The 287,681-nt window shown below is 41.2% G+C and overlaps 3 protein-coding genes across 3 annotated transcripts; 1 reads left to right on the forward strand and 2 right to left on the reverse strand.

Moving 5' to 3' along the window:
- Positions 1-2,645: 2,645 nt before the first annotated feature.
- LOC133386058 (uncharacterized) lies at positions 2,646-31,534 on the reverse strand. Its single transcript, XM_061629682.1, has 8 exons — positions 31,330-31,534; positions 24,435-24,486; positions 23,102-23,234; positions 20,529-20,576; positions 15,888-15,938; positions 6,923-6,987; positions 4,337-4,419; positions 2,646-2,725 (listed from the first exon to the last, which is right to left on the reverse strand). Exons 1-7 carry the CDS (start codon positions 31,532-31,534, stop codon positions 4,347-4,349), a joined length of 627 nt encoding a protein of 208 aa, XP_061485666.1. The 3' UTR covers positions 2,646-2,725; positions 4,337-4,346.
- A 1,792-nt stretch (positions 31,535-33,326) lies between these two features.
- Positions 33,327-230,265, reverse strand: RASA3 (RAS p21 protein activator 3). The gene is made up of 24 exons (XM_061626726.1): positions 229,988-230,265; positions 155,301-155,418; positions 133,115-133,218; positions 128,682-128,776; positions 110,614-110,690; positions 87,622-87,702; positions 85,583-85,655; positions 77,382-77,461; positions 64,165-64,269; positions 63,702-63,858; positions 62,033-62,181; positions 59,868-59,982; positions 58,511-58,585; positions 54,059-54,182; positions 52,214-52,320; positions 51,024-51,101; positions 49,822-49,899; positions 48,407-48,480; positions 43,144-43,250; positions 42,674-42,756; positions 41,572-41,780; positions 40,468-40,571; positions 37,520-37,703; positions 33,327-35,702 (listed from the first exon to the last, which is right to left on the reverse strand). Exons 1-24 carry the CDS (start codon positions 230,040-230,042, stop codon positions 35,627-35,629), a joined length of 2,508 nt encoding a protein of 835 aa, XP_061482710.1. The 5' UTR covers positions 230,043-230,265; the 3' UTR covers positions 33,327-35,626.
- Positions 230,266-250,638: 20,373 nt separating this feature from the next.
- CFAP97D2 (CFAP97 domain containing 2) lies at positions 250,639-264,183 on the forward strand. The gene is made up of 5 exons (XM_061629387.1): positions 250,639-250,731; positions 254,080-254,160; positions 256,269-256,387; positions 262,013-262,205; positions 264,004-264,183. Exons 1-5 carry the CDS (start codon positions 250,639-250,641, stop codon positions 264,106-264,108), a joined length of 591 nt encoding a protein of 196 aa, XP_061485371.1. The 3' UTR covers positions 264,109-264,183.
- Positions 264,184-287,681: the final 23,498 nt, after the last annotated feature.

The following is a 287,681-nucleotide window of genomic DNA, read 5'->3' on the forward strand; positions in this document are numbered from 1 at the left end:
ATAATACTGATTTAACTTTAAAGGGAGGGGGGCCGGCCAATGGAGATCTAAGTCTGCAGGCCTGGTCAAATTCACTCTTTATAGTTCTCTTTCTTACTGCTGTTTGAAAGTGAAGTGTTTTGAACAGAAGAGAGGGGGGAGTAGTAAGGAGCACATTTGGAATCCAGCTGTGAACTCTGTTAATTCCCATGGTTACTGATTCACTAAAGGCTATTTATAAGTTTGGATCTAGAATAAATAAGCAGCGTATAGAAAGGGTCTGAAAATGAGATTTTGAAAGGGGAAGAAAAGCAATACCTTTGTTTTCAGTCAGGACTTATACAAGTGTTGCATTTCACACTTTTGGAATAAGCATCTTCAATCCACTCTTGACATCTATGCTCAAAGATTTGATGTTTAAAACTAGTGTGGTGACAAATTTTTGTTAGGATTGGTTTTAGATACAAAAGTTGGTGTTTCAGGAATTGGGGAAGTGAGGGTCGGCAAAAATATAAAAAATGAACCAACAATGCTGCTGCTTCCATTCTCTCATGCCTTTTCATAGCCATTTCCCCTTAATCTGATGTTTTAACAGAAGTGCTTCTTCACTACTTCATCCTAGTCAATCAAGGAACACGTAATTGATGCAGGACAATATTACTGAGATTTTTTTAAAAAATATTCCTATTGGTCTCACTCTGACAGCAGAGATGCAGGAGAAGGAATGTTTCTTTATTTCCTAGGCAGTGTTGTTCTGGACATTTCATTGCCTGTAGTGCCACAAGACTTTTGTCAGGATCCGGCTCTAATCATGACAAGTTATTAATGATTAGTGCAGGCACAATGTGAATACAGGGATGCATTTTTGGATGTAATGCAGTGTGGATTAACAACATCCTCATTCTGATGGGCATCCAGATGTGGATACCAACCATCTGCACAGCATTATTTTCTATGGGATGGACATGTAGGCTCCCATCCACATTTCTTTCTTTCTTTATTTATATAATATTTATACCCCGCCCTACTTCCGGAGAACTCAGGGCGGCTTACAATTAAACCATAAACAATTAAAACAGTAATCATACAGATTAAGACATTTAAAATGATTAAAAATCAAGAGAAAATAAACATATTTGTCAATTTCAGTTAAAAGCTCATCTAAATAAAACAGTCTTCACCTGGGCACGAAAAGACAAAAGCGAAGGGGCCAATCAAACCTCACTGGGGAGAGAGTTCCACAATCTGGGGGCAGCCAGTGAAAAGGCCCTATTCTGTGTTTTCGCAAGAAGAACTTGCGGAAAAGATGGAATAGTGAGTAAGGTCTCACCAGATGATCTTAAAGTCCGGATAGGTTCATAGAGGGAGACACATTGTACTCGAACTAGTAATAGTATGCCACAGGGGCAAAAATGTGCCAGCCAATTTGCCTCAGCATTCCTTTTCCTTCTTGACATGTTTCATACCCTTTCACAAAAGTGAAAAGTGTGCAAACATTTCCAAAAATGGGAGATGGGGGGGTGTCTGCATTTTGCAGGGGCAAAAGTATTAATGGAACGCTCAACCAAATTCAGCTCTGCATTATCTAACTAAAATTACAATTAACTAATTTGAAAATTCTGTATTCACCAGCATTACAAACAGAATTACAAACAGAATGGAATTACTTCAAGGCTGAATAAGCTTTTCATAGGGTTTGGAAATGAGGCTAATATGACAGCAATGAGGGCATGTGAAACTTTTTGATAATGAAGTCCTTTTTCAGCTTGATCCAAAAACTAGACAAACTGAAGCTCTTGATTTGTCCTGGTACTTGGAAATGTAAAAGAACTTGAACTGCAAGTGTGCTTGAATTGCACATAAGAATAAAATTTTGAAGAGACAAATACTACACATAAATCAAGCACCATTGAAACGTTCATGGAATTTAGTTACCTAAACCCAGTCTGAGCAAGGTTTCTTTGTAATGGATGATCTCCTATATCTTTGTACTTAATATAGCTCTGTAAAAAGCCCTTTCCTTAAGTTTTACACCCCCGATTAAATCAATTTCCCGATCAATTCTTGTACAATTTAAATGTTAAGGTTTTACACTTGTTTGAAAAGCAATCTGGAGTTACGATAGATAATCAGAGTAGATAGCAGTGGGCTACATGGACTAGTGGTCATTCACAGTTTCATATACTCACATATATACATACTGGGCGTGTCTACATGACCAAGGACAATGGCAATTTAATTACTTTGGTGATGCTGACTGTTTTTATATTTTCATACCATGCTTCATCTTTTGGATCCACTGTCTCTATCATAACACAAAGACTGGCAGCCTGTTTTGGTACCTCAAATAAAGTGAACAACTTGGAGCTTTTCATTTTAGGCCTCTTTTTCCTTTTCTTCCCTGACAAATGCCAAAAATGTCTCTCTTACCAGAAACTGGCTAATGTCTATGTCGTACTGTGCTTCTGACTGTGAATTGTTGTGGGTTTTTTTTTAAGTGTTTTTAAATTTGTATATTTGTTTTTAATGTTTTTAATTGTTGTAAACCACCCAGAGAGCTTCGGCTATGGGGCGGTATACAAATGTAATAAATAATAATAATAATAATAATAATAATAATAACAACAACAATAACAATAATAACAATAACAATAACTAGTCTAGTTCTGAATTTGAGTTTATTCAATGCTTATTCTTCAGTTGACCATTCCATGCTGGGCTTCATATTCTAAAGATCTGGAGAGTCCTATATGTATAGGGATATGTAGAATAATCAGCACTGTACAACAGATTTAGCTCAACTTTCAAGCAGATATAAATTACCTGACCAACATGCATTATCCCTGCCCTGCCATCTACCACTGACTCTTCTTTGGTGATGCTGATCCTGAGATGAACAGTATCATTTTGTATCTATGGACTGACCTCTGAAACAATCCCAATGATGCACATAGGCAAATATATTTTGTGGAATGGATAGGGTTGCCAACTGGCCAGCATTTTGCTGGTCTGATTACTATAACCAGTCTGGTCTGGCAGTTAAAAACTCGTAAGCCAGTGAACTTGGGAGCTAATTTGATGAAGGTTTGTTTTCTAAAGAGGTAGCCATGCTAGTCTGTTGCAACCAAAATAATAAAGGGGCATGTGGCACCGTAAAGACTAGCAATTGTATCCTACTAAGTTCTATTTAAGTAAAAAAAGGTAAAGGTGTTCCTGCACTTGTAGTGCGAGTCGTTTCCGACTCTTAGGGTGATGTCTTGCGTCGTTTACTAGGCAGACCGTATATATGGGGTGGGATTGCCAGTTCCTTCCCCGGCCTTTCTTTACCCCCCAGCATATGCCAGGGGGTATCTATTTAAGTAGACCCATTGAAATTAATGGACCTAAGTTAGTCATGCCCACTAATTTCAGTGGGTCTACTCTAAGTATGACTAATGTTAAATACAACCCTAATACATTTATTGAGCCTATATCCAACACCGGACAGAATCTACCATCATAATACGTCAGATTTTTGAATGCTCCACCCCTGGCCTCACCTGGAATTCCAGCTGAAATCAGAAGTTGGCAACTATAGGAATAAATGATCCATGCAACTCATGCAAAGATTGTGCGCACCAGTCTTCTGTTCAGGGGAAGAATGAGCATTCTGATTTAATGTTTCCACCCATTTTGCACCAAAAAGTGCTTACAGGTACAAAAAAAATTAGACTGGAACTGGCTTCCATTTTTGTGTTCTTAAATGTATTTAACTTGTTTGGACAACATTAAACCATAGTTTAGCATTACGTGCATGAGTGGGCTCCCTCCTCTCCTCTTCCAGAATAGCCATGTGGAAGAGGTTGGAAGCATTCATTTCTATTTTCAAGTAACCACAATTTATTTTTTCATCCAAACTGAGAACTGTGGTTAGCTTTAACTATAGTTTATCCAAACAAGCCAGGATCAGAAACAATGGTTTGCTCTTGGTTTGTTAGGCCAAACAATAGTTTCTCCCGATTAAGATAAGATGACAAACTGAGGTTAGCAGAAGACAGAAGAAAATGCTTGTGATCTCCTCATTAATATGCTAGAGGAGGGTAGGGGGTAGTTCACAAACCTGCCTCCTCCATCTCTTGCTGATGCCCACCCCCCAAATCTTACCAGGGGGTAGAATGGGATGGGTGGCAGCAGCAAATGACAAAGGGCACTGGTGCAGTCACTGAAAGCAGCACAGCTCCAGCTGCCTAATATTCCCTCAGCACAGCTAACAGCCGCCCCAATCATGTTCCTTATCTCCAATGCCTCTGGGTCCCACAACCTCCATAAGTATCTCATGTATTCTCACCCCCAGTGCTACCTGAAAAAGAATATTAACCATTTTGTGGCTACTCCTGTTTTTCCTTTCGCTTCTTCTGCTTCATCCAGATGGGAAAACAGCACAGCCAGCTGCTTTGGGGCCTGTGAATGTTAAATATCACCAAGTCATATATTGTGCACATTCTGAGGCAAGCATAAATAAGGAGATCCTCTTAGGTTATGTTCCCACAGTACATTTTTGTACATGTCTGGACACAGCTGGAACAGAGTCTTCTTAGAGTTAAGGATATAGCCCAAAAGGAAAGCAACTAAATTAGAGCTAAATACTGGTAAGTGATCAACAGCCAATAAGTACAGTAAGGAAAGATGAAAAGAACTCAGTCCTGAATCCAGAATATTTCTCCGTGACCTCTCTCTACCCCTGTACAATGTTGCCCCCATCACATTCTTCCTCCTTTACATACTGAGCTTGGTGACAGAACAGCAGCAATGGTCGAGAAGAAGATATGGTGGCCTGAGATGAATTATTTATTTATTACATCTGTATTCCACCCTTCATCTGAGTCTCAGGGTGATGTGTGGTTCTTTCTCCATTTTATCTCCACAACAAACCTGTGAAGTAGGTTAGGTTAGGTTGACAGATAGTGACTGGCCCAAGCTCACCCAGTGAGCATCATGGCCGAATGGAGGGTTGAACATGGGCCTCTCCACTCCTAGTCTGACACTCTAACCATTACACCACACCAACTCTCCCTGTATAATGGGATTCAATAAGAACATAAATACTAGGGAAATACCTAGTTTCCATTTAAGTGGATCCACACACTATTTTATGGAGGCATGCAAACCAGCATGGTGTGGTGGATAGTGTTTGGACTTGGACCAAGTAGATCTGGGTTCAAATCTTATTCAGTCATCGAGCCTAACCTACCTTGTGGGGTTGTTGTATAGAGACAATGAGGAAAAACCCAAGTATGCTGCCCTGAGCTCCTTGAAGAAAGGGAGGGATACAAATGTTGTAACAAATAGTAATATATGTGCTAAAAGAGTATTTAAAGAACTAGCAGCCTTGATCTACAAGTGCACAAGGCCATTCCTCTCATCAGCTATGGCTACAGAGTGATGGCAACAATCCAGCATCTACTGAAATAAATTTTAAAAATCCCATTGATGTGAATGGAGCTGAGTTGCATCACTGTTCAGGGAATCTTTCCATTTACATGGAATCATATCACAGAACCAGCTTTTAAAAAATGACTCATTCAACAAGCAAACAAATTACATATTTTTCTCACATTATTCAACAGTTGGCTCCACTGGCTCAGTGTGTTGTCTTAATAAACTGAAGCAAAAAAACAAGAAACACTGCAATTCTAGGCACACTTACTTGGGAGTAAATCCCATGGAAATTATTAGGTCTTACTTCTGAGTAAATAATAGGATCTGGAAGCAAGATAATCCAGGAGACACCATAACTTCTTTTGGTTTTAAACAAAACCAAGTACCATTAAGCGGAGCCAGCCTTAGACATTTTACTATCTGAAGCAAGGCAGCCAAATTATACTGGCCACCTTCACCCCCATCAAGTCAAGGTGTGTAGTTGTACCCAAGTTATTTGGCACTTAAGGCAGAAAATCCCATTAGAACAAAGGAAACTTCATAACAAGTCAGACCATTGGTCAGCATTGACCACTCTGACTGGCAGCAGCTTTCCACGGTTTTCAGATAAAGGACATTCCCAGACCTACCTGGAGATGCTGGAGATTGAATCCGCACCTTTCGCATGCAAAGCAGATGCTTTTCCATTGAGCCAAAACCCTCCCCCTAAGTGTCTCTTCTCCTCCCTGGCAGTAAAATCAGGCAATCACCTCACTTGATCTAATGCTAGGGTCAGCCTACAGGCCTTAAAGACAGTGCAGTACACAGGTAGCAGCAGTTAACACATACGAAAAGCTCCTCCTAGTGGTTAAAGTATATAGCAAACAACCAGTGTGCAATATATTATCTAGAATGGATATCAAGAAAGAAGATATATTGGATAGGGCTCTTATGTTCCAGCATTTTGTTTTCACAGTGGCTAACCAGATGCCTTTGCAAAGCCCACATGCAGGTAAGGAGTGCCATAGCACTCTCCCTTTCATAATCCCAGCAGGTTGTGCACACTACAGTCTGAATAGTATCACTGTGTAGTAACATCTGGAGTCACTGTTGTTTGGAAACAACTAGTAGAATGGAACATTTTTCTGCAGATTAACAAATGTAAACACCTTTCTTTGCATTGCCAACTGGGAAAAAAATAACATGCAAAAAGTGAGTTAGAGAACAAAACCTACAACTGTACGTTAGAACAGAGGAACATAAGAACATGTTGGATCAGGCCAATAGCCTGTCTAGTCTGGCATCCTGTTCTCACAGTGGCCAACCAGATGCCCATGGGAAGCCTACTTATTATTGCTTGTTTACTAAGATGTAAGCACCAATGAAATAACTGGGACAGAACTTCCCAACAAACTTGTTTAGGATCTGGGAGTAAAGCCCATTTCGCTATACTGCACCACAGCCACATTCATGCAAACATAAGTTTAACTTTTAAGCTGGCCTTTCCCTCCAATGTTTGGTATAACAAATAAAAATATTGCCATACAGAGTTTCAGGAGATTCCTCTTCCTTTTCATGCTGCTTGTCCTCTGTCAAGATGTCTTCAGTTTTCTGAGTTGGAGAAATGTGACAAATAGTGATTTATTTGTTAAATATTGCAAGCTAATAATCTATGACAATTAAACCGAGTAGTTCTTTTCTGGGAATCCTTTTGCTCAAAATATTTGCTCCACGGTCATACACAGTTCAAAACATGTGACTAGTAAAACTATTCTTATTTTTTTGAAAGCTTCACTGCATTGCTAGTTTTGGACAAATGGTCTATTTAATTCAGTCCTCTTTGTATGTCATGGAAACGTGATTTTGGTTCTGTCTTGACACTGTTGAAACAATTTCTGTCTACATGCAAAGCTTGATGATACGTATGAACCAGAGGAAATTCAGCTTGACTTTTAGTTGTAAGGCTCACTTTGCCAAAAATGCTATTATAATACTGAGCAATTTAATTCCTGTCCCCTCTCCTGTTTTGTTAACATTTTTAAGTTGCTGATTTTCAAATTTGGTATTATAAGCTGCCTTAAGGTTTTGACAGAAAGGCGGAATATAAATGTTTAATAAATGAATGAACAAATTTAATTAGAAATAAAGGGAAACTACAACACTTTATTTTAAAACAATGTTTTCTTGAGCCATGCTTTCCACATCCAGAAAAAAAATTCAGAAGAGAAGCAGTGTATATGGTGCCCCAAGACCCTTTGATTTTTGCTGCAAATGACTAACAGAAGTATTATGGCATAAGCTTATGTGGACACAAGCCCACTTTGTCAGATGTATAAAACCACAACTTAGTTGGCAGGTATATAAAGGAGAAAACTGATTGTAATAAAGGATGCTGGTATTAACATCCATAGAGGGGCAGAGAATTATACAGGTGTTAATAAAACCATCTCAGCAATTATCACCATTCTGCCACCATAAAATGTTAAAGTAACAAGGTCTAATGATCAATGACTATAATTTTTTGCATTTCATCGCCATTCAGTTCCCTCCTTCCAATTTTCTCTTTTATATACCTGCCACTAATATTTCAGTTCATGCATCTGATGAAGCGAGCTTGAATCCCTGAAAGCTTGTGTGACAATAATATTGTTAGTCTTTAAGGTCCCACAAGACATTCATCCCAATCCAGCAAGAAAGTTCAGTATGTGCCGCTGATGCACCTAAATCAAGATGGATGCATCTGTTGATACAGACAAATGTGTGCATCACAATCCTGGACTACTGTAAATTAATCCTGGATTGAAGTTGGGTATATGTTACATATATTTGAATGTAAAATGTGATGTTGTCATATTTTGGAGAACTATAAAGAGTGGTGCCATGTTTTGGGGAACAGTTTTATATCTCCTCCCATAAACAACACATGCAATTTCACAATAACCACAGTGACCTGAATTTTGTAAGTTGTACATACTTAAGGCCCCCTCTAGGACGCACACCTTAATTTGGTGAGGGGGTTTGAGAGTGTTGAAGAAGCTGAGAGCAATGCCATCAGGAGTCTAGACCAAGAGGTTAGACTCCTAGCAGGGGCACCCAAGGTGGAATGGTCAAAGCTGAGACACCAGATTAAGATGCATCCAAACTCAGAGGAAGGCAATGGTAAACCACCTCTGAATACCTCTTACCACAAAAACCTATGAACAGAGTATCCAAAATGCAACACGAGATAGTGCTGGAAGATGAGACCCCAGGTCAGAAGGCACTCACCGAGCTACTGGGGAAGAACAAAGGACAAGTACGAGTAGCGCTGTGACTAATGATGCAGCTGGATCAAAGCCGAAAGCAAGCCCAGAGGCTGATGCGCACAGATGCGAAAGGAGAGTCCAGAGTTGTATGACACACACACAATAGGAACATGGAATGTGAGAAGCATGAACCAGGGAAAGTTAGAAATTGTCAAGCAAGAAATGGAACGTATCAGCATTACAATACTTGGCGTGAGTGAATTAAGATGAATGGGAATGGGACATTTTCAATCAGGCAACTACAAAATATTTTATGCAGGAAATGAGAAATTCAGAAGAAACAGAACTGCTTTCATAGTGAGAAGTGATGTAGCAAAAGCAATTAGGAGCTACAACGCAAGGCCTGAGCGAGTGATATCAATGAGATTAAATGGGAAACCTATTAACATAACCATCATCCAAGTCTACACTCCAACAGCAAAAGCAGAAGAAGAGGAATTGGAGAGATTTTACGCAGAAGTACAGGAAGAAATTGATCACACAGCAAAACAAGATGTGCTGATAATCATGCAAAGGTAGGGAACAGAGAAGAACTAGGAATTGTGAGGAAATGGGGCTTAGGAGATAGAAATGAAGCAGGAGAGAGACTTATTGTATTCTGTAAAGCCAATAATTTGTTTCTTGTGAACACATTTTTGAGTAACTGAAAAGATGACCGTACATGTGGACATCATCAAATGGTCAATATAGGAATCAAATTGATTATATAATTGGTAGCAGAAGGTGGAGAAGTTCCATACTTTCTGCAAAAACAAGACCAGGAGCAGACTGTGCTACAGATCATGAACTGGTAATAACGAAAATCAGAGTAAAGCTAAAGAAGAAGAACAAAGCAATCATAATGCCAAAATACAATTTAAAGAACATCCCAGAAGAATATAAAGATCAGATAAGGAACAGATTTGAGGCTTTAAACTTAGCTGACAGAGAACCAGAAGAACTATGGAGTGGAGTCAGAGACATGATCAGGGAAGAATGCAAAAAAAAATACCTGTAGTTAAAAAGAGAGAAAGACCTCAATGGATAACTGAAGAAACTCTTAAAATGGTTAAAGAGAGAAGGAAAGCAAAAGCAAAAGGAGATAGAAACACGATCAGAACCCTAAACGCAACAATACAGCGACTAGTACGTAAAGACAAAGAGAACTATTACAATAGTTATTGTATAGAAATAGAACAAGACAACAAAAAGGGAAGAACAAGAGCCCTATTCCAGAAGATTAGAGAAGTTAAAGGGAAATTTAAACCATGAGTAGGGATGTTGAATAATCAACAGGGGAACACACTGACTGACCGAGATGAAATAAAAGGAAGATGGAAGCAATACACTTAAGAACTCTATAAAAGAGATGCAAGGATGACAGATTCAATCATGGAGGAACCGTATGATGAAGAACCAGAAATTTTAGAATGTGAGGTGACAGCTGCTCTTAAAATACTTGGAAGAAACAAATCACCAGGAACAGATGGCATACCAATAGCTACAAGCTACTGAGACTGAATCTGTCCAAAGTCTGACAAAAAGTTGTCAAGAAATATGGAAAACGAAACAAGGGCCCACAGACTGGAAGCGTTCAATATATATCCCAATTCCAAAGAAAGGGGATCCCAGGGAATGCAGTAATTATCAAACTATTGCCTTAATATCCCATGCAAGTAAAGTAATGCTCAAGATTCTACAACAAAGGCTCTTACCATATATAGAACGAGAAATGCCAGACGTCCAGGCTGGATTTAGAAAGGGAAGAGGCACCAGAGATCATATCACAAACATACGCTGGATAATGGAACGGAGCAAGGAATTTCAGAAGAAAATCACCCTGTGCTTTATAGATTACAGCAAAGCCTTTGACTTTGTAGATCATGAAAACCTATGGAATGCTTTCAAAGAAGTGCCGGTGCCACAGCATCTGATTGTCCTGATGCGCACTCTATACTCTGGACCAGAGGCTACTGTAAGGACAAAATATGGAGAAACAGAGTGGTTCATGACAGATGCTCTCGGAGGTCCCTGATTCATAGGGTCGCCGTAAGTTGTAATCGACTTGAAGGCACATAACAACAACAGCAACAAACATACTTAAGGTATGTGTGAACACACAAACCTGACTTGAAAGATGACTGAAGGCCCCTCCAAGAAATTTCTGACTTGTGTTGGAGATAACTTTCTCCTTCGGAAAGTGAAGGAAGCAACCAGAGGATCAGCTATCCTGGACTTGATTCTAACCAATAGAGATGATTTGGTGGATGAAGTGGCAGTTACGGGAACTCTTCGGGAAAGTGACCACACCATACTTGAATTCTTGATTTTAATAGAAGCAAAAGCTGATAGCCATATGCACACCCTGGACTTCGGAAAGCTGATTTTAATAAACTCAGAACAACTGTAAGTACCATTCCATGGCAAGCAGCCCTAATGAGAAAAGGAGTCCAAGATGGGTGGGAGTTTCTAAAAAAGGAAATTCTAAAAGTGCAATGGCAAGCAATTCCAACAAGGAAAAAAGGGGAAAAACATCAGAAGAAGCCAATGTGGCTTCACAAAAAGCTTAGAGATGATCTGAAAACAAAAAAGGATACATACGGGAAGTGGAAAGAAGGCCAGGCCACAAAGGAAGAGTACAGGCAGGTGTCATGGAATTGCCGGGATGGTGTCAGGAAGGCTAAAGCTGAGAATGAGCTGAGGTTAGCGAGAGCTGCTAAAAGCAACAAAAAAGCTTTCTGCAGGTACGTCCATAGTAAAAGACAGAGAAAAGAAATGGTGGCACAGCTACTCAATGGGGATGGCAAAATGGTGACAGATGACAAAGAAAAGGCAGAAGTGCTCAATTCCTACTTTGGCTCAGTCTTCTCCCAAAAAAGGGTCTATGACCCTCCCGGGAAACATGAAGTAGAAGGGCAGGATTGGAGCTTGAGAGTGATAGACAAACGGTCAAGGAATACCTAATAACTCTGAACGAGTTCAAATCTCCAGGGCCCGATGAACTTCATCCTAGAGTATTGAAGGAACTGGCTGAAGAACTCTCAGAACCGCTGTCTATTATCTTTGTGAAATCGTGGAGGACTGGTAAAGTGCTGGATGACTGGAGGAGAGCTAATGTTGTCCCTATCTTCAAAAAGGAGGAACCGGGGAACTGCAGACCAGTCAGTCAGCCTAACATCAATCCCTGGAAAAACTCTGGAGCAGATTATAAAGCAGTCAATCCGTAAGCATCTTGAAAACAATGCAGTGATTACTAAGAGCCAACATGGATTTATGAAGAACAAATTCTGCCAAACTAATCTTATCTCATTTTTTTTATTTGGTAACCTCCCTTGTAGACTGTGGGAATGCTGTGGACATAATATATCTTGACTTCAGAAAAGCTTTTGACAAAGTGCCCCATGATATTCTGATTAGCAAGCTAGCTAAATGTGGGCTGGATGGAACAACTATCAGATGGATCCACAGTTGGCTCCAGAATTGTACTGAAAGAGTGCTTATTAATGGTTCCTTCTCAAACTGGGTGGAAGTAACGAGTGGGGTACCACAGGGCTCAGTCCAGGGCCCAGTGCTCTTCAACATTTTTATTAATGACTTGGATGAGGAGGTACAGAGCATGCTTGCAGATGATACAAATTTGAGGGGCACAACTAATACCATGGAAGACAGAAACAAAATTCAAAGGGACCTTGATGGGCTGGAGCATTGGGCTGAAAACAACAGAATGAAATTCAACAGGGATAAATGCAAAGTTTTACACCTAAGAAAAAGAAACCAAATGCAGAGCTATAAGATGGGGGATACTTGGCTCAGCAATACGACTTGTGAGAAGGATCTTGGAATTGTCGTTGATCACAAGCTGAATATGAGCCAACAGTGTGATGTGGCTGCAAAAAAGGCAAAGCCTATATTAGGCTGCATTAACAGAAGTATAGTTTCCAAATCACGTGAAGTATTAGTTCGCCTCTATTCAGCACTGGTTAGGCCTCATCTTGAGTACTGTGTCCAGTTCTGGTCTCTGCACTTCAAGAAAGATGCAGACAAACTGGAACAGGTTCAGAGGAGGGCAACAAAGATGATCAGGGGACTGGAAACAATGTCCTATGAGGAGAGACTGAAAGAACTGGGCATGTTTAGCCTGGAGAAGAGAAGACTGAGGGGAGATATGATAGCACTCTTCAAGTACATGAAAGGCTGTCACACAGAGGAGGGCCGGGATCTCTTCTCAATCATCCTAGAGTGCAGGACACGGAATAATGGGCTCAAGTTGCAGGAAGTTAGATTTCGACTGGACATCAGGAAAAAACTTCCTAACTGTTAGACCCATACGACAATGGAACCAATTACCTAGAGAGGTAGTGGGCTCTCCAACACTGAAGGCATTCAAGAGGCAGCTGGGCAGCCATCGGTTGGGAATGCTTTGATTTGGATTCCTGCATTGAGCAGGGGCCTGGACTTCATGGCCTTATAGACCCCTTCCAACTCTACTATTCTATGATTAATAATAATAATAATAATAATAAATTTAATTTTTGTGTCGCCTATCTGGCCGAAACCACTCTAGGCGACGTACAACATTAAATTCAACAATACATAATAATACAATACATAATAAAATACAATGCAGTCAACAATAACCATTTTAAAAAGCGGCAGTACAGGGCCATCAATATACAATTTTAAAACAATATAAAGAAATTAGCCCACCCCGGGGACCCCAAAGGCCTGTCCAAAGAGCCATGTTTTTAAGGCTCGGCGAAATGTATCTAGGGAAGGGGCATGGCGAAGATCGAACGGGAGGGAGTTCCACAGAGTGGGGGCCGCCACTGAGAATGCCCTCTCTCTAGTCCCCACCAACCTAGCTGTTTTTGTTGGTGGGACGGAGAGAAGGCCCTGTGTGGCTGATCTGGTCGGGCGGCTTAGTTGGTGGTACTGGAGGTGCTCCTTCAGGTAAACTGGGCCGAGACCATATAGGGATTTAAAGGTTAAGACCAACACCTTGAATTGGGCCCGGAAAACAACTGGAAGCCAATGTAGATGAAATAACACCGGCGTGATGTGATCACAGCGGCGGCTGTTTGTAAGCAGGCGTGCCGCCGCATTCTGCACCAGTTGTAGTTTCCGGACCGTTTTCAAGGGTAACCCCACGTAGAGCGCATTGCAGTAGTCTAATCGAGAGGTGACCAGGGCATGTACCACCAGTGGGAGCTGATGAATAGGAAGGTAGGGTTGCAACCTTCGTATGAGGTGTAGTTGATACCAAGCTGCCCGGCTCACTGCCGAAATCTGAGCCTCCATGGACAGCTTGGAATCAAGAACAACCCCGAGGCTGCGGACCTGATCCTTCAGGGGCAATTTTACCCCATTAAGATTCAGGTCAGCAACACCCAACCTTCCCCTGTCACCCACAAGTAGCACCTCGGTCTTATCAGGATTGAGCTTCAGCCTGTTTCTTCCCATCCACCCACTCACGGATTCCAGGCACTTGGACAAGGTCTCTACAGCCAACTCCGGTGAAGATTTAAAGGAGAGATAGAGCTGCGTGTCATCAGCATATTGGTGACACCGCAGCCCAAAACCCCTGATGATAGCTCCCAGCGGTTTTACATAGATGTTAAATAGCATGGGAGAGAGGATAGAACCCTGTGGTACTCCACAAGTGAGGGGCCAAGGGTCTGAAACCTCATCTCCCAATGCTACCTGTTGATGCCTGTCAGAGAGAAAGGAACGGAACCACTGTAAAACAGTGCCTCCTATTCCTAATCCCCCCAGGCGATCTAACAGGATACCGTGGTCGATGGTATCAAAAGCCGCTGAGAGATCCAGGAGGACAAGAAAGGTGAATTCTCCCCTGTCTAATGCCCTCCTCATATCATCTACCAGAGCGACCAAGGCTGTTTCAGTACCATGTCCAGTCCTGAAACCCGATTGGTATGGATCTAAATAATCCATTTCATCCAAGTGTGCTGACAACTGGTTAGCCACCACTCGCTCAATGATCTTGCCCAAAAGTGGCAAATTCGAAATGGGGCGAAAGTTGTTCAAAACTTGGGGATCCAAGGAGGACTTTTTTAGAATGGGTTTTATAATTGCCTCCTTGAGGGCCGGTGGCATTACACCCTCCTTCAAGGATGCATTTACCACCGCCCTGATCCCTTCGCCCAATTTCTCCTTGCAGTTCATAAGGAACCATGATGGGCAAGGATCAGTCAGACAGGTGGTAGGCTTCACCGTTGAAAGTACCTTGTCCACATCGTCAGAAGGAAGAGGCCGGAACCGATCCCACTGAACCGGATTGCAACTGGTTAACTCTGGATCCTCTACTGCATCCACAGCGTACGGAATCGAGTTCTTCAGGTGTTCGACTTTATCGGCAAAGTGCCTCGCCAATTTGTCACAGGAAGCCTTTGAATGCTCCAAGGGTTCCTGAGCGACTGGACCGACCAGGCTTCGGACCACTTGGAACAGCTTCCTGGGACAGCACTCTGCGGATGCAATAGAGGCAGCAAAGAAATCTTTCTTTGTTGCCTTTATTGCCACCTGGTAGGCAGCTATTGCTGCTCTAACCTGTGTTCGAGCATCTTCAGAGCGGGATTTCCACCACCGGCGTTCTAGTCGTCTCACCTCCTGTCTCAGACTTCGCAACCGAGGTGTATACCACGGTGCTGTCTGAGTTCTGTTCAGGGGGAGAGGACGTTTTGGAGCCACCCGGTCTAATGCCCTGGTGATTCCCTCGTTCCACTCCGTCACCAGGGTTTCGACCGGACGACCTTCAGCAGGTTCCAAATCCCCCAGCGCAGTCAGGAATCCATCCGGATCCATCAGGCGCCTGGGGCGGACCATTCTAATAGGTTCTTTACCCCTGCGGAGGGTGTGTGGCATCGAGAAGTCAACTGGTTAACTCTGGATCCTCTACTGCATTCACAGCGTACGGAATCGAGTTCTTCAGGTGTTCGACTTCTATGATCATCCCCCAGAAACCTTAACCAGTTACCACAGCCTTTAAGAAAAACAACATATGTTTATTTTGTGTTTTTTCCTCTTACTGACACCTCCTTTTGACATCTGTTGTTGGGCAGAAAGGCAGGATATAAATATTTTAAATAAATGAAATTAAACAGAACAGGAAGACAAATCAGGCATTGCCTCCATTTGTTCTTTGCCCCCACATCTTCCCTTCCTGGAATGATAGCAAGTCAAAGGTATGTGTGCTAAGCTTATGCCTACCTCTTCAACTTTATCTCTTAGATCAATCTCCACAAATGACGACAAGTCTTTCTATGAGAGGAACATAAAATAAGGAACAACAAAGGTGTAAGATACCTTTAGGGTGAAGCTACACATTACACACACATGGGTGACATGAAAACCTGATAGCTGCTCTACTCTAGGGAAAAGCAGCTTTTGGGCTTAAGTTACATGGCTTGCATGTAACGTGAGGTTAGACCGTTAGAGGAGGGGAAACTAGAGTCATCCAGAAGGCTTTTATTACATGTGTTTGCATGTAAGGCATGTTTAGGTCCAAGGAATGAAGAGGTTAGAGAAAGTATACACCTGCTGGACTTTTATTACATTCATTTGCATATAGCATATAACCAAGTTCTTAGAAACTGGAGGAAGCTAGAAAAATGTATGAACAATACTATACAGGAAAGGCTATATTATTATTATTACAATTTCTTGTGATGATTTTAGACTATCATGTCAGATCAATGTCACTGCTAGTGTTGACAGCGCATCTAGAACATGGTGGTGGTGTAGCAGGGTATGTCAACTCTGCAAAGTCACCTTTGTAATTAATATCATTGCATCTTGCAAAGCTGTTGTAAAACGGATGGCATCAGGACAACGGTGGGTGTGGAAGGGCAGGAGTGGCTGTGAGTCAGCTTATGCACCATGGTGAAGATATTTCAGCCATCATGAAGTCATCTTCATGTTCTTGATTTAACTTGTTTCATTGCAATTTTAATGCCCTGAGAACTTCTTGAAGGACAAGGGGGTATTAATCCTTTAAATTAGGGATGGGGAACCTTTGGCCTTTCAGATGATGCTGGACTTAACCTTCCATCAGCCTCAGCCAGCATGGACAGTGGTGATGAATTATGGGAGCTACTGTAGTCCAGCAACATCTGGTGAGCCACAGGATCTCCACCTATGCCTTATATACATACATAAAATCAGCGTAGGTGCAAACCTGCACGTTTGATATATTGGTGTAAGATGTTTTTATGGGATTGGAACTGAAATACCAAAGTAGAATGTACTTATGGTGACAACATTCTGGGCAGAATGGCTATTACTACACTGGCTCTCTATGCCTGGAGGTGCATGTATTATACAGCCACGAGAGTGGCTGTATACTATAGCCAGCATGGATTTTTCACATTCCGCAATGTTAAAATGAAAATACCCCCCATGCCATTCTGATGCTTCCCGTAAGCTCATTTCAAAACAAAACCTTACAAAACGTATAGTACTGAACTCAGAAACGCTTGCTTAACAACCCTGTCGGTTTTCATGGCGATACACAAAACAGTCAGAGAGAATCGAGAGTTCAAAGTCTAAAAAGAGAGAAAAAAACCTCAGAGCCCTTTTGGACTTTTTTCTTTGAGAGTTCTCATAATCTGTTGAAATGCATTAAAAATCAGTCATGTTCACAGAGTACCTGTAATCCTAATACTGACCTTGCCCCATACCCTGACCTTCATCTTCTGTTTAAAAGTTTATTTATTTATTTATATTCCGCCCCATAGCCGAAGCTCTCTGGGCGGTTTACAGTACCTAAAGTTAAGAAAATGCCTGGCTGATTTTTAATTAATTTAAGAAGTTTTGGCTGGAAGCCTATGATAATACGGGGCATGCTCAGTAAGAACCAACTGTCAGAGTTCTAAAAGCCTCACAGCTGCTGGGCTTGGCTAATCAGGGGCCCCCACCCACACCAGACTTTGATTTCACTTGAGACAGTCATGGCTTCCCTCAGAGAATCCTGGGAAGTGTAGTTTGTGAAGGGTGCTGAGAGGAGACTGCTAGTCCCCTGACAGAGCTCCAGTGGCCAGAGTGGTTCAACAGTCAGTCACTCTGATTGAAGGTCTGTGAGGGGAACAAGGCGTCTCCTAGCAACTCTCAGCACCCTTCACTAACTACACTTCCCAGGATTCTTTGAGAAAAGCCATGACAGTCCAAAGTGAAATAAAGGCCTGGTGTGGATGTGGCCAGGGACAGTTTTGGTTTAAATTTGGGTGGGAGGCTATATGTGCCTGCTGTAGAATAAAAAGGTGGGGGAAAGCCTGAAAAGCAATGATACTGTTCACAATTTTTTCCTTTTGCTCTCTGCTATCTTTTTGGTGCCTTTTGAAGACTTTTCCTCTTTTAACAAGCGTTTTAAGTTGAGACCTATCCCAGTCTGCGTCTGTGTTAGGATTGCTTTTAATATGTTTTCTTTAATAATGTTTTAACCCTTTTTTAAAAAAAAAGATGTTTTTAAAGCTTTTAAAAAAATGTTAACGTTGTTTTGTTTTAATGTATTTTAAGGTCTTTTTATGATGTTTTAAAGTGTTTTTATCGTTTCTCTTTGCTGCCCTGGGCTACTGCTGGGAGGAAGGGCAGGATATAATTCAAATAATAAATAAATAAATAAATAAACGACTTCCCTTCTGCCCAGTACCCACCCACCCAATCTCCTCCCCCTCCCCTCCCTGCCCCTCCCCCAGGTCAGTGTTGGACTATGACCTGGGAAACCAGGGTTCAAATCTCCACACAGCCATGAAGCTCACTGGGTGACCTTGGCCAGTCATTGACTCTCAGCCTCAGAGGAAGGCAATGGTAAAACCACCTCTGAATACCATTTACCATGAAAACCCTATTCATAGCATTTCCATTTTCAAACATGATTGCACAGAAATAAATCCATTGAACTCAAAAAGTATGCAAACAATCAAACCCACCCTCCCTTCTCCTCCCCCCTATTCCCTCCCTCTTCCCTCTTCCCTCCCCCTTCCTTTGTCCCTCCCTTCCCATCCCCAACCCCTTCCAATCCCCTCCTTCTCCTTCCCCCTCCTCCTCCCCTTCCTCCTCCCCGTTGTCAGTTTTACCTATCTTAAGCATGATTGCACGGAAGTAAATACCATTGAACTCTATAAGCCTGAAATGATCAAACCTGCCCTCCCCTCTCCCTTCCTTTGCCCCCTCCAATATGGTCCTTCCCTCTCCCACTCCCACTCCTCCTCCCCCATGGTCAGTTTTTCCTTTCCTAACCATGATTGCATAGGAGTAAATCCCATTGAACTTAATAAGCATGCAAATGATCAGACCTGCTTTTTTCCCTCCTTCCCCTCTCCTCTACCTTCCTCCTCCCCTCCCCTCTTCCTTCTTCCTGCCCCCCCCTGTCAGTTTTACCTATCCTAAGCATGATTGCATGGGAGTAAATCGCACTGAATTCAACAAACAAGCAAATGATCAAACCTGTCCTTCTCCCCTCCCCATTCTGCCTGCTCCCATCCCAGTCCTCTCCTCTGTGTTTCCTTCCCTCATCCCCTGTGGTCAGTTTCACCTATCCTAAGCATGATTGCAGGGGAGTAAATCCCACTGAACTCAATAAGCATGCAAATGATCAATCCCTTGTCAGCAAACTTGGACAGGATCCCATTTCTTACCTCCCGGATTTTAAAAGCAGGGAAATTCACTAATAGGCAATAAACCTTGCAGTTTAAGAATGTACCTATAGCCCACAGATATTTCTATCAAACTTTAAAAAGCAGGGAAATTGGGCAGCTATAGTGAATGCACCAGGGGAGCAGGAGACCTGACCTCCTCTCTGAGATAATGGACTGCCCTACAAATTTGTCAGAATGCAAACGCAATTTGGGTTGGTCTTTCACAGTCCAATCCACTTGCTGTGTAGCTTGCAAGAATTTGGTAACATGTGCCCCTGAGCATATGGTGAGTTTGGCTCTCTTTTTTTTAGCAAAATACATAGATTAATAACCTAACATAATTTCTATTGCCTACAGTGATGATCTTCAGTAAATTATTCTGCAGCAAATATATTGCTCGTAAGGTGAGAGCTCATTTCTGCTCTGTATAACCAAGTTAGACCAGTTGTATTTTTTCCTTTATGCTATTAAAAATCTATCATCAATAAAACCAAAGCAGAAATGGACACAATCTGTATCGAGCAGAACAGATGACTGACTAGTATCTATTGAAGAGATAGAACAATCTATAAACATACATGCACGCACACACCCTAATCCAGTGATTCTCAAACTTTTTTGGTTCATGGCGCACTGTAAAACATATACAAAATTTCTGGCGCACTTCATGTACAAAATTAAAAAAATTATATCTTTTAAACTATGAATAAAAATAACAAATTATAGAAAACTATTACTTACCCTATACAAATGGGTTTTTTTCTCATTTTTAAAATATACTTTCATAATATTTGAGGCACACCTAGCCACCTCTTAGGGCACACCAGTGTGCCTGGGCGCACTGTTTGAGAATCACTGCCCTAATCTAATAACCATCAGAAAGAAACTCCGTGGACTGTAACAAATTTGAGAAATCTTCTTTTAGATTCCATCCATGCTGTTGGTATCTCTCAAACAACAATGGGAAGTGGCGTTTATACTGTTGTAAGTGGTCTGCTCATTTGAACTTCTTGTTAGCCTGCATTCCCCTTATGAAGGCCTGAAAATCAACAGGCTGAAACGCCTTGGGTTTAAACATACAATAAATTCCTACTTTTCTAGCATCTTGGTTCCCCCCTCCTTTTTTTTTCTCTTGGTATCTCTCAAACAGCTAGTTTGCTTCGTTCATGAAAGTAAAACTGAATGTTGAGCCATCCTTTCTGGGAGAATTACTTGCCTTTATTTCTAGGAGAACTTCTTCCATTTCAGTTTCTGTCTTTGCTTTCTACAGATTTAAAAAGCAGATGGTTTAGCATGGTAGTTGCTCAGCAATTCATTTTTTAAGACGCAGTGCCAAGCAAGCATTATTTCAGTAGGCTCACTATAAACTTGCAGCACAGGCTCTCTTTTCGCCCACTCCACAATCTCTTGTGTGTTTTGGAAAAACTGACATATAAAGCCTTGTCATAATGTTTATGGTGGCCTGTTTTTTATTTATAGCCAGACATAGCAACATACAGAATTTTGTGTGTGTGTGTGACTGGTACAGAGTACTGACACCTCTTTTTTTTGCTGCCCATGCCAGCCATTTTGTGCTGGCACTCATGGTACTTTTATCAAGGCACCTCTTTTTAACCAAAAAGCACTGGTAACATATAATTAATTACCCATGAGTGACAAATACCCAAATTGTTCTGGAATCAAGGCCCAATTCTTTGATGCACTCTGGAGACCAGAGGCTGAACTCGTTTACCCACGTATGTTCTGAGGCCTGTCGGTTCTAGCCGCCACACTGGCTCCCACTGTTCCTGAGATCTCAGTGTCCCTGATTATTAGGATGTTTGTTCCACTCTCCTGCTGCTACACCCTATTGGCTCCCACTGTCTGTGCATAGGAACTACCATCTGGACCTAAAGAACTCTGGGATTTGTAGTTCTTGAGAGCACACATTATGTCGGAAGAAAAAGTACATTTATCTCAAGAGTCCTAGAATTTCACGTACAATTTCTCTTCCCTCTTGCTCCTCCCCCCACAGGAGTGCATTTATTGCTACATTCATTATTGTAGGCCTGATTCTGTGGAAGTCCCTCCCAGCTGAGATTCAACAGGCCCCCTCCCTGTAGCAATTCAGACACTTGACAAAGACTTTCTATTTTAACAGATGCTTAAAGGAAGTCCTCTTTTTATTATGCATTTTCATTGATTTTAGCCATTCTGCGTTTTTGACATTTTTATGTACACTGCTGAAAAATTCTGGTGATTAAGCGGTATATAAATATTACAAATAAATAAATAACCCAAGGATAGGCCTTGATCAGCAAGTCTCTGTTCTGAAAGTTGCTTCTGCTGTTCTAATGCTATTTCTCCTTGGCTTCAATAAAACATTTAATATGTGAACACCTGATGTAATTAGAAAACTAATTTTGCATGAGTATCCTATAGCATGATCTACAATCTAGCTATTCTCCCTTACATGGGAATTGGCTTAGAGTCTAGACTGGGGCTCCATGGACCCCAGTAATGTGTATCTGTCCCTCCACTCTGCTTGGGCTTTAAACATATGCTATATTATATATTTAGCAACCTTATGATAACACAACTTGACTTTCTAGAACAACATCCAACAGTTTTTTCACTTGCCAAAATTGTGGCAATGTATTAATATTTTCACCACATGACCAAAAACACACACCAAAAACCTATGATTTTGAGGGTAGAAAAATGCACAGTAATGTTTTGAATTATTTATTGATAGAATTAATGAGAAATCTAACATATCTTTTCATTAAGTAGTGCAGGGAAATCAGGCATAAAACCAGACTATATCTTCACTCCACCTGCAAATTTTCATTCAGTATCTGTGACCTATATATGTGATGTTTGAAAATAATGGCCTTGTGTGGACTCTGCCCGCAGCACAAGTGCATTTTGCAGCATATAGGACCAAGGGTGAATCTGTGATTGTTGAGGGAGGAGGGGGGACACTTTTTTGAACTGGTATAAAATAATTTTATTAAACATTTTATATAAAACAGGTGGTAGAAGTAAAGCACCAATTTGCCACAGGTAGCTGTTTTGCCACATGTGGTGAGTGGCAACTGTGTTGGACACCAGGGGTTTGGAACTAAGTGAAAGGCTGCCTTGGCCACACCTTTTTCTCTATGGGCATGTATAGAGGTGTTGCCAGCCCTACCTCCTCTTCTGTGGTGCAGCCCCTGTTTGATTGGCACTTGTAACTAGTGTGGTGATGGTATTCAATTATTAACTCAAATCTTAATCAGTACTCTATTTGGGACTGAGATACATTACCTGTAACTTTGCTTCACAATGTATTCACAGGTATTTTAGTGTGACCCTTAATAAGTGTTTCAATCTAGCCCTATTTGGGCACCCTGAAACAGCTAAAATACTTAAGTGAGGCAGGTGAGCAGGGCTGTGCACATTCACCATGCAGCCCATACCAGACCTTCCCCAATGTTGCAAAATGCGTATAAACTCCTGTGAGTGGGAACCTTAGGGTAGGATGCTGGGGGAGGCTAGAGTGCATGGCCCCACTCTCCTCCATCACACCAGTATTCTGATGTATTTTAGAACATTCCAATAGGGCTTCTGAGATACAGGCAAGAGGCCCTTTCATCCCATTTGCATCTATCACAGTTATTTTACACACATTTGATTGCTTGTGTGAGCTCACACATGGGGGTCACCTGCTAAAATGAGGATCTAGTGACTGGAGGGCTAGAAAGGAAGCCTCAAAAGACTAGACTAAGGTGCCAATTGTCTGTTGCCTAGTTTCACATGTAGACAAACACAGGAATACTGGTTCTTAGGTTTGTGTTTCCTGACCGGTTTTTCACTGATGTCCACTTTAATCGATTCATCTTGCTCATGACCACCATCCTTATCCTTTTTGTCACACACTTTCTTCTTGACCTCTTTAAGACTGCACAGGAAGAAATATTAACACATCAATAGATTTGTTATGGGGATCCAGCTGAACAGATGCATTTAATTCATAGCAAAAGTTTGTACTGGCATTTCTCACCTTATTTAAACAGTCATTTAGTCTGTACTGGAACAAAAAGAGCATCTGCTTTTAAATTGGGACCCTGCTTCATACTAACATACACATGTGCATGTACAATATAGGCAATACTATCTTGTTGTAATTACAATTATAGAATAAGATGTATTTTCTACTTGTTTCTGTGGGGAACTTGAAAGGCACTTTGAACCTCGTTACCAGAAGCCCTGATGGTAAATTATAATGACTAAGCACTTTACAAGCATTATCATCTTTGCAACAACCCTGTAAGTTTGCCAATATCGTCAGCCCCCATATTGCAGATGGGAGAACTGAAGCTAAAGGTGAGTAGCTTGCCTAAGGCTACTTAGTGAGTTCATAAGCAGACTAGATTCAAAAGTGAAGACAGGGACTTCGTGATTCGTAGTGCAATTTCTTAGCAGCTATGTTACAGAAAATCTGAGGCATCTAGGTGGTCTCTTCTTCTGCCCACTGTGGCAGTAGGGCCCTGCTTTATGGCGCTTCGCTTTATGGCGCTTCGCTAATGTGGCAGTCTCAATTAGATGCAATTAGACTAAAGCCCCACTCATAAGGCGCTTGTTCCGCTTTTACGGCAGTTTTCGGGCGTCTCACGGCATTCTATTCAATGAGTTCCGCTTTTCAGCGGTTTTCACTTTTCAGCGGGGGTCCAGAACGTAACCCGCTGTATGAGTGGGGCCCTACTGTATAATGAAGTGAGGCAGAGACTAGACATTTATGAACATAGGAACACAGGAAGCTGCCTTATACCAAATCAGGCCAATAGTTCATCTAGTTCAGTGACTGCACTGACTGGCAGTGACTGCACTGACTGGCAGCGGCTCTCTGGGGTTTCAAATAGGGAGAATGTTCCAGTCCTACCTGGAGATGCTGAGGATTGAACCTGGGCTCTCCTGCATGCCTAGCAGGTGCTTTGCTACTGAGCGATGGCCCTTCCCCATTTAGGGCCATATTACACATAGCATGTCAACAAAGCTGGGTTGGACACCAGGTGTACATTCAACAGGAATCCACAGCCAAAAAGCAGGCCATCTGGATGTTACACTTGCATCTGATTTTGATACTGCAGTGCTTAATTACCAGCTAAAGTCTTCTTCTGTCCTCTGTGCTCCTTCTTCTGTACCAGAAACATCTACGAAAGGGGAAATAAAGATCCCATAAACAGTGTCCTATATATGCAGAAATCTAGCTTCTCCTTTGAGGGCTACTTTCCCCCATCATAAAATCCCTAGTAGGGCCAATGTTGCATAATGAGTAACTGTGGGAGATTATAGTGACTGGGTAGTGGGTGGGAAGCTAAACTTATTCCAGTGAAACCCAAGAGAAATGCAGCCTTCTGCACCTGCTTATTTGGTTGATATGAACTAATTAACAGAATTTGTAGCTGTGGGTCATTGGTAGGTAAATACGGTGAATGAGACTGAAAGCAGGACATCACTGTCTTTGTTGCCTAGCCTTTGTATAGTCCTGTGCAAAGGGTTTTGTTGTTGTTTTGTTAGGCAGAGGTGGTTGCAGCAGGATAGCAACCTCGGGAAGACATTGGATCAGCTCACATGAAGATTCCAAGTGCCGGATAATGAATAACAATAGGCTACATGGAATGTTGAGAGGCAACAAGGAGCCTCATCAGGAGGCAAAGGGACAGAGCCCTTGGGCTGGAACGAAAACCTCACACTGGCTCTACAGCAGGAAAAGCTGTGCTGGCCAGATAGGCAGGCTGAGTGAGAAGAGGTCCTGAGAGGAAGAGAAGCAAAGTGGCAAGGAGCCTAGGAAACATATGTCAAAGTCAGCAATGGACTGAGATACAGAAAACTAAGGGAGGGAGTAAATAGAGGCAATATAGGGCCTGAGGATGCCAGGCAGAGAATTGATGAAAAGTGGTCAGTTGCAGAATAGAAAAGGGCTCATGGGGGCCTAATAAGGAGCTCTATATATTGTTGACAGAAAGGAGGGGGAAAAGAAAAAAATAATACTGGGTAGTAGCAAAGGATGATGGTTGGGAACCAGGGCGGCTGAATGAAACAGGGCTGACTAGAATGCTGGAGGAAAATCAGGGACTTGAGAGAACAGTTGATGGAGGAGAGATGAAGAAATGAGGGGGCAAGGGAAAGGTGAGGCAAGGGACACACATACTGTAGCTGCCACGTTTTTTCTGCCACGGGCTCCAGTGCCTTTAAAAGCGTCACAATTGGTAGAAATTTAACAGATGCAGGGGTTTCCATCACTGCATTTTTTTATGCTAAGAAAATGTGCACACATTCATTCTTGCTAGCCATGCAGTTTTTCAAGGCATGGGAGACTGTGAACTGTGGACGGAGCAGTTCCTGGCCTGAGCCTTTAACAGCATCCTCACCTATTAAGGGGTGGTTTGACAAAGTATAATTTCTCATATTGGGGAAAACTATGCAAATTAGGGCTGCTCTGCCCCCTAATTAGAGTGCTGCTTTGCCCCCTAATTTCAATAATGATTTATTGGGGAAATTGTTCCCATTTCTGGCATGTTTTGATTCTGAAAAGGGGATCTGTAAAAAAACTGTTAAGCTCAATTGAAAATGGAAATAGACTGCCTTCAAGTCGATCCTGACTTATGGTGACCCTATGAATAGGGTTGTCATGGTAAGCGGTATTCAGAGGGGGTTTACCATTGCCTTCCTCTGAGGCTGAGAGGCAGTACCGGCCCAAGGTCACCCAGTGAGCTTCATGGCTGTGTGGGGATTCGAACCCTGGTCTCCCAGGTCGTAGTCCAGCACCTTAACCACTACACCATACTGGCTCTTAGATAGGTGTATTTATTTATTTATTTTTAGGGCAGAATCCAACATGGCACAAGCAAACTTGCACTCATGCAACAGGATTCTACCTTCCTCTCCTCTCTCATAGCCCCTCTGCTTACACCCCCCCCAAATCTACTTCAATGGTTCCCCCAACCCTCTGGAGCAGATTTTTATTGGGGGGCGCTGCATGGGGGAGCAAAAGAAGCTGAAGTTCCATTGTGCAAGTGAAAACCTGTTCTGCTCATGCATAGACAGCTGTGGATACAACTCTAAATATATGGACTGTGTTCACATAAACTATTAGGAATCAAGGTTTGTTTCACTCCAAACAAACCTTGGTATGAAGCCAAGGTTTGCTCTTGGCCTACCAACTATGGCTTGGCTTGCTTACATGAAACAAGCCACAAGCCTTGCTTCAGGTATAACACTAAGCCAAGAATCATGGTTTGTAATCAGGAGCCATCTCTGCATAAACCATTAACCGTTGCGGACTGGACCATTGTGTGTCATACTTTCTGTGAATTTAATCTCAGGTGACTGAAAGAAGATTATGTTGGTGAAAATTGGTAGCTATATTTGAAATGACTGCTTAATATAATGCTGGTTAATGTATCAATCGGTTGCAATTGAGAAAACTTCAAATAAACAATATCTAAAAATCCAGCCTCACATGAACTAACAAAGCAGATACATGTTTATGATAATGTAGGAAGTGGAACAATATTGGTGAAGGGGCTGGGGTGAGGGAGAAAGAAACTTAAAACTTCGTAATGAGAACTTCTATTAAAAGACCAGAGAACCAAGAGGGCAAAGGGTCCAAGGGAAGCTATTCTACTTTTAAGAGGTACATAGAAGGGGAAATCTCAGCAAATGCAGCTTTCATAAGCATTGTAAGACTATTATGAGAAGAGCCAATGTGGTTATATTCCCATTTTTCAACAACTCTTCCAAATACAGCCATCCTCTCAGGGCCTGGACTTGGAAACCCTAAGGAAGGCCCCGCAGGCAGAGAATGGGGGGTGACTTCTACACACTGATAGGAACTAAACAAAAAAACCAATCTGCTACAAAGTGGTGAAGAGGGCATGACAAACCCTGGGTTAAACCACACACTACGTAGCTTCAGTCAGGTCTCCCCCTTCATAGCATGTGAGACTTATGATGGGCAGTGCCTTTCTCTTCCTCTGTGGCACAACACATGTTCTCTGAGAGGAACAAATATCAAGACAATCAATGCAGACTGGCAAAGTGGGATGAACTCTGGCCTAGCCCAGGCCCCACCTCTCTTCCTCTTTCTAGGCCACAGTCCATAACAATAGCCTTAAGGCAAAATGTAGCCAAAAGGAAGAGTTGAGGGGTGCTTTGTAGGGAGAGTTATTGCCTAGCTAGTGCAATTTTAAAATTGTGTGGGGAGCAGGAAGGCTCAAGCATCGAAGAAGTTGTTCATGTCACTTTCATTAAAGTTCAGCTACTCTTAACTCACTCGCTAATATTGCCTCTGCAAAACATGGCAACTTATCTATTTGATATGCTTTTGGGAAGGTAGCAGTTTTCAGTATCGTATATTGTTGTGTAAATTTATATAAATGTTAGCAGAGATTGTCAACGGTCTGAGATGCGTGTGTGCATTTACCTAAGAAAGCAGGCTTTTACCCTGCATTGAGATCACTGAGACTTAAGACTTAGTAAAATAATAAAAACTATTTTATTTATGGAAATACACAGTAGATAGGAAGACATACCTAGTTCTAACTAACTAAGCTGGAGGTGCAACACCCAGGCTTGGGAGTTGCCCTCATGGCTCAGGAGAGAGAGAGCAGAGACAAAGGTGTCTCCTCTCTCTCGGACAGTCGAAGAAGAGAGGAGAGGAAAGGGCGGAAGGAGGAGGGGCAAATAAGCTTCCCTAAGTATATCAGTCTAAACGGAAGTCAGTCAGAGCATCACAGGCAAAGGTAGTCAAGCCTATCCATCTGGAGGACCCTAACTCTATTTCCTTTCTGAAACATAAACAAAAGAACAAAACAGAAGTTGCTCTTGCCCCACTTCCAACATATATAAGGCTTAATGAGCTCAAAGTCTGAGGCAGAAGACACAACTTTACCTGCTTCACCATTTTCAATTATTCTTATAATGAAAAGCAAGTTTTTCATAGTCTGTTCTCCATCTCTATCTGCCCCCTATTCTGGCTGATAAAAGTAATGGTTCCATTTTATTACATATATGTAAAATTATATTAAAAATTGCATTTAATTATACCAGTTGTGCAGGAAACAATATCAAATACTTCCTCTGAGCAGCATGTGAGGCAGACAGAACAACTATGGAGCAAGTAAGCTGTCTGTTTGCCACCTGTCCCCTTCTCCACCTCAGTGCAGCACAGCCTTTTGTGCACCGAGAGCAGATCATCCCTGGCAGAAGAGCCCGTCCCCACCCTGATTGACAACTGATTAAGGAAGGCCTTTCGTTCTAGTGGATGGAGGTTTATCTGCTAAGCTACAGAGGGTGGGGATGTCTATGGTGGCACTCCAAGGGGAGGTCACCTTTGGTCAGAGCCTGTTTGGGGAGGTGGCACAAGGGCAAGGACCACTCCAGTAACATTTTACAGTTGGATGGTGGGAGTTTCTTGATGGACCTATTAGGTGAGTTGGGAGTAAGGTCTTAATTGCTGGGGTGGGCTGAGTGGTTGGCCTCGGTTCAATTTATCTATTTATCACAGGGAGACTGGAATGTCTGTCTGGGAAAGGTATTATGGGACTAGGTGGAGAGAGCAAGGAGGAGGAATTATGGTGGTCACATGTAGGGAGAAGTATGGCATTGTGTGTGTGTGTGAGGGATGGGGGGAACAAGCCAGGTAAGGGTAACTTGGTCCAGACAATTAAGTGTCGAAGCATGTTCCAATCCCTCCTCCAACCAGAGATATGGTGCTTGCAGTGCTGGGATTTAGGAACAAGCCAAGTAAGGCATGGCTTTAGGCATCACATTATGAGGTGCCTATGTGGTGCCTCTAAATTTGTTGGAGATAACTAATGTTTTATTATAATTGAAATTGCTTTGGCTTAAATAACCTTTCATATAAAATGTACCACCAAAATTTGGAACCCATTCCAGTCCACACCCAGTTCCATCAGCTTCCCTTTCCAGGGCTGTTAGATTACTTGCATCATTCACAGATTGCCCAACCTCGCTTCAGACCTCAAGAGGAGACAATGGGAGCTGATCTACCAACACATTCTAAAGTTCCATTCCACACCAGGCATCATCTCCATTAATCTCTTCCTTGTCACTTTCCCACCTTTTTCTCTCTTTATTTTTAATGGTATGGGGCCTCTGAATATTGACATGGTTTAGGGCCTCAACATGTCTTAATCTGACCCTGGGTGCTTGTCTTTTATCAGCCAGTACTTAGACCTGTGAATGCTGCTTTTAAATACCAGTTTTATTTCTAATCACATGTCTGTCATGCACAATCTAACTAGGCAGGGGTGGAGAACCTTTGGCCCTCCAAATGTTGAACCACAATTCCTGTCAGTCCCAAGCAAGCATGGCTAATGGCCAGGGATGATGGGAATTATTGTTCAGCAACATCTGGAGGGCCAAATGTTTCCCAAACCTATAATAGTGGAGAAGAATTAATTCTTTCCAGGATTCTTGTCCAGTTTAAGTACAAACCTAAAATGTTTGCACCTTCTGTCGAGTGAGCAGGGCAGATCAGAGATTCTGCCGGTGTATTGCTAAACCTAGTCCATGGGCCAGAAAAAAAATCGGTATCATGGAAGGTAGCAAGACTTCATTATGATTTTTGAAAAGTATATGTCTCTGGATTGTATTTTCATGTGATAGCCCATTCTGACTGGTTGCTTAAGATTTTATAATGTCATCAAGATGGCCGAAGCCATCTTTTTCTAACTTTTCTAATTTAAGCTATGAGAGAATGAGGTGTCCAATTTAAAATTGTTCAACTATGCAGCCTTCAACATGGGTTCCTGCAGGATTCAATCAACATAAAACTACTGAATGGGATCATCTGGAGGATATTATCAATATGCCTATGACATCAGCTCTGTTTTTCCTTTTCATCTCAAAATGGAAATGGACTGCCTTCAAGTCGATCCCGACTTATGGCTACTCTATGAATAGGGATTTCATGGTAAGCGGTATTCAGAGGGGGTTTACCATTGCGTCCCTCTGAGGCTAGTCCTCCCCTGCTGGCTAGGCCTGCTCAACTTGCCACAGCTGCACAAGCCAGCCCCTTCCTTGTCTGCAACTGCCAGCTGGGGGGCAACTGGGCTCCTTGGGCCTATACAGCTTACCCATGGTTGCACAGGTAGCAGGGCATGTAACCCCTGAGCCACTCACTGTGGGGGTGATCTTTAGCTGGCCCTTGACACCCAGGAGACACGAGCGGGGATTTGAACTCACAGACTCTGGACTCCCAGCCAGGCTCTCCTCCCCACTGTGCTATACCAGCTGTTTTTTCATCTCAAGTGATGGTGAATATCCTGAACCAGTGCCTGACTGTGGTATTGGACTGGATGAGGGCCAACAAACTGAAGCTCAATCCAGATGCGACAAGACACTGTTAATAGATGGTTTCATTGTTTGGACAGGTGGCACCAGTTCTAGCTGGGTTTGCATTCTCCCTGAAAGAGCAGGTTCTTTGCTTGGGGTACTTTTCTCCCAGGCATTTCCTGCTTTTCTGGAAGTGATTTTTAGCAGGTTAATTGTAATTGTGATTATGCCAATATTGTTGAAGATGCTGCTGGGGTTTGGATTATTGTTTGGAGAAGTAGTGTACGATCACTTTTACTAATTTGCTGTTTATTGTGTTTTAATCTCCTATGCAATTTTGATATTTTGTATTATATTTGCGAGTTACAATGCCTTGAGACTTTTTATAAGATGATGAACAAATGAAACATATTGAGACTCGGGCAGGTTGATTGACTGTGGGCCACATCTCATCCTCTAAAAGATACCTGACCTCCTAGTTGCCCACACAAGAATGAGAACAATGTACTAACAGTCCTCTTGGAGGGTGGAAGGTATAGCCCTGGCCAATCCCTTCTCAAATTTGCTCTCTGGCAACACTAATTGCTGACCAGGACTGGAAGGCCGTAAGGAAATATGCAAATGAATGTAACAAATGCTCTTCCTTTCTCAGATTTTGTACATAAGCAGATTTGCTTGCTAGGTTTACTTACCAGCTTCTTGCAGTGTCTTCTCAATTAAGCCAGCTAGCTCAGGCTTAAGTGGGTGACCAATGAGCCTGACACTCTTGCATTTGTGCAAATCAGATATTTCTGCAATTCGGTGGGTTCCTGGTGATAGTTTTGTTGCAAAACTCACACCTTGTAAACGCCTCCTTTGTGCTATGCTTGCAGCCTTTGACATTTTTTGGTTCTTCATGTTAACTGAACATGGAGAATGATGTAGGGCTCTCTCAGTTGTTATATTTTTTCCATGTGTTGCCTTGAAACTCGTGGCTTTTCTTCACACTGGGTTGTTGTGAAACTTCTATGACATCACAAATGGTAGACTGAAACCATGGCAGACTTTCCTCATCCATCAAGGCTGCCCCTAAGTTTGAAAGGCCAGCTTACACGTTCATCTATACTTGTTTGGTAAGTATCCATACTAGGACCTTACTTTCGACACCAAGTTCTGAGAAAGTTTCTTTAATTATAGGTGCTAGGGAATGCATCTCATTCATATCTGATAGCAAAGAACATCCCAATTGGAGTAAACTATATGCCATAGTGCTAGGGTGAGGAACATGTGGCCCTCCAGATGTTTTTGACCTCCAGTTCCCATTGGCCCCAGCAACGATGGTCAGTGATTAGGAATAATTAGAGTTGTAGTCTAGCAACTTCTGGAGGGCCACACATTTCCTACCCGTACTACAGGGCTGTGGCATGTAGCTGATTGTGTTGGTGTAATTTTTGACTATTCCAACTATCATTTCTTGAGATTTTTCTTCTTTTTTTAAGTAGTCACCTGTATGGCCTTCCTTCTACACCTTTTTTCATCATTGTATGATGTGCTATCTTTCAGGGCACAAAAGCTGATGTGGAAAGGGGATATTCCTGAAAATTAGGAAAAAGAGCTTTTGAATCGAAAGAGGGGGAGGTTGGAAACAGAAAAAGATACATGCATAGTTTTTCCACGAGAGTCAGGCAGATAGGAAGGATGCAAGAGGATGCATCTGACTCCAATTCCCATTTAAACCATCAAACCTATGTATGTTGTTTTCATTTGCTAAATTTCCCAAAGCAACAGCTACAAACTTAGACCAGTTGCTGAAGAACAGCAATGGCTGAAGAACTGCACAGGTATATGAAAATCAACCTTAGTCCTTATCTAAAGTGGAAACTGAAACATAACCTTGCACATTCAAGAAACATCTTCATGGCTAAGTCACTGCGGTTTCTAAGCGTTCAGTATCTGTATAACAAATGGAGCTTTATGTTAGTCAGTCACTTCTTGTTCTTCAGACACTTTGGTCACAATCCAACACAGAGGCATGCTTAAGCCCACTAATTAAGCATACTTCAACCTGTGTTTGACGATGTCCTTAATTACTAGGGCATTAACCAAGTTCTACATGGGTTGACAAATGATTAAAAGTTTTTTAAATCATTATCTGCCTTTTAAAAGGATTTTTATATTACCAAAACTCAATATAGGTGATTTTTTTACATACTGAAGTGTGACAGTTTACTAAATAAAAAACAAAAGATACCATTCATTGTTAGAAAAAACCCACCATCTTTAATATTTTCTTTTTTCACACTATATCACAGAAAGTAGTCCCCAAATAAAAAGAAAATTAAGTAAAATGTGCCTTCTAATCTCAGTACATCAATTCAAACTGGCTGTCACTTAAACCCAAAACAGTGCAGGTTGAACCCTATGTGTAACTACGTGCAAGCAAGTCCCATGGAGTTCAGTGGTGCTTAGTCCTACGTAGGAGAGAATCAGAATACAGCCTTAACTGATTAATCTATTGATTAAATTGATTAAAGCCTACAGGCCTTCATACTACAGATAACCTTTTATAAATTTATTAGCAAGGTTAATTATGCTGCTGTCTCTACCTTAGAAAAATGCAATAACCTTCAGCCTTTCCTTTTGAAAAAAGCCTGCCACTATTTAGCTTGTAACATATGCAAACACACACTTTTCAGAAATAAACACTTCTTTTAATTGGCAAATAGAACACACATTGCAGGTCATTAGTATTTAATTAAAAGACTATTAAGTTACAAATACATTTTTTTTTAAAAAAAACCTGGCATTCAAATGCAGTTCACGGCACAGAGGATATTTCTTTTCCAACCTTCCTATTGGCAACTGATAGGATATCAATTCTTGTAAACTTCTAATATACCCAAATGCTAAGAAAAATCTGTAACCACTAAGAAACAGGCTGCATAAAAGTCCTCATTGTTTTCTTTTTTTTTTAATTGGATTTGAGCACTGTGGGGCTGGATTGCAGATACTTTTAATATTTCTTTTATGCTCCAAATGCCTGGAGGACATTAAAGACTTACTATTATGCAGACGTATGGCATCTTCACATCAAGCTGAAAGTTCATTAATTATGGTCCAAAACACCCCCACATCTATTAACTTCTATTACATTATGTAGGCTTTCATCAAAGCCCAACATGCACTGACTTTCAGGGAGGCTATAACATGACTAAACAGCAATATACTGTTTGTGTGTGTGTGTATATATGTATACACACACACACTCACAAAGAGGGTTGGAGCCAGACTGGTCATTATACTTAGGCCCATTGAAATTCAGGGACAAGATAGTCAAGACTAATTTTTCACATTGATTTCAATGGCACCCAAGTGTGCCTAACTTAAGCCTGGATCTAAGTGACTGCATACATACATATATCACATACATAAACACACATCACCTTCATTCCTGCTCCTGAACAACATTTATTTCTATTTATGAGGTTCATAGCTGATTCCACTTCATCTACACTCATAACATATTACAAAGTACAGTTGTGTATCAATGCAAAATGTAAAAAACAAAAACAAAACATTCTCTATTCTTAAAACACTTTTGTAAAAACTACAACTCTCATCCCAAACAATCCAGTAGTGCTAGGAGAACATGAACTTCAGTTTTAAACATCATTCAGTACAAAAAGTCTTCACAACTTTTTGTCAGGGACTTTGTATGCCCTTCCTCACAACACTCTTCTCCTGGCAAAATTAAGGCAGCACTATTTCCTAATTATAACAAGCTACTCTTAAGTTACAGTTCTGTCCCTCTTCAGCCTGCTTCATACGGAATGTTTTCCTACATGGATAATACATCTGTGTAGGGTGTGCAAACCATGTGTAGAGAATCAGCATGCAGCATACTTCACTTGCATCCTTTTCTCTGTCTGAAATGCATTGGTATTTAGTTTGCAGCAATCAATCTCTCTAGTAAAGTTATTATGAGGGAATACAGCAGTTTCTAGATTTTTTCACATTTCCCTGAGGAAGAACCTGGTGAGGTTCAGTACTATTTAGGACTATAGTGCTACACAGCAAAGTCCACTTTCACCTACTGATTTTAACTCTGCTTTCTGTCTGTGCACACAGTCAAATAGGAACATGTGCTCTCATCACACATGGCAAACTGCTTGTGGCACAAACACTTTTTTCCTACATGGAAATATTACTGATGTAGAAAAGTGTTGCATTTGAAGTGGCCCTTGAGAACAGGAGGAAACCAGGAATTCAGAAATGCAAGCCAACCTTTCTGGGACCAGTCTCCATGCATTCTTGTACTATTTACACTTTGATTTAATTTGCATTATTCTGATTTCTGGCACCACTTTATAGCAAAAATAGAAATTGACTGAATGCCTTGGTGGAAACGACTTTGTATCTCAAAAATATCAAACAGTACCATTTAAATATTAGAATTTCCCTTAAAAAGCTAGCTGTTAACCAAATGTTACACTGCTGATGCAAACGCCAAAATACCCTGCTCTTCAACCTGCTTGTAGGGAGACTACATCAAAAAGGAAAATCTCCACTTACATTTTAAACTTAGCCATAAAAAAGCAAGTGCTGCAAAGCATTCCCTAATTGCTGTGTGCCACAGCACAAAAGTAGTCAGCAACCAAAAGTAAGAAATCTAAAAAACAGCCATGTAAAGGATTGTGGAAGCTGTCAATACGAAGTCCACACACCTTGATCATTGAACTGATCACTAGATTCCAAGAAACCAGAGTAATACTTAAAAAAAAAATTAAACACAACAGAGTTCCTTCATCTGTTAATATCAGATGAATAAAGTGCATAGTAACTATTGTAACAGTTCTTGGAGAGAGAGAGAGAGAACCACTTAGCGAGCCTCTGCAAGCTTGATGTTTAGTAGGTACATCTTGCTACTGGTAGTTTCCCTGGTTCGTTCATTCTTTGTCTTTCTCTCATTTTGACCCTTTAATAGCATCACCTTGCAACTTCCTTCAAACATCAAATGGAATGTGAGGAGATTTCTGATTGCTGTCTGATGTAACTCTGGAAGCTCTTGTCACCAATGGGATGTTCCCTAGAGAATAAGGCGAAAGTGAGAAAGGAGAAATCTGGCATGTTTATTCTAAAGCTGCAGATCTAAGGCAGATGGACTTAAGTGATGGTGGGATGGTGGGAGACCATCCAAAAAACAAGGAAAGGTGTTTCCACCATTTTCCTCTAGGAGGAAGATGTAGCCTGAGTAACAGTGTAATGAGAACCACATGATGCACTGAGTCTGTCAGATACTTATACTGGGGAATGCTCTATTGCATAGACAATGTCTCCTGGCAGGGAAAGAAAATTTATCTTTGAGTAGGAAAGGGCAGTAACCGATTGTGTAGTGAAGTGGTAGAGCTAGTATTGGTGCAGAATTACCTAGCTTGGCACAGGAACATAGAAACCTATCTCACACAAAGTAAAATCACAGGTCCATCTAGTTCAGTACTGTCTCTAAACTGAATGGCAGTGACTCTCCAGGACTTCAAACTTGAGTGTTTTCCAGCCTTACTTAAAGATGGAACCTGAGACCTTTTGTAGGCAAATCCCATGCTCTGCCACCGAACTACAGCTCTTCTCAAAGGGTATATCACTAGCCAGTTCTGGATGTAGAACAAACCAAACTCATTTCCCCTAGAAAAGCTTTCTATACATTAAAGTGACATCCACATCGTGAGTGGTATTCAATGCTAGTCCTATTCTGAGTATAGGCATTGAAATTAATAGGCATGATTAACTTAGGTTCATTAATTCCAATGGGTCTACTCTGAGCAGAACTTAGTTGACTACAACCCCATATATTTAAAGCATTCTTATACCAGTCTACAGTCATAGTTTCTCCCAAAGAATCCTGAAAACTAGTTTGTAACGGTGCTGACCTCACAAACCTACAATTTCCAGCACCCTTAACAAACTACAGTTCCCAGAATTCTCCATGACTGTTAAAGTGGTATAAGAGCACTTTAAATGCATAGTGCAGATGTGACCTCAGCCAGTATTCAGTAGGGTTGGTGCCTAAGGGCAGCTATTCTGTAGGTGCATATGCAGAACTTGCTTAATGTTAATCTTTGGTTCTTAATAAAATTGTGCTTGATTGCTGTGAAAATTTCTAAATGTGTCAGCCATTTAAAAAAACAAAATGAATCACTGGGCAGCCACTCCAAGTTCAAAAATCACATGTACACAGTAGTACAATGTAATCCCCTGCTCAAGAACGGAACCATAAAGTAGCCTCCATATGTAATGATAAGCCAAAGAATAGCGTACTGTGAACAAGCAAGTGTGCTGGTGCTGGGAGAGAAAACCAGGGCCGCTTCGCTCCTGCTGCTGCTGCACTACCTGGAGTTAAGCCTTGGTTTGGATTAGCATTACATGTAAAACAGGGCTCATGGTTATCTTCCCCAAACATACCACAAACAGTAAACCAAGAACAAACGTTGGTTACAAGCTTGTGGTTTAGAGCAAGACAAATCATAAGTCTGGGTTTGCACATAATGCTAACCCAAACCATGGCTTAGCTGCGAGTAGTGTGGCAGCAGCAACAGCATGGGAGGAGTGAAGTAACTACAATTTTCGATCCAGGCATTAGTACACTTGCTTGTCCATGGTAAGCCATAGTGCGCCTTACTGTTATGTATGAACCAGGCCAGTTGCGGCTGAACCCCATGCAGCCCTAAGCGTGGCACAAGCAGAGAAAGCCACTGCAGGCGAGTTTTTTCTGTGTAATATTTCCAGGTAACTCAAGCAAGGCAATATAGCCAGAGGTTGCAGAAAAAACAAACACTAGACCAAACTAAACCATCACTTATTGCGTTGGAAAAAAATTGTAGGGAATTAAAGAGCTCAAGAGCTTACTGGCTTCCATATTTTGTCTTCTTGAATTTATCCCTCTTGTATTGGGCATGTTCCTGCTCTAAGGTTTTAACATTTGCTGCAATCTGTTTTAGTGTCTTGTAGGTCTCCTGAGGGTCATCAATGACAAAGGTAGAATACTCTTCTTGCTCTGGTCCATCATACACTGATTTGCTGCCACAAGCCTCTGTCAATAAATAAATAAAAATAAAAATAAAGCCAGTTTTCAGGAAGCTCATATAAGTGAAAAAAATCACTGTTGTATTCACACCAAGGTAAAGTAACGAAGAACAAGATGCAATACACCAAAGAAAAATTAACTTTTAAGAAGAGCACTGCTAGATCAGGCCAAGGGCCCATCAAGTCCATGGTGGGCAATCAGATGTCTCTGGAAGCTCACAGATGGGGCAGAGAGATTACTGTCTTCCCCTATGTATCTACAGCACTTGGTATTCGCAGATCTACCACCCAAAGACGACCTATTTTCCATGAATTTGTCTAATCCCTTTCAAAGTCATGTAAGGTAGTGGCCACCACCACAAAATGTAAAAGGTAAAGGTGTCCCTGCACTTATAGTGCGAGTCATTTCCGACTCTTAGGGTGACGTCTTGCGACGTTTACTAGGCAGACCGTATATATGAGGTGGGATTGCCAGTTCCGTCCCCGGCCTTTCTTTACCCCCCAGCATATGCCGGGTACTCATTTTACCAACCACGGATGGATGGAAGGCTGAGTGGACCTCGACCCCTTTTACCGGAGATTCGACTTCCTCCTTCCGTTGGAATTGAATTCCGGCTGAGAGCAGAGCTTCGGCTGCGTTACCGCCGCTTTACCACTCTGCGCCACACAAAATGTAGCATGTGCATAAAGCAAAATTATTCTCAAAACCATCTAAGATACTCCTTCTGGGAGAAAGGGTGGGATAGAAATTTAATAAATAAATAAATAGATAAACAGTGGGTTTTTGCATGCATGGGCTATAGATTAGAAAGAGAAATTTTATCCCACTAAATATTGCACTGGAATTACTTTGTTCTTTATCTTGCAGAGCTCTCTTCTGCTCCTGCCATAGGTTTGATTTGAACACTCCCCTCCCATGGCTTCTGTATACATCAAAAAGGAAGCTCCTATTGGTGCCATTGGGAGCTTTGCTCCCAGGGTAAGTAGCAGCCACAATGGGGAGGGGGGGATAATCTGGATTGGGACTATGGTTGGAGCAAATTGTTATTCATGCCCCCCATATGATAGTCCCAGTCCTGATCCAGGCTCCACTGTGGATGCTATTTAGTAAAGAGAAAACAATCATGCAAGGGCCAGTCACATATTTAACTTCACGTTTAGTTTGGACCTAACAGTACCTAAGTGCCTGAAGCAAAAGTGTATCTCTATTTGGCAAAGGGCTTTGGTTATTTAAAACAGGGAGATAAGGGCAAAGGGATGAGCAGCTCAGAGACAGAAAGAGCAGTCGTAGGTTTGCAATTACATGTAAGTTTAAATATATCTGACACTATTGGCTTACATCCTACAAGGTTATATTTATATTTTAGCTTAAGATATCCTGACTCTTCCCTGTGCTGAAGCGCAATCTAAAGTTTGGCAAACTGCAGTTCAAAATAGCTTTCTAGTGTGCCGAAAAATGCAGTGGTCATATGATTCTTCCATTCTCCTTTTACATTCATTGAATATTCCATCAGTTCATCACTAAGATTTCATTGAGTAATCTGGAAAAAAAACTCTGTTGGGATTTCAAAGAATTAATTAATGAGAAATACAGGCATGCTAGCAGATAAGAGAAGTGAGTACCACAAAAATCTATAAGTCATTTCTTAAAGTATCGGTTACTTTGATTTAGCACCCATGTCCACCTAAGTACATACAAAGAGCCTGCTACATCAGGCCACATGCCCATCTAGTCCAGCATCCTGTTCTTACTTGCTGATTCTGAACAAATTACCTGCAATGTATTGCTCAACTGTTTGTAGGATTTTGTATTTAAATTCATACTTCAAACAATATCATAGAAAAGAAATTAGGAATTGCAATTTTGCATGAAAGGGAAGATATATAACTGGTTCTTAACAATAGGAAGAGATAACAGTCATTTATGCATATACATTTACATATAAGAGTCACTGAAGATTTTCTGAAACAAAATATTCTTTAAAATAGGATTTACTTTTTAAATGAGCCTTATGCCTTTGGTTTAGGGTGTCTTTTTGGGGTGGATCACAGCCCCAGACATCCTCCTGTCTCCTGCCTGTAATCCTGGGCAATCCTGCGAGAGCTGCAGAGGGTCAGGGTCAGGTCCAGGCATATAAGAGGTCTTGGCCTGCCTGACGCCAGCCTCTTTCTTTACATGCTGGCTTTCCTACCACCCTCCCTCAGTTTTAGTGCGTCACTGAGCTGTTTCCAACAGGATCGCTGGTTGATGGGGCCAGATAGGATTTTTTCCCCTCTCAATCAAACTGGCTCTTGGTTGATCAGGGTTTTTTTTGCCTTTCCCTCAGTGATTGCTATGCAATATTAGGTGTATCTATGCTTCTGTCACAACCTAGGTGGAAATGGCATTGGGCAGGATCAAATATAAGAGGGAATCATATAAAGGGTCTAGTGGAGTACTTGCTGGTCAGGCCCCTTGCTCAGGAGGGGCGTTGCATCATCTAGGTCACAATCCCCCCCCCACTGGTTGGTCAGAGGGGCCACCGGCACCTTGGGCTTGCACCTCACCTACGTCTAACGCTGGCCAACTCCCAAGGGTGACTCCCAACTGCTCGCCAGAATGGAAGTGGATCCTTGCCCTACTGTCATTCCAACCCCACTTACTTGCTCTTATCAATAAAACTGTGGCCTGTTTTCCCATATAGACCATTGTTGGCTGTCTTACTCCTCTTGCTAAAAGGGGATGCATCATGCTCTTGCCTCACAAAGGAGTAATTCATTTGTATACCCACCTTGCATTTTCTCCAGTTTTACCATATACAAATTGAAAAGGGAATAGATGCGTTCAGTTTCTCTGTCTCCATCTATGTCTAATTGTATATTTGCTGGGAGGCCCCTGCAGAATAATTCAGAAAATGTTAAAAAATTGAGGATTTCTATTTTTTCATCATGGTTTAAAAGGGTTTCTGATTAACAGAAGAGCAAGATTCCAAACTAGAACAATCTGAATTACAGAAGTATAATCAATTTGAAACATGTAAGGTGATATCTAATCCTAATCACACACAGAGCAGACACACTGAAATCAATGGACTATTTCAATAGGTCTATTCTGAGTATGACTGATATTTGATATTGCCCATATATTTGTTAAAGGTGATAAACTAGTTACAATTCAAAGGAAGAGGCATTTAAAAAATAAACCATACATGTTACAAGTGTATGGGTCTGGGGTTCTGTTGTCAATATAATATTAATGATATTAAAGTAATTATCATTTGCAATGTCAGAAATGGGTTAATTCGTTTGGGTATTTTTATTTCTTTTTAGCTCAGCTTATGAATCATTAAAAATGGGGCTTTAAACAGATGAATTTATTAGTTAAATCTGCACAAATGAGCAAATGAATAATTTAGCTTTGCAAAACTTGATTATAAGCTACTTGTTGGTGCCTTGCAGGCTGTGCCTTTGCCTGCACAACTTGATTTGCCCACATGGTTTGATGTTAGGTGATTGATAGGTGGGTGGCCCCACCCACCTTTCAAAATTGGCCCATGGGGTGGATGAGAGAGATAATAATCTAGTCCACCAGATCCAGTTCACCACCCCTGCACTAAACCATGGTTTAGTATTAAGTCTGAATGTGTCCACTTGCACTACAAATCCAGCAGCAATTATTATTTATATACTGCTTAATTATGGAGGTTTCTAACTGGTGTAACCAGGTATACAGACGATGCAAGAAAAACTAGATTGAAAAATATAATTTTATTATACTGAGCTTCTAAATTGCTTAGCATCAGTTTTCATTCTTTAATAATCTGCTGGCTACCTATTTCATCATCAACATGCTTAGAGCAAAATTTAGAACAGGAAATATCCTAGAAAGTCCTTACCCAGTGCAGGGAGTACAGCCAGGAGTATTATCTGCTGTAGCTTTACAGCACAGCCAGTGCCCATTAAGGTATGCAGAAGGATGGTAGACAGTGAGACGCTTCTTGTTACATTGGCTAACTTTGGTGAGGATATCAATCCAGTCCTTGGCCTCAACACAATTATTTGCCTGGATGTACAAAACTCTTTCAGGCTGAATCACTTGGAACATCTGAAAGGCAGTGAGAGGAACAAGTCCACTTAAAATCTAATGTTTATAGAAAGAAACCTGAGAGGGACACATATTTTAGTCGGTATGGTAGCAAGAGTTCTGAACTTAAGCCATGGAAATCCCTGCTCAGAGATGAAGCTTAGTGGGTGACTTTCAGGGCCATCAGTTTAGCTTACTGTACAGGGTTGTTGTAAGGATAAAAATACAATTATCTCAACCTGTGCTTCTTAAAGGAAGGGTGGAAATACAAAGATGATAGGCAAAATGAGCGAGTTTCCTGTCTTGTCTATTTTGCATAATTTTGTATAATTAAAGCATAAAAGACCTTATTTCATCTGTGAAAGGAAACACATGATATTTTATCGTGCTGATGAGAACAAGCAGATATGACCTTTAAAAATTCATTTTTAAACTCATAACATATGCTTGTGAATTAAAAAGGCACTCTTATATTGGCTGTGAATACACAAAAACCTTCAGTCATGCACTCTCATGAAATAACCACAGAAGGATTTATTTTATTTATACTCTGCACCTTATCTGACTTGTCTTATGGAATGTTTTCTCTCCAAGGCTAAATAATGGAATTTTATCCCTGGAACACAGACACTGTGTAAGATAGGGCAATTTAAAAAACAACAATTATGTGAAGACATCATAAACACAATTTTTAGTGGAGACTACTATAAGTATATTTCAGTTTGTTGAATTCTTTTATGATTTCATCAAAAAAGGGTGTATTTTGGGATATTGTTGCTTGTTTGGCAGCAGAGCAGTTATAGCTGCATTCTTGTGAGAACTGACATGGTTGTTTGAAGTAGAAGAACTGACCATAAGTCAACATCAATAAAGATATTGTTCTTAAAAATAAAGGGGGGGGGAGAGTGGCTTACATTTTTCATTTTGAAGGACTCCTCTTCCAATTTTTCTACTGCCAGAATGTTTTCAATTGGAATGCTGCACAGTGGATGGTCACCTGGGTAGGCAATTGCAGAAAAACAGAATATTGTTTGAAAGCTGCTTATGACTTTGTGCTCATTCTTAAAGACTGATTCCATGACTGTCAGAAAACTAGATAGAACTGCAGTAAGTAAATAAAAGCTCAGCTTGCAGGTTTTAAAGTTGTACATTTACAAAAACCTGAAATAATTGAAAATACACTGAGTGTTCATTTCTTTATACTATATAGAAAAAGAGAGTATGACATCACCATTTTGCATCAACACTGCATTTTGTACCATTATAAAATTTAAAATTAGCTGAGCAGTGTTTGGGAACTTCACTGCTGCTTTGGTTTTATAATGCACTTTAATGTTTTGAAAGTTTCCCATGTTAATAAGAAGGGTGGCAACAACTTTAGTACCTTTGCTTTTCTGATAGGTAAATTCATGGTTGGTGAGTCGAAACCATCTCTTCTTAAAGTTCTTCATACCAAATCGTTTCCTACCTTGTGCCCTTTTGATCATGAACCTATTGCAAATGAGATCATGACAGTATTAGATATAACCCCTTGCATTAAGCAAGATACTATGTCCTCAGAGACAAGTGAACACTGAGAAATATGCAACAATGAGGATGCCCTGAGTAGAATATGTGCTGGCTCAGTCCAATGTTAAGAAGATTCAAGGTAACACTTTGCAGCTCACTTTAGCTATACCACATCAGATCACTTGCAGGGAATTGCACGTTTGAAAGCACTCTCGTTTCAAACCTGTACTTTACACAGAAGGCTAACCAGAAGCCTTTGCACATGGGGAAAACTTTCAAAGAAGTGACAGCCCACATACAATCTGCAGTGATACCACTGCATGTAATGTATTCTCATCTGGACTTCTGAACAGTTTCTACTCAGCATTTCTCAAATGGGATGAGTATATCAAGTACTACCTCTACTGATTTGTTCTTTGAAAGGCATGTCCAGGCATTCCATGTTCAGTTGTAAAGTGTACTATATTTATTTATTAATTTATTACATTTATATCCCACCCTTCCTCCCAAAAGGAGCTCAAGGCAGCAAACAAGCAATAGAACACTAAAAACATCTATAAAACATCATAAAGATGGAATATATTTTTAAAAAAACTTTTAAAATATCTTTAAAAACATATTAAAAAGCAATTCCAACACAGATACAGACTGGGATAAGGTCTCTACTTAAAAGACTTGTTGAAAGAGGAAGGTCTTCAATATGCAGCAAAAAGACAACAGAGGTGTCACCTGTCTAATATTTAAGGGGAGTGAATTCCAAAGGGTAGGTGCCACAACCCTAAAGGTCCACTTCTTATGTTGTGCAGAACAGACCTCCTGATGAAACAGCATCTGCAAGAGGCCCTCACCTGCAAAGTCAGTGATTGACTGGGTATATAAGGGGTAAGATGATCTTTCAAGTATTCTGGTCTAGCATGGAGTATGTAGAATTTTATTATCAGCTACACTGGATGGAAGGACACTGCTTGTTAAATTAAAAAAACACCAAATCACTTGTTGCACAGATAATCTTTATTTGGTAAGACAGACACAGTTGTCAAGTGAAGCACAGCTGAGGTAGAAAGCAAGAGAGGATATTGAAAGAAAAAAGGAATTAACCCAACCATTCAATATTGCAAAAATGTTGAGCAAAGAGCTTATTCTGATTATATTCTAACTTCTGAATTAGAGGAGCCACTCAAAATATGCTGCTCTAGCTATGATAATCAGCTTCTGGTTGAAAAAAATAATACAAATATGAATCTTGGACCATGGTAGCTACTGATTCACTGTGATCTCCAATCATTTTGCAGGTAATTTAATTTTCTACATTTTTAAGTTGGGCATACAGAGGTTCACATTTTTAAAAAATATGTAAGCCACTTTGATTGTGGTAAAAATAATAAACTAATTATAGTAAGAAACTAAAAAACAAAACAAAACGCTTCCAATAAATTCTATGTAGCTAACCAGCAAGTTAAAATTCTTATCAAAGCTCCCAGCTCAAGATGAGCTAAACCTTGGCTAGCAAAACCCACACAAAACCTGCAAGTTTAAAAGCATCTCCAGACAATCCTAAGGGGCAGATTTTGGTAAGTCTCTAGGAGAGGGAATTTGCTAACTAGATGAAATATTGAGAAGTTCTGTCTTTGTTCTTATGGCAAAAGGATTTGGTGCCCAAATACAATTGTACTGAAGACAATAGCAGCATATTCTGGTGGAACATAAGAAGCTTCCTTATACTGAGTCAGACCATTTGTCCATCTAGTTCAGTACTGCCCACACTGAGTGGCAGTCGCTCTCCAAAGATTCACAGATAAGTAGACACCACTTATAGATTTACAAATAATAAAAAAGCACTCTGAATTGTGCTCTGAACACTAAAGAAAACCAGCAATACTCGGCTGCATTTGGATCCCAGAAAGCATGTGGAGGGTCCCAGGGAGACGGTGACATAAACTGGGAGGCCATGGAACTTGTGCAAAGACTTCAGGGTTTAAAATCAGTAGACATGACACTGTAGAAAAGCGAAATCCACAGTTCTAAGGACAGCTATAGATCTCTGGGACAAAGGAAGATTCAACAACCTGGAACTGAAAACTGGCCTGTTGCTGAGGAAATAGGGCCTTGTAAGAAATTGCATTTTAACATGTTAAGAGCTCAACTGCTGGAAAAAGCTAAAAGGCATCAGTTCTCATAAAGCCTCTGTGCTTTAGGACAGTTGAGCGTCTATCCCCAACTTTTTGCTTACTTTCTAACATTTTGCATTTTTTTTTTGCATGCACTTCCAGAGTCAAATATTTTCCAGCCATTTTATTTATGTTGGTGGCTTTTTTTAGTAACAGCTAAAAATATTTATAACTTTTGCTGAAGATACTAAATTGTTCACGGTCGTTACAACAAAAAGAGACTGTGAAGGGCTCCAAAAGGATCTCTCCAAACTGAGTGAATGGGTGGTAAAATGGCAAATGCAATTTAATGTGAACAAGTGTAAAGTGATGCATGTTGGGGGGGAAATCTTAATTTCACATATGCACTCATGGAGTCTGAACTAGTAGTGACTGATCAGGAATGAGACCTTGGGGTTGTAGCGGATAGCTCAATGAAGATGTTGACCCAGTGTGCAGCAGCAGTGAAAAAGGCAAATTCCATGGTAGGGATCATTAGGAAAGGCATTAAAAATAAAACTGCTGATATGTCATTATACAAATCTGTGATACAACTGCATTTGGAATACTGCGTATAGTTCTGGTCACCTCATCTCAGAAAGGATATTGCAGAGTTGAAAAAGGTTCAAAAAAGGGCAACCAAGTTGATCAAGGGGATGGAGCGTCTCTCCTATGACTTGAAGGCACACAACAACAACAACAAAGTTTGGAGAAAAGGCAAGTAAGAGGTGATATGACAGAAGTTTAAAAATTATGCATGGCATGGACAGAGTGGAAAGAGAGAAGTTTTTCTCCCTCTCTCATACCACTAGAACTTGTGGACATCCACTGAAGCTGAATGCTGGAAGATTCAGGACAGACAAAAGAAAGTGCTTCTTTATACAGGGCATAGTTAAGCTATTGAACTCACTCCCAAAGGAGGCAGTGATGGCTACCAACTTTACAAGAGGGTTAGACAAATTAATGGAGAGTAACGGTATCAAAGGATATTAGCCACAATGGTTATGCTTTGCCTCCAGTCGGAGGCAGTATAATTCTAAATATCAGTTGCTGGAAACCGCAGTGTGTGTGTGTGGGGGGGGAGAGAGTGCTGTTGCACTCGGGTCCTACTTGTGGGCTCCCCATGGGCATCTGGTTGGCCACTGTGAGAACAGGATGCTGGTCTAGATGGGCCACTGGCCTGATCATGCAGGCTCTTCTTATGTTCTTAACTGAATTTGGGATAAGGGGATAACTAGATTGTCCACTGACCTATTTTAGACGAAGACTTGAATTAAGGATACTGTTCGATTTTCTGAAAGGTAGTATCTGAATGTCCTTACAAAATGACAGGATGGGACAACTGCTTTTTACTCTTTCTGGAAATAATCAGATAGGAAATAAGCCATTTGCTAAGCAGCCAAAGCCTACTCAGCGCCAGCACAGAAAAAAAAAGAAAAGAAAAGAAAAGAAAAAAGAAAAGAGAGGCCACAGATATTTCAGGCATCATATATCAATTTACTGGTTTGATTGTCTAAGTGAATTATGGAGACAAACTGAGCCACTGGGGAAGAAAGGAACACATATAGAAACCATATTAACAATTCAAGCAATTACTGTAGAAGGAACAAAAATCATAGTTTTTATTTTTAAAAAGTCTCTAATGAGCACCATCTCTTAATCTTTAGAACTATTTATACTGAAGTGGTTACTACTAATATCAAACTTAAAATGCTCTATGGATTTCTAACCATTCTAGTGGAGTTTTAAGAACTAGTGCTAAATGCCCTCAGATAAGGCACCTACTGATGTAGCACAGTGCAAAACACCCCCATCTGCTTTTTCAGTCACCCTGCATGGATATTAACCACAACTAACATCTTTTCCACAAAGTCAAGTCAAACACACTCTCTTGATACCAAGTGAGAGTACGCCATTGGCAGGTAGCTTTGGCTAAGTGCCAACTGCCTTTACCATCTTCCCTGTATGAACTATTATCATCAGCTTTCTTTACTGTTAGTTTAAGAGTCCTTAACACAGCAAGAAGAGACAGAAACAAATCAGACAGGAGCAGAAGAAAGAGATGCAGAAATGTCACATTTAAGAGAGAAAGATTATATATTATAGAAATGTATTTTAAAAAGCAAAATAAAGTCAGCACAATTAATAAAAACAGAAGCATAAACTTTTAGGGCAATCAAAATAGAGATATTATTCAAATTAATTACTTTTATTTATTTATTTATTTATTTTATTTATTTAATTAAGCTTATATACCGCCCGACTAGCAACAGCTCTCTGGGCGGTGAACATTAAAAATACAATAAAAATAACACAAAACTGTACACAAAACTGTACAGTCTAAAATCAAAATATAATAATTTACAATTAACAGGAATTAAAATGCCTCAGAGAAGAGAAAGGTTTTACCTGGCGCCGAAAAGATGATAGTGTCGGCGCCAGGCGCACCTCCTCGGGGAGACCATTCCATAGTTCGGGGGCCACCACTGAGAAGGCCCTAGATCTTGTCACCACTCTCCGGGCTTCCCTATGAGTCGGAACCCGGAGGAGGGCCTTCGTAGTAGACCGTAGTGTACGGGCCGGTTCATATCGGGAGAGGCGTTCCGACAGATATCGTGGTCCCGCGCCGTATAAGGCTTTATAGGTAAGTACCAACACTTTGAATCTGGCCCTTTGAATCTTTTAGAAGCATGCAGCCTTCTGCCTTGAACTTAATTTTATTGTTACATATAACTCAAAAAATTCTGAAAAACAATTTGCTTGTACTTTCAGTTATAACCATATTATCTAATGTACTTCCAAGTTCCTACCAATTTGGTAGCATCACCAATTTTGAGAAATGTATTTTCCTTTTTCTCTTCCAAGTCATTAATGAATATATATTAGATAGTACTACACCCCAAATGGAACTTTGTGGCACTCCAAGCAGATGGTGAACCATTTACTCTTTGGTTGCTTTTTTTTTTTTTGGAAAGCCTGATACATACTCACCCTTCTTTAAGTAGTATTGCCTGCTCTATACTCTTGTGATCTCTTCTTCCAGAGGATGAAATCAAATCTAAGAACTTTGAACAGAAAACATATACAAAATAAGGATTTAGTACTGATCTCATATAATTGTTACCTGTTGGCAGAACTGATAAAAGCACAAATGGAAATAAATGAATTTTAAAAGGTTAATTATTTGACATTTAATGGAAAGAAAAATATTACAATTTATATGCAAGTAAATAAAATATAAAATTCCATGTCCAAATTAAATGAGATTGGAGCCTTATGCTGAATCATATTGTAGGCCTCCACATCTCATTGACTCCTAACTCATCCCTTCAGCTCTGCCAGTATTCGCAGAAACAGATATATTCATGTGTACAACTCTCCCCCTGATCTCACATTGACACCTCCTTCAGATGTTCTCACAAGTCATGGGAACAATTCCTCCATCTAGCTTAGTATTCTCTGCACTGTAATCACACACCCCACAACTGTTTGGCAGACTGAGGAGAATGCAACTGCCAGCAGGGGATGAAGGGAGTGGCTGGGCAACTTAGGGCAGACCTAGGGAAGGCCTGCAAGGGCCCAGGTTATCTACATGTGATCTAAAGGCTTGCCTCCTCCTGAATGAGTTGCTGATTAATCATGCAGGGGTGATGCAGAATCTCAGGTAGTGCATCATTTCCATAACAGTATGTTTGTAAATTGCCTTGAGACACATATAAAAGGCAAGATAAAATAGGTAAGATAGATAATAGCCACCCACAATGTCACACTAATCCAACACAAGCAGATGCCTTTTCCTGTTCAAAGGGTGTCTGTGAGAGTCTTTGCTTTCTTTCTACAAATCATCTCTCTGGTATTCTGCACTCTGCAACCTTTCCAGGTGCCCTCACACACTTCAGTGAATTGCTGGGGGAAATCATCACGACGTATCTCCTTCCATGCGGCTTTTTTGAGTCAGGAAGAATGGGCAGGCAACCAGGGAGGCTGCAGAGTGCAGAAGTGCTGGCCAGAAACACAAACACACAAATACTCATGGTGAAACTGAAAACCCCACACCCAGCAACATTCTAAAGAAATTCTAGAGTGTCCTGAGAAGCCTTTTTTACAGGGGAAGAAAACGTTTGAGAAACTGGACACACTTCAGTGCAGCACTAATAATTACACCACCCGATCTGTTTGCTTAAGAGGCCTACTGATGGAAGGAAAAGCTCATATGTGTCCCAAAGCATATTAATAGATTTCTCAAGCTTTTCCACCTTCTCCATCGTTATCTGTTCTGCACCACTTCAGCATGCTCAATTTCCATTTTTAGCTGATTATTTAGAATATATTCACCCGTAATTATTTCTTTAAATTGGCTGACATTAAGCTTACAAAGTATGCAAGACACTGTTGATAACACTTACATTTTTGACTGCATCTGCGTATTTCTGCTCATTAAAATAGTCATAAAATGTAGCCATATAAGATTCCTTGAAACTGGCCTGAAATACAACCACCATCAGGTATTTATCTTGAAATACAACAACTTACACGTAAGTTCAAAATTCAGCTAAGTCAGCAGAAAATTAAGACTCATTCAGATGGACATATATTTTCCACTGTTGAAAACAGTTCAGCTTTCGTGGTCTAGATTGTTAAGTGCTGGCTAAAAACATTGCAGCAATATTGGTGCACTTGCCAAGCTCACAAATCAAGACATTTCCTTTTAAATTCTGGATACAATTCAAATTCTATTTACTCAAATTACCCATTCATTCTAAACTGATAATCAGGGCTTGGTAGGGAAGATGGAGGATGCAATCTACAGGCAATTTATGACCAAACTCAAGACCAAATCACATGAATAATGTAGCTGCATACACAACAACAAAAAACTGTGAAGTTAAAATCTACCTTAACGTAAATACAGTGCTTCAAAAAAAGTTTAAGGTACAAGCATAAACTGCAAGGTTATAAAATAATATCAAACATTTAATATATGTATAAACAAACAATATAAAATCCTTATAGGTGTTCTCGTACAATAGTACAGAAATGGCCAAAAAAATATTTATAAACAACTCAATGCCCATACATAATGAAGAATGAAATATATAATATGGTCAAAACAGTGTCAATATGAACATAAAGGGCAACTTTTAACAATGGCCTATATACATGACTCAATGCCCATGAAATGCAAAATGTGTAGCAAAGCCAAACGCGTTTCGACACAAAGTCTTCTTCAGTGGCCTTGGAGATGGATGTACATTTTGTATTTTATGTTCTGAGATATGGGCTCATATATGGGCTGTATGTTAATTCAATGACCATGTTGGTAAAATTTTCAATATGTTTTAGAATTGAGTGACAGAAGGAAATGAACCACTGAATTAACATAGGCATTCCCTATAAAGCCTGGTGCATCTCCTGTACCTGTTCTGATGGGAGAGAACACAGAGCTCTATTATTTGATATGAGGTTCGTCTTGCACATGGGGTGCTGTGCCCACATAGGGAAGGACTGTACTCCCAAGTGTTTAATCATCATAATCAAGTGAACATACATTGGGGGAGGGGTGCCAAAGAACCCAGAAAAGGGAGAGAAAAGAATGTGAAATTCTTACAGACTTAGATTTTGATAAGCTGCCTAATGTTTGTATAGTCTTGGAAATGAGCGTCAAAGTTCTTGAGGTTTGTGGATCCTAAAAAAAAAAAAGGGGGGGGGAGAAAACCATTGTGTTATGGTTAGTATGCAGGAAGCCACAAATGCTGCATCCCACTGCCATGCTTGTTTCTATTTTACGCATAGAATAATGCCCTCCCCTGCTCTAGATCACAAGAGAAATAAAGGTGGCAGAGATAGGAAGGGCTGTCAACCTCTTGCGGTGGTAGGTTTCCCCAGCCTCCTCACTTAATTTGCAAATGCATGCTAATACTTTGGATAACTCTACTCTCTGTATGGAAATTCTAGCGGTTCCTTCACTCTTTCCAAACCTCTTATTTATTAGTTTCTGAAGGAACAAACATGGAAATGAAATTCTTAGGCTCTCAACAGTAGCCTTAAGGTACTTTAAATGTATCAAGTGTTCTACATTTTTAGTTAATATAAGTAGAAACCCTATAGTAACACACAATTGGTTTTAGAAGCTGTTGGGGAACACAGAACCATGCACTTGGGATTCACCTATGACCAGCATAAAGCAGTTTTCAATGCCTATTATCTGAAATGTGTACTCACAACTGGAAATTCTAATCCAGTAAGATTTCTTCGATGTGACACAAGAGAAAGTATGTTATAGCACCATGTCACAAATATGTTTGCAAATACATTATTTGAGGAAAGGCATCACTGGAAATAAACCAGATCTTATAACCCTTTATACCATCCACTAACTTGATATGTTACAGTTCACAGCAATGGCTAAGGAAACAAATTACATACGTTTGTCAGATTGACCAATAATGCTCTTGATTTCTTGGGGTGGGATGGGGGAGAGGGAGATTCAAAGAGACCATTTTTTTCTTGCTGCTAGTCTAGGACTGCTCCAAAGGTCTCAGCCCTCTAATGCCCTACATTCAAATTTTGTTGCCGCTGTGAGTCGACATGTCCAGAGTGAAAAATATTTATCCATGCACGTACATAATCAAACACAACCTTTGTTATAATTTACTCAGAGGTAGACTGAAAATATTCTTCAGCCTGGAGAAAATTGGCAACAGAAGCACATTAGGGCACAGGGCTTCAAGCAGAAGACACTGTGGGCCACATGTGGTCCTCCTGAATACCTTTGCTTTAGGAAGACGCAACACTTACTGGGTGATGTGGTGTAAGATGGAAGAGATTTGGAGAAAGAATTGCAGGTGCAAAGAATCTGAGAAAAATAAAGCTGCTTACTGCTGTATACCTAACGTCTGGATCATCTGTAATTTAAAAACAAAACACAACCACCAATTATAATTCTACTCTTAAAAAGTTAAGATAAACCACAAAACAGAGTGGGGAAATCATGAAGGCTTCCTAGTGAGCTTTTGGCAAAAGTGAGATGTGGTTGTAGTTTTAGCTCCTATCATAGAACAGCATCAGTTACCTACTCCTTCTTTAGAAGTTTGATTGCCAAACAGGACTGCAGTTATTCAGGGGCACTTTACAAATTGTTAGAGACTTTTTGTTGAAAGATCAAAATAAAATGATGATATTAGGATTTGACGATTAACTAAGATAACCTATGGAGAAAAGTGATCCTGTATGTATATATTAAGGGACAGGTTTGATATATATTATATACTTATAGCTAATCTGCGACAAATCGGAAGTCAACTATTTTTTTTCTTTTGTTGTATTGTTATGTTTTTGTTGTTTGACTTTGTTTTGTTTGTCTTTTGAAAAATTTGAATAAAAAAAATTATATATATATATAAAAAATTGTTAGAGATATGCTTTTCCCCTCACTGACTCATCTGTTCTAGATCCCATTGTGGGACTGAGTTCTGATATGCCCTGGCTCAAATTTAGCCTGATTTTAACATTTCTTTTTACCATTTCCCACCTCTCTGCCTTCCTCATCTTCCTGCCTCTCTCATCTTCCTGCCTCCTTTACTTCTCCTCTGAACTTCTACAGGATCCCAGAAGCTTAGGGTCAAAGTACATGTTACATTTAATGTGCAACATTAGCTCTTGTTTTGTTTAATCAGTTTACAGGCATGGGGCTTTGATTGTTCCTGGGACAGCAGCACATGGAAAGACTTAAACCTTCCCTCTCCAGCTCTTCCCCTCCATCCCCCAGCACGGCTATGATGCTTAGTAAAGAAGCCCCAGTGCAACCAATGGGAACTCTTGTACTTAGCTTCATAGCTGTTCAGGAGGGGTGATGTGTGGGAGGGGTCGTGACTGGGAAAGGAAGAGATAAACCTCCTCAACCCATTTCTCTGTGGTCTCAAGAAGACATAACCAAATATAATTAAGAAAAACAAGCAATTAGCTGCACGCTACACAGTAAGGGTAATGTCTAATTTGACCCTCAGTCAATGGTTAGAGTGGAACATAAAGAGACTTGAGCAACTGTTGCTCAGCAACCTTTCCTGCTCTTAAAGTGAAAGTTGAAAAATAGAGCAAGCCACCAGGATGATCAAGAATTCTTCAAGCATGAAGATGAAGAGGATGAGAAACTGGAGGCTGGGAATTTCAATTTGAAAATGCAGCCTAACTTCTTCACAGTGGAGTACCTCAAATTAACCTCCTCCACTCTGTACTATAGGAGGGTATTTTTTCCCCTTCCCCTCCTCCAGCCCCCTACCAAATCCCCTTGAAATTATCCCCAATTATTTCCAGATTCCAAATTCTGGGGTCAGATTTAGTGGCTGGAAGGGGGAATGTTGTGGGCTTACTGATTGGATATGGGTTTCAGTTTTGGGCCTGATGTCACTGGTTAGCTAATTTTTGAATCCAAACAAAACAGGAACCAAGGCTGTCAGAGCTTGGCAAGTGTCTCAAAATGGGACTCACATAGTATAGGGCAGATCATGTGTAGGATACAGACACTGCACATAAGCATACCTATATCAGGAACACATAGTAAAACATTCTGACAACCACATCTGTAATAATCACCTTAATATTTTTGGGGAGATTTTGAAATTTTAACTTTACATGAGAACATACCTTGGAAACGTATGGCAGCTGATTCCCTCAGTGAAAAAAAGATATCACACATCACTGTAGGACAACTGACCCCAGATTTTGTAATGACTGTGAAAATCCGATCTACATACTGTCTAAGATTTTCCTAGAAGGAAAAATATTCACAGATAAAACAATTATGCCAAAGGAATTACAGGCTTTTAAAGCACTGAAGAAAGACTTATATTTTAATGACTATATAAGTCTAAGGCTGCAATCCTATGTGCAATTACTTGGGAGTAAGTCCCAATGAAGTCAGTGGGGCTTACGTCTGAGTAGACATGCATAGGTTGTACTATATGTCAACTTTTTTGTTAAATAATCTTTATTAAAGAAAAAACAGAAATATTAAAAAAAGAAAAAGTTTTACAAAGATACTTCTCTTACAGCTTATATATAAGCTGTAAGAGAAGTATCTTTGTAAAACTTTTTTCTTTTTTTAATATTTCTGTTTTTTCTTTAATACATATATATATATATAACAAAAAAGCATTACTAATAATATATTTATATGTAGCATATTATCAGAAATATAGTTACATATATTAGATAAATCAAAGCCAAGAAAATAATTGGTATGGATACTTATTCTCCTGATACATTTAACTCCAGAAAATAATAAAAATTGCCCAGTTTTCTATAAATTTATTTATTTGCCAATTTTTTCTCTTAAATAATATGTTACTTTTATCAAATTGATGGTATCCCAGATTCTGTTAAACTAGTCAAGAATTGATGGTACTTTAGATTGCTTTCAATGTTTTGCAATTTCAATTTTTGCTAGGGTTAATAGTGTTACGATCATTTCTAAATCTGTTTCCACAACCATGTCTTTCAAATAATTTAATAAAATTATATATGGTTCAAAGGGTAATCTCTATATCCAGTTATTTCATATATGTGTCTTAGTATATTTTCCAAATATATTTGTATTTTTAAACATTGCCAAAAATACTTTATGTAAACAATCAGCTTTATTATAGTTGCATCTTCAGCATTTATCAGTGTTTGTTTGATATATTTTAATGCCATTTTACTTAATTCTGTTGGGACATTTCAAGGTAAGTATCCAAAGAACTATGTATCTAGTCCCAGACATCCAAGAAGGCTTCAGAATAAAAAAAATTTTTTTGAACAGCACTCAACCCTCATTTCCCTATTTAGAAGAAAAGAATTCAAGGAAGTTTTTAAGGTAAATTGGGGAGGGGGAAAATCTGTTGTTCAAATAAACAAAAGTTTAATACCCCCCTCCCCCCAAAAAACCCTAGTGGGTGTCCATATGCTTTTGGGTGTACCTAAAGTAGTTATTTGGATCTTGGCAACAGTGTAATAGTAAATATGGATTTTTTAAATCTGCATTATTGACTTCAAAGTAATTTCCTATATTTGCTTTGGAAAAATATGTCCACAGAGTCTCTGAAAGTATTTTGAATACCTCACTCCAGAGTTACTGTATATTAATGACAGCATTTGTCAGGAAGTGTTGCCTTCCTTGCTTGATTTATATTATGTTTCTGCAGTGCTGCCATATTTAACAATGAAACAAAATTAATGAGATTTTGCTGCTTAAATTCTTGATTTGGAGCTCCAGTTGTATTCAGAAAGTGAACTGCATCTTTAAGATAAGAGCACGATAAATCTTTTTTCTTATAAAGGTATTCTTGAGCCATACTGCCTCATCTTTTCTGCACTACCAGTTATTCCTTATTTTTCCCTGTTACTTCTTTGTTCCTAATCTTATTTATTTACATATTTATAATCTGTACTTTCATAAGAATGTATCAAGGTGGAGTACAACATATAAAATCAGTAAAAATAGCCAGAAAATCATCATTATAACATCAAACATCAATAAATACAGATTGTTTGAAAAGAAAAAAATCAAATTACACAGGCCTGTTTAAACAATATAGTTTTCACAAGAAGGGAGAGATGGTTCCTGCTGAACCTTTAGTGGTAGGGAGTTCTAGCCTGCCACGGTAAAGGCTCAGTCCCTGGTGAAGGCAAACTGAACCTCAGGGGTGTGAGAAACCACCAAAAGTGCCCTATCAAAAGAACTCAGTGATCGAGGGTGCAGCATAAGGAATCAGGCAGTCCTTACGGTACTTTGGGGTGAAGTTGTTTAGTGCTTTGTGAATGAAAACAAGTACCTTGAACCTGGCTCAGTAGTGAGTCAGTGCAGCTATCTCAACAGCAGAGTGACATGTTTGCCAGTAATCTGCTCCTGTGAGCAGTCTGGCTGCTGCGTTCTGCACTAGTTGAAGCCTCTGGAACAGATACAAGGGCAGTCCCATATAAAGTGCATTATGGCAATCCAGCCTTGAGGTTACTAACACATGGACTACAGAGGTCAGGCTATCCCTGTCCAGGAACAGCTGTAGCTGACGAACCAGACGAAGCTGGAAAAAGGCACTCCTAGCCACAGAGGATACTTGGGCTTCTAGTGACAGAGATGGATCAAAGAATAGCGCTAGACTGCATACTTGCTGCTTCAGAGGGAGTGCAGCCCTGTCCAGAACAGGTAACTGCAGGGCTGTGGAGTCGGAGTCTTGGAGTCGGAAGCAATTCTGCATGGAGTCGGTAGAAATGTACCGACTCCGACTCTGGCTTCAAAATAAAAACTTTCATAGGAATTTAGGAAAGTTTTCTTGTTCAGAAATTTTAATCAAATAAATATATTTTACGTTCTTCAATCTAACCTGATGATTCACATGGTGGTGATGAAATGCCTTGTGCTACCATTTTACTACAGTAAATTTGTTATTACTATTTAATATATATTTGCCATTTATGAAGGAGTCGGTGTCAGACAGTAGAAAAATAGAGGAGTTGGAGTTGAAGGTTTGGCGTACCGACTCCACAGCCCTGGGTAACTGACCTATCTCCCAGACATGGGAACCACCCACCCACAAGGCCTCCACGTTCCAGGATTCAAGCTCAGTTTATCGATCCTTATCCAGTCCACCACAGCACCCAGGCACTGGTCGAGGGCTTCCACAGCCTCTCCTGACTCAGATGTAACAGAGAAATAGAGTTGAGTATCATCAGTGTACTGATGACATCTTGCTCCGAAACTCCTATTGACCGCTTCCAATGGCTTCATATAGACATTAAATAGCACTGGGGTCGGAATAGTGCCATGAGGCACCCCATACTATAAACTCCAAGGGGCCAAACAGCACTCTGGACACAACCCTGTAAGTAGGAGCAGAGCCACCACAACACAGTGCTATCAATACCCATCCCACAGAGTTGGTCCAGAAAGATACCATGGTCAAAGGTATCAAAAGCTGCTGAGAGATTGAGCAGAAGGAGAAGGGTTGCATTTCCCCTGTCTTTCTCTCTGTAAAGGTCCTCCATTAGGGTGACAAAGGCTGCTGATTTGATGCTGAACCCAGGCCTGATCCCAGACTGGCATGGATCCAGATAATCAGTTTCATCTAGGAATGTCTGCAGTTGTTCCACCACAACCCTCTCAATCACCTTCTCCAGAAAGAAAATATTTGCAACTGGGGAATAGTTACAATCCACTGGGTTTAGGGCAGGCTTTTTCAATAATGGCTTCACCATAGCCTCCTTTAAGGTGGCAGGTACCACCCCCTCACGCAAGAAGGCACTTACCACTCCCTGGACACAACCCCCTTGGCTTGATTTCACTAGCCAGGATGGGCAGGGTTTGAGAGGGCACATATTTGGACGCATGCTGTCAAATATGAAACTGATCTCACAAAGCAGGAGAAGACGTAGCATTGGACACTCAGCTGGAACTGTAATCATAACCTTAATTCTCCCATGTCTAGCCTGCTTATGGCTCATGTGGTACACAGATTTACAGCAAGACACAGCTGAAGTGAGGCATCTGCAAACACATCTAACTTCAGATTGCTTCACATATTATGGAATTCCCACAAATATGGTGCTTCCATGAAGGAACTGATGTGAAACCCAAATATAATTGTTCATGTGAAACATTCCTGTATGTGTGAACTTTGTTTGCGGTGTACATACCCACTTTTCGTATTCAAGTCTACAGCTTTCCAGTATGACTCTGTGCACCAAAAGCCCCACATAGAGATTATCTGGCATCATCACCTACATGTTATTTCCTTTGATATAGGGATATGGTAACATATGAAACAGTCTTAATATAGCAACCTGCATCAAGAGATGCTGCCCTGGTTTCCTTCTGGGAAAAATTAATTGCTATAACTACTACTACTACTATCATCTACCAGAAAACATCTGGAAACTGGGATAGATATCATACAGCCCAGTATTGTAGAGAAGAGTAGCAAATTACTCACTGCCACTTGACCCAGCTGCAAAAGATGGCCCGTTCAGCACCTAGCAAACAACTGATGTTAAATAAATGTCAAACAGTAGTGACTGAAGTAGCTGGAAACCTGGATTTTCATCTACAAAATGAATGCATACCCGGTTATTTTCCAAATTTTCAGCATCTTTCAATTTCACAGGATCAATTTCACAAGGTTTATGAAGTTGGCAGATCTAGAAAAAATTGTAACAATTCCAATTAGTATACTGAATTATCTTCAGGTGGGATTTGTCCCCTTAGAATCAGTTATTTGTAGAAGAAATTGCAATTTAATAGCCTTGGGTTAGTTGTTTCTGCAACATAAGATTAATTTCTGTTACCTCCCCTGAAGATTAACTGGATATTAATTTCTCTATTTAAAAAATCATAACTTTCATATCAGGAATGAGCCCCAGTAAAGTGAGTTTCTACCTTGCTCTTAAACCTTTAGCTGTGGCTTAGAAACACAACAGCCTGACACTAACTACGGTTGCCTCTTAAATGAGGGTTTAGAAATCCACTTGAAACCCTGGTTTAAAATACTGGTTAAGATGGGAACTCTACCACTGACCATGGTTAGCAAAATTGCAGCCACACTGTTATCTAGCATGGACATTGTGACACAAAAAGCGTAATCCTATGCATGTCTACACAGAAACCCCACTGAGTGTAATGGGCTTACTCCCAGATAAATAAGTACAAAAGTGCAGCCTAAATTAGACCAGATGACGGAAGATAGGAAATTTGGGGGGGGGGGGGCTGTTCTCCCAATGTGTGTATCACAGTTTGTAGGGAGCCTCCATTACATCTGCACTAGATCTTAGTGAAAAATTAATATATTTCTGACAAGATCAGGCATGTTCAGGGTGGTATAGCTGTAGGCAAATTAATATATATTTCTGGATGAAAAAGAGGTAACATTAAATGAGCATTTAATGAAACATTATTTTGTGATCTCCCCTTTTGTTTAAGAAGAACAAAAGAACAGTGTTGCAAAACTATTTTAAGAAGAAGCATAGATTCTTGGTGAGCTGTGACATTAACAGATCAGTTAGGAAAGTGCTGAATCAATTAAAGGAAATTTGTGGTCTACTTATTTGTATGCTAGAAGGATGGCAGGCTAACTGCACTGCAAAGATAATGAAACACTGCAACACTGTCAAGTACGTATGTACCATCTAAAAATAATCACAAATTCTAAAGAGTTGTTTCTTTTTATGTACATTGTATACTTTCCAAAATCAAAATGTTTGCTTTTTAAACATGACTTATGTCTGAGGGTATTCCAGAACACATAGTTTCATATACACGCATGGCATTCAAGTGTTATGGTTGACTCACTGGATAAGCAACTATCACATGAGTTTCTCATAACCTCCCAACCCTTGTGCATTAGTCCTGTGAAACAACAACAAGAAAGACCGTGCACACTCTTACAAGATTGCAGGCATATAAATGTTTTGAAGGTGGTCTTACCTCATCAATAATTGGCTTTAGAGTAACTTGAAGATAATGCATTCCTGCCAGTTTCATGGTTTCATCAATGCACTTGGAAGTTAATGAGTTTCCTCTGAAAATGGTGTTTGGATCTCTGAAAGCAACCAATTTTCTAACATTTAGCCTTCTTTTGATAAACCACCAACATAATGAAATAAAAGAAGCAACTGGAACAGATGAATGCACATATACAACCTTCCTTGAACAAGACCCAAGATGAGGAAATGTGTTGCCCTCCAGATGTGGTTGGACTCCCTGCCCAACTGTCAGGGATGATGGGATTTGTAGTTCAGTAATATCTAGATAGCCACACGTTTCCCACCCTTGACCTGAGAAGTGCCTGTTAAAATGTGCCATCATAGTGCCTTTATGAGTCTTTAAAGAAAAATATCAGAGGAACTCCAGAATGCACATCTACTAGCTTTCAGTAAGTATGCACAAGTGTTTGGAACATAGGGAACTGCCTTATACTGAGTCAGGCTATAGGTCAATCTTGCTCAGTATTGTCTATGCTGATTGACAGTGGCTTTGCAGGATCTCAGACAGGGAGTGTCTTCCAGCCCTACCTGGAGATGCCAGGAATTGAACCTGGGACTTTCTGCATGCAAGGCAGATGCTCCACCACTGAGCTACAGCCCTTCTTTTATCCCCGTGTGATTGGGCAGCAGGGGACGAGAGGGAAGGTGGAAAGAAAGTAAAGAGTAGAAGGATGGCTGTTCAGCCTACACAACAAGGCAGAGCATTGTCTTTCTTTAAATGTAGATGGGGCAAGAAGCTCCTCTCGGAGAAGGAGGTGGCTAGCCTATGCAAGGTTACAGAATTAAAGTTAATGGTGTCAGGAACAAATGTAACAGTTGAAGCGGCAGCAGAAGACAAATGGGTTGCCCAGACCCAGTATCTGGCTACAGAACAAAGAAATGCACAGCTGTGTGGCAACACTGATAAACATAGTAATCAGCAATGCTTTCTTGTGGTTGTCTGATCTGTCACATTTGTATTCTACTCTTTCTCCAAGATTATCTCATTTTATCCTAAGGCAGTTTTTTACCAAGGCTACACAGCAGGTTTCGTAGAAGAGCAGGGATGTGAATCCAGATATACCCAGTCCAAATGCAAGGCCAGCCATTCTACTAGATCGCACCAGGTCTCCACCACATGAGGATTTATGTATGCAACTCATTCAGAGGAAGAGGAATGTCAGAAACCCATTGAAAGGGTGAAAAATGCTGCCATGCTTCCTCTCCTTTTGCCTTGTGTTACATCTCACTGTTTTTATTTAGAAGAAGTCAACATATAAGATTGTGAGATGGGCAGTTCAGTTCATAAACTAGGAAAACTCAGGAAAGGGTATCTTAAAATTTCTGCACTTAAGAGCTCCATGTTCTTCAACACAACTCAAATTCTTCAAAATGTATAGAGCAGAGAAACAAAAACACCTTGGACTCTCCAGGATATTCCAGTTGGGAGGGAGATTTATAATAGGCACCAGCATGACAGAGGGGAAAAGAAGGACTGCTGCACTGGCAAACAGAGGACAGACTGCATAATACCTGATGATTAGTGTAAACATAATGTAGAAAAGGCACACATAGGGTTGCCAAATAAATGCCCCCCCACCTCCAATCAAGTCACTCTGGAAATCCTGCATCTGAATTCAAATATATTGTTAAAGCTGTGAAATAACAGCAGCAACAAAAATAAAAACACATCCTGACACTAACTGGAAGCGAGTTCTATTCATTCTACAGGAACTTGATTCAAATAAACATATCTTCAGGATAGGATTGTGTCACAAAGTAAAAACTTCCCCTTCACAGATTCCTGGTCCCTTTATCATCAAATTGGTATTTTCTTCAAACTGTTCAGTTGTTACCGGAAATGTTCACGATTCTGCTATCCTGGCCCTGCCTGCATGTTGCAATGACACTCGTACATTTCTGCATACACACACACAGGCTTTAGGCTGCTGAATCCCTATCAGCCACTGCCTCCTTTCATACTGCAAATAGTTGCTATGGAACCCTTATAAAGAAGTGATACAGGGAAATAAAAGCCCTTCCCCTACCCTCTTAAGTGGAACTCCCAAAGTCATTACTTGTCATTCAGTCTAACATCCTTCAAAATAAACACACCGCTATACTTACTGGGTTCTTTTTACTTCAGCATTGGCAATTGCACTAATGAAAGGCACAATTTTGCCATAGTGTAAGAAGAGTCGAACAAGAGGGATGGCTGCCTCCTGCTTTTCCCTGCAGACTTCACCCAGGATATGGGCAGTAGATGCTGAAACAGGCTAAAAATGGAGAGAAAGAAAAGCTTCTGAAGATGTGTATTGAAAGAGTTAATCCACCTTTTATTAATTCATGCCAGACTCATAATATTTGTTGCAGTGTCCACATACATAGAAGACTATGAGGCATTTACTGAGGATTGGCTGAGTGGTTTAATCACTATAGGGCAGTAATATGAAAACTATTACAAACACAGGTGGTTAAATTACCCTTATTGGAGTTCACGAAATATCCCAGTTACTTTTTGTGTTAAATGAAATTTTTAGGTGGGAAACAGCATTCTAAAGTACATATATTTCAACAAATGTTCTTAACCATCAATTAAGTCATTCTGCTTTAGGACTTTAAGGGGAAAATCCTAAATTTACCCTTGGATTGTGCTTGTGGTGGTGCAGACTCCTCTAAATGAGAATAAGAAACCTGTAGGAATGGTAGCAGCTTGATGTAAAGAGAAGAGGTGGAAAACTGAGGCAAATAAACTGCAAAGCACGAGCATGGTATGCTATGAAGAGTAAAGAAGGGTGACCAAAGTGCTAAGGGAGCTGATCAAGAGACAGGGTCACTAAGGGAAGTGGCTTGGTTATCTAGACCATGACAGGGCAATTCTGCCAGCTGTAGCTTCTACTGTTACCTGCTTAGGATTGCCATGTCACAATGAGGGCCCAAAAGCACAAACTGATTGGAACTAAACCCTCATTCTTTAGCTGCAGGCTTCTTGTCCAAGTAATTATCCATAAAATAAAATAAACCAAGTTTTTTTCAATAAAACAAAAACTAATGCACGAGGCACAAACCTCAATATACAGTTTTCATTGTATCTATGTATTAATTTATGTGGCATTTCTGTAACACACTTTAGGTCTGCTAGAAGCAGGAAAAGCGAGGGTGTGGAATGATTGCCCCAATGAGATCAGGTGGGCTCCAACTATGGTTGTGAACCCCCTTGGTATTTCTTCTAATGGACAACTTGAAAATTGCTGAGAGTCTTGGTGGACTTGATTTTTCTGCCTGTTGTAGCAATTGCGATGTGCTGTGTTAGATGCTGCATGATTTTTCATTGTATTTTTATTGCTGCTTTTATTTCTGCAGAATTCAAACTGTAATGAAATAAAATACACCACCAGAAATAAAAGAAGCAAATAAAATACAATAAAAGAACCAACATGAATATTTAATGTGATGGATGTGCTATCTTTTGTCTTTAACCACAAATCCACAGGCATGCCACAGACCACTGGTGAGCCATATGACTACCGTTTGGGAACCCTTGCTTTAAGGAAAACCCTAGTTAGCCTTAAATATTGGTAACGATAGTGCCAAATATCTTTACTATGGTGAAATTTGCTCCAATGAGAGAAGGCTCCACAGGGGCAAATGCATATTCCAGCACCTGACATCTGTTTATGGTTAACAGGGAGCTAGTGTTTTCAGGGAGGTAGGGGGGCACTGTCCCACTTGGTTATAAAATGTCAAACATTTGCGAAGGATAAGGAAGAACAGGGGTAAACAGCAAGCAAATTACCTCAACATCTGCAGATTTTAATAAGAGGTCTCTAAGAGGACTGTAATAGTCTGAAGGAAAAACGTGGTCTTCTGTGTAAACTACATTTAACCTCAAGGAACCCAGGTCATCAGGTTTCAGTGACTTGTTGCCATTATCTCTGGGCTGCAGAAAATACCTAACAGAAGGAGAACAACACACAAAGTTATCTCAAAGCTGCATGTAGATTTTGTAGGAGGGTACAAGCTGTAGGCACTTCTTCCCCACACCTAAGGTGTCAGATATTTAGAGAGGAATAAAAATGTTTCATCATGCAGTAAATGGGCATCTGCTTCTATACTGAAATTGGGTAGCTGTGATGGTGGCAATGGTGAGAAATTTGTAAAAATAAGTAGATAAAATCAGAACAACATAATTTTGGACAGAAGCTATAATAATGATAAAAAGTACTGAAAAGGAAGCCAAGAGTAAGGCCTTTAAGTACCATGCTTCATAGGAACTGGACTGCCGGAGAAATTGTAGAGGTAGCCTTAGTTCCCCGAGAAACTCATCTCCAAACTTCAAGTTGCTTGCATTCCAAAGGTCAACTCTGTAACACAACCAGAGTGTGAGAGTGAAATAGGAACCATTTCTCTGCATCTTTACTACTGTCATCTCCTTCCCTGCCAACCCCCCACCACCACCGGGACAGAAAATGACATATTTTAAAGTTCAAAATAGTCTATCTTGCTGTAGGATTATTGGGTGAAGCACAGAATTCTGGAATATTCTGTCTTCAGATATTTGTGTTCACAAATGCAGATGCTGAAATGGATCAGATATTGTCGGAAGGCAGAGCTGGGGTCCCAATCCCGGGGAGCTGGATCCTGGAGAGTTGGGAGAAGAGTATTCGGATGGATGGCAGAGGGAAGGGGGAGGAACTTCCCCCCTTTGGAGCGAAGACGAAACAGAGGAACTGCCAGTGATAAGGTCGCTTAGCGACGGGGAGCCTGAGCCCTCCCTGGACATTCTCACGCCTCCCCCTCTTTCAGGCTCAGAGCAAGAGGGGAAAGAGGGAGGGCTGCTCACAGCCAAAAAGCGGGGAGGCAGTTTACCATCAGCCCCTCCCCTATCCCCCATCCTGGAATCGGAAACTTCAGAAGAGGAGGGGGTGATGCTTCCCCCCTCACCGCGCACACGCAGACAGCTGAAAAGACAGGAGAGAAGGGGGGGAAGGCGGGCAGTACCTGAGGGGCAGTTAAGGAGGAGCGAAAGATTGCGCGCCCGTTGGCCCCTTCTTAAAGAACAGGCGGGAAGAAGTCCCTTGCTCTGTCAACTTTCTCCCAATGCCGCAGGACCTGTATCCCTGTATTGCTTCATGAGAAAACGCAGTCTTTGTTTGGACATTACCCTAATAAAACACGAATTAACTACAGCCGTTGGTCTGGTTCCTGAGTCACATCCTGGGCCTGACAGCTTGACAGAGCCACCTAAATCACCCTCAACGCTCTCTTCACTTGACTGGGACAAGATGTCAAAGGGAGCAGCGGGGGGGACGAACCCCACTTCTGAGACGGAAGAAGTGGAACTCTTGAGGACTAAGGTAGCTGATTTGCAGACAGATGTTCAAGCCCTGCTAGCAGCAGTCAAGGCGCTGAAGACGGATAATCAAACCTTGAAGGCCACGATAGACCAGATGCGAACAGCCCCTCCAGCTGCCGTAGTAAAGGTTCCCATTGGATTGCCCCCAAAATACGCGGGACAAAGTGATCAGTTGGCAACCTTCGTGGCTCAATGTGAGTTATATCTGGATGTCAGGCACACGGAATTTCCAGACGATGGGGCTAAAGTAGCTTTCGTGATTAGCCTCCTGGAGGGAGAAGCTGCAAAATGGGTGACTCCGTATCTCGTGAGAAAGGATACTGTCTTAGGAAGGTACAGAGGATTTATACAGGAGATGACCGAGATGTTTCAAGACCCGCAAAGGGCTGAAACAGTAGCGCGGCAACTAGGCGCTCTGAAGCAAGCTAAAGGGACTGTTTCCGAGTACACTAACACTTTTAAAATTCTGTCCCAGGAAACTGGTTACAATGACGCCGCCCTGATGTTTATGTACCGGAGTGGATTAAATGCTGAAATCCTGGATGAGTTGGCCAGGACCTCCCCCCCCCGCTGACCTACCAGGGCTCATCCGGCTATGCCTACAGATAGATCACCGGATGGAAGGAAGGCGCCTGGAAAGGAAGCAGGAGGTCCCGAGATACTCAGCCTCGGCATCCCGCAACAAGACCCTTCCCACTGCAGGGATGGCAGGTAATGCAACTGAGGGACAGGGAGGGGCTAGGCCAAGACTGTCGGAAGAAGAAAAGGAAAGACGACGCTGGGAACGTTTATGCTTTTATTGTTCAAAGCCGGGCCATGTGGCCAGAGACTGTGGACTGAAAGGGGGGAAAGCCGAGCCGTCGGGAAACTAGAACACCCAGTCCACGTGCAGGCCGGTGGACTGGGGGCAGCGTTGTATAAAGGCCCCCCAATGATCCAACCTCCCTCAAAGGGGGTGTTGGTCTTGCCTATTCGGATTACAACTTCCAGAGGAGTGGTGTTTAATTCCACTGCCTTAATTGACAGTGGAGCCTCCACAAATTTTATTGATGCAAAGTTAGTCAAGCGTCATGGAATTTCCCGGTGGAAACTGGACGCTCCCCTAGCTGTGGAGACTATCGATGGGAGACCCCTGAAGTCAGGAGGGGTGACACAAGCCACGGAGGAAGTGAAACTTCAAATCCCTGGGCACGAAGAGTTCATTTCGCTATACGTGTCAGATCTCTCGAACTTTGAGGTGATTCTGGGAATGCCCTGGCTAGCAAAGCATGAACCCAAAATAAGTTGGAAGGAGGCGGTGGTGTGGTTCACCTCACAGTATTGCCAGGAGAACTGTCAACCTGAAGGAATCAAGAACACCTTAGCGGGGGCAGTGCAAGAGATCGAGCAAGTGACCCTGCCGCCAAAGTATGAAGAATTCAAAGATGTGTTTGATGAAAAAGAGGCAGAGACTTTACCCCCCCACCGCCCTTACGACTGTGCGATTGACCTAGTGCCAGGAGCCAGCATCCCATCAGGGAGAACCTACTCTCTCACAGAGAATGAGAGGGAGGCCCTGAAGGAATTCCTGGATAAAAACCTGAGGCGAGGATTCATACGCCCCTCACAATCCCCTGCTGGAGCGCCACTATTGTTTGTGAAAAAGAAGGGGGGGGAACTCAGACCCTGTAACGACTATCGCGCATTGAACCAGATCACCATCCCCAACAGCTACCCGCTGCCCCTGATCTCAGAGTTGCTGGACCGACTGCGCTCTGCAAAAATCTTCACGAAGTTGGATTTGAGAGGAGCGTACAATCTGATAAGAATGAAGGAGGGAGATGAATGGAAAACAGGATTCTTGACCGCTTACGGACAGTATGAATACCTGGTCATGCCGTTCGGGCTTTGTGAAAGTCCAGGAATTTTTCAAAAATTCATGAACAACGTGTTTAGAGACTTGTTGGACACGTATGTAATCTGTTACTTAGATGATATCCTGGTGTTCTCAAAGAACCAGGAAGACCACGACCAGCATGTGAAGACGGTGTTGAAGAGACTGAGAGAAAATCACCTGTATGCTAAATTAGAGAAATGTGGATTTGACCTCAAGTCTCTAGACTTCCTTGGATATCGAATCTCAGCGGAAGGCGTGGAGATGGACCCAGGGAAAGTAAGCTGCATATTGGACTGGGGCCAACCTGTCACCAAAAAGGATGTACAACGGTTTTTGGGGTTTCCCAATTATTACAGAAGTTCATTCCAGGGTTTTCCAAATTAACAGCTCCTCTGACTGACTGTTTAAGGGGGAAGAAGAAGTTTCAATGGACAGAGAACGCCACCGAGGCCTTTGAGGAGCTGAAGAGAAGGTTTGCTACTGAGCCCATTCTGCGCTTTGCTGATCCAAACCGCCCTTTCGTAGTGGAAGCAGATGCTTCAGATTTTGCCATCGGGGGGGTCCTGCTACAATTAGACCAAGAAGGGAAGGAGCTGCACCCCTGTGCGTACTTCTCTCGGAAGTTAAAGCCTGCAGAGAAGAACTACACAGTTTGGGAGAAGGAGCTGCTGGCCATCAAGGACTCTTTTGAAAACTGGAGACAATACCTAGAGGGGACCTCTCATCAAATTGAAGTGCGCTCCGACCACAAGAATCTTGAAAGCCTCCAAACAGCCAGAAAGCTGAACCAGAGACAGATAAGATGGTCCCAGTTCTTCACTAGGTTTAACTTCCAGATTACTTACCATGCCCAAGCCAAAAACCAGAAAGCGGATGCCTTATCCAGACAGCCACAATACAAAGAAAGTGAATCCGAGGACCAGCCTCAGTACGTAATCCCGCCAGAGAAATTAACGTTGGGAGTATGCCAGCCTTCATGGGAAGAGAAACTCAAATCAATCCCGTGGCGTACCGACTGAAGCTGCCTGACACGTTTAAAATACATCCTGTGTTCCATCGATCCCTCTTAACGAAAGCCGCCCCTCCCAGTGAGTTACGGCCGGAGGAACCTCCCGGAGCCCCACTCCTGGTAAATCAGCAGCTTGAGTTTGAAGTTGAGGAGATCTTAGATTCCAGGATCAGACGCCACAAGCTGCAGTACTTGATTCACTGGAAAGGCTATGGGGTGGCTGACAGATCATGGGAAGATGCAGCTGATGTGCATGCTCCAGAATTGGTAAAACTTTTCCATCAACGTTTTCCCCACCGTCCCAAGCCAGACAAGGGGAGGGGGGCACAGCCTGGGAGGGGGGATGGTGTCGGAAGGCAGAGCTGGGGTCCCAATCCCGGGGAGCTGGATCCTGGAGAGTTGGGAGAAGAGTATTCGGATGGATGGCAGAGGGAAGGGGGAGGAACTTCCCCCCTTTGGAGCGAAGACGAAACAGAGGAACTGCCAGTGATAAGGTCGCTTAGCGACGGGGAGCCTGAGCCCTCCCTGGACATTCTCACGCCTCCCCCTCTTTCAGGCTCAGAGCAAGAGGGGAAAGAGGGAGGGCTGCTCACAGCCAAAAAGCGGGGAGGCAGTTTACCATCAGCCCCTCCCCTATCCCCCATCCTGGAATCGGAAACTTCAGAAGAGGAGGGGGTGATGCTTCCCCCCTCACCGCGCACACGCAGACAGCTGAAAAGACAGGAGAGAAGGGGGGGAAGGCGGGCAGTACCTGAGGGGCAGTTAAGGAGGAGCGAAAGATTGCACGCCCGTTTGGCCCCTTCTTAAAGAACAGGCGGGAAGAAGTCCCTTGCTCTGTCAACTTTCTCCCAATGCCGCAGGACCTGTATCCCTGTATTGCTTCATGAGAAAACGCAGTCTTTGTTTGGACATTACCCTAATAAAACACGAATTAACTACAGCCGTTGGTCTGGTTCCTGAGTCACATCCTGGGCCTGACAGATATTCCTTGGGGTCTGGGACAATTTACACAAATCAGATCGGTTTGTTATGACTATGGATCCCAAGCTGTGTTTGTGTTGAGCCCCAGCTCTCCCAGACGGATCAGGGAAGGGAGTCGGTCAAGTCCCAGCTTCCCCAGATAGAGCAGGGAGAGGAATCAGAGGCAGATGAGGGTTCGAGGCCAATGAGGGAGGGGGTGCAGTCGACAGTCCGCCAGTTCCCACGGACAGTCCTCCCGCCAAACCAGACCCCGCTCCACCTACAGGTGCCCCAACAGAGCCATTGGGGGATGACCTGGCACATGCACCAACTCCCTCCCCCAGGACTCCCCATCTGGCACTTCAAATGCTTCCCCACCTCCTGAAGTCGAGCCGGCACCCATCAAGCCTGTACTGTCAGATGAGCCTGTGGAGGCTAGCCCCCCCCCTTGCCCCGCGCGAGATAGCACGAGATGCGGGTCAGCCAGGTGGTGGAACTTCAGAGGAGTCAGAGATTACGAGCGAAGACCTTCCCTACTTAAGGTGGCACCCCCTTGATTGGGGTGTTGAGTCAACTTTCTTCACACGCTGCAGAGTATGCCTAGGTAGCTTAGTTAGGGCCAGTAGTGAGTTAGCATAGTTAAGTCTATGAAGAGCACTGCTTTCGATGAAACCATTACTCTAATAAAACAAGAATTAATTCCAGTTTCACCTCCGTCTTGTGTCTTGTACTCTGGGCAGGATAGTTTGCTGGATCCATGCTGCATTCAGCACATGTTGAAGCAAGCACCATGCTGCTACTATGGCAAACACCCAACTTATATCCACACCATTGCCAAACTCACTCTCATGAGCTTTGGAATGTCATGATAAAAGGAGCTTGGGATGACAGAGGCTAAACAGGCACTAGAAAAACAGGATGAGCACTGTATCAATCCACTGTCTCTATAACCCACATTCAGAAATGTAGTGGCAAATTCAGAAGTGCAGGGTCCCTTCATGATGGTCACAGCCACACCCTCCCCATTTTTTTTCTTTTGTTGCTGGGTTGAGAATGAGATCCTTTTAATGCCTTCCCCCACAACAACAGATGTCCACAGGAGCCAATCAGCATGAAAGGGGAGAGTGTTAGCTATTGAGAAGAGTCTTCTCCATGGCTGACTCACCTCCTTTCACTCTGACTGACTCCAATCAGCAGGAAAGGACAAGGAAGCAAGTTAGAAGATTCTTAGTGGCTAACATATTCCCCTTTCATGCTGATTGGTTTGTAGGACACTAGACATAGGGACCCCGCTTCCCAAAAAGTAAAGGATCTAAGACCCCCCGAGACCCTGGACTTACTCAGCCCTGGTAAGGGAGGCACGGGTTGTGCCTTGCCAGGATCAATTGCCCTGAATTGGGAATTGAGTCCTGGGACTGAACCAGGGCAGGTTCATGACACTGAAAACAAATGAACAGATTTTCATGTGTGGTAGGAATGCAATGCCATCAATGGGGTCTAAAGAAAAGTTCTTGATGAAATTAATAAAATTACATACTGTGGTTTCACACCTACAGCAGGGATGGGAAAAATGTGGACCCCTTTCCCCAATGTTGTTGGACACCAACTCCCATCAGCATCTCCTGGAATGGCAAAAGCCAAAGATGCTGGGAGTTTGAGTTCAGCAACATCTGGAGAGTCACAGGTTCCCCATTCCCGACCTATAGCTTATATTGGCGCTATTGATTATTTTTGGTCAGGAACTTCAAGACACTGCACACAGGATCTTTGTTATCTCTCTTTTGGTGGCAGTGAGGCTCAAAACTGTGGAAGAGTTAAGTTTCTCCTACTAGAGTTAATGAACAAATTAACAAGACAAATTTATGCCTGTAATAATAAGCAAGCTGATTCAGATACTTATGGATGATTGGGAACCATTCAACTCATTTGTAGAAAAAATAAAAATAAATAAAAAGAGGCACTGGTGAAAGGTTTACCAAGACAGATATATGTAATTTTGGTCAGATGTGCTTATGGTGTAAGCAGTCCTTAACAGCCTGGTCTGCATGCCACAGTAAGCTAAACTATGGCTTACGGGACCGTGCAAATGTGCTGGCTTCTGGACAGGAGTTTGCATTTCATTTTCCTCCTCCCTGGTCCTTTTAGCACAGTGCAGCACAGCAACTAAGCCAAGGTTTGGCTGAGCGTACCAACTGAACCTGGGATTGTGGCTAAGTTCTCTTCTTATTCACCACAATCTGCAGCCAAGAGCAAACCTTGGCTTAGCGTTACCTGCAAATGTGGGGAGTGGTATACCGTCTGTCCCTTCCCTAAAATGTTGTAGTTGTTATATTTTTATATGTTATTCTTTTTCTTCCCTATTAACATTGTATGAAAAAAGTTTTCCTTTTCAATAAAAACAGTTTTAAAAATAGGTTAAGAACAAAACAGCAACCATATGACAAGTGGCAAGCACTGTTCCACTACATGACTGATTTGTTTTATGATATATAAATACAACTGTGTAGTAGGAGTTGGCTACAATTAAAGCCTCATTTTACTAACAAAACATAAAAGAAAATTACTTTAAAGGAAGTCATATATTGAAGAGTCACTAGAGTGCTCAAATAGAAATACCTCAGGTGTGCCTGTTCTGTTGAACAATAAAGGAGGATAAAAGATAAAGTTCACAATTAACTTAAGAAAAGGAAGTTCGGTCCTTGACCACTGCCTTCTGCTAAACTTTTTAGCAGAAAAATATATGAGCTACAGGGGAAATGGCCTGTATGTCGCATTCGTAGACTTAAAATCTGCATTCGACTCCATTCCTAGGGATCGTCTATGGAGTAAACTAATAAAATCTTAAATTGATAAGAGGTTACTTTTCCTGATTTATAACCTTCATCAACGTACGTCACTGCGGGTCCGTTGTGGTTGTGAAGGAGGCTTAACAAACCCAATTCCCATCAGGAAGGGAGTAAGACAGGGATGCATTTTAGCCCCTCTTTTGTTCAACCTATACCTCAATGATCTAAACTCAAGTTGTTTAGCCAGGGACTATCATTCTCCTAAAATCGATGTTCAACCTTGTCCCCTGCTTCTGTATGCGGATGATGCTGCCCTCCTTTCCCTCTCCAAGGTGGGCCTCAAACGTTTACTGCGAGTATTTATGGCCTATTGCACTCAAAATCAACTAACCATAAACTATTCCAAAACTAAAATATTAGTATTTTCTAGATGTAAAATTTCCAGTACTTGGACAGTAAATGGACAACAAATAGATCTGGTTTCGCAGTACAAATATTTAGGTCTCACCTTCCACTCGACGTTAAACTGGGCCACCCATATATGGATTGCTGTTCGGAAGGCCCGAAACTCCGTAAAAAACATTCTCCGTTATCTTTTCTACAAAGGGGGGCGTTACGTACCTGCAGCAATCCAGGTGTTCCAAGCAAAAATTACTCCACAGTTACTTTTTGGTGTGCCACTGTGGATTCATGCTTTTAATTCATCAGTTGAAGCTGTTCTTTCTCTATTTTTACGTTGAATATTGGGGGCATTAAGATGTGCTCCGGCGGCAGCTCTGAGATTAGAATGCGATCTGCCTTCTATTGAATGCCAAGCGTGGCTGACGGCCACAAACTATTGGGCTAGACTATCCTACGAAAAAACCCCGGGTTATTTAATATATCTTTGGAGAGATTTATTCACTTCAAGTTGGAATTTAAAATTTAAGAGCAAACTTTCTTCGATTGGCCTTTCCGTAGAATATCTAGCAACACATACCCCTACTTCAGCTAAAAGTGAAATACGGTCTCGCCTCAAAGATATAGATTTACAAAATGCCATATTTATGGCTACAAAAACATGCTCTCCCATTCATTTTAATCTAAAATTTGAGCCCTTCATCTACGCCCCTTATTTGGACTTCCTTACTGTTCCAAAATTACGTCTGGCTTTTACTAAGGCCAGATTTAACTCTCTTCAGTCTGCTTTACTGACAGGGAGGTATCAAGGAATTCCCTATGAACACCGCTTGCGCCCTTGTGGGAAGGGTAACATTGAAACACTTACCCATGTTTTGATTAATTGCCCTATTTATGAACACATACGACGCAAGTTTCTATCTGCCATAATGGAAAGCAGCCCTTCGTTGGCTCCGGATAATGTGGTCCGTTATTTTTTATCAGGAACAAATAGAGCACTTACTTCTAAGGTTGCTAATTTTATATATGCTGCGCAATTGGTACGAACTGAAGTGTTATCTAGTTAATTTGTATCTATATGTATATCAAAACCCAACAGACAAAATGTACCGCTTTTATCCCCTATTGTTTTTACTTTATTTTACTTGGCTTGTACTATATGCCTGCAACAGGACGGGTCTTTGACCGCAAATAAACATACTACTACTAATTAACTTAATTCAGGAGAAACTCTTTAGCATTTTTACCCAGACATCATTTTAGTATGAGTCATCCCAGATAAGATAAAAATGGTGGAAATCAGAGTGCAAGTTTCCTCTCTTGCTAGATGGGTTGAGAAAGAAGGAAGCAGAAACCCATTGCAATTAAGTTTAATTAAGTAAGCATGTTTGCATCCCTCCTACAAGGAGTTCAGGGCATTTTGGAAGCAATCCTATTTTATCCTCACAATTTTATCCTCACAGCGAAGCCGGTTAAGGATGAGAAAAGGACTGGCCCAAAGCCTCTCTGCACATTTCACTGCTGGTGGGCAGGGCGTGGGGGAGAAGGGTTCCAAGTCCAGGTCTCCTTGGTCCCAGCACCTCTAGATCCACTATGCCATGCTGCCTATTTAACTTTTGTCATCATTATTCTTAATGGCCAACCTCCTGCCAGGAGATAACAGACATTCACTTGTCACTTTGCTTGACTTCCACTGATGGGAGCTGAAAAGCTTAAAAAAGAATAGTAGGTTCAAAGTAAATCAACACTCAAGAGGAATCCAATTCACTGAATGAACATTTACAAAATGGAACTTCCCATTATTTAAAGACAACATAAAGCAAAAACTGGCAGTTTGCTCTAACCCAAACAACTGCCTATGGGTTTCCTTATTTATTATGCCTGATCATTTAATAAACCTCTATGCAAATACACCTTTACAATCCTAAAGAGACTCAGATCTGCCATATGTTGCTCTTAAATATGATGAAGGAGTCTTTTCAGGAGTTTATATGATACTCTCATATAAAGATAATTAAAACAACCTTTATGGAAAAAAGTAGAACACATTCATCAATCAGGTTCCAAGATAAAGAAACAACCTTTGACGTGATGGTGACACTACTATCTAACTGGGTTTAACCAGTCTGATCACCTTCCCCGACTCTTTCTCTACTGGAAAACCACAGCAACAGACAATGAGCTACCTAACAACGGGTCACACCAATATTTGAACGGTGGTCATGGACAGCTGCAGTCAGCTTATGTAGATACACTGAATAATGAAGTCATGTTGATTACTTTATTCCTCCATTTTGGTTTAGCCATAATCAAAGCACTAGAAAGTTCTTTCTATTCTATTCACATAGTTCGGTGCACTGGAAAACAGCAATAGATGTTCCTTAGCTGCAGCAAGTTGGGGGCTTACACTGGGCATGTAGCTCAATGGTAGAGGACATAACAGGTTCAGTCCCTGATATCTCCAGGTAGGGCTGGGAATGACCCTTGTCTGAAACCCTGGAGAGCTGCTGCCAGCCAGAATAAACAATACTGAACAAGATAGACCAATGATCTGATTTGTTATATGGCAGTTTCCTATGTTTTCATGTTCCAAAACAGCAAAGCAGTGTTCTTTTACCAAGTCCCCACATTCAGGTATTGAATGTCTTGAGCCCATCGTGTAAGTGGGTACATACAAGAGGGAAGAATGCGTTCCTGTGCAACGACTCAGAACAGGGAACCTGGCCTCACATTTTCTGGGCTGTTAGAAATAGTAGGGTCAGGCCCTTTACTCTTGACTCACAGCCTGGGTCAGAAGCTGTCTATACAAGACACAGGACCACACACTCGCATCCAACAAATGTGTCCCACTTGTGCAAGGATTTTTGTTTATGCAATGGGACTCCCTCCCTCCTTCCCCTGTGCATGTGTCACACTCTCCCCAAATCTGCTCTTGAGGGTCAGAGGAACTCCTTAAAAAAGATTTAGGAAGGGTGTGGGGGAAGAGGGGGAAGTCCCATTTTGCAAGCAGAAATCCTTGCGCTGACAGGATGCGCTGCTTGGCACTCCTTTGGATACAACCCATTGCTTGCTTCCCTTTTCTATGATGGACACATGCAGAAAACTGCAAATATAAAAATAGCACACACACACTCTTAAAAAAATCACAACATAATGGTCTGAAAAGATTTTATGGACTTCCCTAAGTATCAATGTCTACAGAAGTGGCTTGCTGGGTGGGGCAGAGCTTTTATGCTGCTTCCTGGCTATTTCCTGGCAGAGCCAATCTGGTGCTCCTTCTGGTGCATTTGCACAGTGTCAGCCTACCTTCCTGGTATGCAACAGCATCCTACTTGTCAGGAAGTTAGCAATTGCACTGGCTGCCCATTTGCTATCGGGCCAAGTTCGAGGTGTATATGTTTTGGTGTACAAAGCCCTATACAGCTTGGGACCAGGATACCTGAAAGACCGTCTTACCCCTTATATACCCAGTCGATCACTGCGCTCTGCAGGTGAGGGCCTCCTGCAGATACCATCTTATCAGGAGGTCCATTCCGCACAACATAGGAAACGGACCTTTAGTGTGGCAGCACCTACCTACCCTGTGGAATTCCCTCCCCTTAAATATTAGGCAGGCACCATCGCTGTTATCTTTTTGGTGCCCATTGAAGACTTTTCTCTTTCAACAAGCCTTTTAAGTAGAGACCTTATCTCAGTCTGTATCTGTGTTGGAATTTTTAATATTTTTTTTTAAAAAACTTTTTTTTTAAAAAAATACGTTTTTAAGCCTTTTTTAAAAGACGGCTTTAAAGCTTTTAAAAAAATGTTTTTAAAGTTGTTTTGTTTTAATGTATTTTAAGGTCTGTTTTATGATGTTTTAAAGTGTTTTTAATGCTTTTGTTTGCCACCCTGGGCTTGTGCTGGGAGGAAGGGCAGGATATAAATCAAATAATAAATAAATAATAAATTAATAAATAGCAGCTCTACCCTACCTGGCAAGCCATTTCTGAATGCCTACATCCCTAAAATCCTACTTTACCTCATATTAAGGGATGCATATGGAAGAGAAATCACATAGTCTTGGAGAAATCAAATATTATCTCCCAAAAATTTAAATTCAAATACCCCACGAAGAGGGTATTTTACCTAGGGATTTTGTAACAAAGTCAAGAACAGAACTGATGAACACCTTACTTATTAACATCAGGTTGGGTTCCAAATTACCTTTCAACATTTCTCTGTCTCTGTATTACATCAAGAATGGTAGGAACTCACTAAGGACTGGTGCCAGGTTTGAGGGGGCCCTGTCTCCCTCCCTGAACCACTTTGACTTGCTAGCCCCTGAAGAACCATCCTAGCAGGGTCTTCTCAGTGAGCTTACTGAGTGGTCGGAACAGGGTAGAGACAGGAGCAGGAATGGGAGATGGCACTGGGTGGCAGCACTGAAAGGAGCAGCAGCTCTGCCAATCTGGTACTCCTCTCAGCACTGTTACCTGGGGGTTAGAAGCACTAGGCCAGTCGACTGCAGCTGCTGCCATCTTCATTCAACCTACAATGTTTCTGGGCCATTCATCCAACCTAGCAGCAATCTTACCCAGAGGCATTATGAGGGACTGAAGACAATGGTGGCTTCAGCCACTCTTCCCAGTGTTTCTCCTCTCAGTGCTAGACCCTAAAAATACTATTTATTTTATTGTAAGAGGTGCCAGCATCAGCCATAGCTCTCACTATATTGCATGCTGTTGTGGGGCTTGAACCCATTCACTGGGTTTCCAATATAATCGTATTGGAGTCTAGGGAATGAGTACAAGCGCCTCACCATTGAAAATATTCAGTGCACGATGCTCAGAAAATTAAGTTACTGGGAGACAAAGTAATAGTGCTCTCCTTTTCCTAGCACATAAGCAGATAAGAAATATGAAGAGGGAGCGAAAGTGAAAGAGAAAATGAGAACAAATGGCCTTTGAAGGTCACAAAGGATGTCATATGGCTGAGTAGGGATCACTCACAATTTCTGGATAACCCTTATTCTCCGTTGTGCAAATATCACATTTGAGCTATGGGCATGGAGTGCCTGTGTGTGCAAGCACGTGTCTATAGAACAAATTTACCTGATTTCCATCTTGTCAACTTCATCAGCATCTTCAATATCAAAATGAGATTTCTTGTTATAGCTGCAGGGTCTGGTAACCTAGTGCAGAAAAGAAATGTTAAGATAGCAAGCTCTTACTAGTTAACAAGAATCTCATTAAAGTGTCACTACATATAGGGAAGCTCAATGAGATTACACATTGCACTAGTTTCACAGATGTAAAGCCACTATTGTTGCACTATATGCAAAAGCTTATAGCAGAGAAATAAGTTTCTAAACAAACATACTGAAGCGTATATTACTTTTTTCCAGTTTAAACTACGAAAGCAGCTGTGTTCAATCAGCCATACTTGATGTTCCATTAAAAATCTGGTGGCGAGAAGAAAAAGTAGGGTCTGTGACCTCAGATCTACAACTGCCTTACAGTAATTTCTACTAAACCTGAAAATATTAATACAGTGTCTGATTTGGGAAATCTGATTACTATGCCTATCTTTGCAGTTATTCACTTATTTACAGTGCAATCCTATATACAGGGTACAGAGTGCCTGCACCTTTTTTTTTTTTTGCTGCTTGTGGCAGCCATTTTGTGCTGACACCCATGGCACTTTTATCAAGCTATGAATGCCAGCACCTTTTTAGCCCCACTGGGAGTTCAACAGGACTTATTCCCAGTTAAATGAGTATAGGAATGCAGGCTAAGATGTTGGCAGGTGGCTACGAGCCTATAAATCTGAGAGACACTCCACCCCAACATGGTCTATATGATTTTTAAAACGGCTTCAGTTTGGTTCATTTTGCAAAAATATGCTCCTTGACACCTGAGGGGAAAAGTAGCTAAAAGAATTAAGTCTGTCATTTCATGGAGAGGATGATGCCAGATATGCACAGGACGTGACCTTTGGCAATCCAACCAACGCAATCCCAAAAGTAATTGTAAAATTTTGGCCCTCAAGAGAGGAGCCCATTGTTCAAACCTTATCAAGCTAGCTAAAAGGTGAATGCCGCTACCTGTCTTCACAAAACAAAAGCCCACCACCCTGACCATAGGACTCATAATAGGTATGGAAATTAAGGAAGGACACCTGCCTGATCCAATCCATTCTGCATTCCCCTTTGAGGCTTTTGTTCATAAAGGTAGAAAAACTGGACTCCTAGAGCCAGGTTTAGGGAGTTTGGGGGGTTCTGGGTTCTAGTTGCTGGTTGCCCAGTTCAAATATGAAATCACCTGCTGTTCTGAGCTCTGGATCTTGGGTCACCCATCCTGCTGAATATCACTCTACCTGAAATTGCCTGCTGAATCACTTAGCCAGCCAGAACCCAGGAGTATGACTTTCCCGTTTTTCCTTCACTATCTCTGGACCCCTGCCTGTTGCAACAGAGGTCCCAGCTTGCTGAAGCTGCTTCAAAAGCTCTTGTCAGGGTTCCACTACTTTTCCTGTTTTGCTCTGGATCTTTGCTAGGCAAAGCAGAGATCCAAGAAGCCATTTCATGACCCCTGCCTGCTGCATCTGCTGTTTCCCTGTGTTACCCAGGAGTCTCAACGTGCTCCAGTTCTATTTCTAGATTGCCCATCAGGACTGGGAAAGGTATATCTCGCTCTCTATCCTGTCGTCTGGAGGTCCCTTCCCTCCACATCTGCTCCCTCTGCCTATCTTTGACTGTGTGTGTGTGACTGTTTTAGAAGCCGTGCTCTGGTCCGCCCTGCCCAGCTGCACATGACTGAGGCCTAATTTGCAAAGTGAGCCCAGAGAGAGAGAAAGGGCATGCTAGTGTACCTTCCTCAGTTGTGCTGAAGTCAACTCCCCGCCCCATCTCCTCTTATGCCTTGAGCGCTTGCTCCTTCGTGTGTTTGTATGCTGAGTGTGTATGTAAGTTTAGTTATGATTAGGTTTATGTAGCTAAGTCCCTCACATATATTGTTATTGAGCTATCCCCATTCATGTCAATAGATATGTATTAGTACTGAGCTATTCCCCACTGAAGTGTTAAATGTGTATATTTTGATTTTGTGTGTATATGCTCAGTAAATATCCCCATGTTTAAGATCTGTATGAGTGTAGGTTACTGGGTAAATCTGCCGAGACGCACTATTGCCAATGTCTAAAGATCCTAATTCACAAGACTTGCAGAATGTGTGAATGTGAAACACATGTCTACAGAGGAGTCTTGCTAACAAAGTGATGTGGCACCCAGTCCTCTTTGACAGAGATTTAAAATCTAGTAGAAATCTACCACGAATGATTTGTGCAGAAATGAGGAAAAACAAAAATCCAGCATATGTTCCTTTTATTTAGAAATTGAAACAAAGAAACTAGAAAGTTACACTTCTTACCAATTAATGCAGAGTACAACCCCCCCCAAAAGATTGCACATATATTTTCTTAATTTTAACAGTAGTTGTAATTCTAGTCTACCATGGTACCAATATATTGTTGTGATGTCACAAACAGTTGCCACTACCCAACCATTTAATTCAGAAACTAGGTGGAAAAGAATTTCTGGAGATGTGTAACAGTAAAAAACTGAACTGGTATAGCTCCATGCCTGCCTGCCTTAGTTACATGAAGTTGTGTTCCAAACTACCATTCCACTCTTATCTGTGTTAAATCAAGAATGGCATGTTTTCAAGTGACTTGAGGCTGAGATTCTGAAAAACCAAGGGAGGTGAAGGGAACACAGTGGAAACAAAGTATTAAACCAAAGGCATGTAAGAAAGTAAAACTTTCTTATACACTGGCTAGTTTGTCTTACCTGCCAACATCCATAGCAAACTTGGACTGCCTTCAAGTCGATCCTGACTTATGGCGACCGTATGAATAGGGTTTTCATGGTAAGCAGTATTCAGAGGTGGTCATTGCCTTCCACTGAGGCTGAGAGGCAGTGACTGGCCCAAGGTCACCCAGTGAGCTTCATGGCTGTGTGGGGATTCGAACCCTGATCTCCCAGGTCACAGTCCAACACTCTAACCACTATGCCACACATCCAACCTTAGTCAAATTCAGAGTAGGCTCACTGAAATAAATGACCTTAAATAATTTCAGTCCACTGATTTCAATGTATCTACTTAGAGTATGACTTAGTTGGGTATCAAGCAAGGAATCTATACTTTTTGCTGAAGGATTACAAGCAACATTCTATGCCTTTTTCCAGAGATGTAGTGATGCTTCAGATATACTCACAGCCTGGGTCTATGGGACTGTAACTTAGTAAATACCCTTCAGTAGCCGTCATAATCAACAAACGTATTCTGTTAGCCATTGGGCCTTGACAATTTTAAAAATAAAGCTCCAGTGTAAAATTTCCAATGAAATAAGAGAAAAGTTAAAATACAGTATAATTATACTAAAAACTTTTACCCAATACAATAAAGAACCCAATTTAAGCTAAAGTTAAACTAACTGGAAAAAAACCCTCTTAGAACTCTTAGATGTCTCCTACAATGCTATGCTGGTTCTTTCTATTAGAAATTTCCTTTCAGCTAAAGCATAGAATGTTGTTCTGTATGTCACAAATGGGTAAATAATTTGTAATTTGTTAATAGAGATGTTCTGAGCATATGAGCAAAGCCTACTTCACAATGAGCGTTCTGTCTTCACAATAGAAATGCACTATTTCTAATAGTGTGCAGGCAGCTGCATATGTAAAGCACAGGAGGAAGCTATTTTAACATTGAGGTTATCTATAAATATATAAATCTTTCTCATAACATGATTGCAGCAACAAAAGCTTTGAGGTTTTCCGTTCTAACCAGTCTATGGCACAGAAACTACCACCACAGTACCCCACCCAGCAGTAACCACAGCGTACACTGTACTTGCAAGCAAGATATGGATATATTCAAAGGCTCCTCCCTGTTGTAAAACAGAAAAATGTTTCTGTGGGTCAGAAGTTTTCATTCCCACAAAAGAGTAACTTTATGATACGTTTTAAAATATAAATTTAATATATTAGCAGTGGTCTAACTGCATTTTTAAAAAAAATCAAGACAGGCAAAGAAAATACTGTTCCAAATACAAAGCCACACAAGCAGTCTTTTAAAAGGTAATTCCAGCAATTCGTGAAAATGATGGGAAGTAGAATCACAGGAAACAAAGAGTCCTTAATTATGTGTTTAACTTAAATGCACCTTAGAGTCAGAGAGCACAGTAATTCAATAGACCGAGCCATTTCAGCATCATTATTGAACTGTTTTGTAAAACTTCTCCTCAGCCATTTACAGAATTAATCTCATTTTGAATACATTCACACTATTACAGAGGGCAGAGCCAGGGTATATCTGATTTCATTAGCTTAAAATTGGTGTTAGCCTTCCACATTTTGGTATAATCTACCAATTCAAGTCTCTGAGGCTGGAGAGACAGCTATCCTTGGGTCCCCAAGACAATTTCTTGGGACAATGTAGTCTCTTGCTCCAAGTACCAACTTGCCTGTTATCTTCACCATACCTAGTTCTGAACACAGCCTGGACAAAGATGCCAAGACAAAACTCCCAACAGCCTCAGACACGATGATGGGATCTGTACTGCAACAATATTGAGGGCCACAGATGTGTGGCTACCCTGATTTAGGCATTTGTCAGACTTTAACTCCTACCCTCTGTGCAGAGATGAACGTATCACATGGTGGTTCTTTTGCAAGTACAAACTCTGGAAGTTACTTTTAACTTGTCAGGTCAAAGAACCAGGAGTGGGGCTGGTTCAGACAATATTTGAAGCCTGATCCAACCTATTGCATGGAGCAGAGTGAAGTCATGCTTGTCCTCCTGCTCCTGACATCCATGCTGACATAGCACATCAAAGTCAGCCTACACATATAAAATACAACATGTATAGGCCTCAATCACACAGTGATTTCCTGGAAAATATCTGGCAATCAACTGTGTGACTGAGGTCTCCATGCATTGGATTTTACTTGCGTACGCAAACTTCATGCTATCTGCAAAATGGATGATAAACGTGGTGTCTGATCAGCAAGGCTGATGAATGTGGTGTCCATATATCGGGGGGGGGGTAGTGAGGAACCAGTATGCTATTGCTCTCTGTCACAATGGCTTGCACAAACACCTATCTGTCCATCCACAATTTTCCTTAGACCAAAACCTCTATTGCTCGAAGACTGGATAGGCCTATCTCAAGAACTCCCACTCCCCCACCCCTGGCCAAATACATAGCAGTGTTTTCTCTTAGTTAAATCTGTGTGACTGGAACCCAAGAGGAGAGCTTTCCACTTAACACCTCTTCCCCTATGTTTGCAAAACCGTAATTGTCCTAAACACCCATCTCTGAAGATTTTCTGCATATATGACCTGCCTCATGCTGTCCCAGGTTCTCCTCTTGTTATTTGGGCTCCCCCATCCACCTCTGTGTCACCAGATATAGGTGAGTTAGTAGATTTTTTTTCTTCATTGGAATGCTTTGAAAAACAGTGTATACTCCAGGCATATAAAATGAACTTGTTCAATTGTTAGGCTTGCTAGATGCCAATTTTGTGTTTTTTATTTTACTGTGTACTCTTATTTCCCTCCCTCCCTTAATTATTACTTTTAAAAAAATATAATTGTTTTTGGAATACTGGACACTGGTGGTTATTTTATCATTGTGTTCTATCTCCCACAAGCCAGACTGCTCCAGCAACTGCTCCCAGGTTTGGACTAACAGGGTATCAGGAGAGGACAGACATTCTTATGTCTAGCCACAGCTGGAGAAAGTTTGCTGGCAGTTCTTCAATTCCTACGATACAAGCTGAAAGGCTGTAGGTTTCCCTCCAACCCACTAGCTTAGAGAGTTATAATCAGAGTGGTGACAGTTCTAACTAAAAGATGGAGCCACGGGTTTGCTCCTCGCAGGCTGGTCGCATGCAGAGGGCTCTGTTGTGCTCTCCTCCATATGATGGGCCAAATCAGCCTAAAGACATCCAAACCAGGGCTGTGGAGTCGGAAGCAATTTTGGGTGGAGTCGGAGTCGGTAGAAATGTATCAACTCCGACTCCAAAATGAAAATTTTCATAGGAATTTAGGAAAGTTTTCTTGTTCAGAAATTTTAATCAAAAAATATATATTTTATGTTCTATCAATCTAGCCTGATGATTCACGTGGTGGTGATGCCTTGTGCTACCATTTTACTATAGTAAATTTGTTATTACTAGTTGATATACATTTGCCATTTATGAAGGAGTCGGAGTCGGACAGTAGAAAAATAGAGGAGGAGGAAGAGGAGGTTTGGCGTACCGACTCCACAGCCCTGATCCAAACTATCTCCTTTTTGCAGAACCTTCTGGACTATAACTCTCATCAGTCGCAACCAGCATGGCAAATGAACAGGGATGATGACAGTTGTAGTCTAGCAACATCTGGAGGGCTGTGATGTCCTTGTATGTAGATATTACTGTAAATATGGTAAGTGCAGGTTTTGTAGGGTAAATGTGGTAAGTAGAGTGAGTGAGAGGGGGGAGTACAGTACATGGGCGAGAATGCTGTATTGTGATTGGCTGAGTGTTTGAGTGGCTGAAGGTATAATGAGAGGATGACAGTTGAGAAAGAGTTCTGTTGGTTGAGTCGGGTGGTCGGTTGTTGTGGGTTCGAGTTGGCTGTGGGATGGATTGTATTAGGCTGGTATTGAGGCAGATTATATATGACTAGAAACATAAAGAGTAACGCAATATATGAAACCACACGCTTGTTAAATATACTTAAGTAATCTTGTTATTTCCTGGTGTTTATAAATAAATATTTTCTTGGTTTACCAAAAGCCTGATCCTTGGCTGGGGCTTTCACATACCAGAGGGGTAGGCAGGGTATTTACCAAGGTGGAGAAACAGTATCAAATGGTGGCAGCGGTGAAGAGATAGTGTATCATCAAGTATCCAGGGCAACCCAGGGCTTTATTGGCACAAAGATACAGGGGGGTTGTGGCCTGCAAGTGCACCCAGACACAAAGTAACAATAAGCCAGAAGGAGACTAAGGCAAAGTCTCAAAGCAATATTGTGAAATAGGGAGTGGCTGGTGGTGCTGCCTAGCGGTGGGATCTTGCGAGATCTGTGCTAGAGCCGGTGAGAGAACAAATAAAAACCAGGATCCTGACTGGAGGGACCTGACAGTAGGTGGCAGCAGGAGGGATCCTCACAAGGGCCACTGGTACCCCATCTCTGCTTCACCCCTTTGGGCACTTCTACTTTCAGTAACATATGTCAGAATTTGGGGAGACCTGTAGCTAAGTGTTAGATCAGATGCTTTGCATGCACAAGGTCCCAGGCTTGATCTCCACTTAATAGGCTATTAGAGAGAAAGGCCAGAAAAGTTACCCTGCTTGAGACCTTGTAGAACCATTGCCTGTCACAGTACACTCGCCTTTCCTGATCTTAGAGACTCCAAAATATCTGAAGGCTGCCAGGTAGGGGAAGGGCCGGAATATACAATACTGAGGCAGATTAATGATCTGACTCAGTACAAGGCAGCTTCATATTTGGTTAGCTATTCCATGCTAGCTAATGTGAGGAGTTATTCAGACATCATGATAGAGCATGCTTTAAAACAAGCTCTTTTAGGATAGAAAAGTTGGGGGAACAGAGTATTGTAAACTTCATTCAGGGTTTGGATTGGGTTTCTGTTCAAAGTTTGCATGCATTCCTGCTGTGATCACTATCAAGACAAAAAAGTGGATGGGAGTGGCAACGTTCTGAATGATGCTAGGCTTTGCTTTATCTTCATTCATCTTTTTTAAAAATCCTATTACATAAAGTTCTAGGCATTTTCAATGGAATGGAAGTGCTTTCTATGGAAGTGAAAGAGAGCTTTTGTGTTACAGCATGTTGGCAAGCAACCAATACCGTCACATTTTGAATGGCTTGCTGCTATTGCTTTTAAAGCTTTTTACATTTCCTGTGAGACAACCCTCCCACCATTGATCAAGAACGACAGGGTGGAGAAGCTATAAAACCACAGTCTAGAAAGCACTCACTTAGCAGCACTAATTCAAAGCCTGGATGAGTGGTTTAGAGGGCCAAGTTGGAGGTGGGGGAAAGCTATGCAGAGGAACTCTACTCCATTCACCTGGAAAAGTGATACGCTTCTGCCTCACCAGACAACAAGCTGGGTCCTTGATACTTTGGGTTCTATTTTGAACACTCTCTAAAAGGTTGCAGTTAGCACAACATGGGCCAGTGGCAAGAGCTTATTGCGTGGCATTGCAATTTATCATCCCTTCTTGTGAAATACCAACCTCAAAATAAAACACTTCATCAAATTGTGGATTGTTGGTCTTCTTTTTAACTTTAGTCTTTTTGGCTTCTGATCTGCAGAAAAAAGTACAAGGCAGAAAATAATTTCCTAAAATATAGCTAGTTGTTTTGTACCTGTGAGGTCTGCTGCTTTACTTTGACAAGTACATAACTCTAGGCCTGTTTGGACACTGCATCTCTCTCAACCTCTTGCATGACAAGATTGGGAGCAAGCCCTAGGCTTGCCTTCCTTCTTTACCTTCTAAATGAGGTGACATCCAAACCAGGTAGGGCTGGAAGATACCCGTCTAAATCTGGAGCTGCTGCCAGTCAGTGTTGATGATACTGAATTAGATGGACCAATTATCTGATTCGGTATAAGGGAGCTTCCTAATGGACTGGATGAGAGCCAATAAACTGACAAGACTGAAGCATTGGGTGGGTGGGTGGTTCTCTAGACCGGATGGATGGGTTGTGGCTGCTCTGGATGGGGTTACACTCCCTCTAAAGGAGCAGGTACATAGCTTCAGGGTATCCTGGATCTAATACAGCTAAATACATTAGAGGCTCAAGTAGCTTCAGTACTGCAGAGTGCCTTCCATCAGCTTCGATTGGTGGTCCAGCTGTGCCCCTATCTGAACAGGAATAGCCTAACTTCTGTTGTTTACTCTTTGGTAATCTCTAGGTTAGACGACTACAATACATTATACATGGAGCTGCCTTTGAAGATGGTTCAGAAACTCCAGCTAATGCAGAATTCAGTGGCCAGATTGCTGACCAGGGTAAGTCAGTCTGTACATATAAGACCAATTCTGGCACAGCTGCACCAGCTACCAATTAGTTTCTGGGCTCAATTCAAAGTGCTGCTCCTGACCTATAAAGCCTTATGTTATTCAGGATCTCAATATCTCAAGGACCACCTCTTCCTGTATGTACCAACCTGGACCCTGAGCTCAACAGAGGCTCTTCTTTGTGTGTCCCCCTCTATGGGAAGCTTGGAGGGTGGCAACATGAGATCTGACCTTTCCAGTGGTGGCCCTCCGGCATGCCTAGCACCTTCTTTATCCATCTTTAGGTACGATACAAAGACCTTCCTTTTCACCCAGGCCTTTGGCCCTCTTAATTTTTTTCATTTGGGTTTTAAGTTTTTATATGGTATGTCTTAAAATTTGTGTTATATTTTATGTTTTAAAATCTGTTTTATATTGTATGTTCTTAAATCTGTTGTAAATCGCCTAGGGACAGTTTGGTATGAGGCGACCAACAACTGCAATAAATAAACAAACAAATAAATAAATAAATAAAAATAATTTAACTTGGTATCTAAAAGGATCCTATTGCTGATGCTTCCCTAATGTATCTGTGTAGGGCAGTCATTTAGTAGCAGTAGCAATAGCAATACTACTAATAAATACCACCTTCCTTCCAAAGTAGTAGCAATAATAATAATAATTCTATACCAACTTCCTCCCAAAGGGGCAACAAACTAGCACAAATTAAAAATGGAAACATTTAAAAACAATGCCAGATATCTAAAAACATTTAAAGTCATTAAATGGGGCACCATCACCACCAATATCTAGAACAAGGGACATCCTGTATTAAAACAATTGCAGGACTCCTTGGTTGGTTTCCTTCCTCAGTAAGGAGACCAAGGGAGAAAAGTGCATGAGGCTGAGACTCACTCCCAATCTACTGCACACAGAAAGAGATGGTGGGATGGGTAGGGGAGTTCTGAACAGGTCTTTATTAGGACCAATGATGCCTTCTCTTTCTATGTGATGGAGGAAGAACTGAAATATAAGGTGAAAAACAAAAGGGATACTTTGCAGTGTTACCTGCATACATAATGAATTATCCCATGAAATTATTAATTGTAATTAGTTACCAAAATAGAAAATAATACCCCATAAGGGTCTGTAGCAATTCAATAGTAACTCAAAAAGATTCTACCTTTAAATGCAATGTTTCAAACATCATTTTCAGCCATTTTGGAAAAGTGAAAATAATTTTAAGCTAGAATAAATGAATAAGTACTAACCTGTATGGTCCTGCTAAGGTAACTGTTGCATAAGGATCACACTGTCCGTTCACAATTGGTAAGCCTTGGCATTCAAGAACTCTGAATAAAAGGAAAAAATATTACAGAGTAGTAACAGAAAGGTACTTAGAACATGCAACAGGGGATGATATTTTCAATTCTTCCTTTTACTTTAAGAATACAGAACAAAACCTGCTAACAGGATTTTCCTCTCACTGAGTATGAGGGTTGTAAAACTGCTTTCTAAATTAAATGCCAGAAGCCAGTATCAAACATTTATGTCAAAATATTACACATAGGGAGAGACAAAATGAGTGCATCAGTGGAATTTTGTAAACAACATTTAAAAAAAACAAACACAGAGTTTACTCTTAAGGCAGAGGTGGGTAACCTGTGGGCTTTCAAATGTTGGACTACAACTCCCATCATACTTGACCATTGGCCATGTTGGTTAGGGATGATAAGAGTTATCTAACAACATCTGGGAGGGCCAGTTTATGCACTTCTGCCTTAAAGAAAGTAGACTAGGATGCTGTTCAAGATTTACTAAATAATGGAACCATACAGATCAGTGGGGCTTGCTGCACTGCAGTTTCTATGATAATGTTGAAGAGAAAGCTGTACACATGTGGCTACTTACTGAAATGTCAAGAAATGTGAAAAGAAGTAAATTGTGGATACAAAATGAAAGAGGAATTATATATGTGAGTACTGCCAGATGGTTATGTTTTCATGTGGGACCTGTTAATAGTCATGCATTTAATGTCAAATCTAACTTGACCTCAAATGTGAGAAAACAAACTATAAACTAATGCTTGCCTGACAGCTATGTGAACCTAGCATTTAAATTTAGACAGACTTTTTTTCTATCTAATAATGTTAACTTTTTACTAATTCCCATGAGGAAGTCTAATGGATCACTTCCCTTCCTCAAATCCCTCAAATCAAAATAACTTCAGAAATGCAACCCAATTCTTAATTCCCATCTATTTTCAAAAGTTTGTCACATTATAAATTCATGGAATTGTAATGTGATGGTGGTAGGAGCTTGAAGCTGTATTAAATTGTATTATTTTAAAATTCTCTATACTGCATTTCTCCATCCTCCATTTTTTTCAGCCTCCAAAGTGTCCTATAAGACAGTGTAGATAAAATACTAGAGTATTACATTTTAGAGTACTGTCCTCATCAGTCCATCAGATGCCATTTTGTTTTGAATGAAATAAAACCCTGACTAAAAACATTGAATATATATTAAAAATGGAACAAATAAATTTGTTTGTGAGTAGTCTGAAAGCCATATTAAAAGTAATGGTGGCCCAGAACTATCCCAATCATATGGAAAGAGGGGGTGGTCGGGGGCAGGGGGTGCATGTCTTATTTTAAAGACAAGAGGGGTACACAGATGATCAGTGCAGATATATTTAAGAGACACTGATAACATCTGCTCAAGTCAGGAGAAACCTTTGTCCTCCTAGGACACTAAAGTCTTGTATTGTCCGGTCTGGTGATCAGTAAATCCCTTCTGGTTATTTCCCTGTGGCAACTAGCAAGGCATCAACAGCTACACAAGGGTTGGGGGAGATGACATTTTACACCAAAAGACTCTCCCACGAAGGTTTCAGGGAGTCAGGAACTGCTGATAATTATCTGCCTAGTGAGGGCATTCAAGGAAGCATGCAGACGAAACCACTGTGGAAACATGAGAAGATGTTTTTGGATAGTAAAAATTGGGTACAAAACGTTTTGTTAAAAGGCAATATATAAATATTCTAAACAAATAGATGTCTTCCTTGACCAGTGGCTTACCTCCCTGCAGTTTCTTTCCCTAAATGGTTTTCTCATCACCTGAGTTCTACTACCTGACCTGAACTAGTGGACAGAAACTGGGAGAGGGGAGGATAAACCATAGCCAGGTGGACATTTAGCCCCGTTCTCTCATATACACCATTTGCTTTGAAAATGGGGCCCTTGTCCCTTCTTTATATGTGAATGAGGCAGTTCTGTGTGGAAAAAACCACATAAATGCTGGCATTGCATCTAGTATGGCTCTGAGGTAGTTTCCCAAGGCCCAATTCCTTTGGCAAACTACGGGCCTGTTTAAATGCCCAAAAAGTCTGCATCCGCTGCTTTTGCAGATCCTTTTAATTTGGACCTTTTACTTGATGTTTTACCCAACGTGCGTGCATTCTACTGCTTTTGCCTTTAACTCCGGATTAAATGGATGCGGCAAAAACCAGCATTTGTTTTTAAAATCCACACCTGCTTCTACCATGCATTACCTCTTAAGCGCCTTTTCTAACTGCGCAGTTTCTTCGCCATTAGATCCTCCCTTTTCTCCACCCCTTTCACTGTCCCGAGGCGTCATTTTGTTCCTGCGGTTGACGAAGCAACTTCCCGTTGCTCTCACCTTCCTTTCTCCCGTTTACTCCCGCTTCCCCCCCAATACATTTCCTTCCCCACTCCTTTAAACAAAATCACATTCCCCACCCCTTCATCGAGGGTAGCAGGGCTGGAGCTCATAAAATTCCTTCCTCGGAGCTGTAGTTTTGGCGCTGTTGTTTACGTCTAGCGTGTGTGTGTGCGAGAGTGAGAAAGTGTGTGTGTGGAGGACCTGTTCTGAACATAAGAAGAGCCTGCTGGATCAGGCCAGTGGCCCATCTAGTCCAGCATCCTGTTCTCACAGTGGCCAACCAGGTGCCTGGGGGAAGCCCGCAAGCAGGACCCGAGTGCAAGAACACTCTCCCCTCCTGAGGCTTCCGGCAACTGGTTTTCAGAAGCATGCTGCCTCTGACTAGGGTGGCACAGCACAGCCATCACGGCTAGTAGCCATTGATAGCCCTGTCCTCCATGAATTTGTCTAATCTTCTTTTAAAGCCATCCAAGCTGGTGGCCATTACTGCATCTTGTGGGAGCAAATTCCATAGTTTAACTATGTGCTGAGTAAAGAAGTACTTCCTTTTGTCTGTCCTGAATCTTCCAACATTCAGCTTCTTTGAATGTCCACGAGTTCTAGTATTATGAGAGAGGGAGAAGAACTTTTCTCTATCCACTTTCTCAATGCCATGCATAATTTTATACACTTCTATCATGTCTCCTCTGACCCGCCTTTTCTCTAAACTAAAAAGCCCCAAATGCTGCAACCTTTCCTCGTAAGGGAGTCGCTCCATCCCCTTGATCATTCTGGTTGCCCTCTTCTGAACCTTTTCCAACTCTAGAATATCCTTTTTGAGATGAGGCGACCAGAACTGTACACAGTATTCCAAATGCGGCCGCACCATAGATTTATACAACGGCATTATGATATCGGCTGTTTTATTTTCAATACCTTTCCTAATTATCGCTAGCATGGAATTTGCCTTTTTCACAGCTGCCGCACACTGCCTCGTAGCATCCTTCCACTGCCCCTCAAAGCTGGATCTCTCCCCCCCTCGTGCTGATGCATGCGCCCCTTTCGTAGTCACGGCGAGAGAAGGCTGGCGAAGGCGCCACTAGGGTAATTTATAAGCACCCAAAAGCGCAGGGGAAAGGTGAGCTGCCTTGGCGTCTCATCCCAGCATCTGCTCCACTCACCGAGAGCGATAATATTAAACGGTCAATGCTTCCTTTAGTAGCTGCTTTTAATGTCTCTCTAAAGATAATTGTTTGGGTTTTTTTTAATGTTTCCCAGAACACATGCTGAGGCTTGTTCCAGGGTGCCAAAGGCACACCAATCTCACGCAGGGATAGCCTAACAGCCACGGGTGGGAGCGATTCCCTTTCTTTCAAGTGCTAATTCCCTTCGTTTAGGGAAACACCACCCCTTTCCCACCTCTGCAGTTAACATGCTAATGTGCAGGTGCGGCAACAAGGAAACGCTGATAGCAATAAATGCACACGCGTGTGAATGCTACAAAGAAAAACAGCCAATTTATTTGTAGCGAGGGCGTATGTGAACTGTCAAAATCAATCACGATGGAAAAAGCAGCATTTTTAATGTGGATCTGGGGTCCTGTGTAAACAAGCCCTACGATAAGGTGAGAATTCCAAGCAGGGGTGCTCGATTATGAGAACACCCCTTCTCAAATTGTTGTGAGCAGAATCAAAACAGACACAGCCTCGGATCTTCTCACATCCCCCAGCCTGGATATAGTCCTTCAAAGCAGACCTAAAGCAAGACTATTAGAATATGCCCTTTGTAGGGCTGCTGGTGGAAAACCTGGAGCTGAGGGACAAAGCCTACCCCTTGCAGAGGACCCTTTGGCCAAGAGGGTCCCCTGCAGAGGTGTGGCTTTTCCCCCTTTACCTCTTGTGAGTACTTGCAACAAACAAAATAAAAGAGAGAGGGGGAGAAATTTGGTTGGATTGGGGAAGAGAGCGCGACTGCAGAATGCAGTACAGACCAGACCAAAGAGTCACAGAAAGTTTCAGTTACTTTGGGGGGGGGGGATGTCTTGGAAATCTCTGGTTTTCTAGAAGTCTTCTAGAAGGTGAAGTGATAAGTGGTGTGTGCTTCTAAGTATCTCATGCAAACACTGAGAGATGTAGGGGGGGAAATAAGCATCACATCCATTTTAAACTATTTTCTTCTCTTTTCAACTGTGCCAAGCTACACTTCACCTTTCATAACAACATAATGTTGTGCTTTTCACTAGATCTTGATAACTGAAATTTACCCAACATTCACTCATAAACTTTATAAACGCTTAATACATCTGCCCTCAGCAAAGATATTCTGAAGTGCACAGAAACAGCCTACGCTAAACTGTTGTAGATGTGATGAAAAGAAGAGAATATGCCAATCAAACGGATGTCTTTCCACGTGGGAGGCCTTTTTTCCCCTTTCCTTTTTTCTTTTTAAAAAAAGAAGAGTAAGCTTCCCATTGCAGGTTGGTAGAAAGACTTGTTGAAAAATCAAGTGTATATCATGGTGCCACTGATTTAATGAGCTTTAAAAATATATTTTGAGAATGTCACCTTATTTAACTGCAACATACCTAATACGTTGTTGAAAATGGGATGTCTTCGTGTGCACTGTGGCTTTGCCATTAAAATGCTAATTAAATTGTCAACTTAAAAACCTCAAAGTTTACATGCCTTTCTGTGAAGTATATTGAAATAGGTCAGGAGTGAGGAACCTTTCATCCTCCAGTTGTTGCTGAACTACAATTCCCAAAAAGTCTTAGAGTGCATTGGCCAATGGCTAGGATGATGGGAGTTGTAGTTCAGTAACACTTGGAGGGCAAAAAGTTCCTCACTCCTAAATGAGGCATTTGCTTCATAAAGGCTACATTCAGACATGCATTAATTTTACTGGTTATGAAGCTAGCACTTCTGTCCCGATTTCTAACATTCATTTTACACTGAAGAACCTGTTATGTTACAGAACTGTGGATTTTTGATTAATATATTGCCATATCATGCTAAATTTCATTCACACTAGTGGGCATGGTGACATACAAAAAAATGTCATTGAACATGTTGCCACTCCCCCACCTTTTCTGCACATGTGCATTTCTGTTCCCCATGATTCATCATGCCGTATGCCAAATTACCATCCAAAATTTCAGTATGTGAGCAGTGAGGGCACGATGCATGAAAACCGCAGAAGACAACACAACACTCACACAATATTCTGGGTTTCCAGGATTATGAACATTTTTTTCTGGAAAACATTTACACAGAAATGAGCACTAAACTTCCACTAGATTCTGCTAGATTTCCAGAAGTGGATTTAATGTCATGTGAAAGATAATATAAAATGCAAAAATTATCACGTGGCTGCAAAAAGGGCAAATGCTATTTTAGGCTGCATTAACAGAAGTATAGTTTCCAAATCACATGAAGTATTAGTTCCCCTCTATTTAGCACTGGTTAGGCCTCATCTTGAATAGTGCATCCAATTCTGGTCTCCGCACTTCAAGAAGAATGCAGACAAACCGGAACAGGTTCGGAGGAGGGCAACAAGGATGATCAGGAGACTGGAAACAAAGCCCTATGAGGAGAAACTGAAAGAGCTGGGCATGTTTAGCCTGGAGAAGAGAAGACTGAGGGGAGATATGATAGCACTCTTCAAGTACATGAAAGGTTGTCACATAGAGGGCCGGGATCTCTTCTTGATCGTCCCAGAGGGCAGGACATGGAATAATGGGCTCAAGTTGCAGGAAGCCAGATTTCAGCTGGACATTAGGAAAACCTTCCTGTTAGAGCCATACGACAATGGAATCATTTACCTAGAGAGGTAGTGGGCTCTTCAACACTGGAGGCATTCAAGAGGCAGCTGGACAGCCATCTGTTGGGAATGCTTTGATTTGAATTCCTGCATTGAGCAGGGGGTTGGACTTGATGGCCTTATAGGCCCCTTCCAACTCTACTATTCTATGATTCTAGGTAAGGAAACATTGGGAAGATGGAATAAAGTGATGTCTGAATGGAATTATTAAGAGCTTAAGCCTACAGCTGTCTAGACAGATGTAGCCTCACAAATGTAGTCTATTATGGTTTTATGTAGGTAATTGTTTGCCAGAACTAGCTTTTTTCAACAGAGTTTTTTGCATATAACAGGGGTGGGCAACCAGCTGCTCTTCAGATGTTAAACCAAGTCCCATCAGCCCCAGCCAGCATGGCCAATGGTCAAGGATGGTGAGAACTGTAGTCCATCAACATCTGGAGGGCACCATGCTGGTTACATACAACATCAAAATGCTTAATTACCACAGACGTTTTTTAAACCTCAATTTAGTGATCTAAATTGAATGAATCTTGATTGCTTTTTACATTTAATGGGCTTTGAGTCTTATTATGGAATAAATTGGGGTTGATTCATATTTTAGGGTTGACTGATCTTTGCAAAGAGGTATGACACTATCTCTGTCCCTCCAATAATTCTTTGAACGATATTCCAAGACCAATAACGTGCCTATTCAATTTTATATTATCACTTTGAGGACCATAAATGGGAAAGCTGCTTTCAACAACATGTAGTTACAATTAGTGTAGAATGTAGCTGCTTAGGCAAGGCCATATAACACCAGTCTTGAAAAGCCTGTACTGGTTTCCAACAGGCTTCTGAGCCCAATTCAAAATGGTAACGTTGACAAACAAACCATTAAAGAACCTGGGGCCTAGATAGAAACACAGTTGCTCATTCAGTTAACATCCTGCCCATACATGAACATCGGCAGCAGTGGCGCTTCTCATTGTTCCACTGCCTGGGGAAATACGTGGGACGGTAGCACAAGGAATGGCCTTCACTGTTGTGGTACCTCACCTCTAGAATTCCCTCTCCTTGTCAGTCAGGTACCAACTTTGTTGTGTTTTGGCATCAATTGAAAATGCACCTGTTCGCTCAGGCTTTAGGAGAAGGATAGGTGTTATGGTCAATCAGTGCATCACCTGCTGTATATTTTTTAAAAATTGTTTTATGGAATTTTATGGTGTGCTGGCCAAATTGGTTCAAGTCTGCATTGTGTTGTAACCCATTCTGGGATCAATATGACGAATGGTATGTTTATAAATGTACAGAAGGAAACAAAGTGCTTTCGTAGCACTTTCAGCATTTGAAACCTCCATATCTAAATCTTCTTCTTCTTGTTATCACTATGCATTTTTATCCTGCTCTTCAGCTGCCTTACAAATATCAGTAGGAAGACAGATTGGGTCCGAGAGTGAGGACTAAGAGGCATGATTAAACAACATAGGGGTTGAAGTTCTCCAGTGAACATTTTCAGTGTAAAAAGGGAGCTTCTGAGGAGGTCAAAAACATACCCACTGTATGCCTGTTGACTAGTGCTTACTGCCCCAATCAGCAGCTGCTTTGGTACCATTTTTTTTAATAAAAAAATATTTCTTTTTGGAAAACAGTGAAGTCCCAGGGAAGCTGCGTGACCTCAGAAGGTGGGGCTATGCTCATGTGGACAGCCCTTCACATGATTAAAAATATGAAGGGGGCTTACGTGACAGTGCCACTGTGGACAAAAGAGGCTAATTCAGTATAAGGGCAATGGCTATTTAGGAAGCATTTGTCTTCACTCTGAATTAAACTTCATTTGCCTTCAGCAACATCCTCAACTCAGCCAAATCTACTTAGCTAGATAACAACAACAAAGGCCTTGTGGTACCTTACAGACTAACAAATTTAACACAGCTATTCCTCTGCAAATTGGACTAGGTAACAACATTATTGCTATTACGAAGGAGAGAGGGAAATCTGAAGGAAAAAAACCCAACATTGATGCTGCCTCCAGTAAGGGCTACAAAAAGGCTCAGAGTGGAGCTGTCACCTGAATCCCAGGTATGGGGGCAGGGGGTTATTTGACCATGCATCAGGATATTTCTCCTCTTGTCCAGAGTGTTTCTCTTAATGGCCAGTGCACATTCCTAGCAACATGGACCAAAATGTAAAACCAATATCCACCTCCAAAAGATGTACCAGTATTATGAAGACACAGCAGCCCTTACATATGATACAGAAAATAAAAATGGCATCTTCTTGGTGAGCAGGTTTTTCATGGTTTTGTGAACAGATCACACATACACACAAGGCAAGATGAACTCACCTCAGTATGAAATAATATATTTACAGATCAGTGAGGTTCAAACACACCCTGTGTTTCAAAGTTGTGAACATAAGAGTACTTTCTTGTATGCAGTACTTCCACATCCTTACAGCAGTACTTGAGTTGGAGTGGCATTCAAATGTTATTGCTATGGTTCTTTTGTGTGCGGAGAAGGAATGAGAAAGCTGGGGGGTGGGAGGCGGAATGACAGGCAGTCAAATGAGCCACAGAAGTGCCACTCCTTCCTACGTCATCAAAGTAACATAAGAAAGCTTGGATCACACACTGTGGCTTCTCTCCATGCTAGTGTCACATCACAAAAAACACAGCCTAATCTCATACCACGTCTTCTCAGAAGCAAGTCCCATTGAGTTCAATGGATCTTACTCCCAGATAAGTGGGTACCACATTACCACCTAATACTGCAATGGGGTTTTCCCACACAGCCCAGGACTGCTTACATTACACTAGGAATAAACAGCATAGCCGTGACTCCACTGCCACCAGAGAAACAGTGAAGAGGAAGAGACATCAAGGTACCAGATACTCCCACAGGCATTGTTAGAAGTAAAGCCAGTTCAGAAGTATGTTGGTGTATATTGAGGAATAAAATAAATATAGATGTTCCATCTCACTTGCACACTAGATGAACTATTCTCTTCAGTAGAAGGTTGAAGATGTTTGCTAAAATGAAATAAAATATTTCCCACTATGAGACTAATATTGTCTCTTAAAAAGCAGTGCTAAGTCCCAGGTCTGTTACAGAATTAGTTACATTTATTTTATTTGCAAATGTATTATGAATTAAAGGCATTTGATAACTTACTTAGAGACTTGTTGCCTGCATTTGCTAACGGCACTCACGGATATTGTACCCAAGTCATAGAAAAAGAAAACCTGAGAGCCACAAATGCAGTGTTTGCCTATAGCATTCCACTTCATTCAATCCCTTCAAAACAACTCCTACCTGGGAAGCCAGGACAGAAGAGAAAAAGGACAGGAACATATTTTTTTGCGGTAACACGTACTCTACTCCCCATAGCCCTGTGGATCAAGCAAGCTTTTGATTCTGTTCAAAACTCCACTGTTGACTTTTAAAGTCCACCCTACCTTGGGACGAGTTATAATTTACATATATGTACTACCCCATATACTTATCAAAAAGACAAGAGAATGCTTATGAACATTAAGCATAATCTTGTCTTTCTGATAAGTCTATAGGTAAAAATGGCTAAGGGTCTGTTCGTTGTTGGCTTACTCTTGGGATCGTGCCAATGGAGATAGTGAGAGAAAGCGTGAACCCATATGTATCCCCTTCTCCCTCTCCACAAACCAGAGGGAGGAGAGAACAAACAAAACGTTTCAGTGGACCAGTAGAGATCCTGCAGGCAAATAACTGCAAGGACTCCTAGTTTGGTCATTGCTGATTTAATTTATACAGTACTTTCCTGTATATACTACACCTATGGTGAGGGGAACAAGGAAGGGGCGAGAGAGGCCATATGAGCCTCAGGTCTGCTTATAAGCACTCCCTAAGAAGAAACTTCAAAAAATGGCATAACATCTGAACAGGCCCATTTTAATACATATAATCAAACCTGAAGGAACTATGAACTATGAACCATGTTATATAGAGAGAAAAATAATGACAATATATGTTATAATACTGGTTGATGAAAATAATATTTCCAAGAAATATGTACCCTTTTTATTCAGAAAATAAATATTCTTTATGCACTCTGCTTCAGCGCTGCTTCTCATGTTACAGAGGAGACAGGTGCCCATGTTTCTGCTGCTGCTTGATGGGCCATTCTCATAATATATAAAAATATAAATTATTATTATTAATAGATTTCTATACCACTTACACACCATAATGGATTCTAAATGGTTTACAACATACCCTTGGAATCTGTGATTGTCTAGGGCTGCTTGATAGGAGCTTACTGTATGTTTTGACGCAGACACAGCCTGTGAAATATTACTAACAAGAAACGTTTAAACCTTAGTGGAAATGCAGGAACCCATCTTATGCTGTAAAGCATGAGGCAGCCCTCAGAAAGATGCTTTGAGAGCATGAAGCACCATCTGCCAATCATAATACTGTCCTAGGAGAGGGAGTAAGTCCATCAGTAGCTTTATTGTTTTATGAGCCAATTATGAAAGGGCTCTAAGCTTTTTATTTTATTTTTATAAAGATCATTCAGAAAGTCCCTCCATTCTCATTTGTTATTATAAAAAGACAGATTACATTTTCTTTACTGAAAATGTGTCAAACATTTTAATGAATGCATATGCACTAAACAGAGATGCTTATAGTATTTACTCACTTAGTGAAATTTTTCAACACATACAGATCTAGCAGTAAGATTTCTACTTTGGAAAAAGCTTTTGCTAGATTAATACTTCTTTTCTTTCTATTAAAGAACAAGTCAAGAACAGGAAAACAAGATGAAATTTCCTTGCGTTTTGAATGAAGAAGTAAAAAGGAACCATGTGAAAAAAACTGATTTCGTAAAACAGTCTCAAACACAAGCAGACTGTGTATAGACAGAAAGTGAACACCTGAGAATGTGCAATGCTAGCTGAAATTAAAATACTGGGAGAAAGAAGAAATATATCACAGACATGACAGGGAAGTTACATAGGGCAGTGGTTCCCAAACTTTTTTCCCCATGGACCACTTGAAAATTGTTGAAGGGCTTGGCGGACCACTTAATGATTTTTTTTCCTGCCCGTTGTAGCAACTGTGATGTGTCTGTGCCTTGTTCCGGTTCTCCTCAAGGCCACAGAACTGCTGGTTGTTCTATCAGCCAGCCCTTAGATCTCCAGGTGCTGCTTTTGAATGCCAGGTCGGTATATAATAAAACCTCCCTTGTCCACGATTTAATTGTGGATGAGGGTGCCGACCTGGCATGTATAACCAAGACCTGGGTGGGTGAGCAGGGAGGAGTTGCTCTCTCTCAGCTTTGTCCACCTGGGTATAAGGTGCAGCACTATGGTAGATCTGAGGGCCGGGGAGGCGGGGTCGCTGTGGTCTATAGGAGTACTTTCTCTCTCACCAGGCATCCTGTCCAGATGGCAAGTGGTCTAGAGTGCCTCCACCTTGTGCTGGGCCAAGGAGACAGACTGGGAATCCTGTTGGTGTACCGCCCACCTTGCTGCCCAACAGCTTCCCTAGCTGAGCTGACAGAGATAGTCTCGGAGGTATTGTTGAGGTCCCCCAAACTTGCAGTGTTGGGGGATATCAACATTCATGCCGAGACTGTCTCATCTGGGGCGGCTCAGGACTTCATGGCCTCCATGACAACCATGGGGCTGTCTCAATTTGTTACTGGCCCAACGCATGTGTCGGGTCACACTCTTGATTTGATCTTCGCCACTGGTCATGGAGATGGTGATCTGGAGGTGGGGTGTTTTTCATCTACTCCATTGTCATGGACAGACCACCGCCTGCTGAGTTTTAGACTTACGACGACTCTTTCCCTCTGCAAGGGTGGGGGACCTATTAAGTTGGTCCGCTCTCGGAGGCTTATGGATCCTATTGGTTTTCAGAGGGCTCTGGGAGTTTTTCCAGCTGATAGTACTGGCGCTCCTGTCGAGGCCTTGGTCGAACTGTGGAATACGGAGATGGCCCGGGCTATCGACACAATTGCTCCCGCGCGCCCTCTTCGATGCAGAGCTCATACAGCTCCGTGGTATACCCCGGAGCTGAGAGTGATAAAGCAAGAGAGAAGGAGGCTGGAGTGCAGATGGAGACGAACTCCAGATGATGCAGTTATGCTTTGGTAAGTGCCTCCACTAAGTCGTATATAAAAGCGGTAAGGGCGGCGAAGAAGTCCCACTTCGCTGCCTCTATCAGGACATCTCTCTGCCGCCCTGCAGAGCTTTTTAGGGTTGTACAAGGACTCTTACATTCTGGTCCTCGAGATACCATTGAAACATCTGAAGCTCGCTGTAACGACATCGCAGGGCACTTCCAAAATAAAATCGCATGCATCCGTAGGGACCTAGACTCCGATGTTATGACAGATGAATCCATTGAAGTGTCCAGAACACGGTCTTGTCTTTCATTATTGGATGAGTTTCAGTTGGTGCAGCTTGAGGAAGTGGACAAGGTGCTTAGATTGGTGCGGGCGACCACGTCTGCTCTAGATCCTTGTCCATCTTGGCTAGTGAAGGCTAGCAGGACTAGTACCACCGGCTGGGCCAAGGAAGTGATAAATGCCTCCTTGAGTGAGGGAGTAGTCCCTAGTAGTCTCAAGGAGGCAGTAGTGAGACCTCTTTTAAAGAAACCTTCCTTAGACCCAGATAACTTGAACAATTATAGACCGGTGGCGAATGTCCCCTTTTTGGGCAAGGTTCTGGAGCGGGTGGTCACCGGTCAACTCCAGGTGCTCTTGGATGAGACCGATTATCTGGATCCGTTTCAATCCGGTTTTAGGCCTGGTTTTGGCACTGAAACAGCCTTGGTCGCCCTGTATGATGACCTCTGTCAGGAGAGGGACAGAGGGAGTGTGACTCTGTTGATTCTCCTTGATCTCTCAGTGGCGTTTGATACCATCGACCATGGTATCCTTCTGGGGAGACTCGCGGAGTTGGGAGTTGGAGGCACTGCCTGGCAGTGGTTCCGCTCCTACTTGGCGGATCGTCGCCAGAAGGTAGTACCTGCGGAACATTGCTCAACACCTTGGACTCTCCATTGTGGAGTCCCTCAGGGGTCAGTTTTGTCCCCCATGCTTTTTAACATCTACATGCAGCCTCTGGGTGCCGTCATCAGGAGTTTTGGAGTGCGTTGCCATCAGTACGCTGATGACACGCAGCTCTATTTCTCCTTTTCATCTTCTACAGGTGAGTCTGTTGATGTGCTGAATCACTGCCTGACCGCGATAATGGACTGGATGAGAGCTAATAAACTGAGACTCAATCCAGACAAGACTGAGACACTGTTGGTGAATGCCTTCCCTGCCCAGATGGTGGATGTTTACCCTGTTTTAGATGGGGTTACACTCCCCTTGAAGGAACAGGTTCGTAGTCTTGGGGTTCTTTTCGATCCTTCCTTGTCTCTTGAGGCGCAAGTGGCCTCGGTGGCAAGGAATGCGTTCTACCACCTTCGGTTGGTAGCCCAGCTACGCCCCTATCTGGACAGGGATGAGCTCGCCTCAGTTGTTCATGCTCTGGTAACTTCTAGGTTGGATTACTGTAATGCGCTCTACGTAGGGCTGCCCTTGAAGACAGTTCGGAAGCTTCAGCTAGTGCAAAACGCAGCAGCCAGACTGCTGACGAGGACCAGCCGGTCAGCGCATATAACATCTGTTCTGGCCCGTTTGCACTGGCTACCCATTTGTTTCCGAGCCAGATTCAAGGTGCTGGTTTTGACCTATAAAGCCTTACACGGCGTGGGACCGCAGTATCTTGTGGAACGCCTCTCCCGCTATGAACCGACACGGTCACTTCGCTCAGCATCTAAGGCCCTCCTCCGGGTACCAACCCATCAGGAAGCCCGGAGGACAGTTACTCGATCTAGGGCCTTTTCTGTAGTGGCCCCCGAACTGTGGAACAGCCTCCCCGAAGTACGCCTGGCGCCGACGCTTCTATCTTTTCGGCACCAGGTTAAGACCTGGCTATGCTCCCAGGCATTTTAAGCATTTAATGTTATAATTTTAAATCTTTTTTTGTTTGCTGTTTATGTTTACTGTTGGTAGGTTGACTTTATTGTGATATTCTGTATTTTAATCTTTTGTACACCGCCCAGTGAGCCACTCGCTATGGGCGGTTTAAAAATGAAACAAATAAAATAAATAAATAAAATAAAAATGTGTGATTTTCTAAATTGTATTTTTATTGCTGCTTTTGTTTCTTATATGTATTTTATCATATTACAATTTGAATTCCATAGAATCATACAGAATTCAAATAGTAAGTTTTTTCAGACATGCCGTGGACCAACTGAATGAAACCCATGGACCACTGGTGGTCCACAGACCACAGTTCAGGAACTCCTGATGTAGGGTAAGGATTAAAAATCCTAATTCAGCTAGCAGCCTATTAAACATTAAAGAGATGGAGGGAATTTGTCTGATGGCCGACACTGGGGTTTTAGAGCAATGAAAACAGAAGGAAATGCAGAGAGGAGAAAAGCAAGTTACAGGACAAATAAAAGACTTGGCTTCACTGACACTTACTGAAAAGTTGTAAACTCCTTAACTTATCTCAGTGTTGAATTTGTTTTACAGACATTGTTATTAAAGTTTCTTACCCATTTTTACAGGATTAATGGGAGGATAGGAAGCCAAAGTATGTTAACTGAACTTAAGGAATAACCAGGACTATTTTCTTATCCCAGTAAAGGTGAAGTACACTTTCTATCTCAATCTATCTCAATCTTGCAACTTTATAGCTAGGGCTCGTCTCTGCTTTTCCTATGCAAATCCAGCCATATGAAACATTCCATTTAATTATTGAATTGATATGAAAATACAAATATACATGAACACTGATGAATTTAAGTATAATTCTTTATTGCCATAACGGTGAGGCAGCTGAAATATATATATATTTTGTGGGAGAAATGGATTGTAAAATGTGAACTTATTTCTCTGTAACCTATATAAGCAGCCTTGCCCAACCTGGTGCCCTCCAGATATTTTGGACTACAGCTTCCATTAACCCAAGCAGCATGGCTAAGCTTGGTTGGGCCTGATGGGAGCTGTAGTTGGGGCAAGGCTTTTCTCCTGACCCAAGCCTTGATGATTCTTCAAAATTAAAATGTGTATCTTTTTTTGGGAATTTTAATTCAATTTCCCCATCATCTCCTTACTTCTTTTATGTTACTGAATCATGTTTTTGATTAAATAAAAAAAACCAACTAACTCCTGGTTTCATATGCATTTCTGCAGTTCTTTTGGAGGTTTTGCATTACCTGCCATCCTAACAAAGCTGATAGCATTACCTGAAGTCTCAGATTGGCAAAAGCTTTCCTTAAGGAGTTAAAAGTCAACTCTTGAAAATATTTTTTAATTATGTGACTGACCAAATAATTCTCCTTAGACCAGAAAAAATAATATAGCATAAACTGATTTAAGTTACTAAACTGATTTTTTTAATCTTCAGATGTTATTAATAGTAAAACACAATAGTAAAAACGACAATGCAGTCAGTGCTTGATCACACACCACAAGTTTTTAATCAGATACCTGTCAATCCCATGATCTTAGTTAGTTATTAAACTGATTGCTGATTTATGCTGTACTCAAGAAGTGCATTCTTTAAAATGCCCCTCTAACTATCTGAAGGCCCATACAATTTCAGCTGAGTGGCTACTGATTTCTTCTTTATATTTTTTTGGGTGCTTACCAATTATAGCCACTTTTGGGAACATTTTACAGAAAGACATCTGTTCTTACAATATTCTTACAAACCTTAAGCATAAAGTGTTAGAGCTGAAGTAGTTTTAAGAAGTAATAAAAATAAGAAAAACATGAAAAAGAACATTAAATAGGATGCTTGGGAAGTGTGTAGGCAGTATGCTGGAACTACAGATGAATACAAGCAAGGGTGGAAGGCCTAGAGGGACAGAATTAATATGAGACAGTCTACAGTAGAGGTTTCAAAGTGAGGAAGTAGAGGGTAGGTTGACAATCACCACCCAGTATATTGTCCTATGTGTGTGTCCTCTATAGCCCTAGAAAGGAGGAAAAAGAAAGAACAATACACATTTATGAGTGTATTTACTTTCCATATATTTCAAACATTTTTCTCCCATTGCTTTTAATTTATTTCAATTTATTCATTCTAAGGAAAACAGAAAGAATTACAGGTCTGAAAAGCAAGCATTAAAGCTAGTATCCAAAGCCAGAGCATGCTAGGATTTCAGGACAGATGTCAGTGTCATGCACGCATCCGAATTGTGTGCAAAGAGCTGCCCACAACACAGAAGCCTTTGCATTGAATCACAGCAGAACAGTTGATGTGTGTGTGCACTCACACACACAAACACACTCTACAGGAGGAAAGGCTTAAAGATAAGGAAATGTCTTTGGTCTTTGTTTTCTTTTCTTATTGTAGATTTTACAGTTTCATCCACCGCTTTAATGTGTAACAAGGGAGTGTCAGGAGAAAAAAAAGAGAGCTGTAAGTTATAAAAACGTAAGAAGAGCTCTGGTGGATCAGGCCAAAGATCCATCTGGTCTAGCATTCTGTTCTCACAGTGGCCAACAAGATGCCTATGAAAAACCTGCAAGTAGGACATGAATACTACAGTACTCTCTCTACTTGTGATTGCCAGTAACTTCCCAGATGAATACTACCGCTGATGCTGGAGGCAGTACATAGCCACAAGCACTTGCAGCCATTGATACAAACTTAGCTTTAGTTATTGTACTTTTAAACTGCTCCCAAATCAACCCTGTGAGGTAAGCTAGGCTGAAAGTGTGTGACTGGCCCAAAGCCATCAGGTGAGTATTGTGGCTAAGTGGAGATTTGAGCATGAGGCTTCCTGGTCCCAAAACAACACTTTAACCAGTTGACCACAAAGTAAGTGAAGTAACAGTTCTGGCAGCAGATGGACTAAAAAAGAGGATGAAGAGACTTTATGACACATAACTATGGAGGAATATAAATTTGTATTTTAAAACTTGAAATATTTGCCGCCTGAAAAGAAGTCCCTAGACTATGCATCTGATACACAGAAGACCAAATGAAGTAAGTTGACCCTTCAGAAGCCTGATCAGTTGACACAAATGGCTTATAAATGCTCTTCCTAATGGCTTGGTAACACAGTTGTATGGTTTTGGTAAAAGTGCTAAGAGTGTGACATTTTCCAAGGGCTGACCCTTTCAAGAAATCTAAGAACAGTGCCAAAATATGTGTTCATGAGCTATGGTCTTCCAGCTCACCTTACTGTCCTAATGCTCAGCTTCACTTGTGATAAACACGTTTCCTATTCCTGAATTATCCATCAGTAGCGGGATATCAAATAAAAAATGCATAAAGGTTTAATCACACTGTGTGCGCGTATATAATTAAAAGTGAATCAGGAATGCGGGGAATCAAAGGCTGTGCTTTGACTCCTCTGTAAATTCCAGCTAAAGGTCAGGTATTGAAACATCCCTGCTTGAGTGGATTAGGTATGGCTTTTCACAATGCACCCAGGTCCAATATTTTGAAAAGTAGTGAATGAATATGAGACCTCAAAGGCTGTTGTTGTTCCATGGGGCAGAGTGAGAAGTTCTCTGAAGCAAAACAGTCCATCACATATTATATTTGAGGGACTGGAGTTACACTCACCACCGAAACAGAAACACAGACAATCCAGGCTTGCCATGGAAAATTTTCAAAAGTTTTGTCAGACAATGAACCTGACTGCAAGTACCACCTCTCCATACCCCACCTTGGTTCTTGGTTCAACTATTACTAGTAATAAAAGAAAGTACTGTTTCACACAACACACAAAGGCTGTAATCTTATGTACACTTGGAACAAACACCATAGAAAAGTTAGACTATACAACCATGTGGGCTCCTAGAAAAGAGCTCGCAGCTTCTTTGGCTTACTGTGTTGTCCAAACAGAAACTCGTGGTTAAGCTCTCTCCTCACTTCTATTGTAACATGTTGGTACACTGCCACAGCTAGGTTTAGAGGCTTTGACAGGGTTTTGCTATGTTGTTCCGCCTCACAAAGTAGCAGTCATGAGGAGGTGGCCGGCAAACCAACCCCAGACTCAGACCTTATATTTTCCTTCGGGTTCCTTTGAACCCTCGAGTATCTTTTAGAAAGAGACTACCTGGTGCCTTCTATAAAGGTACCCAGTGAAAACAACAAATACGGACTGGAGACAAGAGAATGAGAGACAAGGAGGGGGACGGTAGCTGATGCCTGCTGCCACAACCAACTATGAGGCCACAGCATCATGAAAATGTAAGTGTGGAAAATCCTTCTGGTCTCATCCCAAAAGCTGAACTTGGGGATGCAAGAGGGATGTAGTTATAGTGAAGGGGCTCAGTGAGCATTAACCTAGATTTGCAAAGTGATCTTGTTAATGTCTGCGATGGGCATCAGTGACATTAAATAACAAGTCTTACAAATAGTCTGAGCCAACATCACCATCTCTCTGTCTCAAAATCCATCAAGGCTCTCCTTATAATTTCTACAGCAGTTTTCAGTGCTTTTTAAGGGCAATTCTTAATTTATGCTTCAAAAAATAAATATGATTTGCTGGGCTGGAGTAGCCTTTTACTTATTAGGCAGCATTGGGAACTTAGATAGATGAACTACATCTGTGTTAGGGGGTAAACCTTGCATCAACACAAATGCTTTCCCATAATAATCAGTGTTGAAATGAGATGTTCGATCTGTGGCATCTGCTAGAGGCCAGCACTGCCTCAGGGCTCAAACAATATCAGCTTACCTATTTAGGCCAAACTGAATGTATGGATTTTGAGACAGAAAGAGAGAGAGAGGGTGACAGATGACATTACCTTTTGCAAAAGCTGAAATCCAGTCTTTTGTTTTAACTCACTGCTATGTTTTTTATGAAAACTGCTTTCATCCATCTGTTTCTCAGAAGACCTAACAGCATACATGCAACCATTCATTTGCTCAGGAATGTGTACTAGAAACATAGGAAGCTGCCTTATACAAAGTCAGATCCATTGGCCCATCTAGCTCAGAATTGACTAACAATAGCTCTCCAGGGTTTCAGAAAGAGTCTTTCCTAGCCTTACTTAAACATGTCATGGAATCAAACCAGCCATCTTCTGCATGCAAAACATGTGCTGTACCACTGAGCCACGGCCCTTCTCCAAAAGAACTGTGTCCTCGAACTCAGAGGTAGCTGTACACAAAGATCTGGAAAATGTGCTAGAATTAAAACTGGTGGGAGCATGTCAGCACTACAGTGCATTACAATGCTGGCTCAGACAGTTTGTAAGACATTCAGGTTTTGCTATCTGTGCTTTCATTCTTCCCAAACTGATTGGGGCTGCTGGAAGTACAACAACATCTGAGAGAGCCAAAGGTTCCCCACCCATGCTTTACACTGCTGTGCTGAGGTCCTGAACTTGTTCTATCCTGTCTTATTTTACTTGCTTTCTAGCTTATCTTCCCTGAGCTCCCGTTATCTGTCCTAGACTCTTACACCGGCTTTATGAAGTGAAGGGGCAATTGAGCCACTTTACAGGCCACTCATAGCAGGAAACGGGTGCTCAAATCAGCTGAAGATCAAATAAAAGAACAAAAAGGCCCTCCACAGGAAGAGGAAGCTGCCCTGGATTCTCATCTCTTTGTTCCTGACAGTTACTGAGGAACTGAAAAACTGTCTGCTTAACACACTCAGTCACTGATAACAGCTCACTAGTTAGGAATTCCTCAGACATTCTCCCCTGAATCAGTTTCACAGAATGCCTTGTGATCCTGCCTAAGATATACTTTCAGCATAAAAGGCATAGACATGAAGTGATCTGAAGTCTCACTGTAATGAATGGCAGCTGCACATGAGAACATTTATGCTCTTCACTTCCACACTTCCCATCTTGCTTCAATGGGGCTCATTCACAAAAGATTCCCAGTGATAGGTACCCAAGATTTCAAAACCAAGGTCACATAAATATGGGTCTGAATAGAACCTTTAACTCATTTTATCAGATTTCAAGTGCTCTTCATGGAAAATGAAACTTGAATAGTGAGAGGAAAAAAATAAGAGTGTGTGAGAAAGGATCATTCATGGCTCCACTATTTTGAATTAGAGAAGAGAAGATTTTAATTGAAATTTGTGAGTTTATGATTATTTGGTCTATAAGGTTAATATCATCATACATTTTTGTAGTTAGCTATTTAATTTGTTCATAAATTTGATTTGCCTTGCAAATAAGCCACCAAAACTGACTAGCTTACAAAAGAAATCTTGCTAACTCCTCTGCTTGTATATTCTTGCTTTAGTCATTCATGACACGTGGTCAGCTTCAAAATGAAAAAGGCAGTGTTGGGGCAAGGAGGGGGAAGAGAGCCACTTTTCTTCCATTTATAAAAGCTGCCTTGCCTGGTCACCTAGAGGACAACTGACTACAGATGACCAAGTGAAGGTGTGCTTACAAGACTCAATTACTGCTTTGGACAATGTGTCAAGAAATGCAAGATAAAACTTTTACTGAACTAATTAATACAGGCAAACCACTTGCACAGGAAGCAACAAGCATATTGCTTGTTTTAAAAATGCAACAGTATTTATTTATTTTAAAACATTTCGATCCCACCCTTCTACCCTATAATAGGGCACTCAGGGCAGCTTACAAAAATAAAATCAAACACGTACATAATAAAATTGTAAACAGTAAAATCACAAAAACATTAAAATAAATTAAAATACATAAAATACAATATATACAGAGAGAGAGAGAGAGAGAGAGGGAGAGGGAGCGGTACTAAAGGCCCTTATACACAGAACACATCACTAATTTTAAAGTGAAGTATTATAAATCCACTATTAAAAATCTGCGGTCAATGAATTAACCGAATTAAAATTTAGGGCTTAAATTGTCTGCGATCACAATTCTATTGCATTTTGCCCTAGCTCAGTTTTCAAAACTATTTTTTAGAAGTCACAGGCACTTTATATATCCTCCAATATTTTGAAAAGGAAGAACATAAAAAGAGCCTGTTGGAGCAAGCCAATGACCCATCTAGTCCAGTTTCCTGTTCTCACAGTGGCCAGGCAAATGCCTATGGGAAGCCTGCAACAAAGACCTGAGCAGAAGAGAACTCTCCTCTCTTGCAGTTTCCAGCAACTGATATTCAGAAGCACGCTGCCTCCAACTGTGGAGGCAGAGCATTGTCAGCTCTTCACTGAGACAGCAGTGTCGATGGGGGTGCAGGCAGGGCAGGAGATTCCTTGGTAATTGCCAGGCCGTAAGTCCTCAGCCGGCAGCTTGGCTATAAATCTGCCAGGCTAGCAAGGAGGAAGCAAGATAAGGGCAGAGGCCGTTCAAAGCTTACGTGCCAAGCCAGAAATCCAGAAGAGACGTCAGTGAAGGTCCGGGTCTAGTTTGCCGAGAGATCAGTCCAAGTCAAGGTTCAGGGGATAGGAAGACACACAGTGGTCACGCCTGACGTTGTAGTCAGCAACAAGCTGAAGCCAAGTTTTGACTTTTAAGGAGCAGGTTTGTCAGCAGGTGTGAGCCATCAGCGTTTTGGCCTTAAGTGGACAGGCCTGCCCCTCTTCTGCCAGACCTTCTGTTGTCTACGTTCTGCAGGTGAGGGGGGAGTATCCTGTTCACTGTCTGCGTCTGGCTGAAGGGCTTCAGCTGTGTCTGGCGTGCTCTGCAGCTGAGGGGGAGAAGGAGCTGGGTTCTCAGGAGTTTCCTCCATTTCTCCTTCTGGGTCTGCTGCTTCTGGGTCTGCTGCTGTTACTCCCGAGTCATCCTCGTCTGATGAGTCCTCTGACGGGGCCATGACAAGCATAGCCATCGTGGCTAGCAGGCATTGATAGTCTTATCCTCCATGTATTTGTCTAACCCTCTTTTAAAGCCAGACAGATTGGTGGCCATCACTATTTCCTGTGGGAGCGAATTCCATAATTTAACTCTGCGATGTGTGAAGTGCTTTCCTTTGCTTGTCCTGAATCTTTCAACATTCAGCTTCATTGGGTACCCACAAGTTCTTGCGTTATGAAAAAGAAAACCTTTTCTCTATCCACTTTCTCCATGCCACACATAATTTTATACACCTATCATGTCACCTCTTACTTGTCTTTTCTCTAAACCAAAAAGCCCCAAATGCTGCCCCCTTTCCTCATAGGGGAGATGCCTCATCCCCTTGATCATTTTGGTTGCCCTTTTCTGAACTTTTTCCAACTCGTATATCATTTTTTAGTAGTCAATAAGGGCATGGGGAACATTGGCATTTAATTTTCCACTTTAATATATAATGGCTTGTTATGCAGATTTATGGTGAAGAACAGATATGTGTGCGTTAATATGCCACTTCAAAGATATCTTTCTCCTATTGTAGGTTGTAAAATTTGCATTTTATTGACTGAGATCAATTTAAGTTGACTTTTAACAGCCTGCTAACTTAAAATATATTTTTGCAGAATTCATAACAGCAATGTGTGAAGAAAGTTCACCTACTCATAAGCTGCAGTCAGGATTCAAACATGTACTTTTGGTTAGCCCAAAGGTTGACGGTTATGCAACAGATGCTTTCTTTGAACAACATATATCTCACACAATCACAAAACTTCTTGGGTTTCAGAAACAGTTTTCTATGTGTCATAATGGGTTTGCTATTCATTGTAGGAATAGTTGAAAGTCCTAAAATGAACTAGTTCCATATTTTTTGGATCAGAATCCTTAAATACTGTATTTCTATTTGTATCTGGCATACACCAACACACATAGGTTCACAATTGCTCCAAGTAAATATTAACAAATTATAGATATGTATCAGTACACAGCCTTACCGTGTAGCAAGCTTATGGCAAATGACACCAGTGTCTGTTATGACTTCACTCAGCCTCAACTCTAAATGGACCTTTCCCTGAAAAAGAAAATGACAAAGCACTACATTTAATCCTTAAAGCAATCAGGCATTGTTAAAAATGTCAAAAGTTATAAAGGCCATGTAAGATATTGAGCCAGTGTGGTGTAGTGGTTAGAGTGTTGGACTACAATCTGGGAGACCAGGGTTGGAATCTCCACACAGCCATGAAGCTCACTGGGTGGCCTTGGGCCAGTCACTGCCTCTCAGCCTCAGAGGAAGGCAGTGGTAAACCTCCTCTGAATACCGCTTACCATGAAAAACCTATTCATAGGGTCGCCATAAGTCGGAATCGACTTGAAGGCAGTCCATTTCCCCCCCCCCAAAAGATATTGATTGACCAAATGTATTTCTCTGGAGTCTCATAATGCAGCTTCAATCAATGAAAAATGAAGGAACACCCCATCTGATTATAAAATATATAAAAAATACTTCTCTCATCTGAATGTAGTAGTAGTAGTAATATTTTTAAAGCCTCAGGAGATCAATTTGATAAAATTACCAAAAGTTACTTTATTTCAATAATATAAATAAAATGTTTTAAACTAGTGACCTGGACATATGTGCAGCTTCAATGCCTTTAAGTTGTCTCTGTGAACAGAGGATGTTGCCATAGCTGCTTAAACAGGCAAGAGCTTACAATCTCAATTTTTCCTAACTGGAGTGTACTGTATTTCATTTCCTGTATTAGTACTGATCTCACAACTTTGCTGACCTGAAGAAGATTTTTGTCTGGAATGAAGCAGTCTTGTGTTACCTATTTGCCCCGGTTCAAAGAAATGTTCCAATAGGCCTGAGCACATATAAACCGTAACATGTGAATTCCAAGCCACAGATTGTAACTATAGAACTGACCAAAGCAGTGAAAATGTTGACATGAAAATAAAGGAGACTGAGATTTTTTTTAAAGAATGAAGACTTTTTCAGAATATATTCCTGCTGAAAATAAAGAACATAATTTACATGTTGGGATCTGTATTCTAAAATCATCAGAGAATGGGAAGATTTCTTCCAGAAGAAGTTCAACACTTTTGTTGCAGATTATAAAAATGATTCCAATCAAGAAGTTTAGATTGATGGCATATAAGACTCCTAGTTTAGGAGGTTTTAGATCATTTTTTCCAAACTAGGAAATATAAAATATTTAAAAAGCATCCACATATCAAATTCTCAAAGTGAACAACTACATGCACACACCGATGTAGACTGATACAAACCAAGTTCATCCAGAAAATAATAATTTTGCTAATAATAGAGCTGCCAAAAGTTCAAACTAGATGTTATAGAAAATGAATGTTTGTCACTGAAAATGGCAATGACAAGTTCTCCATTCACAGAAATGCATTAGATGACTACCATGCTTTTTTCTCCCTCTATTGCCTATAACATGGAGGAAGGATGGAGAAATGCATAATGTGGCTGCACATTTCCCTAATGAGACATTGTACCATGAGTAGAGGAAATCTGATACGTGGCTGCTATTTTTGGTGGCAAACCAAAAACATTTTTACCATAATGTATGGTTTGAGCTGCAGTGCTTCATTCCAGCACAGACGCTGGCAAGTAGTCCCTGTTGAACTAACAAAGCTTTTGCATTTATGCAGTGCAATTCAGTGTCCAAACTGTTTCATATTCATTATCTTAGAAATCTATTCCATATCCATGTTAGGTAGACGGTATTGTTATTAGGGATACACAAATCACTCTATTTCTGTTTGTGTTTACTCATAAGTCTGTTCTATTCTGTTTCTGCATTTATCTGCATTATTTTAAAAAAATGGACAAAACCCCATATTTACATATGCATTTTAAACATATTTTATCTCAAAATACATGTTTCTGAACATATTTTCTTTCACAATGTGCATTTTTACATACATATAAACTTAAAATGCACATTTCTAAACACATTATGATACATTCATTAAGAATTGTGCTTGAACATTTGGAAAGTATGAAAGTTGTTCCTTTCCATGCATTAGTCTGGAACACATCAGGTCAGTTCATATTAGAATTCAGAAGGACCCAATTCCTCAGTTATTATCTCTATATGGTGAGGGAGAGGTGGTTATTGTGGTTTCTCTAACATCACCTAGGGAATATATGGCTAAGATGAAATCTGAACTATGGCCTTTCTGGCTTATAGCAACTGCTTAAACCTTGTACTGACACACACATACTATGCACTTAAACCTTGTACTGACACACTGACACACACATACTATCAGCATATACTCTAAGCACCATGGAGGGAGGGAGGGAGGGAGGGAGAGAGAGAGACTACTTCTTGTGGCTTTCAAAACAGATTCAAGTATTTAAGCAATAAGAATATTATTGAAAGCAACTGAAGGGATATGGTATCACAAGTACAATTATTCCTGAAAAACTTCATTACTTCCAGTTGCAAACTCGGGGGTGAGCTTACTTTAAAAGCATGCATGCTGCTATAATATGCCTGGATGTATTGTGCACTAAATGCTACTCCTATGTAAACAGCATGCTCCAATCCATGTCAATGATGTCCTCAGGGAAAACACAAGGGCCTATTCAATCATTTTCCCATGGGTGCTCTGATTCAAAGTGCCTCCAGAGTTTATTTTATTTATTTATTTATTTAATTGCACTTTTAAACCGCCCTATAGCAACAAGCTCTCAGGGTGGTGTACAACAAGATAAAACCACATTTAAAACACGAACAAGTGTGGATTACAGTATACAATTATAAAAACATATTTAAAAACAAAATTAGAATACAAATTAAAATAAAAATTACAATTACAGTTTAAGTTTAAAATTAAAATTTAAGCTTAAAATGCCTGGGCAAAGAGGTAGGTTTTTACCTGGCGCCGAAAGGATAACAAGGAAGGCGCCAGGCGTATCTCATCTGGGAGGGCATTCCATAATTCGGGGGCCACCACGGAGAAGGCCCTAGATCTAGTTGCTGTTCTCCGGGCTTCCCTATGAGTTGGGACACGGAGAAGGGCCTTGGACGTCGAGCGCAGTGAACGGGTCGGTACATAGCGAGAGAGGCGTTCCATCAGATATTGCGGTCCAATGCCGTTAAGGGCTTTATAGGTAAGAACCAACACTTTGAATCTAGCCCGGAAACATATTGGTAGCCAGTGCAGTTGGGCCAGAATAGGTGTTATATGGTCAAATTTCTTCGTCCAAGTAAGAACTCTGGCCGCAGCATTCTGCACTAGCTGAAGTTTCCGAATCGTCTTCAAAGGTAACCCTACGTAGAGTGCATTACAGTAATCCAATCTAGAGGTTACCAGAGCGTGAATAACTGAGGCGAGGTTCTCCCTGTCCAGATAGGGTCGTAGTTGGGCTAGCAGCCGAAGCTGGTAGAACGCATTCCGTGCCACCGAGGCTACCTGGGCCTCAAGTGACAGGAGCAGATCTAATAAGACCCCCAAACTACGGACCATCTCATCTGGGAGGGCATTCCATAATTCGGGGGCCACCACGGAGAAGGCCCTAGATCTAGTTGCTGTTCTCCGGGCTTCCCTATGAGTTGGGACACGGAGAAGGGCCTTGGACGTCGAGCGCAGTGAACGGGTCGGTACATAGCGAGAGAGGCGTTCCATCAGATATTGCGGTCCAATGCCGTTAAGGGCTTTATAGGTAAGAACCAACACTTTGAATCTAGCCCGGAAACATATTGGTAGCCAGTGCAGTTGGGCCAGAATAGGTGTTATATGGTCAAATTTCTTCGTCCAAGTAAGAACTCTGGCCGCAGCATTCTGCACTAGCTGAAGTTTCCGAATCGTCTTCAAAGGTAACCCTACGTAGAGTGCATTACAGTAATCCAATCTAGAGGTTACCAGAGCGTGAATAACTGAGGCGAGGTTCTCCCTGTCCAGATAGGGTCGTAGTTGGGCTAGCAGCCGAAGCTGGTAGAACGCATTCCGTGCCACCGAGGCTACCTGGGCCTCAAGTGACAGGAGCGGATCTAATAAGACCCCCAAACTACGGACCTGCTCCTTTAGGGGGAGTGTAACCCCATCCAGGGCAGGTCTGACATCTACCATCTGGGCAGAGAGCCCCACCACCAACAGCATCTCAGTCTCTCATCCTCAGAGTACTAGAGAAAGTATTCCTCTGAGAACAACAGATTGCTTTGCAAATTTATTTCATAACCAGGTCATGCAAAAATGTTTAGATTTATAAATGAAAAATATATTTTTGAATTTCTAGCATATGCAGAAGTAAATAAACAATCACCAGCTAGATTAGAATGCTTTAAGATAGTAAAGGAAAAGTAACAAGAGCTAAACATAATTATATCTACAGAAGAATAGACTCGAGCAGTAAAACAAAGTCAGATGTGTCAAGTCAAAATTACATGCAATGGCTTGGATCCAGAGGAGGGGAAAACAACATTTTTTTCCTGATTCCCACTTCAGTCCCCTGTGTCCCACAAAAGCCTGCTATGAAAGGTTTGGGAACCTTTCAGAATAGTGTAAGTGGTGGCATGTGATACTTCAAGAGGAGGGGGGGAAACACATAAAATGACCTCCTCCACTCTGCCTCCTGTCAGAGCCCCTGCTAGATCAAAGACTCTTCTGTGGACCTGCTATGGTAAGCTTGGCATTTTTAAAAAGGGTATTACAATAACCAAAGAAACCGACAGGTGTCATTGGAAACAAATATAATTAGCATCCACAAGCAAAACCAGGAACTAACTTTAGCAGCCACACAAAGCATGTACTATGGCTTCCTATTTCAAAAAATTGATATGGTTCATTGTTTAAAGACAGAATGTAAATGGAAAAGGAAGCACAGTAATTTGACAAACGCACTACATGTTCTTCCTCACGACTCCAGTCTGTGATACAGCTAATCCAAAGCCGTGATACTTTACTACCGCTTTTTACTGATATTATTGCAGCAGTTCACTGAAGACATGATGTAATTGCTGCCATAAGTTAGTGGAATAAGACACTGTATGATTTTCTTGTTCCTGAAGACAAGTGAAAGGTGTTGGTTATATTATCTACTACAGTAATTTTGTTTTTCCTCACCCTTTGCTTAACATTTTCTCTCGTGGGGGGAGGTGTATGCTGCGCCTTTTTTCCTCCTACCAAATGCTGCAAAGTTTAATAAAATATAGCCCGTTAAATTAGTTGCCACTGATGCACTCAAACCACACAGGGTTTTGTTGCAAAAGTTAAGATTCACAGGGTCACCATTAGTCATAATCGACTTGAAGGCACATAACAACAAGTTTCAGGATCATCTGTTCACCTTGCAGTGCACAGCCTTGCTTAAAGGCCCTGGAATCAGCAAAGATTGATTTCTGTAACTTCATGCCAGTCTCAGACAGGGAAAATATTGACAAGCAATTGATATGGTAGCACAGTAGATAAAATATGAAGCCAAGCTATTCAGCGAAAGGACTCTAACAGCAGTCTACATTTGCATTAAAAATCCTGTGGAAGTACATCTCTGGAGCTTTTGATTACTTGAAGACACCAGAACAATAGAGGTACTTCGAGATTTCCTCTCTCCAACTGACTGGCTATACACTAGTCCTACACAGCTTGTAACACACCAAGCTGAAAGCAGCCCACCAACCATGTCTTGTGGCCTCCCAGGTTCTTGCTGACCCCACTATCCTGCAATTCTAGGCAACCAAAAAAAAAAAGAGAATGAGCCCATGGTGGGCTTCCATTCATGGCTAAAGGACTGTGCTTGGCTTGGTAGGTCAGGAGTTTTGAAGGCCTGCTATATAGCCTTTTCTTCTCAAGAATGACATCATTTATTATTCTGTCCTAAGTTTTACACTAATTCAGGAACCAATTTTCAGTCATAGAAACGATCCTTCAAGTCACCCTTTCCACATAAATTGCAATATGTTTTTTAAAAATTAACATTTATATACATGTTTCAGCTCTCAAGTCAGTATGCTTAAGTGGGTTGAGAAAAAAGAAACAGCATGTCATCCCTGTGTGTGTTTGTGTGTGTATGTGTGTTGCATACATAAAGCATTCCAAAATTACACTTTTAAACAAAAGAATTGTAGGAATACTTCATGAATTAAGGCACAAATCTTCAAGGTTAGTTGTGACACAAAGCTAATTAGACTTTCTAAAAATATCAGGTTTGTTGCACAAAAAAACCCCAACCAATAAATGCACATTAGGAACTTAAGAAGTTGCTTTATACCATCCAGATAAGGTCACTGGTCCATCTACTCAGTACTGTCAATCTCAGCATTCAAGGATTTCAAGCAGGAGTTTTTCCCAGCCCTACCTGGAAATGCTAGGGACAGACCCTGGAGCATTTTGCATGCAAAGCATATACTCCACCTTGGAGCTAGTGCCCTTCCCCATACACATTCAACCCACCACAGTCCCACAACATCAGAACTTTTCTCAGGCCACAATTCTCCCTTTCCTTTGGTGAATAACTGCCCCCAAGAGCTGCCTTGGCTTTGTAACAGCCCAAGTGTGATGAAGTAGCTGTCAACCCAGCTGAATGCTGGCTCACGGATTTTGGGTGCTCATTACAAAGTAACATTATTGCTGAATAGATGAATATATAATACAGTTAGATAGCGAAAATTGTGGAGAGGGCTCAGAAAGTAGGAAAACAGGGTGGTTATTTTCATCTGTGAAATGATGGAAGGTATGTATCCAGATACTAGTCTGGCAAACAGCAACTTTCTCATCCAGCTGTTGTCATGTTGACTAAGGCTTGTTCAGCCTCAGAAATAAGACATTTTTTCAGTTTAGTCTTGCGGGCTACTGCTGCGTGGTTAAGAGAGAGTATGCTTTTGGGTCACGGGACTGCATAAATCACTAAGATACTGTAGTGGCATGGGGCAATAATTTCCATTGAGGTCTACATCAACTGTTCCTTTGCAAACTGCTAGTTCAAAGAAACAACATGTATACTTCGGTGGTAGATTGTTGGCACCAGCTAGGCCTTGGAGTCTACTTTTGTGGTGAGGGGGAGATTAATGCCTCGCATAATCCTCTGCCCAGATATCTATCTTCAAATACTTGCTGGGGGTGCAATACAATATGAGGGAAGAAGAACAAGTTGCTTTCTCCTGACCCCAAGTTAAAAAACCCAAGAAGACAGGCTAGACAAACCATTTTGATGGAATCTTCTCCCTCAGAGAAAATGCACAGTGAGACATCAGATCACCCACTGGAATGTACAAATAGAGAAATGGAAGTCCAGAATCTCCATTTCCAAGGAACTTTTCATCTGGGCACCAGCAGTCCCCTTTTCCAAGCCCTCCTTATTAGACATCTCTGCTGTTTTCTGTCATATGAGCTTTTTAATACCATGTACCTCAATCTGAACAGTAAGAGATTTTGGCAGTGCCTTCCATGTTATTCAGCCCACCATTGATATCTGCCTGTCTCTTGGCTCAAGCCAAGCCAAACCATGCTGGGGAGGATGTAGTCCACAGCTAATGCCAACGTTCCTCTCTTAATTTGCACAAGATACAGCTCTCTCTTAAATATTAGTTGACAACAAGGGCTCTGGAGCTTTAGCATGTGGATGGTGGCCTTAAAAGTTATTAATGGCAGAACTAGCCTGACAATAACACCCTATTCCAGTTTAGAAAATGAAGCTGTGAAGACCTGGCTCTGAGGTAGAAGGAAGAGAGGCACAGGAGGAAGTCTGAAAGCAGGAAGAATGGATTCTTGTTGTTCCTCAGACCAGCAGGAAGCCTAGCCCAGACAGAGGTCAGGGAGTTATAAATGGACTGCTCTGGCCAATTGGTGCATGGAGGTTCCCATAACTGGTGTGGCTGTCGCCCTGCACTTTCCTCCTTTGCCAGAGCCAAGTGGGGCACCAAGCTAGAAAACCACCTGCCAGCACTTAGGCCACTACTTTTGAGACGTGTTGCTGTGGGCTTGGTTCCTGACTGAAGTTAGCAAACAGCCACCCAATATGACTGCTAATATAAATTATTCTATAGTTGCTTTGGTTGAAGAGTAAATAGGGATACATTAGCTTATAGGACCAAAAGCAGCATCCCAAATGGAACTGCCAGGTTCGAACATTTTAGCAGAGCATTGTCATTAGGCTCAGTGTTAGTTTTCAACATCTCAAACTGTCTTTATCATATTAAACACATACTTAACGGCTTTTAAAGCTGAACAGATATGCAGTGATCATTCAAGTATATTTTCTTTCTTTACAAACTACAAGCAAATCAAGATATGTGGAAACTGTTGTTTGTTAGATAAAATGGTCACACCCTTTTGTTTCCTGGGTGGGTGACTGGAAATAGCATTCTTCACTTTCACATGGTCTGTGGTTATAATATATCCAACACTGAGTCTTTCTGAATCTTGCAAATGATTAACTCTGTTCAAATAAGCTCTCTGCTAGCTACATGTAATTAAGTTCAGCAAGCATTATTATGGCATTCACTGAACAATAGCCAACACTTTTTTAAAAACTGTTTATAGTGTCATAAACGGACCATCCTGCAAAGGATCTGAATAATGTTCCATTAAAGCAGCCCACACTATTCTCAGTTACTTCCTACCATGCAAGTATATACAAATCAGAGATATAAAATGTAATCAAAGTAACAAATGTGCTCAGTTTAACATCCCCTCATGCAAGCTACAAAATAGTTTTGAGAGGCTGGTTTCCTTGGAGAGTCACATACACAACATTAAAGAAAATAAAGAAAAGGGCTCAAAGGCTGCTGTAGTTATCTTTTTGGATGTTACTATGAAAATGTGGGGTTATCTTTGAGTTCGGTCATGAACATTGAAATCCCACTGATTTGCTTGGAAGTCAATTGATTTCACTAGAATGATTTAGGATTATAGCTTTACTGTGAACAGGTATAACCCAATAAGTGCAAGCACATATATAGCGGTATTTGCAGCTGCCCCATAGCCCATCCACTCCCTGTCAGCCCACGCCTGGACATGCAGTACTATGGTCAAACCACTGCTTTGAAGGCAGGCCATCCTGCACCTCCCCCTTAAACCATCCACAAGCTTGTTCTCCCCCAGATCTCTGTGCATGCCTCTACTCCTGCTCTTCCTGGCATCGGTCTGTATTCACTTGGGGACAAAGAGCTTGTAGATGCTTTCAGGAGAGGCACAGAAGACCATACCATGGAATCAATGGCCTGACTAGAATGCTGCATGTCCAGGACTGGTGGCCCAGCAGGATAAAGCCCTGCCGACTCCTGTAGGGCAGCTCCACATGATGCTTTGTGCCTCCAGGAGTGTGCCTAATATAAAAATTGAGAAGGCCAGCATTTTCACGGCATTAAATACCGTTCAGTTTCACCTATTGCTTGTAATAGTGGTGAGGCCTATTTAGCCTGAGGTCGTCCCTGCTGTTCAGCTGGTTGGTGATATGAACCTATTCGCAACAGCAGATTTCATGAGATCTCCACAATGGGGAGAGGGGAAACCATGTGCCTCAGTCAGAAGATAGCAACGCCCTCTAAGTCTATAAAGTATAGCAAAACACATACCTCAAACAATTTGTTCCAAATCTGTATTTCTCATACCAATAAATCAATCTGGAGTTTATTTATAACTATGGCCTCAGTCGTGTGAATGTGGAACTAATGGCTATCTGGGGATTTTAAGCATCTGATTTTACTTGCCAGGGTCATCTTGCAGCAAAGAATAGGAGCAAAGGGTATGGGTGCAACAGTTGATAAAGAGAAACTGAATAATAATAATAATGGAAAAAGCTTAATATGGAATTATAGGGAAACCCATAATTATCCTGTTTCTGTCACTTCAAGAAAGCACATTCTGATTTAAGCTTGTTTGCCACCATGAGAGTTGAAATATGTTATAAGAGTCTCAAATCCTGATAAAAACATTTCATGTATTAATATATTAGATTTCACCTCTGGAATCTTAGATACATGTTACAAACTGGCCACAGACCTAATACTATCAACAATAGCCTCTGCCTATCCATCCATGAATATATTTTCTCCCCCTCATACACACACACACTTATCCCCATCTGTTATCAACTCTCCATATATAATCTTTATAAGGTTTGAATATATCATGATCAGGGTAAAATATTTGAGGGACTGTCTCCTTCTCTACAGACTCTCTTGGGTGTTAAGATCAGCAAAGGTACCTCCTTGGTAGTTCCACTACCCTCAGACGTTCGGGGGGTGGGGGTGGCGGCAGCCTGGGACAGGGCTTTCTCTGTGGCAGCCCCTAAGTTGTGAAATTCCCTCCCTACAGAGGTGAGTCTGGCACCTTGGCTGTATAGTTTTCAGCGAATGCAAAAGATGCATCTCTTTACCCTGCCCTTCAGCACTTGAGATGCATGTTTTTAAGATCCACCCTATTCCAGTGAATGTAATGTGTTTTGTTTTTAATACTGTATGGGTGTGGAACCCTGTGAGGGCAAAAGCAATGCTGCATGTGTGTGTGTGGTTTCTGGGGAAATACAACCGTCAGGGGAAGGATTAAGCATTCCCTTCTCCTTCACCTCTTTTCTTTAAAAAAAACAACCCTTACCCTTCTTAGAGCCTTTGCAATGGCAAAGGTACCACTAGAATTTGGTCCTTATTATGCTTTGACCTGAGAAACTGGCTCTTGGAACGTGCTAGTAATCCTCAATCTTACCACTGCTTCGTACAGATTTGGTTCAGCTGCCTGCAGCCCAATGCATACACCATACATTTAGTCAACGGTGCATAGCCATACATTTAAAGAGCATCACTTTCTCCAAAGAATCTCAGGAACTGTAGTTTACCCCTCACAGAACTATAAATCCCAGCACCCTTCAAGTACAATTCCTAGGATTCTTTGGAGGAAGTAACATGCTTGATTTTATGGTGTGTATGCATCCTAGTAATGGCCACCAAAAGAATACTGTTTTTGCAGACTAGCATTATTGCTTTGGCATAGATTCCAAATCCTCACAACTGTGTGAATAAGACTTGTTTTACAAAGAAGTTAAATATAAATTTAGTACCTCATTTCACTGTTTCATTGACCACCTTCTTTATTTTACATTCCCTCTCAAGTACTAGTACTAGAAATCATACTTTTTCTGTTAAGAAAATATGCTAGCATACTTTTACATGTAATGGACAAGGATGCTGTACAAACTATTCCACTTGAAGTAAATGCTTATCACCAAGCTCCAAATGTAGCTTTAAGAAGTTGGCTTTTACAATGCAAAAATAGAGGAAGTGATAAACCTGCACAAAAATAGTACAATGTTTATAATTAGATTTAGAGCCCATGTCCCTAATGAACTAGAACTTTTCACAAACATTTCTGACAAGGCAAAAGAGCTTGTGCGATAAATAACCAGAAGTCTCCTAGAAAGTAATGCAGGACAAACAAGTCCCACAGTCTCAATGTGTGTTAACAGTACAGCAAATATCAACAGTGCATGAGGGCTGTATAAATATTGGCTCACTTCACATGATAAAGGGAAATCTTCATTTCCCACAGGAACCAAACACTAGCTCTCTCTCTCTCTCTCTCTCTCTGTGTGTGTGTGTGTGTGTGTGTGTGTGTGTTCAACTACTGCTGTTAAAGTTATCTAAGGCCAATTCCGGTTATCATTTAACATGCATTAATTACCCACCACCATGTACTTTAACACCCTTTTTGAACAAGTAGCTTACATAGCTGATAAGTAGTTATTCATTGATATAGTACCATCAATAGATCATGGCACTTTAAAAAGCAACATACAGTGCCTTGCAAAAGTACTCAGACCTCTGACCAATGCTCTCATATTACTGAATTACAAATAGTACATTGTAATTTTCTTCTGTATGATATTTTAGTTTGAAACACTGAAACTCAAAATCATAGTAAGGTGACATTGGTTTTCTGTTGATAAAAGTTTGTAAGAAACATAAAAAACTGAAACATGTTGCTTGCATAAGTATTCAACCCACGACCATTAATATTTGGTAGAGCCATCTTTCGCTGCAATAACAGCTTTAAGTCTTTGAGGTAGTATGTACAGGTTTTGCACACAGTGTTGGAGGGATTTTGGCCCATTCTTCTTGGCAGATTTGCTCCAGGTCATTCAGGTTGATTGGACGTTGCTTGTGGACTGCAATTTTCAAAGAGCGCCACATATTCTCAGTGGGATTGAGATCAGGACTTTGACTGGGCCACTGTAGGACATTCACCTTTTTGTTCTTCAGCCACTCCAATGTTGCTTGGGATCACTGTCCTGCTCAAAAGGGAATTTCCTCCCAAGCTTCAGTTTTTTAGTTCTCTTGCAGTATTTGCCTGTATTTTGCTCCATCCATTCTTCCTTCAGTCCCTGCTGATGAGAAGCATCCCCACAGTATGATGCTGCCACCACCATACTTCAATGTAGGAATGGTGTGTCCTGAGGCATGGGCAGTGTTAGGTTTGCGCCACACATAGAACTTTTGAGTTTTGGCCAAAAAGCTCTACCTTGGTCTCATCCAACTACAAAACCTTTTCCCACATTGCAGCTGGGGCACTCTCATGCTTTCTGGCAAACTCAGGATGTGCTTTCAGATGGTTTTTGAGTAACAGCTTCTTTCTTGCCACCCTCCCCATATAGGCCAGTGTTATGCAGAGCTCTTGATGTGGTTGACTGGTGCATCATTACTCCAATCCCAGCCACTGAACTCTGTAGTTCCTTCAAAGTGATTGCTGGCCTTTCTGTGGCTTCTCTCACATAGTCTCCTTCTTATTCGAGAGCTGAGTTTTGAGGGACAGCCTTGTCTTGGCAGTGCCTGGGTGGTGTGATGCAGCTTCCACTTCCTGATTATTGATCCAACTGTGCTCATTGGGATAGCCAAACATTTGGACATTATTTTGCACCCTTTTCCTAATCTATGCATTTGAGAGATGCTCTTTGGTCTTCATTTTCCTTCAGATCCACAGCCTGACCAATAATCCTTCAACAGTGGGGTCTTTAATCCTGACAATGTGACAGCAACTTTAATGGTTCACAGGTGGAGGCCAATGGTAAGGTAATTGTGTCCTTGATAGGGCAATTTCTTTCATCTGTGTAAAATGGGAGCTTCCACAGCACAGGGATTGAATACTTATCCAAGCAACATGTTTCAGTTTTTTTTATGTTTCTTACAAACATTTCCCAACATAAAACCAATGTCACCTTACAATAATTGATTCTGAGTTTCGGTGTTTCAAAATAAAATATCATACGGAATGAAATTACAATGTACCATTTGTAATTCAATAATATGAGAGCATTGGTCAGGGGTCTGAGTACCTCCTGCTGGGAGGAAGGGTGGGATATAATTCAATCAATCAATAAGGCACTGTAAGTAAAAATGACCCAAAAGCAAGAGGAGGCAAAAGAGAGTCCAGAATTGTAATGGATGAAAGTATAACATATTTCATTATTTTAGTATTGCTTTCGCACTTTTTATCCGACCTTTGAATCCAAATAGAATTTTACATGTTAAATGTATCTTTATACATGTATTTACTCCAACCTTTCAGGATAGGATACCTGCACCAAAGATTGTTACAGGCAGAATCATAGCAGGTTTTTTTTTTTCTGGATACACACAGACATCCTGGAAGTCCCATTTCTTAGGTTCAGAAGTTGATGCTGACTTTTAATCCAAAAAAGGGGACTTCTTACTCTTAATCTGTCTTTATCTTGGTAAACTCAGGCTTTACCATCCTTCTTAATTTTAATCTGAAGAAAACAAAGCCTTTGCTACTGTTCTGGCCTCTCTTCCACATATTCTTTTGAGCAGATTCTGAAATCCTCTCTCGGGATTATAAGAAAACTATTCCCTCCTAAGGAAATTTCTGACTCTGGAGTGTTTCCAAAGGTCGATGCTCCAGTAACTTTATGTATGTCCTCTTCTCCCAGGCATTTTAGCATGTGTTTTTAAATTGTTTTAAATTGTGTTTTAAATTGTTTTTAAAAGATGTGTTTTAAATTTGTATATTTGTTTTTAATGTTTTTAGTTACTGTAAACCGCCCAGAGAGCTGCGGCTATGGGGAGGTATACAAATAAATAAATAAATAAATAAATAAACAAACAAATAAATAAATAAATATTGTTCTACAGAAGTCTAAGTAGACTGCTGCCTCCCCTCCCCTTTCATGCCTTTTGCTTTAGGTTTTAATCTCCTTACAAAGTTTCCAGACAACCTTTTTATTTGTCTTATCTGATTAATCTCCTTTCTAGGTATCGGAAAAGAAATACTTTATCCCACCCTTTCCGATCTTCTTTACTGTAGGTTCCTCAATAGGCTCCCTTCTCTTGATGCATTATGTTGTCCTGCTTATACCTCACCTGTCAAAGTTCTCTTTCCTAAGCTTTTGTTTTCTTGGACTGAGGGTAGGTATCCCCCCTCCTCTGGTTAAAAGCCAAAGTCAGCTTCAGCTTCCTACTTCCTTAGGTTTCAAGAAAAGGGACTTCCCTCTTCCAGATTTATTGTTGCATTTTGCACCTTCTTTATGTTAACTTTCCTGAAAATATTTACTAAAGAGCATTTAATAAATAAACAAGTCAGCCAGCCAACTGCAAACTTTGATGTGTGTACACAACCAAACATCAGTGAATGTGGACTGAATAACGTGCTGGGTGATACTAGAAGAGTGATGGGGCATTGCGATGCCCCTGTATTTATAATACTGTAAATATGGTAAGTGCGGGTTTATTAGAGTATATATGGTAAGTAGACTGAGTGAGAGGGGGGAGTACATGGGCTGGAATGCTGGAGAATGTTGTATTATGATTGGCTGAGCGTTTGAGTGTCTGAAAGTATAAATGAGAGGATGACGGTTCTGTTGGTGGGAGTTCTGAGGGAGGCTGTTGGATGGTTTTGTGGGCTGGATTGGATTAGGCTGGTAGTGAGGCAGGTTATTGACCACTAGAAACATAAAGAGAAATGCATCTGATGAAACCATACGCTTGTTAACTATACCTTTAAGTAATCTTGTTATTCCCTGTATATATAAATAAATATTTCTTGGTTTACCAGAACGCCTGATCCTTGGCTGGGTTACACAGACCAGAAGGGTGGGCAGGGCATATACCAAGGTTGGGAAAAAGTATCAATGGTGGCAGCGGTGAAGAGATAGTGTAACATTATCAAGTATCCAGAGCAACCCAGGGCTGTATGCTTTATAGCAGCCTTTCCCAACCAGTGTGCCTCCAGATGTTGTTGGACCGCAATTCCCATCTTTCCTGACCATTGGCAATGCTGGCTGAGGCTGATGGGAGTTGTGGTCCAGCAACATCGGGAGGCACACTGGTTGGGAAAGGCTGCTTTATAGGCACAAAGATACAGGGGGGTTGTGGCCTGCAAGTGCACCCAGACACAAAGTATCAACAGGCCTGGAGAAGACTAAGACACAGTCTCAAGGCAATATTGAATTACTGGGAGTGACTGGTGGTGCTGCCTAGCAGTGGGATCTTGAGAGATCTTTGCTAGAGCCTGTGAAAGAACCATTTAAAAACCAGGACCCTGAGGTGGGACCGTGACAAGGCGGTAGCCACAGGCGGGATCCTAGCAAGTGGTGGCCTGAGGTGGGATCCTGACAGGAAGGGTCCTGTCACAGACTGGGGGAGATACAGTGTCAGAGGTGAGGTGGGTGGCCAGTTGGTTGCAGCTGGCTCCCATTTCTTGCCAATTTCCCCTCTTCAAAGATTCTGGCTGCTCTAACACTGTGCCTTCCAGTGTGTTGGTGCTACTATGTTAATCCATAATAAGATCTATAACATCCATCACTTTTGTAAGTAGTCCTCCAGCAGAGCTGTTCCAAGTGGTAAAGGGCTTGTTGTCATTGGCCCCATCCAACAGGGGGCTGAAATGCCTGCTGTGACAAGTTTCCAGGACAGTAGTGTAGTGGCAAATTCAGAAGTGCAGGGTCCCTTCATGTCAGTCACAGCCATGCCTTTCCCCCCCACCTTTTTTGGTTGCTGGGTTGAGAATGAGATCCTTGTTAACGACTTTTCCCCCAACAACAGACATCCCTAGGAGCCAATCAGCACGAAAGGGGGTGTTAGCTACTGAGAAGAGTCTTCTCAGTTGCTTTCTAGTTCTTTCACTCTAATTTGCTCCAACCAGCAGGAAAGAACTAGGAAGCATGTAAGAAGATTCTTCTCAGTGGCTAACACACTCCCCTTTTGTGCTGATTGGCTCATAGGATGCTGGAGACATAGTGATCCTGCTCGGAAAAAGGTAAGGGGTCTAAGATCCCTTCCCCAGATCCCGGATGGCTACACCCCTGTGCAAGGCACTCACCTCCATGCTGAATTGGACACCACAGCTGATACAAGTCCAGGGAATGTGCGTGGTGCACCGTCTTGCCTAATTAACAGGATTAGTTTCAATTTTTGAGGCTTGAGGATGTAGACAAGACACTTGCAGTGGTGTAGCCGATCATGTGTCGTCTGGATCCTTTTCATGCCATTGCAACCAGGACATTGTTCTTCCTTCCTTTTGTCCGAATCCCACCTATCGTCTGGAGAAGGCTTGGCATTCGTTGGATGTTCGGAGGGCTCTCAAGACCTACTTGTCTCGGACCCAGGATATCAGACGGACTGAGTCCTTGTTTGTATCCTTTCATCCACGTTCTATGGGGCAAAAGGTGGCTAATTCCACCTTATCCTGCTGGTTGCGCGCATGTATTGTCTTAGCTTATGAGTCCTTAAGCTTCCTCTAAAATAACTGCTCATTCCGCTAGATCAGCAGCCACTACGGCTGCTTTTGCTACCAATGCTCCTCTTGCTGATATTTGCAGAGCGGCTGTTTGGTCTACCCCACATTCGTTTATAAGACATTACAAAATAGATCGTTATGCCTCTGCCGATGCCTCTTTTGGCAGGCGGGTGTTGCAACAGGTTATCAACGATGATTAGGATGTGAGTGGTCCCTCCCTGATATGGGCTGCTTTGGTACATCCCGCTTGATGGCAGGACTCCTGTGGAAAATGGACCATTGGTCTCACCTGAGGGGTGATTTTCACAGGAGGCCTGCCATCACAACCCTCCCAGTTGGAGGATACCTAGATATTTTTCTCCAGTTTTTTCTAGATTTCTGTTACGCTATTATGTTTAGGTTTGCTGGTGAAGTCAAGACTTCTAATCCTGTTATATTGAAATAGAGTCGTATTATGAAGAAATTGCTATTATGTCCTTGCTGGCAGGCCTGTTGGCCTTTTTTCATGTACTTTTAGATATCTCTCTCTGGACTCGCTGCGAATGAACTGGAGAGTGGGAGGGGCCTAATGCCCCTAGTCTTCACTTCAGAACATTCTTGCCTTCGGATGATAGGTACAGCTATGATACCCGCTTGATGGCAGGCCTCCTGTGAAAATCACCCTTCAGGTGAGACCAACGGTCCATTTACATTTTCACTCTTTTGGCTGTACTATCTTTAGCTGAGGTGAAAGCAAGGCAAAAACATGGCAAAGCAAGGAAGAGCCTTCTTGGTTTTAGCATCCCAGTTTAGGAATTCCCTCCTCTGTAATATGGCTGTTAGTGAAATCTGATGCCAGTACTGATTTTTTTTTTTTTGGCTGGTAAGAGTTATCTGCCTTGTTTTTAGTAACTGCACCGCGAATTTGAAACTATTTTATTTGTAATCTGCTCTGAAATTGCTGCGCAATAAAGAGTGGGGAAGAAATGTTTAAAATAAAAAACTACATAATAATAAAGATTATTTGAAGGCAACAGCAGCTATTTAAACAAAAGCAAAAACAATGTTATCAGAGACACTGTAGTATTTCCTCTTTCCATGCAAAAGGAAATATGGTGTTTTGTGCAGACATCACTACCAGATTAAAATACATTTCTTACAACACATCAAGTTTTATACAATTATCCTCTTGGGGCTAGTCTGCATAGAACTGCCATTATGCAGAGACCACATGAAACATCCTCTGTACAAATCACTTCCACCTGCAGTTTTTACCTAGCAAAAGAAAGGGACCACAGCTGTTCCATTTTAATTGTTAAGGTCACCATCACCAGGCAGCTCATGATTTAGTAATGGGAGACTCTCTCACCTGTACTTCTGAATCAGCATCAACATGTTGCAGCTGAAACCAGGTGTCTCTGTTATGGTACTTTTGCAAATCTTCCTTCAATATTGCTACTTTTCCTGAAAAGACACCAAATTAAAAATATCATCCTGGATAAATATAGGCATCTCAATATACATTACAGGGGAAATCTTCAGTTTTTCAAAAAACTGTTAGATCAGCAGTCTTCTATGGACAGGACAACAGAACTTAGAGACTGTTTCTTTACAGGTCTCTTTACACAGTACTTTATGATGCTAGTTTCTTTCTGTTTTTTAAAATTCTTTAGACACACTTACTTGCAGTATTAGTTGCTGACATGACTTCCATATAATGTTACTGGGCTATGGTGGCCTGACATGTTTAATCAATCATGTTGCTACAATTCTTTACAAATGTGTTCAAAATTCTAACATATTTTTAAAAGGCAAATTTAAAGGGAAGTTAAGTTGATTGCCATAGTTTCATAGCCCAAAACGAGACAAGGCAACAAAGCTATAGATAATTTATTTTTGGTGGGTAATTGGCAGTCTTGCTATTGACATTGACACCACATATTCCCAAATCATGATTGTTCAATGTCAATTCCAGTTTAGCCCTTTCCATGAATGGTGGAAGAAATAGAACTGATTTAGCATGATAAAACAAAAGCTTAACTACACCTAAAGAATTCCATATATAAAATGAAAGCAGGTGTTTCAAGATTTTGAAAATTAATTGGTCTAACACAAGGTGTTGCCTCACTTGAGTTCGGGAATTTTTTTTAATGTTGGGCCAAGACATTAATAACTTCAGTAATAAGCTTTTCACTCTTCAAAGGGTTCCTATAGGTTTCCTGTGCACAGAACCAAAGTCAAATCTTATCAAGTGACAAGCCATGCTATCTATATTGGCAGGTACTGCATTCATGTGATAAGAAACCTGCCTGCAATAGATGATCCAAGATAACCTTTTCACCATAAAACCAAATGGAACCACAGACCTCACTTGGAAGAAACATTTCTGTTTAATTCCCTTCTTCCTGACTTTTCCTTTCCTTTGGTGTTTTCTTTTTAAATCACAGACTTCAGTGGGCAGAAACCAAGGGACAGAAATCAATAAGAATGTTTGATTAATTTTTGCAATGCCAGGTTTTGTGGTGTTGTTTTTTTTTACACACTTCTTGTTTGAAAGTTGTTTTGGCCAGAAAGAACATGACTTTTTTCAACATTTTAAAAAGGTTCAAAACAACAAAAAAAGTTAAAATAGAAGATTGTGATCAGATTACTTAATACATTTGAAGTGCAGTGAAATTATCTTAATTGGACATACCCAGTGATAACATTTCAGAAATGGCTTTTTTTACGCATGTAGATGTCAGAATTTTGTGAAATTTCACAAGGGAATTACATGACTATTTTCTCATAGATCAACCACTGTTTCAGCTCCTTTTTTTGGATACCTGGGACACAGTACATAGTCTGCTATCACAGAGTCTGATCTACAGCTACTATGATTGGTCTCTACGTTGACCTGCCAAACTAGAATGTGGGTCTCAGACAATAATGTATTTCAGCAGTTCAGAATATTATTGTTGCAAGTAGTATTTCACTGAACCCAGGTACCAGCACAAGCCCTCATAGAAATTATGCTGAAGTGAAAATTCTTATGTGTGGACTTATGGATTTATGTTTTCAACATAAATGAAAGCTTTACATTCTAATTTGTCTTTCTACTTTGTAAATTAGGCCAGAAATAATTGTGTATCTGTCACATGAAGGACACACAGTATAAGCATTCTATTATTCCTTCAGAGAAGCGCTAAATGATCAGATGATGCAGTATGTTTCCTGTTTTAAACTGAAGGTCACAGATACTGAACTGTTTATTGCAGGCCTGCTAAGGATTCTGTTATTTAGCTATTCTCTAGGTTTGGCCTGGAATTCTTCTGAAGTTCCCTCCAACACATCTAAGTTTTATATTAATTTTCTCTTGAATATTCTACCAGATTAAAAATGAAACATTCAAAATACATTCACAAAGTTCCTGACTCACACATCTATTTTTTTGGATTTTTTTTAATATTTAGAATTTAAATAGAAGTTTTGGAATGGAAAGTGCTTTATTAAATTCATCATAATATAATTTTCAAGGGGGCCGAATGGCTGGAGAAGCCCATTATCAGTGTCATCTTGTTAGTAAACACATAATGCTCCAATAGAGTCAGACTATTCATGGATCTAGCTCAGTAACATCTACTCTGACTGGCAGAGGCTTTCCAAGACCTTGGGTGCCAGGGATTCCCTAGACCCATTATCTGACAACACAGATTTTGGGGACTGAATCTAGAATCTTCTGTATGCAAAGTACATATTGTATAATCAGTTAAAAATGGTAATATAAACATCTGGGGATGGAGTGGCTGGAAGCAGAAGCTACATCACCCATCACTGACAACAAAGGAACTATCTATTAAATGCCGGTGAACACTTCCATGACCACATTTCAAGCATCTCTCCTAACCACAATGGTTCCACTAGCTGAAGAAATAACTGCATTTCTCCCAGCAACAATATATTACAGAATTTGAACACAGTCAAAATATTGATGTAACTGCCTCAAAACAAAAGCACTTCCTTAAGGAAGGTATCTGGATCCCACACAAGAAATTCATAACTACATGTTTGTTGAGTGTTATAAACTGATGAACTGCGAAGAGCTGTTATTGTTTCAGGAAAATGAAAGTATATTGATGGGTAACATCATATATTTTGGATGTCCCCCTCTCTTGCCAAAGGGGCAATGGCTCTTTTGCGAGTCAGGCAGGCAATAAAGAACACAGATGGGGGCCAATGGTAAGGCAATTGTGTCCTCGATGGGGCAATTTCTTTCATCTGTGTGAACTGGGAGCTTCCACAACACAGGGATTGAATACTTATGTAAGCAACATGTTTCATTTTTTTATGTTTCTTACAAACATTTCCCAAAAGAAAACCAATGCCACCTTACAATAATTGATTTTGAGTTTCAGTGTTTCAAAATAACATATCATACAGAACGAAATTACAACACACCATTCGTAATTCAGTAATATGAGTGCAGTGGTCAGGGGTCTGAATACTTTTGCAAGGCACTGTATATATACTGTTTATTCTGCTGAACAAGCAACACCTGTTATTTGGAGTTACATTGCCATGGCCTTGACAATATTTATACAGGGCCAGGGAAGTTGCCCTAATTGGTAGGAAACAGCCAGAGGAGAACTAAGTGGTGATTCCCCCCCCTTCCATGCCAGTTTTGATGCACTTCAAAAGCTTGGCAAAAAGCCACTATCCCATCCAAGGTGATTTACCATGGGACCCCACTTAGGCTTATCTTTAAGAGATAAATACTCCAAAATTCTTATTATTATAAAAATAATGCTGGCTAAAGGAAATAGCATTAACTCTTGACAGAGCTCAGGCCCAGAGGGATGTGCTATTAGAAAAGCAAAACTATATACATAAGCATGGCTGGCTGTAGAAAAGATTTAAGCCTTAATTTGGCAAAATGTAATAAAAACTGGTCATCTGGCCTAAGGGGAGAAATTGTGGGCACTAAGGGCAGAATGTATTTGAAACACATGCAGGATTATTGTTATTTTGAGGTTAGGGTGGTGCCCAGCAATTGCCCCTTTAACGCCTAGGTACTGCCAAGGTATGGGCCTAAATTTTGGACAAAATACATTTTCACCTCTTTCATCCTATTCCAGCATACATGCCCATTTTCTTTTTGTTTTCATTTGATATTTATGTTGCAATACTTGCTCTCTTCTCTCTCTCCCATTCCCCTCCAATTTTGCATGGTCATCTGATGACTGGAAAACTGCCAATATTCACAAACACAAAAACACCTCCATGTATTGCTTTATTATTAAAACATGCACACACACATCGTTAACTGAGCAGAATTTATCATTTATTTAAGCTGTAAGGAGAATTGAGCATTTTATCCACCAATTCTGAAAGTTTATGGGTATGGAAAACAAGAGTTTAAAATTAAAGCATCCATTCAGCAATAACTAGGGCTGAATAATCTCTTTATTCTTCTTAATAGATAAATTTAAACCATGCAGTTCATAGCATGTTCAGGAAAACGTTTCCTTTTTTAAAAAAAAGTTTTAAATTGCTTCTTTTACCTCACACTGAAATAAAAAAAAACTGGGCACACCCTGCGTTTTGAAGGTAATTTTCTTCTTTATTACTATTATATAGAATTTTCTTTAAACACATAAAAACGGCAACTTAAAACTCAGTCACAATTAACAGCATGCTGAAATATGAAATAATTTATATGCTAGCAATGTTCACTGTTGTTTGTAAGAGATGTCACAATGCACAGAACAGATAAGGAAAATATTGAAGATTAGAGGTAAATTTAAAAATGAAAGTAGCACATACCAATGATTGAATCCCTGCGAAAAACATCTCTATCAAAAATGTAAAATGACAGATGACGAAAACTCCGTGGAATTTCACAGTAGAAGTCTTCTCCGTAAAAGGGGCTATGTAAAACAAAAAGAAAATTCTTATGCATATATATGAACATAAGAACATAAGAAGAGCCTGCTGGATCAGGCCAGTGGCCCATCTAGTCCAGCATCCTGTTCTCACAGTGGCCAACCAGGTGCCTGGGGGAAGCTTAGAAACTGGAAATCAGTAATAGCCCATGATCTGGCCCATATAAAACTGTTGCCTAGTGATTGCAAACTATCTTCCTGTATCCCCATTCCTCCTCCCCACCCCCACAATTATCTCACTTGCTTTCCTACAGGCACCATAAAGATTATTTGTTTGTGGAGACAGTATTGAGCTAATATACCACACTTCCAAGCCACATTTCAAGTTTTAGCTGAGGGAGAGAAAGAAGCAATGTGACCAAAATTTATCGCCTTCCACAACAGAAGCCAGTAGGATCTTTTTTGACATGCTTCATCCTCCAAGCAGAAGTGAACCAGTTGCCTTTTCATAGATGTTATAGAATAAAGTGGGCATGTAGTCTTGTTCTTTGTATTGTTGCAAAGGCTAAGGGGACGTGCACTGAAAAGCAAATTGCTCTCTATTCATAATTAAAACATAACTCTCAGTAATTATTTTGCTATAAAGAGAAATGAGAGACAAGAAAAAGAAATACAACCAAAATTTGGCAATTTTGACATTTCAGGCCATCAGGCTGTATCCAATCCTGTAGCTCTGCCGGCCCAACAGACTTCTGTATGTGCAATGGAGTTCTCTCTTTCTCTCCAGCCCTTGCCCACCGTAAAAATCCACTTCAGAGGGTTGGGGGAGCATCAGGAGCAGATGGGGGGCAAGGGGGAAAGAGAAGTCCCATTGTGCCAGTGGAGCCCCACTGGTGCAGCATTAGATACAACCTACGCAGACAAAAGACTGAACACAATCAATTGGGTTTAAGAATGGAATAAAATCCAGAACTGACATAAAGCGTAAGAAATACTGTTTGGAAGCGTAAATGGCTTTTTTCGGATGCAAGAAAGAAAAACCAAGACTGATTATTAACCCCAGACAAAAAAATCCTCTGTTTCTTTCAGAATTCTAATGTTAAATAATTATGCAAAGGAAGACCACAAGTAGCTAATCTTGCTTGGCTGCTAACATCTTCAGACATTGATTTCATTCTAAGGCTTCAACTGCTATCAGCCCATCTATAGAACCAAATCATGAATCAGTGACAGTTGTTGCAAGTCTGCAAATGTGTATTTAACATTAACTAATTATACTGAATAGATGGTAAAACTGGCCACATTAAGATAAGCATATATATACTGGCTTAATAAAGCAGAGATATGAACAAGCCCTCTGTTCGCTCACACAGCCACTACACAGCAGGAAACAAACCAGGAAGACTTCTGTGGATTGTAGTTTCATCTGAACCAGAAAACTATGGGTAACATAACTGCCTGAAAGAGGCAGTGAAAAGGCCCACCTTGGACCCATTGGTCTGTGACAATTACTGACCGGTTGCAAATACCCCCTTTTGAGGGAAGGTGATTGAGAGAGTTGTGGCTCATCAATTGCAAGTACTCTTGGATGAAACAGATTATCTTGACCCATTCCAGTCTGGGTTCAGGCCTGGTGATGGGACTGAATCGGCCTTGGTCGCCCTGATGGATAACCTTTATCGGGAGAAGGACAAGGAGAGTGCAACCCTGTTACTTGATCTCTCAGCAGCTTTTGATACCATTGACCATGGTATCCCTCTGGGCTGACTTGGTGAGATGGGTAAAACAGTGCTTCCAATCCTATCCCCAGGGTTGTTTTCAGAGAATAGCATTGGGTGATTGTCTTTCGGCCCCCTGGCAGTTGTGCTGTGGGGTGCCACAGGGTACCATCTTGTCCCCCATACTGTTTAACATCTATATGAAGCCCTTGGGAGCAGTCATCAGGAGATTTGGGGCAAGGTGTTAGCAATATGCTGATGATACCCAACTCTATTTCTCTGTAACATCTGAATTGGGAGAGGCCGTGCAAGCCCTGGACCACTGCCTGGACTTGGTGGTAGGATGGATGAGGGCCAATAAACTGAGTCTGAATCCTAGCAAGAAGGAGGCACTATGGGTTGGTGGTTCCCGAGTTCAGATAATTGGTCAGTTGCCTGCCCTGGATGGGTTCGTACTCCCCCTGAAAGAGCAGGTCCGTAGTTTGGGGGTGCTTCTAGATCCATCTTTGTCACTAGAGGCCCAGGTGACCTCAGTGGCTAGGAGTGCCTTTTACCAGCTTCAGCTGGTAAGACTGCTGCGGCCATTTCTGGACTGGGATAGCCTGACCACTATTGTCCACACACTGGTAACCTCCAGGCTGGATTACTGTAATGCGCTCTATGTGGGGATGCCCTTGAGGTTGGTCCGGAAGCTGCAGCTGGTGCAAAATGTGGCGGCGAGACTGCTCACTGGGGCAGGGTATCGCCAACATGCTCCCTAGCTGCTGAAAGAACTGCACTGGCTGCCCATTTGCTACTGGGCCAACGTCAAGGTTCTAGTTTTGGTGTACAAAGCCCTATACAGCTTGGGACCAGGATACCTGAAAGACCGTCTTATCCCTTACATACCCAGTCGATCACTGCGCTCTGCAGGTGAGGGTCTCCTGCAGATACCATCTTATCAAGAGGTCCTTTCTGCACAACATAGGAAACGGACCTTTAGTGTGGTGGCACCTACCATGTGGAACTCCCTACCCTTAAATATTAGACAGGTGCCATCTGTGTTATCTTTTCGGCACCTATTGAAGACAGACTCATAGAACAGTGGAGTTGGAAGGGGCCTATAAGGCCATCATGTCCAACCCCCTCCTCAATGCAGGAAGCCAAATCAAAGCATTCCCAACTGATGGCTGTCCAGCTGCCTCTTGAATGCCTCCAGTGTCGGAGAGCCCACTACCTCTCTAGGTAATTGGTTCCATTGTTCTATGGATCTAACAGTTAGGAAGTGTTTCCTGATGTCCAGTCAAAATCTGGCTTCCTGCAACTTGAGCCCATTATTCCGTGTCCTGCACTCTGGGATGATCGAGAACAGATCTCGTCCCTCCTCTGTGTGACAGCCTTTCATGTACTTGAAGAGTGCTATCATATCTCCTCAGTCTTTTCTCCTCCAGGCTAAACATGCCCAGCTCTTTCAGTCTCTCTTGATAGGGCTTTGTTTCCAGTCCCCTGATCATAGAATCATAGAATAGAATCATAGAATCATGGAGTTGGAAGGGGCCTTGTAGGCCATCGAGTCCAACCCCCTGCTCACAGCAGGAAATCCACAGCTAGAGCATCTCCCGCAGATAGCTGTCCAGCCTCTGCTTGAAGTCATCCAGTGAAGGGGATCCCAACCACCTCCCTAGGCAGTCGGTTCCATTGCCGAACCGCCCTTACTGTCAAGAAGTTCCTTCTAATATCCAATCTGAGAACAAATCTGTACCCTCCTCTATGTGACAGCCCTTCAGGTACTTAAAGAGTGCAATCATATCACCCCTCAGCCTTCTCTTCACCAGACTGAACATGCCAAGTTCCTTCAACCTTTCCTCATAAGACTTGTTCTCCATACCGGCTATCATCCTTGTCGCCCTCTTCTGAACCCGCTCCAACTTGTCTGTATCTTTCTTAAAATGAGGCGCCCAGAACTGAACGCAGTATTCCAGATGAGGCCTGACCAATGCAGAATATAGTGGGACTATTACTTCCCTCGACCTGGAAACTATAGCTCTGTTTATGCAGCCCAAAACCGCATTTGCCTTTTTTGCTGCAGCATCACACTGCTGGGTCATGTTCAACTTGCGATCCACTACAATTCCAAGGTCCTTCTCACACGCACAACTGCTAAGCCGGGTATTTCCCATCCTGTACCCGTGCATTTTGTTTTTGTGGCCTAAATGCAGAATCCTGCATTTGTCTTTATTGAATGTCATTTTATTAATTTCAACCCAATTTTCTAGTCTATCCAGGTCCCTTTGGATTTTATTCCTGTCTTCCACTGTGTTAGCTATCCCTCCCAGTTTTGTATCATCTGCAAACTTCATAAGGCTTCCCTCCACCCCATCATCTAAGTCATTGATAAAAATGTTGAAGAGTATTGACCCCAGGACAGAACCCTTGTTGCATCCTTGTTGCCCTCCTCTGAACCTGTTTCAGTTTGTCTGTGTCCTTCTTGAAGTGCAGAGACCAGAACTGGATGCAGTATTCAAGATGAGGCCTAACCAGTGCTGAACAGAGGGGAACTAATACTTCAAGCAATTTGGAAACTATACTTCTATTAATGCAGCCTAATATAGCATTTGCCTTTTTTGCAGCTACATTGCACTGTTGGCTCATATTCAGCTTGTGATCAACGACAATTCAAAGATCCCTCTCACATGTCGTATTGCTGAGCCAAGCATCCCCCATCTTATAACTGTGCATTTGGTTTCTTTTTCCCAAGTGTAGAACTTTGCATTTATCCCTACTGAATTCCATTTTGTTGTTTTCAGCCCAATGCTCCAGCCCATCAAGGTCCCTTTGAATTTTCTTTCTGTCTTCCACAGTATTAGCTATGCCCTATTTTGTATCATCTGCAAATTTGGTAAGCATGCTCTGTACCTCCTCATCCAAGTCATTAATAAAAATGTTGAAGAGCACTGGGCCCAGGACTGAGCCCTGTGGGACCCCACTCGTTACTTCCACCCAGTTTGAGAAGGAACCATTGATAAGCACTCTTTGAGTACGACTCTGGAGCCAACTGTGGCTCCACCTGATAGTTGTTCCATCCAGCCCACATTTAGCTAGCTTGCTAATCAGAATATCATGGGGCACTTTGTCAAAAGCTTTGCTGAAGTCAAGATATATTATGTCCACAGCATTCCCACAGTCTACAAGGGAGGTTACCCAATCAAAAAATGAGATAAGATTAGTTTGCTTGAGGAGGAGGCAAGATGGCGGTCCGCAATGTAGCGCACTCTTATCTCCACGGTTTGTTTTAAAACTTTTAGTGTTTGGCAGGATTTGTTCTTCATAAATCCATGTTGGCTCCTAGTAATCACTGCATTGTTTTCAAGGTGCTTACTGATTGACTGCTTTATAATATGCTCCAGAGTTTTTCCAGGGATTGATGTTAGGCTGACTGGTCTGTAGTTCCCCAGTTCCTCCTTTTTGCCCTTTTTGAAGATAGGGACATTAGCTCTCCTCCAGTCATCTGGCACTTCACCAGTCCTCCACAATTTTGCAAAGATAATAGACAGCGGTTCTGAGAGTTCTTCAGCCAGTTCCTTCAACACTCTAGGATGCAGTTTATGGGGCCCTGCCAATTTGAACTCATTCAAAGTGATTAGGTATTCCTTGACTGTTTGTCTATCAGTCTCAAGCTGCAATCCTGCCCTTTCTACTTCATGTTTCCCGGGAGGGTCATAGACCCTTTTTTGGGAGAAGACTGAGCCAAAGTAGGAATTGAGCACTTCTGCCTTTTCTTTGTCATCTGCTATCATTTTGCCATCCTCACTGAGTAGCCGTGCCACCATTTCTTTTCTCTGTCTTTTACTATGGACGTACCTGCAGAAAGCTTTTTTGTTGCTTTTAGCAGCTCTCGCTAACCTCAGCTCATTCTCAGCTTTAGCCTTCCTGACACCATCCCGGCAATTCCATGACACCTGCCTGTACTCTTCCTTTGTGGCCTGGCCTTCTTTCCACTTCCTGTATGTGTCCTTTTTTGTTTTCAGATCATCTCTAAGCTTTTTGTGAAGCCACATTGGCTTCTTCTGATGTTTTCCCCCTTTTTTCCTTGTTGGAATTGCTTGCCATTGCATTTTTAGAATTTCCTTTTTTAGAAACTCCCACCCATCTTAGACTCCTTTTCCCATGAGGGCCGCTTGCCATGGAACCGTACTTACAATTGTTCTGAGTTTATTAAAATCAGCTTTCCTGAAGTCCAGGGTGCGTGTATGGCTACTCTCAGCTTTTGCTTCTGTTAAAAGCAAGAATTCAAGTATGGTGTGGTCACTTTCCCGAAGAGTTCCCGTAACTGCCACTTCATCCACCAAATAATCTCTATTGGTTAGAATCAAATCCAGGATAGCTGATCCTCTGGTTGCTTCCTTCACTTTCCGTAGGAGAAAGTTATCTCCAACACAAGTCAGAAATTTCTTGGAGGGGCCGTGTTTTGGAGTAAACTGCTAAAAATAATCAATCAAAGCAGCACCCATCCTCAGTGTCGCCCATTTTTCTCAGCATTGATAAACCACTGAAAATCTGTCCTATAACTCAATATAGCCTGAATATTAATAAGGCACAGCCAGCAGTCAATATGATTGAATAATACTGTTCCTTAAACTGCAGTAATTACTCACTGGTGTGAAGAACATATGGGGCTATAATTCTCTGCCCTCCCCATGCTTCCGTACTGTTGCAGGCTTTACAATGGGCACAAACTAGTCAGTGGCACTCATAGTTCCACTGATTTCAATGGGAGAGATTTAAACATATGCTTAACTTTCCCATTGAGAATTTAAACTTTGGTTGAATCATGCCCTTTATTTTTAAGCAACAGCAACATGGGACTTGGTTTAACTTACCCGTTCTACATTCTGCTTTTCTGTACCACGATAATTCCATTGAGTTTTATTAGAATAAAATCTGATGCGCATTTTCAGAGCAGATTTTAAGATTTCAGTTCACTATGTATGTAATTATCTACTACAGTTTATATAAATTTTCACCAATTGGTGAATACCAATAAGAGTCCAGGAATTTCAGAGATGCAACCACCAGTATGAACTCTGTGTGTGTGTGTTTTAAAGAATTTTGTGTCCAAAAGGTGGCTTTGCTATAACTGAGTTTCTGCTTATGCAAGCTTTGGGATCTTATTTTTATGAATCTTCCCTACCTACTGCAGCCACCCACACTATTCTTATTCTAGATAGTTCCCCAGTCCTGAGATTTGGACAGAGGGTTTAAGGGGCAGAAGTATCAGAGAAAACTGGGTGAGCCAACTTGCATAAGTGGAAGCATCTTCTGCTAAGGCAACGCAAACGCTAGATAAAGTATGCCAATATATATGCGTATGTGTGTGCATACATTCATGTGTGTGTGTTTTGTTCAGGAGGAGGAATAAAAAAAGGTTACAATATTTGAAAGCCACACCCTTCAAAACACTTATGTACAATGTGATCCTATGGATGTCTACTCAGGAGTAAGCCCCATTGATTTCTGTGCATAAGCAGCTTAAATGCAAAAATCAATACTGTATTTACATTCAGACTAGAAGGACTGATGATATTTATTTATTTATTTTATATCCCGCCCTTTCTCCCAGTAGGAGCCCAGGGCAGCATTTAACATGTATAGAAGTTTTAATTTGCAAAATTCTTTCTCATCTTGATCATGTCAATAGCTACTATCATCATCATTCACAAAAACTGAAGGAACGGTGGCTGGGAAAACAGTGTGTGACCTGGCCAGGGCCTCACAACGGTACCATGGCAGAGGCAGACTTGAAAGCAGGGCTCTAAGAAACAGTTATCTAGCCATTGGAAGTCCCAGGTTCTCTGTGTCCATGCTTCACTACAAGATAGTCTAACCTGGTAAATTCACTATCCATCTTCCCTAAAGGTTGTTTCTCTCAAGAACCTTTTGTATACTTTAAAAAAAAAAATGATGATCAAGCTTAACTGACATATTAGTCAGGTATGATGATATAAAATGATTAAATCCATGGGTGTAACAGTCTGCATTCCTTAACTGCAAATTTCTCAGAGTTTAATCTTCAATCACTGAAATATAATGAATTTTAGCAATTATGGGTGAAGTCCACAAACGATTAACTTCTTACTGGAGTCTATGGAATTATTCTAAGTGGTTTCTTGTTGGGTCTTAACCAAAATTGTTTCAGGACTTAAAACTTTAATAAAGCTTAAACGCTTTGCAAAACAAGATGATAACCATTTGCTCAATTTAGGAGTTGTAAAACACTGCATCTAATTCTCAGCTAGAGAGATTAGAAATGCAGGCGTAATTTTTATTGCACTACTCCCCTTTGGGATGAAAATATGGGGGAGGGAATACAGTGGCTGACTCATAATGGAGTATCCCAAACCAAATCACTTACATATAGATGTTAAATGTGCTTAAAAACAAAGTAATCAGAATGTCACAGAAAATCCTACATCCTCTGGCTGATCTACGTTTAGAAATGACTGATTCATCCTTCTGGAAGAACTATATCCGATCAACTGTGAGCTATCTGCAAATAAAAAGAAACTGAACGTGTCTATGGAAAAGGTGCTTGTGCAACTCAAGTATCTGTAAGACTTTCATACATACACTATGGCTCAATCCAGCTCTAGTTAGCCATGTGTAACAATTAAGTGGCTCCAGTTAGGAATGCTGATCTCTGTAGGAATCAAAAGATGTATCAGTTCAATAGGTCCCAAATAAGTTTCCTCATTCAAGTAGCACTCTCCTAAAAATACTCTTCTAAATGCTGGGAGCCATCTGTGTACAAGGCCGTTTTTTCCCTTTCACCCCATGGGCAAGCAGAAGGATGTGCCTTCTGCTGATGCACAGGGAGTTAGTGGTAGTGTTGCTTCTCCTCTATAGCTTAGGGACTGTGTCAAATGCTGGGGGAGTTTATACAGTAGGGCCCCGCTCATACAGCGGGTTATGTTCCGGACCCCCGCTGTAAAGCAGATCCCATTGACTTACATTGACCAAAATGGTGCCCAGTGGCAAAAAACCGCCGTAAAAGCGGAACAAGCGCTGTAAAGCGGGGCCTTTCTACAATTCACAACCGCTGTATTAGCAGAACACTGTAAAGTGAAGTGCTGTAAAGCGGGGCCCTACTGTACAGGTAAGAAGACAGGAGACCAAAAGTAGATACAAAATGCTCTGATAATGTTACTTGTTAAAATATTATGCAACAAATTTAAAACACTTCACATTTTCTTCTTTATTTGTGCTCTTCTGTTTGTACTCAGCCTGGCATCTAACAACTCCCCTTTCTATCTCCAGCACTTCTCATCTTTCTATCTTGTTTGTTTTTTAAAATTGCAAGTTTACATGTAAGGCCCTTTTGATTTATAAATGTTATACAGCGTCTTTTTATGTTAGGTCCTGTAAAGTATTAAAATGCTGATGACACTTTAAGATAAATAATTTAATCCAATGTAGCATAAAAATGTTAAAAAGATATTAGTTAACTAGCCTATTTTTAACATGCATACCTGTTGGGTATTCTTTAAACGGGATTCCTGCATTGAACAGGGGGTTGGACTCGATGGCCTTAAAGGCCCCTTCAAACTCTACTATTCTATGATTCTATGAAAGATGGTAAATCATGCATCATCATTCCAAATGCATTTTTAATATACAAAGATTACTAATATCTTAAAACACCCATGGCTGAAAAGAAATGCATAAAAGATAATGACCAATTCAACCCGGCATTAGCTGGCATACCTCATCTGTGGTTACTGATTATGATACATTAATTTATGTTGCCAAAGTTGTGCCTCACAGTTTTATGTTTCCAGTGAGAAAGAAAAAGAGGGTAGGATGTCTGGAATCTCTGCTGTTGCACACAGACTTGTACACAGTATTAAATAAAAAACACACTGCTTCTTTAAACAGTCCTCTAATTAAATAAATAAATGTGTTTCTCTTCCCATGTATAAATGTGTATCTCAAGATGGCTAACCCTAATACAAATACAATGAAATATAACAATGTATGATAAATCTACAACAGAATACATCACAAAAACAAGGCAGGTGAAACAGCAAAAACCACGACCACCACTGTATTTCAATATATTTACAAGTCAGCTTATGGGGCAGTCTAAATATATGAGTGGAATCCAGTGTTGTGGAAACAGACATCCACTCACGCCACTGAATCCATTTCTCCCCTCTGCACCCTCCTGCATATCCCTCAAATTTAGAGGAACCCCAACCCACTGGAGTAGGTTTTGAGGCGTGTGCACACAGGGAGTCTGGATGCTTTCAGTTCTATTTTAGTTCAACTGCAGTTTCCTCTGTGGCGCAGAGTGGTAAGCGGCGGTAACACAGCCAAAAGCTCTGCTCACAGTCGGAGTTCAATTCCAACAGAAGGAGGAAGTCGAATCTCTGGTAAAAGGGGTCAAGGTCCACTCAGCCTTCCATCCATCCATGGCTGGTAAAATGAGTACCCGGCATATGCTGGGGGGGTAAAGAAAGGCTGGGGAAGGAACTGGCAATCCCACCCCATATATACGGTCTGCCTAGTAAACGTCGCAAGACGTCACCCTAAGAGTCGGAAACGACTCGCACTACAAGTGCGGGGACACCTTTACTTGTACTTTTTACAGTTTCCCATGTTGTCAATTAAGAACTGCAGTTAACACTACCTATGGTTAATCTTAACAAGTCAGCTTCAGAATCTAGTTTCAGTTAAGCATAACCACAATTTGTTGCACCATTGTGGCAAAGGGAAAGAAAAAGCTTCAGAACACCTCCTCTTGGTTGCATAAGATGACAAGAAGAGACTGGGACAGTGTGCAAGCCCAATATTCCCTGTGACTCATTTCTGCTCAATACACATCATGCTAAAACGTGGTTTAGTGTGACGTACAAATATGGCCAATATCTCTCAAAAGGATTACTGTAAAATGCCACTCTTAGAGAAGGGGCAAGATTCAAATGACTGAAAGTAAGTGTTAAGAATTTGGAATAAAGCACTATATAAACCCTGGAGTATTACTATTTAGTAATATAACATAGCAAATAGATAGAATTCCTAGAAATAGACTACAGCCTTAGTCCATAAGCAGAAATCACAATATACCTGAAACAATCCTTAGTTCAAAAGTGATGTTTGCATTAATTTTTTAACCAAGATGTTATCTTTTATCCATTCTCAGGCCCAAACAAGATGGCTGCATACACACCATACATTAAAGCACATTCAAGACTACCCCCCCTCAAAATGCTGGTATATCAACTGAAAAAGCTACAGTTCCTTAATGCAACAGATACTGCAGTGTGAAAGGAATGTTAGAAATCAGGACAGAAGCTCTACCATTTTAATCCATTAAATCAATGCAATAAGCCCCACATGTGAATGCAACCACAGTGAGGGAGGCCATGCATCATGGCTATCTGCCTTGCTGTGAAAGGCTGAATAAGTGTAACCGGGGGCCAACTTCACTATGTGCCTTTGGATCCAGGAAGGAGAAATGCAGACATAGTGATATAGGCAGCATTCTCCCCCTCCCCATCTCCACATTTTAAGAGTCTTGGAGGAGATTTAGAAGTTCCTTCAAGAGGGTAGGAAAGGACTGAAAACAATAGATAACTTGGAATTCTCCCAAGAAATTACAAATAGCATGTAGGGTTTTATGTTGTACAACCCTGAAACTTTTTAACATTTAACGCCATTCACAACAGAATTTTGGGCCTTAAAAGATTGATTCCACCAGGGTGAAGAATGCCTAGAAGATTGCACTCTAGTTCAGTGAAGTGTGGTGTTAAGAAATTGCCATTGCTTAGTCATGGCCAAAGTTCCTAAAGGAATTGGTGAACAGATGCCATTTTTGCTATCACTCAGGTTAAAACACGTTCTGCTTGAAGATGCTACTCCACACCATCATCTGAAGTCAATAATTGGTAAGTGTTTTGAACTGGAATCTGTGCTCATTCATCGCTAACGTATATCAAGGGCTATGGAGAGAGGAATGGATGTGCTTTTGTCAGCCCACTGTGGAAAATTACTCTAGATGGTGGAAAGAAACATGTAAGTCTTCAAAGCCACAAATCTCTTGCTTGCCTGGAGCTTACAGCATAATATTTATTTCTTTATTTCTTTATTATAAAAATAAAAAAAACACGTTCCCATTGCAAGGAGCTTAAAATCCAACATTTGACAATGGGAAGAAAACAGAGGGAGAAAAGTGACAAGGAATGTGAACAATGTGATAGCAGATTTATTCCTTGCTTGGGATGAAGAATGTGAAAAAGGAGAGTTTTTAATCATTTCTATTGCATTCTATTCTTTGATTTTATTATATATTATTGAGTCACAAGGATGTGTAAATCTTTATATCTTGCCGATCCCTCATATTATACTTTGTAGAGACCTCTTATTGAACTCACTGAGGTTGTAATCCTGTGCACAACTGTATGCAGTTAAATCCTGCAGAAATCAAACGGGCATAACTATGCTTAATTGCAGCCTAAATCCATTTTAGCACTTTCTGGAACCTTAATCATCTTTCCTTTTCAAGCAAGGACAGGACAGGAAAATCAAAATATTCATCCTTAAAAAGTGGGTCAGTCAACACTGCATTCACCAGCTCTTGAGCTGTTCAAATTCTAACGCAGGTGTCATATGCAGCCATCAAAAAATTGAAATGCAGCCCCACTTCCATTTTCTCAGTCACTCTCCTAACTCTGAGGGAGCTCAGGAGGACAGAATGCATGGCAGAAATCAATCTGGGGATTATAGATTAGGCTGAGGAAGTAGAAGTAAAGAAAAAGTGGGTTGGTCAGACACAGAGTAAGCTGAGAGAAAAATCAGTAGTGTGAATACAAAGTTATTGGGAGCTGAGAAAGTTATTGCATTCATCTAATTAAAGCAAAGTTATTGCATTCATCTAACTAAAGCAAAGTTAGATGAAGCTCAAAAATTGATCAAAGGGGGCTACAGGTATGTTGTTAGGAACACAGCAGACATGTTGGTGAAAACTGCTGCTGCCTGTGCTCTATAAAGACTGGTGCGAAGGCTCTTACAGCATAATCCAGTGCATCAGAATGAAGTCCTACTGTGTTCAATGGAGTTTGCTCTCAGGTAAGTGTACACAGGATTGCCGCCTTCAGCTTTTCAACCTTGGTCACCCCTGCCCCTGCTAAGATGGTCACCCCTCCTCCCAGTAGGAGCCCTGGGTGGCACGGTGCTGGGAGAAAGAAAACATCAGTGGCGTCACTAGCGGGAGTGCGGGGGGGTGCGGACCTCCGGTGCGCGCCCTCCCAGGGGCATGGACGAGGTGGCTGGGCTTCTGTGCGCGCGCACTCGAGGCCAGCCACCCTGTCTATGCCCCTGGGAGGACGCACGCCAGAGGAGCACCCAGCCGCAGAAGGCCTGGGAACACCGGAGCGCCTCCCTTGCCCCGTTGACGCTGCTCCTGCTCCCGCTCTCGCCCGCCCGCCCGCCTCCGAGGAGGAGTTGGCGCAGCCTTGCCGGGCAACAGCGCGGGGCGGAGTGGCTCTGGGTGTCACCCCCCTCATGGTGACACCCGGGTGCGGGCCGCACCCTCCGCACCCCAGTAGGGACACCCCTGGAAAACATCCCCTGATCACATCTTGGGAGCCAAATGGACTTTTGCTCCAAATAAGCACATCAGCCGTTTGAATGGAGAGGAGCCACAATGCACCATTTTAATGTTATAGGAAATTTTTTAAAAAACATTTTTTCCTTCTTCCCTCCACGCTCAAAGGATTTATTTTCTCAATAGGAAACGGTTATTGGATTAGTCCAGCAAAGTGATGTCAATACAATAAATCCTCCTGTGAGCCATTTTAATGATCTTTGAAATATAAAAATGTGTGCAGCTGAGCAAAAGAGTGGTTGCAGGCCAGCTCCAGACACTCTTGGATGAGACCGATTATCTGGATCCATTTCAGTCAGGTTTCAGGCCTGGTTTTGCAATGAAAACAGCCTTGGTCGCCCTGTATGATGACCTCTGTCGGGAGAGAGACAGGGGGAGTGTGACTCTGCTGATTCTCCTTGATCTCTCAGCGGCTTTCGATACCATCGACCATGGTATCCTTCTGGGGAGACTGGCTGAGTTGGGAGTGGGAGGGACTGCATTGCGGTGGTTCCGCTCCTACTTGGCAGGTCGCCTTCAGAAGGTGGTGCTTGGGGAACATTGCTCGGCACCCTGGACTCTCCAGTATGGGGTTCCGCAGGGGTCAGTTCTGTCCCCCATGCTGTTCAACATCTACATGAAACCATTGGGTGCGGTCATCCGGAGCTTGGGAGTGTGTTGCCATCAGTATGCTGATGACACACAGTTCTATTTCTCCTTTTCATCTTCTTCAGGTGAGGCTGTCAATGTGCTGAACAGGTGCCTGGCTGCGACAATGGACTGGATGAGGGCTAATAAACTGAGGCTCAATCCAGACAAGACTGAGATGCTGCTAGTGGGTGGTTCTTCTGACCAGATGGTGGATGTCCAACCTGTTCTGGATGGGGTTGCACTCCCCCTGAAAGAGCAGGTTCGTAGCTTGGGGGTTCTCCTAGAAACATTTCTGTCACTTTAGGCTCAGGTAGCCTCGGTGGCACAGAGTGCCTTCTACCAACTTTGGTTGGTGGCCTAACTACGTCCCTTTCTGGACAGGGATAACCTGGCTTCAGTTGTCCATGCTCCGGTAACCTCCAAATTAGATTACTGCAATGCACTCTACGTGGGGCTGCCTTTGAAGACGGTTCGGAAACTGAAGCTTGTGCAAAATGCAGCGGCTAGATTGGTAACAGGGCCCAGACGGTCCAAACATATAAAACCGATTCTGGCCCGCTTGCATTGGCTGCCTGTCTGTTTCCGAGCTAAATTCAAGGTGCTGGTTTTGACCTATAAAGCCTTACACAGCTTGGGACCACAATACCTGATGGAACACCTCTCCCGATACATACCCACCTGTACACTACGTTCAAGATCAAAGGCCCTCCTCTGGATGCCTACTCCCAGGGAAGCTCGGAGGATGGCAACAAGGGAGAGGGCCTTCTCAGTGGTGGCCCCCAAATTATGGAATGATCTCCCTGATGAGGTGCACCTAGTGCCAACACTGTTATCTTTTTGGCGCCAGGTCAAGACTTTCCTCTTCTCCCAGGCATTTTAGCATGTGTTTTAGCATGTTTTTTAAATTGTTTTCATATTGTTTTAAATTTTAAAATTGTGTTTTACATTGTTTTTAAAATATGTGTTTTAAATTGTATATTTGTTTTAATGTTTTGGATTGCTGTAAACCGCCCAGAGAGCTTCGGCTATGGGGCGGTATACAAGTGCAATCAATCAATCAATCAATCAATCAATAAGAAAGATGGGTTCAAGTGACAGACAGTTAAGGAGTAACTTCTATACCCACTTACCTGGGAGTAAATCCCACTGCATTCAATGGGACTTACTTCTGAGCAGACATCTTCTACAGGATAGCATTATAAAAATCCAAAACATTTACTCACAGGTTCCATGGACTTCACCAGAACTGTTGCAAATAAGTGTGCTTAGCACTGCAAACTTCCTAACCCAGAAATGCTTCCTTAGAAGTAAGCCCTACCCATTTCAACGGGATTAGTTTCCATGTATGTATGCTAAACAACTGCAGCCTAGTATAGCCATGATTCTACAGGCAGAAAAAAAGCTGCAGAAAGCCCTGATGTAGAAATTAAATAATTGTGTTCAAATTGAAAATGTACATTCATCAACAAATACCCTAAAGGCCCATTCAGATGCTATTTCTCTGCCTGAACGCTCTATGCTTTTTGAGACCATTGAATGGGCACCGGACACACACACAAAATTGACAACAATGTGTTTTTTTGCACATGGATCTTCCTGGTGCACTCTCTGCTTTCTACTCCCTTTAAGGTATTGTACTACATCCACTACTGGAGGCAATATGCCTCTCAGTACCAGTTGCTGGGAATCACAAGTGAGGAGAGATTCAGGTTCTGCATGCAGGCTTCCTATGGGCATATTATTGGACACTGTAAGCACAGGATGATGGACTAGTTCGATGTTTGACCTGATCCAGCAGTGCTCTTCTTATGCTCTTAAATGAGGGCGGAGATGGAGAAGTAAGTATGCAATCCCAAGACTTGTTCCTGATTTCTCTGTTTGGAAGCAGGAGGTGGGGGTAGGGGAGGAGGAGTGTCTGAATAGACCCAAACAGCTACATTGAACTATGAGCGCACTGGAAACTAAATGTGATGTTAATTACATTAATACAAATAACATGCATTTTTAGAAAACGTAAATAGTATCTGCAGGGGAAACTGAGCAGCACTGGCACTGGGTAAGGAGGGAGAGTTTAATCACTCCCTCCCCACTGCCATGGCGGTGGTGGGGAAATCACCCCATATTGCTATTTGAATCAGGAGGGAAGCCTCCACTGGCAGCTCCCTCTCAGCTGCTATTTACAGGTTTAAAATGTGCACATTGATTGCATTTACACATGCTCTAACACGTTTGTGAGGGGGAGAGTAGAACTGTAATCACTGGCCTACCCCCCTTCATCATGTCTCTGGCAGCCCCACCCTAATATCCACACTTTGGCAGGGGGAGACATCTGTAACGGGGAGCCTGCTCAACACAAACAGGCTCCCCCCACCATGATGTAGAACCCTGAACAATCAAATTCTAAAATCATGAGGGGAACTCACAAACGTAGAACAGCCCTGTGATGTTCCTATATTAAGGTATATATGGTAAGTGTTGTTGTTTTAGAAGATACATGGTAAGTGGAGTGAAAGAGGGGGAGTGAATGGGCAGTAGAATGCGAGATGATTGGCTCAGTGTTTAAAATGGCTGAATGTATAAAAGGAAGAGTGAGAGTGGAATCTGAGGGGGAGAAGAGAACTGAGTGGATTGCTTGGTGGGGTTTGAGAGAGTTGTTTGCCAGGAGAGAGTGAAGAAGGAGGGAGGTGGAGTTTGGATTAGTATTGAGTAAAACCATATGCTTATGTGCCTTAAGAAGAAATCTTGTTAATCTTGTTAGCTTTGTTATCTGTAATAAATACTTAATTTGGTTTACCAAAGGCCTGATCCTTGGCTGGGGTTTCACAGACCAGAAGGGAGGGTAAGGTAATGACCAAGGCTGAAGGGGAACTGTAACAAATGGTGGCAGCGGTGAAGAGAATAACAATACCAGTATTCAGAGTCTCTGGGAATACTAGTATTGGGACGTTACCGGTGGTTGCCTAGCAGGGGGATCTGTTGAGATCTGTGCTAGAGCGGATAGGTAAACCATAAGAGAGTGCGGTCCGGACTGGTGGAGTCCCTGGTGGTGCCTAGAGACAGACAGTAGCCACGCGCAGGTAGGAACCTGACAGGGAGAGCCAGGGAAGGACGCATCACATGTGGTGGCAGTAGCGGTGGGATACGAACAACAGAGAATCCAGATACGAATACTAGAGAATCCAGAACAGTGGTGTGGCAAACAGAAATAACAAAACAAGATTTCTTGTGAGAGTGACTGGCAAAGAGTGTGTGGCAAAGAGTGAGTGAACTCAAACACCATGGCTGAATACATAAAAATGAAAAGAGAGGAGCTGGTGGAGAAGTGCATAACATTCAATTTACCTCACGAGGGTAAAGGGGTAGATGAATTGAGGGTAGCACTTATAGGATTTGCTACTGCCCAGCAAAAACAGCCTGTCAGGGAAGAGACCCCAGAAGGATATTTAAGCAATCCCACTTATATAGAGTACTTGAGAGAGAAGTTATGATGGGAGGCTGAGGAAAAAGACAAGCAGAGGGAGTTGGAAGCTGAGAGATTGAAGATGGAAGCTGAGAGATTGAGGATGGAAGGTGCAGAGAAGGAAAAACAGAGGGAGCTGGAAATTGAGAGAATGAGATTGGGGTTTGAGGAGAGGGAGAAGCAACGAGCATTGGATGCTGAATTACAAGTAGAAAAGTTAAAATTTGATAGAGAGAAATTTCACTCTGAGGAGACAAGGAAAGACAGAGATGGAGCAAAAATAAAAATTACTCCAAAGGACTTTGCTGTCTGTGAGCCTGGTCAAGATCCTCAAATTTACCTCAGCACCTTTGAAAAAGCAGCTCAGTTGTGGGGGCTACCTGAAGATAAATACATGCAGTATTTATCAAACCTGATTAAAGGGGAATTGGCTGAGGTATACCAATATTTCCCCTCAGACAGGCCCGTCACCTATGCTGAATTCAAAGAAGCAGTGTTTAAAAGATTCAGACTGGGGCCTGATTATTTTAGAAAGCTTTTCAGAAACTGCCAGATACAGACAGGGAGGTCTTTTGTGGAACTGGGAGCAAAGTTGATGGATATATTTGGAAAGTGGATGAGTAGTGCCAAAGCTCAGTCAGTGGAAGAGGTGAAAAGCCTCATGATACTGGATCAATTATACCATCAGTTACCACCAGAAATAAGGCTCCTGGTCAAAGACCGTTCCCCTACATCTGTGCAGGAGGCTGCAGAGATGGCGGATCACTTCGCCTCCAATAGAACTGGCTGGGTGGGGAAAACATCAAGAGAGTTTAAACCCAGACCATATAGTGCTGGCAGAAGGGATGTGGTACCACAGCGAGTGAGTCCTCCATTAAAATCTGAAGGGCACAGGACACCCCAGAGTGGATCTGTGTACCCTAAAAGGGAGGAGAAATTATGCTACAAATGTGGTAGACCAGGGCACCTACGTTTTCAATGTGAGGTTGCCAACCCCATTAGTAATCCTGCTCAGACAAGGGCAGTGAAAACAGAGCCCAAGGCTTTAGAAGCAACGAAAAAGGTTCAGTTTTGCCAGATAAACTGGACAGAAGTAACAGACCTTGATTCAAGTCTGAGAGAGGAAGTGAGTGTACAAGGGGCAACTTATTGGGCATTGCTTGACACTGGTGCCGCTCAGACGTTACTGAGGCCAGATTTAATAAAATCTGAAGAAATATTACCTCAGGAAACAGTGACTATCCAAGGAGTGAGGGGTCAACCAGAGAGTTTGCCTGTGGCCCTAGTGAAAATGGAATGGAGAGGCCGAAAGGGCCAATATAAAGTTGGTATTAATGCCCAGCAACAAGAACCAGTAATACTGGGAAGAGATGTTATGGGGGCACAGGGGAAAATATATGTAGTGACCAGACAGCAAATTGGCAGAGAAAAAGAAGCCATATTAAGGGGGGCTGAAACAAACAGGGTGGAATCTGTTAACCAGCCTCAGGTCACCATAGCAACCACTAGCAGGCCTGCTGAAGAAGACAAACTGTATCAAGTGGTCTCTGGGGAAGAAGCAGAGCAATTCAGGGAAGAGCTGCATCAAGATATAAGTCTGAAGCAGATAAAGGAACAAGCGCTGACCCAACAGATTCCTTTCACTGACAAACTGAGGAATCAAGTTGTGTGTGAGAATGGGATTTTATATAGACTGTGGATGCCTGCTGAGAGAAAGGGTGAATGTGAACCAGTGAAACAAATGATGGAAGTGGTGAAAGAGAATTTGAGTCATGCACAGGAGAAGCAAAGTTACTGGTATGACAGAACAGCCAGAGAACGTGTGTATGATGTGGGAGATATGGTTATGGCGTTCATACCCAGGAAACATGACAAATTACAGGCTAACTGGGAAGGACCATATACCATCAGAGAAAGGCTTGACACAGTGACGTATGTAATCACCACAGACCAATTAAACAAAAGCAAAGTGGTTCATGTAAATATGTTAAAGCCTTACCATACCAGGGATGCAAAGGTGTTGCAAGTTACCTTATTCCCTGAGGGAAGTGGGCCTGAACTTCCAGATTTGGTACAGGAAAGCAAAGACAAAGGAGGGGTAGATCAAGTGGAATGGTCAGAGGAGGTGAAGGAGGAAGTAAAAGAAGACATTCTGAGAGTTTTGAAAACCTATAGGAATCTCTTTAGCAACAAACCTGGCCGAACCAGTATAGTTATACATTCCATTGATACTGGAGATCATGCCCCAATCAGATCTGTTCCGTACCGTGTGAATGGGAAAGTTTTGAATGAGATCAAAAAGGAGGTGGAAGATATGCTGGAATTAGGAGTGATCAGGGAATCCATCAGTCCCTGGGCCTCAAGTATTGTCCTGGTTCCGAAAAAAGATGGAACGACAAGGTTTTGCATTGATTATCGGCTAATCAATAAAATTACTGTCCCAGATGCGTATCCTATGCCTAGGGTAGGCGCTATGTTAGAGTTATTGGGGGCAGCAACCATTATCTCTACACTAGATCTCTGTAAAGGATTTTGGCAAATGGAACTAGACGAGCAATCCAGAGCCAAAACTGCCTTCAGTACACCAGATGGGTTATATGAGTTTGTGACCTTACCCATGGGACTAAGGAACTCACCAAGTTCATTTCAGAGGCTAATCAATACTATGTTGCGAGGCATGTCAGATTTTGCAGTGGCCTATATCGATGACGTGGCCATTTTTAGCAAGTCGGTGCCTGAGCATGTCCAACACCTGACAACAGTATTGGAGGCCTTAAGAAAAGCAGGCCTCACAATAAAAGCTAAGAAATGCCAGTTTGGACTAAAGGAAGTAATCTATTTAGGACATAAGGTGGGGAGTGGGAAAATCACCCCCTTATGCAGCAAGGTGGAGGCAATACAAGCGTGGCCGATCCCCTTAACCAAAAAACAAGTAAGGGCATTTCTGGGTGTGGCTGGTTTTTATAGGAAGTTTGTGAGAAATTTTGGGGAAATAGCAACCCCCTTGCATGAATTAACAAAGAAGAAGTGTTCTGAGCGTGTGGTATGGACGGATGAATGTCAGAAGGCTTTTGATCTACTGAAGCAAGCCTTGTGCCAAGGACCCATATTAATAGCACCAGACTATGAGAAACCATTCATCGTGGCTACAGATGCGTCGGACCTCGCGCTGGGAGTCGTCTTGCTACAGGAGAGAGAAGGCACTAGACATCCAGTGGCGTACCTGAGTCGCAAGCTGACGCCGAGGGAGAAAAACTATTCGTCGGTCCAGAAGGAGTGTCTAGCGGTCATGTGGGGACTGAACAAGTTGCGCCCATACGTGTGGGGACGAAGATTCACAGTGACTACGGATCATCGGGCCTTGTTATGGTTGCAGACTATGAAAAACCATAACACTATGCTGCAGAGGTGGTCCTGGGCCCTACAGGACTATCAAGTGGACTTCCAGTTCATCAAAGGCAAGGACAATGTACTGGCCGATGGACTTTCCAGGCAAGTGGCTGGGACTGCAGTGAAGTGACCAGACAGAGGAACAAAGAAAGACATTTTCCCCATAGAGACTTTTATTTGTTAACGCGACGTATAAATCCTGGAACAGGAATAATACTCTGCTGTTGTTTAAGGGGGGGGAAATGTGATGTTCCTATATTAATGTATATATGGTAAGTGTTGTTGTTTTAGAAGATACATGGTAAGTGGAGTGAAAGAGGGGGAGTGAATGGGCAGTAGAATGCGAGATGATTGGCTGAGTGTTTAAAATGGCTGAATATATAAAAGGAAGAGTGAGAGTGGAATCTGAGGGGGAGAAGAGAACTGAGTGGATTGCTTGGTGGGGTTTGAGAGAGTTGTTTGCCAGGAGAGAGTGAAGAAGGAGGGAGGTGGAGTTCGGATTAGTATTGAGTAAAACCATATGCTTATGTGCCTTAAGAAGAAATCTTGTTAATCTTGTTAGCTTTGTTATCTGTAATAAATACTTAATTTGGTTTACCAAAGGCCTGATCCTTGGCTGGGGTTTCACAGACCAGAAGGGAGGGTAAGACCAAGGCTGAAGGGGAACTGTAACAAATGGTGGCAGCGGTGAAGAGAATAACAATACCAGTATTCAGAGTCTCTGGGAATACTAGTATTGGGACGTTACTGGTGGTTGCCTAGCAGGGGGATCTGTTGAGATCTGTGCTAGAGCGGATAGGTAAACCATAAGAGAGTGCAGTCCGGACTGGTGGAGTCCCTGGTGGTGCCTAGAGACAGGCAGTAGCCACGCGCAGGTAGGAACCTGACAGGGAGAGCCAGGGAAGGACGCATCACAAGCCTCCCCTCTACAGATGTGCTGCCCCAACATCTGGATGGTGGACAGAATTAGTAGGCACAGCCCTCCTCTCTCCCTCACACAATTGTTAATTATGTGAGGGACAGCACCCAAATAAGGAATTTGGAATTAATGTCACACCTAGTTTCACCCTAACAAATACAATTCATCAAGAAAATAACAATTTTTTTGTATTTTTACAGGAAAAATACAAGACAGGATGCCAGGATTTTGAGCTACAACTTGTGCATTTATACAGTGACAGAAGCCTGTCTGTACCTCTTCACCAGAAAACAAAATAAAGTATCCTGAAGTCCAAATAAAGAAATAAATAAAACTACTGGGTTACTTTTAATTCAAAGGAAATGTTACCATAGTGATTTCTCCACTATTTTGGTCCTGAAAACCTCTTCCTGGTCCAGGTTTACAGTACAGTAGCAATCCCTCATTTTATTTGGCCCTGGATATGTAGGAAGATTTTTTGCTTCTCCTAAAAACAAAAACAAAAATAGAAATTAGAATTAGAAAAATGTACTGGGAGAAACAGCACCTGAGTAAGTTTTGGAACTCTTAATTGTTCTCACTTGTGAAAGCTGGGAGGCATTAATCCCATAACAGATATGTTATTACATACTCAAGTACTTCTTAGGCTTTTTTGAATACACATTTAAAATGCCAAGTATTGTACATTGTGGTTCAATTCAGGGATTATAATGTGGCCTTGAGCATGGATCACACTCCTTCCAAAATCCCTAAACTCCTCATTGATAGGAGTACTGCAAATGTATATGGCCCTGTATAGTAACACACTCCATATCTGACCCAGTTCATACACTATCTGAGGCCCTACTATAATGAGGTGCTGTGTCCTCTCCTCTCCACCACAGATAACATGATAAACAATGTGCACTGTCCGTCTGATCATGTGGATGCCCTGTTTGGATAATCTATCTCCCTAAAGAAAAAGAGGGGGAAATGAACAAATGGGGCCTCCTTATGATCAGGTGTTCAGGTGCAATACCTTTCCTAACCTGTGGTAATGTGATATATGAAGCCTACACTACCCGCATGGTAAGAGGGAGTACATCCCACCCCCCACCCCACACACGGCAATATAATTGGAAGTTTAGTAAATGCTTTTATAACATCATAAAGTACTGTGAACAAAAAGGGAGCACCACACATATGCCAACATTTTAATTTTTTTTCATAACATATTTTAAAAAAATATTTGCAAAGTTGGAGAACAGAGAATGAATGAAGAAATTAAAACACCACATTTGATCTGAAATATAGAATGCTGGGCACATTTTGTTGCTTGTATGAGCATGCTACCAAAGCTTTCTGTGGCTGTATCAGGGTGGTTATTTTATTATTTTTGTTTTTATGGTATGATAGATATACTTTCATTTTAACAATGCTGCCAGTTGCTTGGAGACCTTCAGGTAACAAACAACTAATAAATCCAATAATAAATAAATAAATAAACAAATAAATAACATTTTAAAATGCCATCTCATTTTAAAATTGATCAGCAGCCTGACCCCTTATTTTTGTCAACTGCCAATACTAGACTATAGCAACTGATGAAGTCACCACCCCTTTGCAAAAATCTCACCACACCACCTGTGAGAAATCCACAGTGCAGCAGCTTCTCACAGCAGCATTAATGCTGCCTGCCATGGGAAAAAATCTCAAACCATGGACTCCTCCCCACATTATGGGGGGCTGCTGGCATTACTTCTGCAGCACAAGGAGTCACACTGCAGCTGCTCCCATGTTGCAAAGGCATCATGTCAGAAAGGGTCCCCAATCTTCTTAGTATAGTAGAAGTCAGAAGCGAATTAGAGAATAAATGCAACTTTTTCTTTCACCCTTAAAACCTGCAAACTGTTTTATTTCAAGGTGAAGCCTTTTCCTGCTCCAGCAGGATTTCTGGAAGCATGCATACTATCTTGAATTGTGTTTCTGCCAGGGCTCTGGAGTCGGAGTCGTGGAGTCGGAAGCCATTTTGGATGGAGTCAGAGTCCGAAGAAATGTACTGACTCCAACTTCAAAATAAAGTTAATATTTTAATATTAATATTAATTTATTAATATTAATACATTAATATACATTTGCCATTTATGAAAGAGTCAGAGTTGGAGTCAGACAGTAGAAAAATTAATATATATTTGCCATTTATGAAAGAGGCGGAGGCAGACAGTAGAAAAATAGAGGAGTCGGAGTTGAAGGTTTGACATACCAACTCCACAACCCTGGTTTCTGCAGTAGAGAGAGATTATCATCATATGATGGACGTTATTTGCAATGCCATGCTCCACAGAGAATGTGTTACTGCTGTTACATACTTTGGGTTTCTTGGCTGGAAAAAAATTGTATATGCTATGACACCTCTTCCTCTTTTTTAAAATTACTTTCCTTTCTTTCTTGTGGTTAATGTGTTGCATGCATTTTTCTATAAAATAAAAAATAAAATGTTTTTTTTTAAAAGAGAATTATTATTATCAGGCAACACAAAACCAAAACACTCTATCTGGATAAGCTACCAGGGAAAAGCAGAGTATGTAAAAAGTGACTCTTATTTGCAACATAGTTCCAGGCTATGTACCACCAATCAGCTTTGGCCAAAGGAACTGTAGAGAGACTAGCAACACCAGCCATTAATTAAACCAGTAAGCCCGAATAAGCCAGGCAAAACTCCTGTACAATATCTGCAACAGCTTTGCTCACTGGGCAACCAGAATGCCTTCTTTTCTTGTACACAATCTTCCCTTTGCTCCCCTCTCTTATGGCACGTGCTCTACCTGCAACTACACAGGAGCTGGGTTACCCATCCAACTATCACAGTAGGAAACAATGGGCCTCAAATATCTGCTCGTTTTACCAGGGGCTCTTCACGTCTTCCACTCATATCAAACTGGGTTAAAAATAGGACCTCTTTTTTGTGAGAGAGAAAAAGCTAAAGAGTTTGGGGCTTTTTAGTTTAGGGGTGGAGAAGACAACAAAGAAGTTCACTGATATATAAAATCATGAATGGCGCGGGGAAGAGAATTCCCCCTCCCTTCATAATACCAGAATTTGGGTTGATTCAATGAAGGTGAATTGCAGTAGATTCAGGACAGGGAACAGAAAGTACTTCCATTGGCCATGTTTAACATGTTTTTGTTAAAATGTTTTGTTGATATGTTTGCTGCCCAGGGCTCCTTCGAGAGAAGGGTGGGATATAAATTCAATAAATAATAACCATCACCACCACCACCACCAGGTTTCTGGCTTATCATGCCTTACTGTGCACAATCAGCATGCTGGAGTGTAAGCCTACTTCTCCCTTGGCACAAGTGGCAGAAACAAACCAGGAAGCTGCAACAAAGCTTGACTTCCTGTGACGTTTGTAGCTCCTTAACAAGCCAGGATAACTAAACCATGGTTTGTTGTTGGCTTATGAATCCTGGCTTGTTAGAACCCACAATCCTGGGTCTGGATATCATGGGAAGCCTAGCTTAACTGCTGTGTCCTGGTTTGTTTCTTCCACTTGCACCAAGAGAGAAGTGATGCACAATAAGCCATGATAAGCCAATGACTTATAGTGACACGTGGCCATAGCCTCTGTACCATTACTGTATGGAATTCACTATGACAAGCTGTGTTGGCTGCTACCAGCTTTGAAAAGGTTTAGACAAATTCCTGGAGGATAGGATACCTAAATGGAATCCATGTACAGACGCAGTATACCTCTGAATACCAGATTCTAGAGACAAGGGAACACCATTCCCTGCTTATGAAGTCCTGGAGTCAATTGGCCAGTCACGGTCTGAAACAGAACTTAAATGGCCTGATCCAGCAAGGCAATTGTGATGTTCCTAACTCTTCAATATGCAAGCACGTGAGGGGAGAAACTGATTCACAAACCAGCTCTCTGTGCATATACATGCAAACAAAACTATCCCTACACACTACATATATTTAAAGGACAAAGATGACAGGGTAGAAACACACTCACTATTCTGCCAGTTCCAGTACATCTCCACCTCTCTCTTCCAAAAATGGGGGCACAGGATGCTAGTCAAACACCACCTCTTTTTACTGTACAACCTGGAGGGAGCAACTTGAGTGCATTTTTTTTTAAATTCCGCCTTAAAGAAATTTCACATCTGATTGGCAGATCAATTCATTCCCCCTCCTGGTGTGGCTAATAGAAACACTTTGATCTGGCGACTAGCGTGTTTACAGCCACAAATTAATCTCTAAAACGGATGTAGGACACAGAAAAACCTTAGTACAATAGCTGGGTTATATATGCCAGAATTTGACTGTGGGTATTAAGATGTAGAAAATCAAACAGAGAAAATTTAAAAGGGAAATGTGCTCCAATTATAACCAGAAATTATTCACTACATTTGACAACATACTCTTTGAAGAAGAAAGGCCACTCAAATGCCAGCACACTTACAAAATTACTGCAAATACCTCATAATACCACTGATTTCAACTTTTGCTTTTGGGTTCTACCCAATACTATAGCCCTATTCAGGTGCTCCTTTTACTCACATTAAACATGTGATGGGCCCACTGTGAAGCCCTGCCTTCTCCAGCACATCTGCATTACCCAGTCAGGGTTGAGAATCAGGGTAAAGGAGGTTCCCTGCTTCATCCTTCACTTTGAAACCCATGGTGAGCTGTAAATAGGATGAAGGTGGGAAGGGCTTGGCAGTGGGCCCCTGCTTCCCCACGTGTGAATATTTACATATGAATAGGGCCTGAAACCAGAATACTACTGAAAAAACGATCGCTTTCTAACAAATCAGTGCATTAAAAAAAAAAGGAAGTATCATGTCATTTTGAAAAATGAGACACTTTTTTCAGCAACATGTGGGAATACAACAGCTCTGCAGTTAAGATTCTTGAACTCTCAAACTATTTCCGATTTCCACGAACTACAACAACACTCTGAACTTTTGGAAACTGCCACCATGAACAAGGCTGTCTCACTGTTATAAGTGCAAACCGCAGAGATGTTTCCTCAGGCAGATACTTGAGAAAAACTGAAACTACTGCACTACTTTTGGTGAACTCTTTCCACATTGACCCATTTGCCACAGAACCCATGTGCACTGTAGAGGACAAGGATAGAGAACCTGTGTGGTCCTCCAGATGTTCATGATCTTCAACTCCTATCAAGGCCTGGCATGATGGAGTGTGTAATTTGACATATACAACTCATATCTGTGCAGGACAGTAATGAGTTATTACCAAATAGGAGGGCACCTGATGCAGCCATTTTACCAAAAACTAAGCAAGTCCAGATCTAGTCAGGGCCTGGATAGAAGACCACCTGGGAATCCACTGTACGCTGCCTTGAGTTCTGTGCTGTAAGAAGAGTGGGACATAAAAGCACAAAACCAAATGTGACTAAACCACTGTAACACACAAGCATGTTCCTCAGAAGGAAGGAAAAGGCATTCTGCATATGCTCAAATTTTCTTATTAAGTCCCACTATTGAGCTCCAATGAGCTATGGCTCAGTTTAAGCCTGGGTTCACATCTTATACAGAAAAAATGAAGAAGGTGCTCTAATTCTGCATAAAAAATCATAAAATAAAGATCCAACAAGTGAATTTTCCTTAATAAGAATTTTTTATAAATAGATGTAGAATTGATTTTTATATGTGTTATATGGATGCATGAAAGACAAGCCACTAAGTGGAGGATACCACTTTCTACATTTTATAATTTAATCTGCTTCACTACATAACAAGGTGCTGGCAGGTAAAATTTACATTAGGAATAGATGAGTTGAAAATCTAGGGTTGTGGCTGCTGAATCAGTATGGAGATGGCTGTGTGTATGACCTGATTTAGAAATCTAATACTGCCTGCCTTTTAATAGTTAGAGGCTGTGAGTGTGTGCACGCGCATATCCATATCTATACACATACATTAAGGTTTTTTGCTCTGTTTAATATCTAGAAATAAACCAGCACAGATAATCCTAGTTAAGGCAATGCAGTAATTTTAATCACAACTCTGGACCACAGTTTTAATATCACAGTTGATTATATTTTGCTTGCAAAGGTATCTCTCTTAGATCTAACAGAAAAGAACTGGGACTGAACAGCATTACACAGAAGGTGAAAAGAAAACATTAAGGCCAACATGCATAGATTTGTTTTAAAATGAAACACATATGCAGTATCTCTTTCTTTTCTGTGGCAAGTCACAGTGGATTCCCCCCCTCCCCCCAATTCTGAATGAATGTTTCCTGCATGTGTAGTTGGGAACTGACCCTAGGGGGAAGGGGGATTCTGGAAAGCTCAAGAAATACAATCACAATGTTAACAGTGTCTCATTCCTAGGAAATGCATCAAGATATTTCTTCTAATGGTCTCCTCCAATGGAGCTTCTCTGCTGCAAAACAATCTATCAATTCAGACATATGTGAACAAGTTAAACAACTTAGTTCTGCAGCACCACCACCCTATTTTTATCTGTCATCGGCTTTGCCTAAAGAACTTCATGAGGCTTAAAAGCCTGCATTGTTCTTTCATTTCCACCACCAAGCTAGACTAATAAATACCATTCCAAGCTATTCTTTCACAGCTCGCATGCCATTTTAGCATTTTCACTGTTCTTGATATTGACAGTTAACAGCATGGAACTGTGATCTCATTTTCTATTTCAATCAGATGTTCTTGTTAGAAGTTCCACAGCAGTCTTTGGCAGCAGTGATCTAAAAAGTGGAGTGTGTTAATTACATGCATAACATTAAAGCTTGTGAGAATCTTCTCAGTTCATTTTCATACACAGATACACATATATCAAGCTTTCCAAATCATGCATGATCATGGCCTCAGTTTTTTACCAATAATAATTTCAGTACTTTAAAGCCTCCATTTCCCTCTTATGTTTTCTGATTGTCTAGACTTAGGTACAAGATGAGCATCTCTGAAATCTATTTATTTATTTATTTATTTGATTTATAGCCCACCCTTCCTCCCAGCAGGAGCCCAGGGCGGCTCCTACTAAATTTTGCCCTACTTTTAAGATTAGCTGCTGAGGATACTAAAAATACAGAGGCTGCAATCCAATGCACTTTTCTCCTGGAATAAGCCTTACTGGACACAACAGACTTGGAATAGTTTACTTTGTTTGATATTTGTATCCTGTTTTTCTATTAAGAATAATCAGTGGCTTATAACAAAATACAACAAAATCAAAACAACTGAAGTCATTTAATCGGTTTAAAACATAAAAACAGAATATACACAGAGTTCTGCAAAGCACAATCCTGCTGCCATAGCCAAAGAAAGAGCCAAAGAAAGAAATAAACTTGTGGATATCACAAGAAAATTATTTCTACTCCAAAATTCTTTCAACCAAGCCTATGAATCCAGCAATAGCGTAAGTGGTACCCAATGCCCTAGAAGCAGATGTTTGGTACCAGGCAGCAGATACAGACTATAGGTCTCAGCAAGCATGCATAGGATCATGCTGGAAAGATTAAGGCTGTGATCACTTAAATGTTTATATGGAGTAGGTTCCATTTAATTCAATGAAGCTTACTTTTGAGTAGACATTCATAGGATTGCACAGTTACTGTAGACTCAAGAAAGTAAAATTAAGTGTGACTGCAGCCATCTATAAGACTTTTTTGAGCAAAATAAAGAGTGTTCTCTAATTCAACTCACGAAGGCTGCATCTTCACAGGGTCAAAATCATGGTCATTTTCAGAAACTAAATTAGATAGCAACAAATTCCCTGAATTTACCCACAATTTAAACAGTCACTGTACGTTTTTATTATCTCATAATTTTCTAGAAGCAAAATAATTTTTTTCTGAAGGCATTTACAAAGATACTACCTCACCATATGTGATTAATCTGACCATTATGAGGTTACATTTTGAGACACTTATTATGGACAAGAACAAGAATCCAGCCTAATACAATACATAGCTACTCAGTAAACCTCACTGAGTTCAATAATATTTACTCCCCATTAAGTGTTCATAGGAATGCAGCCTTCAGCTGGTCTGGGAGCAAGCCCTCTGACCTCTGAGTAGAGATGCATGGATTGTACTGTTAGAAACATTTCTTTCCAGCTTACACTTCTGCCCAGTGTTATTATAGCAGTAAATATCTTGTTTTATCGCCTTTACATAGAGTGAAAAAGAATTTTATTTATATATTAAAATATATTGCTAAACAAAATATGGAATTATACGAGCCATTTGCAAATACAATGACTGAGCTGAACTTGTTTTTCATAAACCATCAACCCACAGAACCTCTCCACCAGTTCAGATAGAGCTTCTCTGCAATCACTCTATACTTTCTTCATTAATCCTCTCTCACTTTTATTGCAAACAGTTTAATTGCCTCCTTTGCTAGTTTCTGGCTTCTGATGTATTGAAAGAAATGTTTGGGGGGTTTTATTTAAAAAAATTTTTTTGCTTGCCTTATTGCTTATTAACCATGCTGGCATCCTCATGAACTGGTCTGTGTCTTTCCTAATCTGTGGCATGCATTGTAGCTAAGCTTTTATTATAGTGGTTTTCAATGACCTTCAAGCATCCTGAAGAGATCTGATCCTCTCGACTCTCCCTTTCAGTTTCCATTTAACTAATCCCCCTTTTCCCCCTAGAAGTTTCTTGTTTTGAAATTAAACTTGACCATATTAGACTAAATTTGTTTTTAGATGAACAGTCTGAGACAGGAAATTCAAGTATCTACCAATGCATGGCTCAAACCCGACATAGATCCAAACTGCTGGCATTCAAGTATTTCTGACCACAGACATAGATCAAAATGGTTCTTTACATGAGGAAATACAATGTAGTCGGATGACGCCAAGAGTCCATTCAAGACCAATATTCTCTTTCTGAGATATAGATATAGGAAAGATTCAAAAATCACATTATGGCCTTGCTCTGACTCTCAGAAGATATCTGCTTTCAAGGCGTGCAACTCCTATCCTCAATTTGGTAATAGACAAAAATTATGTATCACTTTGCCTCCATTTATTTGAACAGGCACCTTCTCTGCTCAAGGCCTTTTTTGGGGGGAGGGGGGCTTCTAATGGAGTCTCACCATGGACAGGAAGGACAACCACATACACACTGGACTCTGTATAAACTTAACTCACCATTTTAGCACATGTGCAGCAGGTGTAAAATTGTTTTTCCTTATTTTTAAGCAGAGCAGTAACCTTCAGATTCATGGGTGGAAGCTGATCTGCATCAAATTTAGTAAAAACCTGCTTTAAGACAGTTGCTACAAAACCACCAGGAGTAGGACAAAGGGTATAAGGATGTATGAATATGGATATAAATCTATAAAGCCATACACTGACAGGAAAATACAATTTAAATATCAGGAAGACATGATATACACTTTAAAACATGGTCTCTGCCAGCAATTCTTCTCTAGATCAGTGGTTCTTAACCTTTTCCACTGCCAGCACCCCTTGGATTTCCAAACTATGCTCTCGCACCTCCTGAAAAAATACCATTCATTTTTAATTTTTATTTTATTTTATTTTAATGTGTGTTTTAGCCTAACTTAGCTAAGATAAATGACAGTTTTCCAAAATCTTTGATTGTATAGTTAATTTGTGTCTCGCACCCCCAGGGGTGCATGTACCCCAAGTTAAGAACCACTGCTCTAGATAAAAAAGGATGGATACAATACAATATATGCTTAACACTCTCTCAAGTATTTAAATGTATTAACACTGCCAAAGGGCATGTTCTCTTTTGCTCCTGATGGAAATTAATATGCAGGCAGCAAATTACCCAGCAGCCTAAAAAAATAATTAATTTGTATGCTTGCTAATTTATTGTCCTCAAGAGTTAAAACTGCTAAAAGGGGAGAACAATGGCCATCTTTTAACAGGAATCCTGCAAAATTTTCAAAAACTGAACAACAGCTACTTAGTTTAATATTTCTTCCTCACAAAAAAATAAAATAAAATTAGACAGTAATGATATAATGTGTGAGTGCCACACTCAGTACAGTGTTTGTGATGGAATCTAGAAAAGCCTCAATTACTGTGTTGCCTGTGCTGAATAATCAGTTTATCAAGCAAATGACTAAACGATCTGGACATTTTTAATTCACATCACATGGCCAAGGGAAAGTATTTGAACCGTTCATATGTTAGTCAATTCCACGGAACATACTTTGTCTAGACAAGAGCAAGCTATACACCTTGCATTCCTTTGAATTCTGAAATATGAAAGACACATGCAATTTTGAAGAACAGAGTTGGAGGCTATTGCTTGCACATAGATAAAAGAACGCAAACACTCAGAAATGGGACCGAACAGCTTTTGGGGTACGGGTACTACAACACCCATGGCCCTGAGCTACTGCTGTTGGAATATACAAAATGGAGCTTGCGCTTTGGATCAGTATAAAGCTTATAAGAGCTTCAGTGATGGCTGTAATGTCCAAAGCCACTCAGAGATATTTGTGTTGAATACTCCATGCTCCCAGAGAGTGCAAGAGACTCCATTAGAAAAACAGACAAGAGTAATGAGCAAGTGAACACCAGACATTTGTCAGTGGAAGCTTTTGTCAAACTTTCCTGCAGTTTAGTTAGCAAATGCCTTGGCTGTTAAACAGGGAATGAAGGAATAATAAAAAGTTTTAAGTGTGTAGTAAAACAATCCATTAACAGATCCATACTTGTCCTTTGCTTAATTCTTGTCAATTATCTATTAAAACATCAGTATTGCATTTCCTCTTTATGAAGAGAAGGTAAGCAGTACTGTTTTTACAAATAAACACATCTGTACCACTGTGAAGGAAGTCATAAGCTGGTGGTAGGAACTACTGCTATAGCTAAAGCCACACTGAGGAAAACAATCTAGCCCATGCTGATCACATCAATTAATGTGGATGGAGTTTTGCAAGGATTGTGATCAGAGATGCATCACTGCATAGACAGTGTGCCAATTCCATCAATCTCACAACTCCCACATGGGTAGGATTTCATTGCCTTGGTGAGACTTGGGCCATAGATCTCTGCTTCCTAGATTAGACATCTTGGATGTGCAGGGAGGAATGTCTCCACACGAGTAATAAAATATTCTCCCCCCTCTCTGGTAGCTGCTTTCATTGTACAGAAATAATATAATCAGTGAAAGGCTTACAAGACCTATAACAGAAAGCCAATATATGACCAGCCTAGTAAATTATCAGTAATACACACAACTTCTTTCATCTTGAAAAAAAGCATATAACCTTGCACATAAAGTACAGTAGGACCCCACTCATACGGCGGGTTATGTTCCAGACCCCTGCCAAAAAGCAAAAATGGCCAAAAAGTGGAACTCCATCAATAAAATGGTGCCCGACGCTCAGCTGCTGAGTGCGTCATGCTGAAAAACGCCATAAAAGAGGAACAAGTGCCATATGAGTGGGGCCTTATTTTAACTGAAAACTGCCATATTAGCAGAACGCCGAAAAGCGGGCCACCACTGTACTTATATACTGCAAGATTAAGAGCACAATCCTATGTATATCTACTCAGAAGTAAGTCCCATTGAAATGAATGGGAACTCCTCCCAGATAAGTGTGAACAGGACGACAGCCTCTTACTACAAAATAAGCATCAGTGCTCCAGAGGACAGGAAGAGTACATAAGCCCAAGCCTGATTCTCACTGTACCTTTTAAATTAAGATTTGGTACGACATCTGAATTGGGTCTACGCATTTGCACCAGGAAACACCAATGTAATACCAATCCTTCTGCCAGGGCCCAAGCATGGCAGAGATAGAGGGTACAACTTATCAAGGCCAAAAGATGAAGGTGGCCCTAACCCAAGCTGTAACCTCATTACCATGAGAGAAAACAACGATAATGGAAGCAAATTTTAAATCACTCTTGAAGATGCTTATGGAAAATTATTTCTCTGTATCTATGTACCCAGTGTCCATTTACTGCCATGTCTGGCCATAAAAACATATCAGGCAGCCAGAAACTTAAAGAGATTAAACAAAGGGAACTAGAAGAAGCTAGAAAAAACACCAATCAATCCTCCAGTTTTTCAAAACAGTCTGCTGCCTGCCTCAAGCAATATTAAAGGGGAGCTGAAATCCCATCCCCTTAAAAAAAACACCACACAACTCATTGACAGGATAATACCTGTTTTAAGATCAACCAAAAACTTTCAAAATAATCAGCTAGCTTCTTCAGGCTAAATGTTATTTTAAAACCAAAATACAACAACAAAGGAAGGGTGTTATGTGCGTGGCAGAAAAGCCCGAATGTGGGCCATGGTGTGATTTTTAAAATGTAGAAAACTTTATTTCAGAAATAAAATAAAACCCTTTCTTTCATGACTTATGATACTGTATGTATAGGATGGGATCATGTGTGGAAGGGATCCTGTAACAGGTTGGTACAGCCCCCCCCCCAATGACTGGACTCTAGCAGCTGCTACAAACACCACTGCAGGAAGAGGCACAGAGTCATTCTCAGTTTTGTTTTTAAAGACACACCTAGAACCTCCCCCTTTAGGATGCACACCTTAACGTGGTGAGGGGGTTTGAGAGTGTTGAAGAAGCTGAGAGCAATGCTATCAGGAGTCTAGACCAAGAGGTTAGACTCCTAGCAGGGGTACCCAAGGTGGAATGGTCAAAGCTGAAACACCAGATGCATCCAAACTCAGAGGAAGGCAATGGTAAACCACCTCTGAATACCTCTTACCACGAAAACCCTATGAACAGAGAATCCAAACTGCAACCTCCGATTCTGAGGTTTCTTTGCCATTAGATTGTCCACCAGCTTGTTCTTTTGTTAGTAAAAAGTCAGAGGTCCATACAAATTGGAAATTACAACTTAGTACCAATACTTTAATTCTATCGCAAGTACCTTACCACCATTCAACATATCATCATGACAATCACAAATTTTTCAACATCAAGAGACATATTCAACATCTTTTGCAGACTCTAAACTTAAACTGGTTTAGGTTCAGTGATTTAACAAAGGCTGAAATGCTGTCAAACACAGGATGTGGCATGTCAGTTCTTCTTACTTTCAAAACCAGTGATGTAGTAACCACACTTCTAAAGAATAAACACCGTTTTAGTGATCTAGGCATAGGGCTTCATAGACATTTCATCAACACAACCGGTCCTTACTCCTTAATCCCAGAGTACACAGCTCTTAATCGGAATCTTATTCAGTCAACCCTATCCTTGGCTAAACCTAACCTTTTGACCATTGTCCATGAACATACTTCCTCAAGCTCAGACACTCAGACTACTTATTTAACACCTCAATTACAACATGCTGCTGCTGGAAAGACTCTTGTACAGAACAAGCAACCCTCTGCTCACTTGGAGCCAGATGCTAATGATAAATGACATACTATTATGCCACAACCACCCCCCATGATTGTGGAAAAGGCATGTTTGGAACATTCTCATCTTACACATCCAACTACTAGATTAGCATCATCCCAGGAACACCTTCCATGTTGAATTACTGAGCAGCAGTGTTCCATAACCGATAGTAATAGAATGATCAGACCCATACTAACAGTATTAGGAAAAGGGAGATATAGCAAGTTAACTAGTTGCAGTCATTGTAAGAGCTTACATCCATCTTATGACATTATAACACCTATCCGTATTCCTCGAAGCATAGATCAACCCGCCCCGGAAAAACAAATATCCACCGATCATTCAGTTTTATTCTTTAATGCAAGATCAGTGAATAACAAAACGGCAATCATTTATGATCTGATTAAAGATGAACAGGCTGATTTTGCATGTATAACTGAAACATGGTTGGAAGAACCAGGGGGAGTGAATCTTAACAGTCTCTGCCCCCCAGGTTACTCAGCTCTCCATCAACCCAGTCTTGTTAATCGAGGAGGGGGTGTAGCAATTATTTATCGTGAATCACTTCCTTTTTCTAGACTATCTTGTCAACAGTACTCTAGCTTTGAATCCCTGTGCCTTAATCTTAATTCACAAGACCCTATTGTTATTTTGTTAATTTACTGCCCCCCCAATATTTTAAATCAATCCTTATCAGAGCTATTTGACCTAATCTCAGGATTATGGCTAGAATCCCAAAAACTGTTAGTATTAGGATATTTTAATATTCATGCGGAATCCCCCTCTATCAAGTTGGTACAAGAGTTCTTGACCATGATGTCCACCTTAGGACTTCAACAATTAGTAGGTGTTCCAACTCATATGGCAGGCCACACTCTCGACCTTATTTTTCAATCAGATCCAGATGCTAAGAATTTTCAAATTGATAATGTGGCTACTTCGCCATTATTATGGTCGGATCATTATTTGATCCAATTCAAATTATTAATTCCGTCCTTCTCTACTGAGACTAATATTTCCTCTAGATTATATTGTCCAAAAAGATTACTAGACCCAGATATATTCGCATCTAGGCTACAAGAGTATGCTGACCCCCATATGGGAGAGTCAATCGAAATTTTGACCAACTCTTGGAATAATAGAATGACCGAAATAGTGGATGAAATGGCCCCTCTCTGTCCACTAAAAATGGTGAGATCGAAATTAGCTCCATGGTTCTCAAAAGACCTATTAAAAATGAAACGTTCCTACCGGCGTCTAGAACGGCGCTGGAAAAAGTCAACTAGCTCATTTGATAAGATTCAAGCCAACAAATGTGCAAAAACCTATGCCTCGATGAGAATGGCAGCCCGAAAATCTTTTTATTCGACCTCTATTGCCTCATCGAGTAATCATCCAAAAGAACTGTTCCGCATAGTGAATAATCTCCTTCAAACACCACAAACAAACTCTCATTTAATCTGCTCTCAAGCCCGCTGCCAAGAATTCGCCTCATTTTTTGAAGCTCAGGTGGATCAGATTCGTTTTAATATAGATCATACTGAAATGGCAGAGGAAAAGAACATCAGATCAGAAAATGACTACCCTGCGCTTTTTGCCACCTTTCAATTAATCTCTCCAGACGACATTCCTCAATTTCTAAATGGAATGAATCCAACAACCTGTTTACTTGATCCATGTACTTCCTGGTTGATAAAAACATCAAATTTGAAATTAGCAAGCCGGATTAGTACAATCGTAAATTCTTCTCTTCAACAAGGCCACTTACCAGAATGCCTAAAAGAAGCAATGGTTACACCTTTACTAAAAAAACCCTCTCTCGACCCTAAAATATTAAATAATTATCGACCGGTATCTAATCTACCTTTTCTGAGTAAAATCATTGAGAGAGTGGTAGCCTCACAGCTTCAAAAGTTTATAGACACCTCCGACTGTTATGACCTCTTCCAATCTGGTTTCAGACCGAATCATGGGACTGAAACGGCTCTAGTCGCATTAGTCGACGATCTTCGACTAGAACATGACAAAGGCAATCTGTCCCTTCTAGTTTTATTGGATTTATCTGCCGCATTCGACACAATTGATCACAGCATTCTGTTAGACCGTCTCTTTAAAATGGGTCTCAGAGGTACAGTACTAAAATGACTTTGCTCCTTTTTGGAAAAAAGGCTTCAGAGAGTTGCCCTCGGGGATCATTGCTCTAAACCCTGGCCATTAAAATATGGCGTTCCACAGGGCTCTGTTTTATCCCCGATGTTATTTAATATTTATGTAAGCCCTTTAGGAAAAATCATTCGAAAATTTGGGATTCATTATCACCAATATGCCGATGATACACAACTGTATTGTTCCTTTCCACCGAACACTGTAGAGACTGTCAACTGCCTTAATCAATGTCTCCTAGCAGTGCAAAGTTGGATGAATAAAAACAAATTGAAACTAAACCCAGAAAAAACAGAGGTCATTCTCATTGGCAAAAATCTCCCCCAAGGAACTGGACATCTGCCTTCACTTGATGGAGTTTTTCTCCCTTTAAAATCTCAAGTCCGTAGTTTAGGTATAATCTTGGACTCAGCCCTAACCTTTGAACCCCAGGTTGCAGCCGTGTCTAGAGCCACATTTGCAAAACTAAAACTGGTCCGTCAACTCCGCCCATTTTTAGGAACATCAGAATTAATGAAAGTAACTCAGGCCTTAGTAACCTCTCGACTGGACTATTGTAATTCTTTATATGTTGGCCTTTCTGCTAGAGCACTTCGACCGCTCAAGCAGGTACAAAGAGCAGCCGCGAGGATGATCACTAAAACTGGTCCTCGGGTTCATACTTCACCTCTTCTTTACCATCTTCACTGGCTCCCTATTAGCTCCAGACATCAGTTTAAGATTCTGGTACTAACGTTTAAGGCTCTTCACGGACTGGCGCCGGTATATTTGACAAACCGTCTCATTGAATTCAAAACCTATCGCCCTATGACATCGATTTCTGAAAGCACTCTTATTATTCCCTCAACTTTCATGATCCGCCAAATGAACACCAGGAGGAAGGCCTTCTCAGTCATAGCCCCTACTCTTTGGAATAATTTACCATCTGAGATACGACGTTCCTCGTCTCTCATTGAATTCCGTCGGCAGATTAAAACATACCTGTTTCAACTAGCTTTTAATGTTTGAAGTGAGATTGTTGTTGAACTTTTTAGTATTAATTTACTTATTTGTTTTTAGGTATTCTATTATGCTGTTTTTGTATTATCTCTGTTTTTTAATGTTCACCGCTCTGAATTCTGAGTTTCGGAACTAGAGCGGTATATAAATTTTTGAAATAAATAAAATAAATAAATAAATAAATAGTGCTGGAAGATGAGACCCTCAGGTCAGAAGGCACTCACCAAGCTACTAGGGAAGAACAAAGGACAAGTATGAGTAGCACGGTGACTAATGATGCAGCTGGGTCAAAGCCGAAAGGAAGCCTGGAGGCTGATGCGCACAGATGCAAAAGGAGAGTCTAGAGTTGTACGATGCACACAATAGGAACATGGAATGTGAGAAGCATGAACCAGGGAAAGTTAGAAATTGTCAAGCAAGTAATGGAACATATCAACATTACAATACTTGACATGAGTGAATTAAAATGGACGGGAATGGAACATTTTCAATCAGGCAACTACAAAATATTTTATGCAGGAAATGAGAAATTAAGAAGAAATGGGGCTGCTTTAATAGTGAGAAGTGACGTAGCAAAAGCAATTAGGAGCTGCAATGCAAGGTCTGAGCGAGTGATATCAATGAGATTAAACAGGAAACCAATTAACATAACCATCATCCAAGTCTATGCTCCAACTGGAAATGCAGAAGAAGAAGGAGAGATTTTACGCAGAAGTACAGGAAGAAACTGATCACACACCAAAACAAGATGTGCTGATAATCATGGGGGACTGGAATGCAAAAGTAGGGAACAGAGAAGAACTAGGAATGGTGGGGACATGGGGCTTAGGAGAAAGAAATGAAGCAGGAGAAATACTTATTGAATTCTGTGAAGCCAATAATTTATTTCTTGCAAACACATTTTTTGAGCAACCAAAAAGACGACTGTACACATGGACATCACCAAATGGTCAATATAGGAATCAAATTGATTATATAATTGGTAGCAGAAGATGGAGAAGTTTCATACTTTATGCTAAAACAAGACCAGGAGCAGAATGCGGTACAGATGATGAACTGGTAATATTGAAAATCAGAGTAAAGCTAAAGAAGAACAACAAAGCAATCATAATGCCAAAATACAGTTTAAATAACATCCCAGAAGCATATAAAGATCAAATAAGGAACAGATTTGAGGCTTTCAACTTAGTTGACAGAGAACCAGAAGAACTATGGAGAAGTCAGAGACATGATCAGGGAAGAATGCAGAAAAATACCTCTAGTTAAAAAGAGAGAAAGACCTCAATGGATGACTGAAGAAACTCTTAAAATGGTTAAAGAGAGAAGGAAAGCAAAAGCAAAAGGAGATAGAAACATGGTCAGAACCCTAAATGCAACAATACAGCGACTAGTATGTAGGGACAAAGAGAACTATTACAATAGTTATTGTATAGAAATAGGAGAGGACAACAAAATGGGAAGAACAAGAGCCCTATTCCAAAAGATTAGAGAGATGAAAGGGAAATTTAAACCAAGAGTAGGGATGTTGAATAATCAACAGGGGAACACACTGACTGACCGAGATGAAATAAAAGGAAGATGGAAGCAATACACTGAAGAACTCTATAAAAGAGATGCCAGGACGACAGATTCATTCATGGAGGAACCATATGATGAAGAACCAGAAATTTTAGAATGTGAGGTGAAAGCTGCTCTTAAAATATTTGGAAGAAACAAATCACCAGGAACAGAAGGTATACGAATAGAGTTACTATTGATCCAAGCTACTAAGACTGAATCTGTCCAAATTTTGACAAAGATTTGTCAAGAAATATGGAAAATTAAACAATGGCCCACAGACTGGAAGCGTTCAATATACATCCCAATTACAAAGAAAGGGTATCCCAGGGAATGCAGTAATTATCAAACTATTGCCTTAATATCCCATTCAAGGATTTTACAACAAAGGCTCTTACCATATATGGAGCGAGAAATGCCAGACGTCCAAGCTGGATTTAGAAAGGGAAGAGGCACCAGAGATCATATCACAAACATACGTTGGATAATGGAATGCACCAAGGAATTTCAGAAGAAAATCACCCTGTGCTTTATAGGTTACAGCAAAGCCTTTGACTGAGTAGATCATGAAAAACTATGGAAGGCTTTAAAAGAAATGGGGGTGCCACAGCATCTGATTGTCCTGATGTGCAACCTATACTGTGGACAAGAGGCTCCTGTAAGCACAGAAAAATGGAGAAACCGATTGGTTCCCCATCGGAAAGGGTGTGAGACAGGGATGCATTTTATCACCCTATTTGTTTAATCTATACGCAGAACATATCATACAGAAAGCGGAATTGGACCAAGATGAAGGAGGTGTGAAAATTGGAGGGAGAAATATCAATAATTTAAGATATGCGGATGATACCATACTACTAGCAGAAACTTGTAATGATTTGAAACGAATGCTGATGAAAGTTCAAGAGGAAAGCAAAAAAGCAGGACTACAGCTGAATGTCAAAAAGACTAAAGTAATGACAAAAGAAGATTTATGTAACTTTAAAGTTGAGAATGAGGACATTGAACTTGTCAAGGATTATCAATACCTCGGCACAGTCATTAACCAAAATGGAGACAATAGTCAAGAAATCAGAAGGCGGCTAGGACTGGGGAGGGCAGCTATGAGAGAACTAGAAAAGGTGCTCAAATGCAAAGATGTATCACTGAACACTAAAGTCAGGATCATTCAGACCATGGTATTCCCGATCTCTATGTATGGATGTGAAAGCTGGACAGTAAAACAAAGCAGATAAGAGAAAAATCAACTCATTTGAAATTTGGTGTTGGAGGAGAGTTTTGCGCATACCATGGACTGTGCGAAAGGAAATAAGTGGGTGTTAGAACAAATTAAACCAGAACTGTCACTAGAAGCTAAAATGATGAAGCTGAGGTTATCATACTTTGGACACATCATGAGAAGACAGGATTCACTAGAAAAGACAATAATGCTGGGAAAAACAGAAGGGAGTAGAAAAAGAGGAAGACCAAACAAGAGATTGATTGATTCCATAAAGGAAGCCACAGAGCTGAACTTACAAGATTTGAACAGGGTGGTTCATGACAGATGCTCTTGGAGGTCACTGATTCATAGCGTTGCCATAAGTTGTAATCAACTTGAAGGCACATAACAACAACAAGAACCTCAATACCAGTTCTGTTCTGGTTGAATATGATGCTGGAATGACCTCCTTACAACAGAACGTATCTCAGACATTAGCTGGGGATAGAAGCTCATTTTGGTTTAGGAACTGAGAGTTTGTTCATCTACCAGTTTTTAAATAATCCCCACCCACGGAATTCATCCAAAGTTTACATTTCCATTTGCGCTGTCCACAGGCTGAATGAAAAGAGACCATTAACTGGAGAGTTTGAAAACTTCTAATGGTAGCCAGTATACATTAGACAAGGCTGAGGCACAAAAAAAAGAACAGAATCCTATGCACACTTACTTGAGAGTAAGCCACACTGAATAAAATGGAACTTCCCAATAAACATGCATAGGATAACACTGCATATGACCCATTGTTTTACACTTTGATATTCTTTCCTAAATGTACTACAATAAAAAAATAGGGAGCACAAATAGTTATCAAATATATCAGGAGTATTTTAAAAGTAGTTTATGATATGGAATGAAGATTTAGCATTAACATGTACACAAAGGCAAAATATTCCACTTGACAAGATATAAAAAGAATATCATCATGCAAACAGCAACCAAATCATGTTCCAATTCCTTATAAATAATCATAGTTTTTTTTCTGCCTGAAAGCAGCAGGCACAGAAAATCAAAACATACTGTAAATCATGTACCAAATAACATGCTGCATGATGTGTTTTTAATACAAAATTCCCAAAAAAGTGACTAACTTAAACTCTGAGAGAGACAAAAGATCACATGAATCTTCATCCGAGAAATGAGTTCAAACCAAGACTGATTCATCATACAGTATATTGAATGTGACGAAAGCCAAATGCTAGATTGTTTTGCTTCACAAATGTTCATTTATCTCTAAGACAAATATAAATGGTTTTTCTGTCTTGGTAAAGACAGCAAATGTAGATGCATAGCTTGGCTTGCCCAAAGAGGCACCTCAGCAGAGAGGCTGAAAAGAAAATACATTTTTTTAGCTATGGTACTCAGTGCAAATATAATGCAATCCACGGTTTGCAAACTCATTTGAAATCATGATTCCACATCTGAAGTTGTGGCTAATCTTTTACCATGGCTTAGATGTCCAGACACAATGCTTAATCACAATTAAAAATAAACTATGGTCAAGATTTATGACTGCATCGGCCCTTTATTTCTTATCCATTAGCAAGTTTTGCCCTCATGTTTTCAAAGGGATATCAGCAACTATGAAGGCCAGTTGCTTACAATTTTAAAATAGAAATGGAATTCTCAAGAATCCAAATGGGAAGTGCTTGCCTTACATTTCTGAAGTTGCATATACTTTGACTCATTCATCACATTTTAATAGCTCTTCCCTCTATTGGTTTAAACACCTATAGATATTTCAGAGGGTTTCTATGCAGTTTTAATTAATAATTAAATATAAGGAGATGTTGGGATAAAGATTTAGCTCCTGTTGCTAATTCATTGTCTCCATCAGGTATGACAACTTGGATTTTAAAAGCCTGCAGCTGAAAAGCAACTGCACAGTTTAGCACATATGGTGATAAAGTATTGACCTATTCTAATGTTCCACACTGAACTGGATATGTGATATAGTGGCGGATACCGATGACAGTCTGAATGCTAGCAACCATAAAACCTCCCTGAGGCAGGATGCGAGTGTGCATGCGTCCAATGCATCATAGAGACACACCGCAGATTGGGACTCACTAACTCCTGGCTCAGACTAGATTTTGCAGGATAAAATTTCCAGGACATGGTTAGCCATAATCTCCAAGACATGTCACAATATTCAAACAACTGTTAAGAACAATCATCCTACAATTGTTTCACTAAGGTTGCCACCTCAAGTGATTATCTGAACCCACCAAAAGATATCGGCTCTTCTCCCAAGGCAAGAGAATTCCCTGCAGAAAAAAGGGAAATACCTTAGTACTAACCATTTCAGATTAATCACAGTTATTAAGGTTGATCCAACTTTTAGCAGACAATAAAAAGCTAAATATGCCTTTCTAACAATGTTAAGCAAGGACAAGAACAGGATGTGGATGCTCTTTTTTATGGTTCAAGTACAGATGTTTTCATTTCCTTGTATGAAAATTGTATGTTTTATCTAACATGTATGCAAATTCTATTTTTTAATCTAACTGGGGAAAATAATTAACTCTATTCCACATACAAAAGGAGTCAATGGCTTGGTTTATTGTTGACTATATCTCATGGTTAGCAAGGAGAGATCTTCACCACAAGCCCAGATTTGGATGACAAACCTTGACTCACCTCAACACAGCACAGAAGTAAAAAAAGACCCAGAAGAACAAAGCAGCTGTGAGCCTGTGAGCTCCTCTCCAGCAGCCCACACATTCACATGGTCCCAGTAAGCCATACTTACGTGTTGTGCAAAACAGGCCAATTGGTGATATCCAACTAAGTCATATTCAAAGTATAATTCAATAAGTCATATTCAAAGTATAATCTACTTCAAACGTGACTAACATTGGATATCAATCAATGTTTCGCTTAGTGACTTTTTGATGGACTCTCAAAAGATATAATTACTCTATGAAAATGTAAGAAATATCTTTCTGAGTCAGACTAACAGCCTATTTTTGTTCAATGGTAGTCAATACAAGTACTCAAGACATCAATCAATATGCAGAAGGACTTCAATTTACAGCTATGAAAGATGTGTACTACCAAGTGTCAATACCCAATACATTTTAAGCTGAGGACTATGACAAGGCTGAGGTTTAAAGACATAAGCATAACTGTACGGAACTATTTTTTTAAAGAAAAAACGTTTTGCTATCCCCTGATAATTTGAAATGCACTATGATTTGGCAGTTTCTATTAAGTTTCTTTTCATTCCCTCTACTTACATATATTTATTTTCCATGGACACTCAAGGTGGCTTAACAAATCAACAACAATAGTCCTCAAATTAAAATATTAACATAAAACTAAAAACAAATTTAACAATTCCAAAACAGGTATCACACACACACACACACACACAGATAACTAAGCTAATGAAAACATGAATTATGTCAGCTGAAGGCTTTGTTTCCGTCTTTCACTTTTTTAAAAAGCCACCTCTTCAGTAACTGCTTAAAGCAATATAATAGTGAAGCCTGATGCACCTCACTTGGTAAGCCATTGCACAGGGTGAGATCACAGCAGAGAAAACCCAAACCCTGGTAGATACCAGTCTCACCTCACGAAGTCCATCGTTCTGGAGCAGGGCCTCAGACAGCACCTGGAGCATACGGAAGAAGGCGGTCCAAAAGGTAAACATGTCCCAAGCCACTGAAGGCTTTAAATGGTAACACCAGCCCTTGAATTGAGCCCAACTACTGCAGATTACACAAAACCAGTGTGATGAAATCAAACCAGCTGGTACCTCTCAGCACCCTTGCTGAAGCATTTAGCAGTAAAGTTTCCAAACAGGCAGACCCATGTTGCTGCAGTTCAATCTGGAGGTCACTGGACCTTGCCAGAGGCATGTCCCATCTTTGTCAGGACAGGGCATAATGGGTGTACTAGTCAAAGCTGCAAAAAGGCACCAGTACATCTAGCAAGAGTGCCAGATTGTTTTTCATTTTTGTTGTGATTGGTTATATAATATACCTATCATACAGAATTTAGAAAGCAATCTACTACTAAAAGGCAGCCAAGTGAAATGCTGCAAGAAACTCCTGTCTCTTGATTGATCCCCATTATTCACTGCCAGCAGTTATAAAAATCTGAAATTCTCAGTTTTGATCACAAATGAATAATTTTTAATGATTCCACACAAATGAACGGAGACGAGTGTATTTTCCCTTTTTCCATCCACCTGATATATGGAACAGAGAGGTAAGGTGCTGCATTAAGGAAAAGGCTTAAGGAGGAAAATTAACATTTCCCAAGCCACCAAAATAGTCTGAGCACCATCCACACTAGACTGAGCAAGGGGTGGGTTTGCTTTTGTTTTTTTGAGCCCACTGACTTTCACAGCATCCCATGACAACAGCTCAACTTTCTCAAGAGTTCCTCTAAATACTTGTGCATTAGTAAGAAAATGCATCCAGTCTGGTATTTTAGCCAAATGGGTATGCTGCAATACAGAGCTAACATAAACTCCAAAAGTGCATAATAAACCTGAGGAGAGATGTGAAGGCCTGCAAAAAAGACAGGAAATCAGGAAACACCAGCCCTCATTTTTCTCTTCCCCCCCCCCCAGGCCTTCACATCTCTAAACCTGAATGGCATTAACATTACATTTCATTAGCATATCACTATATTGGTGTACATGGAAGAATATTCATGACCCACACCTTAACATGGTGAGGTTTGAGAGTGTTGAAGAAGCTGACAGCAATGCCATCAGGAGTCTAGACCAAGTGGCTAGACTCCTAGCAAGGTCACCCAAGGCAGAATGGTCAAAGCTGAGACACCAGACTAAGACACATCCACACTCAGAGGAAGGCAATGGCAAACCACCTCTGAATACCTCTTACCATGAAAACTGTATGAACAGAGGATCCAAAATGCAACGTGAGATAGTGCTGGAAGATGAGACCCCCACGTCAGAAGGAACTCACCAAGCTATTGGGGAAGAACAATGGACAAGTATGAGTAGCGCTGTGACTAATGACACCACTGGGTCAAAGACGAATGAAAGCCCAGAGGCTGATGTGCACAGATGCAAAATGAGAGTCCAGAGTTGTACAACGTACAAAATAGGAACATGGAATGTGAGAAGCATGAACCAAGGAAAGTTAGAAATTGTCAAGCAAGAAATGGAACACATCAACATTACAATATTTGGCGTGAGTGAATTAAAATGGACAGGAATGGGACATTTTTAATCAGGCAACTACAAAATATTTTATGCAGGAAATGAGAAATTAAGAAGAAATGGGGTTGCTTTAATAGAGCCAGTGTGGTGTAGTGGTTAAGGTGCTGGACTATGACCTGGGAGACCAGGGTTCGAATCCCCACACAGCCATGAAGCTCACTGGGTGACCTTGGGCCACTCACTGCCTCACACCCTCAGAGGAAGGCAATGGTAAAACCACCTCTGAATTCCGCTTACCATGAAAACCCTATTCATAGGGTCACCATATGTCGGAATTGACTTGAAGGCAGTACATTTACTTTTTTTTTTAATAGCGAGAAGTGATGTAGCAAAAGCAATTATGCTATAATGTAAGGTCTGACCAAGTGATATCAATGAGATTTAACAGGAAACCTATTAACATAACCATCATCCAAGTCTATGCTCCAACAGCAAACACAGAAGAGGAGGAACTGGAGAGATTTTACACAGAAGTACAGGAAAAAACTGATCACACACCAAAACAAGATGTTCTGATAATCATGGGGGACTGGAATGCAAAAGTAGGGAACAAAGAAGAACTAGAAATTGTGGGAAAGGGGGGCTTAGGAGACAGAAATGAAGCAGGAGAAAGACTTATTGAATTCTGTGAAGCCATTAATTTGTTTCCTATACACGTGGACATCACCAAATGGTCAATATAGGAATCAAATTGATTATATAATTGGTAGCAGAAGATTAAGAAGTTCCATACTTTCTGCGAAAACAAGACCAGGAGCAGACTATGGTACAGATCATGAACTGGTAATAACGAAAATCAGAGTAAAGCTAAAGAAGAACAAAGCAATCATAATGCTAAAATACAATTTAAATAACATCCCAGAAGAATATAAATATCAAATAAGAAACAGATCTGAGGCTTTAAACTTAGTTGATAGAGAACCAGAAGAACTATGGACTGAAGTCAGAGACATTATCAGGGAAGAATGTAAAAAGACAATGTTGTTGTCGTTATATGCCTTCAAGTTGATTACGACTTATGGCGACCCTATGAATCAGCAACCTCCAAAAGCATCTATCATGAACAACAATGTTCAACCTTGTAAGTTCAGCTCTATGGCTTCCTTTATGGAATCAATCAATCTCTTGTTTGGTCTTCCATTTTTTTTTACTCCCTTCTGTGTTTCCCAGCATTATTGTCTTTTCTAGTGAAACATGTCTTCTCATCATGTATCCAAAGTATGATAACCTTATGGAGACTTATTGGTCTCCATAAGCTGAAATCGACTTGAAGGCATATAACAACAAGTATCTGACAGCTGGTGAGAATTTTTCCCTTACAAGAAAGATCTAGAAGAAAAGTTCAAGATCAAGCATGTATAAAGCAATGTTTGTCAAAGTACATAAAAAAGGGAAACAGATTACAGAAATATACATTATATAGGTAAAAAGGTCAAAATAAACAGGTTTTATTAACATCTGTCATCCATTTCCTATGTACATTCCCATTTAAGACCATAGGATAACTGAAAAGTGGGCTGGATTTGTAGCTGGCCGGCGATTTTCTTCACACACAAAAATGTCCCTGATATTAAATAAATAACCATTTAACAACAGGGAAAGATAGTTACAGCATATGCCATAGCTGAAAACATTCTCATAACCACACGGATAATCTTGTGACATTGAAAAAATGAACAGATTTATTATACTTAAGTTTAACCAGTTTGACTTAAGATATATCTGCAGTCACAAATTCCATTAAGGAAAAAAAGAATTGTTAGTGCACAACTGAATAGCCTGTGAACAGCCTTGAGAATTTAAAGTAAAGTGCATAATCTAGAAACTATAACTGTAACACATTTATGGCCTGCATGCCCCAAAGAGGCTGCAATTTAGCTTCTTTTTAAAAGCTTACTAAAAATAGGATAAAGAGTAAATGTCTCTGATCTGGGTGTGTCACACAGAAGAGATAAACCATTACCAAACCAAGAATGTGGTGGCTCTAGTCTGTCATCATATGAAAAATGTCCTAGAAGACTGAAACCCATAATCTGCCCTTCACCATTCTGCGGCACTAAGGCATCAAACTGGTGAGGGAGTTCTAAAAATGTCTCCACTGACAGAATAATGTGCACCAAGGCTTATAGTGCTGCTGGTTTAACCATCATGTCCCATTTATGACACATGCTGGTGTCACATTTCTTCTGCTAAATACAATGTAATCTAGGGCGTACAGCCCCCACATGATCTCCCCCACATCCATCTACATTGTATATTCAAGGTCTCCAAATATTCGAGATAAAGCCTTTAAGAATGGGAAGTTTATTGAAACGCTCAAGTGAGATTTATTTACTATAGCTATAGACCATCTCCAGAGAAAGAGGAAACAGATGGCACCATACAAAGCAGAGGTAGCTTTATTTAAGCATTCTTGCTATTAAAGCAACTCCAGGAGAGAGAGAAAGAGGACATAGTGTATATGCGTGACATGATCCAGGAAAAGGGTAATCAAATCCCATTGATTTTGTGAATTAAGCACATGCTTGAACAGACTTAGAAGTGCTCACCTTTCACTGGATGATGCTCTATTTATTTTACACACAAAAGTGGGGGAGGGGACGACATCCAACAGATGGTACACTCCATTTCATACCACGCTGGTCTTAGCTGCAACTCAACTCAACCCGTACACTACGTTCAAGATCAAAGGCCCTCCTCCGGGTGCCTACTCCCAGGGAAGCTTGGAGAATGGCAACAAGGGAGAGGGCCTTCTCAGTGGTGGCCCTCAAATTATGGAATGATGTTTTTGACGAGGTGCACCTGGCGCCAACACTGTTATCTCTTCAGCGCCAGGTCAAGACTTTCCTCTTCTCCCAGGCATTTTAGCATGTGTTCTATATTGTTCTAAATTTTTTAATTGTTTTTTAAAAGATGTATTTTAAATTGTATTTGTTTTTAGTTATTGTAAACCGCCCAGAGAGCTTCGGCTATGGGGCGGTATACAAGTTTAATAATAAATAAAAATAAATAAAAATAAACCTACACAGCAGCAGAATTCAACCACTTAATGCCATCTGGCATTATGACAGTTGAAATAGCCCTGGTCACTTCTGGCAAACAAACAATGAATCACAAGTGAAGCATGATTACATTAGATCCTGTGCAGGACTTGAGCTTGCTGTTAGTGGGTACTGAACTTGAAGGCCTCACCACCAAGCTCTAGCCAAAGCAGGAGACTACAAGATAAAAAGCAAGAGTAACAAAGAAGTCTCTTGAACAGTAATAGACTAGGGCGAGTCATGTCTCAAGGCATGACCCCTATAAAATTCTCAGATGGGCTTGCCTGAGCAACAGGACTCTTCCTTGCTTCCACTTTGACTGAGTTTGTCGCTGACACGCCTCACTTTGCCCTGGATCAGACTTTCCGCCTCCTTTTCTGAACCTCACCCCTGATTGGCTAGATCCAAGTCTGATAGTTCCATTAAGTGGCATTTGATCCCACAAACCCTAGTCTATTAAAATAAACTAAAAGCATGTCCATCAACCACTGTGAAACAAAGGGGGAGGATGGATACTTAAAAAGTGTGTAGGAGTTCGTTTACATTACTCGTATTTGTGCTTCTTCTTCCGTGGCTGGTTATATGTATCAGGCTGGATACACACCATGTATTTAAAGCACCCCTCCAAAAGTATCCTGAGCACTGTTGCTTACCGCTCACAAATATATAATTCCCAGCATCCTTAAACACAGTTCCCAGAATCAATTGGGGTGTGTGTGTGTGCTTTAAATGCATTGTGGGTACATAGCCTTAGAATGCAATCATCCATTTCTCGTCCCTCATATAGGTAGCTTACCCCCTTTAAGTATGCTGTGGTATTATTTGCAATGCACAAAAATCGCCGCTATGGCACATTAGCGCATAGAACAACCAGAACATTATGTCTCTATAAACTGCCCTGGGGGAGAAAAACAGGGTAAGCAGACATTGTAAGAGACATCCCACCACCTCAGCTCAGATTATCCAGTTTCCTTGTCCAAGTTGGCCTTTGTCTAGGAGATTTCACTGAGCCATGTGATGATGATTTTGGCAAGGTCAGATGCAATGACTGAAGTTCTAAGCACCATGGCTGTGTAAGGCATCTTCGGCCTTGTAGTCATATTGAAAAATCATTGGCCACAGCAAGGATGCAGTGCTTTGGAGGGGAGAGCTGTCTCTGAAGCATCCCAGGGTGAGGTGGAAGAAGTTGATACACCTTTCACATCTTCAGTGAGCAGATAAAATTTGTTACAGAAGCAATGGTATGATTTGGCATTGGATGGCTTTGGCAATGGACATCAAAACAAAACAAACAAAATATTAAAGCAAGCTAGAGAGAGAGTGAAAGGAGATGCTTGTATAATAGTGGTTCCCAAACTTTTTTCCCCATGGACCACTTGAAAATTATTGAGGGTCTTGGCGGACCACTTAATGATTTTTCTACCTGTTATAGCAATTGTAATGCATGGTGCTGGATATCTTGAATTGTATTTGCATGGCTTCTTTTATTTCATATACTGTATTACAATTTGGATTCCACAGGATTCCAGTTGTAAGCATTCTTCACAGACACACTGCAGACCAACTGAATGAAACTCGTGGACCACCGTTTGGGGATCCCTGCTGTAGAAGATAGAAATAAGCCCCTGCAGGTTTAGAAGGCTTTGGCACAGGTGCACACTGTTCTTCATCACTGTGGGCAAGGTAGAGGATTTCAGTGGTCTTGGGGAAATGTTTTTTGTTTCCACCCTAGTCAGAGGCAGCATGCTTCTGAAAACCAGTTGCCAGAAACCTCAGGAGGGGAGAGTGTGCTTGCACTCGGGTCCTGCTTGCGGGCTTCCCCCAGGCACCTGGTTGGCCACTGTGAGAACAGGATGCTGGACTAGATGGGCCACTGGCCTGATCCAGCAGGCTCTTCTTATGTTCCCCAATGGTGAAATGACAGTAATTTCTCCCTAACAGTGTTTCCAATTAACAAAAACAAAATCAGGGAAAATCTGAATAAAGAACTTCCTCCAAGTGGACCAACCCTCATTGGTAGAATATCCCCTAGTAAACAATAATGCCCTCTGTCCTAATCCAATCTCAGATTAATAGCTGGAGAAAGGTCAAAGGAGTTAAGACTCTCTCCAGGATTTTGTGGACTGATTCCTTTAAATAGCATACCTTGACCTTTTCTTAGAAATAAATTATGTAATTTAATTTTTGCTGCCCTCTCTCAACTGATCAAGCCAGTTAACACAACTTCAAAACAAGTAATCAATATAAAAATCAGTAAACAAGATTTTCATAGGGGCTATAATTCAAACAGCTATGAAAGTAGAAAGTAGCTATCGTAACATTAAAATAAGAGAAAATGTGTTTCTTCTGAAAAGTACAGTGATCCTAACAGAAAAAGTAAGAGGATATATAGATTTGATCTATTCTTCTGATACTGGAGACAGAGCTCAAATGTCAAAGAGAAATGTCCAATGTTGGAGCCTCCCTTTCTGAGGCCATCAGATCTTCTGATGCCCTGGCCCATTCAACATCAGAGCTCTGACATCAGTACAGCGAAAAGGTAGGCATACTGGAGGTGTTCCATGAAGTGTCTTGGATCTGAAGGATCCAAAGCCATCCCGTTCCCTGACAAGCCCCCAAACCAAAGACATATTTAATCACGTTGCTTGTACACTGTCCCAAACACCTGGAGGTGTTTGACATATGGGTAGCGTGCTGTATTTGGCTGTATATCAGCTCACCCACACACCCCAGGCTGTTTTTGTGGTGCCACAAGCATAGTAAAAACAGAACTGTTCTCGTGCATCTGGTGAGCCACTAATACATGGCTGGCAAGGAGCATACAGGCTGGTAGGCTACAGGTTATACAAGCCTGTACTAGTACATTATAGGGATTTTTGAAAAGCATAAAAATTGCTAATAAAAATCAAACAGCCAGTAATTGTATTTCTGACCTTCCATCCAACTGTGAAATAGGATTGAATTTTGTGACTTGCCAGACAGATTGCACAACGTGCTCATGACCTCAAATGAGTCTGATCAGTCCCAGAGATACTAAGTTCTTTCATGGCTCTGAATCAAGAGCTAAACATGATTCACTACTTCCTCCATTTATGGCAGAAGGAATATTAACACAAGACGTGCAGTGGCATTTAGCACCTACAAGTTTCGTTTCCACATTACAGAACTATTTTCTGCTCTCACTGCACATTTACCACTGAGGCAAAATGACCCATACATATGCTAACATTTGAACAAAAGAAAAAATAGTAATGCTTAATGTTCTAACTAAACACTCATGGTGAAATAATAATAATAATAATAATAATTTAATTTGTGTGTCGCCTATCTGGCCAATGGCCACTCTAGGCGACGTACAATTCAGTTGCAAAATGCATCACAATAAAATACAATAAAATACAACATGACAGTAAAATAATAACAGTTCAGAGTAATAGGCAATTACTGAGTGAATGAAGACAGCACATGCGGGAAAGATTTTGCCAGAGGCCCACTTTTTGAAAAGTCATATTTTGACATATACTGTCCTGCAACATAGAATTTAAGACAAACCATCTAAAAAATTAAGTCCCACAGTTTTATCAGTAAGAGGTGATCAATGCTTGAATTGTAATCAAGTTTTGAAATTAAGGCATTTCCAAGCAAGCCTTCACAGTGTATGAAGAAATGTCATTATACATTACTGATAGTAATACACTAATACACATAGTGATTTTGATCACCAGCATATGGGTATTCCTGTCACATTTTAATTCAGAACCTGCACCTGAAAGCATTCCTAACATTTAAATGACAAGAAAAAAGGCCATGCCCAAGAGAACATATAGTTGTTATGTAGATGAGCTGGCGAAGATTTACAGAAAAAAGGTTGAGGAGTCATTTGTGTCCATGAGATTTCAATTTGACACTTTTAGCTTACTCCCATACCAAACAATACTAGGACTTTCCAGAGGAAAATTGTTAATCTATTGCAGCAAAAAATAACAAAGTCATGTGGCACCTTAAAGGCTAACAAATGTATTGTGGCAAAAGCTTTCAGACTATAGTCCACTTACGAAGATGAATGAAATGTTATCCTGAGTTGCTGGTATATGTAAATACAGTTTAGGGGTATGTGAGTTGTACACAGTGAGATCAGGGTTGAAATGAAATGCAGAAATTACAGAGACAGTGATAATTACATGACTAATAATTGCTGTTTACAGAGACATCCTGGTCAATTAACACATGTAGTTATGATAAAGAAAATCCACTGTCCGACTCAGACCACAAGTGAGAGCACTGATCCTCTTGACGAATTGTAATTCACCTGTTTCATGATTCAGTTTCCCTTTGAAATTTAAGATTAGTTACAGAGCATCCTGGGAGGCTGAAGTCTTTCCCAACTTATATAAAACAGTTTATGCATTTGAGGAAGAAGGCTATAATCCACAAAAGTGTATGCTATGATAAATGAATTGATCTTTAAGATGTCACGCTGACAGTACTAGCAAAGCTGGGAATCTGGGAACAAAGAATGAGACCGACTATGCTTTTTTCCCACCTGGAATACCTGTATGCAAGATGGTCACAAAAATCCATGTGCCAGAAGTCAAAACAAACGTATTTTTAACAGTAACAGAAAACTCATAAAGGCTTTGTGATCTTCTGTATCTGCTGTGATGCTGGGTAACAGGCAGCCTACAGAACCAGCAGAATGGTGAACAAAAGCCACAGGACCAAGACCTAAGGAATCCAGCAGGCAGAAAACCAAGAACCAGAGATAGCATCCAGGAAGACAAGGTAAATCCTATGTGTTGCCCTGACAAAACTCAAATGACTTTACTACTAGTGTTCTGTTACTAGAGTGCTATCAAAGCTTCTCGTGGCTGTTTTGGGGGTTGTTTTTGTTCTATTTTTATCATATAATATATTCATATATATGTCTTTTAATGTATTAAGTTGCCTGGAGACTTTCCATGTAAAACAAGAAACTAACAAATCTAACAACCACAACAAATTGCTCTACCAAGTCAAAGGAAGCTAAAAAGATGACTAATAGGTTGAATCACCTGGGAGGACATTACAGTCTGCAGCCCTAGTTGGCTCATATACCAGTTTCAATACATTCCTAATTCTTGACAACAGATCACCACATACACCAAGTTTAATACAGCATTATTTCTTCCTACATAATAAAAATGTAAGGCCTCATGCTGTCACACCTTCATGATGTCACACAGCGGGGTCATGGCGCAGTGGCAAAGACTGCTGGGCGAGCAGTGGCAGTGGGAGTAGGGCATGGCAGTGGCTGCACAGACCACAGAAGGGGAGACCATGCAGGCCGGAGGCAGCGGCACCCATGGGGGGGAAGGGGGGCTTCAGTGACAGTAGGCAGGGTTGGTGAGTGAAGCAAGCAGGGCACCAAACCCTAGTTTAGATATATAAATGGATAAACACTCCAGCATGTCCCATGAGATGTATCAAACAGAGGTTTGTCCCCCACTCCCAGCTCCTCATCTCTTTCTAAGAGGAAAGATTCTAAAAATGCAGGTTTTCTCCAGTGCTTCTGTCACTGCAGATACATTTCTATTATCTTTAAAATAAGTTTGTGATCCTGCTAATTATACATGTGTAATGCCCACTGACAGGCTTGCACATCAACTGTGTGGAATGTCACTGCCTGATGTTGTGCGAGAGGGCGATATAAATAAATGAATATGGCTAACAATATAATAATGTGTGGTATTCAATGCTAGCCCTACTCAGGGTTGACTCACTGAAGTTAATAGTTCATTAATTTCAGTGGATTTACTCTGAGTAGGGCTTAGCTGAATACATTCTTTAGTGACTGAAGTACCACATCACATGGCTTGATCTTCTTTTAGTCATTGCTCATTTTTATTATCTAAAAATATTGCAATACTTGTTAAGGCATAGAACAGTGTTTTTACAGCAAACAATATTTTTGTATATACATACGCAATTCAAATATTTAAAGGAAGAGGCCTATTTTCCCAATATAAAATACCTTTTGAATCTCAGGCCATTTCTCATCACCTATGTTAGTTGCTGTGTTCTTCAAAACACATTATTATTCCTCTCAGATAACCATTCTAAAATTGTGTTACTAACTTTGTTAGGAGATCAGAACTGGCTATATTGCATTTTACTGCGCTCCTCTTATAACTGTTTGCTTCAGTTTAGCATCAACTTCAATCTTCTTTACAAGTATTGGCAATGCTGTTACAATTTATATTAGGATGCTGGACACCACAATGGGCACTTGAGAAATAAAGCAGAAAAGCAGGATATAAATATTTGAATTAATAAATACCAAGAAAGATATTCAGATCATATTTTTTAAAAGTTTACTAAACATTAAAAATGAATATATTGCTATTTTTAAGACCAATTAGCAGAATGTACTAGCTTTCTCTTAAGCCCTTTATTATTTATTTATTTATTAGATTTATATCTCACCCTTTCTCCAGTAGGAGCCCAGGGTGGCAACCAAAAGCACTACAAACACTTTAAAACATCATAAAAACAGACGTTAAAATATATTAAAACAAAACAACCACTTAAACCATATTAAAACAAAACATCTTTAAAAACATTTTAAAAGCTTTAAAAACATCTTTTTTTCAATTTTTTAAAAAAAACATTACAAAGCAATTCCATCACAGACTCAGACTGGGATAAGGTCTCTACTTAAAAGGCTTGTTGAAAGAGGAAGGTCTTCAGTAGGTACCGAAAAGATAACAGAAATGGCGCCTGTCTAATATTTAAGGGGAGGGAATTCCAAAAGGTAGGTGCCACTACACTAAAGGTCCGTTTCTTAAGTTGTGTGGAACACACCTCCTGATAAAATGGCATCTGCAGAAGGTCCTCACCTGCAGAGCACAGTGATTGACTGGGAATATAAGGGATAAGACAGTCTTTCAGGTAATCTGGTCCCAAGCTGTATAGGGCTTTATACACCTAAACTAGAACCTTGAACTTGGCCGGGTAGCTAATAGGTAGCCAGTGCAATTCTTTCAGCAGTGAGTGACATGTTGGCGATACTCTGCCCCACTGAGCAGTCTCGCCGCCACATTTTGCACCAGCTGCAGCTTCCGGACCATCCTCAAGGGCAGTCCCACATACAGCACATTACAGTAATCCAGCCTGTAGGTTACTAGTGCATGGACAACAGTGGTCAGGCTATCCCGGTCCAGAAATGGCCACAGCTGTCTTACCAGCCAAAGATGGTAAAAGGTACTCCTAGCCACTGAGGTCATCTGGGCTTCTAGCGACAAAGATGGATGCAGGAGCACCCCCAGACTACGGACCTGCTCTTTCAGAGGGAGTACGACCCCATCCAAGGCAGGCAACTGACCAATTATCTGAACTCGGAAACCACCAACCCACAGAGTCTCCACCTTGCTAGGATTCAGACTTAGTTTATTGGCCCTCATCCAGCCCACCATCAAGTCACTATGTCACTTGAGTGGCACGGCTTCCACTTCCTAACAGGGTTGCCAGGTTCAGGGCCTGAGACTGATCCTGTATCTTTAAGAGAAGAGAAAGTCAGCCAAGTGCAGGTGTTCTTGCAACACTGTAATGGGAAAAACCACAGGTGGAATTCTCCCTTCCCCCTGCACAACTTTTAAAGATACAGAAGACCTCTTGGAGGCCGGCCTGGCAACCATACAACTGTATAATCTGTAATGTAATCACTTCGTGCTCTCATTAATTCGCCGTCGTCCATATGACGTTGCAAGCTAGCACGGATTTTCACATTAACAAATCCGCATTAGAAATAACCCCGAAAAACAGATAAGCTTTCCTAAACCGATACAGTCGCATTAACGTCCATGGGCTCAGACGTAATGCCTCACACTTTCATGCAATAGGCAATCCATGGGCATTTCTCTGCCATATGCCAAGCCCCTTTGTCCATGCCGCCGCCTCCTTTCTCACAGTTCATTCCTGATTCTGATAGTGAACTGGGGTACTTCCTCCTTCTGGCTTCTGTAACTGTATCACATTGTTTTTTTAAAAAAAATCTGCTATTTTGCAATCAAACGTAAAATCAAATGTTTAATGAATAATATTTCCACTTAAAAGCTATTTTGTGATATTACACAAACAATTCATTGAAACAGAGTTTAAAGGAGGTTTTTAACTGAGCTTCCTTGGGGTGATAGGGGGAAAACAGGGGTAGAGGGGCAAGCTCCAGTACTTTAATGTGGCACTGATCTTGCAGCTGATCCAGCAGCAAGCCAAGCCTCTTTTTTCCTGCCCAACAGCTGATGTGGGGAGGAGCCAAACATACCAAAGAGCCAAAACTCGGGAACAAGAGGAAGGGGAGATCAGCTTCTCTCCCTCCAGGCAGCTACAGGAACAATCAAGAAGAGATCCCGGCCCTCCTCTGTGTGACATTTCATGTACTTGAAGAGTGCTATCATATCTCCCCTCAGTCTTCTCTTCTCCAGGCTAAACATGCCCAGCTCTTTCAGTCTCTCCTCATAGGGCTTTGTTTCCAGTCCCCTGATCATCCTTGTTGCCCTCCTCTGAACCTGTTCCGGTTTGTCTGCATCCTTCTTGAAGTGCGGAGACCAGAACTGGATGCAGTACTCAAGATGAGGCCTAACCAGTGCTGAATAGAGGCGAACTAATACTTCACGTGATTTGGAAACTATACTTCTGTTAATGCAGCCTAATATAGCATTTGCCTTTTTTGCAGCTACATTGCACTGTTGGCTCATATTCAGCTTGTGATCAATTACAATTCCAAGATCCTTCTCACATGTCGTATTGCTGAGCCAAGTATCCCTCACCTTATAACTGTGCATTTGGTTTCTTTTTCTTAAGAGTAGAACTTTGCATTTATCCCTGTTGAACTTCATTCTGTTGTTTTCAGCCCAATGCTCCAGCCTATCAAGGTTCCTTTGAATTTTGTTTCTGTCTTCTACGGTATTAGCTATGCCCCCCAATTTTGTATCACATGCAAATTTGATAAGCATGCTCTGTACCTCCTCATCCAAGTCGTTAATAAAAATGTTGAAGAGCACTGGGCCCAGGACTGAGCCCTGTGGGACCCCACTCGTTACTTCTGCCCAGTTTGAGAAGGAACCATTGATAAGCGCTCTTTGAGTATGATTCTGGAGCCAACTGTGAATCCACCTGATAGTTGTTCCATCCAGCCCACATTTAGCTAGCTTGCTAATCAGAATATCATGGGGCACTTTGTCAAAAGCTTTACTGAAGTCGAGATATATTATGTCCACAGCATTCCCACAGTCTACAAGGGAGGTTACCCGATCAAAAAATGAGATAAGTTTGGCAGGATTTGTTCTTCAATTGACCAAAGGGCTGGATTTAATAGGGGAATGGATGTCTAGGAATAAATTGAGATTAAATCCTGAAAAAACTGAAATCCTCCTGGTAGGCGATCGGACGAATTTAGGGATAACTCATGTGACTTTTAATCAAGTCTCTATACCCTTGAGTAACCAAGTCCGTAGTCTAGGTGTTATTTTGGACTCTCAGCTGACGATGGAGATTCAGATAGCAGCCGTAAGTTGGACCGCTCTTTATCATCTGTCCCTTATTCGTAAAATCTGTCCATTCCTCCCCAGGCATCTTCTACCGACGGTAGTTAGTGCCTTGGTTCTTTCACGCCTGGACTATTGCAATGCTTTGTACGTAGGTTTACCTTTGAGATCTGTGAGTAAACTTCAACTTGTCCAGAATGCGGCAGCACGACTCATTAAGGGTTGCCATTGGAGAGAACAGATCACTCCAATCCTTCGGGAACTACATTGGTTCCCGATAGTGTCAAGGGTGAAGTTCAAAATACTGGTTATAACCTTTAAGTCTTTTTCTGATGCTGGTCCGATTTACTTGAAGAATAAACTTTCTCTTCTTGGTGAAGGTGGTCGTACCAGATCTTCAGCAGCTAGATCTCTCCTGGTTCCTTCAATTAGAGTGGCTAAACTAGCCAGCACTAGGTCCAAAGCCTTTTCCATTGCGGCTCCCCTATTATGGAATACCCTGCCATCACTTTTGTGTTTTCGGAAGCAGCTGAAGACCTGGCTTTTTGATTAAGTTGGTGGGGATATCTGTTATAGCCATTCAGTGTAGGATGTGGATTGGCTGTCATAATTCATTTTGATTTTTACGTTGTTTTATTTATATGCTGTAATTTGTTTTACTATGCTGTAATTTGTATTTCGATATGTATTTTATTTTTGTTGTACGTCGCCTAGAGTGACAGGATTTACCTGCCAGATAGGCGTCTAATAAATTTTAGATAATAATAATAATAATAATAATAGGTTGGATACTACCCATGGTATCTCTTACAAATGAACAAAGCATGCCCTTAAATAATATGCTGTTATAGCACAGTGGGGTGGACAGCCTGGCTGGGAGTCCAGAGTCTGTGAGTTCAAAGCCCTGCTCGTGTCTCCTGGGTGTCAAAGGCCAGCTAAAGATCACCCCCACAGTGAGTGGCTCAGGGGTTACGTGCCCTTGTGCAGCCGTGGGCAAGCTGCATAGTCCCAAGGAGCCCAGTTGCCCCCCAACTGGCAGCTGCGTACAAGGAAGGGGTTGGCTTGTGCAGCTGTGGCAAGCTGAGCAGGCCCTAGCCAGCTGGGAAGGACTAGCCTCAGAGGGAGACAATGGTAAACCCCCTCTGAATACTGCTTACCATGAACACCCTATTCATAGGGTCGCCCATAAGTCGGAATCAACTTGAAAGCAGTCCATTTCATTTTCATAAGATTTACAAGCCGGTTAAGGCTGCAGTACTAGGTAGTAAGCCCCACTGAACACAGCAGGATTTATTACTGAATAAACATGTAAAAATTGCACCATAATTTGTGCTCTTTCACTCACACTAATTTGTCTATTTAATTGAAAAGGCATTCTATCTAACAAGGGGTGGGAAACCTGTACCTCTTCAAATGTTGTTGGACTACAACACGGGTTGCCAAACTTTTTGAACCAGTGGGCACATTTTGAATCTTGAAAGAGAGAGTACTGTAGGCAGTCACAAAATAGCTGCCATTGGGGGCATGGCATAACACAACATGGCTCCTATGGGAGGCATAACACAAAATTAGAGAATACTGTCATGGTAAAGCTTTCCCTATCATTGTACTTTCATACTATAAAAGGCTGTTGAATTTCTGTTCACCATGTAACTGTTAAAGGCACAAGAACCCTGTTTTTTCCCCAGTGCCAACCCTAAATGAAAGCCTAGGCCGCTACTCTGTACCATTCTGTACCAATTTACCTGGGAATAATCCCCAGTAAAAACAGAAACTTACTTCTGAGTAGGCATGTATACTATTGTACTGTAAGTTAACTGGACTTCAGTTCCTGAAAAGCAGGAAACATGCTAAAGCTTCTTTGCAAAGTTTTCACATTTATCTTTTGAAGGGAGTGGGAATTCTTTAACATCAACCCAAACTTACCGCATAGTAGTATTTGCAGAAAGTAACTTCTAGGGACTACTTGATCTCAGATGAGCCCACCACAGAAAAATTGCATCCTGGTTGCTAGGGGAAAAGGCCAAACTACAGAGTTTCTAAGGACTAGAAAATAAGACACAAGCAGGAAAAGTGCATTAAAGTGGAGGAGCAAACAGCAGCTCTTTGGACCTCATGGGTTCCTATTGCCTGGTGTCCAAACACCTGTAACCAGTCACAGTCCTCACATCATCCATTAGCTAAAAACACTGAAAAGTGGGAGCAGCCAGATCGGCTCATTTCACAAAAATTGCTTAGGAAGTACCTGTGGATTTTGCTCCATAATCTGCTTTCTATGAGGGCTAGAGACCTACTTAAAAAGAAAAAAGAAAGCTCAGAGTCTGGAGCCCCTGCCTATGGGTGCCAATGAAGGTCTTGCAGGCACCATGGCACCTACGGGGACTGGGTTGGCAACCCCTGGTCTACAACACCCATCAGCATGGTCACAAATGACAGGAGCTATAGTACAGCAACATTTGAAGGACCACAGGTTCCTCACCCCTGTTTAATAGTGTTCCACTGCAAGCTTTAGATTTTCCAGCCATATAGCATTCAGGCATGATCTAAGAAACAAAACAGGAAGCCTTGGAATAGCATTCATTTTATTCCACTGCAATTACTATATGGCAGCTATAAACCCATGCAAGTCAGTTTACATTTCCTAAAAATACTATCCATTATTTAAAAGAATACACACTGCTGATTGTTTGGCAGTTACACAGTGTGAAGAAAGGCGACTTTCATGCAGTGTAGCAGAGACTGTTTTTCCTCTTTCTACCTCACTCCCTAATCCTCTGTAGGCTGAACTATTGCCAGAGCCTCTAGGGTTGGTTCAGTTTGACTGGAAAAGTAGAAAAGACATTTTTGAAGTTTAGTAGTGCAGTAGAACTATACTGTAAGAAACACAAGATAAAAATATTTGACCTTTTAGGAGTATCAATGAAAACTACAATGGGAATTCATTGGAGAGGATACCCTGTGAATTCAACTTCAAGAAATCAACCTACAATGCTACACTGAGTGAGGCAGGAAATGATGAACAAAGAAAGGAATTTCATAGATTCCAGATGTACCCTACACCAGATGTGAGGTGAAAGCCAAAAATCAAATTAAGGCCTTATGAAGGCCACTACTGTCCATTTTCTTAGGGGAACGTTTGTTTTTTAAAAGGAAAACAAAAAACCAGAGATAAGTGTTGTAATGTTTCCATAATGAAATCAGCATCTGCATTAATCTACAGCCAGTTACCAAAAAAACAAAAACATGATGCTTAATTTTGGAAAAGCTAGGGAGGAAAAGGTTTTCAAAAATTATATCACGTTCTTTCAAACAACAAACCTATCAAAAGCCTCTAAGAAAGTTGCCAATTAGCTGTTTTACGTTTTCCTGTGAGAAACACATGAAGTTTTATTTAAAAAATATGAAATCTACAATGACCTATGTTCCTGTAATACAGCCAAAAATATCTACACATATTCTAACTCAGAGGTTCCCAAATTGTGATCTGCAGACCACCAATGGTCCACAGCATGTCTGTGAAGGACAGCAAGAGCTCTTCCATTGTTCTAAGGCTTTGCACTGTATGTTGTTGTGAAGTGGAACTCATTTCCAGCCTCCCTCCACTACGGCCAGCAGAGTGATCCACATTCCCCTTCCTTTTAAATCTACCTCATTTTGGAGATACAGATTACCACCTGTATCCACAAGGAGGGAGAGTGGTATAATATCTTTTACCCAACCCTCTAAACCTAGCTGCAGTATCTTCAGAAGATGGGTAGTCTTGTCTCTTTCTCATCACAAAATGTATTGTCTGCATTGAGAGACACCAGGTAAGGAATGGAAAAACCAAGAGATTTCAGCTCTGTGAACCATGATGTATATGTGACTAAGCACCTTAGGAAGTTAGGCTTCCTTCTGAGTAAAAGTGCATAGGATCAAGCTTCTAAGGCTTCACTCCTATGCATATCTACTATTGATCTCGATGGGGCTTACTTCTGAGTAAATATGGAATTGGCTGCATTATGAGATTTGAAAGGAGGGGGAAGGGACAAAAGGGGAGGGCAAAGGAGAAAGGGAAATACTGACAGGTTTTAAGGGATTTTTTTAGATAACTGAGATCACATCTGCGGAGTGCTTTGAATACAAGTCTTTTTAGACCTTTCCCACCCTTTACACAGATAACTTGCCTTTTTCAACCAATCCCACCTGCACACACACTCTTCAGTAAATTCCTCCCATTTTTTCCATATGCACTCATCACACTAAATATCCATATTGATTTAATTGTATTTTATTGCTTCTTTTATTTCTTATAGATTTTATTGCAATATAATTAAAAGAAGCAACGAAAATGCAATAAAAATCATAGAGCATCTAGCAAAGAACATTGCAATTGCTATAAAGGTCAAAAAAATCATTTAGTGGTCTACCAAGACCCCCAGCAGTTTTCAAGTAGTCCATGAAAAAAAAAGTTTGGAAACCACTGTTCTAACTAATCAGCATCATTGTTCCATGTTCCAATTGATGAAAGAATTCTAAGCATATGTTTTCTTTGTAAAATAGAGCAGTCGCTAATAGTTCAGCAAGCGAATTACACAGTGCATCATTCCTAAATATGAGTGTGGTTTGATTCATAATATCTGGGGAAGGCAGGCAAGTACAGTTGTGCCATTTGAGAATTTTTAATCTATGGAGTTAGATATGCAATGAAGTTAACCTATGGAGATCACTTTAGAGATCATTGATCTCTAAAAAATGTAGTATCTAACAGAATCCTGCATCTCTGTTCTAATTATGTGCCCAAGCAATCCAGAAATACACTAGGCCAAGCAATGCTGGAAAGATCATGAGAGGGGTAGCCTGTGGGAAGCTCACTACAACATAGCCAGGACTATAAAAGAACAGATGGGGAAATGTGGAAAGCAAGCAGACTTGGTGCTAATGCCAAATAGTTTATTGGAATGCAAGAATCAAGAGAGATGCATACGTAGCTCTCATCAAGGCTTCAGTCACACAGACTGGCCCACTCACCTCCTTGCATAATAGTCCTGTTTGCATTTGCAGTGTACACAGAGGATTCAGTGTAATACTTAGCCCCCCACCCTGCTCATGATGACTTTGGGAAAAACAGAAACCCCTGCCCTAACCAGAATGAGGCATTCTACAAGTTGCAACAGAAGGAAGCACATCTACCAACAGCACTACTTGATTTTCAGACACATTCAGACAACAGTGGAGAATCCCTTGAAGCTATTCTTCTTGTTCCTTTTGTGTGGGTTTTTTGCAGCTGATGGTGCAGGCTCATTTTGTTGTCACTGAGAGTATCACTTGGAGGTACAGTGAGGATGCACAATTCAGGTTCCATGCCCAAGGAGCAAATAATAGTCAATTATATAATTGGAAGTAGCCTTGGAAGACATCTAGTCCAACTCCTGGCTTAATCCAGAATTCAACTACAGCATCAATGACAATATTTGTTTCCTACACCATGAGGATCACTGCAGCCCTAAGCCGCACCAAAATCCACTAGCACTAAGAATCACATTACAATTTACTCCTCCCTTATGTTTCGTCCGCCCCCCCACCCTCTTCAAGATCGCTCTGGGAGGCCCTGTTTAGAGCAACCTAGCCATGTGAAGTGTGACAAAAGCTGTCCAGATTTAAGCCTTCTCAACACTGAGGCCCTCATTGGCCTGGTTAGCACCTAACATTAAACCATGGTTTGTTTAACATACCATGAGCTAACCATAAGTTGTTCCACAGACATTCAAACAACTTATTTCTCCAAAGAAACAACTTGGATGAGGAGGTACAGAGCATGCTTATCAAATTTGCAGATGATACAAAATTGGGGGACACAGCCAATACCTTGGAAGACAGAAACAAAATTCAAAGGAACCTTGAATGCTGGAGCATTGGGCTGAAAACAACAGAATGAAATTCAACAGGGATAAATGCAAAGTTCTACTCTTAAGAAAAAGAAACCAAATGCACAGTTATAAGATGAGGGATACTTGGCTCAGCAATACGACATGTGAGAAGGATCTTGGAATTGTCATTGATCACAAGCTGAATATGAGCCAACAGTGCAATGTAGCTGCAAAAAAGGCAAATGCTGTATTAGGCTGCATTAACAGAAGTATAGTTTCCAAATCACGTGAAGTATTAGTTCGCCTCTATTCAGCACTGGTTAGGCCTCATCTTGAGTACTGCATCCAGTTCTGGTCTCCGCACTTCAAGAAGGATGCAGACAAACCGGAACAGGTTCAGAGGAGGGCAACAAGGATGATCAGGGGACTGGAAACAAAGCCCTATGAGGAGAGACTGAAAGAGCTGGGCATGTTTAGCCTGGAGAAGAGAAGACTGAGGGGAGATATGATAGCACTCTTTAAGTACATGAAATGTCACACAGAGGAGGCCGGGATCTCTTCTTGATTGTTCCAGAGTGCAGGACGCAGAATATGTTGCGTGTGCGTGTATAGATCATACAAGGATGGAATCCAAGAGTTGTATAGAACAGGAATAAGCCAGGCCAGGCAACAGTTTCTTGTAAGAGTCTTTACTAGGCAAAGACATTAGACACAGTTCTCTCATCATCAAACGCCTTCCCCCACACTGAGTTTTTCCAAGCATCCCACCTTATCAGGCTTCCCAGCCAGCTACTGACCTTGGCAAACCTGGCGCTCTGTTCTCACAGCTTAACCCTTCTGCTTCAGGTTTCACTCTCTCTGCTAAAAACCCTGTCTGTGAGTCTCACAGCATGCTTCACTGACCAACAGCCCCCACCTGAGACTCACAGATTACAAAACTTCATGGTTCTACAATACATTTCTACAATATTAATGTTTCATTACAATACATATCAGTACATGGTTTGTTTCCTTACACAGTTTCTATTTACATTTACAGTTCAGTTCTTGTTTCTTTATTTCTTTATTCACACAAGTTTCACAATGTTTTGTTCACTTTTATTTGTTAACACATTTATATTTCATTCCTCAATACAATACTTCCACATGAGATCCATTGTTTCTTTATTTATTGGCCCTTCTTTTTCCCATTCTACTGGATATTTACCTGTCTCATCATTTTTATGTGTAACATTAAATGTGAATCTCTGAGGTGGTTGACCTTTCGTTTTTCTTTCTGATCTCCTAACATTATCTATTTCCATTTCTTCCTCACTCTCAATTTTACTTGGACCTGCACCTGTTCCTGCACTTGTACTTGGCATTTCTGTATCTTGCATTGCCATGTCTTCACTTCTCAGTCTTTTTACAGTACGTTTGCCACCGTGTATTAGATCAGTCAATGCAGTTCTTAATGGAATTTGCTGCCCAAAAGGAACATCTGCTGCTTCCTGCTTGCTTGCACTATCTAGGATAACTGTTTGACTGTCTCTCCAGGGTTTATCTATCACCTTTATGCTTCTGCTTAACACTAATTGTTGTTTCTCAGGCAACCAAACTCTATAATATGAATTCTGAAATCCCAAAACGCGTCCTGCCTGAGCTCCTGAGCCTAATTTGCCATGCCTTTTTTGTTTTGCAATATGTACCCAGCATTTTGCCCCAAAACGTTCTATGTGTTTCACCCTGGGCTTTCTTCCAGTCAGTTTCTCATAGGGAGACATGCCTATTGTTCTGTGCATAGGGCGGTTCTGAATGTATGTAGTGTACAGAATACATTCACCCCAATAAGTGTTATTCATATCAGCATCTGCTAGCATGGCTCTCATTGAATCCTGCAATGACCGGTTCCTCCCCTCTGCAGTTCCGTTGGAGGATGGGCTGAAGGGAGCAGTGAGACTCTGTATTATTCCCTTCTTTTCCAAATATGTTTTAAATGAATTACTGGTAAATTCTCCACCTCTATCTGATCTGAGATTCTTGATAACAACCCCATATTGTGTCTCTGTTCTCTGTATAAATGCCTTCAATTTCTCTTCTGCTTCACTTTTCTTTTTCAATAAGAACACATGTGTAAATCTGGAAAAATCATCCACAATCACTAAATAAAACCTTGCTCCACCTTTTGAGCACTGGAAAGGTCCAGCCAAATCCACATGTATGAGCTGATAGGGTTCAGTGGTCGTGCTTTCACAGCTCTTATTTACCGGAGTCACAGTCATTTTTGTTTTATAGCATACCTCACATTCATCCACATGCTCACAATGTGTTAACTTCAAGTCTTGACTATGCTTTGGGGTGTTTTGTACTTTCTCATAATGTGCGTGTGCCAATTTTCTGTGCCATTCATGTAAACAATTGTCATGTTTATTTTTATTTACTCCTATCCAGGCACACGTGGGTTTATCAAGCTTGCTCTCAACCATAAACATTTGATTCTGTAATTTCCCTTGCATGCATATTTCACCATCCTTTCTCACAAAACATCTATCCCCTTCAAATGTAACTTTACAACCTATTTGAGCCAATTTTCTTACTGATAGAATGTTATATTTTAAACCAGAAACCAATAATACATCTGTTAATATAGTTCCCAAAGTACATAACCTGAGTGTGCCTCTTGCAGTCGCGTCCTGAGTCGATCCGTCAGCCAGATAAATCTTCTCCTGTATCGGCTTTGAAATGTAAAATAAACTAGAGTCTGTGATCAGGCAATTAGACGCTCCGCTGTCGAGAAGCCACTTAGAGTTAATTAGTTTATTGTCCTCCTTAGTAACAAAGTTCACGCTTGTTCTCTGACTTCCAAAGTCCCTGTTATTTCTCTTCTTTAAACAATGTCTCTGTATATGTCCACGGGACCCACAAAAATAACATGTTTTATTCTCTTGCCTGCTTCTTTGATTTTGTTGTTGTTGTACAGCCACAGTCTCCTTTAACTCTGTTTTCTTATTCTCTTGTCTTCTATTCCACTCTTGTTGAAGTTTCTGTTCCACAAAGTCCAAATTCAGATGTCCGTCAGGTAAAGTTTCCAGACTCGAGACCATTACGTCCCATTTTTGATCAAATGAAGATAACAGGATATAGACCATCTGAATGTCACTATGATGCACTCCTCTATCTTGCAGCTCAGCATTTAATCTCCGAAATTCAGCCAGATGCTCTGTCATAGTCACTTCATCTGTAAAACGCATCTGATAAAGTTTCCGTGCTAAACACAGCCTGCTCCCCGCAGTTTGTTGCACATGAGCGGCTCTTAGTTTCTCCCACATCTGATTAGCTGTCGGCTCATTACTCACCAGCAACAGTTGTGAATCAGACAGCCCCAGAGTAATAAAAGCCTTCGCTTTCTCATCTTTCTTCAACCACGCTGCTGAAGGAGCTGCCGGAGGGGGGTTTTCTACGACATCATTCAAATCTTCTTTAATCAGAACTGCTCTCATTCTCCATTTCCAGCTGGAGTAGTTTACAGCATTCAGCCTCTCCATCGGCATCCCGGATAATAGGTTTACAGCCATGTTGCCCACTCTTACTTGCCTCTTTATTTTTCTCTCAGCAACAACGCCACGTCAACGTCTCTCGAACCCGTTACCTTGTATGATAAGCTGGGCCCATAACCCCTGTTGCGTGTGCGTGTATAGATCATACAAGGATGGAATCCAAGAGTTGTATAGAACAGGAATAAGCCAGGCCAGGCAACAGTTTCTTGTAAGAGTCTTTACTAGGCAAAGACATTAGACACAGTTCTCTCATCATCAAACGCCTTCCCCCACACTGAGTTTTTCCAAGCATCCCACCTTATCAGGCTTCCCAGCCAGCTACTGACCTTGGCAAACCTGGCGCTCTGTTCTCACAGCTTAACCCTTCTGCTTCAGGTTTCACTCTCTCTGCTAAAAACCCTGTCTGTGAGTCTCACAGCATGCTTCACTGACCAACAGAATAATGGGCTCAAGTTTCAGAAAGCCAGATTTCGACTGGACATCAGGAAAAACTTCCTAACTGTTAGAGCCATACGAGAATGGCACCAATTACCTAGAGAGGTAGTGGGCTTTCCAACACTGGAGGCATTCAAGAGGCAGCTGGACAGCCATCTTTTGGGAATGCTTTGATTTGGATTCCTGCATTGATAAGGGGGTTGGACTTGATAGCCTTCCAACTCTACTATTCTATGATTCTAAAGTATGATTTATTTTCCAGGTGCTCTTACCTCATCCCTCTGCAGCTTGGCGAGTGTCTGGAGTAGGACAGTCAAACAAACAATGGCTATGGAGGGGTGCTGGATTTGCATGTAAAGTCAAGCCACATAAAACAAGGTTCATAATCCAACAACAAGCCATGGTTTCAGATTCTGGTTTGTTGCCAAGCCGACAGGTAATATATTTTTCCATCAGAAACATGTACTGCTACTTCCGAACATCATATCAACTCATATAGTGGCTTTGTGTATATATTAAATCACAGTCTTAAGATTAGCCTTATTTATCAAGGAAAAGCAATTATAGTCATCTGCTAAAAACACACCCAGAGTTCAGTAAGCAACATTTAATTCAGGGAGCAATCCAGACCCAAAATCTGCTAGGATGAGCTGAGTTTGGAACAGGTGGATCTCAAGTGAAGCCAGGCATCAGCCAGGGGGATACTCCAGATGAAGTTCATCGGGCTTGGGCAGCGTAAGTCCTCCATCCCAGCACAACCGAAACAAGTCCCAAAAAGGGTGTTCCAGGCAGGGGAGTGGGGAGACTTACCCCTATTCCAAACTCTGTTCAGCTCAATCACGTGGCCTACCAACCCAGCAAACATTGCATTGGCAAAAAGGGTGGTGTAAATTAATCTCACAGGCTGGCTCAGCCAGCAGAAGCCCTGCTCCTGAACAGAGTTCGGAATAGGGGTAAATTAGATCAGCATAATTTACTCTAGTGTAAATTAAGGGGGGTATCTATAGTTTGGATTGCTCTGTTAGATAGCTCTCCCACTTTCTGCAGTTATTTCCTTTTCACAGACACTGGAGACGCAGACACTCTTATTGATGATAAATATAAAAGGGAGGATTTTGAGAAGACAGCACCTATGCGTGCCTGAAGCTCTTTTTAGCATTATTCCCTCTCCTGTTGATATAATCTAACACTCTTGCATTTTGCAAGTTCTTTTCCAAACAGGAGCACACATGCACAATATCTGGAGACGTTTAGAACAGACTTTGTTAATCAAATGCTGCTGGTTATGAATTCATCTTGAAAAGCATGATGTCAACAAATCTGGCTCCAGGGGAAAGTGAATTAAAGCTGAAGTAAAGTTTTATGTTCTATAAAAGGTGCAGCAACATCATGTATAAGGTATTAATTTTCAATTAATCATACCATGTACAGTAGACAACATGGTATATGTATTTTAATTTCAGCCATTTAGTATCCCAAAACGACATATTCCAGAATATATATGGCCTGCATGAGTACTATGCAATATTTAAATTTTTCTAGTTACACAAAGTCTTCATATTCACATTGAAGTAGAATTTTCCACTCCCAGGGGTCAATGGCACTAGTATGTAAATAAGGTGGAAGGGGACAGATGTTGCTACAGGATGGGGCAGACCAAAAGATGAGTATGTGTGTCCATACTTCCTCTTAATGGAGAATTACCTGGCGAATCACGAAGCCAGGTGGGAGCAGGAAACAGGTAAAGCCCCTTACTGGGTACCTTGGGACACATGACTGTGAGAGAGGGAAACAAGTAAAGCCCCTTATTGGGTACTTTGGGACACATGACTGTACATTGTAAAAAGCTATAAAAGACCCTCAATTTGGGGAACAAGGCAGTCTCCCACCATAGCACATGCTTGGAGGGACTCCTTGCAATTGTAAGTATAATAAACAGCTGTAAGCTTCAACCTGCCTCAGTGTCGTTTCCTGGACAAGGACTCCATTAAGGAGAAAATCCACTACAACGTCTTCCCTCTACATGTCACTTTTTCTAGCACCCTTTTCTGCAGTCTGCTTTAAGAGCCAACTGCTCAAGGATCTTTCACCCTGAATGTCACGCAGGTATCAAGCAAGAAGGAAAGGATAAGAGACTTATGAAAATGTATAAGAGATTATCAGTTTGCATACAATGTTATATTTATGCGTTTTCTTATTTAGCATATCTATTGGCACCAAGTGCTAATAGATCTCTTCAATTTCCCTTGAATTATCTGTGCCTCTTTACTTTCTTCTGCTAACCAGGCCTCTCTCAGCCCTCCCCATCCAGTTAATCTCTACATCCTCCACCTCTTAAAAAAAGCTGCACAAAAAGAAATGGTGTACCTAGAGGGCCTCAAACCCTCTTAATGTAGCTTGATGTCCTAGTCTTTTTAGTGTAGGTATCATCCAAGAATAGAGGATATTTGTTTCTTTAGGCATAAGAAGAAGAGCTTCTTTTATATCAATATTATTTCACTTAAGTTGTGGTAGGGGAAAAAAAGGCAAAAAGGTATTCCTTGCCTGTAATTTATTAACGTTATATCCCATTTGTCCTCCCAAAGCAGCGGCAAAGAAGACGTGATAGAGCATCTTAAGATCAATTTCAATGCAGATGCAGTCTGGGAAAGATCTCTACTTCAAAAGTTTGCTGGAAGAGAAAGATCTTCAGTAGGTGCTAAAAAGACAAAGGGACTGTGCCTTTCTAATGGTTTAACGGAGAAAATTCCAAAGGGTAGGTGCCGCAACAGTAAAGGCCTGATTCCTATATTGTGCAGAACAGACCTCCTCAGATGGTCTCTGCAAAAGGCCCTCACTCACAGAGTACAGCGATTGGGTCTATAAGGGCTGAGCTGATCTTTCAGGTATCCAGGTCCCAAGCTATTTAGAGCTTTATATATCAAAACAAGCACCCTGAACTTAGCCCAGGAACTAAAATTGGCAGCCAGTGCAATTATTTCAGCAGCAATGTAACATATTGGTAATTTCCTGCCCCAGTTGCAAGTAATTTCCTGCAGTTGAGCGTCAATTGCACCTTCCAGACCAACCTCAAGGGCAGTCCCACACAGAGCACATTGCAGTAATCCAGCCTGGAGCTTACTAGCACATGGAGTAACACATTGCATCTATTAAAAATGTATGCTACAGGTGTCATGCTACATGACACATACTCTAGTACAGCCTACCTCAAAGTAACACGGACATGGTAAGTTTGTTTAACTATTTTAAAAGTGTACTTCACATACAATCCCTCAGCGGAACTCTTTAGTCAGCAATTCGGGTGGGGTGGGTGCAAGACAGCTCCCTGCACTTCACTGTCCTGCTATAAAAGAGCTCTTAAATCTATTGTCACAGTATCTCTCTCTGGAGTTCAATCTTAGGAAACAAAACTTCTCTTTCCTATTTAGGACCTGGGCATGGAAATACTGCCAGATTGCACTGCCATAATTTACACATTCATTTTCCATAGGAAATGCAGAGACAAAAATGATGTGAAGAGGGTCTTGAATGCAATCTTGCTCACTCAGCACCTGCTAAGCAGGAACAATTCACTAAGCATTTTATCAGCCAAAGGAGCTAATTCCTTTTCCATCTTTTCTTCTTCTTTTGCAATGAAGATCAATCAGAGTCATCCCTCAAATCCCACAGGCAAGAAATGGCAATTCTTCAAACCAAGTTTGTGAAGATCATGGGCAGTGTCCTTTTCCTAATGAACCATCTGGAACAATTCCTCAACCATGCTTGCAGTTCAATAATACAAACTTCTAGTCCGATCAACATGAGTAGGACTAAGTTCCAGCTGTTGGCCAAATTTTTGCCTTTGCAACAAGCTTTGGCAGCTTTTGCTTGATTTCCACTGTGCACTTCTTAACTCCTGTGCAATCGCTTTGATTCTTCTACTCATGATAATTATGCACAAAGCTCCAGACACAGTGCCCTCCTTCCTGAAGAAGTATAATAGCCTCACCTTCCTACTGTAATAAAACCCTCCTCCTCACAATACCCCAGCTTATGACTAGCCCAATTCTGCTTTTAGTCAATTTTCACAATGATCATTTGCTACTTTGCTTGAAGAACAAATAAATCTATTCCAGCCACTCCTGATTCTGCAAAACAATGACTCATATCCTAACACTGACATCACAGAGGGCCTCAAACTGAGGAGAAAAGAGTTTCCAATCTGGAACTGGGCTATGAGTTACATTTGCAATACAGAATTTGCCAAAAATGGCATCCCTGTGGCAAGTTCCTCTCCTGTCCTGTTGTCTACAACAGAAGCGATCAAACTATGGCCTGAAGGCCACACCTGACCTATGGGAGCTTATCATCTGGCCTTGGAGGTGTCTGGGACCACAGTTCTATTGTCCCAGATGGGACAATCAAGACTGTTTTTTCAGACACACAGGGCCAGTTGCTGGACCTGAAGCAGCTATGTTGCCAAATCAATGAGGTCCTGGGAAACCCAAACCCAGGAACCCCACAGGAAACATGGAAGTCTTGCAAGAGGCCAGCTGCCTCCCACAGGACAATGCTGCCCAGTGAGATTGGGGGCTGTAACGCATGGGCTGTAAAAGGCAGGTTGTTTTATTTGAAAATTGCTTAAAATCATACTGTAAAGGGCAGATATAAATTTTGAGAGCTGGCAAAGTTTTGTGGCTAAGAATGTTCATTCGACAAACTCAGTACATAGCCTCATGCAAGCCATTCTCATTCAGCCTCAGCACTCCATCAGCAATATGGAGGTAACATCACAATACTGTGATAATGTATGTGAAGTACTATGAATACACAAACACTAAATAAAGACATTTATAATTATTACTATACCTTTTTTATTTGCTATATAAGCACTGGCCAGAGAGATTACTGCCAAAGTTAGTTTCTTGAGCATCTATGGCCCACCATACAATTTATGGCCCTTAATTGGCCCTCCCCTTGTCTACAAGATCCTACCGTGACTCAGTAGCATAATTTTTTGTTATTAAATTTGTAGCCCACCCTTCCTCCCAAAGGACCCCAGGGCAGCAAACACACAAGTGATAAAACATCTACAAACCATCTAAAAACAATTCCAATACAGATGGAGACTGGGAAAGGTCTTTACTTAAAAGGTTTGTTGAAAGAGTAAGATATTCAGCTGGTGCCAAAAAGGCAACAGAGGCAGTGCCGGTCTAATTATTTAATGGGAGGGAATTCCAAACGGTGCCATGATTCTAAGGATCCAATTCCTATATTGTGCAGATTGGACTGACCTTGCCCCTGGCTACAGCCATAATGGTCATAAGTACAGAAAGAGGTGCTCGCTTTCTGATGGATGAGAGTTGTGTAAGTAAATATAGTATAGATGTTCAGTTCAGGACAAGAAGAGCCCACCACAGAAGATACCATTTTCTTTTTTCTTTTTTTTCTCATTAATTTTTTTATTCAAAGTTTCAAAAAACAAAACAAAAACAAATTAATAACTAATACAATAAAATAAAATGTTGACTTCCGATTTGTCGCAGATCAGTTATAGGTCTATAATATATAACAAACCTGTCTCTTAATATATTACAAAATCACTTTCCTCCAGTAGTTATCTTAATTAATCATCAAATCTCATTAACATCACTTTATTCTTTCTGCAAAAAGTCAAAGAGAGGTTTCCAGTCCTTGAGAAATATATCCATCGATTTTTCTCCAAATAAACATGTCGATTAATCCATCTCATCAAGTCTGCTAGGTCCAGTAATTTCAATAGCCATTCTTCCATTATCAGTGTTAATTCCATCTTCCATCTTCCATCCTTGCATCCATAATAATCTTGCTGTCATAGTCATAGTCATATAATAAGAGTCTAATGGGAATTTCCTTCCTCACAAATATTTCCTTGCCATCAATTCTGAATGTGTTACTGAAATGTTGTTGTAAAGTCATATCTCTGTTCCTCTTTTTTATGAAATGCACTAGCACATCTCTTGAGCTTTTCCATTGTCACATATCTGTAATTAATTCTATAAATTTTCTCTATTTCAAGCTCCATCACATCATTCCAGTCCAGAAATTTTTTTGAAACATTGATAGCTTTATCTCTGATATCTTCATCAATTTCTTCAGGGACAACGCTGAATTCCAAACAGTAATCTTTATCTCTAAGGTCCATAAACTCCAAATCTTTTTCCAGTTCCACATTTGATATATCTGTTCCAATCTCCAGGACTTGCATCTTCCCTTTAATTTTTCTTTCTTCTTCTATTGCTTGTCTAGTTATATGTTTGATCTCATCAACCTCCTCTCTCATAAAATCCCCTATTTCTTTCAGCTCCTGCTTCATTTTGCCAAATTCAATTTTCATCTCTTGTTTGCCATGTCTAAGTTCTTGTTTCGTTATCTCAATCTCATCCATTATTTTCTGAAACATATTTACTTCCAGGGTCTCAGCCACTTTCTTAATTGTCATTTTTAAAACCAAGAAGAAGAAAAAACCCTTCAATTTCCAGTATAGCACTATTCCCAAGCAAAGAGCAATTTATTTCTTTTTCCAGCAACAAAGGAGTTAATATTCCAAACCTGATGACATCATAATGTAGACAGCACAAACTGCCTTATCTCTTATGTGTCCAAGAATGCAAAACAAATTTAGTTCACAGCATCCAAATAGTTAGTGGCATAAAGAACAAGCAGATTCGTCAAAATGAAGTAGACCAGAAAAAATAGTCCCAGACATATAATACTCAAAAGTTCATATAAATCAAAATTTTTCTCCTCAGATTAGATATCTCTCATCCGTTTGTATCTTTATAATTCTCAATTCCAGGCCAGCTTTTTGCAATAAAAACAAAGATAAGCTATTTCGATTTCCTTCCGCCTTAAAAGAGAAAAGTTATAACTCACCCAGGGATTCTTTACTGCTGATTCTTTTAACAAATCTCTTTTACTGCAACAATTTAAGCCAAATGATAAGGATAGAAAGAAGAACGCTTGCCTGTTAAAATCTGTTTTTCTTTGAAGAAAAGAAAAACGTCTCGCTTAATCAGTTTGAGCTTGCTTGAAATTCCTTGGCTCCGTCCGACGTTGCTGGCTGGTCCTTCGTTCATAGGCAATCCTAATGAATTCAAGTCCCCCAACAAACACAACGAAGCTTGTGGATGATCTCTTCGTTTCTCCCTTGCCTGGGAGAAAGTTTTTACCAGTCAAAAAAAACCTTTTGACTGGTTTTAAAACTGAAAAAGCTTCCTCTGAGACGAGAGCTTGTCTCAGAGGCAGGCACAAGTGAAGCAATCCTTCCCGGAAGTCCCACAGAAGATACCATTTTCAATGGTTTCCCTGTGACAAATATTAACAACTGGGTTTTGGACCATATTAAAAACACTCAAGCTACTTTTATTAAAAAATGAGATTTTAAACTGCTTTATATTTTTCTTTTTATACTGAACATTAAAGCCATCCTCATTTTTAATTTTATCGACAATACTTCTCTGCAAAACACAAGCATAGTGTATTTCTATTTTTCAGCAAAAATAATCTAAGATTTGGTTACAATGATAAATAAATATTTTAAATATATTTGAGGGAACTACAACTTTCCCATCTTCAAAAAGCATAAGTGGAAGTTGTTGTTGTTGTTTTTTAAAAAAATAAGGATAGACTTTCTAAAGATAGGATGGGGAACCTGTGGCCTTCCAAATGATATTGGCCTACAATTCCCATCAGCCCCATTCAGAATGACCAATGTCAGGCATAGTGGGAGGTGCTGTCCAACAGCTGGAGAGCCACAGGTTCCTCAGCCCTGCTCTAAGGCTAGCATACAGACATCAAGGACTTAAGAAGTCCATCAATTAAGCCTCCATTCAATAATGTAATATAAAAGTAGCAGAAAGGTAGGGCAGATGTATAATCAGCACTCAAGATGCTAAGGAACCAAAGTCTCCAAAACTAAACAAGAAAAAAAATCAGTCAATCAAAAGATTCCCAAAGTGGCATGGCTACAATGCAGTGTAGTGTGTGTGCGTGCGAGTATCCCTGCTATTCAGCAATTTAAAGGGAGCGGAGGTCGGGAGGCAGAGAGAAAAGATCAGAGGAGCACCCCCATAAGCAGCACTCAGGTTCTAATGAATTAGGAACAAATGAAATGAAAACTACATCCAAAGTTGCACAGGTACAAAAGGAAGGAGTTGTTTTGCTAGTCATCTCCATCCATAATCACCAGCAATATCCAATAAAAACCTATGAGTTTTGTGCAAGCTCATTCCAGAAAATAATTGCAACAGCAGTGAACGTGTATTTTTGTCAATGTACAACAGATTTCATACTCAGTGCTGGGCAAATGCAATAACCCTGTAATTGCAGCAAAGCCTATGAAATGATACCTGGCATGGAATGCATGCAATAAATATATCTTGGCATCTTTTTTTGCCCAGAATTGGTCACAGCAGACAATTTAACAAATCAGTATAGAGATTTTAGATCAGATAAACTCACTTAGCAAGCAGCAAAGGATTGCAGCCCAAGGAGTAAATACCATGGAATTTATGCTTAGGATTGCTCTGTTAACTCTATTTCTAAGTCTTTAAGACTCTAAGGTGCCTTTAAGGTCAATGCGGCATACTTTTAGATAAAGTGCATATAGGATTGGAGTGTAAGAGTTACTTTTAAGATAATGAAAATAAATCTGCCATTCAAAGGAACACTCAGAATAATTAATTATTCCAGGCCTTCACAATTTGATTTACTGAATCTCTAAAAACGAAGCTGTTACATCCCTGTGGTGTTCTTTTCAGTAACACAGCTTCCATTATAATCTCTGAGGAGCAAGTTGTCATCAGTGCAGAATAACACTACCCCCGAGACAACTTCCAATATTCCATTTTAAATTCCCAACCACCCCATACAGAAGTGTATGTTCCAGACATACTTACCAAATGAAGTTATATTTCAATCCTATACTCACTCCACTAACTGGGAGTAAGATTCATTAAACTCAATGGGATTTACTTCTGAGTAGATGTATCATGGATTGTACTGCTAATGTTTTGCTTTGTTTTTGGTCAACAAAAAAAACAATCCACTGGCCTTTTCAAATTCCTGAATGTAATGATGAGGATAAAATTAACTGCTCCAATTAATCAGTTGGCTGTGAAACAACATCATGTCATCATCATCATTCTTTATTGCGGTCAACGACCCATCAAACAGATAAAATTTACAAAGAATGCATCAATTAAAATAAAATTTACACTCGAATACTAGAGTGGCATTAAATCAACTGCAAGAGAGGTTAAGTGTAAATAACAGTTGTTTGCTCTGAGCTGCATTAAAATATTTAGCCACAGCAATCAAATGGGGACTATCATTGCCAGCTAGCAACCATGTCATCCACTGCTCTAGGGATCTATGAGGATGCTTTTGTATGAGGGGTGTAATATATCGGTCCCTTTCCTCAGCATATAACGGACAATCAAAGAGAACATGAGCAAGTGTTTCAACATGTCCTTCTTTACACAGACAAAGGCGTTGTGCTAGTGGAATCCCCTTAAATCTGCCCTCTAGTAGGACTGACTCTAGGCAGTTGAAACGGGCCTTAGAGAAGGCTACTCTGTATTTAGGATTCGTTAAGATGTCTAAATAGGGAGCATATTTTGGAAAGTTAACATTCAGATTGTCTTGAAGGGGGGAGCAGACTTTAGCTGCAGCTTGCATTGTGGATTGGCTGTCAATGTCCTTAAGCCGGGACCTGATAATCTGCCTAGCCTTACTGGGATCTTGGGAGGCGAGAAATTCTGTAGATAGGCCTAGATAAGGAAGCTTTTCTAGAAAGCATTTCATCCAGATGGAAAGGTACCGATCTTCCCCAAGGAGCGACAGGAAGCCTGACGGACGTACAAAAGTAATTTGGATCCAGAGATTGAAGGCAAGGGACCAAGCTCGGCATTCGACCGAGCTGGATCCCGCCTCTACTCTCAAAACAGCATTTGGAACACAATTGGGGACTCCAAAGATCCGTCAGAGAAAGTAAGACAATACTGATTCAACCGAAGGATTGAAAGCATGTACCCAAAGTTGGACACCATACAGTAGTTGGGGCAGTATTTTAGCTCTAAACACCTGGATGGCTGCCGGTATATATTGTCCCCCGTTTTTATCGAAGTAGCGTATAATGCTCTTCATTGCTGTCCGTGCCATCGCAACTGACGCACGTATGTGTGGCACCCAGGAAAGGGAGGAATGAAATACAATGCCTGGATATTTATAGGATCTAACTTGCTCAATAGTATGTCCGTTGATTTTCCATACAGGGGTTAAAGAGGATTTTGCAAATGCTAGGATTTTGGTCTTGGAGAAATTAATTGTGAGGGAATTCTCTGAGCGGTAGGTCATGAAAATCCTAATCAGGCGCTTAAGGCCAACTTTAGTAAAAGAAAGCAGAGCCGCATCATCCGCATAAAGCAGGATGGGACAGCTCTTTCCTCCAATTTTGGGCGGGTGTAGGTCCGGTGAGAGGCATTTGGGAGCCAAATCATTCAGAAAAAAATTGAAGAGGAGAGGGGCCAGCACACACATCATGTCAAATTCTGAGCAATCCAAGCCACAGGTAAAGTGATCCACTGAGAAAGCTTTCAATCTATGAGACAGCACTGAAATAAAGCCTTTTGAATACCTTTTATTTGCTATTGTTTGTTGCTATATTGTTAGTGATCCCTCAGTGTACCTCTTTTGGCTCATGGGTCACATTCATCCTTGGTCTACCCTCCAGGGGCCACCCCACACTATTACATGCACACAGAACACAGAGACACAGGGCCCCCCTCTTCTGTTGATCCATACAAATCAGCTGAGGAGTGGGGTTATCATCCAACTGTCAAACTGATTACCAGGAAGGGGGGAAATTAGGATGCTTGGTAGAGTTTTAAACTTCTCTGCTTATTCCAGCTCCAAGTCCAATATATATTTGCCACCACTGTAAAAATATATGGTGTCTTTGGGAGCCAGCCCCAACATTGCCCTTCCCGGTAAGCAGCAGCGACACTTCTGTTAGGAGGCTATCGCTGCAGCTCTACCCCACCAGGTAAGCAGCTCCTGCATTATTGTCCTGGACAAGCTCTATGCAAGTGGGGAGAACAGGGCTTCGCTCTTTAAAAAAAATAGGGAAAGAGCCATTGAGAACCTCAGCTCAGCGCTAGAGCATACGCTTTGCATATAAAATATCCCCAGGTTCAGTCCCTGTCACCTCCAGGTATAGCTGGAAAAGGCTGCTGTCTGAAACCCCAGAAAGTCATTGACAGTCAGTGTAGACAATACTGAGCTAGATGGATCAGTGATCTAACTCAAAATAAAACAGCTCTCTGCATTCTTATATTATGAATTTCTCTGATGCATTTGGTGCATTCAATTATACATTCACAGCATTTTAACGATTTATTGTGCTCCACCTCTAAGAGTATTACAACATAACAGATATTAAATTGCCTGCTTTCAAGCACAGTTTGGAAACACCTTTTGTGCTAATGTTATTAACGTTTCAGTTGCTACTTGCTACTAAGCATAGGTATCCGCCATGCCAAGTTATATAATAAATGCTCCACCTACACAAGTCTTGCTATCAAGAAAGAAACTTTAGACAAATGGTAGGTCAAACAGGATTTCAATGGCTTTTTTGGAACCGAATTCAAGACCTTCTCTCCCACCCAAGGATTAAGGCACAAGCAACTTCAAATCTATTGATGTTTGAAAACATAACACTGGCAACACAAAACAAGGAAAAAGGGATCACTTCCAAACTCTATAACATGCTTCTAGATACAGGACCAGACTAGTTAACTGGACACAAACATCAATGGGAAGGAGTTTGGTCTATGAAGTTAGATGGGAGAGATTGGGAACAACTTTGGACTGAACATTGGTGCCCACTTCATCCCACCAAGTCCTAGAAACAATGCTAAAAATTACCCATTGATAGTATGTCACACCACTGCATTTATCATGAGTGAATCGCACCCTCAAGTGTTGGAGGGAATAACTCTATCGCCACATACAACCATATGTGGTCGGCTTGTGAAAAAGTGCACGTTTTTTGGGGACACTATATTTAAAGAGATCAAGCAAATAACTAAGCAGGACATTAATCAACTACAACTCGTCATTCTAAATTTAGTTTTAGATGCAAATAAAGATGTACAATGCAAGAACCTGATTAGTCAGCTACTTATGGCAGCTTGTCTCACAATCGCTAAGCATTGGAAAGATTTAAAGGGTGCCTCAGTACAATATTGGTAACAAAAAGTATGGCGTATAGCACTTATGGAGAAACTAACTTCCAAACTCCAAGAAGCTAAGGGTGAACTGGAGAATCTTTTGTAGATTCCTGCTACCCCTTGATATTGCATGAAAGCCAATCAATGTAAGGATGGGCCCCGCCAGCACAGTATGTGGCCAGCTAGAATGCCTAATCCTAAATTTCTACTACAACAAAAATTATTTTTTGAATGCCCTTCAACTTCTCTCCTCTTAAAAATATCTTATGTAGGTTCGTAAATTATTTAAATTTTAACAAAAAAAATTAATGGCCAGGGGGGAGGGGAGGGATATATTCTAGATACCGTTTTAGTCCTTCCAAGCAAAATAAGGTCTATTCTTATAATTGTATTGTACTGAAGAATTATTGTTGTATTGGAGAAATATAAAACCTAATAATTAAAAAAAACAAAAAACAAGTCTTGCTCTCAAGGAAGCCCAATTTGATTCAAGGCATCAAAAGGATTTGAATCTATACCCTTGTTATAAGACACTGAACGCACATTAAAAAAAGAGAACCATAGTATAAAATTATGCACAATGTATAAAATTAAAGAGGTAGCAAAAATCATTATGCCCTACAGACTTTGCAGGCCACCCACTAACTAACATAATATAAAATAATGTTGTTGAGAGAATAAGTTTCAAATTAAGAACGGTGTGTTGGTACAATGACTATTACAGTTTCCACCATGCAGAGTCCTCCACAATGAGGATAGCTGACAGAACTGGCACATCTCAAAAACATAATTTAGAGATGGACAGAGGGAAACCAAGAATGACAACCTCACCACATCTGGAATTTAAAAACCTGAAGTTCCATTGGTTTTTTGCTAGCAAATTTGACTAAGGGAGAAGACACTAGGTGGGCTGTCCATTTGACTGAACACTTGTTAGCTCACACTATTCTGCCTACCATGTGGAGGTGAAAGCAGCAATGAAGAATTATTTACTTGCCAGCATCGCATCCTCGATGTGCTGTCCAGCAGTTATTTCACGTGGCATGAAGGCTAACCACCAGAAGTGGTAGATGGTCCTCTGGAGCACTTGATAGCATACTGTGAGCAATTTGCACTAAGGATGGGTAACAATTTTACTAAAATTGAACTTGGTACCAGACTTCCCCATAGTTTGCACACTGGTTATCTTTGCAGAACAGTCCTGAATTATGCAAACTTCCACAGCTTCTCCCAACACCAGATTTCATTTTTTTAAAACTACATTGAATATATTATCTTTGCATTCCCTGTGTTGTGTTGCTGTGCTAACATGAAACTGACCAGTATGAGTCTTTGCTTTGCTAACACGAAATTGATGGGCATGGGTTTTACTTTGCTAAGGTGAAACTGACTAGCCTGTGTCTGCTCTGCTAACATGAAACTGACCCCACAATCTCTTCCTGTAACTGACCAAGAAATATTTGGATTTCTCCTAATACTGTTTAACATCTATATGAAGCCATTGGGAGCAGTCATGAGGAGTTTGGGGGCAAGGTGTCATCTGTATGTTGATGAGATGTAGCTCTATTTCTCCATAACATCTGGGTCAGGAGAGACAGAGCATAGTCTGGAACTGTATCTGAATGCAGTTGTGGAATCGATGAGGGTTAATAAACTGAACTTGAATCCTGGGAAGACAAAAACACTCTGGGTGGGCGGTTCCACTGTCCAGGAGATTGCCCGTTTACATGATGTGAATGGGGTTACTCTCCCTCTGAAAGAGCTGGTCTGTAGTCAGGGGGTACTCCTGGATCCATCTTTGTAACTTGAGGCTCAGCCAGCCTTGGTGGCTAGGAGTGCCTTTTACCAGATACAGCTGATGAATCAACTATTATTATTCTTGGACAGGAATAGCCTGGCTGCAGAGATTCATACACTGGAAATCTAAAGACCTGATTATTGCAATGTGCTCTATATGGCGCTACCCTTGTACCTGGTGCAAAAGCTCCAGCTGGTGCAAAATGCTGTACTAGACTGCTGAGGGGAGCATACTACTGCAGCACATAACTTTGGTGCTTGAAAGCTTGCATTGGCTGCCCATGTGTTACAAGGCCAGGTTCAAGATTCTTGTATTACTTTACAAGGCCCTTTACAACTTTGGTCCAGGTTATTTTAAGGAGTGCCCAATCCCTTATATCCCAGCCTGATAACTAAGATCTTTGGGGGAGTCTCTGTTGGTGGTCCCACATGGCTCACTTGCATGGCTTGTAATCATCACAAGGCCTGCTTTCAGTGTAGTGGTTCCAAGTCTGTGGATCTCCCTCCCAACTGAATTAGATAGAAACCCTTCCTTATTGAACTTCAGGCAGACAAGTAAATTTCTTTTGTTCCAACAGGCATTTTAAGGTAGTGTTTGGTTTTATTACAATTTTATTGTTTTATTTTATGTATTGCTCATTCTTATGTACATTGCTGAGAAATGTAAATGATTAAGCGGTATATAAATACCTTAAATAAATAAAATAAAAACAAAGCAGTCTGAGCACACTGGGAATGGGATCAGTTGGCCGGTAACAGTTCGAAAGCATTCTCTTGACCCGACAGGCTGGCATCCACTAGCCACTGCTTTTACTGATCTGTGGGGGGGGGGGGGGGTTTGCTTGGAAAAGATGTTGATATTTTGAAGAAAATATTGATATTTTAAAAGGAAATATCTATAAGTTATAATTCTTATGATGTTTTAGAGGCAGATTTTTTTTAAGCCTGTTTTCAAAAATAGCTGCAGAAATTCACAATATTAAAAATCCAATCCTTAACAATTAAAGATAAGTGAATGAATGAAAAATTTGCTACCAAATCCAAATTAGGCAGGAATTCTACCACATCTCTATAGCAGGCTCATCAGCTGAAGTGACCAAGATCTATAGGATATTTGTAGTTAGAAATACTAAATAGCTGGTGCCAAGCACAGATTTTCCCCTCAACAAAGTGTAAAAAAAGTGGTGCTCACACTATGCCCTCTGGATCACATCAGCCCTCCACCATTTCTGAATCTGTGGGAGTCCCAGCTTCCTCATTAATTTAGAGCCAACCCCACATAAGTATGTTTATTCATGACAACTGCAATCACTGGCCCAAAAATTATGCCTAGGTTTGGGAGGCAGCCATTATTTAGATTTAATTAATTACATTACAAAGAGCTCCGTGCATTCACTGCTGTTTTCCTTCCCATTTTACCCTCCCGTGGTATGCAAGGTATGTTAGGCTGAGCTACAGTGCAATCCTAAATGTGTCTGACATATTGGTGGTACTGGGCTAGAGGGACCAATGATCTGACTCAGTGTAAGGCAACCTTAAATGCATGACTACGCAGATAGCCTTCAGGAAAGCAAAGCAACTGGATGATTGGATGGGCTGTCAGCCAACAGATGGGAAGGGGCAGGCTTAGTTATTTCCATTTATATTCCATCTTCCTCCAAGGAGCTGAGGATAGGGTATATAGCTCCATCTCATCCACTCAACAAACCTGTGATGTAGGTTAGGCTAAGAGAGAGTGACTGACCCAAGGTCACCCAGTCAGCTTCATTGAGATTTCGGTCTCCCAGGTTCTAATATGGCACTCGGTCCAACCCATTAAATCACACTGGCTCTTACAGTGGATGGATGGATGGGGGGAGGGCAGGATGGGCAGTAGGTGTGCTGGATGGATAGGCAGCAGAAAAAAGAGAGGGTTTATCAGAGGGTCAGTAGACGGCAGGACTAGCAGATGGTGGAGAGTGCACTGATATGGCACAATGCAGTTATTTTGCCAGGGCTAAGCACCACTGCTCCTGCTCCTAAGATATGGGACAGCCTTTTCAACCTGGAAAACACCCTGCTGATGAGCCACTTAGTTTTTACAATACAGAACATTTGTTATTTATGTTACAATGCCAAAATTAAATTCATGGCTGTCCCCTGCCGATCATATTTGGTGACGATTGGCTTGAACCATCATGAAAAGATTTATTTGTGTGAAATGGCAATAACAAGGTTCACTAACCACCAAGGACTCAACTTGCACTCAGTAACCAATCAATGAATACAAAACTCATTGATAGCTTTACTACCTCAACTGGGTATGTGAACTGTCCTAATTTATCTATCAACAGTACAGTTTAAAGCAGGGACAGTATCCTGTGGTCCTCCAGATGTTTGTTGGTCTACAACAACTCCCATCATTCTTGATTATTGGCCATGCTGGTTGATGGAGCTGGAGTCTAACAACATTTGGAGAGCCATAGGTTCCCCATTCCGGGTTTAAGGCTAATAAAGTTAAAACAACTGAAGATCACTATGGCAATCTAACTTGACTTCCTGGAAGTCAGAACAGAACATTTCAAGACAACCACAGAATGTTAGGAGCAAGGTTAATTACCATTCTCTACATAGTTATAGGTTTTGATAAAAGTCCCCAGAACACGTTACACATGTGCAGTTACATGAAAGAGTATAGCAATTAAGGAGTGCTTAATGATATTTATTAACAAGCTAAGTTGCCATGCAAAAGTATCCTCTTTGTAGTTCTTCCAACCACTCATTTGCCACATGCCATATGTTGTTTTATTTCAGGTTCTGATACACTGACTCATGGAAACGTCAGAGCCACACACTTCCCCAAAGTGACAATCTTGTAGGAAGTGTTTGTTTGCCTTACATGACACGTTTGTCTTGTTTATGTACAAGGAATTTGAACAAAAATGTTTATTTCAGCAGAGAAGGATTCAATATGAACAATGTCAATGGAAAGTAGTCATACCAATCCAAAAAACATTTGCATCTTAACAAAAGAAATGCCCTTTGCTTTCAGTATTTATGGCAATTTCAAAAGATTTTTTTTAAAAAAAAAAAACCAGAGGGTAAGAGGAATTGTTAATGCTAGCAACAAGCACTCCCATTTTAGAGATTTTTTTTAAAAAAATGGGAGGATAAGTGCCTACTGACTGTAGCCATTTAAATTTCACTCAAGGAACCATTCCATCTTCCCCCAAATAACACACAAAATTGTACTTTATAGGCAGGTTACACATCTAATGTGTTCACATGAAAGTTAGCCCTATGGATTTGAAGAGAACAGGCAGACTTCAGATGTTATTGGGAGAACATATACAAGCCTCTTGCCACATCACCCCTGCAACATCAAAAGGATATTACATAATGCACACAAGTTATTTTCATATCCAGAGTTGGCACATTCCCTTTGAGCATTATGGCTTAGGACTTCAAAAAAGTTTCACCATGATGTTCAAAGCTGCTCTTGCTGCCAAGTACACTTACTTCAGGTGCAGCTTTGAGATTACCTCACTCTCAGTGGCATCCACAGTGGTAAATATACAAAGCAGAAGTGACATCCTAAGGATTTTATTGGCTGTAACCAGTCACACAGTTGATTAAAAACAGTTGGCTCAATACTAGAGAACAAAACTGCTAACAGCTGGAAGTTGAACCTGTTTTGTTATTTCCATCTGCTGATAGCTAGAAGTGGATCTTATCCTGAGATGTGGTCTTGCTACAATGGCACACTCTTCTGTCACCTTCAGGTTGTGTTATTGTAAACAGCTGAGTTCTCTAAAATCTACAGCAACGTTGAGACTCAATGTTGCGAGTATCAGAAAATCTCATGTAGCTCTGTTGCCACATGCACACCAGCTTTGAACCAAGAGTAGCTACTTCCCTACTCTTAAGAAGCCTTTAGCAAGTGAGAACCTGGCTTCACTAGTTGTCCATCAGTTGTTGTGCACCAAAACAGAAGGGGTCCTGCCTGTCAATAGAACGTTAAAATCTCTTGTAAGCAGTAGGCAGACAAAAACAAGTCAAAGAAATACAAATGTAAAATGATTCCCCAAGGGGGATTAGAATATGAGCAATCCTTGACTGCAGTGTCATGCAACAACTCTACATATGTGGAACAACAACAATTACAGCTTTCATATCACATCACTTCAAAGACACAATGTTTTTCAATGGGCAACAGTTCAAAACAATCAGCTACAAAAACTTTCAGAGATAAATCACTGAGTTATGGAATTATCAAGTGATGAACAAGCATGCGAATCAACACTTAGTCCAGACACTGACTATGGCTTTATTCACAACATACATTTAAAGCACGTGGCTTGCCCCAAAGAATCCTGGGAACTGTTGTTTATACCCCTCACAGAATTATAATTTCCAGCACCCTAAAACTACAGTTCACAGGATTCTGTGAGGGAAGCCATGTGCTTTCAATGTCTATTGTGGATGTGACCTATGTTTAAGGGCACATTTTTCACAGTAAACACACATACACACACAAGGATTATTTATTTACTTATTTCTTCATCCTATTGATCTCAAAGCAGGTTAAAACAAAATGTAGAACTGAACAAAGCAGTACATCTAAAATACCATTCAACATCTCAAAATGTACAAAATAACTTTAGAAATAGTTCCTATACACCTGGCAACACAGTGTACCTACACACCACAAGGTATAAAAATTCCAGACGTTATGAGCTTCTAGTAGTTGTAAAACACTTCAAAAACCTAATATAGCAAGAAAGTCAGGAAAGTTCAGAAGAGTTCTCCTTCCCCCTCAAGATATGCAGCTCCATGGATCTCCAGACAGAAAGAACAGATCCATCTAGCCAGGCCAGCAACAGTTCTGCAGAGCCTCAGGCAATGGTCTTCTCCATTGCTATACAAAATCCTTTTGACTGGAGATACCGGGAATTAAACCAGAGACTTTCTATATGCGAAGTGCATACACTACCACTGAGCCACAGTTAGATGACAAGGTACAAAAGAAGCACTGAAGATGATTGCAGAAACAATAAACGGCCTTTTTCTCTACAGAAGAAGAATAAAATGAGGGACATTCACACCTGAAACCATATTTTTTCTTTCCAACAATCAAGGGTTCACTTTCCATGATCACCCTGATGAGTGTTCCACTGTACTGTGGCAACAAAATGAACCCCAGTCTCTCTCTCCCTACATCTTGGAGCAAATGAGAAGGGAAGGACAGAGACAGAGACAGACAGACCGACATATCATTTCAGAGGTGTCTTGCAGCACAATGACCGAGGTGACCCCTGACCCCTCGCCAGCACCAAGGTGGGAAGAGCTGAAGCTTCTTTTCATAAAGGGCTTCTCAAGAGAGAAGACCTTAAAATGTGGGGAGAGGGAGGAGCCTAACAGCCACAATTTTTCAGTATGTTATTAAGGCTAGCCCAAATCTGCAGGGAAATGTTAATTATGCATGTGAAATCTACATTAAAAGCAAAGCTGATAGAAGGACGATATTTTGGAGCTTACAAATTAAGAAGTCACTGGCGCTGACTGGTATTCAAAGGTTCTTTTTTTTAAAAAAAAAACTCAGTTGCAAAATAGTTTTTAAAAACTATGTATGCCATCTGTAAAACTGACCTGCTTACCCATTTGAAAATTGAAGACACAGAATGTTTAGCCTAACTTCTAACTGACCATTTGGCAGAAAGCATTTTAAATTGAAATGCAAGGTTGTACTGTTAGTTTTTTATATGTTTAATGTATCTGTCTACTCAAAAGCAAGTCTCAATAGTTTCAACGGGACTTACTCCAAGGTAAGTGTGCATAGGATTGCTATTATCTAAGGAAGCACAAATGTAAACGTACTCAACACAATGGAAATTCCTTACTCCTCCTCTCCACTGTAGCACCCTGTAGCATAAAAAGCTTCTCCCAAGGAGCAGGGGAACCGAAGGAAATACATAGGGTGCAAGGAAGGGGGTTGCAGTAGGAAAGGGGAAGCACAGAAACATCTGGTAGATGCAGGAGGAAGTATTACAGTATTGCTGGCTTTGACAACTATGAATGAAGAACATAAGAATATATGGGCGGTTTTCACAACTGAGGTATTAATGATGTGGTTTCTCCCACTGCTTTTTAACTTAGTCAAATTATTTTATTTATTTTTATTTATTTATTCACTTATATAGCCACCCTATAACAAGAAAAGGTTAGCTGTGTTTTAGATTACATCACATTATTGAGGATGATAAAAATTGCAAAGCATATTGCAAACTATCCAAATTCAATGCACAATAGCAACAGAAATGCAGATGAAATTCAATATAACTAAATGTGAAATGACAGGCACTGAAAGAAAAAAAACCCCTATCACCACATATACACTGATAAGGCTTAAACCAGCCATAACCCCTGAAAAAAGATCTTGTGATCAGACTATATATTTCAGTGAAAACCATTATCTCAGAATGCTAAAGCAGTAAAAAAAAATTATGATATAAAATTCAGTGTCAAAAATAATTTATTGGTCAATTATCAAAAAAAATCCCCCAGTCACAAAAAGGGAAAACTTCCCAAAAAGGGAAAGTTTCCAAAAATATGGGGATTGGTAAAAAGGAAGTTGAAAGGCGAGGGTCAAATCTCTACAAAATGCTTGGGAGTTGTTTAAAGCCATAATATTAGAAGCTCAGCTAGAATCTATATGGCAGATCAAGAAAAGTGCCACCAGGGCCAAGAGGATGTCTGTGTGGCAAATGAGCTAAGAAGCTATTAGAGGCAACAAGACTTCCTTTAGAAAATTGAAATCTTGTCCAAATGAGGAGAACAAGAAGGAACACAAAGTCTGGCAAAAGAAATGCAAGCAGACCATAAGGGATGCTTTAAATACATTAGTAGAAGACTGGCTAGGAAGGCAGTTGGATCTTTTGATCATAAGGCAGTTAAAGGTAAAAAAAGCTAAAAGAAGAGTTTGCAGAGTAGCTGAATCAATTCTTTATATCTGTCTTCAAAGCAGAAGATATAGGGCAACAGGTCACAGGGTCTAGATGGCATCCATCCAAGGGTTAAAAAGTCAAATGTGAAATTGCTGACCTGCTAACAAAAATATGTAACTTTTTCCAGGATCAGCCTCCATGCTTGAGGACTGGAATATGGCCAATGTAACACCATTAAAAAAAATATCCAGGGGAGATCCCGGATATTACAGGCTGGTTAGCTTAATGTCTATTCTGAGAAAAATAATGGAAAGAATTGTTAAAGACAGAATTACCAAACATATAGAAGAATAAGTCTTGTTGAAGCAGAACAAGCATGGGTTCTGCAAGGGTAAGTCCTGCCTCACTAATCTGTTAAGAGTTTTTGGGAGTGTCAACAAGCATCCAGATAGACATGAGGCTATTGACATTAGACTTTCAAAAAGGGATTGAAGGTAGAGCCTGACACTGATTTTATGCCTTCTATGTTAAATTTTACCTTTGTAGTCCCTTTAGTACCACCCCCTATATATCTATATATTGTATTTTATATATTTTAATTGTATTTTAATTTGTTTTAATGTTTTTGTGATTTTACAGTTTACAATTTTATTATGTACGTGTTTGATTTTATTTTTGTAAGCCGCCCTGAGTGCCCTATTATAGGGTAGGAGGGTGGGATAGAAATATTTTAAATAAATAAATAAATAAATAAATCTTCAAGGTACCTCACCAGAGATTCCTGAAAAAGCTTATCGGTCAAGAAGTAAGAGGAGAGGTCCTCTTGTGGATCACTTAACTCTGTGGTTCCCAACTTTTATGATTATGGGACTCCCTTTGTAAGCTCAAATATTTTTGTGACCCCTGCCCATGCTAATTGTAATTTTAGTCTCTGTTAACTAAAAAAAATGGTGCATGGCAAAATCACATCTCCAAATATCCCTTTCCATTAAAAGCTCCCTGTAGACAGGGACGTGTTGCTGTCTTCTTTTAATTCAAAGGTCCAATAAAATTGGGATCCCCCCCCACACACACAAAGTCTGAAGATGTACAGGCCTGTCTCCCAACAACAGTGGGATACAGTGTTGAACTAAGATCCAGGTTCATATCCCCACCCAGCCATGAAGCGCACTGGGTGACCTTGGACCAGACAGTCTCTCAGCCTGACCTATCTCAGAGTTGGTACAAGGATAAAATGGAAAGGGGGGGAACCATGCGCACCACCTTGAGCAACTTGGAGGAAAGGTGGGATATAAATACAATAATTAAATAAATAAATACATTTCAGCTACAGTATGTGGATCCCAGCCTCAACCAACCTGCTGACCTTTTAAAAATAATAATAATGATAATCAAAAAGCAGCAATGTGGTAGTGGTGGGGATGCTTAGATTGTGAAGACAAAAGGGTGGATAGATTGAGGAGGGGGGGTTATGCTTTTAAGCTTGGGATGATCATCAGAACTGATGGCTTGGTGAGCGTGCAGTTGGGGAATGAGAGTGGAGCAGGAGACAGATCAGCTCATGCACATACGCAAACACACCTGCCCTCCTGCAAGCATCTGCAGGTGTGCATGCAGTTAGGCACATGGGAGGGGGGAAGCCCTCAACTGCTGCAACATCTTGGAGAGAGAGATTGGGGGGGTGGAGTGTAGGTGCAGAAAGGGAGGATGCTGGTGCACATACTTAGCTTCAGAGATGGGGGGCAAGCAAATCCTGAGCTTCCTCACTGCTCCTTGGCTCTGTCTGGGCCAAAGGTGAGATCTGGGCAGCCTCACAAATAATAATTTTTCAAAGGAGGTGGCAGTAAAGCAGGAGCCAAGTAAGGCAGGCAGGCTCGCTACCGGGAAGGAAGGGGGAAAGCAGTCTTTCCTTGCAGGCTTGCTTCTTTTTGCATCATGAAAAGCCCTCTCCTTTTGTTCAGAGTAAGGGCGTCATCAGCAGCAGCAGTGTGAGGAGACAGGAGCTGATGATTGTAATCCCCTCTTCTGCATGGTAGCTCCAGCCTCAGCCTCAGCCTCAGCCTCCTTTGGCATCTGCCATGCGTTTTATAGGCAGATGCCTGCCCTTGGCACACCTGAAAGATGCTCTGGTGCTTCATCAAAAGTCCTCCCCTCTCCTTTGGAGCAAGGGGGAGGTGTCGTCTGCAGCAGCAGCGGGGAGCAGACAGCATCCAGGGAGTGAAGAGTTTGTTTTTTTTAACTCATTTCTTTACTGTTTGTGTCTCCCTCTGGATTACTTTGCAGCCCCCATGGGGGTCATGGCCCCCAGGTTGGGAACCTCTGACTTAACTGATTAAGAAACAGGAAGCAGGGGACAGGAAAAGCAGGAATAAGAGGGGACATGATATAGGTGAATAAAATTATGCATGGTGGATATAAGTTTTTCTTGCTGTCTCATAAAACCTGGGGAATTCCAATGAAGCTGATTGTTGGAAGATTCAGGACAGACAAAAAAATTACTTCTTCACACAGCATACAGTTAAACTATGGAATTTGTTCCCACAGCATGTCATGACGGCCACCAACTTGGATGTCTCTAAAAGAGGATGGAGGATAAGGCTATCAGTGGCTACTAGGCACAGTGGCTATCTTTTAACTCCATCAGCAATATGCCTCTAAATATTAGTTACTGGAAATCACAAGTGGGAAGAGTGCTGTTGCACTCAGGTCCTGATTGCAGGTTTCCCCAAGGCATCATGTTGACCACTGTGAGAACAGAGGGATGGACTAGGGCAGCCTTTCCCAACCAGTGTGCCTCCAGATGTTGTTGGACCACAACTCCCATCTTCCTCACCATTGGCAATGCTGGCTGAGGCTGATGGGAGTTGTGGTCCAACAACATCTGGAGGCACACTGGTTGGGAAAGGCTGCCCTAGGGGCTTTTTGCCTGATCCAGCACGCTCTTCTTATAATTAGGAAAAGAAATGAATATTAAAACAAATGTCATAATGTGAACAAGATACACATTTAGAAGAGCATGCACAACTAGCAGTAAGGTGTTCATCATACAAACAGAAGTAGTACTATTCACTTGGGACTTCATGATCACACATCCTCTTCTGGCATTATCCAGTAGCAAACATGTTGATGAGGGGTTGTCCATGCTGGCCCCTCCACCCTTGCCACACTGAGCAGCAAGGTCTGAAGTGGGCTTGTAAGCATGTTCCCAATTACAGGGAGGTTTGAAACACATTCAGACAAACATGCTTACAAGCCCCCTTCAGACCTTGCCACTCTGGAAGTGGAGAGGGTGAAGCCAGTATATTCAGCCCTGTACCACCTACCCACATTTAGTTTAATAATGCCTGAAGAGGGCTAAACCACACAAACAAACATTTTACAAGTGGATGGAGGATAGACCTATCAAGGGCTGTTTGCTCCGGCAGCTAAAACTATGGAAGCTTCATGAATAATACACCTCTGACTTCCAGATGCTGGGGATAAACAATACAAGACTGGCCCTCATCATCGTGAATTACTTGATTGCTTCCTGGGACCATCTGTCTGGCACAAAATATTGGATTTGATAGACATTTGGTCTGATCTAACAAGAAAAAACTTGACTGCTCTGTACCCAACACTGACAGTTCTGATTCTACTCATAAAGTTTCATAAAAAGGAGAAAATAACTCACTTTTAAATTATTTCTCATTGTAAATATGAAAGAATGACTGCTGAAGTGTATTTTTAAGGCAGAACACATCTACATAAAGTGACCTTTTGAAGATACTTCTAGGTCAGGGGTGGGCTATCTCTGGCCCTGCAGACATTGTTGGGTTCCATCTCCCATCAAGGTCAAGGATGACAGGAGGTGTTGTCCAGCAACATCTGGCTGGCCACAGATTCCCCATCCCTGATACAAGTGAAACTACTTCTAAACCAGGGGCACCTGGGAACCTTGGTGGATACCCATGAACTGAAAGTGTAGATATCTGATTGTCTGCATGTGCACATGTTCGAAGAAATACCCTTCCCCCACTGATCCTGCTACAGATATACTCGTATTGGAAGTCATGCAAATGAGGTATGCCAATTATGTTGTCTGGATTTATGGGACTGAAATATTATAACCATAGACATCTTACAAGATGGTCATGCTCTGGTGAAAAAAAGGTAGTTCTCATTTTAATTGATCTGGGCTTTCACTTTTTAACAAGTTTGTGTTACTTTTTCTTTGGAATTGTTTTTTATAACAGGCCCACCAATACAAACTGATCAATATGTTGAGCTCTTCATTTCTGGAACCCGAAGGCAACTTTTGCATTATAATACTGGTTCATCAACAATCTGAAGGGCATGGGTTAAACAGCCTAGCACATCCTACTTCCAATGCATTTAAGTGGTATTTTTACAAAACAGCTTATGCTGAATAAACGTATTCTGGCAAAAGCTATCACATCACCTTTTTCAAACCAGAATAATTTTTACCACCCAGATTTGCATTATATGATGTGCGTGAATTTGCTTTTACAAGAATCAACAAGTCAAGCTTTCTATAAAGATTGGTGGGGGAAAACAGAACAGAGTTCTCCCACCGGATTTAATTTGTTAAGGGTACAGCACTTGCCCTGTAACCCAGCACAGTCAAAATAATACCAGAGAAAGGTTTAATCTACAACAGCAACATCTGTCACTTCCTAACAGTCAAAATAATAGCATCTCTCTCAAACAAATTAAAACTAGTTTCTATGAAAGCCACAGAGTAACTGCTTGCTGTGAACAGTCAATAACAGACTGGAGCATTAACATAAAGGAAATCTTTATTATGTTTACCACTAGTCATTTTATGTATACTTTCTCAGGGTCTGTTTAGCATGTTATGCACAAAACGGATCCACTAGTATCGTTTGCATAAGTGCCCCACAGACAATTCAAACAAACTTGCTTGTTTACAGACTTAGAGCCAGTACTGTAGTACTGTCATTGCCCATAGAACAACATATTTATTTTTTCAGTCCTACTGTGGTCACCTGGAGCAGGTTTAAAGCACTACAGATGTTTGACCAAAAATCATAGTGGAGACTTAATAGTACTAGGACAGGGGGAGCGGGGGAGAGAAAGAGATAATACATGCACTACAGGCAGGGCCTGATGAATCTAAAAAGCTAAGATCTCTACAAAGTTTAAAGAAGGGATGAAGAACCTCTGGCCCTCCAGATGTTGTTTGAGTACACTGGCCCTGCTACTGGGCTGATGGGAATTGGGAAATCCAACATGTGGAGGGCCACAGGTTCTCCCTTCCTGGTTTAGAAGCAATAGCATGCTGCACTCTGAACTAATACAATTAGCTATGTAGCACTTCCACTGGGAGTGCAGAACTGCATGCCACTTTTACTATTACAGCCAGTGTCATGTAGTGGTTAGAGTGTTGCACTAGGACTTGTGACATCGGGGCTCAAATCCCTACTCAGCCATGAAGCTCATTGGGTGACCTTGGGCTAGTCACAATCTCTCAGTCTAACCTACTTCACAAGATTGTTGTGAGAATAAAATGGGAAGAAGGAGAACCATGTATGCCACCTTAAGCTCCTTGGAGGAAAGGAGGTAATAAATGTAATAATAAATGAACAAAATAAACTAACACAGTGAAGACCCAACCATGGCTGTATGGCTCAAGCTCTGTACATCTAGATCAGAGGAAGAAAGAAAAACAGAAGGGGGGGGAGAAAGTTTATTTTAACTGTAACTGTCAAAGATGGCATATTGGCTGAAGCAGATAAATTTGTCCTCAAGATGTTATGTGAAGAAACCACCATCTATAGTTAAGATGGCAATATAAATCCCTTGCGTCTTTACCCAATCTATGTCAGTCATTTGAGAAAGACTTTGCAGAAGAATTTCAGAATGGCAACACTAGGGCCTCTGTAAAATGCATGAAAAACAACAAAATGGCTACAAAGTACAAAAAACAATATATTGTGGCTGCAATCCTATACACATGATTTACCTGACAGTAAGTCCAACTGAATTGAACAGACATGCATAGAGTTACACTGTAAATTACATTCAGTCTCTGTAAAACAACCCACTACCCCCCCATACCACAAATTCAATGCCTTTAAGACTTAAGAGTGGCAGTGGTTAACAAAGAGGAACAAAAATTGACATTTCACCATGATCACACTGTGCTAACAGGAAATGGTAAGAAGATGGGTAGCCTCTTGAGCATTATAGGATTCGAGAATGGTAACCAGAAACTACTAAGTGCCACTGAGATGACAGTGGAACAACAGAAATCCAAGGAAGGTAGACACAGAAGTGACAAACCAAGACAAGGTGAGATACAGATGGTTACAATCGACATAAGCTACTCAATCAGAAACAGAATAAAGGGGCTGGAACAATGACACTGAATTAGCTGTCTACTAGTTGGAAATAAAAACATCCCACAGACTTGAGTATGCTATTGCCAAACTTAGAAATCCCACACCACATGTTAATTAAACAACATTTTAGAGTGATAAAATGTATGAGTTTCTGGGTTCAACAAGAGCACCAATTTTAGAATCTGGCTGGCCACTACTCTCATCAGAATACTGGATTAAAAAGACCATGGGGTGATGCAACAAGGCAATTCTTACAATCTCCTTATATTTTGCTAGTTGACAAGCAGCATTCCCCTTCCTTTTTTTTTACAGCTGCTGGCATCCCTTATCCTTCTTTAGCATCCTTGTCTGTGTCTTCTCAGCTAGCATCCTCTCTTCAGCCCATAAATTTGAACCACCCGCTGTCCCTGCTTTTTGACACTACACACGCGGCATTCATCCCTATTCCATTATTTACTAGAGGCATTCCGCATCTGTCGTTTTATTTAGGGATGGGTGCACATGAAAAAAAACCATGGGCAAGGTAGAGCGGCCGGTGCCGTATTAGGTAGAGGGAGATCAGGCAGCTGAAAAAGGCAACGGGACACTGCTGTCCATCCCAAGCAGGCGGCCGCTGCTCTTTTCTCAGCAAGCACTTTGGAAGAAGGTAGAAAAGCCTGCAGCGCCTTTAAAACAAGTTCTCTCCCCCTCTCCCAGCCCCACGCTCGTCATCCCGAGGGGCTGTGGAGAAAGACCCTGGGCAACATGGAAGAAGCCCCCCCCCCGCTCCCTTTGTTACTCTCCCGCCTTTCTTCCCCCTCCCCGTACCTATTTTAATCCTGACGCTCTGAAACACCCGGAGCCCCTCTTCTTCAACCGCCATGGTGCAGCCTGCACCTCAGCTCCTTCGCCGAGAAAGAGGCCGGCTTCGCTGCACCCGCTTGTTTTGGGTGGGCTTGCTTTGGCAATTGCGGGCGGTGCGGTGCGTGCACTACAACGCACGGTCAGAACTCCAACTGACAAGCCCAAGAGAAAGAAAGCGCGCACTGCGCTGCCCTCCACTTCGGCAGGCGAAAGAGACCATCTCCAACAGCGTCCGCCCCCACAGCTGCCCTCTCATTGGCTGAGGGAAGGCCGGGCGGCGCCCTTCATTGGACCAGCTCGGGCGGGCCGCTCCCTATTGGCGGAAAGAATGAGAAACACGGGGAGAGATTTGTCTCACAAACCAAACAGCTGGAGAGAGCGCGGCGAAGGGAGGTGGGGTTGGCTGGCCGAGAGAAAGGGGGTGGCAAATTAATGTGTGCGGGGAAGAAGCCGGCGGAAACTTCTTTAGCACTTTCACTTAACTGCCCCGCCAAAATCGTGAGCGGAAGGGAGAAAAGCTAGACAAATAAGGGTGAAGGTGTCTTGACACGAGATGTTTAAGTTATACAGTCCTAACAGCTCTTACCGAGTGGGTGTATGTCCCATTTGAAATCTGAGCGACTTGCTTCTGAGTAAGCCGGCCGAGGAGGATAGCGTGACTCCCAAAAACTATAGGATGGCTCTCACCTTCCCTGAGACAGTTGTCGGACTATGCAATTCGCCACTTAACAGGAGTCTCGCTTGGATACTACGAAAAGACTAAATTGTACAGGCCCAGTTATTTGATTTTGCCAACGAAATCCGGTCATTCTATGCAGCCTGATGCCAAAATATCCTAACACCACTGGAATCTATAATTATTTTTTTCCAGTTTTTTCTAGGTCGTACACTGAAAATTGTGTTAACTTCAAATTATTCGGAATTTAATAACCTCCCCCACCCAGGGTAAATAGTACCAAGGCTGCGTGCTACCACAAATCTCATATTTACCATGTGTCTATATTTAAACAAATTAAAACACCATAATTGTGCAAGTGAACAAAACAGCTACTTCTCCAGTTCTATGATGTGTTTAATAAGGCTTTCCCTCAACCCTCAAAGTTACACTTCAGTTGTAGTTAACCTCGTGTTTTAGTAAGAAACACACAAAAAAACAATCCACAATATTTTGTACTTGAGGAAAGGCAACGTTATTTGAACCTATGTCTCAACAGCCCTGTGCTGGAGGTGGAGGTAGGGGTAGAAATCAACACAGCAGCATGGCAGCCCAAGATCCATTAGAACAGTAGTTTCCAAACTTTTTCACCAATGGGCCACTTGAAAATTGCTGATGGCCTTGGAGGGCCAGTTAATGATTTTTCTGCCTGCTGTAGCAATTGTGCTAATTGCTGTATGATGTTTAATCGTATTTTTGTTGTTTCTTTTGTTTTTCATTTAGTATTTTACTGTATTACAGTTTGCATTCCATAGAATTAAAATTGTAACACCATAAAATATAAGAAATAAAAGCAGCAATAACATACAATTAAAAATCAAAATAAATATTTAATGTGGACATGCTGCGGACCACCTGAATGAATCTCCACAGACCACAGTTTGGCAACCCCTACATTAGTCCACCTCTATATATAGCTCACTAGTAACTGGTTTCAGGAGAAAATGGCCACATCTCCCCCTAAGGGGGGGTTAGTTACCATATGGTGGTACCTTTACTGCTAAAATGCCAGAAGTTCCTGTTTTGAACTGGCTGGTGCTGATGGGAGTTGGAGTCAACAATATTTGGCAGGCCACGGATTCTTCATCCCTGCCCGAAAAAGTTGTTGCCAAGTCATTCCAAGGGTTCGCTGGCAAACAAAACTAGAATAAACTTAGCCCAGCTATAGTTATGAATCCCACCATAACTTTTAAAAAATGCTTCTATCTACTGATTCTTTTATTTACCCCTAAACAGGAGGACTCCAAACTAGACATCAGCATTAGTCACACTTGACCAGAGACCTATGCCAGATTCGGAGCCTCTTCACACATTACATTTTAAATAATATACTATTATGTATGTATGCAGTTCAAAATTCAGGTGTGACTGTGATAAAAAGGTGTTTGAAAATAGAAATCTTATTGGTGCATTCATCTCTAGGATCAGCTGTGGCTCCCTGTTGAGTGCACAACGCCCAGTGGCAAACATGGGTTTTTTACTGTGTAATATACAAGTTTCATCTCTCAAAGCTTTCCAGTCCAAAGTACCAAACTATCCAAACTACCCAGGGGTAGATGAAGTTTGTAGAAAAATTAGCTTCAATTTAATATTATACAGAGCAGTATGAGGGGTTAATTAGTAAAAAAAATAGGTATTTTGGATTTGCAGAAGAACATAAACATTAGGATAAAATGTAAAAATATATTGTTTCCAAAAATGCTAAGAACTACTTATTCCATGTCATTCTTGGTCTAAGATTCTTTGCTTGCCCCAAAACAACCCAGTATTCTCGAAAGCAGGAAGTGCTTAGGAACAAAGTGTGCTACAATGACAAGAAGGAACCTCTTAAGCTTTGCAACAAGAAACACTACTGCAGGCATGCCCTCAATTTACGTTTTTTTAACTGGCAATAAGACATTCAGACACAGAATGAATTATGTAAAATTCAGGGTTTGTCAACTGGAGGGGATACAGGCTCAGTGATTATATTTGAAAATGCATTGACAGGGCACCTCAATACTCTATTGTTAGTGCTTGCAAGACACGCTCCCAATTGAGCACATCAGTTCCTTACCAAAAAGTTATTTTAAAATCAGGTCCAGTACAATATGCAGTGCATGGGAATCTCTCGCTGAAGTTGCATGTTCATTGCGGAGACTACACAGCAGGCCCTGGGATTGCCCCAGTTACAGAAGAGTTGCATCAAGGATCACTGTACAAGCTAAATACCTGGAATGTAGGCTGTGTAAGGACTGAATATCCTCAGAAGGGCTTCATCTAATCACTCATAGAGGGTAAAGAACAAAACAAGAAGGAAGGGGGAAATATATTGCACAAGTTGTTGACCCAAGATAATTCATATTGGGATAATTCAATTTTTTCTGTGTCAGCCAAGGTGATTAAGTTGCTCTGGAATATTTGCATCTCTTAGACATTGCTTGCATTGCTGTAGCTTTTTGATTCTCAGTGTAATGCTGATAAATGAGATCCAAGGACTCAATTCCTTAAGTACACTTAACAGAATGCAAATTCCTAAGCTAGTGTTTTGTTAGAGGGGGAGCAGAGAGGCACTCTAGGGCGTGCATGAGAAACATAAATCTGGGATGGAGTGCAAACAATTTTGCATATCTTGGTAACATGCTTCTCAGGATTTTCCAATGCACTGGGCTGCATAAAGATATACCACTATCACAAATCACTCATCTACAGCTCAGAGGGAGAGGATGACACAGTATGAAAGTGTACGTATATGAGAGCAGAGAGAGCCTAGTTAGGCAAGAAACTGTTCAGTGGCCACTTACTGAATTTCCACCTACCAGAATACAGTGTGGCAAACAAGTTTTTGAAAATAAGAAGTGGAAAAGCCTTTGCAACAACTACAAAAATGCTTCCATTGAATAGACAATAGAATTAAATCAACTTAATTTCTTCAAAGCCCAACTTAACATCCAGTTAAGAATGGATAAGACTGCATTCTGGAAACAGAAATGCTAAGGCTTTGTAGAGACATAGAGCTGCTACTGGATTCAACCAAAACAGAATTCAAGTTATGTATTATAATTTTGAGTCCTACTCTGAACACGTTAGTAGTTGCCCTAAAACCTGCTCTGCTTTCACTGTATGTTAATTTTGGAACTTTTTAATTGCTACCATACATTCATCAATGAGCACTATGCATTCTCATGATATCTGTAGATAAGATATCTTTTTGCACTAACCCAGCAGAGTTCTCTTCATATTTTAACCCTTTGGAGTCTAAGGTATCTCCAGGAATCTTACCAAAGTCTCCTTTCATCAAAGACCCATTTACATTTACAGTATTATAGCCATACTGTGACTTTGAAATGCACAGGCAGGCATGACACTCAATTCTATTTCTTCTTTTTAATTACTGTTTATGTTTTTACAAATATACAAAGTAAAACATACAATATCTTTTTCTGCATTTACAGTAAAAAATCTTAAGTAATTTATCTTGTATTATAATGTATAAATTATACTCCATTCTTTCAGTTATCTATTATATCTTTGATATAATTTCAACAGTGAGAAAGATTTAAATAATTCTAAATAACATTTTTACTTCATATAATTAGAAAAGGAAGACCACAGTCTCCCATCTCTCAAATGTACAATTTCTGTAAGCTTGGACATCATAGCAGTATACCATATTTTACTGAATCTGGGCATTTTTGGTGTATGCCATTTGGCAGCTTTTAACATTGTTGCTGCTGTTATTAAGTTTCCTACTAGAATATAATGTTAAGAATGTATATCATTTCCCAAATAATCTAAAACAATATATAACAGGTTTAGTGTTATGGAATAGCCAATCATCTTCCATAATATTGATCATTTTCTCCAAAAACTTGACTTTATTATAAGTCTATCATATAAACTATATAAACTAGTACATTGTCCTCTATTTCTTCTTTTCATCATGTTCACATAAGAAGCTGTGGAGGTGCAAACCCAGTGTCTAAGGTGAGGAATGTATTGCATAAAGGCCAATAAACCAGAACTCATTCGTGATAAAAGTCAGATAAAGCAGAGACAGTGTTGGTAGGTAGTTCATCAAACAGGATGGGGTTTGGCCTGCTCTGGAAGGGGTTGTACTTCTCCTAAATCAGGAAACAGGAACCTGTAGCTGGAGGGCTGAGTGCGGCCTAATTTCATTCTGGTGAGGGAGCCCCAAGAGGGAGAAAGAGGGGATAAGGGGGATGGGAAAAGCAAAAAAAGGACAGAGTAATGGAAGGTGGAGATAAAAGCCTTCTGCAAATGCTAAATTTAGCTCAGACCTCTGGCAAGAACAGCCCACAGCCTGGTAGGTGAGAAAGGGAGAGAGAAAGGGGTGTGGCAGAGAAAATGGGAAGTAGTATTTATTTATTATTATTTGGTTTATAGCCCGCACTTCCTCTCAGTAGGAACCCAGGGCAGCAAACAAAAGCACTAATAGAGTAAGAGAGAAAAGGGGCAGCCAAGAAACAGATGGGATTATCCACTGAATTCCAGTGCAGATCCAAAGATTCATAATAAAATCTGCCAGAGAGACAGGTGGGGAAGGGGTGCCTCCCCCAACAGATTACTCCTGAGGGTATATGATCCTTGACAAAAAAGAAAGGTTCTTTCCTGCTTTAAATGATCGTGTTCACTTTATATCCCACCACATCTTTAGAGGCCCAAGTATCCTCAACGGCACAAACCACCTCCCACCAGCAAAGGGTGGTATGCAAACTGTGGCCTTTATATGACAGAGATAGCCTGGACACAATTATTCATACATTGGTAAATATCCTGTTTGTTTGTGGGGCTGCTCTTGAAGATAGCTTGGAAACTTCAAAATACAACTTCTTTCATCAACCTTAGACCAACTTTACTTATTCCTCGTCCATATCTGAAACCAGTGCAAGGTCCTGGCTCTTACCTTTAAATCTCTAAAAGGTTTGGGTTTTTAGAGTGTCTCAAGGCCCACCTTCTCCCAACTGAATCTGTCCAATTACTAAGATCTTCCTCAGAAGACCTTCATTTCCCCTCTTACTTTCAGAGGCAAGATGGTGGTGACTCAGGATAGGGCCTTCTCAGTTGTGGTACCCTGGCTATAGAATGCTTCCTCCAGGGAGGCTCACCTGATTGGTGTGTTGGTTTGTTTTTAATTACCTTTTTGTTCACTCAGGTTTTTTTATTGCACTAAGCTTTTATTTGGTTTTTAGCCTGTCTTAGTCTGTTTGTCCTGCTTTTTTTTACTGTAATTTTGCAACATATTAGTTTAAGTTTTGTTAGTTGATCTGAGAGACATCTATCTGAAGAGCGGGATATAAATGTCATAAATAAATGGTACAACACCTCAGTGTGTTCAATAGTTAGAACTCCAAACCCCATAATGCAATGCAGTTTGACAACAAATGCTGCTGTCCACTGAATTCCAGTGCAGATCCAGAGGTTTGAGATAAAAATCGTTCCTTAGTTCTGAAACAGAGATGTTCAGGGTAGATTTCAAAAGGGGGATATGAAGCAATACTGCCAGTGTTTGAAATACAGGGGAGTGGACAGGGGAGGCTCTTAGGTACTGTTTTTAGGAGGGTATGGTTTGACTAAATTTGAGGGAAATCAAGGGTGGGACTTAATTAAGGCTGCCCTACCTCCCCCTCCTGGGTAACTCAAGCATTGAGTATTACATGGGTAATTTGCTAACTTCTCATATAGGCAGCTCTCTCATACAAGAACATTTAAAAAACCTAGCCTCTTAATTCTTTATTCTAGAAACAATTGTGTTATTAAATCCACTGATTTCTACAGAACCCTTTGAGAGTGGTTTCAGCATCAGGACCAACTTTCACTGTGGCTCTGTATTCAGAACTGCATGAGTTCACATTATAACTCTGCAGAGGATTCTGAAGTCTAAATTAAGCAACAGTTAGACTTACACAGAAGGTCGTTTTCTGTGACTCATTTCTGCCAGGCAAGGAAATCACTTCCTTTCAGTGATCTAGATGAGAAGTTTCCCTTGAGAGGAAGTGGAGTTAAGAGATTTTCTAATTACCTAACCATAACATAATGGAAATAGCTAACGAAAACATAGCACACACACAACAATCCATACATAACTGGATCTATCAACATTTCTTGTATATAAGTTTTTCATCATGGTCACAAAAAAGAGATACTTTAAGATCCTGGATCAACTTTACAAATGTATTTTAAGAGAAAAAAGTAGTCCTATAAGTGGATACTGAAATAAAACATGGATACTGGTTCCTGCCTCATAAAGGATTCACACATCACCCCACTAGGTCCTAGAGGCAGTGTGCCTGCACCCTCTGCTGGTTAGATGTATATCTGTTTGCATCTCGAATCTTGTATATGTAGCTTCAGCAATATTACATTTTTCCAGTCTTAAATTCAGTTCTCCACATTTCCACATTGGTTCGCTTTAAAAAAAAAAGTCCAAATGAAAAATTATCAATATTTTAGTGCGGATTTCTCCAAATGTACACATTTTAAAATGCAATTTTGCCTAGTACATATATTTTTGCAAGAAATATAATGATTTCTATATTTCTACATGTTGTTTTCACTAATATATGCATTGTTATGCACAGTTTACCTTAGTATATGCATTGTTGTACACATTACTTGGCTGGAGAACTGCACTGCAACATTCAGAGAAGGGCAGATTTCGAAGGATACGCTGTGGTTCGATTTATGTATCATTCCAGGAAGTGTGAACAAGGCAAACTGAGTTGAATTTCTGTCCCATGCCTAATGAGCCAGTACATGTGTTATAAAAAACAGAGACTAGAAAAGTGCTAGCAACTCAGGAAGCTTTTCCCCCCAACATTTGCACTTGCACATAAAGTGGGAGTCATACTAAGGTTGAAGGTCAGAAGCATCCCAAACCCTGAGATTTCAGACACAGGCCCTAGTGATGTCATGGGGTGGGCCCTAGTGATGCCATTAAGCATGATACATTAAGCATCAATCACAGTTGTTTGGAGCATACCATTCAAACAAACAAAAATCATCTGACTGGAAATTAAGACAGAAATCTTAGTTAAATAAGGGTGTTTCCAGGTCTAACTGAAGTGACAGGATCATTCCTTCTCACTTGCTTAGAGAGCTTGGGTAAGGAACATTTAATCTAGCCTACTTACTTCTGGCAAGAAAGTGTAAGTGCCCTCAGGCCAGGCCAGTCATCAGAAAGCCATTGTAGGAAGAAGGGAGCATAATATTGTGGAGATGTTAGATGGGAGCACTCAGGAGTAAAGATGGATGCCCCTGAAGGCTGCACTTCTAAACACACTTCCTAAGGGACTAAGCCCCATAGAACTCAGTAGGACTTACTTCTGAGTAGATATGGTTAGGACTGTGCTGTTCGCAACAATATCCATATCAAAGCAGGGTTGGCAAACCACTGCCTGGAATGCCCTGCCTGCCTTTTAACATGGCTGCTCCAAACTTCTTTACAGACTTGACCCTTCACTACAAAGACAGGTTTGAGAAATGAGTAAGAGTTAAGAAGATTCTCTACTCTTTCCTGCCTACTCTGCTATAAACTCACTTTGACAGCTAACCCAATTCCAGTGAATAATAATTGACAGAGAGAAAACACATGGTTTGGACTGCCTTCATGGGCAGTAGATAGGGAGCAACAGCAACTGAAGCCACACTTCCCAGTATGTGAATTCTCTTTTACCACTATTGGGCAAGAAACAAACCATTGTGAAAATAAGATGCATCATCAGTGTGTTTAAAGGGGTTGAGCTGACCACATGGAATCACTATTGTTGCTTCTATGGATATAAGGGAGTAAGGTCAGAGGTAAATGAAATGCAAAAGAAAAAAAGAAAAAGAAAAAAGTGATGATTTCCTAAATGCAATACCATACCAACCACAAGAAGATTCTAATGAGTAAGAGAGAAAACTCAGCATCCCACAACCAGTCAGGGTTCCTAACCAAAACTAAAATAATCCTAGTAGCCAGTCAGCCAAGATCACAGAAATCCCCATGCAGCACAACCTGGCCTGGGGGCTGCAGTTAGTTCAGAATGCTGTGGCACAATAAATAATTGATCTGTAGAGATATTTATAGTGCAATCCTATGCATGTTTGCTCATAAGCAAGTCCCAATGTATTCAATGGGGCTTACTCAGACAGGGAAGCATGCACAGGACTGCAATTCAATTATAAGGAACTTCACTTACCCAATCCAAAATTCAGAATCATGCTACTTTAAGCTGTTTTGCAACTGTTTTATATTTTGTTTTATGGTTATTGCATCTTAAATGGCTTTATTTGTGTGCTGCCTTGATTTCCAACCCTACCTCAAAGGGTTGTTGGAAATATTCCATATACACACACAGTGGAGATGTAAAAATACATACACCCCATATAATAGTTTGTCAAAACCAGTTGACCATTGCAGAACATTTTTTTAAAAAAATAAATATTAGTTTCCTGTCAAATAAAAGCAGTGACACCTAAGTAAGCCCTGCCTAACTGCTTAAAAAAAAAGGATCAGAGGAGAAGAGAAAGATTTACAATACAATCCTTGTCTATGCTCACTCAAAAGGCCCATTGATTTTCAGCAAAATCCTAACCATGACTACTCAAAAGTAAGTCCTACTGAATTCAATGGGGTTAACTCCCAGGTATGTGGAATTAGTATTGCTGTTTTACTCCCAGAAAAAAATCATATTGGGAAGGTTTTCAAAACAGGTTATGAATAAGACAAATAAGCTGCCCTCTTCAACAGTCCAGTAAAATTTAAACTTGTTTGACTCCTTAATTAGAAAAGTATAACACTGCAGCATATACACTTTTTAAAACTTCTGTTAAAAAATTATTTGAAAGATAAAAAGTATAATATGCCATTTTTACAAGTAATTTAAAAAACCCTGCATGTACACTATTATGCTTACCAAGATCCTGCTGTGATCTTCTGTTGTAATGCAATCCTATGCATGTTTACTTAGAAGCAAGTCCCAATCCTGCACAGAGAAAGTACTCTTTATGCTGCTGAAAGCTATATATTTACTGAATTCCTGATGTGAGATAAGCGGGAAAAGGAAACTGTTCTCAGAACCTGAAATGAGGTTTAGCTATTGCTATTGTCAATCACAACCCTGATTTCACTTATTGGCTAAAATACTGAAAGGGCAGGGATTAGAGCAGCTGGTACTAACAGAAATTGCAGGGCAGGGCTGACATTTTGATTTATATCTTTTGAACCAGACCACCTAGAAACTTAACTTTAAAAAAAATGAAAGCCAAGAGTCCAGAGAGGACCCCCCAAAACTGGACACCAGGCAGCCTTAAGTCATATATCTTACCTGCCGTGAGAACTGTAAGCTCCAGGCAGCCTCTTGTCTGTGTAACCAAGATAATAAAAGTTGCTTGGGCAGCTTTTACACATTATCATCAGTGGAATAGCTGTTTTATGTAACAGGCTTGTTTTATTTTTTATTTAAAATTATTTATACCCCACCCATCAATGTTTCCATGTTCAGGGTAGCTTACAAAATAGTCAAATAAAAAGCAATCACATCCTCATCACTCTTAAAACAGATTAAAACAGAGTAATAAAACAGAACCAATACCAGCAAAAGCTAAAACAAAATTCACTCCCTTTTAAAAAAAGATGTTTTTAAAGCTTTTTAAAAAATGTTTTTAACATTTTGTTTTAATGTATTTTAAGGTCTTCTATGATGTTTTCAAGTATTTCCGTTTGCCGCCCTGGGTTCCTGCTAGGAGGAAGGGCGGGATATAAATCAAATAATAAATAAATAAATAAATAAAATACAAACTATTGAAAGGCCTGGGTAATTTTTAAAAAACTTTGCCTGGTGCTGAAAAGACATCAGAGAAGGCACCAGATGAGCTTCCTCGGGGAAGAGTGTTGTGTGGCCACGAAGCTCACTGTGTGACCTTGTGCCAGTCGTTACCTCTCAGCTTACCTTTCCCTCACATTGTGTTGTGAGGACACAATGGATGGAGAAAAACTGGAATAAAAATAGAGAGTTATTCAATGTCATACCAGTGGGTGCAACGGGACTTCCCCTTACTATCCCCTGGCTTGCAGTCCCCTCCCTCCACATTTATTCAAGAGAGTACCACAATCCTTTGGAGTAGATTTTTGGGATGCATGGGGGACTGCAGAGGGGAGGAAAGGAAGTTCCATTGCACAAATGAGCAAATAAGCAAATAAGCAAACAAATTAGGCACCATAACTAAAAAAGCCCTCTCCAAAGGCAGAGGAAACCAGAGAAGGAGTCCAGAAGATGGACTTAATATGCAGGTAAGTTCATTTCCTTCAGACACCTAGGTCTGCAGCACAGTACTCCAATCTGGATGCCATCAGAGTGTCAATTCCAGAGCGTAGATTACAGTAGCCAGGCTATCTCTATCCAGGCGGATGTTGCAACTGGTGAAAGAAGCTTTGAACCATTCAGACATCCAAAGAGAGGGCCAGATCTCAGAGCACTTCCAACCTGCCATGCATTGCTGTGTTCTTGTGATAAGGAATGCTCCTGCAGTTAAGTTCAGAAGTATAAAATTATCTTGTTCAGCACAAACATCTGATAAATTAAAAATGATCATTTTTAACAACATAGAAATCAATTGGAAAGTGAGACACATGATCCTGTATAGAATTAAATGCAGCTGACATGGACATGTTTTGTGCATGTGCCCACATGCATTATCTCAAAAAATATAAAAATTACCATTGCGTTATGCTACCTTAGCAGTTGTTTAATGATTTTATGAACTATGGTCATATCACATCTTGTTTTATATATGAGTCTCTGTGGGATATACTATGCTCTGACAGAAAAAAATCATTTGGCTGCACATATGAACACCACAATTGGGGCAATGTCATACAAAACTGTCAGATGAAAATTGTCAGGTGAAAATGGCTGCTTTTTGATGCTTTTATGAAAAGTACATAATTGTGAAAATTTGCACTACCCTACCACTGGTTTGCAGCCTTTGCCATGAATTCAGTGGGCAATTTTACACATGCTACCATTTCTTAGAATCAGCCCCACCCTCATCTGCAGTTTGTGAATCATGATACTGACCAACTTTGCAGGGTTGTTGAATGGATTGCTAAGATGACATTTGTACAGTTATTAGAGCTTGGCAAAGTATTATATAAATGGTACTATTGTAATTATCTCCTTTGTAACACAACTGAACCCAGGGTCACCCCTAGGCACTGAGAAGTGGGGCAGTTGCCCTGGGCCCTGCGCTTTGGGGGGGCCCTGCACTTGGTGATCCAAGTGTGCTGCCGCCGCCAGCAGAGAACCACCCCAGCGAGCTCCTGGCGGCCGCAACAGCAAGCCGCGGGGGGAGAGAGCCACCTCCGCAAAGATCAAAGTCATCACCACAGCAGACTTCCTTCTGCTGCAGCGAAGAAACAGCTCACTGCAGGGTGCTCCTACGGGCCGCAGTAGCTAGCCACGAGGAGAGAGAGCCGTGTGAAGAACAAAGCCTCAGTTGGTGGGCGAAGTAATGGCTCAGAAAAGGAGGAAGTCGCCACCGCTGTCCCCCTGGGGCAAAATGAATAGGGGGGAAAACCAAGGAGCAGAGGCGGCACAAACCGCCCCCCAATCCCCAAAAATAAAAAGTAAAGGTAAAGGTGTCCCTGCACTTGTAGTGCGAATCGTTTCCGACTCTTAGGGTGACGTATTGCGACGTTTACTAGGCAGACCGTATATATGGGGTGGGATTGCCAGTTCCTTCCCCGGCCTTTCTTTACCCCCCAGCATATGCCGGGTACTCATTTTACCGACCACGGATGGATGGAAGGCTGGAGGGAAAAACAACTGGAAGCAAAACCAAACGAATCCCCCAGTCACAACACACACACTCACAGCAACAGAAGTTAAACAGTAAACTGTAAGGAAAACAGAAAATGCAAGGTGAAGGAAGAAGGGGGGGAACTGGACACAAAACCAAACAAACCCCGCTGTCGACACACTCACACACACACAACTTTCACAAGTTAAACACTAAAACCTTCACAGTATGCGCTAAGATAACAGCCTCGAATGAAGGCAAGAATTAATAAGAAATGGATATGGAACAGGTTGACTAGAGGCCTATTCCCTGAAGTGAAGGTAATCATATTTGTATTTAATAGGTTGTGGGGGGGGAACTATGCTTTTGCCCTGGGCCCCACACATGCTAAGGGCGGGCCTGACTGAACCCAGCAAGTTTTTGAACTCAAAGAAGTATTTGCACAAACATTCTCCTACATAAAACCATTCCCAGTCGCATAGTTGATGGGCTCTATAATACTAGGAAGTACAATTGTCTAAGTTCTGATTAGGAAAAACAGTATTTTAGTACTTTATATATTTGTTTTCGTTAGGTTTGTTCTTTAATTCCATGCTTTCTTTGATTCCTGCGACAATAATTGCATGTTACACAGATAAATTACAGCTGTTACTAATCTGTGTCAATTATGTAGTCTAATCACTGTGGACAAAAGTCACAGCACACAATATTTCTAGATAAATAGATAAGCAAGCAATTTCTACCTAGATTTCTACCACCTGCTGGAAATTGTGAACTCTCAGATGAGTTTCAATCCAAAAGATAGCGGCTATTAGTCTTTTATTTTAAAAATGCAAATTTAAGAGCACATACATACACAAGAATAGCAGTGTTGTTCTTCACATGCGGTGCCAAACATTTCATTTGCAGATGTAGAGATGGTTTCCTCATTATCAGACCAATACACCAGGATAAGTGATATAAACAGGGACAGAGAGTATCACAGCATTGTCTTTTCTTCCACATCCAGTCAAAAAGGAAAGTACATACTGTAAAGCCAGTGTGTTGAAACCTTTGGCTGAATTTGCATATGTGCATTCACCACTTGAACGAATGTAATACAAAGTGATGGTTTGCATCTGTCAAAGAGCCATCACCAATCAATGCCAACCAATAACATCCCAGTTAAAGCTATTGTATCTCCTGATACAGCTTCATCACCTATTTTTGTTTTTTTTAAATACAGAGAGTCTATCCATTCAGATGATGAGACACAGAGAAATACCTATGGCATCTGTGACTGCTCTATACTATGTTTTCTAAGCAGCATACGAGAATAGGCGGAAGATGGGTGTGAGAGCTGTTATGATGTTGTATAGCTATTTTACAGGCAGGAATATTGTTTCCAAGACTCAGGAAGTAATAGTAGGGTCTTGGGACTTGCATAGTCTCATTTGGAAAGCGGGTTTCAATTCTGGAAGTTTACCAGAATCTTGAAGATAAACTCTGTTAACATACTGCTTGGGTAAGAAGTTCTGCTTTGGATTAATTCCCTGTCTGTATCTGCTGCAGCTTCTACTGACATTTAAACCAGTTAAGAGATAATCACTACTAATATTCTCCTATTTATCATCAGATTAGGAATGGCTAATTTCTATATTCTGAGGGGCTACTCAGTTTGTGGTAAAGGTGTGGATGGATCAGAAGTGTATTTTGCTGCCCAACCTCATGCGTAGTCCAGTTCCATAATAAAGATGCCACCCTCTAGTAGGAGTGGGCTTCTAATTATGGACTACTTGTGCTCAGGCACAGAAGTACATACAAATATTTTAAAATGTAAAATAAACAGGTGTAACTTTTGTTATTATCATTATCATCATCATCATAACTGTTAATTGTATTTCTATACTGCCCTTCCTCTCCTGTTGGACTCTGGATTTCATTTATGTCCCAATAGTCAATACAAACACGTGATTCTTCAGTTGACACCTAAAAGTTGATAATGTGGGGACAAAAGCACCTCCCTAGGGAAGAATCAGGGCACCAACACCAAGAACACCCTATCTTGCATCACTGCACCATGTCGCAGAGTGGCGAAATTGGGAATGGAGAGACTGAGTGAGCCTTTATGTGTTTAAATCTTTGCTAAAGACTACACCTTCCCTGCAAATTAGTCAGACAGAGACTTTAAGCTTTAAAATAAGAAATAACTGCTTTATTCTGGAAGTACATACTTGATAGGAAAGTTCTACATCTAGCTAACTAGCTAAGTTGGAGATGCAAACACTAAGCCTAGTGTTTGCCATGCTTGGAGGAGAGGGAGAGACAAAGAGAATATGTCTGCTCTCCCTCTTAAGAGGAAGAAGATGTGGTCAACATCCTATGCATATCAGTCTAGCAGGAAGGAAGAGACAGCAGGAGATCAAAGAATAGATATTAGCCTAGCAATCAGGAGATCTCCTCTCTAGCTACCCTTTTTAACCCCATGCAGCCTAAACCACAAGCTGGAGTTGAACCACATATTCTAACACCCCTTCTCAACAAGAACTTGGTTCACTCTGCAAGGTGCATCTTGCCTCGTAGCTTCTGGTGTCAGACTTTGCTCAATGGCTTGGTCAATGCATCAGCTGTCATCTCTTCTGTTGGACAGTAGATCATCTCTAGAAGTCCTTTCTCCCTTATGTCCTTTAGGTAGTGGAACTTCACATCCATGTGCTTCATACAAGAACTTTATCCTTCTGATTCTGCGAGTCTTATGCAAGCTTGATTGTCCTCAAGTATTCTGATAGGCTCTGGTTCAGATATGCCTAAGTCTTGCAAAAGCTTGCGTAACCACATCATTTCCTTGCATGCTTCATCAGCTGATACATACTCTGCCTCTGCAGATGAGTGTGCTACAGTCTCTTGATTTTGACTTGCCCAGCAAATAATTGACTGCCCATAGCAGAACAGGTTTCCATTGGTTGACTTGCGATCCTTGGTATCTCCAGCCCAGTCAGCATCAGTGTCTTGAATAGCTGATAGCTTTAGTTTTAGGTTTGCAGTGCCTTTCAGATATCTTGCCACTCTCCTGACTGCTTACCAGTCTTTCTTGTTTGGCAAGCTGGTTTTTCTGCAAACTGCTAACGCCACATCTGGTCTGGTTATTGTGCTGATGTATAGGAGTTTTCCTATAGCTTGTCTGTAGCTTTCGTTGTCTTCCCATGGTTGATTGTTCTGGTCTGGTTTCAAGTATCCCACTTCCATTGGTGTAGGTGCTGGATGTGCATCCTTCAGTCCTAGATTCTCAAGTAGGTCTTGAATCTTTTGTTTTTGGTTCAGTAGAAAGGATCCATCTTCCTCTCTTTCAATTCGACTGACCTAGCATTCACTTAAAGCACCTACTAGGTAGGATAGTAGGTCTCGTGGCATGTACAAAATTAGATATGAGATATATCTTACATTTCAAACTTGAAGAAAGTGTTCTATACGAATAAAACTTGGAGTGAAACTTTTTATCATGTCTTATTTGGTAGGACCACCAATAGCCTCAGTCAGAGGCTAGATCTGGCCCATGGGCTACCAAGTTGGCTACTGTTAAAATTATGCAATATCATAGAAGACTAAAGTTGGAAGGGGCCTATAAGGCCATCAAGTCCAACCCCCTGTTCAATGCAGGAATCCAATGCAGGAATTCAATCATACAATGCAGGAATGCAGGAATCAGTGCAGGAATCCAAGCATACAATGGCTCTGAGAAAAATAAAGATAGCTTGTAAATAATGCCTTTTCCTTTTGTGCCATCTGTACCTCAGTTAGACTGGGAACATCATCCACAAAGCCTGTGCTCTTTGCCTGTACATGCACAATATACCGGGGGGGGCAGGGAGAGAAATTATCTATACTTTTCTGTGCCTCCAATTCTGCAAGCCTCACAGTATTATGATTCCAGTTCAGGGACTGGGGAGATGCATGTTCTTGACAGAAATGTGAACGCCTGGAAAAATTGGGGAAAAACAATTCCCTCCAATTTTGGGGGGGGGAAACAACAACAACCCAAGAAAGCTTTGGGGAAAATGGGAGGGAGGTTGTCTCCCTGGTTTTCTGTCCCCCCGCCCCCAGGCCTTCACATCTATAGATCTTGAGCACATGAACTGTGAATTCAGCCTTTCAACTGTAGAATGCCATTAACTGCAGTGGGAAAGCTCTGGTGTAAAATTCTGCTGTAAACACACTGCACTGTCAGATGCTCAGCAGTTCACCACATCAAACCCTGCAGTAATGTTCTGAGAATTTAAAGAGACAGTGAGAGCAACCAGAGCTTGGAAAAGTTACTTTTTTAAACTACAACTCCCATCAGCCCCAGCCAGCATGGCCACTGGATTGGGCTGATGGGAGTTGGAGTTCAAAAAAGTAACTTTTCCAAGCTCTGCACCTAGCTTAGGGTTCCTGACAGCAACTTAATCTTTTCTCCTTTCCTTTAAAGTATTCTCATTCCAGCAGGCAAAGTCAATAAATATGCACAAGACACACGACTGGGGATGCCATCCCTCTGTGTGGGATCAAAACTAAGGCAGAGTAGAAATATGATCCCACCATGTGGGGTAAGAGGTAGGGCAGAACAGAATCTGGGAGGTCAGGGATGGAGCCTAGGGAAATTGGGCAGGTCGAAGGTGGGGCAAAGGACAGAATCTGATCGCTCAACAGCAGTTGCCAAGTGAAACCTTGCAGCATCTAACAAGTTGTTGGTAGAATCTGGCAAATCATGTTGTGCCGGCCCTATAATGAGTCATACTGAACCATGTTGTTCAGGTATTGCATTGTGTACTCTCCATCTGCTGCCTGCAGGGCCATCATGCTGTAATTCTCTGGCCAGACAGCTGACAATACAGCCCTCACTGCTGCTTCCGCCTCCTGCCTGCTCACAACTGCTGCTACCAGCTCTCCCTCATTCTTTCTGCTTGCAGCAGTGCAGGCGTTCCCTGCTTCACTCTGAAAACAGGGTCATTCCTCAGAGTGAGGCATTGTGGGTGAGGTCACCCCAAGAAAGTACCTGCACCACTGCTGCTTTGGAGTGCTTTAAACTGTACTTGAACATTTCCTTGAAACTTTAAAACCAGGCACTCTCTGAGCAACCTCATTTGTAATGCCTCACTTTGAGGAAGGATCCTTTCCTTTCCTTCAGAGCAAAGCTGGAAGTGCCTACAGGATTGTCGTTTTGTCAGCAGCCAAGTGGACAGGAGAGAGGAGAAGCATGAATCAGGAGAACAGAGGGCAGGAGTCAGGAGGCAATGGGGAAGGAAGGAGTTGGCAGCAACTGAAGAGGTGTCTTACCCCAGCCCTGGAATCTTGTGTAATGATCAGAATCTAGATCAGATTCACAGCCCATCATCTCCCAAAACTCACTGGGTAACCTTGGGCCAGTCACTATCTCTTAGCCTGACCTACCTCACAAGGTTATTGTGAGGGTACAATAGATGAAGGGAGAACCATGAATATTACTCTCAGCTCCTTGGAGAAAGGATGGGATAAAACATGAAATAAATAAATCAGACTTCCCCCTTTTGTTGTTTTCCTGATGGAAAGTTTTACTGCTGCATATGGATGTTTATTCCTAGCCATTTGCTTGCAACACAAGAAAGAATAGAGGTGGGGAGTGACATCACCAAAGCAAACAAACACAAAAGCAAAGAAAGACAGTCCAGCATATTTGGGTTTATTATCTGAAGAATGCACAAGTTTTAACTGGGGGCAAAATATCTTCAAATGTCTTATGTATAAGAAAATCACCTTATTCAAAAGTATATTCAGTTGTTTTTGCTGAACTGTCAAAATGCACTGGGCATCCTTCACAAAACAAACTACTGCTTTCTAGCACTAGTATGAGGCTCATCTCTTCCTTTGCTCTTTTAATAACAGCAGAGGCCAGCAACTGTAGTTATTACAATGACATATTTTGCCCTTTCAGATAACTGGATGGCAATCAATAAACTTCTGTTTAAACAGGAAGCTCCTTTGAGAGATCCAATTGTCACCATTATTAGTAAGAGGCCTATGCCAACAGCTTCAAGCTCTTTGTAGCATATCATAAATCAGGTGGCATTGGGGTAAAAATAAACTCTGTGTTACATCTAAGCCACCAACAGCTCTCAGAAAGGAGCCAGGAGTTGTGGTAAGAGTCAGAGTCAAAATAACACAGAGAAACAACAGAGTCAGAAAGACTTGTTATGCACATAAAGTCCCAGTCCAAACAAGAAGGCTTTTATAGCTCTGTCTGGGTGGGCAGGGTAGAGATGTGCTAGAATTCTATTCAATTCAGATTTGGTACCAAATTTTCCATTAATTCACCTATTCTCAATACTTGAGGATCGAATTTTAATGTAGCAAATTTCCGCAGCTGATATTGCAAACAAACTTTTTAAAAATAAAAACCCTCCTCTAAAATATCAATTTTAAGAATGATAATCTATCACTAGCCAGTGTGGTGTAGTGGTTAAGGTATTGGACTATGACCTGGGAGACGATTCGAATCCCCACACAGCCATGAAACTCACTGGGTGACCTTGGGCCAGTCATTGCCTCTCAGCCTCAGAGGAAGGCAATGGTAAACCCCCGCCAAATACCGCTTACCATGAAAACCCTATTCATAGAGTCACCATAAGTCGGGATCAAGTTGAAGGCAGTCTATCGCATCGCATTTACTTTAAAAATATTGATATTTTCTTCAAAATATTGATAATTTTAAAAGGAAATATCACTTTTAAAGGAAATATTTATATTTCATTAAAAGTATCGATATTTCCTTTTAAAAGAACAATATTAATATCAATATTTTTTCTGAGTGGAAAAAAATGGATCTGTAAAAGTAGTGGCTAGTGGATAAAGAACAAACTCAAATTGATACCAGCCTAGGTATCAATTAGGTAGACGGAATGCTTTCGAACTGGAACTGGCCAAAAAATCCTATCCCTAGGGCAGGGCCAGCCTGAGAAATTCTGATTGCCCCATAAGATATCCTAATATGCAACTCAACCACATGAGACAGCTGCACCAAAAGACAATGGCACCTGCTGGGTTTTAGCCCCAGTCGTTGCTGATACTCTGAAACCATTTTCAAGTAATTACAATTAATGGAGGATAAGGCTATTGGTAACTGCTAGCCACAACAGCCATGTTCTACTACCACTGTCAGAGGCAGTATGCCGCTGAATACCAGTTGTTGGGAATCATACGAGGGGAGAGTACTCTTGCACTCAGGTCCTGCTTCTGAGCTTCCCATGCACATCTGGTTGGCCTCTGGGAGAACAGGATGCTGGACTAGATGGGCCTTTGGCCTGATCCAGCAGGGCTTTTCCTATGTTCTTAAGAAGGATCTAAAGGTTTTTAAAATATAACTTAAAATTGCTTTAGGAAATGCATGCACGTGTTCCAAACGTTCTATATGCAATGCAGATGCAAGTGACAATCATGTGAGTTTCTCACTGTATGTACATGTGCTAGGAGGCTGTGATTAACCATGCATATATGCATCAGTGATCTCACATACGTAGGATCATCATGCATAGTGAACGGCAAGCTGCTTTCATTATTTCCTACTTGGGAGTATTTCCCAGATAATAATATTGTAATGTGCAATGTGGCTTTTAGTGGGAAAACATTTTTAACAAATAACCAAGACTGTATCTTGTGCTATATGATACATTTGGGCAACTTATATTTAGTTGCAGTGCTATAAAAGTATTACTAGCTGAGCCATTACTTTTCCTTAATTGTTGAAGTTCTAAGCAAGATCACAGAACTGTAATTGTTCCAGAGAGTAATGTTCTGAAAAGGTATCCTTTGGAATCTTAGTTTCACAGTGCAGTCATACACATATCTACTCAGAAGCAAGTCCCATTGTTTTGAGAGGGACTTACTTCTCAAGTAAGTGAGTGTAGGACTGCAGCCTTAGATTCTTAGTTCTTGTTTGCTATTTCCCCAACATTGTTTAAAATGCTACCACCAGCTATTCACTTCTTGTCTCAGTGATGATACCATGACAACAGCCACATGACCTGCTGCAAACACACCACAGTTGTTAGTGCTTAGCTCAAGAAAGTTCTGGCCAATGACGCACTCTCTTTGAAGTAGTCCAGATTTAGAGATATTTATGTTTAAGATGCATCGAGCCTACCAGCCAATTTTGCCATGTGGCAATAAATATCTTCAGCAACAGTGGGACAAAGCAACATACGAAGAACACAAGAAAAAGGTAAGTGTGACTTTCTGATAACATCACAGCTGGCATCATGCACAAAGCCAAACTTATTGAAAGGAAATGCCTTTGCATTTCTGCAAGGACATAACAGTTAGCCATCACTTAATTTACTGTTTCAGTATGCACTGTACATTTGCTCCCTCTTGACTCCCCCTCCACACTCTAAACCAAGAAATTGCCCTCATGCCAAGAATTTAGTTACAGAAAATCTGTCCAGTATCAAAATCATTCCAAGAAAAAATTAGGCATTTCCTGCAAATACTGTAGGCACATCCTCCATTCCTTTTCCTGTTGTTATAGACATAAATTCCCACGATAAAAAGCATTTATCAATGGCTTTTATCAATTGAAGATTGTCTGTCACACAACTATAGATCAGGAGCTCCCAATCCATGTATCCATAGAGGAAGGTAATTATATGTTGGGTTCCGAACCACCACCCTATGACACCAAGCTTAATCAGTATTGGGAAATCTATGTGAGAACTGACCCTCAGAGAAATTTCAGATTCCTAGGCCTGTTTATAGCTTTTGGGTGATCACCAACATTAGCCATACTCAGAGTAAACCCACTGAAATTAATGATCTATCTGAATATCACCCTTGGTAACTTTTTACTGTAAATTGATATAGAAGGAAATATGTCCTTGAGTTTGGCGCTCAACATGAAAATTAACATTTTGATTTAGGGCTTTTCCTATGCTTACTATAGTTTATAAAACAATATATAAATCCATTGTTGTCCTTCCTATTTCACCCACTTTTTAGGGAAGAGTGTACATTTGCACAATATAAAGGATGGGCAGATAAGAGTTTATACAGTATTAATGATTTATTTGAAAACAGAATTCCCCTAACGGGCTAAACTAGCAGCTAAATTGGGATACATTTCTTTAAACTGGTTTCAAGTAATTTAGATTCAGACTTTTAGCTCTAGAACTGCTCGTTCAGAGGGGGCCCTGCAAAATCTGACTTATTTCAAGAGCGCTTATGTAAAGGGAGAAAGAACCTGAAAAGGCATGATTTCAACATTATAAGATGTTACTGTCAGAAGCTTACAGCTCCTTAATGAGCTTGAAATATAAATGGGAAGATGACATGTCTGTGAAAATTGATAGCACCCAGTGACCCAAACCACCATTAAAGAGTCTCGGCTTGGAGCCGATGCTGAAAATCATTTACCAGTAGTACTGTACACTGGTAAAGTTAAACCCAATGGATACACACCTACTTTACACTTGTGGGGAGGATGTAATATGAGATACAGTTTTCACTTCATGTGATGGGACTGCCCAGTGATTGATGCATCCTGGCAGAGAGTATTCCAAGAAATTTCATTGATAGTTCAGCAAATACCGTTGAATTAGAGCTTTGATCTTATTTTCAATTTATCTTGAGACTATGGACAAAGTTGCTTACAAAGACTCAATAGCCTTAATTTTGGATACTGTTCTGTTGGAAGCATTGGCAATACAACACTTTCTCATTGCAAGGATGGTGAACAAAGGTTTGGGGCATAGCGCTGGCTGAAAAGCTTACAGAGACAAATAAGGTGCACAGGGGAACCGAATCTAAAGACATGTTTGCAACTACATGTATCCTCTCATCACCTACGTTTCTAGACCAAATGGACTAGTGAAACCTCCAGTGATCATCTAATGTATACGCTCTTTCTGAGTCAAGCTCAGAAAGCTTGAGCTCTCTTTGGATGTACAGCACAAAAAGTGGTTGTTGTTTTGTTCTTTTATTGTTCTGTTCTTGCAATTCTATAAAGAATCTTGCAGCAGTGTCTGCAACTATGCATTGTGTAATGAAAATATTTGAAAACTCAGTACAAACGTTAATAGTTAAAACATGAAAATTATTTTGGCTGGCTTTTGCAATTATATTCTATTATGATAATCATTCCCTCTTTTTAAAATGTCATTAGTGAATGCTGGTTCTTAGGGAGGGGGGAGGGAGGGAGGGTGTCAGTGCAGCTTGGCTGCAGTGGCAGTTGTCCCTCACATGGGCACAGCCACGGAGCAGCCAGGAAAAACTGCTGCCATCCAGGTGCAGCCAAGGCCCGGCCGAGACTCTGACACCGGTGGAAGGCCCCCAAAAGGGATGTTCCATGGGTGTGTAGGGGGTGGAACTAAGGGGATGCCACATCCTGAGCATGTTTCACTTGGTCCTGCAGCCACTAGTGTAGTGACAAATCCAAAAGTGCAGGGTCCCTTCATGTTAGTCGCAGCCACACACACACCTTCCTTTTTTTTGCTGTGGGGTTGAGAATGAGATCCTTGTTAATGTCTTCTCCCACAACAACAGACATCCCTAGGAGCCAATAAGCATGAAAGAAGAGAGTGTTAGCTACTGAGAAGAATCTTTGTGTTTGACTCACCTTCTATCACTCTGATTGGCTCCAATCATCACGGGGACAAAGAAGCATGTTAGAAGACTCTTCTCAGTGGCTGACATACTCCCCTTTCAATGGCTTGTCGGATGCTGGAGAAATAGGGACATTTCTGGGACCCTGCTCCCAAAAAAGTAATGGGTCTAACACCCCCTGGGACCCTGGACAACTACACCTCTGCCTGCAGCCCCCAGTCCTGGCAGACAATATGCCGGGAAAAAGACTGGCGTAAGGAAACATACATTTCTTTTCCTTCTGCCAAGCCCTGCTGGTGCAGCCAGCGACTCCCGTCCCAAAGGCTCCTGATGGAAGGTAGGACATTGCAGAACCTTCTGCCGCCTTTCCTTCCACCAGCTCCACGTACGCCAGCCTCCTCCAGGTAGGATTGCTCTGCCCATAAGATTCACTTCATCTTTCAGTCCAATTACTGATAAGAAAATAGGTGAAGGGTTATCTACCTGTATTCTAACTAATCTCTTACTCTGAAATCAAAGTTTAAACATCTAGTAACAAATGATACATTAAATAAGTCACTAAGCAAGATGTATAACATAATTAAGAATTTAAATACAACAATGAATAACTATCAGATTAAGTGGGAAAGAAATCTAGGATGGCATATTCCTGAAACTATCTAGAAATGGTTATGGAAAATATACCAAATCAAACTATTAGTGCTACCTTAAAAGAAAACGTTTATAAAACTCTTTTCAGATGGTACCTTGCACCAGCCAGGTTGAATAAAATATATGCAACTGTTAATAATAAATGCTGGAGAAGTGGTGATGTGCATGCAGACATACTGCACATTTTTTGGTCTTGCCCTGAAATAAAGCTATTCTGGGCAATATCTTTGCAGCCTGAAGCACTATCTTACTATAGGAATTCCCTTCCATTCCACAGGAAAATTTAAACATTAAAAATGAGGGGTTTGTTTTTCTTTTGCAGATCAAGACAGCCAAGCCTGTGGTGGACACCTCTACACCTCCAACATATGGACATCTTCATTTGAAGTTAAGAAAACTTAAGGTATGTGCTGCTTAGGACTGTTAATGAAGCATTAACTTTCTTCCTATGTAATAAAAAGTGAAGCTGCTATACCATCACAGAGTGTGACATTGGTGGCAAAGACGGCTTACCTGATGGGTGGGTGGGTTACAAGGTGATGGCCGTAGCCTGGGCAGGAGGCCGGGCAGGAGGCCAGTTGCAGCAGTAGCAGCATCAGCTTGGAGGCAGGGTGGAAGGCCAGGCAGTAGCCTTGGCAACCCGTGGGGGGGGAGAGGGGATTTGGTAACAGCGGGGTGGGGAAGCTTTAAAGGGTAAAAGGGAGGGGACTTAGCGAGGAATAAAGGGGAAATGGAAGGAGCTTAGGGAGGTTTAAAAGATCAAAGGGGGGTTAGAGTGAGGTCTAAAAGAGGAAAGGGAGGGGTTAGGCAGGTCTAAAGGAGGAAAGGGAGGGGCATATCAGTTGCAGGGAGTGAAAGGGGAAGATCTAAGGAGTTACCATGGGGGGATTTGTTGTTGGTGAGGGGTGGGGGGGATTTAGTGATGTTGGTAGGGTTGGCAAGTGAAGCAAGCAGGGTGGCAGCTTCTCCTAGTATTACTATGATTACATTTGTTAGTCTTAAAGCAGCTTAACAAGATAAAACACAAGCAGATAAAATCAATTATAAACCAGAAAATATAAAACTATGTACAACACAAAATTCCTAATATGGTCATTTGCCAGCTAGGGATGGAAAGATCTGCCAGTTTCATTTCTCTCAGTTTTTCCTTTTTCCAATCCTAAATTCACTTCTTCACATTTCTGCAGCAACTTGCAAATCTTTTTTTAAAAAACCTCATGAAAATTCTCCAGCATTTTAGTGCACATTTCTTCTAATAAACACATTTTTGAAGGCGGTTTTGACTAATGTACACAGTTTTACAAGCTATTTCTCATCATTCAAAGCCTTTTTGCATGTTGTTTTCACTCATACATTCATTTTTATGCACACTTTCCCCTAATATATATATATATATATTTATAAACATTACTTGGTTGGCAAACTGCCCTGTAAAATTCAGATATGTGCAAATTTTGAAGGATGGCTGTGTTTCAGTTCTTATTGTTTCAGGAAGTGTGAATTTGGTTTCAAATGTGAACTGGATCAAAATTCTTACTTATCCCTCTCTTCAGCACAATAATCATAGAATCATAGAGTTGGAAGGGGCCTTGTAGGCCATCGAGTCCAACCTCCTGCTCACAGCAGGAAATCCACAGCTAGAGCATCTCCCGCAGATAGCTGTCCAGCCTCTGCTTGAAGACATCCAGCGAAGGGGATCCCACCACCTCCCTAGGCAGTTGGACAAGCCCTCCCCCACCCCACTAAAAGAGGAGCACCACAGCAGAGGCTAACTTGATGTGGCTACTCTCTCCTTCTCCCTCAGCTGAGGCACACTGAGAAGGGCTTCTAATGAAGACCACAGGGTCTGGGCTAGTTCTTGTGGATTAACGGATACTGAGACTATGGCCCCCATAGACACACTTTACATTACCAAGAAGACTGGGTATTGCAAAGATACCTCTGATCTTCTTTCAGTCTGATCCTGCATATGTTTGCTTGAAGTCCTACTGCATTTAGTAAGACTTACTTCCTTGTAACAAGTAGGTAGCCATGCTAGTCTGTTGTAGCAAAACCAAAAGAGTCATGTAGTGCCCCACAGAGTGTCAATTTTATTGTGGCATTAGCTTTTGTAGGTAAGACTCACAATAGATTTGTTAGCCTTTTAAAATGCCATAGCACTTTATTTTCATATCCTAGTAAACGTGCTGTTTCCCTTCCTGCAGACATCTGACTAACTACTGCTGGAAGTTGGATACTGGCTTAGGTGGACCTTTGGTATGATTTGGGAAGGCTATTTTTATTTTCTCTGCTCCACATTAATCCAGATAACTTTAAGAGTTCTCTTCAGTACTTAAGTTTAGTCGGTTCTAAATGCCCATGGATCTCATCTACTTGTGAATTTCATCTTGAAGGAACACATTTTTACAGTCATATTCCACAGCATGCAAAACTACAGGTGTGAAGGCAAGCAAAGACTGTAGCTGTCAAAGAGGATTTATGGAATCAATAAGTATTCTCTGGTCTTTTCAGCTGGAAAAGGACCGTTTATCAATCACTGAGAAAGAGAATCATTTGCTGCTGGAGAAGATATCTTGCATCATGAGGACTAAAGGAAGAATTGATAACAAAAATGAGTATGAAGCCAAAAGGTAAGGTTTGCCATGAATTTGGTATAGTTTCCAATTACTTTGACAGTGATGCTCATAACAATTAATGATTTGCCCTTTAAGGACCTGCATGCCACCCTAGGCTCCTCCTGGGAGGAAGGTGGGATGTAAATCTAATAAACAAACAAACAGCTCTGGATCTCTGTTTCACAGGCATGCCCTCTTTCAAATGCTTTGCGGAAAGTTCACTTCAGTGAACACTGCTTTTTTCTTTTTTAAAAAAACCCTCATATAATGGAAGGAAAAGACTCTTCAGAGAAAGACAATGTTGAAAAGTGACAGAAAATGCATTAAAACACTTTTTTTAAATGTGCAGAGCTCAGGAACAGAACATGATTATAAAACTGCTGGTGTAGAAAGGGAACAGTAACCCATGGTAACCCAATAGGTGCAGCTAGATTCAGTACTAATTTGGGAACAATATATGATTGTTCTAAAATAATATTATTTATGTACTTATTGATTTATTTAAGGCATTTATATATTGCTTTTCAGGCAGATCTCATAAAGTGATTGACATTTATTTATTTATAAAAATATTTATATTCACTTTTTTAAAAAAACAAACCAAAGCGGGTTACAGCATATATAAACACAGAATAAAACCATATACAATTTAAAAATGGAAATTAATTATCCAAAGGTTCTCCCTGTCTTATACCAAGTCAGACCATTGCCCCATCTAGCTCAGTAATGGGGGAAGGGCCATGGCTCAGTGGTAGAGCATCTGCCTTCCATGCAGAAGGTCCCTAGTTCAATCTCCGGCATCTCCCGGTAGGGCTGCAAGAGAGCCCTGTCTGAATCCTGGAGAGCTGCTGCCAGCCAGTATAGACACAACTGGGATAGATGGGCCAATAGTCTGCCTTGGTATAAGGCAGCTTCGTAGGTTTCCTATGTTTTCCACCTATACACCTAAATCTTTAAACAATGCTTTTGAATACTGTGATTTTGGATCTTCCGTTATTAAGACTCCCAATAAATCCAAAAATGCATTAAATGAGAACGTTTTAAGTAAAGATTTGGATGTGTCAAAATAGCTATATTCTTCAGGGAAATCATTAGTTATTATGGACACAGGCAGACACCGAGAGGTGGCTGCTGGCAGTTGATTTATTCCATTATTCTGAAGATTTATCTCCTGTTAATCTGCGCATTAAATTTGAGCTTTCACATGACATAACGGGTAGCTCTGGAATTCTGGTGGAATGTAGTGGAAATTTAGTGCTAATTTCCGCAATAAATGATACCAGAAAAATTCCGATAGCATGCTGGGAACCCAGAAGATTGCGGGAGTTTTGTGCTAGCTGCCGCTGCTCACATGACAGCCATCCCAGCATGCAGTGTGTTCCTGCCCTTACCAACAGCCCTCCCAGCATGCAGCCTTTGCTCAGCCTGTGCTGCTGCTGCTTCTGCTCAACCAGAGCCTCTGCTGCTGCGCTGCCGCGCCTCTCAGCTGATTGCGATTGCAATTGTGATCGTGCCTCTTTCAACCCCCCCATGCACCGAAAGAACAGGCCTCAAACCAAAGGTAGGTGAAGACCTGCTCATCCGGTGTCACGTGAGGCTGAATGAAGGGGGGAGAGAGAAAAATTCTGCTCTGTGTGTGAAAGACTGTTGTGCAAAATGCCGGTATAACAAGTACTGCCGTGAGAAAGGGATTTTTGAAATCCGGAATGAAGCGCTACCTTTTTAATCCGTTAAACTAGCGCTATTAGCCCCATGTGTGAAAGCAGCCTATGTAAAGCAACACCCTCATATCAAACGTCTGTGAGGAGTAGCTATTGATCATCTTATCTTCCATGAATTTGTCTAATCCAAAAGGTTTAAAAAGAAAGAAAGACAGGCAGTGATGAGGCCATATACAACTCCCAGAGGCGGGGGCTCCAAAGGTGTGGGACCACCCAGGGCTGGCCCTACAATAAATAGCACCCTGGACAAGGAGTGCCTTTGGTGCTTTCCCCCACCTCGTGGTCAGCTTTGCAGGGTCACACGCTCGTCCTTGCCCTGGGATCAAGCAGAATGATAGATGTGCTTCATTTTTTTGTACATGGGGATAAGGGAATAGGGATCCGGTTGTCCTCCTGCATACCTCCTCCAATTTCCAAACTACTTCTGGCATAACTTCTTTCTGCTTCCTGGAGCTCAGTCTCACAGGTCTTCTGGTTCTGGCCTGCTGCTGACCTTCTCCACTACTCAGGAAGGAAGGATTCCTCCTTTAAGGTCTGGCCTCACACCACTCCTACATCTTTCCCTGTGGTAACTGCCACAGAAAATTACTCTTCAGTGGTACCTTACCTGAAAATGACTCATTCACTCACTCACCAGATTTTTACCTAGCGTAAATGGCATCAAAGTGGAAATTGAAAAAGAAACATAGTTTAAAAGTAATTGAAGGAAGGAAGAAGAGTAGTTAGTACCCAAACAACTTGTAGAACCTTGGGGGAAAACAGTTACAAACATTTGTTTTTTGCCACCCTAGCTCACTGCAGATCATACATTCAAAAACACAGCCACTGAGCTCAGTTTGGTGCCCTCCTCAGCTCAGCAACACCTTCAGCTCAGCTTGGTGCCTCCCTCAGCTCAGCACCCTGGGCAACCGTCACTGCTCAGCTCATCCACCCCTAAGGCTGGCCCTGAGACCACCACTAGGAGAGCCCTATCCCTAGAACCTACCAGCCTAATGGTTCTTGCTGGCAGGCCAGAGAGCGGGGTCTCATCTTAATGCTTGGACACCTTCATACCAAAGTAGGCAGTCCTTCAGATAATGTGGTCCCAAACCATTTAGAGTTTTAAAGGTCAAAACCAGCACCTTGCTTTGGCCACAGGAAGAAATAGTCAGCCAATTTAACCAACACAGAACAGGTGTAATATCTGAATGCTCAGCTTCCACAAGTGTTCTAGCTGCTGCATTCCATACCAAATGCAATTTCCAAATTATCTTCAAGGACAGACCAACAAAGAGTGCATTACAGTAATCTAACCTGCAAGCAGGTATCACAGTGGCTACATCAGCTTTCTTTAGATAGGGATGTAGCTGTCAATCCGGGCTGAACTGGAAAAAAAGACCTTTCAGCAACTGTCACCTCTGCCTCCATAGTGCACACCAGACCAGAACCACTCCCAAACTGTGTATCTAATCTTTCAGGGGAAATGTGACCCCATTCATAGTTAGAGTTAAACATCCATCCAGATTAGCAGATTTCCCAAATCATAGTGCTTCCATCTTATCCAGAATAAGCTTCAGTTTGTTAGCCCTCATCCATCCCACTACTTCCTCCAGACTCCAATTCAGGGTTTCAGCTCCTTTCCTGGAATCAGATGGTAGAGAAGAGAGGTAGAGCTGCATGTCATCTGCATACTGAGGACATCACAGTCCAAACCTCCAGTTGACTTCACCCAGCAGTTTCATATACAGGACATGCAGAAATTACCTAGTACTGTAGATTGCCTTACATAAAAATCGTCATACTACACATTTTGAATGAGTAAACCATGTTTTAAAAAGCATTTCACTCATTTCAAAATAGAAAATGTTTCATGGAAGATTTTTTTCAGCATTTCTCCAATAAATTCCATTGGAAAAGTTGGGGAGGAGAAGTCCTCAGAAAAAAAGAGAAAAAAACAATTCTTGTTATTACTTGTAGAGGCTCGTTAGCACAGAACAGAAAAAAGAAATACTGTAAGTGAACATCTAAGAGATCTTCAGGAAGAGATTGTTTCATCCCTAGGTGTTCTCTCTCAGTTTTGGTTCTCACAAGTTTTTTATTTTTCCAATCTTAAATTCAGTTCTGCAGCAATTTGTGATTTAAAAAAAAAAATCCTCATGAAAATTCTTCAGAATTTTAGTGCAAATGTATTTGCAGTTTTGACTAATGTATACATTTTTGCAGAAAGCCAGTGTGGTGTAGTGGTTAGAGTGCTGGACTATGACCTGGGAGACCAGGGTTCGAATCCCCACACAGCCATGAAGCTCACTGGGTGACCGTAGGCCAGTCACTGCCTCTCAGCCTCAGGGGCAGTCCATACATTTTTGCAAGAAATTTCTACTAATATAATGCATTTTTGTATTTTATTTCATTAATATATTCATTTTAATGCATATTTCCCCCTAATATATACAGTTTTGTAAACACTAGTTAGTTGGAGAGCTGCATTGCAAAATTCAGATAACTGTGAATTTTGAAAGATTGCTGTGTTTCAGTTTTCGTATAGTTTTGTATATGTGTGAATTTGATAAATTCAGTTTAAAATGTGAACCAAATCATATTTCTCCCCCATCCCTAGTGGTAGATGATTGAGAACATTTTCTGCTGCTACTTGATTTCTGAAGAAGGATAACTTCACAGAAAGCTAGTAAACAATCTCAGTGGGTTATAGCTCAATTCATTAATAGGCAAAAAACCTTGCGGTTTAAGAATGCACCTATAGCCCACAGATATTTCTATCAAACTTTAAAAAGCAGGGAAATTGGGCAACTATAATGAATGCACCAGAGGAGCAGGAGACCTGAACTCCTCTCTGAGAAATTGGACTGCCCTACAAAGTTGTCAAAATGCAAACACAATTTGGGTTGGTCTTTCACAGTCCAATCCACTTGCTGTGTAGCTTGGAAGAATTTGGTAACATGTACTCATTTTACTGACCACGGATGGATGGAAGGCTGAGTGGACCTCGACCACTGGAGCTCTATCAGGGGAATAAGAGCCTCCTCTCAGCACCCTTCACAAACTATACTTCCCAGGATTCTTTGGGGAAAGCTATGATTGTCTCAAGTGAAATAAAGGTCTGGTGTAGGTGTGGCCCCCTGATTAGGCAAGCCAAGCAGCTGTGAGTTTGGCTTTTAGAACACTGACAGTTGGTTCTTACTGAGCATGCCCAACATTATCATTCAGTTAAATTTCTTAAATTAATTAAAAATCAGTCAGGCATTTTTTAACTTTTAAAATGCAGATGATGAAGGTCAGAGTATGGGGCAAAGTCAGTAATAGGATTACAGGTACTCTGTGAACATGGCTGATTTTTAATGAATTTCAACAGATCATGAGAACTCTGACAGAAAAAACTCCAACAGGGGTCTGTTTCCCCCCCTCTTTTTACACTTTGAACTCACGATTTTCTCTGACTGTTTTGTGTATCGCCATGAAAATTGACAGGGTTGTTAAGCAAGCATTTCTGAGTTCAGAACTATAAGTTTTGTAAGATTTTGTTTTGAAATGAGCTTATGGGAAACATCAGAATGGCATGCGGGGGTATTTTCCATTTCACATTGAGGAACGTGAAAAATCCCCGCTGGCTATAGTATACAGCCACTCTTGTGGCTGTATAATTTATTACAGTCTTGATTTAGTCATGGTTTACTAAAAACAAAAAACTGCAGTCAACCTGCCAATACTTCTTTATCATAAATTGGTTTGATAAGGTACTCCTAACAGAAAATATATCATGTTAATATTTATGTGTGTTTCCCATTGTACGAATGTTCATTGTATTCTGTGTATGAACTACTGTGGTTGCCAATAACATATATAGGTGTCCCTGTATTTTTTTTCAATTGCCCCTCCATTCCATGACTAGATAGAACATTAATTTCAATAGTATATCCTTTAGCTTAAACAGAGAAAAACGAGAGCGAGAATTACTAAAAGTAAGCCAAGAGAATCATGCCATTCTGGAAAGGATTATAAAGTGTAAATCTCAGTACAGTGTCCAACAGTGGAATGAAGACTGGCAAAAGGCTGAAAACTACATGAACAGCATTGCAAGATATCCACATGGATTGTGCAAGTGGCATGTTGAAAAGGTAAGCCCAGTTTTAAAATATGTACAAATTTCTGCAGTTTGGTGAGTCCATATTTGCTTGTCTTCTATTTCCAAACTATACTTCTTTCCATTTCTTAGGAATCTTTTATATCTGTGTAAATCTGGAAAATAATATAGCTGACACAGTCATGGTGAAAAATAGGTCTGTCAAAGGCATGTCCAAACCAATTTCTGTTGTGTTAGATTTCCACAAGTTATATTATCAAGCAGCACACTGGAGTAAAATCTGAGCAGCCTGAATTCAAGGAGTATTTTTAATGGGTTATGACTGACTGAACCCTAGCAGACAGTCACTGTCTACATGAATAACATCTCTGCTAAGGTATTAATTTTTGGTCAAATTTTGGCCTGCAGAGATAATGGAATACACACTGAGATACAAAATACTCTTAATTTGTTCCTATACTTTTGCTTGGTTTTATCCAAGTTACTATTAATATTGCCTCAAAATTTAAAGTGTTGATTGTTAAGCCATTAAAATGGTTTAAAAAGCTTAGTTAAAGAATTAAATCAACAGAAACCTTACAAGCATACACCCCTTTGATCCACTCTATAATCCAAATACAGTATCTGGGAACCTCCAGACTGAACAATTCATTATCTGGTTAAATGTTACAGAATCGTACCACTGGTAATATTTTGAGGCTATTTAATTAAGGTAGAAAGGATTATGGTAGAAAATATGCATCCTAATCTGTTTACAAGAACATCATTCACATAATTTCATGCAGATAGCTCCAATTAACAGTTCTTTCAGAATCATGAACTACTTTTTGTGTACTCATGGAAATAACATTTGCTTCCTGTGTCATTTTTTTATCAGCAATATTATCATTACCACTTTTGAGCCAACTAAGATGCCAGTTCGCAGAAGCAAATTGATAGGCAGTGTCAAGATGTATAACAATGCAAGCTGAATCTCACTCTGTACAGAAGAGACCATGCTATCAAAAAGTGTATTCTGCTCAAAATGCCATGCATATGTACCAAATCACCAGAAGGTTGCTTTTGTGGACATAAGAAAAACATGGTTCTTATGAAAATCTGCACACTTTACATTGTAAGGCCGCAATTTGGACATATGATTTTGCTCTTTGTAAGAGGAAGAACATACATATTTCTAACTCCTACTTTTTTTTCTGATGAAGTATACCATTAGTGCTGAAGTGAGAGAGTCCATTTGCCTTTCCATCACTCTAAGGTCAACTTTTATGTTCTCAGCTAATGCTTTCAGGCCTGGCTTCTTCAAATATCAGCTGAAGACATTTTTAGAGATTGGAGAAAAGGAAGAACACCTTACCCTAAGAAGGATTTAAGCCTGTTATCTTCATGCAACAAATGGAAGTTTATATGCAACACATAAAGAACAAATTTCTAGTTGCAAAGCTGCCATCTTATATTTATCAGAAATCTCAAAACATTCCTAAAGCTCAAATTCCTGAACCCAAGAATCATGTTTTTTACAAGAAAACTAATGTAGTAATCCACATACCTCAGGTGTAAATACCATACATTTCAATTCAGATTGCAATGGCATGTGTTTTGAGAAAACAGGTCTGAGCAACAAAAGAAATAAGGAAAAGCCCAATGTAAGGTATAGCCTAATATGCTATCTGAAAGGCAAGTAAAAACAGCCATTTAGAGATTATCTTGTGAATTTTTGTACAGTTGTGATTAATATTTCTTATATTTTTTTGCAGAAATAGTACAAAAATCTACCTAAAAATATTAATCTATTTACCAAAACATGTATTTATGGCTTATTTGTCCCTCCACAGAGACAAAAATTAAATAAAACAACACCAAAAAGAGACAGACAGAATGATAAAGATTTGAAAGGTCTGACAAGCAAAATAGAGGAACCAGAGCAAGAAGATTCATAAAAAAATAAAATAAAAATGATCATCAACGAGAAAATCTAATAGAAATGGTGTAATTTTAACCATTACGATGGCAATCCAGACAATGGATATCACTAAATGGAAGTCCTGATATAATGGAAATCATAATTAGGAAATTATGCTGGTTATACTATGGGTAAATAATAGAACCTTTACTTTGAATAAGTTCTAGGCAATGTTCAAGCTGGCCAAAGCAGCAATCCTACACTTACTTGGAAAGTAAATTCTATTGAAACTGGTGGGAATTATTTCCAAGAATGCATAGGTAGACTCAGGCTATGACGTTTATGCTATAAAATTATAGCTGGAGATTAAGAATTTCCACCAAAACAAAACTTACAGTATTAATGAAAATCTCACCAGGGGAAAAAGACACCAAATAGTTATAAACGGGGTTTTAATCATGGTTAAGGAATATTTCTCAATTTATGAGCCACCTTCATTCAATTATCACCAGAACATCTCGGTTCCACGCATTAATGATCTATACTACTCCAATATAATCTAAGTGCCTGGTTTGGGGGATATTGAGTTAGTCTACATCCAGGGTGGAGAACCTTTTTTCACCTTGAGGGCCACATTACCATCTGTGCAACCTTCTAGGGGCCACATGCCAGTGGTGGGTGAGGCCAGAGGCAAAAGTGGTAGAACAACGCATGTAAATTTTACTTTTGCTACACACACACACACACACACCTCTATATTCTATCCAGGCAAGCAAGAGGCATTATCAGAGTTCAGGGACAGATTCCAACCAGGCAAAAACACTCAAGGAGGATTTGAAGCAGAGTTAGTGAGGGGTGTGGCCCGTGGAGGGGTCCAAGAGCCAGACATAGGAGCATAGAGGTTCTGATTTGGTCCCTGGATGCGAGGTTCACCACCCATAGTCTACATCCTCCTCTTAGCTTTCTTGTCTGTTGATCTGTGCTTTCCAGGAATCGGCTATTCACACTTCTTGAGATGTCTATCCAGAAGAAAGTCCCACTGTGTTAAATGGCTGACTCCCTGAGATACTCCTGCATCTCTTACTTGCTTTCAATTCAGTCTCCCCATTGTAATTCCAATTTCACTTCCCCATTGTCAGTAATGTGTAAATCGTTTCCCATTTCTGATTTATTTATTCAAATAGATTTCTAACCCACCTTTCAGGGTGCGCTGTCCTCACAAGACAGTTCCCAGAGTAGAGTTTTTAAAATACAGCAGACATTGAAAGAACATCAAGAAGTAGAACAAATTATAGTTTCAAAAACCATCAGTTTTAAAACCATCAGTAGCTAAACCTGCTTCCAAACACATTACCAAACATGAACTGGAATAGAAATATATTCAGAGTAACAAACGAGTAACAAAGCCATGCAACTCCCTGGAAAGGGAATTTCAGAGGTGTAGAACCATTCCTCAGAAGCCCTTTTCCTGGTACCTGCCAATCTGGGAGCTCTTACTAGTGGGCCAAAAAACAGGGCCTCAAGACACTAATCTTAAGGCATAATGTTTGGGTAGACAGCCCAGACTGCATATATATATGTTTTTCCTTCCTCTTTTGAGGATTGGGAGAGAGACTTGACTTATTTTTAATGCACTTACCTGATGGTATAATTATCAAAGCATCCCAAATCACCATAATCTAGATCATCAGCCATTATCAGCAGAATGTTGTGTTTTGACATGGTCACTCCACATGTTTGGGGTAATAAGGAGGAAACAATTTAAACAGACTGCACCTACACAAACTACAACAAAACCATCTAGTTTACAATATAAAAGATATACATTAATATTATTAAAAAGAACAAGTGGGGTCTGCACCAAAGTATTGGAGAGTACCTCCTTACATTAAGAGGAGTGTTCCTCAGAGTGGCTAGGCTGCTCAGTGGGGTTTCCTACTGTGCACATCTAGCACCAGGGCTGACGGATCTGCACTTACTGTCAATTAACTCCAGGGCCAAGTTTACGGTGTTGGCTTGCTAAAAATCCGTAAACAGCTTGTGACCAGGTTATCTCCAAGACTGCCTTTCCCCATATACTCTCAAGATGGGTCTCTCTTAATTGTGCCATGACCTATTTGGCTTTGATTGGCTGGGATGTGAAGGAAGGCCTTTTCTGCTGTGGCAGCCATTTTGTAGAATTTGCTCTCTACGGCAATCAGGCGAGTTCCAACCATGGGCTGCTTTCACAGAGAGATCAGATGTTCTTGTTCACCCTGGTGTCTCCCAACTGTTAATACTGAATTCTCCCTTCTTCTTCTTCTTCTTTTGGCTATGGCCACTGTTGAAATTATATGACTATTTGAATGCTTTAACTGTTGGTATTTATTGATTTTAATCATTTCATGTATAAAGAACCATTTTGAGATTTATACATCTATATATGAAAAGTAGTGGTTTTTAAAGGTTTTTTAACAATTGAATATATAAAATAGAAAAGGATCCTTGTAGAATTGTTCAGAGACCTTGCTTCTCACAGCACGCATCCCCCCCCCCATATACTGTGCAAACTGGTAGGGATCTGAACCCTAACACAGGTCCCTTTCAGGCAGTTCTGGGTTTATTTTTTTCTTTTAATTTACATCTACACACATGGGAGTCCCCTGAGGATATAGAAAACACTAGTTTATTTTTGTGTGGTCCCAGTTCAATTCCAGACTGATTTGCACTAGACCTCCCAAGTTCCTCCAAAAGACCTCCACATATCCAGGAACAAAAATAAAGGTATACTTGTGAACTCTCATTTATTTTCTGACCCTCCAGAATCCTTCTGTCTCACCTTTAATGGTTTAGTTTATGAATATTTGCTTTGTAATTTTTGAATTATTTTCTAAGTGTGTACAAAGGACATTAACTGTATTTTTTCTCTCTTTTTGGTATTGTTATATCTGATTTCATTAATTAAATAAAATATTTCCAATACTGATAATGTTTAAGGTTGTCTGGAATCTTTTGACATCTGCCTCAGTCAGTAAAGCACTAGATCTGTCGGTTGCCTGCTGTGAGCTGATTGCAAGCCACTTTGAGGGTCAAATTGCTTGACTACTCAATTACCTTGACACTGTCATGCTAGCGAACACAGATTAGGTATTCAATATTCCATCTAACTGACTTTTATGGAATCAGCTTGGTTAATGTGGCCTGATATGGAGAATGTGCTTGCTAGTATGCACCTGTCCACATGCACTCTCAACTGTTATTGGAGAATTTTTGGGTTCTTTGGACTGGGGGTCCTTGAAGAAATTTGAAGACACAGGCTTGAAGCAAAAAGGTAGGCCTTTATTCTTTACCAGCATACGCAGGGTCAGCCTCCCAGAGAGTCTGGAGAGGACTGCAATGAAGCACAGTCTGCATGGATCTTTTATACAGTACTAAATATACATGTGGCATTAGTTTACCAATCTCACAAGTTCCTTCCCACATAGAGTAACAGGTCCTCCTCTTTGCAATATTTCCAAACCAATCAGAAAACATTAGGTAATTCTACTCTCTAGTTACATGAACACATGTACAGGTAATTTGTCATTCTTTTAAAATACTTCTGATTCCAATATTCTGTCTTATTAATATCACCATTGTTCTGCTGTCCCCCGTGACTAATGCTTTTTCAGGCCAGTTGAAACCAGTTACTACCATACATTACATTCTGCTATTGTGAGTGGGCTTTCAAGCATACCTGATACTTTCTGTTACCATTGTTCCTGATCGGCCAAGCTAACCCAGGTACACCTGGAGATATTACAACATGTTCCTTAACGATACCAGGCTGGGTTTGGCTCACTCAACGTAGGGTGACTGGAAGTTCATGAGCACCACAGTTTTATTAGTTTGCTTATAGCCGTTCTTATTTCTTCCATTTTCTTAGAAACCCCAGTACTAACTTATAAAATACAAAGCTATACAGAAAGTGTTATGATTAGTACTGGACTATGACTGGAGACCATACATTTAAGACAGGCCACTGGGTAATTCTGAGCCAGCCACTATCTCTCAGCCTCAGAGGAATGGAAAAGGCAAACTACCTAACAATACCTTTTTACCATGAAAACCCGCTTACAGAGCTTGTATTTTATTAAATGAAACACACCAGATCATTTTAAGACTCAGGCCGGGCCTGGCAACCAAGAGGTCTTCTGTATCTTTAAAAGTTGTGCAGGGGGAAGGGAGAATTCCACCTTGTGTTTTTTCTCATTACGGTGTTGCAAGAACACCTGCACTTGGCTGACTTTCTGTTCTCCTAAAGATACAGGATCAGTCTCAGGCCATGAACCTGGCAACCCTAGCTATCACTGGAGCAGGTAGCTTGGGAATACTCTTAGATCCACCACTGTCACTGAAAGCAGAGGTGTCCTCAGGGGTCAACAGTTATTTTTTTCCAGCTTCATCTGGCATACCAGCTACAGCCATTTCTGGACAGACATAGCTTGGTCACAGTAGTGCAGGCCTTGGTAACCTCTAGATCACTACTTCAGTGAGCTCTATGTGGGTCTACCCATGCCCATGTGCTTGGTTCAGAAATTTCAGCTTGGGCAGAATGCTGAGACACAGCTTTTGGCTGGAACAGCTCCACATCAGCATATTACACCATTGCTGAAAGCTCTGCACTGGCTACTAATACATTACCAAGCTAGGTTCAAAGTCTTTCTTTTACTTATAAAGCTCTAAACAAGCTAGGACCAAGTTACTTGTCCCTTGTGATCCTCTGGAGAAGCCCTCCTCACTGTCCCACAGTTATCTCATATTTGTTTAGTTATCTCATATTTGTTTCATTTCTGTGCAAACCAAGGCCTTTCGTGTAGTGACACTGGGAATTTGGAACACTGTTTCTATTGAAATCAGACAGGCAGCTACAATCCTGATTTTTCTTTGCCTGATGAAACATATTTGTTTTGCCAACCTTTTTTTAGAGAATTAATTTAACTCAGTGTTGTTCACTTCTTCTGTGTTTTATGATGTGTACTTTCATGTTGTTTTAATTTTATTGTATGCTGTCTTGATATTTTCAAGATGGGTTGGTGGTTTACAAATATTTTTATAAATAAATACATTTTATTTTTTTTGAACACCTGAAAGGTGATATATCATGTGTTATATTATGCTGCTGCAGACTTTTGCAGTTTAAGAAAAATAGTCTAAGGTTCTTCTGCAGTACAGTAATGTCCAAACCACAGTCTCCACTTTTGTCATAAACATACACTCTATGCTGTGTCACATTAATTTGCCCTCTGAGTCCACACACAAGGAGATACTCTTTTCCAGCTATGAGCCACTTTTTCCAACTATAAGCCGCTGAAGAAGACTTCATAAAGTCAAAACGCATCTGTCATGTTTTCTGAACTTATCTGTCGTAAACACCCTTCATCTTCAGGATATTAAGGTTTTGGGCAATCATACCTATGTATTTCACTGCTGTAGTGCAGTCAGCATTTGAAAGATATATCTGGTCAGCACAGCTAGATATTATGGAATATACTAATGTGATATTATACACAGTGTCTGTATTTCAGTGTTTTGAAGCCACGTAAGATTGGTTGGTTATTACTGTATATTCTATAGGCCATTGGCCAGGCTCATTCTCTCTTTTCATATCTATTTTATAGAAATACATGATGTGTTTTAGTACCTTTTCTTTATTTATTAGGATCCTAATTGTGGGATTTGTTGAGCTAAATATGAACAAGGGTGGGCCACATTCAGAGACAGAAAATTGAATGATTGAGAATATAGTGGTTTCCAATTAAAATGTGAAGATTCATGTCATCAGAGAAATTAAGGCTGAACCTCCCTCATTGCTTTGCCTAGCTTTCATACAATTCAGGGTGTTCAGGAATATGGCAGAATTACCTTTTCTGGGAAGGAGGCTTCTCAATGCTCCTGGCACCAGTCTCCAATCCCTCAGAAGGTTGAGATGCCAGGAGATCTTCTCTGGGCTTATCCACACGGGAGCATTACTTCATACTAAAGATGCTGTTTTTACTTTCTTTTTCTATTTGCATCATCCACAGTGAGGGCTCAAAGTCAGTTGCAAACACAGTGTTTTCTATTCAAACTGAGGGAAAGGATCAACCATACAGTTTCCTAATGACCACGCCCTCTAATTTAATATTTCTACTCCCTCTGGTTGTTTGGCAATCGAGCATGCTCAGTTTGTTCTACTAGATGCAGTAGGTTCCATTTAAAAAAAAAACAGGAAGTGCAATTATTTGTATTTTCACTGGTACAATACAGCTGAAATACAAATCTTTGTTTGAGCAGTGTTATGCTTTTATGCACAAGTTAGGAGCAACGGAAAAAAATGGCACCATTTGCAGAAACATAAAAAGGTCAGCAGAATGGAGGAGAGCAGCTGGAAGTTGCTTGTCAGTCCACAGGAAACAAAAAGTAGTGAAAGACGTACCATGAGGCTGATTGGGCACAAGTATAACATCATAACCATACCTATTGTGCAGCAGTGAGGGCTGTGAAGAAGGCCCAATTCTCTGCCACCATCGCATCCTCAAGCAGCTGTCTTGTAGAGCTTTTCCCTATTATCAGGGGTCTGTTGACATCAACTCCAGGAAATGAGTTTTAGACCCTTCAGAGGCCCACTGTGAATTGTTTGCAAGGCACTTTGAGGGTAAAGTTGCTCACCTCCTCAGCAGTCTTGATGCCTTATCCACATCTACTGTAATCCCCAGAGAGGAGTCCAGTGCAACATCTGCTGCAACTTCTTGGGAATGGTTTCAGTTGATGCAACCTGATGATGTGGACAAGGTTCTTGCAATGATGCAGCCAGCAACGTGTCCTCTCGACCCTTGCCCTTCTTATTATTTATTTATTTATTTATTTTATTAAGCTTATATACCGCCCGACTAGCAACAGCTCTCTGGGCGGTGAACATTAAAAATACAATAAAAATAACACAATACAGTATATCACAATACAAAACTGTACAAAAAACTGTACAGTCTAAAATCAAAATATAATAATTTAGAATTAACAGGAATTAAAATGCCTCAGAGAAGAGAAAGGTTTTAACCTGGCGCCGAAAAGATGATAGTGTCGGCGCCAGGCGCACCTCCTCGGGGAGACCATTCCATAGTTCGGGGGGCACCACTGAGAAGGCCCTAGATCTTGTCACCACTCTCCGGGCTTCCCTATGAGTCGGAACCCGGAGGAGGGCCTTCGTAGTAGACCGTAGTGTACGGGCCGGTTCATATCGGGAGAGGCGTTCCGACAGATATCGTGGTCCCGCGCCGTATAAGGCTTTATAGGTAAGTACCAACACTTTGAATCTGGCCCGGAAGCATATTGGAAGCCAGTGCAAACGGGCTAGCACAGGTGTTATATGCTCAGACCGCTTAGTTCTTGTTAGCAGTCTGGCCGCCGCATTTTGCACTAGCTGTAGCTTCCGAATCGTCTTCAAAGGTAGCCCTACATAAAGCGCATTGCAGTAGTCCAGACGCGAGGTTACCATAGCATGTACCACTGATGTGAGGTCCTCCTTACTCAGATAGGGACGTAGCTGGGCTACCAACCGAAGTTGGTAGAACGCATTCCGGGCCACCGAGGCTACATGAGCCTCAAGTGTGAGGGAAGAGTCTAAGATGACTCCCAGACTACACACCTGTTCCTTTAGGGGGAGTGTAACCCCATCCAGGACAGGGTATATATCCACCATCCGATCAGAGAAACCATCCACCAACAGCATCTCAGTCTTGTCAGGATTGAGTCTCAGTTTGTTAGTTCTCATCCAGTCCATTGTCGCAGCCAGGCAACGGTTCAGCACGTCGACTGCCTCACCTGAAGAAGATGTAAAGGAGAAGTAGAGCTGCGTGTCATCAGCATACTGATGACAACGCACTCCAAAACTCCTGATGACCGCCCCCAGCAGCTTCATATAAATGTTAAAAAGCATGGGAGACAGAACCGAACCCTGCGGGACCCCACATTGGAGAGCCCACGGTGTCGAGCAATGTTCCCCAAGCACTATCTTCTGGAGATGACCCGCTAAGTAGGAGCAGAACCACTGCCAAGCAGTGCCTCCAACTCCCAACTCCGCAAGCCTCTCCAGAAGGATACCATGGTCGATGGTATCAAAAGCCGCTGAGAGGTCAAGGAGAATCAACAGAGTTACACTCCCTCTGTCTCTCTCCCGACATAGGTCATCAAACAGGGCGACCAAGGCAGTCTCAGTGCCAAAACCAGGCCTGAACCCAGATTGAAATGGATCTAGATAATCGGTTTCATCCAATAGCGCCTGGAGCTGGTCAGCAACCACACGTTCCAGGATCTTGCCCAGGAACGGAACATTGGCTACTGGTCTGTAGCTGCTGAAATCCTCTGGGTCCAAGGAAGTTTTTTTCAGGAGTGGTCTCACTGCCGCCTCTTTCAGACAGCCAGGGACCACTCCCTCTCGTAAAGAGGCATTAATCACTTCCTTGGCCCAGCCAACTGTTCCTTCCTTGCTAGTTTTAATTAGCCAAGAGGGGCAAGGATCCAGTACCGAAGTGGTCGCACGAACCTGTCCAAGCACCTTGTCCACGTCCTCGAACTGAACCAACTGAAACTCATCCAACAAAACATGACAAGACTGTGCTCCGGACACCTCAGTAGGATTAACTGCTATTAAATAGGAGTCTAAGTCCCGGCGAATGCATGACATCTTATGCTGGAAGTGTTCAGCAAATTTATTACATCGAGCTACCGATGTATCTGCCGTATCTTGTAGGCCTGGATGGAGTAGGCCACGAACCACTTTAAAAAGCTCCCGTGGGCGTGAGAGAGATGACTGAATAGCGGCGGCGAAATGTTGTTTTTTTGCCGCCCTCACCGCTCCTACATAGAGCTTAGTAGAAGCACGAACCAGCTCATAATTGCATTCGTCGGGAGTTCGTCTCATCTCCGCTCAAGCTGCCTCCTGTCTTGTTTCATCGCTCTCAGCTCCGGAGTATACCAAGGAGCTGTATGAGCTCTACATAGGAGACGGCACGCAGGAGCGATCGTGTCAACAGCCCAGGTCATCTCTGTATTCCACAGATCGGCCAGGGCTTCGACAGGAGCGCCAGTCTTATCAGCCGGAAAACCCCCCAGAGCCTTTTGAAAACCTTCAGAATTCATTAGTCTCCGGAGGCGGACCAATTTAATAGGTCCCCCACCCTTACAGAGGGAAAAGGCTACTGAAAGTCTAAACTTCAGCAAGCAATGATCTGTCCATGACAACGGGAGAGATGTAAAACTCTCCACATCCAGATCACTATCCCCATGTCCGGTAGCAAAGACCAGGTCAAGAGTATGCCCCGATGTATGTGTTGGGCCACTAACATATTGAGACAGCCTGTGATGCGTCCTTCCCTGGCTCTCCCTGTCAGGTTCCTACCTGCTCGTGGTTACTGCCTGTCTCTAGGCACCACCAGGGACTCCACCAGTCCGCACCGCTCTCTCTTATGATTTCTCTCCCCGCTCTAGCACAGATCTCAACAGATCCCCCTGCTAGGCAACCACCAGTAACGTCCCAATACTAGTATTCCCAGAGACTCTGAATACTGGTATTGTTATTCTCTTCACCGCTGCCACCATTTGTTACAGTTCCCCTTCAGCCTTGGTCATTACCTTACCCTCCCTTCTGGTCTGTGAAACCCCAGCCAAGGATCAGGCCTTTGGTAAACCAAATTAAGTATTTATTACAGATAACAAAGCTAACAAGATTAACAAGATTTCTTCTTAAGGCACATAAGCATATGGTTTTACTCAATACTAATCCGAACTCCACCTCCCTCCTTCTTCACTCTCTCCTGGCAAACAACTCTCTCAAACCCCACCAAGCAATCCACTCTTTCTCTTCTCCCCCCAGATTCCACAATTCACCACCTCACATTCACCCAGATTTACCTGTCATCCTTTCATTTATACTGTCAGCCATTTTAAACATTCAGCCAATCATCAAGCATTCTATTGCCTATTCACTCCCCCTCCTCTTTCACTACTTACCATGTATACTCTAAACAACCAGCACTTACCATATATACACTAATATATAGGAACATCACATTTCCCCCCCCTTAAACAACTGCAGAGTATTATTCCTGTTCCAGGATTTATACGTCGCGTTAACAAATAAAAGTCTCTATGGGGAAAATGTCTTTCTTTGTTCCTCTGTCTGGTCACGTCACTGCAGTCCCAGCCACTTGCCTGGAAAGTCCATCAGCCAGTACATTGTCCTTGCCTTTGATGAACTGGAAGTCCACTTGATAGTCCTGTAGGGCCCAGGACCACCTCTGCAGCATAGTGTTATGGTTTTTCATAGTCTGCAACCATAACAAGGCCCGATGATCCGTAGTCACTGTGAATCTTCGTCCCCACACGTATGGGCGCAACTTGTTCAGTCCCCACACGACCGCTAGGCACTCCTTCTGGACCGACGAATAGTTTTTCTCCCTCGGCGTCAGCTTGCGACTCAGGTACGCCACTGGATGTCTGGTGCCTTCTCTCTCCTGTAGCAAGACGACTCCCAGCGCCAGGTCCGACGCATCTGTAGCCACGATGAATGGTTTCTCATAGTCTGGTGCTATTAATATGGGTCCTTGGCACAAGGCTTGCTTCAGTAGATCAAAAGTCTTCTGACATTCATCCGTCCATACCACACGCTCAGAACACTTCTTCTTTGTTAATTCATGCAAGGGGGTTGCTATTTCCCCAAAATTTCTCACAAACTTCCTATAAAATCCAGCCACACCCAGAAATGCCCTTACTTGTTTTTTGGTTAAGGGGATCGGCCACGCTTGTATTGCCTCCACCTTGCTCCATAAGGGGGTGATTTTCCCACTCCCCACCTTATGTCCTAAATAGATTACTTCCTTTAGTCCAAACTGGCATTTCTTAGCTTTTATTGTGAGGCCTGCTTTTCTTAAGGCCTCCAATACTGTTGTCAGGTGTTGGACATGCTCAGGCACCGACTTGCTAAAAATGGCCACGTCATCGATATAGGCCACTGCAAAATCTGACATGCCTCGCAACACAGTATTGATTAGCCTCTGAAATGAACTTGGTGAGTTCCTTAGTCCCATGGGTAAGGTCACAAACTCATATAACCCATCTGGTGTACTGAAGGCAGTTTTGGCTCTGGATTGCTCGTCTAGTTCCATTTGCCAAAATCCTTTACAGAGATCTAGTGTAGAGATAATGGTTGCTGCCCCCAATAACTCTAACATAGCGCCTACCCTAGGCATAGGATACGCATCTGGGACAGTAATTTTATTGATTAGCCGATAATCAATGCAAAACCTTGTCGTTCCATCTTTTTTCAGAACCAGGACAATACTTGAGGCCCAGGGACTGATGGATTCCCTGATCACTCCTAATTCCAGCATATCTTCCACCTCCTTTTTGATCTCATTCAAAACTTTCCCATTCACACGGTACGGAACAGATCTGATTGGGGCATGATCTCCAGTATCAATGGAATGTATAACTATACTGGTTCGGCCAGGTTTGTTGCTAAAGAGATTCCTATAGGTTTTCAAAACTCTCAGAATCTCTTCTTTTTCTTCCTCCTTCACCTCCTCTGACCATTCCACTTGATCTACCCCTCCTTTGTCGTTGCTTTCCTGTACCAAATCTGGAAGTTCAGGCCCACTTCCCTCAGGGAATAAGGTAACTTGCAACACCTTTGCATCCCTGGTATGGTAAGGCTTTAACATATTTACATGAACCACTTTGCTTTTGTTTAATTGGTCTGTGGTGATTACATATGTCACTGTGTCAAGCCTTTCTCTGATGGTATATGGTCCTTCCCAGTTAGCCTGTAATTTGTCATGTTTCCTGGGTATGAACGCCATAACCATATCTCCCACATCATACACACGTTCTCTGGCTGTTCTGTCATACCAGTAACTTTGCTTCTCCTGTGCATGACTCAAATTCTCTTTCACTACTTCCATCATTTGTTAATTTATTGCGGAATTCCAATACAAAATCTACTACAGAAGTTTTGTACTCTCCCAGAGTTCCTTCCCATGAATTTTTTAGCAGTTCCAAAGGTCCCCTCACTTTTCTAGTAAAAATTAGTTCAAAGGGTGAGAAGCCTGTTGACTCCTGAGGGACTTCTCTGTATGCAAATAAGAAGCATCCCAAACGTTCATCCCAGTCTTGTGGGTGATCTTGAACATAGCTTCTTATCATGCCCTTCAAAACTCCATTGAATCTCTCAGTTAGCCCATTAGTGGCGGGATGGTAAGTAGTGGTCTTTAGATGTTTTAGACCACAACATTTCCACATACATTGCATCACTTCTCCCATGAATACACTGCCTTGATCCGTCAGCACTTCATGAGGGAAACCCAGCCTCATAAAGATTTTTAATAAAGCCTCTGCCACTACAGGGGCTTCTACAGATCTCAGTGCTTCTGCGTCTGGGTACCTGGTGGCAAAATCCACCACCACCACTAGATATTTCTTGCCATGCCTTGTGGGTTTGGAAAAAGGGCCCACCAAATCTATTCCCACTCTATAAAAGGGTTGTCCAATTATAGGAAGGGGCTTTAAGGGTGCCTTGGTCTTTACTCCACTCTTTCCCACCTTTTGGCATATTCCACAAGATAGACAATGTTGTTTTACATCCTTGGAGATACTTGGCCAATAATAATGTGCAGCCAATCTCCTCTTGGTCTTTTTTATTTCCAGATGTCCTGCACATGGGACATCGTGGGCTACCTCTAGCAATCTGGTTCTGTATTTGCTAGGTACTATCAATTGCTTCACTGGTTCACATTCATCCTTTCTCTCAGCAGGCATCCACAGTCTATATAAAATCCCATTCTCACACACAACTTGATTCCTCAGTTTGTCAGTGAAAGGAATCTGTTGGGTCAGAGCTTGTTCCTTTATCAGCTTCAGACTTATATCTTGATGCAGCTCTTCCCTGAATTGCTCTGCTTCTTCCCCAGAGACCACTTGATACATTTTGTCTCCTTCAGCAGGCCTGCTAGTGGTTGCTATGGTGACCTGAGGCTGGTTAACAGATTCCACCCTGTTTGTTTCAGCCCCCCTTAATATGGCTTCTTTTTCTCTGCCAATTTGCTGTCTGGTCACTACATAGATCTTTCCTTGGGCGCCCTGTGATGTTCCTATATATTAGTATATATATGGTAAGTGCTGGTTGTTTAGAGTATACATGGTAAGTAGTGAAAGAGGAGGGGGAGTGAATGGGCAATAGAATGCTTGATGATTGGCTGAATGTTTAAAATGGCTGACAGTATAAATGAAAGGATGACAGGTAAATCTGGGTGAATGTGAGGTGGTGAATTGTGGAATCTGGGGGGAGAAGAGAAAGAGTGGATTGCTTGGTGGGGTTTGAGAGAGTTGTTTGCCAGGAGAGAGTGAAGAAGGAGGGAGGTGGAGTTCGGATTAGTATTGAGTAAAACCATATGCTTATGTGCCTTAAGAAGAAATCTTGTTAATCTTGTTAGCTTTGTTATCTGTAATAAATACTTAATTTGGTTTACCAAAGGCCTGATCCTTGGCTGGGGTTTCACAGACCAGAAGGGAGGGTAAGGTAATGACCAAGGCTGAAGGGGAACTGTAACAAATGGTGGCAGCGGTGAAGAGAATAACAATACCAGTATTCAGAGTCTCTGGGAATACTAGTATTGGGACGTTACTGGTGGTTGCCTAGCAGGGGGATCTGTTGAGATCTGTGCTAGAGTGGGGAGAGAAATCATAAGAGAGAGCGGTCTGGACTGGTGGAGTCCCTGGTGGTGCCTAGAGACAGGCAGTAACCACGAGCAGGTAGGAACCTGACAGGGAGAGCCAGGGAAGGATGCATCACATGCCCATTACATCCCTTCCCAGTATTACTGGTTCTTGTTGCTGGGCATTAATGCCTACTTTATATCGGCCCTCTCGGCCTCTCCAAGTCATTTCCACCAGGGCCACAGGCAAACTTTCTGGTTGACCCCTCACTCCTTGGATAGTCACAGTTTCCTGAGGTAATATTACCTCAGATTTTATTAAATCTGGCCTCAGTAATGTCTGAGCGGCACCAGTATCAAGCAATGCCCAATAATTTGCCCCTTGTACACTCACTTCCTCTCTCAGACTTGAATCAAGGTCTGTTACTTCTGTCCAGTTTATCTGGCAAAACTGAACCTTTTTCGCTGTTTCTAAAGCCTTGGGCTCTGTTTTCACTGCCCTTGTCTGAGCAGGATTACTAATGGGGTTGGCAACCTCACATTGAAAACGTAGGTGCCCTGGTCTACCACATTTGTAGCATAATTTCTCCTCCCTTTTAGGGTACACAGATCCACTCTGGGGTGTCCTGTGCCCTTCAGATTTTAATGGAGGACTCACTCGCTGTGGTACCACATCCCTTCTGCCAGCACTATATGGTCTGGGTTTAAACTCTCTTGATGTTTTCCCCACCCAGCCAGTTCTATTGGAGGCGAAGTGATCCGCCATCTCTGCGGCCTCCTGCACAGATGTAGGGGAACGGTCTTTGACCAGGAGCCTTATTTCTGGTGGTAACTGATGGTATAATTGATCCAGTATCATGAGGCTTTTCACCTCTTCCACTGACTGAGCTTTGGCACTACTCATCCACTTTCCAAATATATCCATCAACTTTGCTCCCAGTTCCACAAAAGACCTCCCTGTCTGTATCTGGCAGTTTCTGAAAAGCTTTCTAAAATAATCAGGCCCCAGTCTGAATCTTTTAAACACTGCTTCTTTGAATTCAGCATAGGTGACGGGCCTGTCTGAGGGGAAATATTGGTATACCTCAGCCAATTCCCCTTTAATCAGGTTTGATAAATACTGCATGTATTTATCTTCAGGTAGCCCCCACAACTGAGCTGCTTTTTCAAAGGTGCTGAGGTAAATTTGAGGATCTTGACCAGGCTCATAGACAGCAAAGTCCTTTGGAGTAATTTTTATTTTTGCTCCATCTCTGTCCTTTCTTGTTTCATCAGAATGAAACTTCTCTCTTTCAAATTTTAACTTTTCTACTTGTAATTCGGCATCCACTGCTCATTGTTTCTCCCTCTCCTCAAACCCCATTCTCATTTTCTCAGCTTCCATCCTCAATCTCTCAGCTTCCAACTCTCTCTGCTTGTCTTTTTCCTCAGCCTCCATCCTCAATCTCTCAGCTTCCAACTCTCTCTGTTTTTCCTTCTCTCCACCTTCCATCCTCAACTTCTCTCTCAAGTACTCTATATAAGCGGGATTGCTTAAATATCCTTCTGGGGTCTCTTCCCTGACAGGTTGTTTTTGCTGGGCAGTAGCAAATCCTATAAGTGCTACCCTCAATTCATCTACCCCTTTACCCTCGTGAGGTAAATTGAATGTTATGCACTTCTCCACCAGCTCCTCTCTTTTCATTTTTATGTATTCAGCCATGGTGTTTGAGTTCACTCACTCTTTGCCACACACTCTTTGCCAGTCACTCTCACAAGAAATCTTGTTTTGTTATTTCTGTTTGCCACACCACTGTTCTGGATTCTCTAGTATTCGTATCTGGATTCTCTGTTGTTCGTATCCCACCGCTACTGCCACCACATGTGATGCGTCCTTCCCTGGCTCTCCCTGTCAGGTTCCTACCTGCGCGTGGCTACTGCCTGTCTCTAGGCACCACCAGGGACTCCACCAGTCCGGACCGCACTCTCTTATGGTTTACCTATCCGCTCTAGCACAGATCTCAACAGATCCCCCTGCTAGGCAACCACCAGTAACGTCCCAATACTAGTATTCCCAGAGACTCTGAATACTGGTATTGTTATTCTCTTCACCGCTGCCACCATTTGTTACAGTTTCCCTTCAGCCTTGGTCATTACCTTACCCTCCCTTCTGGTCTGTGAAACCCCAGCCAAGGATCAGGCCTTTGGTAAACCAAATTAAGTATTTATTACAGATAACAAAGCTAACAAGATTAACAAGATTTCTTCTTAAGGCACATAAGCATATGGTTTTACTCAATACTAATCCGAACTCCACCTCCCTCCTTCTTCACTCTCTCCTGGCAAACAACTCTCTCAAACCCCACCAAGCAATCCACTCTTTCTCTTCTCCCCCCAGATTCCACAATTCACCACCTCACATTCACCCAGATTTACCTGTCATCCTTTCATTTATACTGTCAGCCATTTTAAACATTCAGCCAATCATCAAGCATTCTATTGCCTATTCACTCCCCCTCCTCTTTCACTACTTACCATGTATACTCTAAACAACCAGCACTTACCATATATACACTAATATATAGGAACATCACACAGCCCCATGGTTGTCATGGCGGCCATGAAGTCCTGAGCTGCCCCAGACAAAGTAGCCTCACCATGAATGTTGAGATCTCCCAGTACTAATAGTCTGGGGGATCTCAACAGTACCTCCGAGACCACTTCCGTCAGCTCAGTTAGGGAAGCCATTGGGCAACAAGGTGGGCGGTACACCAAAAGGATTCCCAGTCTGTCCCTCTGGCCCAGCACAAGGTGCAAACACTCCAGACCAGTGATTGCATGGACATGGTGCTTGGTGAGTGAGATGGAACTCTTATAGACCACAGCAACCCCACCTCCCCGACCCTCAGATCTACCATGATGCTGAACCAGATACCCCGGTGGGCAGAGCTGGGAGAGACTAACTCCTCCCTGTTCGCCCACCCAGGTCTCGGTTATACATGCCAGATCGGCCACCTCGTCCACAATCAAATCATGGACGAGGGAGGTTTTATTATGTACCGATCTGGCATTAAAGAGCAGCAACTGGAGATCTGAGAGTTGGCTGATAGGACAACCAACAACCCTGCGGGTATGAGAAGGACCAGAACGCGGCACAGCCACTACATGTCTGGGCCGCGTTCTCCTTACCTGGCACGTCCCTCTCATATCACCATACCTCCCTCTACCCGTCACTACGGCAATTGGGGCCCCCTCAGGTCTCCCCTCTTGATGATAAAATCTCTTCCTGAGGCACATGATAAACTATAAATACAAAAAAACTCATATACTTAAAAATACACATTCACTCACAACATACACTCATATAACACCCATTCATCCACTTCAAACCCACACAGAAGACACAGTCCCGTATTCTGTGCGCCCAAACGCCAGCTCTAAGACCGTTCTTCTTCCCACGTAAAACGCCACCTGGGGCCTGGTCCTGCAAGGTGCCCACGTGCAGAGCAGGAGTCCAAGAAGGAGAGAGCAGAGACGCCAGCCAAGCAGCAGCAGCAAAGCAGGCAGGTGGCTCTCCCTCCCTGGGCGGTGATGGTCCTCTTCCCTTGCAGGCACTGGATCTCCCAAGCCCCCTCAGCCAGCCGGCTTATTGAAGCTTGCTGAGAGGTTTTGACCAAGTGGATCCAGGGTGTGGTCAGTGTGGTCAACACATTGCTGTGGGAGGGAATGGTTCCAGCTATCCTGAAAGAGGTGGTGATCTGACTGCTCCTGAAAAGGCCACCCTGGACCTTTTGGTTTGCGACAACTACCACCCAGTCGCAAATACCCCCTTCTTAGGGAAGGTGATCGAGAGGGCTATGGTGCAGCAATTGCAAGAACTCTTGGATGAAACAGATTATTTTGACCCATTTCAGTCTGGGTTCAGGCCTGGTTATGGGACTGAATTGGCCTTGGTTGCCCTGATGAATGACCTTTATTGGGAGAAGGACAGGAGGAGTGCGAACTGTTATTCGTACTTGATCTCTCAGTGGCTTTTGATACCACTGACCATGGTATCCTTCTGGGCCAACTTGGTGAGATGGGTATTGGAGGCACTGTTTTACAGTGGTTCCGTTCCTATCTCCAGGGTTGTTTTCAGATAATAGCATTGGGTGATTGTCTTTCATCCCCCTGGCAGTTGTGCTATAGGGTGCAGCAGGGTACCTTCTTGTCCCCTATGCTGTTTAACATCTATATGAAGCCCTTGGAAGCAGTCATCAGGAGATTTGGGGCAAGGTGTCAGCAGTACGCTGACGATACCCAGCTCTATTTCTCTGTAACATCTGAATCAGGAGAGGCCATGCAATCCCTAGACCGCTGCCTGGACTTGGTGGTGGGCTGGATGAGAGCCAATAAACTAAGTCTGAATCATAGCAAGACAGAGATGCTGTGCGTTGGTGGTTCCCAAGTTCGGATAATAAGTCAATTGTCTGCTTTGGATGGGTTCGTACTCCCTCTGAACGAGCAGGTCCGTAGTCTGGGGGTGTTCCTGGATTCATCTTTGTTGCTAGAAGCCCAGGTGACCTCAGTGGCTAGGAATGCCTTTTACCAGCCTCAGCTGGTAAGACAGCTGCAGCTGTTTCTGGACTGGGATAGCCTGATCACTGTTGTTCATGCACTGGTAACCTCAGCTGGATTACTATAATGCACTCTATATGGCGCTACCCTTGAGGTTGGTCCAGATGTTGCAGCTGGTGCATGGCAACTCACTTCTGAAAAAATTGCACTGGCTACCTATTAGCTACTGGGCTAAGTTCAAGGTTCTAGTTCTGGTATACAAAGCCCTATACTGCTTGGGACTAGGATACCTGAAACAATGTCTTACCCCTTATATACCCAGTCGACCACTGTGCTGTGCAGGTGAGGACTTCCTGCAGATACCATCTTATCAGATGCACAACATAGGAAATGGACCTTTAGTGTAGTGGCACTCAGCCTTCAGAATTCCCTCCCTTTAAATATTAGACAGGAGTCAACTCTGTTATCTTTTCGGTGCTTACTGAAGACCTTCCTCTTTCAACAAGCCTTTTAAGTAGAGACCTTATCCAAGTCTGCGTCTGTGTTGGAATTGCTTTTTAATATGTTTTTAAACCTTCTTTTAAAAAAAAAAATTAGATGTTTTAAAATCTTTTTAAAAATGTTTTTAAAGTTTTGTTTTAATATGTTTTTAATGGTTGTTTTGTTTTAATATATTTTAAAGTCAGTTTTTATGATGTGTTAAAGTGTTTTTAGTGCTTTTGTTTGCTGCACTGGGCTCCTACTGGGAAAAAAGGTGGGATATACGTCTAATAAATATAAATAAATAAACAAGGCAGAGTAAGAATCCTCCCACCCCAAGCACCAACATGCATGTTAGGCAGATAATTATGGAGCACTTGGGGTGGGGCAAGTATGGGTCCATGAGATGGACATTTCCAACACCAACACAGATCACCAACTGCATTGGTGAGATGTGAAGTGAGTTTAAAGTAGTAAACTGCAGGAGAGGATGATCAAAGAAACTTTGGCAAAAGTAATGTGTTGATTACTTGATTCACAGTTGTTACCCCTCTGGTATGAGTATTCTTTCCTAACTTAATCCTTAGCTTTCTGTGCTCTTCTTCGGTTGATACAGTAGTTAAATTGGAAAATAAAGTCTTCAACTTAGAAGTGACTTAAAATGGCCATTATGCATTGGTGGGAAGGTAGGCAATTCCTATCTTACTCACCCCTAAACTGTAAAGGCTGTCCTTCAGGAAAACCACTGTGCCTATTTTTCTGAAACTGAGCAGGCTTCATCCCCCTCAGATAGGGAGACTATGACTGCAAATTGCACCCAATTCTGCCAGAAAATAAACACATTATATATTTTTCCTTATAAATAAATAAAATTTTAAAAAAAGATTGAAAAGTGTCCTGCCACAAATCCCCAGAATGTAACTGCCTGTAATTTGATAAACTGGGGTGGGGGTTGAGGGCTCCTATAACTGCCAATTTCATCTAGTACTGTCAGAAGAAGAATAGGTTATAGTGGTTTGTTTGCTTTTAACTTCATTTTGAAAGGATCTCATTCAGATCCAGAACATGAATCAAACCAGACAGAAAACAGACTGAATTGGAACAGATCAGGCTGCTTCCCAAAGATAGGGATCCAACAATAATGTGGTGGCCACAGGATACCCTTAATAGATATACCTCCCACCCCTTTAGTTTCTTCACGTAGCCTAGGATGGCTTTTTCATCCACTGCAAGATGTTTTGCTGTTTGGAACGCTGGCAGGTATTTAACTTTGACTGTTGATGAAATAGTGACAAAGGCATGACTGAAGATGGAAAGCAAAATTAGTATATCCTCCCTTCTCCAAAAGGGAAGCCAAAACGTTTTGGCAGAACATTAAAAACCTCTGTATATATATAGACAGTTTTGAAAGCAACAAAGAGAACTTCACCCAAGCTTACTCTGGATCCCTATAAGGATTCTGTTAATCACCTAAAAATATATGCACGTAACTGTGATTAACAAAACAGAGGTTTTTATTGTTCTACCAAAACGTTTCAGCTTCTGCCTTCATCAGCTGCTAACGTACAAATGCTGTTGCCAAGGTGGCAGTTATAGAGCTTTGAGGATGGAATGCTCAGAAGGGCTTCATTTGCACAAGCTAAGTAATGCTGGTACTGTAATGTTTGTATGATTTTGGCTGGGGATGAGAGGTCTCCCTACTTCACATGTTGGCACTGGAAGTGAGCTGAGAGCATTGGTCGCAGTAACAAAAGATATAATGTCCTACCATGTGGCATAGAAACCTTCAGGGTTTTGAAAACCTTCAAATCATAAGTTATTTTTTCAGAAATAGCCACATTCCACAAATTTTTGTACCAAAGTTCTATATTTAGATCTTGTAGAGTCTTCCATTTTTGCGTATAGAAATCCTAGCAGCCACCAGCATCCATGTGATAAGTTCTTTAGAGTGAAATTGTTCTATATGCAGATCCCAAAGATTCAAAAGAGAGAGTTGAGGCAACATTACAATATTATAATCCAAAATATTTTAAATTTCCACATAAAACTTCAACCAAAAATCATATAAGACAGGGCATTCCCACCATAAATGAAGTGATTGGTGTTGTTTGAGGGTAATGTCACATGGACTACACAAATTAAATGGGAGCACAAACAAGTGCAAACACACAAGCCCTTGGTCTCCCTGCTATCAGTCCCAATGGGCACCAGCTACCACTGAATGTAGCCTACAAATAAAGCATTAACTTCTTGTCAAAGTTATATGTCTCCTACCCCATGGGGTGGGCATTTTGTATATCTCTGTAGAGTGGACATTTTGAGGGGAAGAGCAGATATTTTGACATTTTATGTGCTTTGTATGTATACATATGTGTTTGTGTGTATTACTAAGACCATCGTATTAAAAAAAACAGTTCTTACAAAACAATTGTGTAGATATAAATTATGTTAGATATTAAGTATGCTTCCTTGTTTCTTCAGCATCTGTTAAACATTAAGAGCTGTATGCAGCACAGCGCTAAGGTGAATGTTCTGTTAGCACCAGGATTTCTCCTTGCTCAGTAGAATGTTCTCCCCCTCTCCTCCATCCATACATCACCTAAATCTATTCTGGGGTTTCCCTGAACCCTTTCGAGCAGATTTGAGATGCAATGGGGCATGTGTGGGGGTAAATGCCTTTGCACTAGTGCAATTATTTAGTTGCATACTACTGTAGAAGTTTTCAATACACTCCTCTTAAAACCCAGGATTAAATGAAAGAAAAATAATGAGTATTACTCTTTCTCTACAATAATTAACCAAGCTTGACCAATTTTCCCAAAACATAAACTCTCTCCACTTCACTTTTGAATGCTTGAAGGCTTGCTCCACATGGAAGGGGGAAATGGATGCTTCTAAGGTTTTTGAAGCCCCCAGAGACTTCTAGTCCTTTCAAGGCTGTTCGCTTATTGGTCAGTCCGAACAGTCCTGAGTAGATGTTCAATATTATAATGTTAGAGACCATTCATTGGCCAGTCTTCAAGGGGATATATTACCAGGAATTTGATATGACATACTTGCCAACCATCCTTCCCCCAAATCTGATAAACAGTTTGCTGAAATTTTTCAAGACATGCTTGCTAACTCCTTTCTCTCTGAATCTTAAAAAAAATTCTTTCTATTGGCAAGAGGTGGAGGGTTGAGCATGTGAAGGAGCTAGATATGGGATCCATTGGTCAGTGCCGGTTTGAAAGCATTCCATTGACCTAACAGGCTGGCATTGATTCAAGTTCATTCTGTATTTGCTAGCTACTGCTTTTATCGATCCTTTTCTTTTCTCAGAAAAATATTGATATTAATGTTTTAAAGGAAATATCAATATGTTAAAGGCAATATCAATAAATTATTCTTACAACTGATATATTTCTTGAAAAATAGCCTCTATGTTTTTTTTAAGTCCGTTTTCAAAAGCAACCATGGAAATTCTTCACTACTTTAAAATTTGATCTTCAGCAATTGAGAATAAGAGAATTAATGGAAAATTCGGTACCAAATCTGAATTGAGAATTCTAGCACATCCCTAGGAGGATCACCACATTGGAAGCAAAGGAATGCACAGTATGCACACATCCACAAAATGGTATCTAAGAATGACATGGCACAGAAGGTTTAACATCTATTCCTTGTGGCTGGGGACAGACATGTACAAGGTTTATTATCCTAAACTAGCATTTTATAGAAAATAACACCGAGGGAATCAGTTTCTCTAGAGGTGGTGGTAGCAAAGGCATCTGTTCCCCAATAAAGGGTCACACCCTACCCTAGAAACATTATTTGAGGAAATAGAACCACTTCAATGGGATGCACAGAATGATTCCTCTAGGGAAGTGGACCAGTATGGTTGCTCAAGTGGAAGGTATATCAGCTCCAATGATTTTTGTTGAAATATAAAGTGGTATAGAAATTAACTGAATAAAGAGATGGAGTATCTGTTATACTGATAAGAAGTACCTTATTATTCTAGCCTTCCCCAGTCTTGGCTGTACAGCTGTTGGAATACAACTCCCATCATCCCTTTTTTCTATTGGTCGAACTGGCTGGAGATGACATCTAGAGACCTAGCTTAAGGAAGGATTATGTAACCGATAGTTTGGGCCACAGTATAAGTCAGAGGATTGCACCTTTGGGGGCCTGTGGACACATCTGCACATCTGAGAAACTGTCAGGGTACCACCACAAAGAGGCTAGTGTACAAGGTGGCAACTGGCTGTGAGCCCCAAATAACAAATCACTATTTACCCTCCAAAAAGAATAACAAAATACCCATTTGCAAGCTTCCTCTCCAAAGTTCATACTCACCCAACACTGCAGCAATCATACACAGAGACACCAACCACCCCACAATGAAGCCAGGACCCTTGATCTGCATCAAGACCCTAGTGTGATGATAGGGGGATTTAACAATTCTCTCCCCACCCCTGATGCGGTCCTCATCTGGATCCAATGAGGCATTTTGTTGCAAATTGCCAAGGAAGTGGACTTAATTCAGATTGTAACTGCAGAGGGGGAGGGGGCAAAAGGGTAAATCTACCCTGCCACCGAACACTATGGTCCCAATCATGAGGAGCCCTCATACTGGAAATTGCGGGGGACTTCCCAGTTTCCATCGCTTCTCCTCTCCCTTCAGGTTGCTTCCACACCACTGCCCAGGATGTTCTTCACTGTCTCCCTCCCAAGCAAGGATCCCTTTTTTCTTTTCTAAAGGCAATTGGGGCTGCTGGCACACTGGAAAGCAAAACCTAGGAATGCAGCAGCCCTGCCTCATTCCTTTCCTTTGGATCCCTGTGGGCCAAGGAAAGGAAGATAGTGAGGCTGGTGGAGGTATGGGCTGCTGCCAGTACCCCAACAT

The sequence above is a fragment of the Rhineura floridana genome, chromosome 5, assembly GCF_030035675.1.
Source record: "Rhineura floridana isolate rRhiFlo1 chromosome 5, rRhiFlo1.hap2, whole genome shotgun sequence".
Classification (NCBI taxonomy): Eukaryota; Metazoa; Chordata; class Lepidosauria; order Squamata; family Rhineuridae; genus Rhineura; species Rhineura floridana.

Bases quoted from the DNA above. Each gene is read 5' to 3' on its own strand.
- LOC133386058 (XM_061629682.1), bottom strand. From the start codon at position 31,534: ATGAAGAACCAAAAAATGTCAAAGGCTGCAAGCATAGCACAAAGGAGG. The intron at 20,577-23,101 runs GTTTGTCTACAT...TTAAATCTGTAG, and splicing joins CTAAGAACCAGTATTCCTGT to AAAGCAAAGACAGAAACTGA. The intron at 15,939-20,528 runs GCAAGTAATTCT...TTCCTCTCATAG, and splicing joins AAGTTCTCCTAGAAATAAAG to AAAGACTTGTCGTCATTTGT.
- RASA3 (XM_061626726.1), bottom strand. From the start codon at position 230,042: ATGGCGGTTGAAGAAGAGGGGCTCCGGGTGTTTCAGAGCGTCAGGATT. The intron at 110,691-128,681 runs GTGAGAGAGTCT...TTTCTTTTTCAG, and splicing joins ATGCTGATTCAGAAGTACAG to GGAAAGGTCCATTTAGAGTT. The intron at 49,900-51,023 runs GTAAGAATTTCA...GTTGTATTTCAG, and splicing joins GCTTATCAAAATCTAAGTCT to GCCAGTTTCAAGGAATCTTA.
- CFAP97D2 (XM_061629387.1), top strand. From the start codon at position 250,639: ATGCATCGAGCCTACCAGCCAATTTTGCCATGTGGCAATAAATATCTT. The intron at 250,732-254,079 runs GTAAGTGTGACT...TTTCTTTTGCAG, and splicing joins ACGAAGAACACAAGAAAAAG to ATCAAGACAGCCAAGCCTGT. The intron at 256,388-262,012 runs GTAAGGTTTGCC...TATATCCTTTAG, and splicing joins AATGAGTATGAAGCCAAAAG to CTTAAACAGAGAAAAACGAG.